Source organism: Carcharodon carcharias, chromosome 6, assembly GCF_017639515.1.
Source record: "Carcharodon carcharias isolate sCarCar2 chromosome 6, sCarCar2.pri, whole genome shotgun sequence".
In the NCBI taxonomy this organism is placed as follows: Eukaryota; Metazoa; Chordata; class Chondrichthyes; order Lamniformes; family Lamnidae; genus Carcharodon; species Carcharodon carcharias.
In genome coordinates this window covers 20,551,094-20,839,451 of record NC_054472.1, presented here as the reverse complement: position 1 = coordinate 20,839,451, position 288,358 = coordinate 20,551,094, and the positions used below count along the sequence as shown (strand labels likewise).

Sequence of the window (288,358 nt, the reverse complement as noted above, 5' to 3'; positions counted from 1 at the left end):
ACAACTTTTATTGTCTGCAACCCAGGGCTGCTCCACGGAAGACATAGCTCCCAAAGGGAAGAAGCTTGCTGCTCTGAAATTCAGTGACACCTCACTGGAATGCCTCCTGGATGCAGTTGAGGCCCATCGCAATGTCCTCTACCCCGGTGATGGCCGGAGGAGGTTCACCAGCCTCACCGCTCCGGCTTGGCAGGTGGTGGCAGCAGCGGTCAGTGCCAATGGAGCACAGAAAAGGTCAGTCACCCAATGCAGAAAGAGGATGAATGATTTCATTGATGCCACCAGGTTAAGGCAACCATCTCATCACTCCCAACTCACCAGCCCATCACACATTCACTCACCAGTCAATCTCTCACACACACCCTCACGTCTCCATCTGGCCTCATCTGCTCTGCGTCCTCATCCCATCCATAGCTGCACTTGCCACCCACACATGGCAGGCATCTTTATCATCTGCCCTGGCATGCGTCCTGCTCACCCTCTCTCCATCTGTCTTTACTCAGGGCAAGCTCGCACACATTCAGAGTGAGAGGTCTCAGACTGGGGGCTGGACTGGCCGAAATCCCTAGGGGAATTGAGCCAGTGAGCTGGCTGGAGTGGACGTGGACCGTGCCTGTACCAATGGTGAGGTAGGTGGCACACACCAAAAGTGAGGATCCTGCACCAGCTCATCCCTCAGGCAACCATCCTGTGAGTGCTTTGTCCTGTATTAGAGTCACCTGCCATGCATTAATTATCTCTCCGTTCTTTCATAGGCACCTCTGGAAAGCGCCCAAGGGCATCCACAAGCCAGGCGCTCAGCTTCAGGCCCAACGACACCATGCATGAGAAACCAGAGGAGAGCACCATAGAAGACCAGTCACAGCGCTCACCCACACCCTCCTGTATCGCAGAGACACACACCCTCAGTAGACCTAGTTCTAGAGCAGTCTTAGAGTCACAATCTGATGAGCACAGCCCACAGTCTGGTCCACTGCAGCCGGTGGCACAGACATGAGAGGTCACTCGGAGGACTGCTGGAGGCCACGATTCTGCTGAGTTCGAGTCAGATGACGAGCCTCTGGACTCGGTTCTAAATTAGTTGGTGAAGCTGCAGCGACAATCACAGGAACACAGGAAAGGATGTCAGCTGCACTCCTCAGGTTGCAATGGACAATGGAGGAGTCTGCTCACGTTCAGTCTGAGGCGATAGTGTCGGCCTGCTAAGGCACTGAAGCCAACACTGGTAGGATGGTGGTTGCCATGGAGACCTTTGTCCAGGACATTGGTCCTGCGCTGCTGCAGGAGCAGCACACCATCACTGTAGCCATTGGTGGCATCCATCAGTGGCTACACGAGAGGAGGGCGGAGCATCTAAATCTCACTCCAGCTTCCCCTTCTCAGCAAGGAGTGAGCCAGGGGCCCTCAGGAGCCCTAGGGAGGAGGAGCAGCAGCTGGACACCCCAGGGCCATCCACCCACTTGACTCCAGGACTGTCTGGCAGATCCAAATCCCTTCTTCCTGTGACCCCATCACAGGCCGAGGAGGGTGCAGCTGGCCTACGGCAGGACAGCCAAAGCAAGCCGGGCCCCTCCAGGTCTCAGCCCTCCAAAGGACACTCACCAAAGTCATCACAGACAACAGGGTGTAGCAGCCAGCAAGCTGTCTCCATCTTCACTGTGGACATCGGGGGAGACATGGCAGTAGGGTTAGGAAAGTTAAAAAGATTTAGGAGCACAACGGTGGCACTGGCATTCACAACATGTATATAATATTCACAAACGTAAATAGAATCTCATCCATTTCACATCTCCTGTTGTGTATGCTTCTTTATGATGAGCTGTGTTGCTATCAATCAGATGTGATACCATAGTGCTTCCCCCCACTTATCACAGATGTCGCTATCATGGGCCTCTCATCTGTGTTGTGTGCTTCCATATCACCACAGTGTGTGTCCCTTTTCCAGATCATTCTCAACATCAGTGATGCCTCGACCTTAATGTTAACAGTGCTTGTGGAACGGACCTCATTCACATGCTTTGCAGGGTCATGCCATGTTTATTCTTGGTTGTGTAAGATTGAGGCAGAGGTGTTCTATCTCATCTACATTCTTGAAAGGTGAAGGTATAGTGTGCAAGGAGAGATGTGTTAACGATTGGAGAAGGGTTATATATAGTGCAACTCCATGTGCTCTCTGTTGTCCGGCAGGGTTTTCGTGCTATGAGCCCATACTCAGAGTTTGTATGCATTGACGTCTGCCAACCACGCTTCCAACTTTCCGAGTCTACATCTGCTAAACTCACCAATAAGTGGGAGCACCTTCCCAACTCAAGGTGCCGAAGCTCTCCCCCTCTCGGCCACATTATTGTCCTGGTGCTTGAACCAGAACCTTGAGCGTTTCTCGATGTGTAATTGTCTGGATTACGGCCACAAGGCTCTGGTCACCATGTTGGGAATGCAGCGCCATGCGTCCCATCACCTAAACACTCACCGAGATGGGGGGTGCTAATTGCAAACAGTGATTTTGGTGGTCAGCAGAGCCTTTGAGCATTCTGTGGAAGCGCACATTGTAGCTTTAGACAATGTTGAGGGGGGCAATGGGATAGGAGCGAGGATGTACTGAAGCTGAGGTCTGTTCTTCATTAGCAGCGACTCATCACCTTGAGGGCTTCGTGGTGTGAGAGAATTTTGGAATTTGCAAGGGCCAGGTCTTAGAGAGGAGGCATTTTAATGTCTGGCACACAAGTGAACGTCGTCAACTTCAGGTGATCCACATGCTGAGTAAGGTGAGGATCTCTAACTGAGAGTGCCAGATGTTAATGTGGTCGAGGAGAAGGTGATACAGAGGATTGAGTCATCTCTGATTAGATACATACCTGCGGAATGTCCTCAGCTGTCTTGGCCCATCGACCTTACACAGAATGTGTTGCCCTGTTGCTAGAGATGGATCTCCTTGAGGAGCTTTTTCAGATTGAAGGCAGACAGCTACGAGCCACTGAGGATAGTGGAGCAGCTCCTGGCTCTTGTAGGCTGCTGCTGCGACTGGGGTGCTGGAGAGACTTTTGAAGAGGCAGCACCTTCTGATGTCTGACGCTGTGACTCCCTCCTTCAATAGCACCTCATCTCAGCAAAGACACATGCTCCCGAGGCTTCATCACCCTTCAAAGGATCAGAGCAATGCGAGCTTGATGTGTAACTATTCACTCTCATATTGTTTGAAATGTGAGGAATAGCAACACTGGTGTTCATGTTGGTCCACGATGGAGGGCACTTGTCCAAGAGGGCACTCACTGCAACTCGTCATCCACCTCGTGGAATCTGGTGGCTATGTGAGAGCCTCACGCACCGCCTGCCTTGTCTGGCCCACGCACTGGCCTCTTCCCCTGCAGCCTCAGCTTCCTCGAACTTGATGCACTCATCCTCTTTGATGTCCTCCTCATTGGAGGAGACGTGCAGCTCCTCCATGTCGACATCTAGCAGATCCTCCCCCCTTTGCAGCACCAGGCTGTGCAGCACGCAGCAGACCACGATGATCCATAAGTCCCCCTGGGGAGAGTACTGGAGTGCTTCACCCGATCTGTCCAGGCACCAGAATTGCACCTTTAAGATGCCTACGGTCTGCATAGGTGATCGGCTAGTGTCACAAGCCTCATTGTACCTTCTCTCTGAAGGATCCTGTGATGGCTGCATGGGCGTCATCAGTCACATCCTTTGCGGACACCCCTTGTCATTGAGGAGCCAGCCTGGATCCATTGTGCTCCCTCGACGTTGATGGGATCTGCGATCTACTCAAGATGTATGATTCATGGATGCTTCTTGTCTATTTGGCTCAAACCTGCATGATAAATTTCTTATGGTTGCAGACCAGCTGTACATTGAGCGAGTGGAAGCCTTTCCTGTTGAAGTACTGGAATGCCTGTTGCCAGGGAGTTTTTATAGCCACACGAGTCGATGGCAGCCTGCACCAGTGGGAATCCAGAAATCACTGCAAAGCCCTGGCATCCTGGCTTGCTTGATTTCTGTCGAAGTTGACGTAATTGTGGGCCTTGGCAAACAGGGTGTCTGTCACCTCATGTGCGTGAGCGGTTGAGAGATCCCACAGAGCTCTCTAGTGGAGCTCTGGATGGAGCCACTAGCGTAGAAGATGAGTGTGGCCATTGCTTTCAGAGCCACTGGCAATGGATGCCCTCCCAGTCCCTATGACGCCAGTGCCTGGAGAATGTGGCAAATGTGTGTCACCAGATCCCTGGACATGCGGAGAAATTGGCAACACTGGTTCTCACTCATCTGCAGATAAGCCATGTGTTTTTTTGTACACCCCTGGTTGCGTGAGCCACCTACACATGAATTTTCTGTGAGCCTCATCCTCTGCATCCAGAGGGGGCCCTGCTGGCCCTTGGTCTTGAGGGTTTTACTCCTCCATTTGGTAAGCCAGGTACCTCTGTCGTAATCTTCTCCTTCTTCTCTCCTGCCTGTATGTGATTGTGCAGGCAGCAATGAATCTAGCCTCCATCTTTCTGATGGTAATCTCTCTGCAGTACCAATGAGAAACAGTCAAGAGTCAGCATTGGCCTCCAGAGATCGTCTTTCTGTCAGTGACTCATCAGTGAATGTGGGTTTAAGGGCTTTGTTCCCGTGATGGCAACTAATTTCCCCTGCAATAATAGCCACTATGGGGTGTGTATCAAGATGCTTCATCCCCCCCACCCTGCGACCCCTCCCCCCCAAACCCCCCAAACCTGCGACCCCCCCCCCCCCCCCCCACCCACCCCCTCCACACCCTTTACATGGTTGACTGCTATGACATTGTTTTGGCCAGGCATTTAGATGTGCTGCTTTCAGCCCAGGTTCTGGGATCCTCATTCACTGCGTTCTAATATTACACTCTTTGGAATAAACAGGAGGGTAAATGTTTAGTCAGGAAATGAGATTATTTGAGGGGGATCTGAGGCTTCTCCTCTGTGAACTATCCAACTCCATGATTCTAACATGCTTCTGAAGCTCGTCTAGTCGCTCAATTGTTCTGGAGCTCATTATCACTCTGGGGAATTCCCTCGTTGCAAACAAGGGGTTAAAACAAGGAGATCGATTAGTGCCATTTTGCAGGGTTAGTCACACATGAATTCGCATCATGCCTTCACTTTCCTGATTCCCTGCATTGTCACTGAAAGGCTCCTAACATGTCCCAGCTGTGCCTGCCTCCTCATTTGGGAATGCACAGTTCAGTTCAGTGCTCCTTTAATTGCCCCCTCCCCAGTGCATGTACCTGCCCTCCAATCCGTCTGCAGAGCCCTCACCAGCGGAGTTTCTCCACATTTTAATTTTGTGCTGTGCCATCGCTGCAGGTTGGAAGATGATGATGCTGAGCTCTCACTGCCAGCCCAGCTTGGATCTTGCCTGTATGAATATGGAAACCCCTCCCATCATCCTGGAGGTGCTTAATGTTCAGGTTTCCATCACTCCAAGACCTCTAAATCCTCCCCCTGTATTCCTTGATCCCATTTGATGGATATCCATTTGTTAACCCCTGAATATTTTGAGGTGGATGTGCCTCTGCCCCGTGTAGACCTCACCCCTCCCCATCTTGAGGCTACTTGCACAGATAAACATATACACCCCCACACACCCTTGGATACCCCCACAATGCCTTTTCCCCATCTGCAGGCTGCAGATGCCTCCTCTCACTGTGTCACTTGCGGCCCAGTATGATACCAGAAACCCCACAGACCGAGGCGCACTATGTTACGACCACACCCTGCACACAACATGCTGGGCATGACTGAGACTGGACTGACATGTCCTCCCCCTTCCTGGACTGGGACATGGACAGTCTTTGCAAACTTAGCAATGTAAACTGAGGTGTTTCTTCACTCAGTACTCCTCCTATTCTGGTCCCAAGTGGCTTATGTCATTCTGTAACATACTGTCTCCCTGCACCCTCCCGCCCCCCCCAGTCATGTGTCTGAGTGCAATGCTCTCCCTCTTAACCCCCAGTACAGCCCTTGCCCTGCAGCCCCTTCCCATGTCTGAGGCCAGTTTTTCCCCTTCCCCAGTGCAGCCCTAACCCTGCAGCCCAGTAAAAGCCACCCCCGCCTTACTTAGAGACTTGCCTCTGACAACTCCCTGAAAGAGATGTGGTGCTGATTACCGCAAGCATTGCCTGATCCTAGGTAGACAAACGAACCTTGAAGGCACAAGCAAAGTGCAGGTCACCAGGCGCACGTCGCTAATATACCATTATGAAACACTTTGTCTTAATTGAACGCCGACGTACCCTAATGATCCAGCATGGGAGGCTTGATTCTGGTGAGGAGTCCTTTTAATGAGATGCAAATATATTGAAATTATGCTCCCAATGTGCCATGGTGGGAAATGCGGCCTGCCATTGAAGGCTGCAGCGCAAAATGGCGAACTGGTTTCATGATGCTGTAAAACCCATTTTTGGTCTTCTCGCGATATTTTCCACTCCCACCCACCACGACACCCGTTGCAAAAGGGAGCAGAGAAGCCCAGGCTTAATCTTAACAATACAAATGGCTTCTGAACTTACCAAACTTTAAACCTGATCAAATACCGTCAGTAAACCCTGAAGATTATTTGAATCAACAGCCCACAGCACCAGTGACTCAGAATTTACAGCTCCTAATTTAGTGCAAATCCCCAGAGGTTACAGTAAAATCGGATCAAGGCAGTGTAGACAATTTGTCTCACGTATCCCAGAGGAGTCTTGCAGACCCCTGCACGAACCACAGTTTGGGAATGCCTGGAAGAGGGTGTTATGCTGATAACAATAGTTGGAGAGGGGTGTGAGGACGCTTATGTGGAACATAAAGATCAGATTGGACCAATTAAATTGAATGGCTGGTTTCTGTACTGTAAATTCTATGCTATATAGTGCCATCACTGGTGGGATGGTATAACTGCAGTGTGCCAAGTTTACATAGGCTGTTCATTACAAGTGCGAATGTGGGAATATATCACAAAATACTGATACAACAGTATAACAAAACATAACAACATGGAGCAAAGTGCACACAGCTGCAAGATTTTTAATATAACAGAAGCATACACTTTTCATCAATTAAGAACACTTCAGGCCTTCTATCTTTGGCTGTCCTTGCAGTCAGTGAAACCAGTGAACTTCTTGTCCTTGAAGAATAAATTTTTACACAATCAAGAGTTAACAAATGTGCTGTTATTGCTGAAATATTGAGAGCATTACTTTATCCAGTTTACATTTTTCCCAGTTTTCTCCTCATCTCCTTTTTTCCTTAAATGGACTGGCTCTTGGTGGAGTGTAGTGTAGTACACATCGACCAACCTTATTCAACTAATCATTCTTCACATGCAATGCAGGCTACTGTTGTCTGGGTCTTTGAACCATGCTGGAAAGACTGAATGACATCACAGTCTAGCTCGTTCCTGTACCTTCGCCAACATCCACCATGCATACTTTCCAGCAAAGTTTGTTAGATATTAATTAGGAGCAGAATCCCTTGCTGATTGTCCACCCTCTCCTTCCTAGACTAGGGACATTGTCTGACTGATGTTAACAAACTGGTTCAATACCCTACCATACGGAAGAAACTCAGTAGTAGTGCTGTTCACACTGCTGTGCAGTTCCAACTGCATCAAAACATGAACAGCGGACAGTGCAGTGACACAGCACACTGAAGCACAAAGTGCAAAAGTGTGAGAATGCGCTCTTGGTGAGGAGCCTCGGGTAACAGGAGCTCAAGTCAGAGGATCGGACACAGATGTTCGTCTGCCCAGTTTTATAATGCTCAAAATTGTCCGAGCTTTGGCCAAAAAGCAGGAGCATTCTTGCTCTGCTCTGTTAACTTCAGGTCCAGGGTCTCAAATCTGTTTTAGCAATGAAGCAGCCTGAATTATTCTGCCAGCCACATGCCACCCTCTACCAAGGGATAACAGTGCTTGAGGTTTGTAGCCTATGCATTCCCATCACATTTTTTACATTAGGTGAGTGATGAAAGTTCTCTGCTGACTTCAAGAGCATTGAAAGCTCAGACTTAAAAACTCCCAGCCTGGTGGTCTTACAGGGTCTTCAAGATTACAGTCTGAAGCCACACTGCTGATCTAAAAAGTTGGGCTCCCAATTTCGTGTCATGGCACGTCCCAAACTATTTCGTATTGATGCAAAAACAGTTAGTGCCCATCTAAGTAGCTCATCACAGCATGTTGTACTGGGAACTTATGAACCAGAAATGTGTTTACTGTTGCTACTAAGAAATGGAAGTGGCAGCACTTAGTTTGTAGAATACCTTTGATTTGATTTGAACTGACCTGGAGTGATGACGCCCTAATCAGTGCACTGCGTGCAATATACAGAACCATTATTCTCACCATCATCAGGGATTATTTTCACTGAAATTCAACCAGCACACTAAACGTCAGTATGCCACCCATATTTCACTGGCTACTTCGTTGGTGGCAGGGAGTCATCTGAAACATCCCTGGGCTGCCCTGGGAGCTGGATCTTTAACTGAGGATAATGTCAATGTTCAAAACAATTAAGCAACATAAATAGGCTCACTGAATCTGATTGAAAAGGTTGCTGCTGGTGTTGGCAGCTTTTAGTATAATTACTGCTAATCATTTGACCTGCGACACTGCTAATTGGTTCGTATGATTACCTCTGTTCATACCTCCAGAAGTGATTGTTGTCATGTATTTTGCACAATAAACGGAGCTCTTGTAATTGAAAACAGTCGATGAGATTGGAAGGTTTTTAAATCCCTTGAGATCTGTGAGAGTACTTCCCCTTTAGTCTGGCTTTTTTGACCACCTTTTTTGTAGTTTATTCAGATAATTATATCAATGAAGGAATGCCATTTGGCTTTGTTGTATGTTTCATTAGCTCTCAATTGCACATATATGGGCAGCAGTAACCCTGACGAAGGGCTAGAAATCTATTCTATGGCAATCTAGCAGCTAAAGAGCTGCTCTCAGAGTTCCCATCCCTTTAAGGGGTGAGAGCCCGCCACCAAGAGCTGGCAGCCAATCAGAAAGCCGGCAGCTCTTCAGTCCCAGCAGCGCCACTGGGAGCAGTGGCCATTGCTGGGACTGCACTCAGCTGGGAGAGTCAGCATGGATGCTGCCCTCGGAGCAAGGTCTGGCTGTCAGGGCCAGTTAGGCAGGCCCCACTGGTATGGGAGGGGAGGCGCAGTTGATGAGGGAAGGGGTGTTCCTGTGGGTTGTGGCCTTTGCTGCCATGGAGCTCCTTTGTGGGCCACTGAGTGCCTGATTAGGAGCCCTCACCCACCACCCCTCTGCCACTACTAAAATGCCAGCAGTGGCGGGAAAAGGCCCTTAATTAGTCACTTAAATAGAACAATTGGCGTCGGGGCCTCCACATTCCCTGCCACCGGCAGAATACCATGGTGACGGCAAGGCAACCGGCACGCCATCTTCTGCCCTCCCCCCCAATTTTTTGGCCCTCCCTGTCTCCCACCCCACTCCTGTAAGCCCCCCCCCAAAAAAAAATTCAGTCCAAAGGATCAGACCTGTGAGCAGGTTTGCTGGAGATTCAATTAGTTAATTTCTTTTTCAAAAATGCTATGAAAGCTTTTGAAAAATTGTGTAACAAGCAAACTTTAAAGCACTTTGGGATGTTCTGAGGTCAAAAAAAGTACTATGCAAATGCAAGTCTCTTTATTGTTTCAGCTGCTTTGCTAACCAACTGGTTTAGGTGGCTGTATTAATTTGATTCTGACTAAAGGAGCAATAGTGATGCAGTGGGTAGTGTCCCTGCTTCTGAGCCAGAACCGCGGGTTCAAGTCCCACCTCAGGACTTGATGGCTGAAGAAGGTGCGTTTATAACGTGGCGAAAAGTATCAACCTGCAGATACTTCCAACATATCCCACCAAGGTGGCTGGCAGAATTTAAATTCAATTATAAATCTGGATTTGAAAGCCAGTCTCAGTAATGGTGACCGTGAAACTATCATCGATCGGTGTAAAAACCCACCTGGTTCATTAATGCCTTTTAGGAAAGGAATTCTGCCAATCTTATTAGGTCGGGCCTACATGTGGCTCCAGATCCACAGCAGTATGGCTGACTCTTAAGTGCTCTCTGTAATGACCTTGCACGGGCAATTAAGGATGGGCAACAAATGCTGGCCTGGCCAGCGACACCCACGTCCCATGAAAGAATGAAGGAAAAAAACCATCTGGTTCACTAATATCCTTTAAGGAAGGAAATCTGTCACCCTTACCTGGTCTGGCCGACATGTGATTCCAGATCTATAGCAATGTGGTTGAGTCTTAACTGCCCTCTGAAAATGCCAAGCAAGTCAGTCAGTCCAAGGGTAATTCAGGATGGGTAACAAATGCTGGCCTTGTCAATGATGCCCATGTCTTGTGAAAGAATTAAGAAAAAAATATACCAATGGAAGATGGTTAGAATGGGAAAGATTCCTGTTCAGCCATGTGATGGAGAAAAATTGGAGACTCTACCATCATTATTAATACCTCCAGGCTACAACATGCATGTAAAAGTGTATGTTGCCACAGCAACTTGGACCCCTTGGGGGATCGGTTGGCTAGTGTGGATCAGATTTGTGCCAACAGCATGGAATTTGAGTTCCCTACTCTGACTGGGGCGGATTCAGGACTGCCCCCTTGCCCCATCCTTGGCGGAGATTGTGGCGCTGTGGGTTGGATCCATCTTTGGGCAGAGAATTGAGGAGCCACACCCATTTATTTCTGGCTTCCACATGCATTTGCTTTTAGTAAATAGGGCCTGCATCAGTTGGAAAGGGCCTTCATTTAAGGTCTCACTTGACAAGGTCTGCCAAAGTTATTCAAGTGAGCGTGAATCCGTCCTCACACTTCTGGTTCAAAGGTAAGATTGCTCACTGAGCCAAGCTAACATTTGACTGAAGTGCCAGTAGTAAAAAAATCTGAAAGACTTTCATTTAGATAGCACCATTCACGACTTCAGGATGGCCCAAAGCATCTTATAGCCAATGAAGTACTTTTGATGTGGAGTCACAATTGTGATGTAGGATAGGTGGGCAGCCTGTGCAGCAAGCTCCTGCAAAGAGCAGTGTGATGAGGGCCAGGTAATCTGTTTAGTGATGTCGGGCGAAGGAAAAATATTAGCCAGGATTCCCCCTCCTCTACTTAGATTAGTAAGGCAATTTGAACAAATAAAAAAAGCACAATTTAACATAAATACCCATTTGTTCCTTTTGTTAGTGAATTATTTTGGGTGTTTATATAAAGCAATGTGACTTCCTGGATGCAAGGAGTTGTGCCAGGGTTTGGGAATGCACCTTCAATTAAATATAGAGAAACTCCCTTAAAAACATTAGCTCTTTATTCATGGAATAATGGAATAATTGCATCCGGTGACACAGAAAATGCAGTAAAATATTTAAGTCTGAAAGGATTGGGTGATGGAAGCTTCCTGATGGAAATGTAAAGCAAGTCAACTCTTCATGTGAGATTTACAATGGGAAGTGGCTGCTCACTGGCTTGGATATGAATGTGATGACAGGTGACTTCAGTGGCAGGGCTCATGCTCACAAAGCAATTAGGCATGCTTTTGGCTTAAAACTGCATCTTATGGGCAGGACACCAAATTTAAGGTCAGTTCAAATCTAATGTTGTTTGCTTTGGATTAAACTGTAAACAAAAGGTGATGTGTGCATTACAGTTCACTCAGGAAGTCCAAGTTGCTGTGGCAACATAGCCATGCATGTTGTAGTCTGGAGCTATTGATAGCTCCAGATGATGGTAGGAGCTCCAACACTCTTTCTATCGCATGGTTGACCAGGAATCCCTCCCCTTTTTACCATCTGGCATTGGCGTGGGCTGGAAGGAGTTGCCTGTTGATGCTCTACCTGTTTGGCCGCGTTATGAACACACGTTCCTTGACCATCAGGTCCTAAAGTGGGACTCAAACCCAGAGGTTCCAGCTCAGGGGCAGGAACATTACCCACTGCGCCACAAGACATCCTAAACAAAAAGGTATAAAGCTGTAGAGTGATATATAAAAAAATACACTAGCGAGGGCAACTGCACCATGTAACTCAAGGTTCTGAGGTTTAAGGTGACACATTGTAAATTGTAGCCTGCAGTAGCAATGTGGACTTTTGACACCGGCACAATGACATAGAGCTACATTAGAAGACATCCAAAAACCTTTCAACTGGAGTAGAGATGTGGGTCAGGTTGAAGGTACAGCGGAGAACATCAATTTTAAGGAGCGTTCTGAGGGTAGGGAGAAATTTTTTTTAAAAGCTGAAGGATTATAGAGGGAATTCCAAAACGTGGAATGAGATAGCAAAAGATTGCGGCACAAATGAAGCTGGGATAGGGAATACACAAGAAATCAAGATAGAAAAATGGACAGTACATGCAGGTATCCAGGGCTGGAGGAGATTGCAGAGTAGAGAAGAGCGAGGCCACAGTGGGTTAACGGCAGCAAAGAATTTGTAATTCATAGTCTATGCAAGTGGGAGCGCATGGTGGTCACAAAGAGAGAAGTGATAACTGTGGGTGCCATTTTAGCGCGATAGAATGTGGGTGCCCACGCTCTGGATGAGTTGGAATGGAACTAGGAGGAGTAGCAAGGAAGTTGTTGGAAAAGCCAAGTCTGAGATTACAAAGGTGTGGATGATTGTTTCAGTGGCCGTGAGTAAAGGAAGCAGATGGGTTTATCTCAGAGGTGAAAGTAGGGAAATTGCTTTGTTGTCACTCCAATCAATGTTGCATTTAATAACTGTGTTGAAACCTGCTACATCTCCTCTAACGTTAATCAATGGTCAAAGACTAGAAGTCCAGAAATAAAGGGGCCCAAGGCGGTAGCAAGAATGTGATAACCTAGAGCTGAGCCCTATAAGAGAGCAGGAGGCTAAGGGGGTGCAGGCATAGAAAGATTAAAGCTGAAGCAGCAAGACTGGGAAGAAGGTCAAGAAGCAGAAGTGTAGTGACCACAATTTTTTATCTGCCAAGCTTCCTATCTCGTCTGGGCGATCATGGCGATGAGCTAGAGTAAATTCTCATTTTTACGACTTGCATCCATCACCTGAATGAAGCTCAGCAAGGATAACCTGGAGGGAGGATCGCACTCAGAACTTGCTGGCTGTTCCTTCCATTAATTTCAACAGAAGGATAGCCCAGCAGGTTCCTTTAATTTTTTATTCATTCATGGGATGGGGATGTCACTGGCTAGGCCAGTATTTATTGCTCATCCCTAACTGCCCTTGTTCAGAGGGCATTTAAGAGTCAACCACATTGCTGTGGGTCAGAGGTCACAAGTAGTGACCCATACGTAGTCACAAGCCAGGCAAGTCATGATGGCAGATTTCCTTTACTGGTGAAGCAGATGGGTTTTTACAGCAATCGACAATGATTTCGTGGGCATCATCAGGCTGTTAATTCCAGATTTCTATTGAATTCAAATTTCACCATCTGCTATGGTGGGTTTGGGAACACGGGCTTGGGTCTCTGGGATACTAGTCCAGTGACAATACCACTACGCCACTGCCTGCCCCTTACCGGTGTGTGTTCCTTCCTGCCAGGCTTCCCCTTCTGATCTCCTTACCAACAGTGCTTAAGGTTCATGCCGGTAGTGGTTACTGCCCCGGCAGTGGTTAATACCCAGACATTGAGGGGGCTTAATTGACCAGGCTGCGTCAGGTTGAACCACTTCCATCAAGGAAAAGGAGGAAAGATCAGACACAGGCAGCTCAGTGTCGCTGGATAACTCAGAATAACTGTTGCTGGGTCAAAATCCTGGAACTCCCTTCCCAACAGCACTGTGGGTGTACCTACACCACCTGGACTACAGCGGTTCAAGGCAGCACCTCACCATCACCTTCTCAAGGGCAGTTAGGGATGGGCAATAAATGCTCACCTATAGCCAGCGATGCCCACATCCTGTGAAGGAACATAAGAAAAAAGTCCCACGTGTGCCCCTTTAGCAAGAAAAAACATAGCAGGGCATTTGAATGAGTTGCGGGGAAGACACAAGCACCTTAAAAGTACAGAAAACCACTGGAGCTTCTGGGCTTATTTTTACATTAGTTTTGAATGAAGCACAAAATGGCACTCTCATCTTCTAAAGCCTAAAACGCATCTTATTTCACATTTGTAGTGATAGAAACTGATTTTTTTAAGAAGCCTCATGATCATTATTTATTTCCTAATCTTAGAGTCATGGAGGTCAACAGCACAGAAAAAGGCCCTTCGGCCCATCGAGTCTGTGCTGGTCAAACAGGTACCGAACTATTCTAATCCCACTTTCCAGCACTAGGCCCATAGTCTTGTATGCCATGGCATCGCAAGTGCGCATCCAAATACTTCTTAAATGTTATGAGGATCTTGTTATCGATGTCCAAAATCTCGTAGACTTACCTGAATGTTTTAACTTCAGCTTTTCTAATCTGTTTCTTACAAAGACATTAAATCGAACAATTTCACTGCAACCATAACTCCTTTAAATTTCAGCACCTCAGACCTTGAGGACACTGTAGTGGGTGAAGGAAAGGTTAAACTTTAGGGCTGTCCAGTAATCTCACGGAAATCCACCTTTGGAGCGTGGAAGCTCAGAGATCGCTCAGAGCAGGTTGCGAGTGAGGCCAGCTGCAGTAACAGAATTCTGTCAGGTTTGTTTAATCTGCATTCCTGAGTGAGTGATAGAGGGAGAGGCAAATGGAGAAGGGTCTTTCATTCCAAAATAATGTAGTGCGGAATGCCGATGTGTTAGTCACAGGTTACCATTGAGTTCAGTGGGCAGTCAGCCAATGCTTGGTACTCCACTTCAACATTTCCGCACTGCAACCAAATTTATCTATTATGTAGCACACACTGAGCTCACTTGTCACCTGTGAGCACACAAAGATACGCAGTAAAAATTGTCGAATGTTTCTAAATTTTAAGGTATCATTCATCAACAATATGATACTTCAGGTGTCTTTGTGATCACTGAAGTAATTTACAGGAGTTTTTCCTCAGCAGTGGACATAATTTTGCCCAGGGACTGACAAACGCTTCACTGCCCCATCCATTTATGGTGGTGCTGCTTCACCCTTGAGACATGTCAGCAATTGCCCCCGCTCCCTTTTTTAAGTCCTGCCTTGTGAAAGGTGTTGGATCCTTGCTAAGAAACCCGGTGCCTTTTGCTACCTTGCCCGGTCATCCATTCTTGATCATAAGAACATGGCAGCATGATGTGCAAAGCTGGAGGACGAGTGTGGCCTGGCTGTTTTACCATATGTGGAGCAAGGGAGAAGCAGAGATACAGCCAAGCTCAGCCCGACACCCAAACACATACAAATGCCAGTCACTAGTCACCAAGGTTAGTGTTCAGGAGCAGAACTTTAGTGGGATTTCCTCCTCCCATGGTACCAGAAGCACTAGGGCTAATTCTGTACACCCGCTATTTGGGATCAGCCACATTTCCACAAACCAGGGATTGAACGAGAGAATTCTATGATCTAGGCAGTATGGCAACACAGAGAACCATTGCGAAGCTGTAATATTTAAGTTGGGGGTGCTTATCTGGCTATCTTTTTGTTTTCAACACCATTTGCGAGAGGCTGCATATTCTTCCTGTGATTTTGTGTTTTGCCTCATCTCTCTTTGTGCTGAGAGTCTGGTCTCTGCTCAGCATCTTCTCCTGGCAGCATGGAAGAGGTCAAGAGCCATGTCTGGTGAATCATGAGCTCAGTGTCCATGCTATTTTGTATCCTTGAAGTTAAAAGATGCATGCCTGCTTGTTTGGGCCCATACCCCAATATAAGTCAGTGTCTTCAGGAGAAAATTGGGAATCAAAGAATAAAGTTAGAATGCTAGCTCTCCTTCTCCCTCCTTTCTTCCCCCTCCCATGCATTCTACCCGCTGCACGAGCCCAAAACAGGCAAAACTTTTTGTCAGGCTCAGCAACACCTCCAAGGCAAACTCTAATAATGGTGCAAGATTTTATGGTAGTAATGATGGTGAAATAGTCGGTGTTCACCTCTGAAACTGACAGCAACTTTCAGACTCTCCACATTTTCAGTTAAACATGGTAATCCAGGAGTTGCTGTCAATAATTCTACTCCTCTATTGCGTGCGCTATTGAAATCCAGCCCAAATGCAATCAATTAGAAATCACGGAACTGATGAAAACTCACCCTTTACACCATTTGTTTCACCATAGAAATCCTTGAAAAACTTAGGTCTTGTCAAATGAGGTGTACCTGGGTTTTTACCAGTGTACTAAGTTCATAGTTGCTGATGAAATCTCATTTTTTTCTAAAAAAAACTAATGTTATATTTGTGGAATGTCAAATTTCTCCATTATAAAAAAAATCATGTTTTAAAGGAATATTTTTTAAAGTTTGTTTCTGATATCTCAGATTCTATTTTAATCCCATGTGTATGTCTGTGTCATTTATTTCATTCCCTTAGAATTTTAATTAAAAGTGAAAAATTCAGTGTATTTTACTTCCTGGTTTGCTGTCCATGAGAATACTTCAATGTGATAGGCTGCTTACTCTGCTTGATGACATCACTGTTGGTGGATACCTGGAGATTCCCTTGACTTGGTACCAGATTCAAGCTGAGGTCAGGAAATGGAAATCCAGCTGACAGGTTGCTGAATCTTTGCAGGCAGCTTTCTTCAAGCTCAGTTTCTTCACCCCTGACTGTGAAATACGAGCCACTGGCATCCAAACACAGTGTAAAGAAAAATGATTTTTCTTTTAAAGATAAAGGTCAAAAATTGGTGTTTTTTGTGTATTGTTTTGATGGCAGATATAACATCATCCAAGCATTTGGAAGTGGAGCTGTTAACATTACAGGAGAATGTGATGGTGCAAGACCAGGGAGGCGATGATAGCACCACGCTGTTTAATGAATTCACTGACTCATCCCCATGTAAACATAGACCAAATGTTTCTGTCCATTATAATTGCAGCAAAAAAATGTGTTCCTCATGCAACATGATACAACCTGTGGAATCTTAATTATGTTCTTTAGAAATAGTCATTTGGTAGCACAGAACTTGAGTATTGCTGAAAAAAGAGAATGTTGAAGCATTTTATCTTGCACTCATCAGGACACTTTGCAAGAATATCAATAGAAGGGGAAAACAACAATTTATACTGTATGAGAAGAGAGTGCTGTTTGGTTGGCAAGTGCTCTCTGATTGATAGAGACATTGCCATACAGAATGCACCAATTGATGTGGCTGACAGTTAACTGCCAAGTATTGTTTGAAATTTAAACCAAACAGCTTGACCCTGATTGGTCATGGCATTTGCCTAAGGAATGAGTCAGTGAATGGCTGTCACTTAATTTGTTTAGCTGCAACAGGTGCAATGTGTGTACATGTTATTTCTGCCTGCAAAGAACTGGGCCCTGTGTATTAATATATGTAGCATCCTGTACACGCAAATGTGCCACACTGCAAGCCTGACTGACAATCTTAAATTGCTTGTCAGCGTAATTCTTCACACAGTGGATTATTTAGCAAATATTGTCCAACCACAGAAGCACATCTAAATTTGGACACTGTGGCCCCATTGCGGGTGGGACTTGCGCGGACGCCCCAGCCAGAAGTCCATTGACTCGCAGCGGGACTGGAAAATCGCAGTGGTGGGCTGGTGCGGAAAACCCCGCCATGCGTTTTGAGCTCTGCAAGTACGGGCTGGTTGGGTACGGTCTGTACCTTGCCCATTGAGAAGAGTGGCTGGGACATACTGTTTGATATAATCCGCCAGTCTTTGGGATGTACAGCCTACATACCTAGCATCACACTGGCACTGGAATTAATATACTACGTTACCCATTTGTGTGATAGGCAGAACGTCTTCTTGCCAACCAATCAGCACTGTCTTCTCACACAGTGCAAATTGTTTTCCTCTTATATTGGTATCCTTATGAAATGCCCTGATTAGTGCAAGACAAAAGGCTTCCATATGTCTTTTTTTTCTTTTTTAAAAAAGTTAAACCAACGCTCAAAAGTAGGATTGATGAGGCTAGTGTTGACATTGGATGACAGTGTAAATGGACATTTTCAGCTGTCTGTTAAACATCTCTCCTGATTTCCATTGCCATTGAAGTCCACAGGCAACTGAATTCATATCACCCATTTTATACTGTCACTGAAAGCCAACCCTACCTCTGTTGTGTGTTCAGTCTCATGGGCTGCAAGGGAATCACTTCAACCAAGGTTTTAATTGCATACAAATTGTTTATCTCTAAACGCAATAGCGTAAAGGTCTTTGGAAGCATTTGTGAAGAAAAGCAAATCCACGATGATGGCAGGCATATAGCCCTTCATAGATGTTACTTCCCAACTTCCAGTCAGGGCACAGGTAAATGGAAATGACAATAGTACCATAGATATTTAGAACATAAGTGGAGTATAAACCTCTCCGCTGCCGTCATATAAAATTCCTTGGGCAGAATTTTACGCCTCATGGGTGGGCATGCGTCTGAGCTGATTGGGTGTGAAATCACGTGAGATGATGTCGGGCAAGCGTCCCGATGTCATCGCACACTCGTGCGATATTTCGCTCAGTGGACGCGCATAAAAGTTGGAAGCGCGCCCACCAACAATTAAGAGGGCAATTAAGCCCATTAACAGCACAATTGTCTGCCATTTTTCATGGTCCATCCAACCTTACAGCTGGTGGATGGGCAAATCAGCCAGGTGGCCTTTGCATTTTTCATCAGCCCTCAACCAAGGGCAGGATGAAATCTCCGTTTGGAAATAAAGTTAAAATAAATATCTGGGGACAGCATTTTTATGAGGTATGCTTTCAGGTGCTTGATTGTGATGCATGGATATTTATTTGCACCTTTTACACCTTAATTTCATTATTTGCAGGTCTGCAGATCCTTGAGGCAGCTGTCTGCCAACAGGGAGATCTCTCACAACACTCACCCATGCCTGTGGTCATGTCACTGCCTGCCTTCTCCCTGCCCCCACCCCGTCAGAGCTGAGCTTTTCAGTGTGTGTTTCACGCTGGCTGGCCGTTAATTCGCCAGCCAGCAAGAACTCGCAATCGTGGTTGGCGCTCCATTTCCCAGCTGTTCCCTGGCTCGCCAATTGCGTGTGCCCGCCAAGGGTAAAATTCAGGCCCTTGTTTATGTCCCCTCCTTGGGTTGGCACATTCAAGCCAATTCATTCCATATCCAACCGAAGGAAATTGTGAAGACCATCATTGATCACAGGTGTGGGAAAATCTGTGGCTAGATCTCCATTTGTGTGATACTGTAAAATGGGTAATAGTGAGTTGACAGTTTGTCCTACTCTTCTCCCTATTTTCCAATATTGAAGTCAAATTGTCACTCAGGGTCAGGGTCTACCCCCTGGTCTGAGAGCACCATCCAACTGCAAATTGGGAATGTGCAGGGCGTTGGAAATATTCTGCTCTCCAGCTAACGCAGTGCATTAAAGCTATCTCAGTTTTGTTTGCATCTCTGGGTATTATAGTATACACACATTTTATATACAGATCTAAAACACATTGAAGGAGCAGGGTGCATTTTGATGATGGAAGAGTAATTGTATTTTTGCAAGGTGGTCTAATGTCTAATTCTGTTCAATTAGCTGTCCAATTTAGCTCGATTTGTGACTGTACAGTTACATAAGCACATCTGTCCTGTCCTGCATTTGTGATTCACCATCATCTGATCACTAAGCATGCACAAAAAAATCTTTCAAATGAATGATTGATCCCAGCACAATCATACAAACTTTCACGTTAGCATGTTCACCTCCAATTCTTTTCTTCTTTTAGCCCGTCAGCATTAACCTGAGTAAATGAAAATTCAAGGTAGGATAGGAAACAAATCGGGGAATGAAACAAGGTGGTGTCTCTTTCAGAAATTCAGCACACGTACAGTGGGCTGAATATTCCCTGCTGTGAATTCCTGGGCTTCTATAAAATCTGCCTTCAGAACATTTTGATCCAATGCTTCCTTATTGACTAAATCAGTATTGATTGTTGACAGTAAGGCAGCTGATTCAGTTCTGAAACATCCGTCCCACCGGCGGGATTTAATGCAGGCGGGATTTTACGGTCTCGCCAAAGTCAATGGACTTTTGAATGGCTCACTGCGTTTTATGACCCCGCCCCTGCAGTGAGGGGGCCATACAATTCTGCCCCATGTATCTATTTTACATTGCTTCAATACCCCTCATACATATATAACGCTCTTTCGGATCATACTGTCTTTTATAGGATCTAACTGCACTCCATTTCTGAAAGTAGTCATCACTGGCTTTTGGGATGGCAGAATCCCAGCAAATTCCAGTGGGCTGTAGTCCTGTACTGTAAACTCATACAATCCTGGCTGGAAACTTTCTGAAGAAATCAGTCTTTAGCAACATTGAAGACAGGAAGAACTTTGATATACTTGTACACTTAGCATACAAGCAACCTTCTGTATGATGTAAATGGCATGACATATGCAAGGGCATTATGATGCTGTACAACAACTTTTAAAATAAAACCTCTTTTTCTGTCAGAAGATATCTGTATTGAAGAAATAACTTTTTGTTACACTTCCCACAGTCACTTGCGCTACTTTTTTGACAGAGCACTTTACTTTGAACTCACATTGAAATATTGAATACTGTCGCCCTGACTGGCACCACATTCCCAAAATATTAGGGAGTCTGCTTCAGTTAATCTGGCACATTAACAGAGAGTCTAAGTCTTTAAGAGCAGCTCATTGGAGCCAAGCACTTCGCAGTGTTTGCACATAAATGACTAGTGTCAGTGGCCAGTCAATAAGCACAGGATTTTGACCATTTCATGCCCCCACTTACATACCTCTCTACTCTGAGTGGGGGGGAGAGCAGTGCACCTAAACAGCAAGAGATTTGCCTTTTCTCAATGAATCAATCAAAAGCCAGAAAATTTCCAGAAATTCCACTGGATTTGGACTGTGACTGATTTACAAAAGTAAACAGGGCACAGACTATTAAGTAATTTAGGTTAAGGAGATCGATGCTTTGGAATACTGTACCTGAGATGGAAAATATTCATGTGATTAAAATCTTTCTCAGGGCCAGTGCAAAAGTATTTGGTGCCCTGGCAAACCTTCAGCCTTGCACCTCTCAACAATTAACCTTCGAAAATAAATGTTGTGCATTAGTATGAATAAAAATTCTGCATTTATAATTACAGATTAACTTTACACGAGAAAGGAGATTATTATGATACTGATCGTACATTCTTATTGCTCTATACTTTTCACAGAATATGTACTAGACGAAAATGGCTCACATGATATAATATTGTGCTCCTGCAACAGTTCCTACAAGATTTTATGTACAATTTACACAATCAATAATCATAACGATAGAGTGGACTAGAGTAAATTGTGTTCTTTCATGTTATTTACTAGTTTGCAGTTTTGGAATACATGTAGATGTACAAATTTGTAAAACTGTCGCATAAACAGAATGAGGAATCTAGTATGAAATTTTGGGAAAGACTGCAATGTAAATATATGGAAATCTATCTGTATGTCAGTATATGTGGATGTATACCTAGACCTTTCATTCCCACTGCTGAAACCTGTTTGTTTACTTCTGTAGCTTCATGAATAGTTCATTCAGTTTTTTTGCCACCCCCTCCCAACAAATTTTGCCGCTCTAGGGTGGCTGCCTAGTTTGCCTAGTGGTTGCACTGGCCTTGTCTGTGCTTACCTTAGAATTATTGCATGTATTGACAAAAACCTCGCAAACCACTGGGTTTATCTTGCTCTGTTCAGGTAATGCAGAATCTCACTCAGAGGTCAATCTTTGTGTGATAGTGCAAAGCAATTGATAGTGAGCTATCAGTGAGCTTTATATCCCTCTCGATTTTTGGAAATAAAAATAGGGAGAGATGGAGAAAAATGAAATGGGCTGCTAGCTTGCTATTCATCCATTTTACACAATCATGCAAAATCACCCCTGTAACATTTCCTCGAACATGTAATGCTGAAAACAGCATTTTAATATCAAGTGAAGCTTGGGCAATGAGTACGGATAGGCTATTCGACCAAGAGTAGGGTCACAGCTTAGCCGAGACCTCCCTTAGTCCACTTTTGATAAACATGCACTTACCAACAGGGGTCACTAGACAGCCATCATGTTGGCTGAACTCTCACCTTCTGAGGCCTACAGATATTCACCAGGAATGGGAAAGTCAACTCAAACCAAAACCTGTATCTGTACCAAAGCACCTGTACCCCACACAATAACACAGACTACTGGTCAGACCGCAATGCTTGTGCTGCTCTGCAGCTTAGTACCATACCAGGTCCTACGTAAGTCAACTCAGCCTCAGGTGAGTCATCCATGAAGGATTCCTCTGTTAAATTGCTTGTTGGACTATTTCAAAGTGAGTTCATCCTCTACTTCATCATTTTATTTTTGGAGGATGTCAACCAATCATCCAGCCACTATTCTTGTTTTATGCTTTTCTCTGCAATTTAACCCACCACATCTACTGTTTTTTATTCGTTCATGGGATGTGGTCGTCATTGGCTAGGCCAACATTTATTGCCCGTCCCCAATTACCCTTGTTTAGCATGTATTAAAGAGTCGACCACATTGCTGTGGATCTGGAGTCAAATATAGGCAAAAGAAAATATGATAACTGAGGTATCAGGCGTTTCAGTTGTTTCCATGTAGGGAAGACCCATTGATCCTTTATTTTAATGCCTATGTTCTGCCAGGTCATTGTATATAAAGCCACACTGCAAATGGACTTTTTAAAATCACAGGTTGAACAATTTGCTACATTTAAACCATGAAATCATAAATGAAGTAATATCAGTGTTGCCATTCAGTGAAAGGATATTTCAGTTTGCACTTCTTTTCCTGTCATTATTGCATGTGAACATTTTTTTTACTTCAGTGAATTATTATTGCCTTTCAGCATATTAATTTACAAACTAAACCTTTGTTGGAAGTCAGCAGTGTTGTAATTTGGATAATGCATCTCTTATTTGGTGCAGCAAGACATGAAGCATTTATATTTTACTCTATTTGCTGCATTATCCACTTAAAAGTTCGGCAACAAATCAAAATTGCCTCCTGCATTTGTCATTGGAAAGCAGCAACATGTGAGTTTTTTTTCCACACTTCACAGGCAAATTGCTTACGCCCTCCCCAGGGGGATGATATCTCTTTAAGACGACTCAACTGTTTTTGAAAGTAGTCATCAGATGATCATGCTGATGGCAATGTGCCTGGAAATTCCATTGGACTGCAGTTATAGGCTATAAAAATCATACACTCCTCCTTTTGAGCCACATGATTTTCTTCAAAATAGGTCATCTTTCATATGCAACCAAATGCCCGAAATACAAGCTAGACTGAAATTATAGGCAGTCTAGTTAAATTTAAATAAAGCAGCCTTTTATTGGTAGTAAAACGACCCCAGACACGGGTACACAATGTACATATAGATCTAATGAGTGCTAACAGTACTGGGCACTGAGCCCATATATCCACCATGTATCAATTACTGGGTAAGAAGAGGGGAAAAGTCAATGGGATATAGTCTGTCCTGAGGTGCACTGGGATTTCTGAATGGCAGCCAACACAAGGAGAGGATTCGCGAACTAGATGATTCACACACGTGTTTGGCGACTTGCAGAACACACTATGCGAGCCCAGCTAAGAATTCAGCTGATAACTTTCCTGTGGGAATATATGCACTTACGTTCAGGAACCGAAAAAAAAGCTGGAAAAACAGCCAATGTTTCTGACAGACGCCAGTGCTGTTTAACGACTGAGCTATGGATTTTCCACATTATTGAACTTTATTGCAGCTTCTTAAAGCTCAACTGTTGATAATGCCAGACAAAATTAATCTGTTATTTCCTCGAACTAGACTTTGGTGAAAGCTTATGAGAGAGACAAACTCATAGAGCACAGATGGCATTGCCTTGCACCTTGTGTACACTGTGGAATAGCCAAGGAGTCTGGATGCCTTTAGTAAACCAGAAGAATGAGGCACCCTCACAAAAGTTCCCTATACAGGAGGCACTGACAGAGAAGGCTTGTAAAATGTTTTGTAAAATGGCCCAATGTGATAATGGAATGTACACCTATGAAAAGTCATGGTAAATCATGAACCTTTAATTGAAGATTAAAATCGCTGCATTAAGCACATTTTTCAACATTACTAATTTGTAAAAAATATGAACCTCCACTTAGATGGTTTATTTTTTTTCTCAGATTTCTCACAATATTCTTCACTTAAAGTCTCTTGTGCTTCCCACTTTCAGTTGGGAAAGAGATTGTGCTCCCAGTTCCTCGAGCACAATAACAGACAAACATAGTCAGGTAAATCTGAATTCCAGTTCCAATTTGGAAGCTGCGTTCCCACTTTCCATCGTAGTCCATCATGCTACAGTTACTTCTACAGTGTCGCTTCATGTTATTTGGGCACAGCTGGAGGGGCTGGTGTGTATCGGGCAGTTTCTGAAACAAGCCACATGGGGCAAGTTTAGTGTCTGATTGAATCCTGGATCAGAAGTCATGTTAGAGTTCACCAGCACTGCTTCATAATTGCCCAGGATGAGACCCATCCAATGGTTAATGATAACTCAAGTTTCTCAGCTCAAGGAGGCACTGCTCTAAGTTTCTATGCTATCAAAAAAAAACTGTGTTTAACTAACGCTTGTGTTTTGATTCCATTCAGTTGAAAATCTTGCAATTGGATGTTGCAGATTTCTGTTCTGGACTTGCGCTCATTCTATTGAATCGGTTTGACACCAATTTGGAAGTCAAATACAGAATTTCTCCAGAGGGTAACACCTGAAGCCATTGACACCCCATCCACCAGCTTAAATATTCACTCCTTCTACACCAATGCACAGTGGCAGCAGTGTACTATGTACAAGATGCACTGCAGCAACTCACCATGGCTCCTTCAGCAGCACCTTCCAAACTCATGATCTCTCCCACCTAGAAGGACAAGGGCAGCAGATGCATGGACACACTACAACCTGCAAGTTTGCCTCCAAGTCACTCACCATCCTGACTTGGAAGTATATCTCTGTTCCCTCACTGTCGCTGGATCAAAATCCTGGAACTCCCTTCCTAACATCACCATGGATGTACCTACACCACATGGACTGTAGCGGTTAAAGAAGGCAGCTCACCACCAGCTTCTCAGGGGCAGTTAGGGATCAGTGACAAATATTGGCCTAGCCAGTAACACCTACATCCTGTCAAAGAATTTAAAAAAGAATCTACACAGGGCAGTTTTCTCCTTGTCAGTCCTCAAGTGCCCTTTATCAGGCTTGCTCATCATCAATTGTTTAATCTAGGGCCTCATTTGAGAGGCATGACCAAACCTTGTGATTCCCGTGAGGCAGACTTATCTTGACGGTTATTCAGTGACAGATCAGCATAACCCAGAGTCCACCCCTACTTGCAACTACTTCTCCTTTATGCCACCAAAAATCACTTCAGGGATTGGTCATATATCTTGTACATGGGCTCAAGGAATGCTCTGCCCATTACATACCTAAGACTTCTGACCTGCAAAAGAGAACTTTTTGGATACTTGTCCAAACAAGGGACAAGTATCCAAAGGGAGCCAAGAAAGCCTTAAAGAAACCGACAGCAAAGGGCAGCAAGAAGCAGCGAAGCTCGAGGAAGGAGGGTTACTCCATCTGCATTTACAAAGTGATGAAGCAGGTTCACCCCGACACTGGCATCTCCTCCAAGGCCATGAGCAACCCATGAACTCGTTCGTGAGCAATACTTTCGAGCGCACCGTGGGTGAGGCTTCCCATCTGGCCCATTACAACAAGCGCAGCGCCATCAGCTCCCAGGAGATCCAGACCGCCGTGCGCCTGCTGCTGCCCGGGGAACTGGCCAAGCACGCCGTATCGGAAGGGACAAAGGGCGCAGGCCCCGACTTAGCCCCCTTCCCCCTCCTGCACAGGGAGCGCTCAGGGCTTCCAGGCGCGTGCTTCACACTGAGTGGGCCTTAATTGCCCCCCCCCCCACGTAAAATGGCTGCAGGCAGCCGATCGCGGGCAGCGATCAGCTGAGTGCCCACCTGTGCCCGCTCCTGCTCAGCCCCCCACCACCGACGGGGAGAAAATTCTCCCCCATCAGTTTTCAGTGGTGGGTCAAACCCTAACTCCGTGAAATGCTCTGCCCAGCACTTATCCGTCAACCAATATCACTCAATCAGAAAATCTGGTCATTGTCACCTTGTTGTTTAACCTTGCTATGCACAAACTGTCTGGCGCGTCTCCTACATGACAAAAGTGATCAAACTTCAAAACATATGAACATATGAATTAGGATCAGGAGTAGGCCACTCAGCCCCTCGAGCCTGCTCCACCATTCAATAAGGTTATGGCTGATCTGATTGTAACCTCAATTCCACATTCTTGCCAGCCCCCAATAACCTTTCACCCCCTTTTTAACCAAGAATCTATCTAACTCTGCATTAAATATATTCAAAGATTCTGCTTCCATCGCCTTTTAAGGAAGAGAGTTCCAAGGACTCATGACCCCCGATAGAAAAAAATCCTCCACATCTCTGTCTTAACTGAGTGACCCCTTTTAAACAGTGACCCGTGTAAAGTGCTTGGGTACATCCTGAGGTTGTAAAAGGTGCTATAAAGATGCAAATCATTCCTTTATTTTCTTTATCATGAAAAGCCAATTACAGCCACAAATTACTTAGGGCCATATTGAACTTTTTAAGGAAGATGTGCGTGTTTTTAAAGAAATACAAACAAGGCCCTGAACAAAAGATGACTGATAATGTAAAGTGGCCACTTTCTGGAAATATTCCAATGTGGATTATACTGACAGACCTGTCCTGAGATAACATGGAATGTCACACCTGAAAAGGTGTCATGGCCTACTTCAAGCAGAGACACTTAAAAGGAAGATAGGAAAGATCCATAAGACTGAACATTCTCCTGTGGTTGCAGAGGGGAAAGACTGATTACCATATCTCAGCAGTCATCTCAAATCCATCTCCTGTTGATTCATATCTCAGGATGTTTAAAATAGTCGAAGATCAAAGAAAACAGACCCTGGGTACAAGACATGGAGCGGAATCATCCCAGATTTGCACTAAGTGCAGTAGTGGGTGGGAAAAATAATGTTTTACCCATCGGCCGCAGTAGCGGCTTCTCACACCGTATCATCCCAACCCCACCGCATTAATTCTGTATTCCCGGGGAACCCATCATTTCAATGGCGGGCAGGCTCTCATTTGCCCGCCACGCCATCACCTTGCCACTTCATCAAGCCAGGCGCAATATTTAAAGTACAGCTGCGCGCACCTCTCAGTGCTTCCGGCCCAGGACTGCTGCATGGAAAGCATGGCCCTGAAAGGCAAGGAGACTGCAGCCCCCAGGTTTAATGATGTGTCCCTCAAGCGCCTTTTGGATGCTGTGGAGACCCACCATAATGTCCTCTACACCCGCTCTGGCTGCAGGATGGGCAGCAACACCACCAATTGGGCTTGAGAGATGGTTGCAGCAGTGGTCAGCGCCAATGCCCTATTAAATATGACAGCCACCCAGTGCCAAAAAGGAATGAATGATTTCCATTCCACCAGGGTAAGTCACTCTTCTCATCACTCTCAACTCACACACTCACAAACCCACCACACATCCAAAGGACCCTCACTCACTGCCAGTTCAAGGGACATCACCACTTACTCTCTCATACTCACAGTCATTGTCCTCATCCCGTCCATGGGACCACTCACCAACCACACATTCCAGGCATACTTATCACCTGGCCTGGCAGGATTCCTGCTTACAATCTCACCTCTATTCATGCAGGACAAGCTGGCACACAACAAGAGGGAGAGGTCACAGACTGGTGGAGGAGTGCCTGAAATCAAGGTCCTCACAGACTTTGAAAACAGAGCCATCCAGCTGGCTGGTGAGGATCTGGACCGTTCCTGTGCTGACGGTGAGGTTGGTGCTGCTCTACCAAGTGAGGATCCAGAAGTTCAACATCCATCAGACACCAGTGCCATGAGCGATGTGTCCTGTTCAGCAGCCCCCTGCCATGGACTAATTACCTCCCTTTGCTTCTGCAGGCACATCTGGGAAACAGGCAATGGACTCCACAACCCAGGTCCTCCAATCAAACCCCAAAGAAACCTTTGAAGAGGAATCTGAAGGCACCTTCACTGAAGAACCATCACAGCGCTCACCCACACCCTCCACCAGCGCAGAGACACACACCTCGGTGGGACCTAACTTTACAGTAGCCTCGGGATCACAATCTGATGAGTGCATCAAATCCTGTCAGATCCGCAACAGACAGTGGCAGGGATGTCCGAGGTGTCCAGCACTCACAGGGCTGCTGGAGACCAGAAATTTGCTGAGCCTGAGTCAAATGAGGAGCTTCTGGACTCAGCCATGTCACCGTTGCTGGAGCTGCAAATGCAAGCTTGGGAACATCAAGAAGGGATGTCTGCTGTACTTCTCAGATTGCAAGGCACAAGGGAGGAGTCAGTCCACCTTCAGTCTGAAGCGATAGTGCCAGCATTGCAATGTACCGAGGTCAACACTGGTAGGACGCTGGCCGCCATGGAGACCTTGGTCCAGGACATCGGCCCTTCACTATTGCGCGGGCTGAACTCCATTGCTGATGCCATAGTTGGTGTCCAACAATGTCAATGCAAGAGGAATGTGGGGCAGCTCGATCTCACTCCAGCTACCCCTTCTCCTCAAGGAGCCAGCCAGGGGCCCTCGGGCACCCATAGGGAGGAGGATCAGCAGGTGCACACCCCAGGGCCATCCACCCAGGTGACTCCAGGAGTGTCCGGCTCATCCAAATCCCCTCTTCCTGTGGCCCCAGCAGCTGTAGCTCCAAAGGACAAGGAGGGTGTCACTGCCACACAGCAGGTCCCTGAAAGCAGGCCGGGGCCCTCCAGGTCTCGGCCCTCCAGAGGACGGCTGCCAAGGTCATCACAGACAGGGCATCACAGTCAGCAGGCTGTCTCCACCTCCACTGTGGATGTCCGGGGATCACCAAGACATAGCAGCAGGGTTAGGAAGGTTAAGAAGATGTATTTGCACAGCCTGGGCATGGGTGTTAATCACTTGTACATAATGTTCACTATTGTCAATAAACTCCCAAGAATGTCTCGCTGCCTATGGCTCCTTGTTCTGATGAGCAACGTTCATGTCACTGAGATGTGAAACCTTGACTCCTGCACAAGGTAAAGGCAAGTGTCTCAGTCCAGGGCCTTTTCCCTGTGCTTTGTGCAGCCTTCAGACCAAAGTGATGGTCCGGCCTCACGCTCCCTAGACACATTACTGATGCCTGCACCTTGATGGTGCTTGTCATTGCTGCCAGAATGTGGTGGACAGGCATCACAGAGTTCCGTCATTCTCTCTGTGTGCTCTCAGCACCTTTAAGATGGGGTTGGCCCCCATCTCTTCAGCATCTGTGACCAGTGATGCTGTGCTCCTGAAGGGCTCAGGTGCTGAAGGCTGACAAAGGATCAGATGCGTTTCAAGTTTCACGGCTGCGCCTCCGTGATATGACCCTAATCACAGAGCGCAAGCAATCTGCCCTCGGTCAGACAGGAGTCAGACATTTTCAGAGGCTAAGTGAAGATCTATGCAGTGTCCTTACTGCATGTTGTCATTATCCTCCTGGAATCAAGTGACTATTATGGTCTCTGGTGTGTCACCTTGACAGGAGCTTTATCACAGAGGGTATGTGCGCTGCCATAAGACAGACTGGAGTGAAACGTTCACAGATACAATGTGAGGATCTATGGTGTCTCCTCACCGCATGTCGTCATCACCCTCCACAAATCTAGCAGCCATGGGGACCTCCCGAGTGCACCTGCCTTGTCTGGTCAGTGCGATGACCTCATTGCCGTCGTCTTCGAAGATCTCCTCACCCCAACCCCATCAACGTCCTCTTCATCTGAGGAGATCTCCAGCTCCTCTACCTCCTCCTCAGCCAGCTCCTCTCCCCATTGCAGCTCCAGGTTGTAAAGGGTGCAGCAGACGACGACGATGCGAGACATGCTCTGTGGACTATATTGCAGGGCTCCAGCAAACCAGTCCAGGCTCCGGAACCTTATTTTAATCCATTGTAGAGAAATCGTGGACTTATAGAAATTACACTGGAGAAGGGACCTATTTAAAACAAAAACAGAATTACCTGGAAAAACTCAGCAGGTCTGGCAGCATCGGCGGTGAAGAAAAGAGTTGACGTTTCGAGTCCTCATGACCCTTCGACAGAACTTGAGTTCGAGTCCAAGAAAGAGTTGAAATATAAGCTGGTTTAAGGTGTGTGGGGGGGGCGGAGAGAGAGAGAGAGAAGTGGTGGGGGTTGGTGTGGTTGTAGGGACAAACAAGCAGTGATAGAAGCAGATCATCAAAAGATGTCACCAACAACAGAACAAAAGAACACATAGGTGTTAAAGTTGGTGATATTATCTAAACGAATGTGCTAATTAAGAATGGATGGTAGGGCACTCAAGGTATGGCTCTAGTGGGGGTGGGGAGAGCATAAAAGATTTAAAAATATTTAAAAATAATGGAAATAGGTGGGAAAAGAAAAATCTATATAATTTATTGGAAAAAACAAAAGGAAGGGGGAAGAAACAGAAAGGGGGTGGGGATGGAGGAGGGAGCTCAAGACCTAAAGTTGTTGAATTCAATATTCAGTCCAGAAGGCTGTAAAGTGCCTAGTCAGAAGATGAAGTGTTGTTCCTCCAGTTTGCGTTGGGCTTCACTGGAACAATGCAGCAAGCCAAGGACAGACATGTGGGCAAGAAAGCAGGGTGGAGTGTTAAAATGGCAAGCGACAGGGAGGTTTGGGTCATTCTTGCGGACAGACCACAGGTGTTCTGCAAAGCGGTCACCCAGTTTACGTTTGGTCTCTCCAATGTAGAGGAGACCACATTGGGAGCAAAGAATGCAGTAGACTAATTTGTGGGAAATGCAAGTGAAATGCTGCTTCACTTGAAAGGAGTGTTTGGGCCCTTGGACGGTGAGGAGAGAGGAAGTGAAGGGGCAGGTGTTGCATCTTTTGCGTGGGCATGGGGTGGTGCCATAGGAGGGGGTTGAGGAGTAGGGGGTGATGGAGGAGTGGACCCGGGTGTCCCAGAGGGAGCGATCCCTATGGAATGCCGATAGGGGGGGGTGAAGGGAAGATGTGTTTGGTGGTGGCATCATGCTGGAGTTGGCGGAAATGGCGGAGGATGATCCTTTGAATGCAGAGGCTGGTGGGGTGATAAGTGAGGACAAGGGGGACCCTATCATGTTTCTGGGAGGGAGGAGAAGGCGTGAGGGCGGATGCGCGGGAGATGGGCCGGACACAGTTGAGGGCCCTGTCAACGAACGAGGAAAACCTCGGTTAAGGAAGAAGGAGGACATGTCAGAGGAACTGTTTTTGAAGGTAGCATCATCGGAACAGATGCGATGGAAGCGAAGGAACTGAGAGAATGGGATGGAGTCCTTACAGGAAGCGGGGTGTGAGGAGCTGTAGTTGAGGTAGCTGTGGGAGTCGGTGGGTTTGTAATGGATATTGGTGGACAGTCTATCACCAGAGATTGAGACAGAGAGGTCAAGGAAGGGAAGGGAAGTGTCAGAGATGGACCACATGAAAATGATGGAGGGGTGGAGATTGGAAGCAAAATTAATAAATTCTTCCAAGTCCCGACGAGAGCATGAAGCAGCACTGAAGTAATCATCGATGTACCGGAGAAAGAGTTGTGGAAGGGGGCCGGAGTAGGACTGGAACAAGGAATGTTCCACATACCCCATAAAGAGACAGGCATAGCTGGGGCCCATGCGGGTACCCATAGCCACACCTTTTATTTGGAGGAAGTGAGAGGAGTTGAAGGAGAAATTGTTCAGTGTGAGAACAAGTTCAGCCAGATGGAGGAGAGTAGTGATGGCTGGGGATTGTTCGGGCCTCTGTTCAAGGAAGAAGCTAAGGGCCCTCAGACCATCCTGGTGGGGGATGGAGGTATAGAGGGATTGGACGTCCATGGTGAAGAGGAAGCGGTTGGGGCCAGGGAACTGGAAATTGTTGATGTGACATAAGGTGTCAGAGGAATCACGGATGTAGTGGGAAGGGACTGGACAAGGGGAGAGAGAAGGAAGTCAAGATAACGAGAAATGAGTTCTGTGGGGCAGGAGCAAGCTGAGACGATCGGTCTACAGGGGCAGTTCTGTTTGTGGTAGGAGATAGAAGCGGGCCGTCCGAGGTTGGGCGACTATCAGGTTGGAAGCTGTGGGAGGAAGATCCCCAGAGGAGATGAGGTCAGTGACAGTCCTGGAAACAATGGCTTGATGTTCAGTGGTGGGGTCATGGTCCATGGAGAGGTAGGAGGAAGTGTCTGCGAGTTGACGCTCAGCCTCCGTGAGGTAGAGGTCAGTGCGCCAGACAACAACAGCACCACCCTTGTCAGCGGGTTTGATGACAATGTCAGGGTTGGACCTGAGAGAATGGAGTGCAGTAAGTTCAGAGAGAGACAGGTTAGAATGGGTGAGAGGAGCAGAGAAATTGAGACGACTAATGTCGCGCCGACAGTTCTCAATGAAAAGATCAAGAGAAGGTAAGAATCCAGAGGGATGGGTCCAGGTGGAGGGAGAATATTGGAGGTGGGTGAAAGGATCCGTTGAATGGGGAGAGGACTCCTGCCCAAAGAAGTGAGCCCGGAGACGAAGACGGCGGAAGAAGAGTTCAGCATCGTGCCGAGCCCGAAATTCATTGAGGTGAGGGCGTAAGGGTATGAAACTAAGTCCTTTGCTGAGCACTGAACGTTCAGCATCGGAGAGGGGAAGGTCAGGGGGTATAGTGAATACACGGCTGGGGTTGGGATTGGAAGATGGGGTGGGGACGGAGGAACAGGCAGGGGTGGAGGGTCCTAGATGGGTGTTGGTGTCGATGAGTTGTTGGAGCTTGCGTTCATTAGCACTTGAGAGAAACAGAAAAAGTTTCTTGTTGAGGCGTCAGATGAGCCGAAGAATAAAATGAAACTGGGGGCACGCGCAGCTTTGAAAAAGGGTATGGCGGTGCTGCTGGAGGGAGAGGTCGAGTGTGTTCATATGGCGGCGCATGGCACTGAGTGTGGATTTCAGAATGTGACGCGAACATCAGTCCGAGAAATGTTTTATGTCCCGGAGATACCTGTAATCCTGGGTGGGTTCGAAACATGAGGGGTGGAATTTCAGTTGAAATCCACGTGGGGTAAGTCGGAGACGGAGACAGTCACTGAGAAAGGAGATATGGCTGTGAAAGCGGGTTTTAGTAAACACCTTGTCAAACACTAGGAGAGAAATGGAAAGCAATGAAGGTGAACAAGGCAACAGAGAGATCCGGAAATCTTGTCGCAGAGAGGAACAGAACTTCTTCAAGGAGGTAGGCATTTCTTGAAGAGCAGTGGCGGTCAATTAAACACAGAGATAAAAACAAAAAAACTGCGGATGCCTGGTCTTTACTACATTGCTGTTTATGGGAGCTTGCTGTGCATAAATTGCTGCCGTGTATCTCACACTGTAACAGTTACCACACTTTAAAAGTATTTCATTAGTTGTAAAGTGCTTCAGGACATTCTGAGGATGTGAAAGGAACCAGCTGAATGCAGCTCTTTATTTTCTCATTAGTACCATGAATCTTTGTAGTTTGTGCTGTGAATTTATACCTGACATGGAACAGGGCTGCTTTGACCTTGGACAATCCAAAAGGAATTTCACTGAGGAATTTCGAATCGCTGTAACGTTTGCTCTGACATTGTTTGGAGCTGGATTCCAAACCTAAACAAGAAGGTTCTTCCACACTGTGACATATCAACATAGTTTAAGCCCACAATTTAACCTTTCTGGCTTCCTACTGCTCCACCTTTCTCTTTCCCTGCTTTAATAGAAGTAGAAGTTTAATGTTTCCCCTTACGATCTCAACATTCCCAGTGCTACAACTCCTTTGTAAAGTGTGCACTGGCTTTTCCCGTTGCCATTAGTGAGTACATCAAAACTGATTACAGAAATTACCAAAATAACGTGGAGGTGCAGACAAAAACATACTGAAGAAGAAGTGCCTAAGGCTGCCAAGTAAACATATATTGGCCAGAGGAGTCCGATCTAGGGCCTATAAATCAGATGGGGCCTGCGTGCCACACAAATCGCAAAGCTCGGTTTCATGTGTACTGACAACTCTTCCTCACTCATTTGACTTGTTCTGATGTTATGAACTTGTTGATTTGGAAAGGGCCATTTTTTTTTTTAGCACTGTTGCCTCATTCTCATTGGTGGATAAATCCTAAACCGAAATATGGTAGCATCAGCTATTTGAAATACATACAAATAAATTAATGGGGACAGAGATTTAATCTGTATAGCTGGTGTTATGGACAGGGGAGCTGGATTCATTTAAACAGCCCCGATTACTCCACTTGCTACCCGTCCGTAAACAGAAAGGTTTTTTATTTATTTCCAATGTCCCTTGTTATAAGTGGTGGCGCGTTTTCCCCAACCCTTCAGTTCTGGAGTTATTCAATACTCTATTAATAACCCCACGGCAAACTCCAGATAAGGTAAAATAAGAGGGGTAGTTTATTTTACACACACATGCACACACGCAGATGCACGCACGCATGCATGTACACACGCACACAAAATGCAGGCAGGAGTTTCGCAATGTCCACCCCTTTTTGCACTCGTACAATAAAAAAGGGATAATGGAAAGAAAGGGGTTCAGGGCAAAGACAACGACAAAAATAAAAATTATGGTTTCATGTGAGTCCAGAGAACAGAATCAATGTCCAAGGAAGGTTCTTTCAGGTGGCTTTGTCTGGCAGAATTCCCAGTCTTCGTCCTAGAAACTTGGTTGCAGGTTGAGTCCGGTGAAGATGCAGTAAAGTATTCTTGTATCCTGGATATTAGTTCACTCTGTAAGTGAAATGCAGGGTTCTTTGTGGACAGCAGACTCAGAGAGATGGCGGTCAAAGGCAGGCCGCTAGCCTGGAGTCTGATTCTCTTAAACCACAACTGAAGATAAAATTCAAAAACTCTATAATTAAAGGAATTCAAACAGCTCAAGTCTCAGTCATTTGACAGGGTGGTTTCAGGCCAAGCTATTCAGCTGACGCAGCTCCCTTATTAAAGCCCATTGGCCTGAATTTTCCCGTCGGCGATTTGGGGGCGGGGCCCGCTCGCCGAGGGGAAAATGACGCGGGATGACGTCGGGAGGAACCCCCGATGTCATCCCGGTCTCTTTAAATCTTTAGGAAGGTGGGCGGACAGCGAAATCAGCTGTCTGCCAGCTGACCTGTCAATGGCCAATTGAGGCTATTGACAGGGTTGTTAAGATAATTAAAGACCTGCCCGTCCAACCTTAAGGCTGGCGGGCAGGCCAGGAGCCCCAGCGGGCTCCTGATAATACATGAAACCTCATCCACTGGCGGGATGAGGTTTCATGTCTGTTTTTAAAAACTTTAATACATTTTATGTGATATTTATTAACATGTCCCATCTCGTGTGACATTGTCACATGAGAGGGACATGGTAATAAGTTTTGAATTTTTCTATTTTTAAAGTTTTTTGGACTGTCACAGCACTTAGTCTCAGGGAGCAGTACGCACTTTGACAGATGGGGATTCCCTCCACCCCACACAGGAAGTGCATAGCACTTCCTGTCGGGCAGGCCACTGGGCAGGCCTTAATTGGCCTGCCCACTCAAAATGGCGGCAGGCGCAGTTTTGGTGGTGGGGGTTGGCTGTCCGCCCGCCGCCAAGCTGGTGGGGCCCACACGCCCACCAAGGGCTAAATTCTGCCCATTGTGTTTTGAACAGGTAACTGAAGAACCGTTAGTACAATATTGGAGATGACGAGTCCCAAACAACTCTGCCTTTGCCCAGAGCTGGCTGGTGCAGATGTATCGCCTCCAACTCCTTTATATTGGCTTGACTGGAATGTTTATACAATACAAGTCATAATCCCAGGAGGATGATGAGGTGGCCTTTGTTCACTTTCAAACTGCTCAGAAACTTCCAGAAACCAACATGTGACCAGCTGCTGCCATTTTATCAGGCCAACAATTGTCCATTTTGAAAAATAGAAAAAATAATTTTATGAAGTAGCCAGGCTGATGTAGATATGGATATATTGTTCTTCCTGCCTCCTAGATGGGTTATGCCTCCCCCATTGAAGAAAAATGAAATGAATTCCATTTCACTTTCTAAATATATATTTGGCCTTAAGAAGGAAGTATACATGCATTCTCTCATTCACACTGAAAAAAACACACACACACACAGCTAGCAGGGGGGGAAATGTCAGTTCTCTGCTTATTCTCAAGGTTTACACTTGGGACTGGGTGTCAGCCAATGTAAGTAATTTCTTAAAAGGCTGCGAGATCCAACTCCAGAGTATTAGGGGAAACTCCAGCTATATTGGGATCCAGCAATTGCTGGACTTCCTGCCTGACCTGGGCTAGCTGGTTGGCGCTCATCTGATAGTGCTTTCAATGTATTGGTGGGGGTTCTTCCACACCCACGCTAAGACGTCATGGGCTGCTGGTGGGGTGCTCGCCAGGGGATCCCTGTGAATTCCTTTACATTTCCCCAGCAGGGTGGCCACACTCTTCCACTACACTTGGGTCAGGGTTGTTGATTGGGCATTTGAGACTCCGGGATCTGCCAGCTTGGCAGCCAAAGGTTCAACTGGGAAAGCTTCCTTCTCACTTGGTCCCTCCTGACTACCTTCAGTTGTGCCCACCCTCTGGTCGACACTCACCAGTTGACTGGGCTCTTGGTTCAATAGGATTCTAATTGAACTAATTGAGGCATTGGAGTTTCAGAGTTATTGTCTTTCCCTGATCTTTTGCCTTGGGGAGAGGTTGGTTCCCAACCTGTCTCATTTTGTTTGGGACATTACTGCCCTAAGAGGGCTGTCCAGCTCCTGCGCTACCTCCTGGTGGTTTATCAACTGGGTGAGGCATCGCCCTCACTCTCTCCTGGCCAATTTGGAAACTTTTCATATGGTTTATGGGAATATGGTGCCCATAAAATCCACCCTATGAGACTGTGGAGGTCATTATTTCACCATTCTCACCAAAAAAGCTGTGATTCCCTCCTCTCAGGGAGGGAGCTTGAAGATAACACTATGGAGGAGTGAAATGCTTTAGTTAACATTTTTACATTGTCAAAATGAACCCTTTTAAAATTTCAGCACGTGCACTGCAGCTGGAGAAAATCTTAGTCCCTTCCCTGCCCTGAGCCCAAAACCACACCTTACCCAAGTTTCACAATCCATGCCTCCTATTTTCCTTAATGGCATTAAGAAAGCTGACATGATGAAAAATGTTGATTCCCAAAAGGAATAGAATTAGGAAGAAGCACTGATCAAAGGGTTAACTTGAAATTTATTTTTTTCCTTCAATAAATCAATGTAATTGTATTCTTGTGGTTTTTTAATTGGGACAACTAGTTTGGAAATGTTTCTTTGATAAAGGAGAAATAGCTGCACGGCTATGTAGGAAGAGCAGAGCTTCCACAGGCACAATGGACCAAATGACCTCCTTCTGTGTTCAATGATTCTGGTGGGAGGACTTGCAGTTGGTGGGGTAGCACTGTTACTAAATGGCTCCGAGATGGAAATAGCAACTCATGCTGCATGACTATGGGCAGAGGTATGCATTGTGGTTTGAATCTTCACTTGGACTTCCTTCAGACTGATAAACAAGTACAATCCCCTCAAATAGCCCTCCATGATGTATTCTTACAGGGCCGTCATAAATCTCATGCCCACTTGTGACGCAGAAACAACATTCAAATGCTTGCCGTCCACTCATGTGTCAACGTGCACCCACCTCCACTGTGATACCACAATAAGTTAACGTTCAGGCATTATACACCCACTCTTAGGTCAAACGCCCCCATTCAGTCAAAGCTATTCAGATCAATTGTTTACTGGAGTAAAAGTGTTACCTCTGACAGGTTTCCATCCAACTTGTTGTTGTTCTTTCTTGAAATTTCTTTTTTTCCATTTTCTCCCCTCCTCTTCTGAATACACTGTGACCAGTTTTAAATTCCCCATCACACCAGACTTTGAAAACAGGTGTCAATCTGTTCTCCTGGGTTGCTTCCAAATTTCGACACTGCAACAATTTTTAACAGTGCTCCTTGAGGTGGCTCTTGAAATGAAGTGAATTTGCTGGCTGAGCCAGGCCAATACCCCGGGCCCCACACCCACCCCTTCCACACCCCCCCCCATCTCCCGGCCCCCATGGCACCTCCCCCCCTCCCCCCCACCCCTCCCGACCCCCAGCCGGAGCCAGTGCAAGCTGCTACACCTGATCTTCATCTTCGCTGATTTCAGGAGACCGAGGCAGGAGCTGAGAAACACCCATTCCCATCTCATTGCTATTTTAACACAGCCATGGATCAGTTGGTAGCTCTCTGACCTCTCCATCACAAGCTTTTGGGTTCAAATCCCACTCCACAGCTTGAGCACAAAAATCAGGGCTGACACTCCAGAACAGGAATGAGAGAGTGCTCCACTGTTGGAGGTACAGTCTTTCTGATGAGACATTAAACCGAGGACCTGTCTACCTACATGGGTGCTTGTAATAGATCCCATGGCACTATTTTGAAGAGGAACAGGGGTGTTATCAGCAGTCTCCTGTCCAATATTTATCCCTCAATCAATGTCACTAAAATAGCTCACCTCTGATCATTATCACATTGCTGTCTGTGGGAGTTTCCTCTGTATAATTCGGCTGCTGCATTTCTTACATCATATAACAAACTCTGATACTTATCTTAATTGGCAGTCGGGCATCTGGAGTTCAGAGGCCTGGGACTACAGTTCATGACGGGGCCTCGGGACCTCTGCACAGACACCTGCTGGGAAATGGCCTCACATGCACAGTTCATTGACCTCACAGTCCTTAGGCCGGGAACCAGCACACATGCGCAGAAGAAAAGAAGTGAAGTGGCGTGAAAATGGAGGTCAGATGTTCTGATCAGGAGTGCCATTTGAGAGAAGGTTTCCGAGGGAGCAGGATGCAGGGAGGGGGATAGGGAGAAGGTCGCAAACCAAGAAGAAGGTCCCAAACCAGGGAGCGGGACAGAAAAAGGTCCCAGGCAGGGACTGAGACAGGTATCGGAGATAGATCCCATAGAGTCAAGATAAATGACAGGAGCACATAAAAGGCTCCAAATTAATGAAAGAGCTGCGGGGAGCAGACTTGAAGCAAAGTGGGCTTGAGAGAAGCTCAGAAGATCCGAGAGGGCAGCTGAAGGTTGGTGGTTCTGTGGCGCAGGCTATAAGTACAAAGTTACCCTTTTAGAGCAGTGATGTGTTGCTTGGCATGGCTGAAGTTCTGCAAGAAGATCCTTGGAAAGTGAAGCTTGAGGGAACATGGAGATCCAGTGGAAAGAAACCTCAGAAGGCAAGATTGAAACCGTGGAGGTGGATCCTTGTTGAAGTCATCTGAGTAGGAGCAACATTTGGAGAGAGTTCCAAGGTGAGATCTTCAAATGTAGAAATTGGAAACCCTCATGAAAAAGGCAGAGTTTCATTGAGACCGGTGGCTCAAGGTGTGACAAGCACTTGGGTGCGTTGTTGAGAAATCCATGGAATCTGCTTTAGTTGTATCTGTCATTTAATTTGGAGTCTGGTGTGTCTGACCACATCTCACCAGTACCAAATACTTACCCTGACTATTAAAGTATAAGATAGATTTGGTAAATTGTTTTATCTTTCCGAATTTGTATATGTACGCGGGGGTGAATGCATAGTGAATATTTGAATCATTTTCTTGTATTTGTATGGATATTTTTCCAACATTTTTACCTGGTGTGATATAGTTCATTTTCCTTCTTTAATAAATATTTTATTCTTTGTGTTCAAAGTTCATCAGCAGACTCCTGTGAATGCATTCAGTATCTTTCCTCCTTGGTTTCTAAAAAAAAACCTTACTATCTATTAAACCAGTTTTCACTCTGGGATCTGACTTGTCCACTATTAACATCAGCTGGGATCATAACAGAACTGTGGCCACGCTTCAAAAGCATTTCATTGGCTGTAAAGCACTTTGACACATTTGCGGGTCATGAAAAATGCCATGTAAATTGAAGTCTTTCTTTCATTTTGTTTTTCAGTCTGGAAATTTTGACTGCCAACGCCAGGGATATCTCAGGGCAGCACATCTGGGGCAAAGACCTGATGTAATGGGCTGTCCATGCTTTTGACACCTTTGCAATGCCTGTGAACAAAGCATTTCCAAGATGTTGCAAAGAGGAAAGTCTTTCCTCGGGTCTTATGTGGCAGCAAGGCAAAGTAACATTCCCCTTGCTGGATCGAAGTGAGATGGGGCTTCTTATAAAGTTTGGCTGGACACCTGGGTGATGTATGCACCTGTAGGGTACAATTTTACAGCCCTGTCATGGCGAAGGAGGGGCTGCAAAATTCAGCTAGCCGTTCAAAAGCCCATTGACTTCGGCGGGACCGGAAATTCCTGCTGGCTGTAAAATTCCACTCGTAGAATCAGGCCTTTGTGGGCTGAACTACTGAAGGTGAGTCACGCGGCCAGTCAAGATTTGTCCTGAATCATGACTAGATGAAATCAAATCAACAAATGTTCAGGATGTCGTGTGGGCTCGGCATATGGAAACATTGAACAGTCAATTTTCAGAAAGGGCCAGGACTTAAAGCCATAAGTCTGGGTAGAGCTCACGCATGTCAATGGAAAGGAGATTTGGGTGGAGCACAAAATGGGTTGCCAATTTGCTATAGACTGTATGCAGAAGAATATATATCCCAAAGAGAATTTATATTCCAAAGTTTGGTCTAAAAGTGCCCCTTTATACTCACTGCTATCAACTGCAAACCTTAACCATCAATGGTAGTGCTCTAACTCATAGTGGCCTATCCATATCATGTCCCTTAGACACAGCCTCAGATGAGCATCCATTAATGATTGTGAATCACTAACCATGACTGAACATGCCGATTTGACTGCATAGTTGACGCTTTCTTCCTGCAGACCCAGCTACAGATCAGGCTGTAACCGACTAAGTTGGACATAGAGAAAACTCTCTTTAAAATGGTACTGGTGGAATATAGCAACATAGGAACAAGTCTAGTCCATTTAGTCCCTCCAGCCTTTACTGCATATCCCTTCATTAACAACAATCTATGAATCTCAGATTTAAAATTAACAGTTGACTTAGCGTTAGCCACTGTTTGTAGAAGACAGTGCCAACCTTCTGCCCTTTGTATGTAGAAATAGTTCTTCAGTTCTCTACTGAAAGGACTGTGATTAATTTTTAGACTATTTCCCCTAGTCCAAGTCAGCTGTTTCTCTCTATCCACTCTATCAGTGTCCCTTAATGAGCTCAAACCCCATTAGAGCTTTAAATTCAATTATTTCAATTAATCTGGGATAAAAAGCCAGTATCAGTAATGGTGGCCATTAAACAACAAGATTGTTGCAAAAATTTCTCTGGTTCACAGGTGTTCTTTAGGGAAGAAAATCTGCATTCCTTACCCAGTCTGGCCTATATGTGGCTCCAGACCAACAGCAATGTGCCAGCCCTCTGAAAGCCAGTCAAGTTATATTCAAGAAGTTGGCTCTCCACCATCTTGTCAAGAGCAATTAGGGATGTGTTATAAATGCTAGTCTTGCCAGTGACACCCACATTCCATGAATGAATGAAAGAAAAGACACCACAAATATGCTGATATAGATTTACTCAAAATATTGATTTTTTTGCAATTTTTATTCTGCAGAAGGAAACGTAGCCAACATCTGATCAGTTTTGCAAACATCTTAATGCATGCTAAATAATTTTTGACTTGAATTTTGACCTTTCAAGGTCTTCCCTTTGGATATTTACTGTCTCACATTGCCCACCATATGAAAACAGTATTTTATTAAATATTAATATTAAATTTCAATAGGCATTTCTTACATTAAGCATCCTAAAGGATTTTATTGTAGACAGAAGCACAAAGTTACAAATGGATACAGGCTGTGAGCGACCAAAACTACAGCAGATGGAATTCAGTGTGAGATCATCCACTTTGGCTCTGAGAAAGACATCAGGATATTTTCTAAATAGTGCAAGACAAGGAGCTGCAAAGGAGCAAAGGGATAGGGGTTTTCACATGCACAGATCATTAAAAGCAATCTTGTAGATAAAATAAGCAATCAAAAAGGTTAATTCAATGCTGACTGTAGTATTCAATTGTTCTGCGTTTAACTATGTAAATCTGTTTACTATTGATGCTTGATTGGTTAAGCCTGGGTGTGGACTCAGAGTAAAGTAATCAAAGCTGCAGAAAGAGATGGAAGCTGAGCTGAAGTTAGAGTAGCCATATTAAAGCACAGTGAATAAAGCTTGCTACACACAGAAACTCTTGTCATCTCTGCACAGATCCAAGATATAAAATATACAACGCTGGCGTTTAACTCAAGGAGATGGAATACATAAGTGATGAAGTATTGTGTTCAGTTTTGGGCATCGAGCCTCAAAAAAGGAATATTGGCTTGGAGGGGATACAGCACAGAATCAGTGGAATTATGCCAGGGTTTAAAGTATTTAAGTATGAGGACAGATTGCATACATTTGGCTTCAATTCTCTTGGGCATTAAAGGTTGACTGGTGGTTAATTGAGGTATTTAAAATGCTAAAAGTATTTGCTAGGGTAGATGCAGAGAGGCTAGTTCTGCTGGAGGAATACAGAACAAGGGTGCATAACCTTAAAATGAAAGATGGGTCATTTAGACCTGAGATCATCACTTCTTCACACAAAGGGTACTGTAAATCTGGAACTCTCACCCCCAAAAGAATGCAGATGTGGGTCAATTGAAACTTTCAAGACAGCTCAATAGATTTTGTTAGGTAAGGTTATCCAGGATATGGAGAAAAGATGGATAAATGGAGTTGAGGTATAGATCAGCCATGATCTAATTGAATGGTGTTACAAGCTCGATAGACAGAATGGTCCATGCTTGTCATGCCAAGAAGGCATGAAGAGAAAAAAAATCATAGGAATTTGTTTCTCTTTCGTATTCTCTTGTTTAAATTCTGTTTTTAAAATGGACAAAGGCTAACTCATCAGCCTCCTGGAATATGACACCACTTGCATTGTATGAACATTACAGCAAAACCAACACAAAGGATTAGGAGACGAGACATCTGCACCTGGACAAAGGCAGAGCTATTGTGACTCCTGATCTCCAATATATTGTGCAAAGAAATGCAATGGGTTTTAACTAGGGTCCTTCAAGTGCACCATTAGCCAAATGGTTTGACCCTGTCACATGACTGAAACTTGAGCTGTATGAATTGCTTTAATTTTACAGCTTTTTGGATTCTGTCTTCATTTGTGATTTAACCTCAAAAGAGAAAACCGGACTCCAGGCTAGTGGCCTGCCTCTGACCTCCATCGCTCTCAAAGTCGGATTTCTAGTATTTCGCTGATAGATTGAACTAATTCCCAGAATACAAGGATACTTTGCTGCATCTTCAATCGCCTCAACTGGGTTCCTTAGGACAAAGACCAGGAATTCTGCCAGACAAAGCCACCTGAAAGAACCTTCACTGGACATGGACTTATTGGACTCTACTCACATGAATTAATGCCCATACCTTTTTGATTTTTTTTAAGTAACTTGCAATTCCCTTTCTTTCTCTGCCCTTTCTACCCTGTATGCTTGTGTGGATGCGTGTCACAATCCATCCCTCGGGTTTTGAATGCATCAATAAATCCTAGTTTTGTTTCACCTTAAAGAATTTGCTGTGGGGTTATTTTTAACATTGGACCTCATAAATCAGATTTTCGGAAATACACCGCAGTCCTTTTCAACGCGGGAAAGGATACTAAGGGAAACAAATTAATTCAGAAATTTAAATTACCGCTGTCACGGGCAGAAGAGTGGGAACAGTAATAATAATTTAATTCACTTCACCCTTGCATCCGTAACAAGTTGCTATAGTTCTCATGGTTATGAAAACAAAGTAGCAGCAGAGGCAGTGGCGGGGTTGATTCTAATGGTCTCAGTGGACTCACACTGGTCTCACTGGGCTCGCAAGTAGAAATCAGACGAAGTATGCAGTCCCAGACATTATCCAACAACATTATCGAGGGAGACGATGGCATTGTGATAATGTCACTGGGCTAGTAATCCAAAGGCCCAGGCTGATGCTCTGGGGGACATGGGCCAGAATTTTATGCAGGCACACGCCTGACCTGCAATATTTTGGCCGCGAGTGCGCATGGGACTCGGAAGTGCGCCCGCCAGCAATTAATCAGCCACTTAAGGCAATTGAAAATCCAATTGAAGTAAATTTTACTTTGCCTGCGCAATTTTGCTCTCGGGGCCCTCTCGCCAACGTGTAAAATGACACGCGGTGATGTCGGGCGGAACTCTCAATGTCACTGCGCCCCATTAAAATTTTCAGGTAGACGGGGGCGCAACCAAATCAGCTGTGTGCCCGCCGACCTGTCAATTGATGCCATTGACAGAGCCATTAAAGTAATTAATGGACCTGCCCGTCCAACCTGTCTGGGGGCAGGCTGGGAGCCCTGGCGGGCATTAGAAAAAGCATGAAACCCTCATCCACGGGTGGGATGAGGTCTCATATAGGGTTTAAAAAATTTAAAAGTTATGGACATGTCCCAACTCATGTGACAGTGTCACAGGAGGAGACATGTCAGGGAATTTTTTTCTTTCTATTTTTAATATTTTTTGATGTACAGCCGATCTCCCTGAGGCAGCACTTAGCCTCAGGGAGATGAATGCGCTTTTCCGTGTGCATGCGCAAAAGAGTGCACACTCTCAGCTCAGAGAATCCGCCATCATCTCCCCCCACGCCCCCCCCCACTCCCCGCCCTCACAGGGAGTGCATAGCACTTCTGTGTGGATGTCATTCTGGGTGGACCTTAATTGGCCCCCCCATGTAAAATGGCAGCGCACCTCCTATTGGGGACGTTGATCGGAAGCACGCCTTTGTGTACCCGCCTTTCAACTGCCCCCCCAAGGGGGGCATAATTCTGCCCAGAGTGTACAGGCAGCGATCCAGCTACCTCAATGTGTCTGAGGTCATGTGCCAAAGGAGGCTGCACCTCTCTGGGGACACTGCGATATCAGTATGCAAGACGATTGGCCCGGAGATCGCCTCCAACTGTTTGGGTAGACACCCAATGCCAGTGGCTCTGAAGGTCACAGTGGCCCTCAATTGATTTTGCTTCTGGATCTTTCCAGAGGTCAGCCAAGGGTCTGTGTGGAGTGTCTCAATCAGGCTTGTCACTGACGCTCTGTTTAGATGGGTCCTCACATTCATTTATTACCAGACAGACCAAGCCAGCCAGGCAAAGCGAGCCAGAGGCTTCCCAGCTATTGCTGGATTCCCACACATCCAGGGTGCCATAGATTGCACTCATGTGCCCATCAAGGCACCAGCCAAAAGTCAGCTGGGTGCCTTTGTGAATAGGAAGGGTTACCAATCCATGAACGTGCAGATACTGTGCAACCACAAGACCCAGATTCTGCACACCTTTGCAAGGTACCCTGACAGCTCCCATGATGCATACATCCTGTGACCCTTCCAGATGCCAAGCCTGCTCTTGGCTTCAGCTTGGCCGGATGGTTGGCTGCTGGTTGCAAAGGATATCCCTTGAAAAGGTGGCTCATGATGCCATTCCCAAAGACAGAGACGGAAGAGGAGTACAATAGGCGTCATGCACCCACGTGGGCAGTGGTTGGGCTGCTGAAGATGAGGTTCTGCTGCCTGGACTGATCAGGGTGTACTCTACAATGTTCTCCGGAGGGTGGGTTGCTTATTGTCGCTGTCTGCTGCACTCTGCACAATGTGGCTCTGGCAAGGGAGAGGACTCACTGGAGGATGGGGATAGTGATATACCTCCAGAGGAAGACTCTGCTGATGGATCCAATGAGGAGCCTGGCCAGGCACAAGGTTAGGATGTGGAGGGAGACTTAAGGAACCTTCAGGAAGGCAGGGAGACCAGGGAGGCCTTGATTCTACGTACCTTCAGCTAGGCTGCCAAGGTATGGCTTCAATCTCATGGCAAGGGTGCTTCCTCCTTCACACGCATTTCTGGGGAGGCAATCCCATGACCCCAATGTCACCTCACAACCTCTGTAATGATGTTTGCTGCCCCTTCCATCTCTCATAAGGCACTGATGAGGCCTGCGTCTATGGAAAACACGAAGGACACTCAGGACATTGAAACAAAATCTAGATTTATGTCTTTTCTGGAGTTGCAAAAAAGCCACTTAACATAATTTTCTTGCTAATGTCATACATAAAAACAATACATAACACTGATGAAATGAAAAATGTCACCCATAAAAACCCCATCCTGTGCTCATGGCACCTTAAACTTACGCTTGCAAGTGCTGTGCCTTTGTGCCCCTCACCCACCCTGCGTTGGAGGCAGATTGTGTCAGCTCTGATGAAATTGGCAGTTGTCCTCTGGCCAGAGGAGCTGAGTAGGCTCTGTCTGTAAGGGTGAGACCAGCGACATGGCTGGGCACTCATCAGTCTTTGCAGCCTTAAAAGATGCCATGGTCACTGCCGCCCTCATCTGGAACGCCATGAGAGGAGCCCACACAGATGACAGGCAGTTCATCCGTCAGCATGTGGCATGTCTGGACCTCTCTGTTCACCATTGATGGATGGGCACCTAGCAGAGAGACCAGGAGCCTCACCCATCTCTCACAGTGGCAGTGATCTCCTGAGGACACAGCCTGTGTGAGGCCTTGCAGGTTCAACCCCAGGAACCCCTGATTCTGTGCCTGGAACTGCCCCTCCATGAGAGTCACCACTCCCTCAATGGAGGAGGCTGTGCGGTCGGTGCTCAGGGTCAACGTAGTACTCAAGCTCCTAATGGACTCCTCCAAGACAGAGACCATGCCAAGAAAAACCTCAGGGATCTCCGTCAGATCTTCCCATGCATCCCGCTGGACATTTGGCATCTGCCGCCTGATGGACCACTCCAGAGGCTCATCATCTGCCTCGGGCTCAGCATCATCCTGGTCTCCAGCAGTCTTCCGATAGCTGTTGCCCTGGGCACTCTCTGCCTCCACCAGCTCTTCATGTGAGTGTGCCGGGACCTCCCCATGGTGCACAACCATCTGAACTGACTAAATACAGCCCACCGACATGCTTGTATCTGAGCTGGTGCCTGGCAGTGAGAGAGGGTGTGACGCAGGTGGATCTGTATGTGTCTCCTCCTCTGGTGTCAATTGAGGGCCCGCGGGGTCCCGGGTGCCTTTGGAAGATGGAGCATTTGAGGGATGTGTCAGTGGTAGCAATCATCACATATTGAATGTACATGTTAGTAGCCTAGTGAGACTATGTACAGCAGCATCATGGTGCCATCACCATTGCTGGGGCACTGGGGACTCTCGATTAGAAGTTACTTTTTGAGGTGAGCGGATTCTACATTGTTTGCAGTCTCCTCCTGTCCCACATCTGTCCACTGGATTCTTTTCTTCCTCTGAGATGCCTGCATCTCCGCAACCTGATGACCTTGCACACTTGCACTCAAACTCTAGGGCATCCATCTCACATTTGCTCAAGATCACCAGTTCGCCACCTCACCACCCGTTCTTGTGTGCTCAGTGGCATTATGGCTTCTCTTCTCTTGTAAGAACAAAGGTCCATTCATTTGTCCATCCTCTACCTGCAACACCAAACCAGGCTTGCACCCCCCACCCACCCCCTGGGAAGCAGGTTGAAGAGCCCATCATTTTTGCCTTATATACACCCAGGGCTACTGGTCTGGCCTCTCAGTCTTAGCAGTCACAGGACGCCTTTCAAGATTTCGCCACACAGTAGCATGTGAAGATGGTGCTTACCCTTCCCAAGTGCAGAAGATCATTAAACCTTTCTCTGCACTGAATCCAGGTGTGGCGCACCACATTGTGCCTGCTGACCTGGGCTGCCGCCTCTGCTCAGGCCTTCTTCGTTTGGTAGGATGGTCTCCTCTTGCCATCCCGAGGCATCAGGGTGTCCCGCCTTGCACTCACTGTCTCTACGAGAGTGTGCAGGCACTCATCTGAGAAGCGGGGGTGGGGGGCGGGGGGGGGGGTGCAGAGTGCGCACCTGCGTTGCCCTCTCACCTGGTGCGTTGCCCTCTCACCTGGTGTATCGAGTGGGTGCTGATGCCATACCTTTAACATAGATTTGGACAGCTCTCTGTGCCTCCCCTGGATCTCCTGGCATCCTTCAGGATGCTGCCTCAGCCATTTAAAACACCCCCCCACCCCCCACCTGCCCCGGGTCCCCATTGGATCCGGCGCCTGCCTCACTCCTGCCCTTGCCTTCAGCCCTTCCCCAGGGTTGGGGTGCGTTTCACACTGACCGATCCTTAAATGGCCAACCAGAATTCCCGTTCTTCTGATGATTGCAAGCGGAAGCAGCATTCGCGGCCGCTTCCGGGCCTGCTGAGCACGTGCGCTCATCATGCGCGAAATTAAGATCATGGGTTCAAATTCCATCATGGCAGCTAGTGGAATTTAACTCCAATTAATAAACCTGGAATTGGAAGCTGGACTCAGTAATGGTGACTTTGAAACTATCATCAATTGTCCTAAAAACCCAACTGGTTCACTAATGTCCCTTGAGGGCAGGAAATCTGCTGTCCTTACCCGCTCTGGCCTACATGTGACTCCAGACCCACAGCAATGTGGCTGGCTCTTAACTGCCCTCTGCGATGTCCGAGCAAGGCACTCAGCTCAAGGGCAATTAGGGATAGGCAACAAATGCTGGCCTTGCCAGCGACACCCACATCCCTTGAACGGATAAAGAATAAAAGAACCCAGGCTGGAGGTATATGTACGTTAAAGACAACATGGAGCTCGAAAATAATATCTGGCCACCAATGATTGTCTTTGACTTAGGTACAAGCAGTTGAACGAAATATTTTAGGGTAACTAGCTTTTGAACATCTATACCCCAGCATGTACTGAGAGGGAGGTATGGAAAAATTTGGAAGACAACAAAAAAAAATCGGAAGAACAATTATTCAAAAGCTGAGCTAAGTGATTTGTTCAAGGGCTGCTGCAAATCTTTTCTCCGAACTGCTTGCTATTTTGTAGGTAGCATTTAATTCTTTGGACACAGAAACAAAAAATGCTGGACAAAGTTCTGAAGAAAAGTCATACGGACTTGAAACGTTAACTCTGTCTTTCTCTCCACAAATGCTGACAGACCTGCTGAGTTTTTCCAGCGTTTTTTTGCTTTTGCTTCAAATTTCCAGCATCTGCAGTATTTTGCCATTAATTCTTTTGAGGCTGGCCTGCATTTATACTTGCAGTTGAACAGAATTGTGAGAAGGAGAGATATCCAGATCACAGGAGCAGAGAGAAACATGCAGCAATGATGCAGGCAAGTGCTGGAGATAGAACGATATAACCTGCAAGACACTCTTGACTATCTTGGCCTTTACTCCTAATGACTCTGTTGTTACTGGTGCAATGAATTTAGATAGCCAACTGAAGCTAACATTAATACTCTTCTACCGACCTGATGCTTTTCCACATCCACATTTACAGTTCCAATCCCCTGAATTCATCCTCTTCCAATACATTTCATACTCCTACACCAAGTGCTGTGAACCTGTCCCAGCAAACAAAGGACATGACTGATTGTCCATATAGATTGTAGGCCTAGCTATATTTTCCACCAAATGCAAGGTTACAATATAGTTAAATCTACTACAATGTCATCCTGATCAAGTGTCTTCAGAATAATGCATTTTTCTCTCCTCTTCTATTCAGCCAACTTTCTCTCCTTCAAAGTATGATTCCAGGAGGAACAGGCACCGAGCCAAGTGTGCTTGCTACATCTGTCAGGCTGTGAGCCGAGACAGCGACTATCAGCAGGATATTCATCTCCTTTTGGATCAGTTGCAATTTTGTCTGAATATGCGTCTGTGAATCACCTTGGGACTTGGACTGTGTTACAGGTGATATACTCACTCAAGTTGTCATTGTTCTAGAAGGGACGACACAGCCAAGTCCAATGTGCTCTGTCCTCACCTGATGCTTCTGTGCAAAATACTTCAAGCAAGGGCCGCTGAATAGCAATTAGGAGTTGGAATTCTTTCACAATTTCCCCCTTCTGAGGAGCAATGAGGCCTAAGTAGTGACTCTACCAAACCAGCTGAGATGATCTAATTCAGCACAAACTGGGGATTAAAACTGGAAACTTTCTTGGCTGCATGGCTCAGCTGCCAATTACCTTGACTTGCCACAGCCAGAGCAACTACTGCAATGCCCTCTCTTCCCACTTCTGTACCGTCACCTCTGATGTCCCCCCAGGATCTACCCTTGGTTCACTCCTGTCTCTCATCTACACGCTGCCCCTCGTCAACATTGCCCGAAAACACGGAACCAGGTTCCACACATAGGCTGGCAACACCCAGCTCTACTTCACCATTACCTCTCTTTACCCTTCCACTGTCTCTGAATTGCCAGACTGCCTATCCGACACCCCGTACTGGATGAACAAAGATTTTTGACAATCAAATATTGAGAAGGCTGAAGCCATTGTCTTTGGTCTCCGCCACATACTCCGTTCCCTAGCCATGGACTCCATCCCTCTCCCAGCATCTGTCGGAGGCTGAAGCAGGATCGTTGAAACCATGAAGTCGTACTTGACCCTGAGATGAGCTTCACCATCATTAAGACCGCCGGCACTTCTATCTCCTTAATATCGCTCGACCCCATCTTGCCTCAGCTCATCTGTTGCTGAAATCCTCATCTGTGATTTTTGTTACCTCTAGATTTGACTATTCCAATGCACCTGCTCACATGATTTGACCCTCTTCCACCCCCTGTAAGCCAGAGGCCATCTAAGATTCTGCTAGCACGCCCTAATTAATACCAAAGCTGGGATTTTCCGGTCCTGTCGTGGGTGGGAGCTGCCGTGAGCGAGGCTGTGCCCCAGCCAGAGGCCCATTGACTTACGGCAGGACCAGAAGATCGCGGTGACGGGCGGGTGTGGAAAACCCCACCGAAAGTCTCGTGCACCTATCACTCCTGTGCTCGGCGACTTATATTGGCTCCCAGCTAAGCAACGCTTCAATTTTGAAATTCTCATCCTTGTTTTCAAATTACCCCATGGCCTGACTGCTCCTTATCTCTGTAATCTCCTCCAGCTCTACAACCTTCCGAGGTATCTGTGCTTCTTCAAATCTGGCCTCTTGCTTAACCCCAATTTTAATTGCTCCATCATTGGTGCCATGCCTTCAGCTGCCAACGCGTTGAGCTCTCGAATTCCCTCCCTAAATCTCTATGTCTCTCTTTCCTCCTTTAAGGCAGTATAAAACCTACCTCTTCAAGCAAGCTTTGAGCCACCTGCTCTAACATCTCCTTTGTGGCTCGGTGTCAAACTTTGTTTGATAATGATCCTGTGAAGCACCTTGGAACATTTTGATGCATTAAAGGCGCTATATAAATACAAGTTTTTGGTACTAACTGGGATATTGGGAAATCCCTCGCTTATGCCTAGATTTACATTGGTATCAGAGGTGGTAAGCAGCTGAGCTACATGTAAGTCCACTTATAGTAACTTGATCTGTCCATCTTGATCTCTGGTGTGCAACAAAATTTGTCTTCAGCTTGTTTCAATTCCCTTTTATTTTTGTCTGCTTCTTAGAAATTTCTTTGCCAAGAAAGAGTATATGGGCCATGCAATGCCAGATGCTATTGGCAACGCAATGCTATGTTCACAGAAACAATTGCATCACTGCACCCTCTCTCCAAAGAAACAAACAAGAGATAGATTGTCAAACTTAGCCCCTTCCCTAAAATCTCCCAGCAGAGGGGAAAAACAAAATAGCTGCATGTGAGCAAGTTGTTCTCAAAGCAGATGTTAAGCAGGTCTCCCACTAATTATACTTTCAACCTCCCTCCTTTAGGTCACATTTCAATAAGGCACTGTAGCTATACCTAAGCAGTAATCATCAGAGCTACTGCCAATGGAAAGTCTACATTCAATGGAGTGCACATCTTTCAGGCTGCAAGCTGAGGAATAAGGCGAGCTGAGGTGAACTGAACCAGTTCACCTAAAGCAAGACCAGCAACAGCTTTTGTTCCCTGAAGGAGTTCCCAGAAAATATTTCCATTCATCATTCCTGCGGACTTTTACAAATGGCACTAAATCATAGGCAGCTATTTACAAGGAACCCAGCCCAAGGCTTGGAAGCAGTTGGACTTTGTTTGAATTGGCCAGCTTCCTGAATAGAGAGCAATGAGCACATTCTCATCCATGTGTTAATATTAAACATCAGCAGTTGTAGTGTCCCAATTGTAATCTTGTATGATTTTACTACTGAGATAACCTTTGTGCATTCATGACTTTATTGTATTACAAAATGGATAATGCTATCTCCTCTGTTTACCTTCAAGGGCTATAAGGTTTGATAACTTCTGAAGCTATTTACTGGCGTGCAGAGATTGCTTTTCTTCCTTTTTCTCCAATAATTTTCCCCAATCCTCTGTTGCTCTCTTGAAGATGTTTATTCCCCATCGAGGAATCAGTTCTAAATGCAGCAGGAACCATCCGAAGAAGAAATACATTTATATAAATAAATAATATAAATTATATTTTTAAAAATTAATTTGCTGATTTTGCACCGTTCACAACCTTGTGATTTTCCAAAATGTTTTACTGCCAATTTCTTTATTCTTTCAAGGGGCATGGGTTTCACTGGCAAGGCCAACATTTGTTGCCCATCCCTAATTGCCCTTTAACTGAGTGGCTTGTTAGGCCATTTCAGAGTCAACCACATTGCTATGGATCTGGAGTCACATGTAGGCCAGACCAGGTAGGGATGGGCATTAGTGAACCTGATGGGTTTTTACATCAATTGATGATAGTTTCCTGGTCATCATTACTGAGAGCAGCTTTCCATTCCAGGTATATTGAATTCAAATTCCACCATCTGGCCATGGTAGGATTTGAACCTATGTTCCCAGAGTGTATGTCTGGGCCTCTGGATTACTAGTCAGGTGACATTACCTTGATACCACAGTCTCCCCCTAATGAAGTATCTCTGAAGTTGTGCATGTAGAAAATGCGATTCAATGTCCCACAATGCAATAACCACGAGATAATCTGCTTTTAGTGCTCTTGGTAGTTGAGCAACAAATGTTGGTCAAGTCTGCAAGGGGGGACCTCCACTATACGTCTTCAAAATACTGCCATGAGATCAGAAATGTGAATTCTGGCCAACATTCCGCTTCCTAAACTAGGGGTAGCAAATTTAATTGTGGTGCCACTCAACTAGGGTCAGCTAGCTCAGGAATACTGGGATTGAGTAAGTCCACCGCTGCAGCATTGATAATGCTTTTGACACTTGCATGAGTCCCATGATTGGCAAAAGGTTTATTAATGGCCACAATTCAAGTATTTGAACTTACCTCGTTAATTGCAACTTCTGTGGAACTCGCACGTGAGTTACAAATATGAGTGAGCACAGATGCCATTGATACAATTGGAGTATACAAGGCTAAGGAGTGATCTAATCAAGGAATTTAAACTGTTAAAAGAATTGTTAAGGTGGATACGTGGAAACTACTTCCTCTGGTGGAAGAATGGTCATAAGACCTTAGAGAGAGTACAGAAGAGACTGAACGGAATGGCACCATGAGGTTTTTATTTAAAGAGGAGGTAGATAGATTTTTGAAATATCTGGGAAATGAGGGCAATGAGGAGCTGGCACGAAAGAGGAGTTGAGGCCTGGGGCAGATCAGCCAGGGGCAGGCTTGAGGGGCTGAAAGGCCTACTCCTGCTCCTATTTCCTAAGTTCCCTATGTTCTTATGAGTGGCTACAATTATGTGGAGAGATTGGAGGAGTCAGGCTAATTCTCCTTCTAGCAGAGAGATTAAGAGGAGATTTACTAGAGTTATTCAGAACCTTGAAGGTTTTGATGAAGTAAATAAAGCGAATCTGTTTTCAGTGGCAGGAGGATTGATGATCAGAGGGCACAGATTTAAGGTGATTGGCAAAAGAACCAAAGGCGACTTGAGGAACCTTTTTTTTAGTGACAACAGCGCAATCTGGAATGCACTTGTTGAAAGGATGCCGGAAGCAGATTCACTAGTGTATGCTTGAAGGAGAAACAATACTGGGCCTTAGGAAAAAAGCAAGTGCATGAAACTATTCGGATAGCTCTACCAAAGAGCCAGCACAGGCATGATAGGCTGAAGGACCCCTTCTGTCCTGTACCATTCTATGATCTTAAAATTGCCCTTTGGGTGCACAGTCAGAAAGCACTTTTTCACACAAAGGGCATAAGAAACTCAGACTCCCTTTCCTAAAAGGCCGTTTGCACTGAGGGTCAGTAAGTTAGAGCCAGCAAGACTGAGATTAATATATCTTTGTTGGGTAAGGTTGTCAAGGGATATGGAGAAATGGTGCAAAAATGCAATTGAGGTGGAGAGCAGCCACAATCCAATTGAATGGTGGAGTAGGCCTGAGGGGCTGAATGGCCTCCTCCTGTTCCGAATGCCCCTGTACATACCCGAGGAACATTTGTGTTTTTGTAGCTGCTGGAGTTAAGTCAATCGGCCACTTATTTATTAAGCAGGTTTGAGCCAGGAGGGAACCAGAATATAGAATGGGAGAGGCTCTGCCAGACTTCCAGCTTTCTTTTAATACCATTCCAATTGAAGGAAAATGCTCCTTACTTCCATATTTCTCTGTCATCCTTTCACTGCCAGGGATATCATTCCGGTAGAAGTCAGGCCTTCAAAATCCATTTCCCAACATGAATCATGCAGATTAAGTAATCATCTTTAAGAAGGTGGCAAATATAAATTTGCTTGGTTTTAAAAGAATGTTCACAGCAGCCTACCCTCTTAGTGAAGCAGCAAAGTGGTGATCTGAAATTTCTTCCCTCCGCCTCACAAAACAGGGACCAAAGGAGCATAGTAAATGGTATGAGCCAAATGTGGAACCGGGGGTCAAGGTTGAAATCTCACCCCATCATTTCAGGCCATCGGGTTCTCCTGAAGCTGCCTCTAGAAATAGAGGTCAAGCAATCTTCTTCAGTTCTCTGCCCCAAGGCAGGCCTGAACCATTGCTGTGATCTCCACCAGGGGTGGGGCAAGGAGGCAGGTACCCAATCCACCCCAGCCAGAATAGGGATCAAACCCCATACTGCTGGCACCACAGAAGCCACAGAAGCCACCCCACCACCGGTCCAAGGTGCTCCAGCAACATGCATTTTTATATGCTACAAACAATTTCCCAGAGCTCCCAATAATGACTGTAGAGGCTCTGATTTTCTTTCTATCAGATAGGCTGACCAGGAATCTCTCCTTCTCTTACCATCTGCTGTTAAGTGTATGTTAGAAGGATTTACAGGCTGACAATTAACCTGCTTGGCTACATTACGAGCACACCTTCCTTGGTCATTATCAAGTCCTGGAGTGGGACTTGAACCAAGATCTTCTAGCTCAGAGGAAAAGATGCCACCCACTGTGCCACAGAATATCCTTATCAAGTAGTAAGGAGATTCTGAATATATTGTAAACAGGTGGCACCATTGCATTATACATGAAACTCTGGGATTAAAATAACTATTTGTGTTGCATGAGGGAGTTCCTGCCAGAGGTTTAATTATTGTTCTATTGATTTGAAAATGGTGGAACCTCTTTATCACAGCTAGAGGGGTGTAGTCACAGAATTTTGCCCCAAGTATCTATGGATAAGCTGCTCTGAATAAGCTAATACCCAGCAAGGCACTGATCATTTCCCTGGTGCACTGATATTGCTTGGCATCGAATTGGTAGCAATTAAGAGTCAAACCCCATTATTTCCTATTGACTGGGTTCCTAATCTTGATCATGCCAGCTTGTGAAGGAGAGAGCTGATTGAATAAAATAGCATGTTCTTTTTGGTTGTTCATAATAGACAGAGTACAGACCTGTGCTCACCAAACCCAAAACAAAATGTCTACTGTTAGATGCGATTCTGTGATTGGGCAGCACTTGCTGAACAGTCCTGAGCATGCTACTAGCTACACTAACAATCGATTTTGGATAATCAGTCGAGCTTGTAACTTGGCTCATTTACACTTGCTAGAATTGACATACATTCATACACAGGGGCCCAATCTCTGCACACAAAAGAAATATGTTCAAGCCTTGCACCTTCTTTGAATTACCAGGGAGCTTGGGGAGCCTATAGTTCCCTGTTGCTTTCTCCATGGCAATGCCTCAGCCAATCAGAGTCAACTTACCAATCAACCAGCAGCTTTTTCTCCTGTAGTACACATGGTTGTGATGGTTTGAAATTTGGCATTCTTGTATTTGTCCTGATGAGTGCAAGATGAAAAGCTTCAGCAACACGTCTCTCTTTTCAGCAAGATTCAAGTTCCGTGCTACCAAATGACATGTTATTAGTTTTTGGAGAGTGAAGCGAAAGAGCCAGCTCGGTTTCTCTTACTGATCTGTCCTACAAGGTCTGTCGCTGAAGGCTGCAGGTCAACCTGTCACTAAAGGCTACACAGAGACTTTCAGATAGTTTGCACTGCCTACACTGGTTGGACACAGTTTTTACACTGATGATTGTACCAATGAGGACACAAATGAGCAGGCCCAGGGAGCCATGTGTAACTCCCTCTGAGGCAAGTGGCAAGTGCAATTTTATTTTTATTTGCAAGTGACAACAAGGGGATAACTCATTTTGAGGAAATTGTAGGGCCTTAAGTGTTATTTCCATCTTAAAACAGTTTGTGTCTTCCCTCTCACCAATACAAACTCACTATTTGTACCCGGGGCACAAATATTGTTTCCTTTAATGGAGAAAACTGTGCAAAGTGCGTCTCTTTCATTTGAATGTAAATGCGATTTAAAGGGAGCTTTGTAGAATAATTCTTTAAAGGGCTTCCAAATGGAAATTGTTACCAGCCAAATAATGTTGGCGGTGGCTGAAGCATCATTGACTGTGGCATCCACCTCACAGCTATTAATTCTGTGTCTGTCACAATTCATGGTCATCATTTCCTCACTGTTTAGTGGCTTCAGAGAATGCTTTCATCTGATTGTGTTCTCTGCCTTGAGCTTTTTCCCATTGTCAGACCCAAACAAGAACGTATGCACTGTTAGTGCAGTGCTGCTGCTGACCTCAGTGCCCTTCACAAGAGGAGTCCCCAAGACCCTATTATAATCTGTTACCTCTCCCACTGTCTCAAATCAGTCCCTTGCTGAGACAGAAACAGAACAGACTTTTGGGAGCTTTATTCGCCTCGGCCACATTAGCAAGACAAAGCCTGAATGGAATGTAAGCACTCTCCCTGATATTGAAGGGACATGTTCTTTGGGAGCTGGCAACTCAAACTGTGTGAGGAATTCCGCAGATGAGAAAAAAAGGGAATAATCAACCGGGTACCAAAGGTCACTTTACTGACAACAAGGCCGAGGGTTTGGAGTGCCGCTACATCGTATCCAGATCCATTTTATGGCTTTCAATTCAATATGACACAACTTGTTAACACAATTTCTGGCTTAGCGCATTGTCTCTTTCCATCCCCATAATTGGCCTCACAGAAGGAAAAGCATCAGTGGGTATTTAAACCAAAAAAACCTAGAAACTGGACCCTGAGAAAATCAGGTGATACTTCACCCCCACGGCAACCAAGTTTACTTTTCCAAACCTCAACATAAAATTTCTCGCATGAATTCTGGAAGTTATGTATGTTTTGAACATCCCTCGGTGGCCCAGTAAATTAAACACTGAGCCATACAAACCAGATGATCACAGCTTTGAACCAAGGCTGCAGCTGGGATTATACAACTGGCTTCAGCACTCATGCAACAGGGAAGGGGGGAAAGCAGCCAAGGTTCCTGCTACTGACCACTGTCCACTCACCTCTGCAGATGGTCATTGAAGATAGGATCAGGCTCAACTGGGTTGTCCTTCATGATGGAACATCTTCCTATTATCTGTGACTCTTGCCTTTGAGCCAAATGGCTGTGAGGTCAAAATCCTGACAGTTCAGCGCAATACTGAGGGAGTGCTACATTGTTGAGGGTACTGTTTTTTTTTTGGTTAAGACGTTAAACCAAGGTCTCACCTGGTAAGCGGTAAAGATCCCATCGCAATATTCAAAGAAAAAAACAGGGAAGCTTTTCCCAGTGTCGTGGGCAACATTTCCCCCCGAAAACAACACCCAATCATTGCTGTTTGTGGGAGCTTGCTGTGTGCCAAAAGTGCTTCATTGGTTGTAAGATGTTTTGGGACATCCTAAGGTTGCGAAAGGCACTATATAAATACAAGTCTTGCTCCTTTCCCTCACACTCACTTTCTATGGTCATGTATGAAAACAGTTATACGAGGCACCAACACTAGTGAAGCAATACTGCAGCAGGGGCCAAAGCCTGCGTGAGAATAGTAGAGAAATTTCAGAGGAAATGCTTCAAAGAAAAGATTTTGCTTGCAGAGAAGGCGCACACTGGTGATTACTGCTGGAAGAACATTTTTTACTCACGGGACACTTGCCCAGATTTTTACTGCCTTTGGCCAGAAAAATAAACACATAAACAAAACCGCAGATTCCAGGATAACCATGACACCATTGTGTGATCAAACAGCAAGCAATTTATAGCAAGCCAGCTCCAGTCAGATTTTAAAGACCCCCCCACCCCCGCCACCAGCTCCTGCCCTTTATATTGACCACCACAGGCAGCGCATCCATCACTTTGGAACGAGCGTAAACCCCACCACCGCTGTTTGAGAATGGGAAGCCCAGGCGAGTGACTTGTTTCCCTGAAACTTCACCTGAGGCTTTTCCACTGGAAGACAAGAGATCCACCGGCAGGGCACCTTTGTGGAAAACACTTCATGAATCAGGATCCCCTGGGAATTCGCAGACAAGACAACTAATTTTGACACCAACTACGGTCAGCCGCAAGATTGATTGAAAGCCCAAAACCAGATCAAGAAAGATCTTATTAACTTAAGGGATCATTAGGACAGCACTGCCCCGCCACGCTTTAGTGTTCAATCTCCTGACACGTTGATAGGCCGGCCCATGTCAGAGGCTAATTTAGGAGACTGGTGGAAGCAGAAGTGGTAAATTTAATTCTTAGTAGTGATCTGCCTATAGGGCAGGTCCTTGGCTCATTTCTCTATGCCTTGTGGTCTAGCGCTTCCCTCTCCAGTCGCTCATAGCAGCCTCCCATTTTCAATTTCAGTCAGCAATATAATTAGGGAAAAGGATACACAAGGTGGTTTGCCGTTGACTTCCTCATGTAAGCTTAAAGGAAACACAAGCCCTCTTCCTGACGGATCCTCTGCCTTAAGCAGCTGTTGTCGCTTGAGGTTCCAGTTCTTGCGTCATCACCACTGGAAATTCACTGTTTCTGCCACTGGCCATGGCTTTGAACCCTGCAGCCAAGATCCTTATTTGGGCCTGGGGCAACCACCACCTGAGGTCTCAAATGATCCTGCCAGCCTCAAATTTAGTTTATAAAATTATAATTGAAGGCAAAAGGAAATAAAGAGTTAATATCCATGTAGCAAGTTTTAAAAAATTTGTCCATGGGATGTGGGCGTCGCTGGACAGCCAGCATTTATTAAGACCTTAAAGCGTAGGAGCAGAACTAGGCCATTCGGCCCATCGAGTCTGCTACGCCATTCCATGAGATCATGGCTGATCTGATAATCCTCAACTCCACTTTCCTGCACTTTCCCCACAACCCTTGATTCCCTTAATGACTAAAAGTCTGTCTATCTCAGAATATACTTAATGAACCAGCCTCTACAGCCCTCTGCAGTAAAGAATTCCACAGATTCACTACCCTCTGAGAGAAGAAATTCCTCCTCATCTCTGTTTTAAATGGTCCTAGACTCTCCCACAAGGGGAAACAGCCTCTCAGCATCTACGCTGTCAAGCCCCCCCAAGAAGCTTATATGTTTCAATAAGGCTGCCTCTTATTCTTCTAAACTCCAATGAGTACAGGTCCATCCTACTCAACCTCTCATCATAAGAAAATCCCTCCATCCCCAGGATCAACCTAGCGAACCTCTCTGGACTGCCCCCAATGCCAGTATATCTTTCCTTAGATAAGGGGACCAAAACTGTTCACAGTATTCTCGGTGTTGTCAAACTAGTGCCTTGCCTAGTTTTAGCAAGTCTTCCCTATTTTTATACTCCATCCCCTTTGAACTAAAGGCCAACATTCTATTTGCCTTCCCTATCACCTGCTGAACTTGTATGCTAGCTTTTTGGGATTCATGCATGAGGACCCCCTAATCCCTCTGTGCTGCAGCTTTCTGCAGTCTTTCTCCATTTAAGTAATATTCAGCTCCTCTATTCTTCCTGCCAAAGTGCATAACCTCACATTTTCCCACATTACATTCCATCTGCCACGTTTTTGCCCACTCACTTAACCTGTCTATATCCCTCTGTAGACTCTTTGTGGCATCTGCAATTTGCATGTCCCTAATTGCTCTTATTCAGAGGGCATTTAAGAGTCGAGCACATTGCTGTGGGTCTGGAGTCACATGTAGGCCAGTCCAGGTAAGGATGGTGGATTTCCTTCTCTAATGGATGTTAGTGAGCCAGATGGGTTTTTATGACAATTGACAATGGTTTCACATTCATCATTAGACTTTTAATTCCAGATTTTTATTGGATTCAAATTGTACCACCTGCCATGGTGGTGGGATTTGAATCCTGAGTTTATCAGACTACTAGTCTAATGACAATACCACTAAGCCACTGCCTCCCCGAGGAGGCTGCCAAACTTCCAATAGTCAAGCAAAGAGAAACTTGGGCAGGCTGAAAGAAATTGGAGGCAGGGCTGAGAAAAATTGAGAAAACCTATTTTGAATCAAAACGCTTCAAAAGTGCATTAGGTAATTTTTGTGACGTGATACACCTGGATCAGAGGTTTATGTATCAGGGACGTGAATTGGGAATTCAGCCTGTGGAGTCTAACGCACCCAATCTGGAGTCCTGTTCACTAAAATTAACAGACAGAAAGTCACAAAGCACAAGTTAACAACTCCCCCTGAATTCCTGATATGCACACCTAACTCATAGACTCTCTGCCAGGGCTTAATGATAGAAAAATCCCTCAATGTTAGGTAATGTTACGTCGATATATATTCATATACTCATATTTGTGCCATTACCAAGACTGGCTATTTCGGCCTCCGTAACATCTGACCAACTTTGCCCCTTTCTCAGCTCGTCCACCACTGAAAGTCTCATGCCTTTCACTACCTCTCAACTATTCCAAAGCATTTCTACCTTGTCTCCCACATTCTCCCCTCCCGTAAACTTGCCTTCATCCAAAACTCCACTGCCCATGTGTTTTAACTTGTAGCAACTCCTGTCCCCCGATCACCCCTGTGCACACATTGACCTACATTGGCTCCTGGTCAAGTGGCCTCATATTTTTAAAATTTTCATCCTTGTTTTCATATCCCTCTTTGGCCTCACCCCTCCCTACCTTAGTATCCTTTGGCTCCACAGCCGTCCGAGATATCTACATTCCTCAAATTCTGGCCTCTAGCATACATCCTTTGTGATTTTTATCTCTCCACTGTTAGTGCCTTGCCTTCAGTTGCCTAGGTCCCAAACTCTGGAATTCCACCCCCCCCCCCCCCACCCCGCACCTCGTCACCTCTCTGCCTTACTCTCCTCCTTTAAGACACTCCTTAAAAGTTACCTCTTTGGCCAATTTTTTGTTTACCTGACCTGATACCTCCTTATGTGGCTCAGTGTCATGTGCTGCTTTATAATACTCCTGCGACACAACTTGGGACATTTTATCATCTAAAAGGTGCCTTATGAATATAAATTTAAGTTGTTGTTATTGTTATAACAGAAATAATATGACATTATTTTGAGATTATTCTGACTATTCTGTGCAAGTTACAAATGAAACACAAGAACAGAATAACCTGGCAGTCGTAGGGATGATACTATACGCCATTCCATTTTGGGCTTTACCATTTGCTTGAGCAAATAAGAAACTCTCTGCCTTATTAGCCCCCACCCAGCTCCTTGTCTTATTGTTTCCCATGACTCATCATTCATCAGCTGAATGGCAACTAATTGAACAAGACAGGGTTATGTTTACATGTGGGTTTTCAAGTACCCAAAGATTTGAGAACATATTCTTCTCTGCTTTTAAGATAAAGTTTTGTTGTGTACTCTCTAAACTCTCACAGCTCCTAGGCGTTAAGGATCCCATTGAATAACCTTGGTTATAGGTGAACTCTTCAGCTTTAACAAGCTGGAAAGCAAAACAACATGGCAGCCAGTTTATTTATTGCTCCCCCCCCCCCCCACCACCCCATCGCCACACACCCCTCCCCTTCCCCCCGCCCCTTCCACACCACCCCACCCCCACCCTTCCCTGGCTTTCTGACTACACATGTTCACCCTCACTGCTGGCCTCAGCTAACTTGATTGAACCTATCGCACCTTTCATGGCTCAGAACCATAATTGAGGGGAGATAAGGATATTTTCTGTTTAAGCAGTAATCGGGAATGCGCTGCCTGAAAGGGCAACGGAAGAAGTTTCAACAGTAACTTTCAAAAGGCAGTTGGAAATATACTTGGGAAGCAGACATTTACAGGGCTATGAGGAAAGAACTGGGGCCAGGGGGTCGGGAAAGAGCTAATTGGATCACTCTTTCAAGGAGATGGCACAAGCACGAAGGCCAGGAGGCCGACCTTCTGGAACATTTTATGATGCATTTTTCCACCTCGCCTTTGGGGTAGGCTTGCAGCATATCTAAATATGAGCGGCAAAGATTTTAATAGGGGCTTTGTCGACCTACTGCTGTAATTTAGTAAAGTGCCAGAGGCTGGAGGAACAAGAGATTGGGGAACCCCCTGCAGAAATCCCACCACCCTCACCCCTCTGACTTCTACTCAATCTCACGTGTTTTGTCAAGTAAAATAGAACCAGGTGGTGGGGAGGGTGGGGTGGGGTGGGGTGGGGCGGCTGGGGTTGTGGGGGCTGGGTGGTGGGGGTTACAGGGGTGGGTCGTTGTGGTGGTGGTGGTGACTGTAACCTTGCCCTTGGATGATAAAGGGAATGATATTGAATCAATCACCTGCTATACATCCCTCCCAATTTCTATTTGCATTCACGGGAGGAGAGGTTTTTAATCCACACAAGAGCAGTTCATCACAAGTAATTTAAAACTGGCCACTCTTAAAAAATAATTAATCTGCTTTCCCAGAAGGGAAAAACAGTGCGGACCAGTACTCTAATTTCCCAGTTTTACTGGTGTTCCTTTTTAAGGTATACAAGACCAGTTCGGACCAGTATTCTTATTTCCCAGTCTTTACTATTTTATCCTTCTGGGTTAGCCTATCCCGCTCTACGTCTATATGTTAGTGCATTCCTGTCTCAGCTCATTTTCGGCTAAAACCCTCATTCATGCCTTTGTTACCTCTAGGCTCACCCATTCCAACACATCCCCTGGCATGGCCGTAGCTGGCATTCTACCGTCTGTAAACTTGAGGTCATCCTCTGCTGCCTGTGCCTTAATGCGCACCAAGTCTAGTTCCCCTCTCACCCCTTGCTCGCTGACCGACATTGGCTCCCGGTCAAGAAAGAAGTCTTGATCTTAAAACTCAAATCCCTCCATGACCTCGACCCTTTCTAACTCTGTAATCTCTTCCAGCCCCACAACCCGCCATGATCCCTGCACTTTTCTAATTCTGCAATCCGATTTTAATCGCTCCATCATTGGTGGCCATGCCTTCAGCTGCTGAGGTTTTGTAATACCCTCCCTACACCTCTCCACCTCACTTTGCTCCTTCAAACCTACCTCCTTGTCCAAGCTTTGGGCCATTTTCCTTTCTTTATTGTTTCATGGGATGTGGGCATCACTGGCAAGGCCAGCGTTTGTTGCCCATATTCAATTGCTCTTGCTCGGTCATTTCAGAGAGCAGTTAAGTGTCAACCACATTGCAATAGGTCAGGAGTCACATGTAGGCCAGACCAGGAAAAGATGGCAGATTTCCTTCCCCAAAGAGCATTAACAAACTATATGGGCTTTTATGACAATTGACATGGTCACCATTACTGAGACCAACTTTATGTTCCAGATTTTGTAACTGAATTTAAATTCCACCAGCTCCCATAGCAGGATTTGAACGCAGGTCCCCAAAGCATTAGTCTAGCATCCTGGATTACATTAGCACTACACCACCACTTTCTGTGGCTCAGTGTCATACTTTGTTTTATAATGCTCCCGTGAAGCACATTGGGATTTTTTAATTGTGTTAAAGGCACTATATAAATATAAGTTGCTGATGTCATTTTAAGTGAGTATGATTCTGTGTTACAATTTTCATGCAACAATCGCAAAAACTTCTGAAACTCTGTCAATACACTGAAAGCCACAAACAATATGGTACCATTTCCCACTGAGTTTGGCTCCTAAATGCAATTTTCAAGTGAAAAAAAACAAACAATTCCAAATTTGGCTTTTTTTACACATTGTTTTTTTTAACGTGGTCAGCCACAGTCTAAGATAAGGCATGGATACATGTTAAAAGCAGTCCCACTCAAGGTCTGAAGAAGTTTCCATCTGATAATCATTCGCTCCTTATGGCAGCAGAACAGGACCTCTGCAATCCACTTCAGACCTCACAGGAAGCGCAGTTCACAACAGAGAATTGGGGGAGGAATGGTTGGGAAAGTTCGGAAACAATTAGCATCCAGCTGTCAGCACTGAAAACAGCCTGCAGCAACATTCCTTAAGGAGATTGAGGAAGAAGCCTTCAATTGCCATCCTGGCTTCTCCAGGCATTAATTCAGGAAAAATAGCTATATCAAAATCAAAATAATTATAGATATGTATGTGTGTATGTATATGTGTGTGTGTATATATATATATATATATATATAAATGTGTATTTGAGCATTTAGCCATTCAAATTTGGAGCCACAGCAGAGAAATTCTAATAGTTGATTATATTTGATTTTTAATTTTTGTTTTTGGGGTATATCAGGCTGGACAACACAATTTTTTTCCTCTCAAATGCAGTGAGTTGTAACATGTGTTTTATATTACAAACTAGAGCTCGAGGCCTGGAGCCTGGAGGTCGATGTGCCACACTTGTTTCGCTTAAAATCATTGCCCAATAAAACATGAAGCCTATAAATGAGATGGCACTTAATTGGGCACACTGAGCTTCACACCCAATTGTCCAATTACTGCTGCGCCCTGTGTTCCCCTGGCATCGTGCTCCTTAGTTCTCTTGCCTACTGCCCCCATGTTCTCCTGGCACACTGTCCCCTGTGTTCCTCCGGCACACTGCCTCTGTGTTCCCCTGGCAGACTGTCCCCTGTGTTCCCCCAGCACACTGTCCCCTGTGTTCCCCCGGCACACTGCCCCCTGTGTTCCCCTGGCACACTGTCCCCTGTGTTCCCCCAGCACACTGTCCCCTGTGTTCCCCCAGCACACTGTCCCCTGTGTTCCCCCAGCACACTGTCCCCTGTGTTCCCCCGGCACACTGCCCCCTGTGTTCCTCCGGCACACTGCCTCTGTGTTCCCCCGGCACACTGCCCCCTGTGTTCCCCCGGCACACTGTCCCCTGTGTTCCCCCAGCACACTGCCCCCTGTGTTCCCCTGGCACACTGTCTCCTGTGTTCCCCCAGCACACTGTCCCCTGTGTTCCCCCGGCACACTGCCCCCTGTGTTCCCCCGGCACACTGCCCCCTGTGTTCCCCCGGCACACTGCCCCTGTGTTCCCCCGGCACACTGCCCCCTGTGTTCCCCCGGCACACTGCCCCCTGTGTTCCCCCGGCACACTGCCCCCTGTGTTCCCCCGGCACACTGCCCCCTGTGTTCCCTGGCACACTGACCCCGTGTTCCCCTAAAATACTGACCCTTGTGTTCTCCTAAAATATTGCCCCCTGTGCTCCCCGGCACACTGCCCCCTGTGTTCCCTGGCACACTGACCCCGTGTTCCCCTAAAATACTGCCCCCTGTGTTCCCCTGCAAACTGACCCTGTGTTCTCCTAAAATACTGCCCCCTGTGTTCCCTTGCACACTGCCCCTTGTGTTCCCTGGCACACTGACCCTGTCTTCCCCTAAAATACTGCCCCTGTGTTCCCCTGCACACTGCCCCTTGTGTTCCCTGGCACACTGACCCTGTGTTCCCCTAAAATACTGCCCCCTGTGTTCCCTGGCACACTGACCCTGCGTTCCCCTAAAATACTGCCCCCTGTGCTCCCCTGCACACTGACCCTGTGTTCCCCTAAAATACTGCCCCCTGTATTCCCCGGCACACTGCCCCCTGTGTTCCCCTGCAAACTGACCCTGTGTTCCCTGGCATACTGCCCCCTGTGTTCCCCTAAAATAATGCCCCCTGTGTTCCCCTGCACACTGCCCCCTGTGTTCCCTAGCACACTGACCCCGTGTTCCCCTAAAATACTGCCCCCTGTGTTCCCTGGCACACTGCCCCCTGTGTTCCCTGGCACACTGACCCTGTGTTCCCCTAAAATACTGACCCCTGTGTTCCCCTGCACACTGCCTCCGTGTTCTCCTAAAATATTGCCCCCTGTGTTCCCCGGAACACTGCCCCCTGTGTTCCCTGGCACACTGAACCTATGTTCCCCTAAAATACTGCCCCCAGTGTTCCCCTGCACACTGCTTCTGTTTTCTCTTAAAATATTGCTCCTTGTGTTCCCCGGCACACTGCCCCCTGTGTTCCCTGGCACACTGACCCTGTGTTCCCCTAAAATACTGCCCCCTGTGTTCCCCTGCACACTGTCCCCGTGTTCTCCTAAAATACTACTCCTTGTGTTCCCCTGCACACTGTCCCCGTGTTCTCCTAAAATACTGCCCCCTGTGTTCTCCTGTCATGCTGCCCCCTGTGTTCCCCTGTCCCACTGCCCCCTGTGTTCTCCTGTCATACTGCTCCCTGTTCCCCTGTCATACTGCCCCCTGTGTTCTCCTGTCATACTGCCCACTCTGTTCCCCTAACATGCTGCCCCCTATGTTTTTTTTGTTCATTTATAGGATATGGACTTGGCTTGCTAGGCCAGCATTTATTGCCCATTCCTAATTGCCCCTTGAGAAGGTGGTGGTGAGCTGCCTCCTTGAACTGCTGCAGTCTATGTGTTTTGGTACCCACACAGTGCTGTTAAAGAGAGTGTTCCAGGATTTTGGCCCAGCGACAGTGAAGGAACGACGATATATTTCCAAGTCAGGATGGTGAATGGCTTGGAGGGCAACTTCCAGATGGTGGTGTTCCCATGTGTCTATTACCCTTGTCCTTCTAGATGTTAGCATCATGGGTTCGGAAGGTGCTGTTGAAAGAACCTTGGTGAGTCCCTGCAGTGCATCTTGTAGATGGTACACACTGCTGCCACTGTGTGCCGGTATTGGGGGAGTGAATGTTTGTGGATGGGGTGCCAATCCTGAACAGTGTCAAGCTTCCTGAATTTGTTGGAGTTGCACTCACCCAGGCAAGTGGAGAGCATCCCATCACACTCCTGACTTGTGATTTGAACAGGCTCTGGGGAGTCAGGAGGTGAGATACTTGCCACAGGATACCCAGCCTCTGACCTGTGTCCACAGTATTTATACGGCTAGTCCAATTCAGTTTCTGGTCAATGGTAACCCCCAGGATGTCAACAGTGGGGGATAGTGGGATGGCAATGCCATTGAATGTCAAGGGACAATGGTTAGATTCTATCTTGTAGGAGATGGTCATTCCCTGGCATTTGTGTGGCGTGAATGTTACTTGCTGCTTGTCAGCCCAAGCCTGCTGGATATTGTCCAGGTCTTGCTGTACGTGGACTGCTTCAGTATCTGTGGAGTTGTGAATGGTGCTGATCATTGCGCAATCATGAGCGAACATCCCCACTTCTGACCTTACGATGGAAGGAAGGCCTGTCATACTTTACCCTGTGTTCCCCTGCGTCCGTCCACTTCCCCTTGAATTCTCTCCACTTTGCATTCCCCCCATGCATTTTTTGCCCTTTGTAGTTTTTTCCCTCCCCACCCCTCACATCCTCTCCTCACTTGTATCAATCTAGCCCACTGGACAGACCCATGCTTTTCACACAGTTTCAGTGATCCGAGATGGTTATTTCCATGATTTTAAGTTGCAGTCTCCAGAATATAGAGGCTGCAATCAGGGCTGGTGGAGATCTATGTAGAGCGGTGGGGCCTAATTGCTGTATTAACCACCAGGTATTATAGGAGCAGGATGGGGACCAGGGGACTCAGTCGTGCTTCTGGATACCCAGAATGCTGATGACTGGCTTGTGTACGTGACATTTGAGTGACGCAATGTAGAAAGTGGAATTGTATAAAAAGCTCCACATGACACCATGGAGGCAATTATCTCTCAAGGTTAATACCAATAGACAGATTGCGGCTGCCCATTAGCAATGGAAGTTAACAACTTAAACATTCACTCCCTCCACCACCGATGCACAGCAGCAGCAGTGTGTACCATCTACAAGATGCACTGCAGGAATTCACCAAAACTTCTTTAACACCACCTTCCAAACCCATGACCCCTACCACCTAGAAGGACAAGGGCAGCAGGCATATGGGAACACCACTACCTCAAGTTCCGCTAAGCAGCACATCATCCTGACTTGGATAAGTCAACTTATACCAAGCTTGGTCCTACAAATAGCTATGAGATAAATGAAGAATCTGTCTTTGTGGGGGGTGGGTTGGTGGGAAACACAAACAAATTCTGATCAATTAGATCCCTGGACGAGTGAACTCTAAATGTAATGATAATGGCAGCCTGAATGTTGCACTGAATTGAACAGGATTTCACGAACCTCTCTAAGAGAGTGAAAGGTTAATCACAGTTATAAAGCAAAAGCCGCAAGATGCTTCACCCAGAAATTCGAAAGGCCAAAAGAGTGAAACACACACAGACCTGTAGCAGCCAGCCAACTATCATCAGCTTCTATAGAGAGCCAGCCTGTCTGCCATTTCTGTAAGTGTTGAACACTGGGCCCTGGCTCTGTAAGTACATGGTTGCTAGCCCAATAGTTACATTGGCAGTTTTGACTTGCATTTATTCAGCACCCTTAACATAGAAAATGCATTGCGCAGAGGTGGAATGTGAAAATATAATCAGCGTTTGGAGCCCTGCAACATTGGCCCTTCAGAAAATGGCAGGGTATGTGGGAGGGCACCTCATTCACAGCAGCCGGGCAGTGTCCTGCGCTCCTTTTTATTTTATTATTTCATGGGATATGCAGGTTACTGGCAAGGCCAGCGTTTGTTGTCCATCCCTAATTGCCCTTGAGAAGGTGGCGGTGAGCTGCTTCTTGAACCGGTATACCCACAGTGCTGTTAGGAAGAGCGTTCCAGGATTTTGACCCAGCAACAGTAAAGGAATGGCAATATAGTTCCAAGTCAGGATGACGAGTGGCTTGGAGGGGAACTTGCAGGTGGTGGTGTTCCCATATGTCTGCTGTCCTTGTTCTTCCAGGTGGTAGAGCTCACAGGTTTAGAAGGTGCTGTTGGAGGAGCCTTGGTGAGTTGCAGCAGTGCATCTTGTAGATGGTATACACTGCCACCACTGCACGTCAGTGGTGGAGACAGTGAATGTTTATGAATGGGATTTCCAATCAAGCAGGTTGCTTTGTCCTGGACAGTATCCAGCTTCTTGAGCGTTGTTGGAGCCACACACATCCGAGCAAGTGGAGACTATTCCATCACACTCCTGACTTGTGCCTTGTTGATGGTGGACAGACTTTGGGGAGTTAGAAGGTGAGCTACTCGCCGCAGAATTCCTGCCTCTGGTGTGCTCCTATAGCCACAGTATTTAAATGGCTAGTCCAGTTCAGTTTCTGGTCAATGGTAATCCCTAGGATGTTGATAATGGGGGATTCAGTGATGGTAATGCCATTGAATGTCAAGGGCCGATGGTTAGTTTCTCTTGTAGGAGATGGTCAATGTCTGGCACCTTTGTGGAATGAATATTACTTGCCACTTGTCAACCCAAGCCTGAATGTTGTCTGGGTTTAGCTGCAGATTGTTTCAGGATCTGGGCTTCAGTATCTCAGGAGTTTTGAATGATGCTAAACATTGTGCAATCATCAGCGAATATCCCCAGCTCTGACCTTATGATGGAGGGAAGGTCATTGGTAAAGATAGGTAGACCTAGGACACCACCCTGATGAACTCCCACAGCATTATAATGGGACTGACAGGATTGGCCTCCAACAAACACAACCATCCTCCTTTGTGCTAGGTATGACACCAACCAGTGGAGAGTGTTCCCCCTGGTTTCCATTGACTCCACTTTTGCGAGAGCTCCTTGATGCCACACTCGGTCAAATGCAGCCTCGATGTCAGGGTAGTCACTCTCATCTCACCTGTTGAGTTCAGCTCTTTTGTCCATATTTGAACCAAGGCTGTAATGAGGTCAGGAGCTGCGTGGCCCTGGTCGAACCCAAGTGCCACTTGATAGCGCTGCCAACGGCACCTTCCAACACTTTGCTGATGATTAAGAGTAGGCTGATGAGTCGGTAATTGGCCGGGTTGGATTTGTCCTGCTTTTTATGTGTAGGACATACCTGTGCAATTTTCCACCTGGCTGGGTAGATGCCAGTGTTGTAGCTGTACTGGAACAGCTTGGCTAGGGGCGCAGCAAGTTCTGGGACACAAGTCTTCAGTACTATTGCTGAGATGTAGTCAGGGCCCTTAGCCTTTGCAGTATCCAGTGCATTCAGCCGTTTCTTGATATAACATGGAGACTTGTCTGAAGGCTGATATCTGTGGCATTAGGGTCCTCTGGAGGAGGCCGAGATGGATTGTTCACTTGGCACTTCTGGCTGAAGAGAGTTGTTTTAGCCTTTGTTTTTACACTGATGTGCTGAGCTCCCCCATCATTGAGGTTGGGGATATTTGTGGAGTTTCCTCCTCCATTTAGTTGTTTAATTGTCAACCACTATTTATGACTGAATGTGGCAGGACTGCAGAGTTTTGGTCTGATCTGTTGGTTATGGGACTGCTTAGCTTTGTCCATCGCATGGTGCTTCTGCTGTGTGGCATGCATGTAGCCCTGTGTTGTAGCTTCACCAGGTTGACACCTCATTTTTAGGTATTCCTTGTGCTGCTCCTGGAATGCCTTCCTGCACTGTTCATGGAACCAGGATTAATCCCTTAACATGACAGTAATGGTAGAGTGAGGGATATACTGGGCCATGAGTTTACACATTATGGTTAATTACTATTCTGCTGCTGCTGATAGCCCATGGGGCCTCATGGATGCCCTGTTTAAGCTGCTCGATCTGTTGTGAATCTATCCCATTTAGCATGGTGGTCGTGTCAGACAACATGATGGAGGATATCCTCAGTGTGATGACAGGACTTTGTCTTCACAAGGACTGAGTGGTGGTGACTCTTACCAATACAGGCATATCCCTGGCACCATGCAACCAGAAACTCGAGTGCCCAGCTGTTACCTGGGGTGGGTGGGGGTGGGTGAGGTGACAAACCCCACCCTGACACCCTGTTTGAAGCTCACTTTGGCTTCTATGTAAGAGGGCCTGTCAGTCTCCTCCCCATTGTGCCCTTCCGGAGACCAGTAGGCTTCATGTCACCTGCAGGTGGCCTTTCTTATCATAGCTCACATATAGGCTGGGGAACAGTTGGCGTACTTGTCCCGGTCAAGGGCCTATGGTTAGATTCTCAGTTGCAGGAGATGGTCAATGTCTGGCACCTGTGTGACGTGAATGTTACTTGCCACTTGTCAGCCCAAGCCTGAATGTTGTCTGGGTTTAGCTGCAGATTGTTTCAGTATTTGGGCTTCAGTATCTGAGGAGTTTTGAATGGTGCTAAACATTGCACAATCATCAGTAAATATCCCCTGCTCTGACCTTATGATGGAGGGAAGGTCATTGGTAAAGATAGTTAGACCCAGGACACAACCCTGACGACCTCCTGCAGCATTGTACTGGGACTGAGATCAGGGGATCAGGGGAACAAATAGAGTACTTGCCCCTGGCCTCAACCCTTCTGATATGGTTGGGCTTATGAGGGCAAGTGGTGGCCTCACCCCTTACAAAGCCAATCAGAATTTCCCAACTGAGTTTGTGACTCAAAGTATCTGACTCCTGACCTTTCTCTGAGCTAAGGCTGTGTTGGAGTGGCTGATGAAATTCAGCCCCTGTAACTACAATCTGCGGAGCTGGCAGCTCACGGTGGTGCAACATTTGAAATAGGATCTTAAAGGGGCTTCCAGAATAGAAACTTATTGAGGTTATATTGTTAACAAGCAAATGTGAAGCATCTTAAAGGATTCTCCCACTGGCTTTGTGGATAAATGGACTGTTCAGTGTTGATACAGAGACATGGACCTCAAACTGCCTCCACCAGGAATCAGGGACGGAGGCACATTCCCACACCAGCCCCAGGTTTCCTCCCCACATCCCATCATGGTGCCAGGCAGGAGGCACCAAGCCAACCAACTTCTCTGCTTTCCACCTGAACTAATGCCACCCATGACACACCACCCCTCCACCTGCACCACCAGAACCCCTCCACCCCCACCCCTTTTGTAAGGAGAGGATCCAATAGTGAGCATTCCTCTTTCTCTTCAGGCCTCTGGCTTCAGGCCTCAGCTGAGCAGTTCCCCTAGGTACATGAGGGAGAAAAGAATAGGATACACAGACAGGGTCAGATGAAAGAGGATGGGAAGAGGCTTGTGTGGAGCATAGATTCCAGCAGAGACGAGTTAGAACAAATGCCTTCTTTTTGTGCTGTAAATTCTATTTAATTCTATGCATCCAAGAGGGATTAAGAAATGAAAGGTGTTGTGACTGGTAAACAGTAAGGGGTGAAGCAGGACAGTAAGGTCCAAGTGGGGTAACAGGAGACGGATATATTTTCTTGGGTCTATTGTGGCAGCAAACTTGCACACATGAATGGATTTCAGGTTACATAGCTATGGGAGACAATTTAAAGACATGCCTTGGTCATAAACAGAGAATCTTGCTTCTTAGTCCAGGTGCCTTGTACCACAAAATGTTACACTCAGTACACTCAGTACATTAATGCTACAATAAAACAAAGCAAATAAACTGCTAGTCCACAGGTGCCAGAGATCACTGGATGAATAAACCTCGCCAAACACCAATTCACTCCATAGGACAAGGCAGGTTCCCTGGTCCCTGTCCCCTGGTCCTACAGAGAGTCTCTCCCTCTGACTCCAATTGTTCAATGAGTCATTCCAATTCTTCCTGGCTCCACAAGGAAAGACGCAACTTCCAGCCCACCTTCACAATTTGACTTGCACCTGGTGGATAGCCCTGGCGCACTGCACTCCCTGTTCAGACTGAATCTATGATCACTCTCAGCCTTCCAAAAGTCAAAATCTAGCCTAGTCAGTTAAAAATGTCAACAGCCATTTATTTTTCGGAATGAGTTACCATTAATATAGGCTACATTTATAAATCAACATGAGAAATCCAGGTCTCCATTATACACAATATAAGAACTAAAACAATATTTCCTCTTCATCAATAACCTACATTAATTATTATGCCTCACTTTTACTTGCATGGAACATGACACAAACAATACTGCTGCATGTTTTACAGAATTCTCCCCAAGATATATTGAATAGGAAAGATGCCCAATTATCTGTAAAGACTGAACAGTAAGAACTATTTGAGCCAACCATCTCCATTGGTTCACACCTGATGTGGTACTTAGTTGCTCAGATCTGGCAGATCTCTGCGCTCAGTTACATTACCTCAAATGGATTGTCCATGACCTTGCTTTAATGGGCACCTGACACCCTAAGCTTCAGAAGGGAAAAACCAGCCTTTGTCCCTGTCCTTGATTGTTTTCCAGGTGTATGTGTATATATATCAGATGAAGATACCCTTGGGTTAATTGGTGATAGTATAATACACTTAGCCTGATTTTAAGTCAGCGCTATTAGGTGGGTTTTGAATGGATTAAAATCAGGCTCATGTTTTCTAGGGTCATGGCCATTCAAGTTAGCATGAAATTGTATTGCAACAAGAGTCAATCTTTTACCAACAACTACCACAGTGGTTCACAAATGTAGTATGAGCATTTGGATGAGTATTTGCAGGTTACTGGGATCAAGGAATCTTACTCGTGCTTTTGGTAGAAACGGAGAAGAAATATTGAGCTTGTTAGACTCTGCTAAGGCACAATGCATGTTTCAATCATTATTTCTGATGCTTGCTTTACATTGTCCAACTGACAATCCTTTGTTTGCCCAAGGCATGAACTACATCGCCAAACACACCTCTTAGCAAATCATGTTTTATACCCTTTTACAGGCAATGATAAATGGGTTGTTTTCAGATGGATTTACCTCTTGTTTACACAGGGCAAGCAGGTTTAAAGAGCTGAATCATTGCTCAATATTTAGCATTATGCCATGGTTTTCAGCTCAATCTGTTTGTTACTCTCCAACATTTCCTTGGTCAAGACTTTGAATGCTTATTTGATGTTCTCAAAGTTGGGAACTCAACAAAGACAACTGGACCAGTGCTAGCCAGTAAAACAATGACTAGTGGAAAGAATCAATAGAGGCTAGGTAAACATCCAATGGCTCTTTACTGTGGAAAATCTTTGATCTCAGCCGCATCCTAACAATACAAATTCAGTGCAACATAATTTGCAATTCACAACTGAATATAAGAAGGATTGCTGCCATAGTTTGGTAATGATTCACTTGCTAATTGCACAATTACCAACCCCTGCCCCTGCCAAATCAGGAAATTTGGATCTTTTCCCAAATCAGCATACTGGGTCTGTGGCTGCAACAGGCACTAGAGTGGAAATAAGCTGGGGGGGGCGGGCACTGTGTGTGGGCCTGTCATCGGGAATCTGAGGCATCTCAGGTGTGCTGCACCCATCTGGTGCCCAACATTGGAGGTGGAAAAATAAAAGCAAAATACTGCGGATGCTGGAAATCTGAAAAGAAAAGACAGAAAATCCTGGAAAAACTCAGCAGGTCTGACAGCATCTGTGGAGAGAAAGACAGAGTCGACGTTTATCCACCGGAGGTGGAAAGCCGAGGGAAGATTTTTGCCAAAAAATTTGCCCCTCCCAGCCACCGCCTTGTGGTTTAGCTTCCCTTTAGTTTACTTTGGCAATAACCTGCTGCAGCACCCAGTTGCACTCCTGCGCCTCACCCAAGAGAACATTTTTCGTGCCTGAGCCCGCTCAATAAACATCAGCGTGCCGCTATTTGACCAAAGTGCACCACAGCTGAACTCAAATCTAGCTGACTGCCACGCAAGCCCTTTCCAGTAGGGATCAGGGGTGACTGATGGCTCTGTTGGATAGCCCAGGATGGGCCTAGCTAATTGCTGTGCCTTCAGCGACTCACTGGCTGAGATTAGCCAGCTCAGGCCCAGAGATCAAATGTGCAACCTTTCTCATTTGGAAGGCTGAGTACACCATACCACATGGTGTACTAACACGCTGAGAAAACTCATTTCAGAGCGACTTTAATTATTAGCCGAGGGGTGACCAGCTTTTAGCTCAGCAATTGGCACCAAAATGTTGCCACGCGAAAGCGGCATGGGCTCATCCTCCTCTCCTTGGTCTGGTCGCACACTAGCCTCATTTTAGCTAACAGCTTATCTCAGCTTTGACAGTGTGCTGTGCTCACATTTAATAAGGAGGATTATGAATCTCTGCAGGTCTCTTTGTCTGATTCTTAAGCCGCCATCATACTTAGTAGAGATGCTAACCAGCTGCCACACATCTGACTCAGATTTTTAGCAATCTATAGTTGCCCTCTGCTACAGGGACAGGAGTGGAGGAGGCGGGCTTGCTAGTTAAGGAGATAACTCTGTTTCTTTGCATAAAATTTCAAATGCTGCGTATGTTTAAGAGACAAGTGTACTGTTTCTCCCAGGAGGGGATCGCAGCTCTCTAGGTGTGATTGTTAAGCCCTCTGATTTGAGATGCAAAATGTTGCATGAATACTAACGGCACTAAGTGGTCAGGGGCAAGCCTGTCATGTTCAGGAATTCATTTGAAGTATCCACTAAGATTTCAATCAGTTATTGGGGCCAATGAGCACTAAGGATCTGAATGCACCTGGGCTATACTGAGTTGACATCACAACACAATGGAAAGCTGCGAGTGAAATTATTGTCACAATTCCATATTGTTAAATCCACATGGGGAACATAGAAATACCAGAAGGATATTCACCCGCTTGAGTCCGTTCCACCATTCAATGAGATCTGCACCCTAACCCCAATCACCCAGCTTGGCTCCCTCTCCCTTGACCAGCAAAAATCTTTCAATCTCAGATTTAAAATTATTAATTGAGCTGGCATCCATTGCTTTATGTGGGAAAGAATTCGACACTTTACCACGCTGACTGAAGAAGTGTTTCCTCACTTCTCTCCTCAATGACCTGGTTTGGATTTTATTGTCGTGGACTCCCCCTGCAACACAAAGCAAGGGTGAAGCAAATCATCAATGTCAAACTGCTCCTGTCCATTGTGCTGTTGCAGGAAGTCATGGGAAGGTAAGTTGGCCTTTTTTTGGAACTGAGGGGCACCCTGCAGACCTCTGGAAGTTTGCCCGCTGCTCCCATCTTGCTTCATTTAACGATTCTGCCTAACAATGTTTCTGAACAGCATTTTGCTTTCTGCATCACAGAGGGAGATTGGACAATATTCTGGTAATGGGTCAGGTGTTTTCCAATTGAACAGCATAGTCTTACTGCTGCCATAACGTTTCCCTGTGCCCTATTAAGTGTGGCAAGCACCAACGAACATCAAGCACATTGCTAACACAGAGTGGCTATTCATCCAGGCTCTTAGAAACTTTAATGTTCCTTATTCCAACATTGGTCCCTTTTCTAATTGCTTTTAGATAAAGGCTCCGCATAAGTAACGAGGCATGTAGGCTCAAGGGACTGACCCAGTCTAACTCTTGACTCATTATGTGCAGAAGACTCTGGAAATTAGAGAGAGAATAGAGGCAGGGAGGAAGGCTTGACCAGAGACCTCACCTAAGTTCATGGCTAGTATCATTCTTCACTTTTCTTTCTTTATCTTCATTCTTACTCATTCACTCCTTCGCTCCCTTAAACACAGGCATACACTGCAGTATTACGTAGTATAGTAATCCGCCATGTAAAGATCTGTTTCAAGGAGTGTATTACTGCCACCATTCCAAAATATTTTCCTTTTCTGCTCCTTGAGTTGCCCAAGTAGAAGAGGCATCTGAGCCCAATATCCGGCTTCATCCAAGTACTTCGGCCACATCAACCCCTCTAACAGTGGCGACTGCTAGTGCAGGTACATCCATGCTAAGGCATTAAGACTATGCTGTTCAATTAGAAAGCACGTGACCCATTACCAGAATATTGTACAATCTCCCTCTGTGATGCAGAAAGCAAAATGCTGTTCAGAAACATTGTTAGGTAGAATTGTTAAATGAAGCAAGATGGGAGCAGCAGGCAAACTTCCAGAGGTCTGCAGGGTGCCCCTCAGTTCCAAAAAACGGCAACCTACCTTCCCATGACTTCCTGCAATAGCACAATGGACAGGAGCAGTTTGACATTGATGACTTGCTTCAACCTTTCCTTGTGTTGCTGGGGTAGTGTATGACAAAGAGAAATTAACCTTAAAATCTGAACCAGGTCATTGAGGAGAGAAGTGAGGAAACATTTCTTCAGTCAGCATGGTAAAGTGTCGAACTCTTTCCCACATAAAGCAATAACTTGTAAGCCGCAGAAAGGAGTACTGGATGAAGTATGGCACGTGAGTGAGGATGGACAGGTTCCGACTGATTTGCTCCTTCTCACCTGCGCGCTCTGTGTTTTACCAAATACTCAGAGGCTGGAGAATTGGATTTGACCTACAAATATAGCTTGCTGACCCTTGTCTTATTATTGGCCGCCTGAATGGGCTAATAGTTTTGGCCCCCAAATGACCATTCAGTCAATCTTGAAATAATGGTGGCACAATGAGTATACTTAAAATAAACCAGTCATGGTAACTGCCAGGGTGTCAAGCATTAACTTTCAGCACTGTGTTCCTGTGGGTGCACAGCATGTGCACATTTATATGCTGAACCCCTTTCTGTGGCACTGAAGGATAGGGACCTGTGTTCCCACATGGGAAACATCAGTAATGCCCCGTGCTTTGGGTGAAATTAGGCAGGAAAAGCACAGGGCTGTCTCACACTAGTACAGGTTTTCCATGGGCAAAATGGATGAATTGACTAACCCCTGCAGAGAATAAGACTTACTTAGGAGTAGCAAGCTGAGAGATTTGGCAGTCATCACTTGCTCTTATGTAAGAGGCTCCGTCACCCACAAGTTCAAGGGAGAAGTATTGTGATAACCAATGAGAAAGCTGCCCCTGCCCTGCAAGTAGTTTCCAGGTCTTTGCGCTGCATTGCATAACGTCCCTGGGAAATCACAGCCTCCACACACATGTTCCTGAGGACATATACAGAACTGGCCCATAAACATAGGCAGTAGCTTTAGGGCAGGTCCAAAACAATTGCCCAAGGCAACCAAAGCGTCTGTGCAGTGTGCATCTTTTGATGTTTCCTCCACATCCTGCCCAGAGGGATACCCATGGCTCCTGGATAGATAGCCCTAGGGACACAGACACAAATAGAAATGGGGTTGAGTTTTAAAATGCTCTCAATAAGTTTATTTCTGGAAAGACTGAAAAGCAACAAAAGTGGTTAATAGCCAAACAGCATTGGGGGAAACAAATACTCAAAACAAGTTGGAAAAAAATGTGTTCCCATGGAGAGAAAGACCCTAACTTATAGGAAGGACTTCCAATGTTGTGCCTGATTCATATGGGTACTTAACATCGAGAGTGCTGTAATGGAGCGATCCCAATCCTCCCCAGCGACTTCGGCTGCAGCTTCTCGAATTCGTTACAGCGGCAACAGAAGCTCTGGTGGAATTCCTGACCATAACGAGCCTATCTTTAGTTCTTTAATGTATCTGTGTGTCTATGTATAAAATGAAAGTGGGCAGGCTTTCAGCGGCGTGGATGTTTCAGGACCACGTGATGATTCTACCCTACATAATAGGCACACTGAGCAAGACACAAACCTGTGAAACCAATGATGCGACATGTAGCTGTACTGTGAGTGTCAAATATTGCATTGCTGCTACCTATTCTGTATGCTGCCTAAATTTATTTTTTTTTCACTCATGGGATGTGGTTGTCACTGGCTAGGCCAGCATTTATTGTCTATCCCTAATTGCCCTTGTTCAGAGGGCATTTAAGAGTCAACCACATTGCTGTGGGTCTAGAGTCACATGTAGGCCAGACCCATTAAGTACAGCAGAGTCAGGGCCTAATCGGTCAGTACATTGAGCCTTCTTAGGTATTAATGCCATGTTTCCACTGTACAAGTTTAACATTAGTAAATACACCCTACTCTGGTTCTTTCACGTTTAGGGGAAGGTGGTGGCATAGTGGCATTGTCACTGGTCTAGTATTCCATATACCCAGGATAATGCTCTGGGGATAAAAGCAAAATACTACGGATGCTGAAAATCTGAAATGAAAACAGAAAATGCTGGAAAAGCTCATCTGGTCCGGCAGCATCCTTAGAGAGAGAAACAGAGTTAATGTTTTAAGGGGAAGAAAAGAGTTGACGTTTCGAGTCCTCATGACCCTTCGACAGAACTTGAGTTCGATTCCAGGAAAGAGCTGAAATATAAGCTGGTTTAAGGTGTGTGTGTGGGGGGCGGAGAGATAGAGAGACAGAGAGGTGGAGGGGGTTGGTGTGGTTGTAGCGACAAACAAGCAGTGATAGAAGCAGATCATCAAAAGATGTCAACAACAATAGTACAATAGAACACATAGGTGTTAAAGTTAAAGTTGGTGATATTATCTAAACGAATGTGCTAATTAAGAATGGATGGTAGGGCACTCAAGGTATAGCTCTAGTGGGTTTTTTTTTTTATATAATGGAAATAGGTGGGAAAAGGAAAATCTTTATAATTTATTGGGAAAAAAAGGGGGAAACAGAAAGGGGGTGGGGATGGGGGAGGGGACTCACGACCTAAAGTTGTTGAATTCAATATTCAGTCCGGAAGGCTGTAAAGTCCCTAGTCGGAAGATGAGGTGTTGTTCCTCCAGTTTGCGTTGGGCTTCACTGGAACAATGCAGCAAGCCAAGGACAGACATGTGGGCAAGAGAGCAGGGTGGAGTGTTAAAATGGCAAGCGACAGGGAGGTTTGGGTCATTCTTGCGGACAGACCGCAGGTGTTCTGCAAAGCGGTCGCCCAGTTTACGTTTGGTCTCTCCAATGTAGAGGAGACCACATTGGGAGCAACGAATGCAGTAGACTAAGTTGGGGGAAATGCAAGTGAAATGCTGCTTCACTTGAAAGGAGTGTTTGGGTCCTTGGACGGTGAGGAGAGAGGAAGTGAAGGGGCAGGTGTTGCATCTTTTGCGTGGGCAAGGGGTTGTGCCATAGGAGGGGGTTGAGGAGTAGGGGGTGATGGAGGAGTGGACCAGGGTGTCCCGGAGGGAGCGATCCCTACGGAATGCCGATAAGGGGGGTGAAGGGAAGATGTGTTTGGTAGTGGCATCATGCTGGAGTTGGCGGAAATGGCGGAGGATGATCCTTTGAATGCGGAGGCTGGTGGGGTGATAAGTGAGGACAAGGGGGACCCTATCATGTTTCTGGGAGGGAGGAGAAGGAGTGAGGGCGGATGCGCGGGAGATGGGCCGGACACGGTTGAGGGCCCTGTCAACGACCGTGGGTGGAAAACCTCGGTTAAGGAAGAAGGAGGACATGTCAGAGGAACTGTTTTTGAATGTAGCATCATCGGAACAGATGCCCACGCAAAAGATGCAACACCTGCCCCTTCACTTCCTCTCTCCTCACCGTCCAAGGACCCAAACACTCCTTTCAAGTGAAGCAGCATTTCACCTGCATTTCCCCCAACTTAGTCTACTGCATTCGTTGCTCCCAATGTGGTCTCCTCTACATTGGAGAGACCAAACGTAAACTGGGCGACCGCTTTGCAGAACACCTGCGGTCTGTCCGCAAGAATGACCCAAACCTCCCTGTCGCTTGCCATTTTAACACTCCACCCTGCTCTCTTGCCCACATGTCTGTCCTTGGCTTGCTGCATTGTTCCAGTGAAGCCCAACGCAAACTGGAGGAACAACACCTCATCTTCCGACTAGGGACTTTACAGCCTTCTGGACTGAATATTGAATTCAACAACTTTAGGTCGTGAGTCCCCTCCCCCATCCCCACCCCCTTTCTGTTTCCCCCTTTTTTTCCCAATAAATTATAAAGATTTTCCTTTTCCCACCTATTTCCATTATATAAAAAAAAAACCCACTAGAGCTATACCTTGAGTGCCCTACCATCCATTCTTAATTAGCACATTCGTTTAGATAATATCACCAACTTTAACTTTAACACCTATGTGTTCTATTGTACTATTGTTGTTGACATCTTTTGATGATCTGCTTCTATCACTGCTTGTTTGTCGCTACAACCACACCAACCCCCTCCACCTCTCTGTCTCTCTATCTCTCCGCCCCCCACACACACACCTTAAACCAGCTTATATTTCAGCTCTTTCCTGGAATCGAACTCAAGTTCTGTCGAAGGGTCATGAGGACTCGAAACGTCAACTCTTTTCTTCTCCGCCGATGCTGCCAGACCTGCTGAGTTTTTCCAGGTAATTCTGTTTTTGTTTTGGATTTCCAGCATCCGCAGTTTTTTTGTTTTTATTAATGTTTTAAGTCCGTATGACTGTCCTTCAGAGCTAAAATGAAGTAGGAATGTGGATTTTATACTGGTTAAGGGGGGTGGAGCAGGTGGAACAAGTTAGAAGGTCAGGGATAGATGACAGCTAAGGAGAGATTGATAAAGATGTCATGGGCACAAGACAAAGGGAGTGTTAATGATAGTGTTAAAGAGTAAAGAAAGTGCTGATAGTGGCATAAAGGTAAGATAGCGGAATGTGTTAAAAGCAGAACAAGGGTCACTGCTCTGTGAAAGTGCAACATAGGAACAAGTGACAGTTGGTCCTGTGGGCTGGGAGGGGGGGTTTGAGGAGAAAGGATAAAAAAAAATTAACAAATAAATAAAAGAATAAAATAAAATTTAAAAATAAAGGAAATAAATAAATAAACATTGGATTAAAAGGGGTCAAGATGGGGAAGAGAGTTCATAGTCTGAAGTTGTTGAACTCAGTGTTAAGACCAGGAGGCTGTAAGGTGGCCAATCAGAAGATGAGGTGCTGTTCCTCCAGTGAAGCCCAATGCCTTATTGGTTCTGGAGTGGCGAAGAGAAGGTTCAACCAGTCTTCCTGTTAGAGTCATAGGGCAGAATTTTCCACTTTTGAGACAAAGTGTGGAGGTGGGCAGGTTTTGCAGCACGTATCCCACTGCTCGGAATGTGGGAACTTGCACCCAATTCCATGCTTGGAAACTCATTAATTATGCACAGGCGAGTAGCTCTCCGAATCAACTGGCGGGTCAGGAGTTGATTCCTCTACCCACTGTTAGCTGGCAGGCTTGAAGGTCCATATTTAAACGCCACCTGAACATACACATCTCACTCTCTCCAGCCCACCTGTCTCCAGGAAAGGTGCAGAGATGCCTTCGAGCTGAAAGAAGAAAGCTGCAAGACTCAAGAGAAAGGCAGCACCCTGCTTCAACCATGAGGCCTTCCAGGCTTTGATTGGAGGAGCGCCGGTGCATAGGAATGCCTTTATCCCAGGAATGGTTCCCTAATGCATACCAGCCTCATCTCGCCAGCCTGGGAAGCCATTGCAAGGGATGTCAGTGCAGCTGGTAACTGCGCCCATAATGCCATCCTGGGCAGGAAAAGGATAAATGATCTTGTCCGCTGCGCCAGGGTAAATCATCCTTCAACTCACTCCAACATCAAACTCTCATCATAGCACCATGTACTCAAAGGGCTACTTTCTTCCAAGATCTCACACAGCCATTAGCTGGGGACACATACCACCGCTGATTGTCTCATGGAAACTTTCACATCACCACCATCCCATCTGTCATGCTGCGCACGCTCCATCCTCAGACCCTCCTGGGGAGGGTTCATCACACACAGCGGGCACACACCTTCCCCAATCTCTGCTCCCCCCCCTCCTCATCCATTCTTTTGTCTTCATCAGGGCAAGTTTGCTCACAACAGGCGAAATGAGCACAGACAGGGGGAGGCATGGCTGACTTCATTGCCCTCAGCTGATTTGAGGAGGCTGCAGCCAAAATCGCTGAGGAGGACAGGGATCGCTCCTGTGGAGAAGGGGAGATCGAATTCTCCCAGCAACCTAGTGCGGATCACACCTCATCAGTTCATCACATCCTGACAATCACAGTGAGTGACACGCAGTCTCATGTTCCTCACAGACCCCAGACCATGTTTGAAGAGGAAGCTGAGGAAGCACCGTCACAGCGCACACCCGCACCCTCCACCAGCGCAGACACACACACCTCGGTGGGACATAGCTTTAGATTAGGCTCGAGCTCACCTACTGGAGAGCACCTCACAGAGACGTCCCCACAGCAGTCAGAGGCAGGGACAGCCCAAGTCTCCGACACTCAGAGGGGTGGAGACCAGCCGCTGGCTCATTCCAAGTCAGGTGATGAGCCTCTGCGAGTGGCTGCCAACTCAAAGCTGGAGATGCAACAACAGGGGCAGAACATGTAGGCAGTCACTCAGTAGACAAGAGTGAAGGATGAAGAAGTCCATCCGCATTCTGTCTGATGTTGTGGCCCCGACATGCAAGCGCCTCGAGGTCACCATGGGAAGATTGGCAACCACGATGGGCACCTTGGTCCAGCAGGTTTTGCCAGATTTGCACTTGACCCTGTACTCCAGCAAGGCCACACACCCTGGTGGGCATCATCAAGATGTAGGCAACAGGGGGACAAGGCACCTTCTCCTTAAAGAGTCAGGGCAGGTCTCTCAGGAACCCACAGGGAGGATGACCATCAGCCGGACATCGCTGGGACCTCCTCTCAGAACACTCCAAGGGCGTCCAGCCGCTCAGAGTCCCCTCTGCCCACGACACTGCCCACTGCAGCTGCTCAAGCCATGGATGGTGCATCTGCCCTGAGCAGGAGCCCATTATCAGACTGGGGCCCTCCAGGCCTCGGACCACCAGAGGACGTCCGCCAAGGTGATCACAGATATCAGGACGTAGCAGTCAGCAGGCTGCCTCCACCTCAGCTGAAGATGTTGGGGCAGCACCCAGGCGTTGTGGTAGGGTTAGGAAAACTAAGACATTTTTAATTCACTTTTGGTTCAGGGGTATGCTACCACTGTAAAAATATTGCCCTTTTGTAAATACATTAGATGTATCTGTGAATGTATTGGTCAGCTGAAGGCAGTGTGATTATGCACATTTGAATCCTCTTAGCTTGAAGTTTACCCATCCTCCCACTCAGTGATAGTCTCCCTCTGTGAGATTAACACTCATGTGATATCAACCTCACTGAAGATAGTCTCCACACCCTTGTGTGATGTCAGGGAGATGTGTTCAAATCTTTATTGGAAGTGTGTGATATATGTGCTTCGAACCCTTCTTCCTCATGGAAGGCCATTGTGTGGGGCCAGTTTATCAGCCTGGAGTGACTAGCAGCACTTGTGTCTTCAGTGGTAGTGACAAAAGACAAGACATGGATGGGAAGAGGAGGTCCCTAACCATTTCCTCATCTCATTGTAGTTTCATGATTATCTGGTGGCGATTTCTTCAAATCAGTTCTCGCATCACTCTCATTGTTCAGTGGCCTCTTACTTCCCAGAGTGAGTGCACACACATGGCAACACAGATCTTTGCAGAGATCATGGACTGGTGAATCATGAGTCCAGAAGGTGCAAGTGTCAATGCTGGACTTGTTTACAATGCGAATGGTTGGATATCCGCTAAGATGAAAGGGAATGGCATTGAGGCCTAGAGGAACTATGGCCATCTCCCCTTGCCTTCACTTTACCCCACCTGGAACCTGTCAGCGATTAAAGTTTCATAGTGACCCTCATCAACTCCTTGAGGTTCCTGGGCCTATGGATCTTCATCCTCCAATGAGCTCCAACCCTCCTCCAATTCACCCTCTAGCAGGGGTTCACCTCTTGCAGTGCCAGATTGTGAAGAAAACCACACACAGTGATGATGTGTGAAACCCTATCAGGAGTGTACTGTAGTGAGCTATCTAAGTGGCCCAAGCATCTGAAATGCATCTTCAGTACCCCTATGGCCCACTCTATAAGGAAGTGTATGGAGCTGTGAATAACGTACACCTCTCCTCAGAACGACTCTGAAGGCAATGTACCAGTGTCATCAGCCAGCATTTCAGTGGGTAGCCCTTATCCCCAGGCAGCCATCCCTGCAGAAATAATGGCCCCTCAAAAATGTCAGGCACCTGGGAGTGACTCATGACGTAGGAGTCATGGCAACTCCTGGGGTACTGTGCACAAATGAGCAATGGGCTGACTGGGCAAGTTGTAGAATCCCCTTGCAAAAGGCGGCCATGGCGCAGTCACTGGTGGAGGTGCTCACAGCCCCTTGCAATGTCATTATTCAGGTTTGGAGCAGTATCGCTCATGGTTCAAGCTAACAGCGCAGCCTTACAGTGTGGGTTAGGAGAATGCCTGAGCCTGAGCTGAGAGCACAGCATGCAGTCCAATGGCTGAAGCTGCTGCCAGTCAGTCAAGTGGAGTGGGGCAGAGGTGGGTGGGGTTTTGGAAAGTCAATGACAGTCCATGGTAGCCAGCATTCTCCTGCATTCACGAAGGGGCTTCAGACTTAATGCTAACCCATGTTTCTCTCTCTTTGATTCTGCAGGAGGAGAACATCAGGATCATGGAGCCTGGTGATTTAGTGGTGTGCCTCATGACTTACAGAGACCGGAGGAGAAGAAGACAATGGTGGAGGCACCTGGCTCGGTAAAGGGAGGAGCATCACTTTCAAAATGAAGGGGCGGCAGGGCCTGCTGCACATGCAGCTGAAGATCCACAGTGAGCCATCACTCATAGGCACCTCACTAGACCCAGGGTCTATGGACTGCGTCTATAATTCCTGCAGATGAGTGAGAACCAGTGTCGCCGAAGACTGAGCATGTTGAGGGAACTGATCAGTCACATATGCCACCTGCTACAGGATTTGGTGCCACGGGCATGGAGGGCACCCACTGCCAGTGGCCATGAAATTGACCACAGCTCTCATTTTTAATGCTAGTGCATTCTTTCAGGGCTCCACAGATGACTTGTGCGGGATCTCACAAGCCTCTATGCAGAAGTGTACCCAGGAGGTCATGGATACTATCTTTGTGAAAGCACAGGACTGACATATCGCACTGGCCAGATGAAGCAGGCACGTCTGGGAGGTCCTCATAGCTGCAAGATTCATGGAGGATGGTGACGAGATGCATTGAGGACAGTCCTGAAATCTTCAATTTGCATCTGTGAATGTTTGACTCCTGTGTAGCCCATGGCAGCGTACATACCCTCAGTGCTCAGGCTTATGTTATGGAGACGCAGCGGAGGCCCTAATGGTCACCAGATTCCAGAAGGATAATAACAACATGCAGTGAGGACACTCCACAATCGTCACATTGCCCCTGTGAATGTTTGAGTCATGCCTGGCTGAGGGCAACTCGATTGCTCTGTGAAATGTTAAAAGCACCTGATCTTTTGTCAGCCTTCAGCACCTGACCCCTTCAGGGCCACACCATCACTGGACACAGAGATTGGGGGGGGGGCCAGCCCCATCTCAAAGGTGCTGAGAGCACACAGAAAGAATGACAGAACTCTGCGACACCTGCCCACTGCATTCTGGCAGCAACGACAAGCACCATCGAGATGCAGGCATCAGTAACGTGTCCAGTGAGCATGAAGCTCAGGCCATCACTTTGGTCTGAAGGTTACAGATTGCACAGAGAGGAGGCCCTGGACTGAGACAGCTGCCTTTATCTTGTGCAGGAACCAAGGTTTCACATCTGAGTGACAAGGACACTGCTCATTATAACAAGGAGCCATAGGCAGGGAGACATTCTTGGGAGTTTATTTAAAATAGAGAACATTAAGTGCAAGTGATTAACACCCATGCCCTGGCTCTTAACCTTCTTAACCCTGCCGCTGCGCCTTGGTGCTGCACCCACATCCACAGCAGAGGTGGAGGAAGACTGCTGACTGCTATGCCCTATTTGTGATGACTGACAGGCGTCGTCTGAAGGGCTGAGACCTGCTTTCGGGGTCCTGCCCCCCTCAGTCCGTGGAGCTGGAGCTGCTGGGATCACAGGAAGTGGGGCTTCTGATGGGCCGGACACTCCTGGAGTCACATGAGTGGATGGCTGCAACGTTTAAAAATCTATGCATCAAGGACAATTTTAGAGTACTTAACAGTGTATTCTTTTAACTTCCTTTTACTGGACTCTTAACTTCTCTTATCTCTGATATGTATGTTTGTGTGTGTATGTGTGTGAGCGCATGTGTGTGTGATACCAGCGCTATCATCTCAGTCTGAAGGTGGACGGACTTCTCCATTGTACCTTACAATCTGAGGAGTGCAGCAACACGCCTTCCCGATGTTGCCGAGCTTGCCTTTGCAGCTCCAGCAACTGAGGTATGACCGAGTCCAGAGGCTCATCATCTGACTCGGACTCAGCAGATTTCTGGCCTCCAGCAGTCCGAGTGTCGGAAAACGGGGAAGTCCCTGCTGCCGCCTGCTGTGGGTCAGACAGTGCGATTTGCTCACCAGGTTGTGACCCCGATACTACTCTAGAACTAGGTCCCACTGAGGTGTGTGTCTCTGCGCTGGTGGAGAGTGTGGGTGAGCGCTGTGAAGGATCTTCAATTAGGGTGTCATCAGATTCTTCTTCCGAGGTGTCTTCGGGGCCTGAGACGAGGACCTGGCTCATGGGTTCCCTCGGCTGCTTCACAGATGTGCCTGCAAAAGCAAGGAGAGGTAATTAGAACATTGCAAGGGGTTGCAGAACAGGGGAACTGACTAGAACATATGAACATATAAACATATGAAATAGGAGCAGAAGTAAGCCATTTTGCCCCTCGAGCCTGCTCCGCCATTCAATAAGATCATGCTGATCACAGCATGGTTGTCTGATGGATGTTGCATTGCTGAATCCTCACTTGGTTGAGCACCGCCAACGTCAATGTCAGTACAGGAATGGTCCAGATCATCACCAGCCAACTAGTGGACTCTATTTTCAAAGTCTGTGAGGACTTTGATGTTGGGCATTCCTCTACCAGTCTGCGACCTCTATTGTGTGCCAGCTGGTCCTGCATGAGTACAGATGGAGAGAGTGTAAAGCAGGACGCCTGTCAGGCCAGATGTTAAGGATGCCAGGCATGTGTGGTTGGTGTGTCCTGCCATGGATGAGATGAGGACACAATCCACAGGACAGGTGAAGGTTTGTGTGAGAGAGTGAACGATGATGTCCCTGGAGCTAGCAGTGAGTGAGATCCCTGTAGATGCATGATGGGTTTCTGAGGGTGTGAGTTGAGAGTGATGAGAAGAGTGACTTACCCTGGCAGAACAGAGGAGATCACTCATCCTGTTGCGACGCTGGATAGCTGCCCTCTTTTATGGGGTGTTGGTGCTGACCACTGCTGCTACTGCCTCCAATGCTGGATTGCTGACCTTGCTTGCTGATCTTCACCCGGAGCGGGGATAGAGGATCTCATAGCGGGCCTCCACCACGTGCAATATGCGCCTGAGGATGGTGTCGCTAAATTTGGGGGCAACATGTTTCTTCCAGCAGCAGCTTCCAGTGCCTTAGAGGGTGCTAGCTCTGTGCAGGGGCACCCTTTAAATATGGCGCCTGGATTACTGATGGACTCAGGCGAAGTTGGGATGGGTGAATCAGAGGCTGCCCTGCCTGCGATCCAGTATGTTTCCCGGGAATGCATTATTAATGAGGAATGGGACGGGACAACGCACAAACCTGCCATTGCGGCCAGAAAACTGCCCTTTTCCCTGCCCACTACTGCACTTAGTGCAAATCTGGGAGGATTCCACCCATAATCTTGTACCTCTTTATCAAATCTCCCCTCAATCCTCTTTGCTCCAAGATCAAACCCAGCTTCTCCAGCATAATCTTGTAACTAAAATCACCCATCCCTGGAAAGCCATTCTGGTAAATATACTCTGCACCCTCTTCAAGACTCTCACATGCTTTGTAAAGTGTGGTGAACAGAGTGCATGCAATGCTCTAGTTGTGGCTAAACAGAGCTTGATGAAGGTTCAGCCTAACCTTCCTGCTTTTGCCCTCAATGCCTCTTATTCACGAAGCCCAAGATCCCATATGCTCTACTAACTACTCTCTCAGTATGTCCTGTCACCATCAACGATCTATACATATGTATCCCCTGACCCCTCATTTCCTGCATACTATTAGAGCTATGTCATTGAGTCTATATTGCCTCTCTCTATCCTTTCTGCCAAAATGAATCACTTCACACTTGCTGTAGAGTTGATCAGCAGACACTTCTTAGGTGGAAACTTTTAATTTATTTATAAAGGTACTCAGCAGCAACTAAACATGTGCTTTCACTTCAAACTCTATCTCTACACGACTGACTACTAACTGCTAACTACAGAGGTAACCCATGCTGCTCTCCTAATTGGGTACTAAAGATCATGTGATCTTCTTCAACAGCATTCTTCTTAAAGGTATACTACATACTAAATAAATCCATAATTACCACAGAATGGGTGGCCTATTCTCTGAAGATATGAAGGTGAAAATGACCTCCCATGACTTCAGAAAGAGGGAAGGAGAGGGGGAAGATATCCGAGCAGAGGAGAAGAACATTGCATTGCATTTGAAAAGCTCCCACATTCCCAATTGTACAAAATATTCTTCTGAATATCTTTGGATATGGTAGTGTGGTGCCCTCTGAGGTGGTCTAGCAAGCCATTCAGTTGCGTGAAACTTGCAAGACAGCTAGAAACGAGCCAGAAAGCTGGCCTTGCCAGCGATGCCAACACCCTCAGAATGAATTAAGAAAAAACAATAGCACTAACCAATCTTTGCATTCATATAAACAATGATAAGAGAATACACTAGAAATGGAATTTAAGGAGTTTTGAGGAGGGTAACAGGAAACTTCCTGCTCTGGAAGTTTGAAGGAAAATATTACAATTAGCGTAAGTGTTTTACATGGGTGGAGGAGCCAGGTCCACTCTTAATAATTTAGAGAGTTGTAAGTCATTTGGTTTCCATTGAATTTATTGGATTGTGGCTTTTGATAGCAGAACAAATTTGTCAGCTGCTAATGTTGTGGTTTATGTGTTGAAATTTGACATTGGTGTGGAAAGTACTAACCTCTTTGAAGTGTAAAGTTCATACGTCTTATAAATAAAGATAGGTGGAGTATGATTTCTTATAAACCAGCTAAATAAATTCCCCTTTGCTTGGCCATCACCTTTCATTTTTGAAAATGGGATGAATGTATTGGGCCAGAATTTACTGTAAAGATAATGGAGAGGATAAGGGTGCTCACCATTAGCTGTATGCAAATCGGACAGCAACCTCAGGCAAATGAAGGTGTGTAGTTAAACATGAAGATCCAGAAATTGCTGCCTGAGTTGGGTCACTCCACCAATCACAAAAACAACATTTCGCCACCTGGCCCCCCCACTCAAACCCAAAGAACAATGAGAAATTTCTATTCTGACATCATAGATACTGAATAAAATCATCACAAGAACTTAGACTTGTCTTTTTCAATCTGAGTACCCATTTAATGGTGTGATAATACTTAATTACGGTCAAACAACTTTCTTGGCCCTGTGCATGAAATTTTACAAGTGAAGAGTCCCATTTCATCAGCTTTTAATTATTGGAAACTTCATTAAAAAAAAGTATTTGTTTTTTTTTAAAACATTTTCTATCTGTTTTTATTAATCTCTCTTAAGCCAATCACACTTTTTTATTTCCATACTGATTTGACACTGAATTCACTGTTCTAGTTCACGCATCGTGGTTCAGACTCTGCGCTGCTCATGAACACACCTTCAATCTAATTGCTTATTCACTATGCCATGACGACCTGATCCTTTTTTTAATTCCAATGGGATAGACATAAAGTTCTAACCTTGCATTCTAATGGAACTCTGACCTAAGCAAGTAGCCGTTGCGGCTTTCCTTCCAGGTCAACACTAGTCAGAAACAGACTGGATGCAAAAGATGCCATTCAGGGGATATTTTTCACTACCATTTGTGCGGCCATGGGAAGTAGGAAAGCTTAGGTTTAAGATTTACGGTCAGATTTACATTATCTGGCCTTGTTATCGGTCACTATTTTTTCCAGCCAACTTGCCTTTTAATAAATTCACTTTGGCTCAAACAAGAGGTTAAACAATCAAGGCAAAAACAGAACTTTGGATAATAAATTAAAAAGAAGTTTATTAAAGGAAAAATGTACACTTAAAAAAACTTTAAGACATGGCTCTTTACAACTTCATCCAGTTGATCAGACTGAAGTAGCATAACCGTCTTGGACCCCTTCTTTGTTAGGAATTCTCCAAGAACTGGACCTTGGGAGCTTTCAGTACATGGCTGGCAAAGATGCCTCTTGGGACCTCAGTTTTTAACCCTTCACTGACCATTACCTCATCTCGAATTAAGCTTGCTGTAATTTAATAATTGGTCAATAATATTACTCTATTATTTCACTTGGATTTCAGTCACCTACTATATTCTTCCATGTCAAAATATAATGGAACCTTCCACAGTATCTTGTTATCTTGATTTTTGTACAATTTTGTGCAATTCTTTATTCATTTTATCCCTGTCTGAGGCTTAACTAAAGTCAGGAAGGATACCATACTCGCACATCCTACCTGATTTAACATTCCTTCTCACACAGAGAAGCCACAATGGCTGATTAGCAATATTAGAAACAGGCTTATAGACTTTTGAGAAATAACCCAGGCTTTTAAAATAGCTGCTGATTAACTATTGATTCTTTAATTATAACTCAATCAAGGTTCATTACTTAGTCAGTCATCCATTTCTGACTGGTTTCTAATTAATATAGTAAAATTTAATTAGTACATTTAGCAATTGCAAGTTATAAAATATAAAACGGCTTCTTTGGCAAAATGTTAGCCTCAAAGTGGCTTCCCTGACCTTGTTGGCTCACTACAGTGAATACAAAATGAAAATAGCCTAAAAACAGTCAAGGTCTACTAAAACCCACTACCCTGACTCACTTGCATACGTCTCGTTCTTCCAGATTCCCCACTTCCCCCACCTTTTCCTTACCATCAAATCCCCTGACACCCCTAGTCTCACATTCCTTCTTCTTCTACTTAGGCAGCCCCTTGGGGTCGAGGATGACTTGCTTCCACACCAGTTTTATGGATGCTAAGATGGCTGTTAAGTCCAATGCATGATCTGCAGGCCCTGCCACAGGTGGGGCAAATGGTACTTGAAGGGTCGGATAGACGGGTTGTTTGGAGGTTTGCATGCCCTCCTGAATGAACCTTCTTCATTTTGGACAGTCACAGCCAGGGTCTCCTATAGTCAACAGGTATGTTTGACCACTTCAGGGATGCATTCAAGACATTCCTAAAGCATTCCCCTTATCCTCCTGGGAGTCTCCTGCCACGACCAAGTTCTGAGTAGAGTGGTTGCTTCAGGAATCTGGTGTCAGGGACAAACGACATGTCCCACACAGTGGAGCTGGCTTTAAGTAATGAGTACTTTGATGCTGGGTATGTTGGCTTGTGAGCAGACACTGCTGTTGGACTGCCCTTCTTGTCACTGGATTTGGAGAATCTTGCAAAGGCACCACTGGTGGCATTTCTCCAGTGCTTTGAGTTATCTGCTGTATGTTGTCAAAGTCTCTGAAGCATATAGGAGCTTGGGGATCACTGCTGCTCAGTAAGCCATGACATCAGTCTTGGGTTTGAGATTCTGGTCCTCAAGTACTCTTTTCCTCAGTTGGCCAAAGGCTGAGCTGGCACAATGGAGGCCATGATGAATTTTGTCATTTATGTTTGTCTTTATCGAAAGGAGTCTCCCAAGGTATGGAAAATGGTCCACATTTTCCAGGATCTCACTGTTGATCTTAATCGACAAGGGGAGGTGTTTTGCTGTGGGAGGTGCTCAGAAGTTTTCTGGGCATTTAGTGAAAAGCCCATTTCCTCATATGCTTTGGAGAAGGCATCAACAATGACCTGGAGCTCAATTTCTGAGTGAGTACAAACACAGCATCATCAGTAAACTTAAGCTGTAAGACTGAGGTTGGAGTGGTTTTGGTTTTGTATTGCTGGTACCGTAGGTTTACCTGAATGCTGACATGTATTCTTGAGCCAACGAGGGAACTGGTTATTTTAGACCTGTTAATGTGTAATGAGACAGTATTAATTAATGACCTCATGGTAAAGGACCCTCTAGGCAAGAGTGATCATAGCATGATATAATTTCACATTCAGTTTGAGGATGAGAAATTTGGATCTCAAACCTGTGTCTTAAAATTAAATAAAGACATTTTCAAAGCTATTTCATAACTGTCAGCAAAGATATATTCCATTCAGAAAGAAAGACTCTATGAGAAGGATGCACCATCCTTGGCTATCTAAGGAAATTAAGAATGGTATCAAATTGAAAGAAAAGGTGTACAATGCTGCAAAGATTAGTGATAGGCCACAAGATTGGGAAAATATTAGAAACCAGCACAGGGTAACTAATAAAATAATGAAACCGTGACAAAAATCAAATGTTTGCTGTTGTTCTGAAACACGTGGCAGCCAACTAATCAACTGAACTAACCGGCCTCCTCCCAGTGGATTGGAAAACTGCAAGTGTAACACCTCTATTCAGGAAACGAGGGAGACTGAAAGCCGCAAACTATTGGCCAACTAGCCTACCATGTGTCATTGGGAAAATACTGGAATCCAATATTAAGGAAGTAGAAGCAGGACAGTTAGAAAATCATGATATAATTAAGCAGAGTCAACATGGCTTTCTGTAAGGGAAACCATGTTAGACAAGTTTATTAGAGTTCTTTGAGGGTGTAACAAGCAGGGCAGATAGAGGGGAACCAGTAGATGCAGTGCATTTGGATTTCCATAAAGGCATTTGATAAGGTGCCATCTAAAAGGTTGCTACACAGCATAAGAGCTCATGGTGTTAGGGGTGGGCAGTGGATAGGGGATTGGCTAACTAACAGGAAACAGAGAGTTGGAATAAATAGGTAATTTTCAGCTTGGCAAACTGTAACTGGTGGAGTGCCACAGGGATCAGTACTGGGAGCCTGAACTATTTACCCTCTATATTAATGACGTGGATGAAGGGACCGATTGTATTGCAGCCAGATTTGCTTACAGTACAAAGATAGGTAGGAAAGCGAGTTATAAGGAGGACAGAAAGAGTCTGCAAAGGGATATAGTAAGGTTAAGTGAATGGGGAAAAATTGGCAAATTGAGTTTAATGTGGGAAAGTGCGATGTTATCCACTTTAAATAGAAGAATAGAAAAGCAAAATATTATTTAAATTGAGAGACACTACAGAATTCTACAGTACAGAGGGATCTGGATGTCCTTGTACATGAAAGTCAGCGTGCAGGTACAGCAAGTAATTAGGAAGGCAAATAGAATGTTTATTCCATTTATTGCAAGGAGTATGGAGTATAAATGTAGGGAAGTTTAGGGAGTTGGTGAGGTCACATCTAGAGTACTGTGTAGAGTTCTGGTCTCCTTATTTGAGGTGGGATATACCTTCAATGGAAACAGTTCAGGGAAGGTTCACTTGGTTAATGAAGGGGTTGTCTTAATGGGAAATGTTGAGCAGGCTGGGCCTACACTCTTTGGAGTTTAGAAGACCCAAGAGGTGATCTTACTAAAACATATAAGATTCTGAGGCTACTTAACAGGTTAGATGCTGAGAGGATGTTTTCCCTTGTGGGGGATTCAAGAACTAAGAAGCACCGTTAAAAATAAGGGGTCTCCCATTTAATCAAGAGATGGAGGAATTTTTTCTCTTTGTGGGACATTAACCTTTGGAAATCTAGAATACCCAGAGAGCAGTGGAGGGTGGATCATTGAATGTATTCAAGTCAGAGAGATGGATTTTTGATGTACAAGGAAGTCAGGGGTTATTGAAGGCAGGCAGAAAAGTGGAGATAAGTCCACAATCGGATCAGCTATGATCCTATTGAATGGGAGAGCAGGCTGGAGGGACCTGATGGCCTACTCCACCTCCTATTTCTTAAGTTCTTATGGTTGATGTTGGCATTCATATTCAACACAAGCCTCCTCCCACTCTAATTACCACCTTGAAAAACCCAATGCCATTTCCTTATTATCTATTATAACTTTGCCTGCACCTATTTTCTTTTAAATGGGGCCTACATTCTCCTTTGTCATCCTTTTTTTCTTAACATATTTATAAAAACTTTTGCTGTCAACTTTGCAAGTTCACTTTTGCATTTTTTCTTTTGTACATCATCATTCCTTGCATTTCATTCTTTAATTGCCCTCTCAGCTCTCTGGATTTCCACTTTTCATTGTAGTTATGTAAGCCTTTTCTTTTAGCTTGATGTTGTCTTTTACCTCATTTGTTGACGTAGTTGCTTAACTGCACAAGTGGAACCTCAGCATTTTAGGGATATGTATCATTTTTGTATCACATCAAATGCATCTTTGAATATTTCCCCTCCATCTTGTCTGTAAACTTATCTATTATCAGTGCTGCTCTCTTTACTGCAATTAATTTACTCCTCAGCCATTTGAAGTTTGTGTTTATTAAAATGTTGGTTTTGCGACCCTCCCTTCTTCCTCTCAAATCTAAGATCAAACTCAAATCATTTTATAGTCACTATTTCCAAATGCTTCGTTGCCCTGCAGACATGACCATTTTGCCACCAGCAGGAGAGAAGGATTAATTTCTTGGAGCACCCAGAAGGTAACAAGCCAATCTTCCTGATTTTAAGTAAATCAGACACACATACACATAATTGCATGCGGGAGTGCACTCTGATAAGCTTTGAGATCGTGAGATAAAGATGAGGGAAGAAATTTGTTACATCTCATCTAATCTTATCTCATCTCATAGAATGAAAACACCCTATACCACATCACAGCATTCATCTGCTTTCTGAATAATTCTAAGCTTTTTGCCCATCACAACCTAGTCCATTTTATTTTAAGTGTTGATGAAGATAGGCCAAGAGGTGGGGAGAGAGGGATGATCTTGGAGGTGCAGAGGATACAGGGTTGGAAGCTCAGTTTAGGGTCAAAGTTGCAAACAACCTGGTTCGACCTGAGATAGTGGCCAGGAAGGAGGACGGCATTGGTGAGTAGGTAATAGAGTTTGTGGCGTGTATGAAAGACAATGGTTTTAGACTTTCCAACGTTTAATTGCTGGATGTTTCCGCTCATCCAAAATGAGAAGTTGCCGAGCAGTGTGACAAATCATAGGACTGGCAGGGTAATGAAAGGAAGTGATGAGATAGAGCTGGGTATCAACGGTATGAACATGGAAGTTGAAGTTTTATTTTTGGATGATGTCGGTGAGGGGCAACACCTATCCGAGAAACAGGAGGGGACCACGAATTGATCCTGAGGAGACTCGATAGGTGACAGTTCAGGAGTGGGAAGAGAAACCATTGCAGGGGATAAGAATGGAACCAGGCAAGAGCAGTCCCACTCAGCTAGACAATGAAGGAGAGATGTCGGAGAAGAATATTGTGGTCGACCTTGTCAAATAATGCAGATGATTTCAAAAGGATGAGGAAGGGTAGTGCATCATGTCAGAGTTGCACTGGATGTCATTTCTGGCTTTAAGACCATTTCAGTGCTGTGGTGGAACCCTGATTGATGAGGTTTAAACTTGGAGTTGTGGGGAAAATGGGCACCAATTTAGGAGGTGACAACACGTTTATGGAGGAAAGGGGGATTGAAGACGGGGTGGTAGTTTGCAAGGACAGGGAGTTTAAAGGTTTTTTATGATAAATTTGAAAGGGAGGAGGACAGTACTAGAGAAAAGGAAACTGTTTACAATATCAGCTAACAGGGGAGCCTAGGAAGATCAATTGATTGTTCAGCAGTTCATTGTGAATGGGGCTGAGAGAGCAGAAGGTGTCCATGAGCTTGGAGAGGACTTATGGAGAGATAGGAGACAAACTGGAGAAAGATGGGAGTTCAGAGTTAGGGAACGGGGTACCTCGGGGGAAGTTCGGTGAAGCGGGCTCAGGAAAAGGAACAAAAGAGCAGAGACAGAGAATTGGATGGCCTCAATCTTAGTGACAAAGAAATTCGTGAGTCTCTTGCACTTGTCGTTGGAGATGAGGGTGGAGGGAATATGGGAAAGAGGTTTTAAGGTGATGTTTGGCAGTGCAGGAAAGCAGCTGGGGGTTTTCTTTGCATTTTCAGATGATCCTGGAATAGTGAGAGGCTTTGGCAGAGAAGAGCAGGGCCCGATAATGCTTAATGTGGTCCAGCCAGATCTGGCGGTGAATGGTTAAACTAGTTGTCTTCCATATCTGTTCAAGTCTGCATCCCTTTGATCTAAGGGGGCAAGGGTGAGAGTCATACTGGGGAAAGGCTAGGGTGACTGAGAATAAAGGTTTTCCTGGAACATGGTCATCAACATTGAAGGTTGGTGGGGGGAGCTCACCTGCTATCTGGTAGTGACATGATACAACTATAGCGGAGTTGCTCTCTAACATGGCAATTAATCTCTATCAAATACTCTACAACAGACCCAGACACGAGATGAGGAAGCCTTCAGTGATTTCCCATTCCTGATGACACCCGGCCCTCCACTATTTTGGAGCAGACCAGGACACAGGTGAGCTGCAACCCCAATGTAATTGTATTGCTTGATCAGGCAGAGTGCATGGTCCACATGCTCCATCCCGGGAGAATTGAACATCAAACAGTGAGCCCATGCTCAATGGGCCATATGGTCTACTCAGACACCTAAATCTTTTGTTCTTTTAGGGGCTATTTGCAGCTCAGCCCCTTCAAAAGAAGCAGTTTTTGACTGACACATTGGCTATGCAAATTGCGAGGATTCACTATTGACTAGAGTAAAGCCACAGGCTGTCTATTCAAAGGGCCACAAGGAGCTGGGATGCCAACCTGCCTAGACTGTCCTGGAGTCTCCAGGATTAAAAACTTAATCTGAACACAACTGCAAGCAACATGGGAGAAAAAGTAATAGAGATATTAAAGATAAGGCCTTTTTTAATCGTTTACTTCAAACATTTTCATTTATTGCTTGTAAAAACATTGGAGGCAGCTGACTGACAGTCAAAAATCATCTGTTCGCTTTCCAGTTAACGTGGAAAGGCAATGTGCCCCAAGGGCGAATGTGTCAGGCTACCAATGATAGGACTGTGGGGCTCTTGGGGACATGAGGTCATGTGGTGAAACTTCCTGGATTACAGTCTTATCAGAGTTGGCAACTCTACACTGGGCACAGAACACTGGTGTAAAACTTTCACACAGGGTCATATTTGAACATGTTTCCGGAGACCCACTCTTTCAAAATTTCCTTCTGCAGTTACCACTGACCTCACGCCCCAACTAAAGAAGGCTGCTCATGTCAAAACTTTATAAAGTTAACACTGATTTTTCATTTCATGTACTTGAAGCTCCTGTTAAATCTAGGGTATAAAGATTACAGCTTCCACGTGACAGTGTTATTTGTTACAGCTTAACCAGGCTGACTGGTTTTCATATGTAGAAAGGAATCTTTTTCCAATAATGACTGCATTATTACACTTTATAAATTCCATCTGGAGGAGTTTTAGCATTCAGAACTGCCTTCTCTAGGATTATAACTCGATTCTTTTTACCGTGATGCCATGATGCCATTCTGAGAATAGGTGAACTGTTGTAAGTAAGGAAAACACCTCTTGATTATAGTGCTTTGTGTGAATGTACAAAGCAGCTCTCTATTCTTTAAATTTAGGTAGGAACATCATCAGGAAACTGCTTAGAACAAAGCAGGAAGGTACTTGGTTTCACACTCTAAGGTTGCAAGTTCATATCCGTAGACTTTAGGCTCAATGTTTCTTTTATGGTTGGGGAGTGTTTGATTATTATTGAATATTTGTGGTCTTAAAAATGTCAAGGCTCGAAGAATGGACCAATCTTGCGAATGTGATTTTTTTTTTGCCTCGGCACATACCCAAATGATTGAACAAATTTTTAAAAAAGTTTAGGATATTATTCACTATCATACTTCTGTCTCTACTATTTGTTCTGAGTTCAGACCAGGCAGATTGAATGAAAGTCTCATCATTTTGGCAGCTACTGGTTTACATTAGGCTACCAGTTACGCACAAGTCCACAGTGTAATGCCTTGAATAATTCAACATTAATTGGCTGTTTTCGCTCAGAGATGTCAGGAGCGAGGGCTGCTGAAAATGTTATGCTGTTGCACTGGGAGTTGCAATGGGGTCACTCACTCTTGTGAGGTCAGGTCAGTACAGAAGAAATTTTAACATATGACTAATCTGCATTAAGCTCCAAGAGTGTTTAAATGCTGGCACAGTGTGGAAAGTAGAGAGATAAACTGTGCATTCCTCCATATGGTACTGATAGCCTACATTTTGAAAAGTCTTTTTCTTTCAAATCAATCACTGATGTTCCTCCCACTCTCCTGTGATTGTGCTTTTTGCCCGCCCCCCTTGTTCTATAATCTCTTCATCTGAAAAGAACACTTCCATGATTTTTTATTTAAATTTCTGCTTAATTTCAGAAATACCTGGGGATGTGGTTAAAGGGAAAACCAAAAAAAGGTCTAATTTAAGCGTGAGGTATACAATATTGAAAATAAGAAAAAGGATTTCTTTCCCTGTTACTGTTAATTCTCAGTAATTTCCTGATGATACCATATCTGACGTTTTTTAAGTTGTCCTCACCTGCAGAAAATAATCTTCACAGAGCTATGTGGAACATTGCAGTACACAAGAAGAAGCTCCGTTGAGGCTGTTTAATGTAAACATTTATTGCCTTAACTTTCACTGTTCTTTGCGGTTGACTTCTGCATTCTCTCTATCTCAAAGCTGCTCTCAGGAGAGCCCTTGAATGGATAGCCTCTGGAGAAGGATAGAGTGGAGTATCTCACAAGACAGGAAGAGAGATTTCCCAGAGCTGAGTCAGGAGGCCAAGGGAGTCACAAACCACAACTAACATCTCCTGAACACACACCATATAGTAACTAATATCTAATTAACAAGGCCACCAGTTTGCAACTTTTGCAGAAAAATTCACGGAATTGCAGCATTACGTTTGCAAAGCAATTGTGAAAATCCCATAAGCTCCTGTGATTAAAAATTGAATTTGTCTTACCTGATCACCATAAACCAGTGGCCCTGATAATTAACAATCGCAAGTCAAGTAAAAAGTATTTTTTTTTAAATGATAACTCTGTAACAATCTTTCTGATCAAAAGCAGGCTGGCCTGTTCTGTATGTATCTGCTCATCATCCCTTTACTTTATGTAGAGGTTCCAGGGTTTATGTCAATGAGAACAACAAAGGAAGTATAAAGCTCAAAGGGCTTGTATTTAGATATTGTAGTAACTGTCAAAGTCATAGAAGTGAGGATGTAGGCCTTAGTGCTGTGTCGCTCACTTGCACCTTTACGCGAGGTGTGTGAAGTTTCACGTGACATTTTGGTTGACAGGCTGTAATCCTATCAGCTTTTATCTCCACTGCTTCTTTCACTACAATGTTCTGCCTGGTTCCTCCAGTGCACTTGTTACCAGAGAATTCTGGCCAGAGGCATGCTGGTTTATATTTATACTGCAGCTGAATCAACCGACTGCCATGGTGAATGATGGCAGAGCTTCCAGTACAATGGGAGCTTGAAACCACTGCTTTAATTATAAAATAAAAGATCATCCAATGCGTTGCAGGCCATCCAATTTAGATGGTGACCCCTCCATCACCCGACCACATAGGGTCATAGAAAGTTTACTGTGCAGCAGGAGGCCACTTGGCCCATCGTGTCTGTGCCGACTGAGAAACGAGCCGCCCAGCCTAATCCCACTTTCCAGCATTCAGACTGAAGCCCTGCAGGTTACGGCATTTCAGGTGCATATCCAGGTACCTTTTAAATGAGCTGAGGGTTTCTGCCTCTACTACCCTTTCAGGCAGTGAGTTCCAGAGCCCCACAACCCTCTGGGCGAAAAGGTTTTTCCTCATCTCCCCTCTAATCTTTCTACCAATCTCTTTAAATCTCTGCCCCCTAGTCACTGACCTCTCTGCTAAAGTAAATAGGCCCTTCCCACCCACTCTATCCAGGTCCCTCACAATTTTGTATATCTTAATCAAATCTCCCCTCAGCCTCTGCTATTCCAAGGAGAACAACCACAGCCTATTCCAATCTTTCCTTATAGCTGCAATTTTCCAATCCAGGCAACATCCTTCTAAATCTACTCCATACCCTTTCTAATGCACTTGTATCCTTTCTGTAATGAGCTAACCAGAAATGCACACACTACTCAAGTTGTTGCCTAATTAATTTTTTATATAGGTTCCAGCATAACCTCCCTGCTCTTATATTCTATGTCTCAGCTAATAAATGAAAGGATTCCATATGCCTCCTCAACCACCTAATCATCCTGTCCTGCTACCTTCTGGGATCTGAAGACATTCACACCAAGATCCCTCACCACCTCTACACCTCTCAGTATCCTCTCATTTATTGTGTATTCCCTTGCCTTGGTTGGCATCCCCAAATGCATCACCTCACACTTCTCTGGGTTGAATTCCATTTGCCACTTTGCTGCCCACCTGACCAGTCCATTGATATCTCCCTACAGTCTACAGCAACCTTCCTTGCTATCAACCAACAGGGCCAATTTTTCTGTTGTCTGCAAACCTCTTGATCATTCCCCTACATTTATATCCAAATCATTAATATATACCACAAAAAGCAGGGGACCTAGCACTGAGCCCTGTGGAACCCCACTGGAATCAGCCTTCCAGTCACAAAAACATCCATCAACAATTATCCTTTGTTTCTTGCCACTGATCTAATTTTGTAACCAGCTTCCTGCATTCTTTTGGATTTCATGGGCTTTTATTTTTATTAACCAGTCTGCCATGTGGGACCTTGTCAACAGCCTTGCTAAAGTCACATGCCCACCTGTTTCCCCAATAAGAAAAGGAAGATTTGCATTTATATAGCACCTTTCAAGAATACAAAATTTCCCAAAGCACTTTAGAGGCAATAAAGTGCTTTTGAAGTGTAGTCACTATTGCAACGTAAGAAACACAGCACAGTCAGCTCCCAAAAATAGCAATATGATAATGACAAGACAATGACCAGAATTTTACATTCGTTGTGCCGGCGCGCGCCCAACATGCATGATCATAATATGATGCACGATGATGTCGGGCGTGCGTCCTGATGTCATTGTGCACTTGCGCGATATTTCGCTCGACGGGGACATGTGCCGGAGTCGGCTGCGCGCCCACCAACAATTGAAAGGCCTATTAAGGCCATTAACGAGCTCATTAACTTGAAATTTACGCTGCCTGTCCCTACCTAACGGTTGGCGGGCAGGCGAAAAGGCCAAGCGGCCGTTACATTTTTTAGGAAACCTCTTCCACGAGCGGGATGAGTTTTCCCAAAGCTAACGCAAATTAAAAATACTGCCCATCTCAAGAGACACAGTCATGTGCGAGGGGACGTTTCATTAAATTTTTATAATCTTTATTAATTTTTTGAAAAAGCACCTCAATCTCCCTGAGGCACGGAGCTGCTTCAGGGAGATTGAAGCGCCCTTTTGCCCACACGCATGAACAGCACACCAGGCCGGCTCTCCCTCCTCCACAGGTAGCACTTGGCGCTGCCGCTCACATTCCACGCAGGGTGGGCTTTTATTGGCCTGCCTGTGTGAAATCGCAGTGCGAAGCTGTTCTCAAGCAGAGGTCAGCTTCCTGACCACCCCTGCCCAGCCCGGGCAAATTTCTGGCCAATGTGTTTTGTGATGGATAAACATTGGGCAGGACTCCTCTCCTCTTCTCCAAAGTAACACTCTGGGATTTTCTATGTTCACGTGGGTGCGCAGATGGGCTCTCACTTTAATGTATTATCCAAATGTTGGCACCTCTGACAGTGCAGTGCTCCCTCAGAACTGCACTGGAGCATGAACTTTGAGTTTCACACTCAAGTGGGATTTGAACCCACAACTTTCTGGCTCAAAGGTAGAAGTGTAACCAACTGACCCACAGTTGTCTTGCTTGACACCAAGCAAGAAAAATACAATCATTAGTTTTTGAGCAGCTTTTTTTTCCTGGTCTGCCTACTCCCATTTCTTGTCACAAGCCATTAGATTGCATTCCGGGCAGACTCCTCCAAGTTTCTGCGACTGATTTCAAGAGGCACAAAGGTATCAGTTTGCTTCAAAGCCTACCTATCTCCAAAAGCTAAATCCTTATCCTCTGGGCTTCGTATCTTACAGTGCAAAGTGTTCATTCTCTTGCTGAAAATAATGACTTTTATTAGCTGGAAAGGTTGCATGGAGTGGTTGTGCAACAGCTGCAGGAAGAACAAGGCCCTGCTTAGAGTAACCGAGAACCTTGGAGGGGAGAAAGAGTTGGTGGGGCTGGTAACCATCATTCTCCCGCACACAGAGTTTATACCTGTGTTTTCATTGCTTTCTTCCAAGAGAAAGGGAGGGAGTCTTATAGAAATATGTTTTTATCTTTCCAAATGTGAGGGCAATATTTTGAACAATCAGGAGAGGATTGCACTTTTAAATATTAGCTTAAGGGGTCAATACTAGAGAGAAGCTCAGTTATCACTTCAAGTACAAAGGTATCATTATATCATATGGGGGAGAATTTTCCCCATGTCGAGCGGGTCGGTCAGGAGCGGGCACGAGTGGGTGCGGACCCAATCGCCATCTGCAATCGGGTCCGTGCCGATGTTTCATGCGGTAGGCCAACTAATGCCCGCCCAGCACATTGTGTGACACCTGAGGACAGCAGGAGTGGGCAGGCGGAGGTGGGAGTACAATGACCGCCGGGTCCAATGGCGACCTGGCGGCCTGTTTAAATGAAGCGCTGGCAGCCTTGGAAAGGCTGCTCACAATGGCAAGTAGAAGGCTGCTGGAGAGCAGGCCAGGCCGGAGGGTAGGACAGCGGAGCAGGTCAGGCCAGACGGTAGGACAGCGGAGCAGGTCAGGCCAGACGGTAGGACAATGGAGCAGGTCAGGCCAGGCGGTAGGACAGCGGAGCAGGCCAGGCCAGAGGGGAGGGCAGCAGGACAGTGTGCCCCTCGGTTTTCGGATGAGTGCCTAGCTGCCCTCCTGGAGGAGGTGGCAGCACAGCGTGAGGTCCTGCTTCCGAGGGACGGGAGATAGAGGCACCCCCCCACCTGACCAAACGTGTGTGGGAGGAGGTGGCAGAGACAATGAGCTCCCATGATGTGGTGTGACGCACGTGGGTCCAGTGCCGCAAGAGTTCAATGACCTCCTGTGCTCGGGAAGAGTGAGTACTATTTTGGCTAAGGTCACTTGATGCAGCCGTTAGCCTTTCCCCCCAAGGCCCACCTTCTCCCCTGCCAAATATCTCTGAGTGCAGTTACAGCATTGAATCCTTCACGGCATGTTCCCCTCACTAGGTGGGCCACCAGATATTGCCCAATCCTATTTCACCCTCAGATGGTAGTGCTGAGATGGGTTCTGTGGCCACAGCTTGTGTGACCCAGAGTATAGTTTCGGGGGCAAACTCAAGGATCTGCACCTAGGCAGAGTGCTGGAACTGGGAAGCATGTCAAAGTCAGGGTGCTAAGCTGCTGGGAGAGGAGCTTCCAGGTGGTGGGGCACCAATCCATCTGCTGGACTTTGTGTTCCATGTGCTTGTGCCTCTTTTCTTTGCAAGGTTAGACCGTGTGGTGCCACATGTGATGGAGGCAGCATTTTGATAAGGGGGGGTCAGCACTGGCTTCTTTGTGAGTGTGCGTTAGCTATAGGGTGACGAAGCACTGGAGCCCTGCAATGTCCCACTCTGGCTGGGGTGGCAGGGATGCGATGGGAATCCATCTTCTCTCCTTATCAGGAGAAGACTGCACACAATGCCACAAACAGATGGGGACTTGCGGAGGCCAGGCCCAGTTGGCCATCGTGACTAGATTTGAGCAGGAGTCCATGGATCTGGAGAGGCACCATGCACCCAGGTACACCGGTGGCGGTGAGGCTGGGGTGCCATGGGGAGGTATGCTTGCTGAGCACTGAGGTCATCATGTGTGTCCCAGCAGCCATGGCACTGCTGAATGCTCAGTGATTGCAGTTTGCAACATGGGTTGACCATTGATTATAGAAGGATGAGCGCATAATGATCCAGGGGGCAGGCATTGACATTGTCTCCACTTTAACTAATCAAATGTCCTTGGTCTTCCTTTCAGCATCACTGGAGCAGGGCTGAGAGGAGGAGGCGGAGGGGCCACCTCTCACACCTGAGGGCCCTGAACATTTTGAATCACCAGCATCACACCATCTCTGCCAGGCAGGCACCAGAGCAGATACTAGCACCTCAGTGGGAATTAGATCATTGGCTAGTGTCACTTCACAGTCGCTGGAGGTATGGGCAAAGACAGAGAGTGCCCATGACGCCAGCAGTCGGAGGACTGCAGGGGACCAGGCACATGCTCGGTCAGTGCCTGATGATGTGCCTCTGGAGTCGTCCGTGAGGCAGCAAACGCTGGAAGTGCAGCAGGGATGATCTGGCGGAGATACATGAGGCAATGCGTGGCATGGTGCTCGTGCTGGAGAAATCCACACGCAGCATCGCTGATGCAATGAGCCTCACGGCTGAGTGCTATGCTTGCTCCATGGAGAGTGGCGACTCTCGTGGAGAGGCACCTCCAGGAAAACAATCAGGGCCTCCTGGGGTTGTACTCAAACCTGCAAACCCTCACAGTGGCATTGACCTCAGTTGGTCAGCGCCAGTGTGGGAGATGGTTTGGGCACCAAGTATCCCAGTTCAGTGTCCATCCCTTTATGGTGAGCAGGGAGGTCCGAAGCAACTTCATATCGGTGCAGCAGCTGCCTGTTGTCTCTGCGGGCACCTCTCAGCATACTCTGGATGAGGGCAGCAGCTCCTCCGCCCCTCTGCCAGTGACCATGGCATCTGATGAGGCTGCAGCAACTGGGGAGATGCCAGCAGTGGAATTGGTCGTGCCTCCCAGGTGGAGCCATCAAAGTCTCCATGGACCAAAGGACATCCGCCAAGGCCATCGAGGCAAACAGGACAGCACAGTGAGCAGGCTGTCTCAGATGCCAGTGCCAGCGAGGGGACAACACCTAGACGTGGCACCCAGAAATGTAAACTGAAGGCACATTAGGCACACCACAGGCTTCTCACTGTTGCTTTTGTGTTACCCCGCTATTAGTTCATGGCCACTTGGTGTGATGTGTAACACCTTTGTAATTATTTTTTTCTGAATTTCATTATGTTAAATCATTAAATTTTGAAATGTAAGTGTGGCTCAGGGTGATTCCTTACTTCTGCAGGCCGACGGTTACCCTTGATATCATGAGTGAGTTGTGTGACATTAGCATTATTAACAAGGCCCTTAGTTACTGTTCCTATCCAAGCAGAATTTGCACTCGGGTATCGAGCATGGAGCCTGCAGCCCTGGCTTGTGTTGAAGGACCATCTGTGGTGGGCTAGCTGAAGGTTTGGTGGATTAAAGCCTCCCAGGTGTTCCTGCCTCCCTGGAGTATGCCCGGGTCAGCGTCTACCCCCTCAGTGTTCTCCTGTGTGTGCTCATCCTCGGACTCACTGGTGGACTCATCGTGTGCAGCCGGAGCAACTGTGTCTACATCTTCTTCGTCCACTGCATCCCCCCTTTCCAGAGCAAAATTGTGGAAAGCGCAGCATGAAACCACTATCAGCAACACACGATCTGGGGGATACAGGACTGCGCCCCCTGAACGGTCCAGGCATCGGAAGCACATCTTGAGAAGACCGATGGTTCTCTCCGCCACAGCCCTTGTGGTGCCGTGGCTCCTATTGTACCGCTGCTCAGCTTCTGTTCTTGGATGGTGGAGAGGCGTCATGAGCCACCTTCTGAGGGGATAGCCCTTGTCACCCAGCAGCCATCCACCCAGCCGGGCTGGACACTGAAGAGCCTCGGCACCTGGGAGTGTCTGAGGATGTAGGCGTCGTGGGAGCTGCCTGGGTACCTTGCACAGACTTGTAGAATCTGCATCCTGTGATCACACACTATCTGCACATTCATGGAGTGGAAGCCCTTCCTGTTGACAAAGGCACCTGCTGGCGCCTTGATGGCCACATGTGTACAGTCTATAGCACCCTGGACACGGGGGAAGTCAGCAATGGCCGCGAAGCCTCTGACTCGCTGTGTCTGGCTGGCCTCGTCCCAGCAGTAGTGGATGAAGGTCAATGCCCGTCTGAACAGAGTGTCTGTAACCTGCTTGACACAAGTGTGGACAACTGATTGGGAGACACCTCAAAGATCAGCCACAGACCCCTGGAACGAGCCAGAGGCATAGAAGTTGAGGGCAGCTGTGACCTTCATCACCACTGGCAATGGGGTGTCCACCCACACAGTTGGCGCAGATCTCAGGCCCAGTCATCTGACAGATGGAGGTGACTGTCTCCCTTGAGAGACGGAGCTTCCTTCGACACTGGACCTCAGACATATTGAGGTAGCTGCTTCACTGCCTGTATACCCTGGTAGCAGGATAGTGGCATCTTCTGCGGACCCTTCTGCCTAGGACTTCCTGTTGGCCTTGCACCCCTTGTGCCTGTGCCTCTCCTCTCCTGGAGGCTGAATGTGCACCCCTGGCCTCTTCCCCCTCTGGCCCTCCCTTCCTCCTCAGAGGAGGTGCCTCCAGTGGAGAGCACAACTCCCATTCCCAGGCTAAGGGAAGGCTTCCTGAAACCTGCAGGCCCCAGAAATGATCTTTACTGTAGAGTCCTGACCTGAAGCCTTTTACTCCTGTCCAAGCAGCTGTGAAGAGTTTTGAAGTATTCCTGCTCTCACAGGCAAGTATAAGTAACTTTCACAATTAAATGCCTGACAAATAACACTTGCGGCCCCGCTCAGCCCTCTTATCCCGCCCATGGATGAGGTTTATACAAATGTCTCCTACCTGCCTGCCCGTTGTGCCCATGTGATGTCTTGAAGATTGCACGGGCCTCAAGGACCTTAATGGGTGATTAACTAATGGCAGGCACGTATCAGAGAACATTGCGCGCCCACCCACCTAAACATCGCGATGGCGCGCTCGCCCGATGTCATTGCGCATCATTTTACACATCTGAGTGTGGGGCCCTTCCTCGCATGTCAATGAGAAGCTTCTGGCTGTGGAGTATTTCATATACCTTTTGAATACCACAAGCTTATTTACTTTTGGGTAAACTGCTGTTTCAGGTAACATGAATTCATATTCCTGTTTGCAAAGTTTTTCTCCAATTTCTGTTTTAAACAATAATATTTCATACCCATGAGACATTCTGGAGATTGAACCAGTTTAGAATTTGACTGACATCTAGAGAATATGAAAATCAGTGCTCAACTTCATGAGAAGCCAAAGCTAGAAACTTCACAATTGGCCAGTTAAATGGAACTTTACCTCATCCTTTGTTTTTTATTTTCAAGCCAAAGGTAAGCCTCCTTCTCCAAGTAGATCACACGCTGGCAAAGATCCCAGAATATTAATGGCACCAGAGTCTACCTTATTGTATCTGACTGGTAAATGTCCAATCGGGTTTTGGAAATAAGTCCACATCATTTGGCTACCTCTAACTTGAGAAGAGGCAACATCCTGCCAAGATCGTGACAAATGATAATCATCACTTTTTTTCTCTAAAATATACATTATTCATAAATTTTTTATAAGTATATTATATGGCAATCCCAGTTGACTTTGCGCAAAGGGTAAAGGGGATCAGTCTTTTTTCAACATAGACACTCTGAGGTGCCTCACTACACTTACAATTGCAGCTTATATTTGCAATATTCATTTCATGTCAAACATACAGCCTGAGGGGTTTTCCACAGCTTCCAGCCACTTGGTATACAGAATCACAGAATTGTTACAGTGCAGAAGGAAGCCATCTGGCCCATCATGTCTACACCAGCTCTCCAAATAATCAACTAGCTTAGTTCTATTTCCCGCCTTCTCGCCGTAATCCTGCACATTCCACCTTTTCAGACAACAGTCTCATACCTTTTTGAATGCTTCATTTGAACCTGCCTCCACCACAGTGTCAGGCAATGCATTCCAGACCCTAAACATTCGCTGCGTGATAAAGTTCCTCCTCTTATCACTTCTTCTTTTACTAATTACTTTAAACCTGTGCCCTTTCATTCTCAATTCTTTCACGAATGGGAACAGTTTCTCCCTATCTACTCTGTCCAGACCCCTCATGATTTTGAATACCTCTATCAGATCTCCTCTCAGTCTTTGTTTTCATAGGAGAATAGTCCTAACTTCTCCAACCTATCCTCATAGCTGAAGTTCCTCATCCCTGGAACTATTTTCTCGTGAATTAATGTGGTGGGAGGGCTTTAGACAGTGGCCTTTCCCCATTGCACCTCCACGATGGCTGCCCCAAGCTTTAGTGCATCCCTCACCATGTAGCCCTGCACCTTGGAATGTGCCACCCTGTAACACTCGGTCATCAACAGCTCTTTGCACTGGAAGACCAGCAAGTTTCAGGCAGACTAAAGGGTGCCTTTCATCCAGTTGATTATCTTCCAGCAGCAGTTAGTGTATATCTTGGTATTGGTCCCTTGGAACAGCCTGTAGAACACAGAGTCCTGTGTTATGGAGCTGCTCGGGATGAACTTTGACAAAAACGGTTGCATCTCTTTCCAGAGCTGCTTTGCAGAGACACATTCCGGAAAGAGGTAGGCGATGGTCCCTTCCCCACCGCAGCCACCTTGAGGCAACAGTTATTATTAAGTCTCACTTTTCTCCAATTAACCCACCAAGAAAGTTTGAAATCCAGCCTCTAGCACTAAAACCTCCCTGTTGTACACTTCCACCTTGGTTTATACCCTCGAACCTACTTACTACAGACCAGTTCACATCTGAACTGGATAGATTTCATCACGTTCGACTGGTGGGCTGCAGAAATTGCTTGTTGGGCATTCACTGTCAAATGAGGCACAATGCTAAATATGGCTTTTGTCCCTGGTTGACACGCAAATCAAGTATTTCTGCCGACTTGACGGCCATTTTGGGGCTCAGATCGGAGAGTTTCTGCATCATTCCCATCTCCAGATGAACAATGGAAGGAGGGAAGTTGAAGGACAAAGCTGATTATCTTCAATTTGAAAAAGTGACAAAAGATAGATTGTTGCAAATACAAAAGACCAAAATTAAAGGTGAATTCAAAACAGAAAAGGAAAAATAGGAGGAAAAGAGATTTGAGAAGGTGTACGGATGAAGTGTTTACATGTTTTTCATAAAATTGTCTTTTAAGTGTGTAGACATTTGATTAATCTTTCAGTCATACAGTTATTCCTGGGCCAGGATCTTACGCCTTGTGCCCGACCTGATCGGGCATAAAATAACGTGAGACGTTTTCGGGTGAGCGTCTTGATGTCATCCCGCACATGCGCAATCTTCAGATCGGTGGGAGCACGCAGGTGTCGGAGCCGGGCCCACCATCAATTAAAAGACCACTTAAGGCCATTAAAAACCCAACTGAAGCCAATTTTACATTGTTCTTGCGATTTCACACTCATCGCACGGGCAAAACGGGCAGGCGGGCAGCCCACATTTTGCAAAACATCATCCAGGGGCAGGATTAAAAGGCATTGCCAGTGTGAGTAGTGAGAAGTTTAGGAGATAGTTTGCTGTTGGTTGCTTATTTGAACTTGATGGCTTCATCTCTGTTCTGAACTTCATAGCATTTCCAGGCTTCATTTCAGTATTCATTGGTGTCCCCAAGGCCTCTGGAGGATTTTGACCATATGAACCCTTCCAGGTATCAGACAGCCTTCTGTTACCCTGGTAATAGGGACTGTGTTTTCTCCACTGGAGGCACCTCCTCTGAAGAGGAAGAGGGGGGGCAGAAGGGAGAGGAGGCCAGGTGTCCCAGTGCAGTTTCCAGGGGAGTGACCTGTAGGATGAGAGGCGCAGGCACAAAGGGCACAGGGCCAGCAGGATGTCCAAGGCGAAAGGGGCCACAGAAGACACCACTATCCTGCTGCCAGGGTTTACAGGCAGCGATGCAGCTACCTCAATATGTCTGAGGTGCAATACCAAAGGAGGCTTTGCCTCTCAAAGGATACTGTGCCCTCCATTTGTCAGATGATTGGGCCTGAGATCAGCTCCGACTGTGTGGGTGGACACCCCATGCCAGTCACCCTGGAAGTCACAGTGAGCCTCAACTTCAATGCTTCTGGCTCTTTCCAGTGGTCAGTGGGGGATCTGTGTAATCAGCTGTCCACAGTTGTGTCAAGCTGGTGACAGAAGCTCTGTTCAGGCAGGTACTGACCTTTATTCTTTACCGTAAGGACAAGGCCAGCCAGGCAGAGTGAGTCAGAGGCTTTGCAGTGATTGCTGGCTTCCCCCACGTCCAGGTTGCTATAGACTGTACACATGTGGCCATCAAGGCGCCAGCGAGTGAGCCCGGTGCCTTCGTCAACAGGAGGGGTTTCCACTCCATGAACATGCAGATAGTGTGTCACCACAGGATGCAGATTCTACAAGTCTGTGCAAGGTACCCAGGCAGCTCCCCCAGACACTTCTGTCTTCAGCCACTCCAAGGTGCCGAGGCTCTTCAGTGCTCCAGCTGACTGGATGGATGGCTGCTGGGTGACAAGGACTATCCATTGAAAAGGTGGCTCATGACGCCTCTCTGCCACACAAGAACAGAGGCAGAGCAGTGTTATGATAGGAGTCATGACTCCTCATGGGCAATGGTAGAGAGGACCATTGGTCTTCTGGAGATGCGCTTCCAAGTTAGCCCCCAGAGCGGGTGTGGCTGCATACTGTGCTCTCCACAATCTGGCACTGGCAAAGGGGGACCCACTGGAGGAAGAGGATCTTGAGGCAGCTCCACAGGCCACAAAGGATGAATCCAGTAGTGAGTCAGAAGAGGAATACAGTGAGGAGAGCGCTGAGTGCATGGAGGCAGAGCTCTGTATTCTTTAGGGATGAAGAGACACCAGGGATACCTTGATGACCTTGGCGATTGTCCTCTTGGCCAGTGGAGCCTGTGCTGGCCCTGCCTGGGAGGGTTCAGCCAATGCTGCGGCTGGCATCTCCCCAGTCATCCCAGCCTCATCGGATACCACGGTCACTGGCAAAGGGGGGGACAAGCTGCTGCCGTCATCCAGAGCACCCAGAGAGGAGCCCACAGTGATGACAAGCTGCTTATGCACCAATGTGAGGCCTCTCTGGACCTCTCCGCTTGCCATTGATGGACGGGCACCTAGCTAGGATACTGGGTGAGTCACCTGAGGTCAGTGCCTGTGTGAGGGCTTGCAGGCCCAAGCACAAACCCAGGAACCCCTCATTCTGTTCCTGGAGCTGCATCTCCATGAGAGTCACCACTCTCTCATTGGAGGAGGCAGTCCGCTCAGCCATGAGGGTTAATGCATTGTTCACACTCCACATGGACTCCTCCACAACAGAGACAATAGCACACAAACCTCATGGATCTCCACCAGATCCTCCCGCACACCCTGCTGGGCATCCAGCATCTGCTGCCTAATGGATGATTCCAGAGGCTCATCACCAGCCTTCAACTGAGTATCGTCCTGCTCTTCAGCAGTCCTTCGATTTCCAGCACCCTGGGCACTCTCTGCCTACGCCTGCAACTCAAGCGAGTGTGAAGTGCCCTCACCGCCGTTCTCCGACAGTCTAGCCAAGAATCTAAAGCCCACTGAGGTGCTGGCATCTGTGCTGGTGCCTGGTTCAGAGAGCCTGCAGGTCCTCTGGCATCAGGGGTGGCCCTTCAGGGTCTGCAGATGGGATGCCTGCTGGTGAACCTAAAAGGGAGAACAAGGACATGTCAATAGTTTAAGTCATCACACTATCACTGCACATGCCAGGCACCCTGGTGAGAGAATGGAGATCTGCATCATGGCGCTATCGTTTTTCAATGATTAATGGGGAATCTAGTTTTGAGGCTCCCATCAATGATGAGACTACACAAGAATGTTTGCACCATCGGAAACTCTCATCTCTGGTTACTGCACTTTTACCTTCACCTGACACCCCAGCCTCTCCACGGCTGGTTGATCGAGGTCCTTGGCGCCCGAATCTGGATAGGATTAGGAGGTTTGTGGGGCCTCCGCCTGTCCGCAGCCTTTCAGTGTTGTCATGGGTCATCTTCTCCTGAAAGGACTGAAGAGCATTGATTAGTCCACTCTCTACCTGCAGCACCATTGCAGCCTGGCCAACCCCACCTGAGGAACACCTCACAGGGCACATCCGAGTCGTGACCCTCGAGCCGCAAGGCACTCAGCCCAAGCAGCCAGGGCTCACCCCCTGGGCCAGCTCCGGCATCACTGACAGTTGGCACTTAGACTCTAACGCTCCTGAGCTCCACAGGGAGACGGCCAGCCCTTAACGCTTCAACACACTGATCCATGCCAACACGGCACTCACCCTTCCCAAGCACAGGAGGTCATTAAGCCTTTTGCGGCAATGCACCCATGTGTGCTGCACAACGTCATGGCTGCTGACCAGCACTGTCTCCTCCTCCCAAGCTCTTTTTGTCAAGTGTGGTACCCTCTTGCTTCCATCTCCGGGGGGGGGGGGGGGGGGGCGGCGCGGGAGGGGGGTGGGGGTGGTGTGTCCCTCCTGGCAGCCACCTCCTCCAGGAGGACTGCGAGGCACTCGGCCGAAAACCAGGGGGCCGAGTGCCCTCCCAACCTACCCTCCCGCCTGGCGTCTCCGGCCACACTTGATGCCATAACTTCAGTGTTCACAATGCAGAAGATACGTTTTTCCCAGGCAGCCTTCAGGGAGCTGCCTGTGCCCATTTTTAAACGGGCCGCTGGGTCACCATTGGACCCAGCGGCCGACTGGGCCCCGCCCCTTCCCGACCATTGGGAAGGACCCGTTCCCCACGCTGGGCGGGCCTTAATTGGCCAGACAGCGTGAAACCAGGGTCGGGGGGGGGACGGTGGGGGACAATCGCCCCTGCCAGCCAAGGGTAAAACTCAGGCTGTGGTGTTTGGTCATCTGTGATGCCAGCCAGGATTTTTCCCTTGTCAGGTGGGCGTGGAGGGCAGGCCTGGGAGTGGCTACAAAGCCAACTGCTGCCTCTGATCGGGCCCCCAATTTCACACAACGTGGCTCATCACTGGCCGGGAAGGGCCGAGTGGGGTGGGAGGGGTGGGGGGGCGCGGGGACCTGTTTGCAGCTGGGTCCAGTGGCGACCTGGCGGCCAGTATAAAGAAGGCCCAGGCAGCCACCAGGAAGGCTGACAGGGAAGGATGTCCGGCTGCCATTCCGAAGATGCACTCGAGTGCGGCAGCAAACACCATGCGGGAGGACAGGTCAGGTGGGCCCTTGGCTCCCACCCCCCCCCCCCACTTTTCGGATGGCCGCCTCATGGTCCTGCCGGAGGAGGTGGCTGCCAGGAGGGACACCCTCGTCTCCAGAGATGGGAGGAGGTGGTCACTGCACCTCACAAAGAGGGCATGGGAGGAGGTGGCAGCACGGGTGAGCCTCCATGACGTGGTGCGGCGCACATGGGTGCAGTGCTGGAAGGGTGAGTACCATGATAGCATGGGTCAGGGTGCAGCAGTGTTAAGGTCTGGCCATACCCCCGTGGACCTCAAGAGTGTTAGAGCCTGAGTGCCAACTGTCAGTGATGCCGGAGCTGGGCAAGGGGCTGAGCCCTGGTTGCTCGGACTGGGTGCCTTGCGGCTCGAGGGTCACGACTCGGATGTGCCCTGTGAGGTGTTCCTCAGATGGGGTTGGCCAGACTGCAATGGCGCTGCAGTTAAAGAGTAGATTAATTGATGCTCCTCTGTCCTTTCAGGAGAAGGCAAGCTATAACCAAGCCGAGAGGGCACGAACAGGCGGCGGCCCCCCCAACCTGCTGATGCTCTCCCCATTCGGGCAAGATGCCCTGGAGCTGGAGAGCCAGCACACTGCCCGTGCAAACGGGCATGCAGAAGCAGGGTGCCAGATGAAGGTAAGAGTGCATTGTACAGAGGCGAGACTTTTGCCTTGTGCAACCATTCTAGTATAGTCTCCTCATTGATGTGAACCTTGGACCTGGTGTCCCCATTGATCATTGGGAGACAGTGACACCATGATGCAGATCTCCATTGTCTCACCAGGGTGCCTGGCATGTACAGTGACAGTGTGATGACTTTAACTAATGGCATGTCCTTGTTCCCCCTTTTAGGTTGGCCAGCAGACATCCCATCAGCAGACCCCGAAGGGCCACCGCTGATGCCAGATGACCACTGGGTGTCCCTGTCACTTGCTTCACACCGAGTTTCTGAAGTAGGCACCAGCATAGATACGGTGGGCATTAGATCAATGGCTAGTAGTTCGGTGCACATTGGTGAGGGCACGTCAAACTCACTTGAGGTGCAGGCAGAGGCAGAGAGTGCTCAGGGTGCCAGCAGCCGGAGGACTGCTGGGGACCAGGACAATGCTCGGCTGAAGGCTGATCCTGAGCTCTGGAGACATCCATTAGGCAGCATATGCTGGATGTCCAGAGTGTGAGAGGATCTGGTGGATATCCATGAGGGTCTGCATGTTATAGTCTCTGTGATGGAGGAGGCCACGCGGAGCATGAGTACTGCGTTGACTGTCATGGCCGGGCACACTGCCTCCTCCATTGAGAGTGTGGTGACTCTCATCGAGAGGCAGCTGCAGGAACAGGATCAGGGGTTCCTGGCATTGCGCTCAGACCTGCAAGTCTTCACACAGGCACTGACCTCAGGTGGTCACTGTCCGTGTGGGAGATGGATGAGGCACGCAGTATCCCAGCTAGCTGCCTGGCCATCAATGGTGTGCAGGTAGGTCTACAGCGACCTCATGTTGGCACACAAGCTGCCCGTCATCTCTACGGGCTCCTCTCAGGACGCTCTGGATGACAGCAGCCACTCCTCTGCCCCTCTGCCAGTGACTATGGCATCCGATGAAGCAGCAACTGGGCAGATGCCAGCCGTGGCACTGGCTTCTCCCTTCCAGGCGGGACCAGCACAGGCTCCACTAGCCAGAGGATGACCGCTAAGGTCATCAAGGCCAACAGGACAGCATCGTCAATAGTCTGTCTCCAGCAACAGTGCCAGTAAGACGTAGCACTCATAAGGGTAAGTTAAAGGCACCATGAGCACAAGAGGGACAGGTCACGGGTGATTTTATGTTCATTTATGTTTAATTAATGTATACGGATCTGGGAATGAAGACCAGAGAAGTTTATATAAATAGTTTGGATGAGATCAGTTCTGTTTTTGTCATCATGGCCTGAATCTGCTTCACCTTTTTATTTAATTGATGCGGGGGAATGCCAGTATGTAATGCTGGATGTAGGTGGCTCAGCTTTATAGCACAGGCACTGAACATTCTTTGTGTTCAAATGAAAGGGTCCTCTCAGACAGCCAGGATGAAGGTGGCAGCCCTGGCATGCGTTTGAAGCTGATCTTTCATAGCCTAGCTGAAGGAGTGTTGGATCAAGTCTTCCTTGGTGTCCCTGCCCCCCTGCAGGTTACAGAGTTCTGGCTCCATGCCCTCATTCTCCTCCCTGTGCTCCTCTGACTCACTACTGGACTCATCATCTGAGGCCTGTGGAACTGCGTCAAGATCCTCTTCCTCCAGTGGATCCCACTTTGCCAGTGCCAGATTGTGGAGAGTGCAGCATGCAACCACGATCAGTGACACCAGCTCCAGGGGGTATTGTGGTGCTCTCCCTAAATGGTCCAGGCATCGGGAGCGCATCTTGAGAAGACCTTTGGTCCTCTCTATTACCACCCTTGTGGAGGCATGACTCATAACGCTTCTCTGCCTCTGTTCTTGGATGGTGGAGAGGCATCATGAGCCACCTTTTCAACGGATAGCCCTTGTCACCCAGCAGCCATTCAGTGGAGCACTGAAGAGCCTCAGCACCTGGGGGTGTCTGAGCATGTAAGTCATGGGAGCTGCCAGGGTACCTTGCACAGACTCAGGCCAGAATCTTCTGCTGTAAAATGAAGCACGGTGACGTTGGGCGTGCATCTCGACCTCACCGTGCGTCATTCCGATCTTCCATTCGGCAGATGTGCACCGGAGTCAGCTGTGCACCCACTGAGCTGTCAAAGGCCTGTTAAGGACATTAATAAACTAATTAATGTCATTGTCAGGGCTGCTTGTCCAACCTTAAGGTTGGCAGGCAGGCGAAGATGCCAGGCGGCCTTCATATTTTTCATGAAACCTCATGGTCACACACTAGCTGGACGTTCATGGAGAGGAAACCCTTCCTGTTGACGAAGGCACCCGGCTGACCTGCTGGCGCCCACATGTGTGCAGTCAATTGTACTCTGGACATGGGGGAAGACAGCAATCGCTGCAAAGCCTCTGACTTGCTCAGCCTGGCTGGCCTGGTCTGTACAGTAAAGAATAAAGGTCATTACCCACCTGAACAGAGCTTCTATCACCAGCTTGACCCAACTGTGGACAGCTGATTGGGAGACTCCACACAGATCTCCCACTGAGCCCTGGAAAGAGCCAGAAGCATAGAAGTTGAGGGTTGCAGTGACCCTCAGAGCCACCGGCATGGGGTGTCCACCCACACAGTTGGAGCTGATCTCAGGCCCAACCATCTGCCGAATGGAGGTCACAGTCTCCCTTGAGAGGCGGAGCCTCCTTCAGCAATGCACCTCGGACATATTGAGGTAGCTGCATCGCTGCTTGTAAACCCTGGCAGCAGGATAGTGGCGTCTTCTGCAGCCCCATGTGCCTTGGACTACCTGCTGGCCCTGCAACCCTTGTGCCTGTGCCTGTCCTCCCACAGGTCTCTCCCCTGGAAGCTGCAGTGGGACACCTGGCCTTCTCTCCCTCCTGCCCCTCTCTTCCTCCTCAGAGGAGGTGCCACCAGCGGAGACCACAATCCCCATTACCAGGGTTACAGAAGGCTGTCTGATACCTGGAAGGGTCCACACGGTCTGAATCCTCTGGGGGCCTGGCAGACAGCAATGGGTCCTGAAATGAAGCCTGGAAACACTAAGAATGAAAATCCGAGCAGAGACGAAGCTGCCGACTACCAAAAAGCAACCAGATGCAAATTCTCCAAAACTCCTCATTACTCACACTGGCAATTCTGCTGACCCTTTTCATCCTGCTTATGGATGAGGTTTGTGAAAACGCCGGCTGGCTGCCTGCCTGTTTTGCCTGTGCAATGAGCGGAAAGTCACACGGGCAAGGAAAAGTCAGAGACAATTGGATTGTTAATGGCCTTATGTGGCCTGTTAATTAATGGCAGGCGGCCCTCCGACTCCTGGTCGTGCCCATCGAGCGAAATATCGTCCGAGTGCGCAGTGAGGTTGGGACGCTCGCCCAACGTCATTGCGCGCTATTTTACTCCCGTTCAGGCCAGACGCCCGCAGGATGAAATGTTCTGCCCACTGTGTTGTTAACATTAGTATTACTTTAGGTAATAGTGCACGGAGCCAATGCTCTAAGTGTAAAGAACAACAGAGCCATATATACAATGTGCATGAATGACTGCTTGATAAATATTAACTGACAAAACACACTTGCGTTAAAACACTGTGGGATTTGGTTCACTATCCATTCGTAATCACTGGGTGGAAAATGACACTTTCTGCTTACTCCTCAATGGACGCCTGGACACATCTGCTTATGTGGAAGGGAAAAGGAGGAAGGAAGCATGGAACTTTCATTCATAGTGCATTGTATCACTTCCTCAGGATGTCCCAAAGTGCTGCACAGCCATGGATTACTTTTAAAGTGCAGTCACCATTTCATTTTTTGCAGGCAAACAGTTTGTGCTCAGCATTCCATGAACTTCTGGCCGTGCTGAATGTTGGAAGCCCCTTGGCCAGAATACTGAGAAGACTCTGGTCTAAAACTGGAGCTCAGCATTGGCTTGGTGTTCATTCGAAGCGGAGCTGCTCTGTTTATACCAATACTCAGCTCCGACACAAAAATAAAAATACCAGGAAAAACTCAGCAGGTCTCGATACGTTTACTGTGTTCCTCTCCGCAGATGCTGCCAGACCTGCTGAGTTTTTCCAGGCATTTTTATTTTTCTTTTGGATTTCCGGCATCCGCAGTTTTTTGCTTTTATCTCAGCTCCAGAACCCGGATTCACGTTTGTGAGACTGTAAACTGCTCAGTTACATGGACACGGACAATCAGTGCAGCTCCATGTTATAAAAATGTGTACGGGTGGATTATATAATTCCAGAACCAGCACCTAGATCACGCAAGCAAGAGAAATCAATGGCAATAATGGAGAGGTGAAATGGTAACTGGTGGAGGGGAGCAACATGGAGCCAAGGGAGAATTTATCACAGATTTAGTTTTCAGTTTATACCAACAGGTATCTCTCTACTTGGCGTGATGCCAGTCCCAGAACTAGGCCCTGTTATTTTGCCTGACAACTCAGAATGAGGGGGGTAAAATTGGTCCCGATGATAAAACGAAATGAGAGATGGCAAATCGTCAATCTGTTTTAAAATCCCCCTCCCCTCACCCATTTTATTTCCCATTGAAAATGGCAGGAGAAAAAAGCAGGTGCTGTGTGAAAGAGGCAGCCCACTTGCTATTACCCAATCCGGAGGCTAGGGCCAAAATCAGATTCACCTCCCCAAGTCTTTCTTTTTAACAAATTTCTTTTCTGCTGAACATAGGATGTAGGAACATAAGACTTAAGAGCAGGAGTAGGCCATTCAGCCCTTCGAACCTGCTCCACCGTTCAATAAGATCATGGTTGACCTGATTGTTGTCTCAACTCCATTTTCCTGCCTGCTCCCCATAATCCTTGACTCCCTTGTCTATCAAAAATCTATCTAATTCAGTCTTGAATAAGTTCAATGACCCAGGATCCACTACTCTCTGGGGAAGAGAATTCCTCTGAGAGAAAAAATTCTCATCTCCATCATAAAAAGGGAGACTTCTTACTCTTAAATTGTGTTCCCTAGTTCTAGTCTCCCCCACAAGAGGAAACAGCCTCCTGACATCCACCCTATTAAGGTCCCTCAGGATCTCATATGTTTCAATAAGGTCACCTCTCATTCTTCTAAAGTCCATTGGGCATAGGCCTAATGTGTTCTATCTTTCTTTATATGATAAGCCCTCATCCCAGGAATGAGTCAAGTGAACCTTCTCTGAACTGCTTCTTTTCAAAAAAGGAGACCAAAAGTGTACACAGTACTCCAGATGTGGTCTCACCAAAGCTCTGTACAGCTTCAGTAAAACTTCCTTTTTTTTAAATTCCATTCCCCTTGCAATAAACAACAACATTCTATTTGCCTTCCTAATCACTTGCTGTACCTGCATACTAACCTTTTGTGATTCATGCACCAGGACACCCAGATCCCTCTGTACTTCAGAGTTCTGCAGTCTTTCTCCATTTAAATAGTGTACTGCTTTTCTATACCCTTCCTGCCAAAGTGGACAAGTTCACATTTTCCCACATTATACTCCATCTGCCATTTTTTTCCCGCTCGTTTAACCTATCTGTATCCCTTTGTAGACTCTCTACCTCCTTTTGACAACTTGCTGAGGGTGTGGAAACCTTGCTGTTGTACAGTTCCACGATCGCCAAGAGCTTGTCAATGTAGTTTGAAGGAGAGGATAAAATGTTACTTGGAGCTGTCTGACCTACTTATCCTCCTTGCTATCGGGGAAGATCAGTGTTAACTGCGAAATTGTGTTAGAACTGAGCCCACACCTCTCACTCTCTTGTGTTACACCATAACTACATTTGAGACTGTTGCTTCAACTTAGTCAAAAATAAAGTCACACTGGGATTATATAGTACAGAACTGTCTGAAGTAGAAGGTTTATTGGTCTTGACTGTCCATGCCCTGGAACATCTCTTACACTGAAACACAGATATTAAGGGGGAAATACACTTCTTACTGATGCTTCACACTACTGGAGACACTCAGACCCCACTACCTGGATTACAATGACTTTTGTTCAATGTGGATGGCACTGGCAATCCCACAATCACTGTACACCTAGGTACTGGGAAAGTAGAGTGTTGAGCCTTCTCCTTCACCTGCAGAATATTCCCGCTGATGGTGCTTCACAATGGTATTAAGTAGGGAACTCAAGGACATTATTCCATGACAATGAGGCAATGGTGATACACGCCCAAGTTAGGATGGCATGTAACTTGAGGAGCACTTAGAGATGGTACAGATTACAGGACAGGGGAGAATGGTGAAATAAGCTTGGCTAGTGGATCCTGTGCACTACAGCCATAGTGCACTGATGATGGACGGGGAGAAATTCAGTGCCTTGGGTCTCCAATCAAGCAAACTGCTCGGTGCTGGGTGGTGTTGAGCTTCTTGAGAGTTATCGTGACTACATCCAGCCTGGCGAGGTGGAATATACCATCTCACTCCTGTCATGAGCCTTGCCAGAATGTTGCGAAGTTTCTTGCTGGGGATGATGGCAATCTCCTCGCAGACCCTTTTGTTGGTGTGGAAGTTATTGCCAAGGCGGGTGTAGTATTTCTCAGTGATCACCCGGGCGGCTTTCTTGACCGTCTTAGTCCTGTCACGACCCATCTTGGATTCCAGCCGAGAGAAGAGAGCGGTGGCTGCTTGGTAGAGAGGCCTTGATAGGTCAGAAGGTAGCCAGATGTTGCAAAATTACCAGCCTCTGTTGCCAGTGCTGAGGGCTACTGCTGGAGGCAGCACAGCAATATAAATCCAGGGCAAACAAATTTATTGAAACATGGGTTATATTTATTGAATTGAGCAGTGCTTTGTATCAGCAATTCAGGATCTTTGCTAATACCCAATCCATATGGGGGAGACAGTGGTGTGGTGTGGTGGTAATGCCACTGGACTAGTAATCCAGTAGCTGTGGGCTAATAGTCTCAGGACATGGGTTCAAATCCCACCATGGTGGAATTTAAATTTAATGAATAAAATCTGGAATTAAAAACTAGTCTCAGTAATTGTGACCATGAAACTATCATCACTTGTTATAAAACCCCTCCTGGTTCACTAACGTCCTTTAGAGAAGGAAATTTGTTGTTCTTACCTGGTCTGGCCCACTCCATGTGACTCAGATCCGCAGTAATGTAGTTGACTCTTAACTGCCCACTGAAATAGCTTTGTAAGCCAATCAACTCAAGGGTGAATAGAGATGGGCAATTAATGCTGGCCTAGCCAGCGATGCCCAGATCCCATGAAAAAATAAATTTTAAAAATGTTTGTTATATATTGATGGCACCATTGTGCTGCCTGGTAAAGGTAGCAGCATATGTCTCATTGTTACCTTCTTTCCCCCTGCAGTTTGGCTTATGTCCAATTCAGCTGCAGTTTACGTCACCACCAGCCAGTGACATTTGTGGTTTATTCTCGATCACTACAAGATTTACCTTATGCTTGGGTGGGAGGTGGGAAAATAAAAGCTGACAGATGATCACCATGACAACACACATGAAGGGCAGTGTAGTTACCTGTAGGCTGGGGGAGACGACTCAAAGCTGCCTCACAGATGGCCAAACACTCATTGGTTGCTGGGGCAATCTCTACTTATTGCGCCCTACGTAGGTAACATCAAAAATATTCCACAGTGACAGTGGAAAATAACATCAGGGAGAGGTTTTTTTTTCTCGGTCACATGAAGCTTCTTACATAATCAGCAACATTTAAATGACTTCCGAAAGGCGAGGCACAGCATCTTCCAAGAAACGAGAGCAGAGACCAGCAAAAACAATCATCTGAATCTTACATCTGGTGTTGATAGAAAAGATAAAGACACAAAAAAAGGCTTGTTGTTGGAAAGTGCTAACTAGCGTGCAAAGCCTCTGGTGTGTGTAAAGTCTATATATAGATCTGCTTTCGAATAAGTAGTTAGAAAATATACTATCATCCTTTTCTGTAAGCTCAAAACATTTTCATCCTGAACCACTACCACTATTTACATTCCGCTTGAAACAAATCTGTTACTGAAATGCAATGCTTAAGGTGGCATTTCAGCTCCTGACAAGTCATGACACTGGCTCGAGAAAGTTGTGAGGACCCCATGTTCTGATAGCAAGAGCTCAGCGAATGAAACTCTGAGGTGATAGTCAGATGGCTTCATTAGCTTGAGATCCTCCAGCTCAGAAGTGAAACCTCAGGCTGTCATACTGTGGTCACGAGTAAACAGCTTGACTCCTATAGGACTGTTTGATATTTAAGCTATGCATTTAGATTGTGGGATCCTGTTTGGGGATTAGCGTCCACTCAACACCAATTATATCATTTTATACTATTATGTTATAAATACAGCTTTGCTTGCTTTGAAAGCCTTCATTAACTTTTATTCTTGTGGTCAAGTGCGCTGGCGTTCGTTCCATTTAAGATAGATAGATGACTCTTAATTTTTTTTTAATTCAATTAAAATATGACACAGCTTTTAGAAGATAAAGGAGAGCCAATAGGGGTTATTACAATCAGATTTGCAATACATATTGTTATGACGTGGCAAATGATGTGTGTCAGCTGGTCCAAATCCATGAGGGAAACTTGTTCGCGCTATCACAACGGCTTTGCAATTTGTATTTATTACGAGAAGCTGTGTGCATTGAATTCAGAAGTAATAAGTCCACCAAGACCTTTAGAGATTTAAAAAAATTAAATAAAAATATTTATTAACAAAATAAAAGATTTCAAGCACATATGTAAGACTATAATTACTTGCTACTATAATAACTCCTAAAATTCCTTATTAACCTAACCCCCAGTTATACCCCCTTTAAGGCGTTGGTCCAAAATAGATTTTAGATTTTAAACAGAACCAGCAAGTTAACACAATACCCACTTGGCAGTGCAATTCCAAAAGGCTTTTGTCCAACTTCAGTTTCGTTACATAGCAGGCTCATGCACACATGGCTGGAGGCTTCATTAAGTCTATTTCACACACTCCTATTAGATCTTACATGGCCTTCTTTCCACATAGCCTTTTATCCTCCTTTATATATGTTTCTCTCTTTTTAATATATAAATTCTATAGTTTCATATGTCTTTGAAACTGTATCTTCCTCATAATATAAAAACTTTCATGTCAATATTGTCAGTATTCTTTGGGAAATTAAACACACTCCTTAGCCTTGCTTATCTGGCTAGTTGTAAACAGACTAAGATCCCTTTGAAATCCAAATCTCTTTGTTTATGTAAAAATGCAAATTCCCTTCACGCCTTACATGCTCAGCCAGCATCCATGTTTACTCATTAGCATGTCAAGTGCCTAGCTTTTTATGATGATTTTAAAGCTTGTGCTTCATATGTAACTAAATCATACAGACGGACCCAACTTTACTTACCCTCATAAACCTACTTCGCAGTAAACCAGAAAAATATTATGAAAATTAATATACTTTCATCACAATATAAAGCAGAATTTAGAGCACAGAAACAGGCCACTCAATCCAACTGGTATAGGCTTGTGACTGCTCCAGCCATGCTTCCTCCCATTCCACTTCTAGTCCTATCAGCATATCCTTCTATTCCTTTCTTTCATTTGCTTATTTTTTATGTCATTAAAGGTACCTGTGCTTTTTGTCTCAACTATTTAATGTGGTAGCAAGCTCCAGATTTTAACTAGCCTCCAGGTAGAGAGGTTTCTTATGAATCCCTGAATAGATTGAAAATTGACTAATGTTTAAGATTGCATTTTAAAGCAGAGTGGGGTGAAATTCATGTGCATTGCACCCATTTTTTGCGGGGGGTGGGGGTAAAACGATTGCAATTTATATCAAATTCTGGGCAGAAGATTCTGCCCAATCGGCACCACTGGCATGGTCATCACCATATTGGCACATACTGTTTTTAGGCAACCCTGGCAAAAGAAGAACGGCTTGCATTTATATAGTGCTTTTAATAACCACCGAAAGTGGCTCAAAGTGCTTTAGAGCCAATGAAGTATTTTTTTGAAGTGTGGTTACTGTTGTAGTCTAGGAAACACATTGCCTACCCAATTCAAAGATGCAAAGAAGGCCCTGCGACTGATTCAGGGGTCTACTGTAATATTTGCCAACAGTGTGGCCTGTGCCGCACATGCTCTGGCATTTTTGTGAGTTGGACAGCAGCCTAACTAACACTCATTGGAGGGACCACTTGAGGTCGTGGAAAAAATTAGCAAGTACTCTTTTTTTAAACTCACCCTTGTGTGGAGCTGGAGGATGGAGGGGTTGTCCTCCCAATTCCAGTACCACAGGCCACGATTGCGAACCTCCCTTTTAAGTCCCGTCTCCTACTTTCCTGGGTATAAAATTAGGCAGTGATATCAGTGTTTGGGTTGGATTTGGGATCTCGATGGTGTTTCTTTAAGGTTTGCCTGTTACCCTAAGAATGCTACCATAGACCATAATCTGTAAAAAACATTCATGTTTATTTACCCATATACATCTCGGTATGCTACACGAGGTTGTACATCTGCTTCCCATCAGATCTGTTTCCTTGCCATGTGACATTGCATCACAGTTACATCAGTAGTTACATCAGTATCAGGTGCTCCTTATGTTAACCCTTTATCCCAGCTATATACATACACCAACAATCAGTCTCACTATAGCCTCAACCCAACACAAATTCTTCCTTTAAACAAAAGAGAAAAGGCAGCGGAAAAGTTTAAAGTCCGGTTTACCAAAGAAAAAGATCCATTGACTTTTGACATAGTGAACTTTGCTCATATATAAAAAAAACATTCAGGTTAAGTGTGAACACTCTATATGGGCAAGACTGAAGTAACTTCATCTGTTCAACGCACCCACAATCGACCTAGCGGGTTTCTGTGCAACCTTTCAAATTTGGATAATAGAAAACCAGAAAATGCTGCAAGAAATCAGCGGGTCTGATATCATCTTTGGAGAAGGAAATAGTGTCAACGCTTCGAGTCTGTAAGACCCTTCTTCAGACCCTTCTTTCCAACTTGGAGATAGGTTTTTGGTGGGGGGGCGGTGGTGGTTTACAAATGACTTTTTCTTTCCATTCCTGCCCGCCCTCAATTCAATGTCATCATCTCAAAACGTAAATAAGGCAGAAATCGTCTTTTAAAATCCTCTCTTTTCTTGTTAATTTTCTCCACCCCCACCACCACCCGCCCCCCCCACCCACCCCCGCGCCCAACGTTTCACTCCTGAGATTATTGGAGTCAATTTTTTACAATGTAAGAAAGAGATGTATCAGGAAAGAAGTGGCTGATTCACTCTTGTCATTTTTACTCTATTCCAGAGTCAAAAACTATCCCGCTCGTTTAACGTTACAGTATATGTACTGTGGCGTAATGGAAGTTTTAATAGAAATTGCACAAAGCCTTGTATTCTGTTAAAGTAAATGAATTCAGCTCACTGATAATTCACCAGTAGAATTCAATAGCCCTTTGAGACTTCATCTGCCCAGGCCCTAAGCTCTGGAATTTCCTTCCAGAACCTCTCTGCCTCTCTACTTCTCCTGCCTCCTTTAAGGCACTCTCTCAAACCTACCTCTATGACTGTGTGCCTTTGGTCACTTGTTCCAATATCTCCTTGCATGGCTTGGTGTCAAATATACGTTGATAACCCTCCTGTAAAGTGCCACGGAATATTTTGAGATGTTAGAGGTGCTATATAAATGCAAGTCATGACTGTGATTGTGATGATTTGAATCTCACTATGTTTGATGTATCTCAGGGTAGCAACCACAGGAACAGTGTCCCTAAGGAAAATCCCAAGGCCTTTTATATGTATGTAAAAAGCAAGAGGGTAGCCAGGGAAAGGGTAGGCCCACTCAGGGGCAGAGGTGGGAATCTGTGTGTGGAGCCAGAAGAAATGGGAGAGATTCTAAATGAGTACTTCTCATCAGTATTCACCAAAGAGAAGGACTTAGCGGTTGATTTGTCTGGAGAAGTGTGTAGGTAGCCTGGATCATGTTGAGATCAAAAATGAGGAGGTGTTAGGTGTCTTGAAGAATATTAAGGTGGATAGGTCCCTAGGGACAGATGGGATCTACCCCAGAGTACTGAGGGAGGCAAGGGAGGAGATTGCTGGGGTCTTGACAGAAATCTTTGTATCCTCACTGGCTACGGGTGAGGTCCCAGAGGACTGGAGAATGGCCAATGTTGTTCCACTGTTTAAGAAGGGTAACAGGGATAATCCAGGAAATTACAGGCCGGTGAGCCTTACGTCAGTAGAAGGGAAATTATTGGAGAAGATTCTTCGTGACATGATTTACTACCATTTGGAAGCAAATGGGCATATTAGTGAGAGGCAGTATGGTTTTGTGAAGGGGAGGTCGTGTCTCGCTAACTTGATCGAGTTTTTCGAGGAAGTAACAAAGATGATTGACGATGGAAGGGCAGTGGATGTTATCTACATGGATTTCAGTAAGGTCTTTGACAAGGTCCCTCATGGCAGACTGGTACTGAAGGTAAAGTTGCACGGGATCAGAGGTGAGCTGGCAAGATGGATACAGAATTGGCTTGGTCATAGAAGATAGAGGGTAGCAGTGGAAGGGTGCTTTTCTGAATGGAGAGTTGTGACTAATGGTGTTCCACAGGGATCAGTGCTGGGACCTTTGCTGTTAATAGTATGCGTAAATTTGGAGGAAAATGTAACTGGGCTAATTAGTAAGTTTGCTGACGACACTAAAGTTGGAGGAGTTGCAGATACTGAGGAGGATTGTCAAAGGATACAATGGGATATCGATTGATTGGAGACTTGAGCAGAGAAATGGCAGAGGAATTTAATCCGGACAATTGTGAGGTAATGCATTTTGGAAGGTCTAATACAGGTAGGAATTATACAGTAAATGGCAGAACCCTTAAGTGCAGTGACAGGCAGAGAGATCTAGGTGTACAGGTCCACAGGTCACTGAAAGTGGCAACACAGGTGGATAAGGTAGTCAGGAAGGCATATGGCATGCTTGCCTTCATCAGCAGGAGTATTGAGTATAAAAGCTGGGAAGTCATGCTGCAGCTGTATAGAATCTTGGTTAGGCCACACTTGGAATATTGCGTGCAATTCTGATTGCCACATTACCAGAAGGATATGGAGGCATTGGAGAGGGTGCAGAGGAGGTTTGCCAGGGTGCTGCCTGGTCTGGAGGTTATTAGCTATGAGGAGAGGTTGGAGAAACTCGGATTGTTCTCACTAGAGCGATGGAGATTGACGGGCGACTTGATAGAAGTTTACAAAATTATGAGTGGCATGGACAGAGTAGATAGTCAGAAGCTTTTTCCCAGGATGGAAGAGTCAATTATTAGGGGAAATAGATTTAAGGTGAGAGGAGAAAACGTTTGAGGATATGTGTGGGGCAAGTTTTTTACGCAGAGGCTAGTGAGTGTCTGGAATTCGCTGTCAGAGGAGGTGGTGGAAGCATGTACGATAGTGGTGTTTAAGAGGCAGCTTGACAAATACATGAATAGGATGGGAATAGAGGGATACGGACCCCGGAAGTGCAAAATGTTTTAGTTTGACAGGCAATATGACCAGCGCAGGCTTGGAGGGCCAAAGAGCCTGTTCCTGTGCTGTTCTTTTCCTTGTTCTTTATTCTTTGTAAAAGGTGTGATGTCTGCCATCATCTTTGCTGGCAGAAAGGTTGCTGATGCCCCGAAACAGAATGTTTTTTAACCAAAGCAGTTTGAAAACCTTCCTTGAATGGACCTTGGGTATCGTGGCAAATATTGCTTTTGGCTGCTGGAAGACACCAAAGAGTCCACAAGTAGTCTCTGCCGTGGCTCAGGTTGTAGCACTCTTGCTTCTGAGTCACAGCGTTCTGGAATCAAGTCACGCTCCGGGGCTCAAGAGCAAAAATCAAGGCTGACGCTCCAATGCAGCACTGAGGGAGCACTGCACAGTCGGAGGTGCTGTCTTTTGGGTGGGATGTTAAATGAGGCCCCATGCAGCTGCTTAGATACAAGTAAAAGATCCCATGGTGCGACTTCAAGGAACAGCAGGTGAGTTATTACCTTGCTGTTTTTGAGGGCTTGTGGTGTGCAAATTGGCTGCTACATTTCTTATATTACAACAGTGGCTACACACTCCAAAAAGTACTTCATTGGCTGTACTGCACTTTGAGACGTCTGGTAGATGTGAAAGATGCCAGATAAATGCAAGTCTTTTTTGGTTTTCATGTGCAAAGGATATCACTTTCTTCAATCTTGCATTTTAAAGTGTCGGTTCTAATTGGGTTTTATTTTCAATTTACTTCCCGTATATATGCTCAGGAACCCTGGTCCTGAAATATAAATAGAAGTGGAAAGTGGAACATCCAAGCTACAGAGAACTAAACTGACAGTGTCAAGTTATTTCCAAGTCCGTTTAGACTTATTTCACATATTGGGTATATTTTTAATCTAACAATGTTCGTGAGTGCTTCTCACGCAGGAAGTGACAGTGTAGTAGAAGCATTATGGTTTCAAACCACACCTCATACGATCAAAAGCCTTATTCCAAGAATCACAACATGGCCTTTTCCTATTTGGGTTTTTTCACTCCATTTTACCCTCTATTCAAAACCTATTACTGCATTTCATCTGCTACTGAGCTCCAACCAAAATAACCAGTTACTTTGGTAAATAGACATCTCTGCAGCAACCACCAAAGCCATTCCACACTAGCATTCAGGAAGCCCATCTCCATAAAGTAGGACGGCCAACTGTCTCTTTCGCCCCAACCTCCCTCAAAGATGGAGTGCTGTGCTGCAACAGAGTGATCCTTTTATAGCAGCCTTGCTGAGATCGAGCAGCAGTTGGAATGTGGAGTGAGGTGGGGAGTGGGGAGGGGAGTGTAGTGGGGGGTTGGGCAAGATTGATTGGGGAAGGTTGGATTCAGTGAAGGTTGATGTGAAATTTAAAGTTTAGGCCATTGGAATGGGAGCCCAGTCAAACAAGCCCATGCAGAATATCAATTAATTCTATCAAAGAAATAAGAGTGAACATTATAACAATATATAGGGATAGGATTTCCAAATCCTTGCATGCACACATTGCAAAATCACAGGAAACACCACACATGAAGTATCTTGACCAAGGTGAAGTGCTTTGTCTCATGGCACCTCCCGCTATGTCAGGTACATCACCCCAGGTCAGATACCTCTCCCCGTGGCAGGTACCTCTCCCCACATCAGATACCTCTCCCCGTGTCAGGTACCTCTCCCCGTGTCAGGTACCTCTCCCTATGTCAAGCACCTCTCCCCATGTCAGGTACCACTCCCCATGTCAGGTACCTCTCCCCACGTCAGGCACCTCTCCCCGTGTCAGGTACCTCTACCCATGTCAGGTACCTCTTCCCACATCAGGTACCTCTCCCCATGTCAGGTACCTCTCCCATGTCAGGTACCTCTGACCGTGTCAGGCACCTCTCCCCGTGTTAGGTATATCTCCCCATGTCAGGTACCTCTCCCCATTTCAGGTACCTATCCCCATGTCAGGTACCTCTCCCCGTGGTCAGGTACCTCTCCCCACATCAGATGCCTCTCTCCGTGTCAGATACCTCTCCCCGTGTCAAGTACCTCTCCACATGTCAAGTACCTCTCCCCGTGTCAGGTACCTCTCCCTGTGTCAAGTACCTCTCCCCACTTCAGGTACCTCTCCCCATGTCAGGTACCTCTCCCCACCTCAGGTACCTCTCCCCACATCAGGTACCTCTCCCCGAATTAGGTACCTTTCCCCATGTCAGGTACCTCTCCCCACGTCAAGTACCTCTCCTCGTGTCAGGTACCTCCCCCCACATCAGGTACCTCTTCCCGTTTCAGGTACCTTTCTCCATCTCAGGTACCCCTCCCCATGTCAGGTGCCTCTCCCTATGTGAGGTTTCAGTGAGTCGATCCTTAATATTCTGCATATGAAATGCTTTTGTAGCTGCAACACAATTTTAAAGCAATTCTGAACTAAAAATAAACTAAACTAGCATTCAATGTCAGCAAGACAGAATTAACAACTTACAGGAACATTCTTGATGCAGCAGGAAACATGAAAAGGAGTATTATTAGCGTGACAGCTTAGAACAGCATACATTCTTTACTAGAGTAACAGGCAAGTCCTTTTGATGGATATTCCACTCGAGCAATTTCTCCAGCTTATTACTAACACTCTCCCCTTTTCTCCCTTCCTTACTTGAAGGTGGTAACCCAGTGAGAAGCAATGGTATCCTGGCGGGGACAGGCTTCCTTTACCTCCTCCAAATGCCCATTCTTTTCTCCGGACCTACACAACAGTGCTGGACCATTCAATTTTGGGTTGTGGGTAGGGAGCTGGTGAGCCTCAGAGGGGTGTTGAAGAGTGGGCTGATGGCGGGTGGTGGAACAGCTCTATTAAACACGCCCGAAGCTGTCCTCAAGATCTGACTGACACAGCAAGGAAAGGGAGGGGTTAGAGCCGAGGCCCTTTGAGGCGCTGCTACTACCCATTTCTCCTCGACAAAATGGGTGCATTCTTGTTGGAATGCCTGAGCCAGAATTGAACGTCCCGCCGGCAGGCACGTGCCTGACCAGGAGGGATGTGGAATAGTGCGAAATGGTGTCGGGCGAGCGTCCCGACATCATCGAACGCTCGGGCGATATTTAGCTCGTCGGGCGCACGCAGCACTCGGAAGCGGGCAATGAAGCCCATTAACGACCCAGTTAACAGCGATTCCACGCGGCCTGTTCACGTTTCCGGTCAGCGGATGGGCCTTTCCCCCAGGCGGCGTTCGCATTTCTGCTGAAACCTCGATCCAGGGCGGGAAGAAATCTCTGTGGGGAAATGAAATAACGAGAGGTATCGGGGGACTGGTTTTGTTAGGAGGTACGCTTTCAGGTGCTTGATTTGTGCTGCATGGGCATATCGTGCGGCACTGTCATCGTTTCCTTTATCCTGTGGAGGCCTGCAGCTCCCTGGAGCAGCTGCCTGCCTTCAGCTCACGAGAGGCGCTCACCCGCACCCTCAGTTAGGTCGGCCCCCCCCCACCGTCCTCTTCCAGCCACACCCCCCCCCACCACCCCGGCATTGCTGAGTACTTCTCAGCACACGTGTAATACAGGCTGGCCGTTCATTGGCCAGGCGGCGTGAAATCGCCGTTGGCCGGAGACTCATTTGCCTTCCACGTCCAGGCCCGCCGATCGCATGCACCCGGTGACCGAAACATTCAGGGCCCTAGTGTTTCAGGGTTGAGTCAATGGATGATGGATGGCAGATCCATAATGGAATCCATTCCAGCAGCAGGAACATGGGTTGAGAACGCTTGGGCTGAAAGGAATGAACTGCATTGACACAACGCCTTACGCAACGTTCCAACGCACTTTACAGCCAATAAAATCCTGTTAATTTTGAATTGAAGCCGGGACTGTAAGGTGGGAAACCTGGCAAACCAGTTTACATGCAGCTGCAATGAGGTAAGTGACCAGGTAACCTGCTTTAGCGGCGTTGGTCGAGGGATAAGTATTGGACAAGGCAAAAAGGGGGGCTCCCCTCCGAAAAGCACAATGGGCCCAGATCTGAATGGTAGCTCACTCCTTCAGCGCTGCACCGCAGGTTTTTGTGGGTCCTGGCTTGAAGACACAGTATTCTGACTCAGAGGTGAGAGTTTTTACCCACTGAGCCACAGCTGACACCACTGGAAGCAGTTGGGGCAGAATGCAGACTCTTCAAACTTTCCACCAATGTGTGACAGCTCTCAGAAATGTAGGTCACTCAAAGGTGCCCTGACACCAGTGCTGTTGCCAAATAGTATCTGTGCGAACCTAAAAATATCTTTCCAGGCCAAGCAAATGCAAATTGTCCCGTCTGCAGAAATGTAAATCCTCGGTGATTAGATCCCGTTAGGGGTTCACATCTCTGCCGAGGGGAGCAGGGGCCTGGACAATAGCGACCACCAGTTTTGTTAAATCAAAGCTGAAAGTATCGATCAATCTGCCAAGCTTGGTTACTGTGCCAAGTCGGACGAATGTGTCTAAAGTAGCCAGCTGGGTATTAGTTTCTCAGCCTCACCTACTTGTTGTATTTCTCACTGGTGTGAGGGAGAGTGTTCCTGCTTGAAAAAGAGAAAGAACAATATCACTGTTAGGTTGAAAGTGGGGACATCACGCTCCCTGAAGCATTATGTCCTCTGTTAAGAAGCTTCAGTCACATTACGAGTGCAACAATTCATAAAGCAGTGGTTGATTTTGTTTGAGCATGTCGTGGTGGCCTGGAAAGTGCTGTTGATGCAGAAATTCAATACAGTGGTTACCCTGACTTTCACTGATATTACACCACTTGGGTTCAATGGCTCCAGCCTCAGCCTTATCAGATATCACTGCTCAATGAGCAATCGGTTACTATGCCTTGGGTAGAAACATCTTGGTTTTATAAACTTCCTTCGACCTGGTTGTCCCCATTCATTGGCTCAGTTTAGGACCTGATATACTTACAGTCAGCAGAAGGGTGTCAAGCCAAATACAGATAAACTACCAAAATATTGGGCAGAATTTAATCTAGGGAGCGCCATTCCCAATGGCGGAACCAGAAGTGGGCATCACTTCTCCTTCTGTGTTTGAGGCCAATGCCCACGCGATTAATGCCTGCTGGTGGCCGGCATGTGAAACACGATATTGTGGCAGGGGTAGGTTTCCATTGGAGGATCCTGCTGTCAGATGACAGTTCAGTGGGTCTGAGCAGGCTGTAAAAAAGCCACCTGGACAAGCAGGGAGTCTCTGCATCTAAGCCCTAACTTCCTTGATCACCTCCTTTTTGTCAGATCCATTTGTTCTGTGCAACCCTTCATCCCTCTTAAATGTCTCCCCCATCACTCCCCCCCACTCCTTATTAATCTTTATTGTCCTCAAACTCCAACCCCACCCCCCACCCCCACGACCCACCAAATCCCATCATGTCCCGTCACTTTGGAGATGTCAGAGCCAAGGCAAAGACCAACACATTGATTTAGTGGCGCCTCATAAGAACTTAAGAAATAGGAGCAGGAGTAGGCCATTCAGCCCTTTAAGCCATTAAGATATGGCTGATCTGCTACTTCAACACCACTTTCCTGCACTATCCCAGTATCCCTCGATGTTTCTAAGATGTAAAAATCTATCGATTTCAGTCTTGAACATGCTCAACGACTGAGCCTCCACAGCTCTCTGGCTCAGAGAATTCCAAAGATTCACCACCCTCTGAGTGAAGAAATCCCTCCTCATCTCAGTCCTAAATGGCCTGTCCCTTATTCTGAGGCTGTGCCCCTTGGTTCTAGACACCCCAGCCAAGGGAAACATCCTTCCTGCATCTACCCTGTTGAACCCTGTAAGAATTTTGTATGTTTGAATGAGATCACCTCTCATTCTCCTAAACTCCAGGGGCAACATTATCCTCCCCATCGGGGGGGGATGTGTGGGAACGGGCACGGGTGGGCAGGTTCCCGATTGGTGCCCCCAGTTGGGGGGGGGGGGCGCGCCGCCATTTTATGTGGGCAGGCCAATTAAGGCCTGCCCAGCGTGATGCCCGCCAGGAAGCGCTCCCTGTGCAGGGGGGGGGTGGATTCCCTGAGCCGGGAGTGTGCTGTTTTGTGCATGTGCGTTAAAGAGCGCACAGATCTCCCTGAGGCTAAGTGCTGCCTCAGGGAGAGCGGCTCCGATTTGAAACTTCAAATGAACATGAGAAAAAAATTTCCCTGCCATGTCCCCTCATGTGACACAGTCACATGAGTTGGGACATGTCCACAACTTTTATTTTGAAATATTCCGAGATTTTTTAAATCACTCATGAAACCTCATCCCGCCTGTGGATGAGGGTTCGATGCTTTTTCAGAAGCCCCCGCCAGGGTTCCCGGCCTGCCCCGCCAGGGTGGTCGGGCGGGTCCATTAATGACGCCAATTAGCTTTTTAATGGACTTAATAGGCTGTTGACAGGTCGGCGGGCGCGCAGCCGACTCAGCTGCGTGCCCGCTGACCTGAAAATCTAAATGAGGTGGGGTGACGACGCCGGGATGCATGCCCGACATCACCCGCGTCTTTTTACGTGCCAGCCAGCCGGCTCTGCCCCCGCTCGCCGAATGGAAGATTCTGCCCAGGAGAATAAAGGCCCGGTCTCTTTAATCTTTCCTCAAAGGGCAGTCCCTCCGTTCCAGGAATTAGCTTAGTGAACCTTTGTTGCCTCCCTGCAGATTTTCCCCCAGGCCAAAAGAGAATGGCAGGCGGTGCTCTTATGTGGCAACAGGAGACCCTCCTGCCTGACCATGGCAGCCTGGACAGAGAGGGCAGTGGAAGTTAGCAACGGTGGGTTTCACTACAGATTCCGGGTCCAGTGCATGAAAAGTCTCGATAACCTCTTTCGATCCACATGGGTAAGTGCCGTGGTGGTATGAGGTTGTCTCTCATGTCGGTATCAGGCTATGTATTTGCGCACGTGTGCAGCTAGGTTAAGTGGGTGAAAGCATGATGAGCCTTAGGACCGCATGACACTTAAGGCCAAAGTATGTGACAGTTTGGCTCATGTGAGCGATTGGATGCAGCCTAGCACAGTGACAGGTTAGCTTGTGGGATGGGGATGTGTCCAGACAAAGGGGGTCCGTTGACATTTATCAAGCTGCTAAATCTCCACTTTCTTCTGCATGAGAAGCAGACCCTGAAGGAAAGGGCGAAGACGGTGGAGGGGTGCCCGGTCTTAGCTGTACCTGATGATGAAGCTGGAGTGGCAAGGCATCAGGATGAGAATGCATCAAACCTGGTGCTGCCACATGGGTGCTCAGGACCATGTGAGGAATTGTGCTGCACTCATAGACTATAGGGAATCTTAATGTGTTTCATTTTGTTCTCCTTTACAAGCTCCTGCAATCCAGACCCCAGGCTGCAGACACACCAAGAGACCAAAGACTTCACCTTTGGGAGAAAGGACAGCAGTGACCCACCGGCACCTGTCTCCACCATACCCTCCACTAGTGCAGGTACACCTACCCGGGTCGGGGAGGGGTTAGAATCGGGGCTGCATTCCGCTGGGCACAGCATAACCTTGCCCCAACCAGGAAAAGCAGTATGGTCACCTCCCTCAAAAGACAGTAAGTGGCTTCGGGGATCACAGGGGTCAGTCAGGCAAACCCTGTCAAGGAACGGGCAGTTGCTGTGGGGGGAGGCCGTTGCTGCCTAATCAGGAAGGCCCCTCCCAGCCCACTGCTGAGATCACATGGAGGCCACCAGCGTTTAACTGGCAGGTTCCCCACCCAGTGGACTGCTGGTAAAATGGCACCGGTAGTGGGAAAAGATCCTTAAATGGCCATTAATTGGTCACTCAAGGCCCTCAACTGGCGCTCGGGCAGGAAGGCTGTCCTCCCCCTTCCCCTGCCACTGATAGAATTTCATTTGGTACAGAAAGGCGATGGACATCCCACTGCCCCTGCCTTCCCACGCCATTTTACGGCCTCCACCACCTCCCAATCTGTCCCTGAAGGCCTCATCAAATTCAGTCCAAAGAGTGCATTTCCATCTGTAACTAGTGGCGAACAGGGATTTATTTTTTTTTTTTTAATCTTGCTTTCTGGGTTTGGTACTTATGTATCACCACCTTACAAACGGGCAGAAAACAACTTTAGGGATTAGATTTAGGACAATTTATTCAAATTGTAGTGTAAGTATTTAGGTCTTGAATGCCCTTCTGGTCAGTCATACTGGAGATGGGCTCTTGAGGGCAGAGGCAAAAAAGCAGGGAAGGGATCCATCCTTGAAAGTCAGGCCATTGGGGTTTTCTCCTAGTGCATATGTTTGCAGATGTTCTATGTGGTCCATCCCCCTCCTGCCCACCCCGTTCAGCTCCATTTTTAAGAGGTGGTGGCATCGCACCAATAACCAGACTTGCTGCTGCTCTTGTCACCTGAGCCCTAAATGAACTGGACATTGGTAAGAGCCAGTGGGCCTATGGGAGTGCTCTGGGCTGGGATTGTGGCCTGGGACACGCAGGAAGGTTGGAGATACCACCTTGAAAATGACCCTCCGGTAAAAGACAGCTGATTTGAACCCATCTGCGCTTTTAAACTAATTACACGGGGCTTTCAGCTTCTGCAAGTTGCTCCACAGGAACCCAGAATGCCCAATCCTGGTGCAGGTAACCGCTGGATTCATGTGATTTGTGTGACCCAGACATGCTGGTGGAGTGGGGCTCCCCTCTCACCAGAGGAGTGGGATTACCAATCTCCACCACTGCAGGGGTTCGCAATGTGAGGAAACTATAAACCTGGAAGTTGCTGGGACAGATATTATGCTTAAATCTTTGCCAACTCCTTTCTTTGATGATAATAAAAACAGCAAATGCTGAAAAGAACTCAGCAGGTCTGGCAGCATCTGTGGAGAGGGAAACAAAGTTAACGTTTTGAGTCCATATGACTCTTCTCCTGAGCTTTGATGATAGATGAACAAAATCCAGCTTCTTTAATTCTCGAAGGATAGAGACATTTACCTGGTCATTTTAAATGGCTCCATTAAACTAGCAGAGGATGTAATCATAAAGCGTTAAGAGTTTTGTATGATAACATTGCTCACATTAATTTATTGTCTTCAGTCAATAAGAGGTTTAATGATGATCAAGGGAGAGTGCCAATATGAGTTAAACTCATTGTAACATCAAAATCTTTGGTATGTATTCGACACAACTAAAATGTCTCTCTGGCCAGGATCTTACAGACCCACCGTGGCACGTCACCCCCGTCGGATGTGGTGAGCCTTTTAAATCTCCATTCAGTTCGGCAGGACCGTAATATCCCGACCGGCGGGAGGGGCTGTTAAATCCTGTTTTCTGTTTAGCATCCCAAGTGGTTGCAAAACAAGCCACAACTCAAAATAACCCAGTGAATTCAGACTGGAGACAACAAATCAGTTCCAGAAAAATTGATTTTTTTTTTTCCCCTCTGTAGTTCATTCCATTTGATTTTCTTTTTGGTATCAGTCAAGCTGTTGGCATTTTAATGATCAATGTTCAATGTGCTTCTTTATCAGACAAGAATCTAAGTCACTTGCTTTTGTTCTCATTTAATCTTAAATAGCGTCTGACATAATTAGAAAGTCTCTTATATCCTTCCAAGCAAATTTACTTGGATCTTCCTTCACCTTTGATCTGCAGAGAGGCAGAATGTGAGTCTCTTTAATCTGGTTCGGAGTGAATGACTAGTGAGTGATTAAATCACACCTCCTCAGTATGAATTGACAACTTGAATTGCCCTGACTGTGAATTATCACAGTGCAGGAGGAGGCCATTTGGCCCATCGTGTCTGCACCAGCTCTCCGAATGAACAATTCACCAAGTGCCATTCTCCCACATTCTCCCCGTACCCTGCACGTTCTTCCTTTTCAGATAACAGTCCAATTCCCTTTAAAATGCTTCAAATGAACCTGCTTCCAACATACCCTCAGGCAGTGCTTTCTAGACTTTAACCACTTGCAGTGTAGAAAAGTTTTTTCCCTTGTCACTTTTGCTTCTTTTGCCAATTATTTTACTCATTATAGAGCACAGCTTACTGAAAACATTTGAACTGATTGGTCATACCAGCAGATTTCTATGCTGGGCTCTCTATGAACCTGCAATAAAGACTAGACGGCATTTTGAGACCTCTTGAACCTTGGTGCACTATACTGTAGTTACAACCTCTTTATCCATTTCGATACCATATTTTGCATTATTTCAGTAGCCTCTAGAAATTAGCCTCAGCTAATACAGGTTGTTAAATTTGTTTGTAGACAATTTGGTGCTGTTGTATTGCACGCTACTCGATTGTACAAAGGGTGGCTCATTCATTATTACTCATTTTCCGGTTTTGTTGAAGACCTATTTTACCTCCATTGGCATCAAATTGGTAAATGGGTCACTTGATAAAAATCACACAAATGTAGAAGTTTACAGCACAGAAAGTGGAAATTATGATGTACATATTGTCTGTGCCAGCTCTTTGCCAAAGCAATCCACACCTAATCTCATCGATCTGTTCTCTCCCTGTAGCCCCATAATCTTTCTCCACTTTAAATATTTAGCTCATTTTCTCTTAAAAAGTGCGGTGATTTTCACCTTAACCACTTCCTGTTCTAACAGCCTATTCCATAACAAAATTTCTTCTAACCTCACACACTCTCTGAATGGCATTAACAATTCAACGATCTCTAATCACTGACTCCCCAGCCAGAAGAAACAATCTATCCCTATTCATTCTATCAAAACTTATTCACAATTATAAAAAGATTCTATTAAATCTCTTGTTTTGCTTCTCTGGTCCCATGGAAATATTCCCCGTATCTCTAGTCTTTCCTATTGGCCACGGTTTCCCATTGCTGACATTATCTGGTGAATCTGTACTGTACACACTCTCTTTAATATCCTGTCCATATTGCAACACCCAAAATTCACATAGAACTCTAATTGAGGCCTAACCAATATATTATACAAATTTTCTTTATCTTGTACTCTATTCTATTAGATTCAAAAGCCAAAATGCTATCTTTTTAATGACTTGCGCTACCTGCTCTTGCACTTTTGCAGATTCATGTACTTGAACCCTAGGTGTCTCTATTCATCCAGTTCTTTCAGTGCCTTTCTATAGACTCTATACTCCCTTTCCTTGTTCTCTCTTCCAAAATGCATTATTTCAAACTTCTCTACCCACATGTCTGTCCACACCACTAGCAATGTCCTCCTCAAATTCTTTATAGCCCTCCCCACTGCCAAACTTACTTATGTATTATCAGTAAATTTTGAGCTTGTGGTCTCTATGCCTATATCCAAACTATCGATATATATAGAGAACAATAGTGCACCCAGCATTTCTAACCCTTCTCCAATCCAATTTCTGTTTCCAACCATCTTCCTATCTATGCTTTTACATACATTTTTATATCATTAAGTTGATTTTTTCATATTTCACAATCATCTTGTGGAGATATCTTAATGCAACATCATGCTACTAACTTATCAATGTTTGGAGATTACGTTGTTTACCCCTTTATGGTCTTAACCCTGACCAATCTCCACCGAGGTGAAGCAGGATCCCTTCCTATCTTTCAGAAAATATTACCCAAAGTTTTGGAGGGGGGCAGAGTTAGGGAAGATTTGCATCTTAAATGCTGCACTAGTCTGGGTTATTTTGCACCTTTTCCCTATGAATTGCATTTAGCCCTGTGATCTTGTTCGACCATTATCATTTATTTCAGCAGGGAATGTTGTCCAGTCTGCTATTTTAGCGGCTTTCTTTGCCTAACTAAGAATTGAAAGCTGAGGGTTTTAAAATGTTTTAAATGCAAGCTCTTGAAGACTCTTTGAAAATACCCATTAGCTTGAACTAAGGGAATCCTTATTCCTAGGGGAGCACTGGTCCACAATGCAGATGTAGAGCTCCCATTCCATCTGTGTTGATCTGTCAGTTAGAATCTCTGGCAAAGGAAACATTAGTGGGAGTCAGGGGAATTTTAAAATTTGGACATCATCGTGATAGATGTGTGTCGTTGTTTACACATAGTTTGAAATGCTCTGAAGTTTAGGCTTCAGATTTTAACCTTGGTGTCCTGATTGAATAGAATTGTGAATTAATGGCTATTAATATACCTGAAAATGACTTGAAACACTAAATGTAAATATTCAGCTTCAAACATTTAACCAGCACGTTGATGTAAGACATTTAAACGTTTTGACTATCACTGGTGGTCTGAAAGCCCAGTGCTCCCAAACTCAAGTTAATGGATGGTTCTGTGCACAACGTCTGTCCTCCAGTGCTTCAGACGAACGATTGTTCCTCATGTGAGGCCGGACAGTATGTTACTGGTATACAATTCAACAGTCAGATGGTGGTGGGGGGAGCGATGGCTCATAATTGACCCCATCCTTACCTGACACCCACACTCAGCAACAACTTGCACTGATATAAAAGATAAGGAAAGAGAAATTAGAATATGAAAGTAAACAACCGAGGAACATAAAAACAGACTGTAAAAGCTTAAGTATGTAAAAAGGAAAAAGTCAGTAAAGGCAAGTGCGGGCCCATTACAAGCAGAGAATTGAGAATTTGAGAATAAGGAAATCGCAGAGGAACTAAACAAATAGCTTGTATCCTTCTTCAAAGAGGAAGATACACAAAACCTTGGGGAGTTAAAGAACTACTGAGTTTGAGGACTTGAAAGAACATAAGAACATAAGAAATAGGAGCAGGAGTAGACCATTCAGCCCCTCAAGCCTGCCGCACCATTCAATAAGATCATTGCTGATCCACCCCAGGCCTCATCTCCTCTTTCGTGCCAGCTCCTTATAGCCCTCAACTCCCCAATGTTACAAAAATCTATCTACCTCCTCTTTAAATACTTTCAGTGACCTAGCCTCCACCAGTCTCTGAGGTAAAGAATTCCAAATACTCGCTACCCTCTGAGAGAAGAAATTCCTTCACATCTCAGTTTTAAATGAATGCCCCCTTAACGTAGTTCGAGATTACCCCACTAGTGGAAACATCTTCAGTAAGTGGAATCATCATAGTAAAAAAAAGTAATGATTGAGAAATTAATGGGATTGAAATTTGATAAATCCCCTGGACCTGATGACCTGCATCCCAGAGTGTTGAAAGAGGTGGCGATAGAGATAGTGGAGGCATTGGTGATCATTTTCCAAAATTCTATGGATTCTAGAACAGTCTCTGCAGATTGGAAGGTAAAAAATGTAACTCACTGTTTAAGAAAGGAGGGAGAGAGAAAACAGGGAACTACAGAACTGTTGGCTTGACATCAGTAGTAGGGAAAATATTAGACTCTGTAATAAAGGATATGATTACTGGGCACTTTGGAAATAATGATAAGATTGGGCAGAGTCAACTTGGATTTATAAAAAGGAAACCATGTTTGACAAACCTGTTGGAGGTTTTTGAGGATATTACTAGCAGGATAGATAAGGGAGAACAATGGATGTGGTGTATTTGGATACATGGGCTAGCATGGGAAGATGGTGTTGAGGTAGAAGATTAGCCATGGTCTAATTAAATGACAGAGGAACTGAATGGCCGACTGCTCCTATGTTCCTTAACAGCACCTTTAGGTTAGTATGACATCCCAAGGCAATTTACAGGAAACGAATCACATTTTAAAAATTGACACAGAGGAAAGCAAGGAGATATTAGTTCAGGTGATCAATATCTTAGTCAAAAAGGAAGGTTTTAAGGTATGTCTTCAAGGAGGGGAGAGAGGTGGAGAGGTTTACAGAAGGAATCCCAGAACCAAGGGTAGCTCTCAGAAGGTGGGAGCTCTCCGTTGATGCTTCGGGCCTGCTTCAGAACATCAGTCTTGGCCATGGGCTGCTACAGATGATCGGCAAAGGCAGGGAGAGGAAGGTCCAACTGCGAGTTAGGAAAGTGTATTGGGCAGGGTTGGTGGGGGGATACGGGAGAGGAAGGTCTAGGCATGAGTGATGAGTGGGAGAGGAAGATGCATCTGAGGGGTTTAAGTTTAGAAGGGGGAGACAAACATGTCAGGGAGATGTGAGTTTGGGAGGGGGGATGAAGGTATCATGGGGGTGAGGTTGGGAGGGGGGGGAACGAATGTGTCAGAGGGGTGAGGTCGGGGGGGGGCATGATGGTGTCGGGGGTGAGGTTGGGAAGGGGTCTGAGGGGAGGAGACAATATGGAGGGAGGAAGGGGGCTGAGAGAGGAGGGTGTAATGGGGGAGAATTCTGCAAGTGCAGAGGTAAATGTAAGGGGGCAGAAAGGTGTAAGGGAGGGAGTTTGGAGGGGGAAAGGTGTTTGTGGGTGGAGAGGGAGTTCGGAGGGGGGAAGGTGTTTGGGGGAAGGAGGGAGTTCAGAGGGGGTAAGATGTCCGGGGGGGACAAACTTTGGAGGGGAGATGGTGTGTGGGGCAGAGATGGGAGTTTGGAGGGGGTAAGGTATCTGATTGGAGGAGAGAGAAAGAGTGGAGGAAAGAATAATGGGGGTGATGTCCAGGTGAGCATGCAAGGGAGAGGTCTGTGGAATCAATGACTGTCTCCTGGGGAGTGAACTGAGGGTGGGTGCGGTACAAGGGAATGGTGAAAGCGAGAGGGGGCAGAGGGAGCCAATAGGGTGGGAGAGTGAGAGTGCATTGGTAACAGTAGCAGGGATGGTGAGGGTGGTTGGTGGGGACCCAAAGGCAGACACAGACCCTGAGGGTGGGAAGGAGGAGGTCAGAGAGGTCAATGAAGATAGGGGTGGGATTTTCAGGAACGTAGGGAATGTGCACATTCAACTAAATATCCTGGAATGACAAGGGTTTGGGTTGGGTACGTGACAATGGGGGATTGGACGGTGATGCCAGGGTGGCCGGAGTGATGGTGGAAAGGACATGGGTGACTGGGGAGGGGAAAGAATGGGGGAACTTACGAGGAACCTGACAACTACCATTTCACAGAAATTGAAAGTGAGAGGAGCCTCGTGTTGGACAGGCCCAGGTGCTGCATGGGAGTGCGATCAGAGGGTGGGCAGAGGTGCAGGTCAGCTCAGGTGGACAACTGAAAGAGAACCCCAACCAGCAGCATTGGAAATGTTCAGGACAGTGAGATGAGTGTGATAGGAAAGGCCCTACCAAACAAATACTTCTCCCTCCAGAATCACTTGTAGTCCAGCTGTGTGCAGCTGAACTACTATTGGGGGAGGGGGTGGTGGGGGGGTGGGATGCAGGGGAGGACCCGTGAAGCCAGGCAATGAAGCTGAAAGATAATATTACCCATTATTCAGTGAAAGTGATTATATTTTCAGATTGTAAAGTGAGAAAACATGTTCACCCATCCAACCACTTGTGATCAGAATTTCTTAACTTTTCTAGGCCTGCCACTTCTTCCTGGTGCTGCCGTGACATCTGCAGCAGGGATGGAGACAGTCTGTGCAATGGTTGGCCCTGTTGCCTCTGATGACATCAGCGTCACTGAGGCCTTGAGGGCCCCTGCTTGCTTTGGCTGTCCTCCTGTGGGCCAGCTGCTCCCTCTGTGGTGACAGAGGATGAGATTGAAGGGGTCAATGACAAAGGGGGCTCAGAGAGAGAGGAAAGTCTCTGAGATTCCTGAGTGGATGACCCAGGGGTGTCCAATTGCATCTTCTCCTCCCTATAGGTGCCCGAGGGCCCCAGCTTAATTCCATCAGGGCAAGGAGCACCTGGAAGGACATCAAGGTGCCCCATTTCCCATTCGCGTTGCCACTTCAGAAACTCACCCTTGGCCAGCGTGATGGAGAGCAGGCCTGCGCACATCTCCATGTTCTGCTGGACGAGGGTCTCCCTGGCATCCCATATGTGCGTATGTGGGTAGCACTTCATCAGAGAGCAGGCAGACACATTCCTCTGACTCGAAGGCCACTCTGTTGAGGGCTTCCAACAGCGTCTTCTGCTGATTCTCCAGGATGAGTTAGAAAGCTGAATCCAGAGGCTTGTCATCTGACTCGGACCTCACAGGTGCCTCTTCCCCAGCAGTCCTCCCAGTGCCGGGCAGTTCAGCTGAACTTGCCTCCTCCTGCTGCGGACACATGTCATTGCAGTGACCTCCAGATTGTGAACCTGAGCCTACTCTAGATCTAGGTTCCACCGAGGTGTGTGTCTCTGCGCTGGTGGAGGGTGTGGGTAAGTGCTTTAACGGGTCTTCCAGGCTGCTTATTTCCAGCCCTTTAGTGGAGGAGGTATCCTCTTGGCTGGAGGTGAGGTTGTGGATGGAGCTGAGGGACTGGCTGGCTGAGGGTATCGATTGCTTGGCAGAGCTCCCTGTGAACCAAATTAGAGGTAATTAGTGCATGGCAGCAGAGTCAAAAGCAGGAGAGAGAGAGCACTCCCAGTTGCATTGCTAGAGAGATGATGTGGTACAGGATCATTACATGGGTGTTCGCCGCCAACCTCACCATTACCGCAGTATCTATGAGTGTGTGAGTTGAGAGTGATGAGGTGGTTGACTTACCCTGACGGAATGAATGACACCTTCCTTCCTCTTCCTGCACTGGATGGTTGACCTCCTCTGTGCTCCTGTGGCACTGACCACCTCTGCCACCACCTCCCAGGCTGGATTGGTGACTCTGGTAGACCACCTGTGGCCAGAACAGAGTTAGATGACATTGTGGCGGCATTCAGCAAGTGCCCCAGAGAGGTGTCGGTAAATTTGGGGGCTGCCGTTACCTTTGGCTTCGGGGCCATCTGTCGCCTGGAGCGGTCCTAGTCTGTAGACGTGGGCCTGAATCTTCCGTTCAGCATGGGGGCTGGGGCCTGCACGCCGATGGGTAAAATGACGTTCGGTGATGTCGGGCAGGCACATCATTCTGATCTGCAGTTCGGTAGGCCCGCACCGGAGTCGGCTGCTCACCTGCCAAACTGTCCAAAGGCCTGATAAAGCCATTAATTACCTAATTAAAGTGATTGACAGGGCTGCCCATCCAACCTTAAGGTTGGCGGGCAGGCGAAGAGCCCAGGCAGCCTTCGCATTTATCATGAAACCTCATTCACGGGCAGGATGAGGTTTCATGAAGGGTTTATAAATTAAATTAAAATTTTTATTAAAACTCATAAACATGTCCCAGCTCATGTGACACTGTCACATGAGGGGACATGTCTGAGTGAGTTTTTTTTTTCTTTTTTTGCAATGTTTCATGATTAAATTAATCTCCCTGAGGCAGCTCTGTGCCTCAGGGAGATTTCTGTGCTCTTTCACGCGCATGCGACTGTCCCTCCTCCCCCAACCCCCCACCTGCACAGGTAACGCTGAGCACTTCTGGTGGCGCCTTAATTGGCCCGCCCACACAAAATGGCGGCAATCAGCTCCGCGTCTGCCCATGCCCGCTCGACGGGGAGAAAATTTCCCCCCCATGAAGTAGCCCGCGCTGTAGTGCGCTTTAAATTTGGTGCCCGGAGCTAGGAAGCACTGAGGTTATGGTGTGGCAGGAAAATCCTAGCATGCCCACCAGCGATCCGGCAGTTTCCCGTGAAGGCATTATTAATGAGGTGGCACATGACGGCAAGGAGACAATACCCACCATGAAAACCCACGCTACCGCTCTTAGTGCAAATCTGGGACAATTCCGCCCTACGTAACTTTCTTTTTTTTTTATATTAGTGAATGTAGACCAGTTGCGGTGTACCTTGTGTGTGGAGTCTGTCTCGCGGAGTCACATGGAACATTGAGGTGGAAGAAGAACCCAGACCCAAGTTGAACTGTACAGTGGGTTCAAAACGCAAAGCATGATGGTCAATTTAGTCAAATCAAAGCCTTGCCAGAATTAGCAAGGTCTGCAAAATGAATTAAATTGCACAGGAGAACAGACTTCAAACTGTGAGAAAAATAGATCCCTTTTGTGCTCTTTGGACGTAATAAAGATGTCTGTGTGTACCAGCCTGGGGATTGATAACATTGTAAGAGATAACAAAGAGGAGTCGGGCTGGTTCTATTCCTTCAAGCATGGCCTTGTGAGAGGCCCAGGACAGACGAACAAGGGAAAAGACACTGATGTAATTGAAAACCAATTAAATGAACTAAAAGCAGGATTTACTTTATATAGCACAGGGCCACAGCAAAGCAGAATTTAAAGAAAGAGTCCACAGAACCATCTCTATTACCTCGATTTGGTCGATCGCTCAGAAGAGGCCCACGGAGGGGTCATCATCAATTGCCCACAGAGATGGACTCCGGCTTGCAGGGAAGCTAAGCAACCAGTATTATCATGCATGTGTACTATTGCATAGTGTTTTAATGAAGGTGTATCACCTTTGCTGAAACTTCATCCAAGTTTCTGTGTGCCATTGATATCCAGGGTAGAGACAGAGGAACCTTTAGACAAGGAGTAGGGTCTTACATAAAGAAGGATTGAATTTACAGAAGATACTCAGTAGTCAGCTAGTCTGAATATCTCTATCTGCCTTCTACTTCACAACAATGCTTAGACCACCTGTTACAATAGAAACTTGAACGCTGCATTCCCACCAGTGAGAGAGAAAAAATGTCCACCCGTCACTAGAACATGAGAAATTAGGCCTGATGAGATGTGAAAATAACAGCTCTGAAATTCCTTAGGAGTTTTCTCAATCTCCTGTTGTATCTCCAATCGGGAATTAGCAGAAACTCCATTCCCCCAGAGAAGTGGCATAATCGGTGCTATATTTTGCTAAATTAATTTTATACTACTCCTGTGAAGTTTCTCTGGACATTTCATTACATTGGAGGTGCTACATAAATGTAAGTTGTTGTTATTGTTGTTGTTTATATTGTTTCTCCAGGGTATCTGTTGACTTCTTATTAAAAATTGGCAGAAGACCAAAGGAGCCCAGCAGAATTTTTAGACTTACATATTTTATGATTCAAAGCTGCACTTTCTAATCACATCAAGACTGAACGTCCATTGCCTTGAGATATTAAAGGGGTGGAATCTGGTGGATGATAGCAGAAGGTAATATGTGGGAGATGGTGGCCTAGTGGTAATGTCACTGGATTAATCTAGAAGCCATGGGCTCAACTCCCACCATGGCACCTAGTGGAATTTGAATTCACTTATTAATAATAATAATAATACCTGGAATTGAAAGCTAGTCAGTGATGGTGACCATGAAACCATCATCCATTGTCAGTAAAAACCACTAATGCCCTCGAGGGAAGGAAATCTGCCATCCTTACCTGGTCTGGCCTACATGTGACTCCAGGCCCACATCAGCGTGGTTGACTCTTAACTGCCCTCTGAAGTGCCCTCAGTTCAAGGGCAATCGGGCATGGGCAACAAATGCTGGCCTCACCAGCAATGCCCACATCCAGGGCAGAATTTTACAGTCCTGTTTCAGCGGGAATGGGGCCATAAATTGCGGCGAGACATTCTAAACCCCGTTGGCGACAACGGGAACCTAAAATCCCCCAGCCGTAAAATTCTGTCCCCAATGAAAATAATGAATTAAAAAAATGTTGGGGAAGGCACAGTTACACTGGGGCTCCACCCCTTTAGTTATCTATCCCAATTTCCAGGTGCTTTCATAGAGAAACGCTATGTCAGTCCCAGCTTCTGCATTTCATATCAACCCAAACCCCATGCATCACAGGTTCAAAGCTTTGCATTTTTTTTCTTCTTCAGTTGATTTCCCCCCTTATTTCTAAGCCAAATTTTAGTTTCAAATTGGTCTAAAACTGACAAGGAGCTGGTCCATCCAGGCAGCAGAGGTAATCCTAAATCCTGGAATGGCTTAACAAAGCAGAAATCAGAAGTGTAATTCTCCTCTGTCCCCTCTTCAATAACAATAATCAAGGGCAATACTTATCTGAGCACTGCGTGTAACTGCTATCCTTTATTACAAGAGGAATTGAACATATAAGTAAAGATGTTATGCTTCAGTTATAAAAGGCATTGGTGAGACCGCACCTTGAACACTGTGTTCAGTTTTGGTCTCCTTATTTAAGGAAGGATGTAAATGCGTTGGAGCAGGTTCAGAGGAGGTTTACTAGGTTGACACCTGGAAGGAGTGGGTTGTCTTAAGAGGAAAGGTTGGACCGACTAAGTTTGTTCCCACTTTAGTTTAGAAGAATGAGGGGTGATTTGATTATACAAGATCCTGAACGGCCTTGACCAGATGGACATGGAAAGGATGTTTCCACTCGTTGGTGAGTCCAGAACTAGGGGCCACTGTTTTAAAATTAGGTGTTGTCCTTTCAGGACAGAGATGAGGAGAATTTTGTTCTCTCAGAGGGTTGTGCGACTTTGGAACTCTTTGCCTCAGAAGGTGGTGGGGGCGGGGTCATTGAATATTTTTAAGGCAGTGGTAGATAGGTTCTTGTTAGGCAAGGGAATCAAAGGTTATCGGGGTTAGATGGGAATGTGGAATTAGAAACACAGGCGAATCAGCCATGATCTTATTGAATGGCGGAGCAGGCTCGAGGGGCCAGATGGTCTACTCCTGTTCCTATTTCTTATGATTTCATGTAACACGATTGGAAAAAAATACCTTCTTGATGAATGGATTTTGAATTTTGTTGTACATAACAGCCTATTCCAAATATGGCTGGGTGCCACAAAGCCATTGTTGGGAAGCAGTTGCAGTTACAACCCTGGCATCTTCCATGGTGATCTATAGTTATCTACCATGACCACAGAAGCTGCAAGTCTAAAGGAACCTGGTGTGTAACTGTAATCCATAAAGCAACACCTTCTAACCTTTAATCAGATAAGTGAAAAGAGACTGCTTAAACCTTCACCTCCCAATGTGATTCTCAAAAGCTTCATCGCTTACGATTAGCAAGTGGAAAATACATCATCTTGCATTCTTGTTCCTACAGAATGAAAAAAAATAGCTTTTACCTTCTCACCGGCGGTTAACCAAAAAAATGTCTTTTTGTTGCTCTCTGTGTGTGTATGTATACACAAGTCATCAAAACCCACAGCTATGCTCTCACGTTTTCTGTTCAAAGACGTACATGGAATCTTTCCTCCACCACAATGCTGTAATCAGTCCTTCAATTCCAAAGCTAACCAGACATTTTAATTGCAGAGTTTTTGCAACCATTACATAGTGACTTGTTCAAGAACAAAAATAAAACAGACTGTAACAAATTAAAGTGACACATGTTCACATAGTAGCAACTTAATGCTTTCCCCTTTAAAACAGTAGGAGTTGGTGAGTACCGAATTTCATGTCGCTTTATAAAATGCATAACTTCCTATTTTTTGTTTTTTGCGAACCAGCATTCCCTTCCCTCATCCATCTCGAAAAAGAGTCCTTTTGCTCCTGGTCAAAAAGTTGTGACTTTTACCCTTCCCTTTTTCCATTTCCACTCCGGGTTTACTGGCTAACTCTTCACAGAATGGCATTTCCAGGAGGAATGGTTTGCCTTTTATATCGCACCTTTCATGAACCCTAAGCACTTGACAGCTAAAGTCGTACTTTTGAAGTGCATTTACAGTTGTCTTGTAGGAAACCCAGCGGCCACTTCCTGCACAGCGATGTGAAAATGACCAGATCATTTATTTTCGTAATAACATTGGCCAGAAGACCGGGGATAACTCCATTGCTCTTCTTCACGAGAGTGCCATGGGGTTTTTTACAACCACCTGAGCAAGTAGATAAGACCTCAGCTTAACGTCTCCTCTGAAAGGCAGAATTTCAAGCCGTGGAGCGCTCTCTCAATACTGCACTGGGGTGTCAGCCTACATTTTTGTGCTCAATTCTCTGGAGTCAGACATGAATGCACAGCTTTTGATTCAGAAATGAGAGTGCTACCAACAGAGCCATGGCATAACGCACAGTGTTACATCTTTTCAAGGCATTTTTGGCTCTTTATGTGTTGAATAAAACTCTGCTGAAATCCTGGAGCCTCTCCATCATCACATCTTTCATGGTCCTTAACTTTTCTGCGCTTTGAGGTAGGGAGAAATAGTTGTGAAAAATCTTCGCCCCTGATCACACTAAATAACATCCCATTGGAAGTGGTTAGTAAATTCTGGATACGTGGTGACAATTTGTTCCTTGATGCAAAACTTGATACTGTAATATAGAGGGTTAAAAGCTTTAATGCTAATAGCTGGTATACGCCATCAGTGATGTCAGATCACATATCCAAGGAACTCAGAGAGAGATGCCTCTGGAAGGAGCCTTGTGTTCACCTATCACTGCATGTAGTTGTATGTTCACCTATCACTGCATGTAGTTGTAAATTATTTAATAAACATTTGGAAGTTCCTGGAAGCCTTATTTAAACACGCCTGTTTCTGATGACACTTCAGATACAAGCAAAGGGAAAGCAGCTACCACCTCTGGCCAACTTCAAAATGTGCCTAGGATAACATCAAGATAACTCTTGGGACCCAGTTGATATAAGGCCTGTGTTCTCAGCACCTAACTGTATGACTGAAACATGGGCGACACACAGCTATCAAGAAAAGAAGCTCGACAATTTCTGTCTTCGCTGTCTGTGGTGCATTATGGGTAGATCCTGACAGGACAAAATCGCGAGTGTGGCAGTCCTCCCAAAGGCAGGGCTCCCAGGTTTGCTAGCACTCATCAAACAAAGGTGGCTTCATTGGTGCAGGCACGTCTACACGATGGAAGACAGTTGCACATCTAAGGACTTCCTATACGGTGAGGTAGCCGGAGCCAGACAACCAGTAGTATTCTGTAAGCTCCGCTTCAAGCAAGCTTGCATGCATGACATGAAGGCCCTAAACATCGGCTATTGCACCTAGGAGCTACTAGCTGACAACAAAAGAAAATAGCAACATTTCTGCTGCTCTGACATACACTACACAATGACCAGTGGCTACAGCGGCTTGGCAACAGATGCCAATGCTGAAAACAACAACCCACAATGGCAGTTGGTAGCTTCATGTGGAGTGCCTGTGGCAGAACCTGCCTCTCAAGGATTGGCATCTTCAGCCATCAGCAAAGGTGTCCGTATGAAGACACTCCACCTGAAACATATTTGTTTGCTTTGAATCCGTCATCTTTCATAGATGGAAGGAAGCTGGAAAAGAGTGTGATATATTTGCAGGGGAAAGAAAACTGGCTCATGTACATGGAGTTCAAGTACCCAACTGAAACTAATTTAATCCGGTTTTGGTTTATATACAATGCATACATAAATAGCCATAAGAGGGCACTAATACACACCTCCCTCCTTAATGAAAAGGTTAAACAATGTTCAAGTTCCATTCATTTCATGTTTTTCCTTTATTTACAAATCAAACTTAATCATTGGTTCCTTTTCCTAAGAGGCCATCTCCTTTCTTGACCCAAACTTCCAGAACTTGGTGAAGGACCTTGACACATCTGGGACTGAGTCTGATGAAAGGTTTTCTCCAACATGGACTGATTTTGATCTTGACCTTCAATTGAATTTTCACTTCATCAGACATGTCAGTCTGACTCTGACTCAGATCTGAACTGGTTTCAGACAAAACTTGTAATAGAGTACCTACTTTACTTATATCCCAATTATCCAATTCATCAGGCTCATTTGATTCTTCCCAACCCCCTTATTTTTCATGAACCTCTGAAGGTAAAATCTTATCTATATGCACAACCCTAATCTTGCCACTACCAAACATCTTGACCAACTATGTGCGAGGAACACATATTTTCACAATTTTTCCTGGTAGACATTTCACCCATTTATGATGATGATCTTTCACATTAGCCTTCTAGTTCAACTTCAGACTTCTTTCCCTCACTCTACCCTTATCATGACTTTCTTTCTGCCTGGGCTTTTTCTCTTCTACTGACTGTGCTGGATGTGCTTTCAGCAATGAAAACCTCGTGCTAGGTTGCCCTCTAAGAACAATTCAGCTGGCATATTGTTGGCCATAGTGTGAGGTGTATTACAGTAAAGGAGCAACAAATTTGCCAGTTTATGATTCAATAGCAATTGACATTTTTGACAATTTGTATCAAGCATTTGCTTAAGAAGAGTACACATAACTTGTACCATGTGCTCTGATGCTGCATTCAAAGCAGGACAATATGGTGAAACCCTAGTGTGTTTTACCCCATTCATTGTCATGAAATTTTAAAACTCTTCTGCACCAAAACTGAGGTCCATTGTCAGACACAAATTCTTCTGGGAATCCATAAGCAGCAAATAAACAACACGGAATATCTATAATTTTAGTAATTGTTGTCCAATTCATCGGAAACCCCTGAACCCACTTTGAATGACCATCTATCACAATAAATAGCTTTTGCCCTTCAAATTCTGCATGACCAATGTACAGCTTCTGCCACACTCAAGCTGGCCATTTCCATACAGGTACCAATGGTTGCTTCCATTCCACTGTATGACATACTCTACACTGTTTTACTTGCCCTTCTGTGTCCTTATTTAACCCTGGCCACCAAAGATAAACTTCTTGTCAAGTTCATCCCCTAAGCATGATGAAAGTATAATCATTTTCATAATATTTTCCTGGTTTATTGTGAAGTAGACTTATGGGGATAAGTATAATTGGGTCTGTCTAAGTTACTTAATTACATTTGGAGTCAAGTAGACTGCAAGCTTGAAATCATCAAAAGAAGCTCTGAAGAAGGGTCATATGGACTTGAAACGCTAACTCTGTTTTCTCTCCACAGATGCTGCTCGGCCTGCCTAGTTTTTCCAGCATTTTCTGGTTTTGTTTCAGATTTCCAGCATCTGCAGTATTTTGCTTTTATAAAAGAAGCTAGGTGCTTGACATGCTAATGAGCAAACATGGATGCTGACTTAGCATGTAAAGTGTGAAGGGAATTTGCATTTTTAGTTAAATGAAGGATTTCAAAGGGATCTTAGTCTGTTTACAACTAGCCAGATAAGCAAGGCTAAGGAGTGTGTTTATTTTTCCCAAAGACTACTGACAATATTGGCAACATGAACGTTTTTATATTATGAGGAAGATACAGTTTCAAAGACATGTGGAACAATAGAATTTACATATTACAAAGTGAGAGATATATGTAAAGGAGAATGAAAGGCTATGTGGAAGAATACAATATAAGGTCCAACAGGAGTGTGTGAAATAGCCTCAATGAAGCCTCCAAGGTTTGTGCATAAGTCTGCTACGTAACAAAACTGAAATTGGGGAAAAGCCATTTGGAATCCTACTGTCAAGTAGGTGTTGTGTTAAATAGCTGGTACTGTTTTAAATCCAAAACCTATTTTTGACTGTTGCCTTAAAGAGAGTGTAACTGAGGGTCAGATTAATTAGGAGTTTTAGGAGTTATTATAGTAGTAACTAATTGTAGTCTTATGTATGTGCTTGAAATCTTTTATTTTGTTAATAAATATTTTAATCTCTTTTAATATTTTAATATTTTTAAAATCTCTAAAGGTCTTAGTGGACTTATTATTTCTGAATTCAGTGCACACATGTTCTCACAATAAATATAAATTGCAAAACCTTTGTGATAGCAAGATCAAGTTTCCCTTATGGATTTGGTCCACCTGGCACACATCATCTGCCACGTCATAACATAAGTGTTAATCATGAAGATCACATAGCAACTGTGTACTTTTCAGGAATTACAACTCTGGCTCCCTGCATAACACAGCCTTTAACAACTCATTCTTACACGTAAAAATGGCCTGATATCCAGATCCAATATCTATGTTGGCCACCCATTTGTGATATAGTTACATTGCTAATACAGGGTTCCAACAAATTGTTCTGCCAATGTCATCTGCTGTGACTGGCAACTCACCTACAAATGACAGCAAAAAGACAGCTTCCCTGCTGAGCTCTACTTCTGATGGGGATAGCAATCTAGTCATCATATTGGCATTACAATGATCTTCTGATTGTCTGTATTTAGTGTTATACTTATAAACAGACAATATCAAATACCATCTCTGCATTCAGGCTGCAGCTGAAGTGGGTACTGGAGACTTTGGGTTCAAAATAGTCATCAGTAGCTTATGATCAGTTTCAGTTGTGAAACTACCACCATTCAAGTATTTATGTAATCTTCTTACTCCAAAAATCAAAGACAATGATACACATTCTCTCTGAGCATAATTTCACTCACTGGCACTGAGGGTGCATGAGGTAAATGCAACTGATCTCTCCTCATCATTATCTGACATATGAGAGATCACAGCACCTACTCCATATGAAGACAACATATGCAAGAGTGATCTTTTTGGGGACATTGTAATGTACAAGCATTGTGCTATCTCATTCATTCATCTAGCCATAGTCCCAAACACACACACACACACACACACACTACAGACACACACACAAACACACACACCCCATTTTACCATCCACTAATTTACTTTTACACAACTGGAATGCTTTGCCACTGTTGTGACCTGGTGATGTGTGCCAAGTGGACCAAATCCACAAGGGAAACTTAGCTGCTCTATCACAATGGTTTTGCAATTTGTATCTATTATGAGAGGATTTGTGCACTGAATTCAGAAGTAATGAGTCCACTAACACCTTTAGAGAGTTTAAAAGCTATCTTGAAGCATTTATTAACAAAAGGAAAGATTTCAGTACATACATAAGATTACAGTTACTTAATACTATAACAAATCCCAAAATTCTTAACTTATCTGACTCCCAACTACACATCCTCTTTAAGACAACAGTCCAAAATAGATTTTAAATTTAAATAGCAAGCCAGCAAGTTTACCACAGCACTGACTCAACAGTGGAATTCCAAAGGCTTTCCTCCCCCATTAGTTACTGGACACAACAGACTTCTGCTAAAGTGGCTGGAGGTTTCCCCAAGGCTGTTTTACATGGTCCTCTGAGATCTTACATGGCCCCACAACACAGCCTTCCATTCTCTTTACATGTTGCTCTCTCTTTAATCTGTTAAATCCATTGTTCTGTATGTCTTTGGAAATTTACTTTTCCCATAATATAAAAATCTTTCATGTTGCCAATATGGTCAATACCTTTGGGAAAAATAGACATACTATTTGTATGGCCTTGCTTATCTTGTTAGCTGTAAGCAACCTATCATCCCATTGAAACCCAGCAACCCCTTTGCGTGTCTAAAAATTCAAATTTCCTTCACACCTTAATATGGTAAGACCTCATCCATGTTTACTCATTTGCATTTCAAATGCCTTTTACCCCTAACTACTTTTGATAATTTCAAGCTTGCAGTCTATCTGACTGATATTCAATTAAATCAGCTACACAGACAACTATTCACACTCACACCCATAAACCTACTTTCCAATAAACCACAATAATATAATGAAAAAATATGTTGGTTTTGTGACACCGCACTCTCTTGTCCAATTCCACAGAACACCCCTCCTCAAGAGTTCATTTCAATGAAAGCAATAAAGTTACCAAATTTGGGTATGAATTTACTTTAAAAATTCACTAAGCCCAAAAAGGGTCTGAGCTCAGAGATATTTTGTGGATGTGGAGCATTTCTTATTGCATGTACCTTACTCTTGGTAGAATGTAACCCATCTTTGTCTACCCTATGACCCAAATATATTCTACCCCGAACCCCACCCGCCACTCCATAAACTTCAGCCCATGGTCTGCACTGAACTATCTTGGTCAGATGAGCAGTTGAGGTACTACAGCAGGACTCGGCACTTCTCACTTAGGAAGAAGAAACCTGACCTGCATTCTCATTCATGATTGCCATCCAAGAATGAATGTGTAAGTGGAGAAGATAAAGGGCAAGTGAAAAGAATGAAACGGAAAGGGAGAAGTATAAAGGAACACTGGAAGGGACAGGGAGATGAAAACATGAAGGTTCAAGAAGAGAGAGAAAATAAGGAAAATCAGGGAACCAGGAGGAGAGGACAGGAAGGAAATGAAGGTGAAAGAGGCAAAAATAGGAAGTGAAGAATTTTTCTCAAGGTTTATTGGTAGCAGGACCATTAGGAAGAGGGTAAGACAAGTTGTGAGATCCTTTTGTTGAGGTGTGAATGAAAGCAGATTGAATGGGTCCTGCTCTGTAGAAAGTGAGAACCCCTGGTGTTTCCATTTCCCTATTTTGGTTATTGACATCAGGCTTGGGCTGTCAGGAGACCGAGAATCGAGAGTGATTTGAAGAAACTTTGCAGTCAAATAACAGGACAGGTGAGCACAGGGAATGGTGTTCTTTTAAATCCCCTTGCATGTGAATAGCCAGACCAGTGATTTTCTTTGTCCCCTGTATTCTTTCATGGGATGTGGGTGACACTGGGAAAGCTAGCATTTGTTGCCTAATTACCCAGAGCTGAGTGGCTTGCTAGGCTACATTGCAGAGGGCATTTAACAGGCAATCACATTGCTATAAGCCTATAGGACTGACCAGGTAAGGATTTGAACCCATGCCCTTGGAGCATTAGCCTGGGCCTCTGGCTTACTAGCCCATTACACCACTGCTCCCCAACAGAGGGAGAGAGGGTCTGAGAAGAGAGAGAGAGCAGCAAAGCTTTAGAGATGAAGAAGTGTGCAACAGAGAAACTGGGACTAAATACACAGGATGGCCATGATTATTGAATGACAGAGAAGCCAGGGAGAAATAGAGGGAAAAAATAGACATTGAATGGTGAGTGATAGAATTAAGCAACAAGAGAGAAATGACCAAATAAACTGCAAAGAGGGAGTAAAACACATATGGCCCTCCGGAAAAAGATGGGGAACATTTTCTAAAAGCTGAGAGAGACAGATCAAGGGATAGTGAAACATATTAAAGTAGAAGCAGCAAGAAAGAAAATATTATAGGAATAAGCGGAGTGGGAGAAAAAGCAATAATCTGATGGATAAAGGTATGCTGTTGATGGTTCTGTTTAAATCTGAAGTCAATGATTAAAGATTGTGACAGTGAAAGGGAGCTGAAGACAAACACACCCAAATAAATAAACGAATAGATGAGGCAGCAGGGATGTGAAACTATTGAGAAAGCAGGGTAGATTCAGGCGGGAGAAAAACAGATCACAGACATCAATGAGAGAAAGGAGGAGAGATTTAACAGGTTCCAAATACTCAGCTTGCAGAAGACAGTGCAGTGAATTTTCACTTATTGTCGGGGGGGGATCTTGTACAGTGGCGAATCTGCTGATTGATTTATAAGCAACCAGCCACTTCCACCCTACCCTGATTTTCATCATCATTGATTTCGGTGGAATCAGAAGTTGGCCTGTGTGTAGATTGGCCCTCTGGCTCACTAACATCCAGGGCAGAATTTTACGCCCCATGGGCTGGTGCGTGCCCGACTCGATCGGGCGTAAAATCGCACGAGAAGACGTCGGGCGAGCGTCCCGATGTCATCATGTGCTTGCATGATATTTCACCCGGTGGGTCTGCGCAAAAGTCAGAAGTGCGCCCGCCAGCTTTTAAGAGGGCAATTAAGCTCATTAACAGCACAATTGCCTCCGATTTTTCGTGACCCCCGTCCAACCTTACGGTTGGCGGACGGGCAGATCGGCCAGGCGGCCTTTGCAATTTTCATCAACCCTCGTCCAAAGGAGGGATGAAATTTCCTTTATGAAATAAAATTAAAAATAAATATCTGCGGACAGCATTTTTATCAGGTATATTTTCAGGTGATTGATTGTGATGCACGGAGGGTTTTTTTTTGCCTCTTTTAAAACCTTCATTTTATCATTTTCAGGCCTGCAGCTCCCTGAGGCAGCCGTCTGCCTTCAGGGAGCTTCCTCCCAGAGCTCACCCGTGCCCTCGGACACATCATCGCCCGTCCTCTTCCTGCCCCCCACCCCGGCAGTGCTGAGCTATTCAGCATGCGTTTCATGCTGTCTGGCTGTTAATTGGCCAGCCAGCGTGAAATTGCAGTCGGTGTTCAGTTCCCCCACTCCTCACAGGCCTGCCGATTGTGCGCGCCCACCAAGGGTAAAATTCAGGCCCCAGTTTCTGTCCATGCTCTGTTTTATAATGCTCCCATGAAGCTCTTTGGAGCGTTTTATTATGTTAAAGGCGTTATACAAATATAAGCTGCTGTTGCCGCTGTTGCGTGCTTAATGCCACCCAAATCCTCCGCATGTGTGACTTACAGGGGCTTCCTATTGTTTATTCCTGTTTTTGTTTTTGGTAAATTTGTCGCTAAAATCCTTGAGAGGCTTCAGTGTCACTAAACATTTATTTGTTTGGATGCTTTCATCTATATTTTCTTAAAATAGGAAAAGATCAGTGTCTGTTTAGACTGAACTACGCTACAACTGCTCGAAAAAGACAATTCAAATCCTTCCTGCTGTATACTTATAATAAACATGTGGGTTCTATAAAGGATCTCTTTTAAAAAGTTGCATTTCCCTATAACTCCCCAAATATGTAAAACAAGGTGTTGATTTCTTATAAAATAATGAACCTCACGAAACTAATGCAGTTCCTTCTTTATCACCCTCAGCTTTTCTCCTTATCTTATGCCGTATACAGCCATAAAGACAGCAACTCAGTGTCTTAATCAGTTGGCTGTTCTCCAGCTCTGATCACACTGTGAACATGTCAGCAATCTTTTCAGTTATAGGGCGGCAAAATAAGTGAGGTTGCTCCTCCTTTGCCCTGACATGCATGTGGACTTTTCCTGCAAGAGTTAATGGTTCAATAGCTGGGGATCATCATAACAAAGCAATGTTAGCCCAATTGGTCCTATGGCTGGTATCAGTTCACTCACCATACAACACAGACTTGACCTGGGTACTTCCTAGTCTCTTTGGCTCAGTTCCACACCACACAGTGTACAGACGCGCTGAGACAATGCTCTCTTGGTATTGTGAACCTGTGTCACTTTTATCACTACTGCCCATTAAGCACAATATCACATCAATGAAAGCTGCTTTCCCTTGGAATGTTGCCCAGGAATATTAATCTGTCCAGGGTTTTTTTTTATAATCTTTTATTTATTGAGATGACTCAATATTGCTGGCACTTAGCCTCTTCCTAATTTTTCCAGTGAATTGTGTGTACAACAATCATTTCCAAATTTGGAATGTGTGTAATTGATATGTTATAAACTCTATAATGTCCATCCCCTGACCCCATTCTTTTACCTTGCAATGCAGACTTTAAAAGCATTAAAATGGGTCAAGGATGAGAAACAGCCACTTGGTTCTTTCACCTCCTCTCCATACAAATAGACCATATAGGACAACTGATTGACCAAGGTTAAATGAGTCAAGTTACAATTATATGTTGTAATATTTACCAGTGTTTTGGGGATTACACTCTACTGTTCATGTATCATGAGGACCAATGGTTTACTGATAGCTGAATTAATCAGCCATTTATTTTGTATTAAATTAGATTATTGAGGTTGACCGGTCATTTAGGCTCATGTTCTATGGCCTCCTCAATTTTTCAATGAAGAAAACCAAACCAAATTATTCATTATTTTCTTGTCTGCAACTATGGAGTGCACACTGGAAACCTCCATCCAGTCTTACTGAGATTACAGCAATGGATGTTTGAGCCAACATTTTGCCTTTCATATCCTTTTGGCTCCATATTCATAACAAGTGGCCACACTTCGAAAGTACCGCATTAGATGCAAATGCATTCTGCCATCCTAAGGTCATGAAAGGCACTATATAAATACAAGTCTTTTTTTCATATAGAAGTGACTCTTATTTTTAATACAGAGTTAAAATAGATTCTCTGGACAACACCTTCAAAAATTCTGTCATGACTGATCCACAACGGTCACTGATGCTTCTTTTCTCACACTGACAACAATCAAGTGTCTTGAAGTGTATGCACCACAGAGAAAGGCATCAGCCCCAATAAAACCTGTGATAAAAGAAGAGAATCATCTGGAGGAACTTTACTGCCCCGTCACAATGGGGGCTGGGCTGGAAAATGCAGCAAGCAGTTCAAAATCCACTGACTTCGGCAGAACTGGAAAATCCCACTGGCGGGAGGGGCCGTACAATTCTGCCCATAGTATCAGGAAAAACTTAAAGCATGTCATTATTTGTGATAATAAGTGTTCGTATGCTATCCCCTTCTTCACTCTTTTAATTGAGCTGTTAAACATTTAAATGTAAAATAAAGCCAGAAGTATATCATTTGAGGTGTTAAGTATTCATCCACTATTAGCACCAACAGAAAAAAATGTGTCCAAATTACACCTTTCACTCTCCCTGAGGTGTGTTGGGTGTGCTGGCTGTTTTTGCAACATCAGGAGTTAACACAATTGATGATGGCATTAGGATGACTTGAGGACTTCAGGTCGAAATTCGTGGTCTCCAAGATCCCTTTTCTTCTCTGCCCTCATGCCACCGTACTCATTTACAAGGGAAGCATCTTCATCAAAAACCTAGGGGTAGTCTTCACCCATCCCACCCAGCAACAAGCTGACAGAATTAGATTGGCCACCCATTTACTCCACTAAATTTCATTCCCATTGAAGTCAATGCTGGATAGTGTGAAGATGCTGTTATGGTGCAGTGGATGGTAAATGTTGAGCTACTCAAATTCCATGGGGAAACTTGAAACAGCTGCCACAACTGTTTTTGCAATTTGTATTTTTAGTTCAAGATGCATGCCTTGAATTCAGTAGTAATAAGAGTCTTAGAGGTATTTTACAAAACTAAATTAAACATTTATTAATAGATTTAAGCACATACATAGATCTACAAATTGCTACTATAAAAAATTCCTAAATCCTCTCATTAATCTAGCTCCCAGTTACACCTCCATTAAGGTAACAGTAAACCAAAATAGCTTTCAACAGAAGTAGGCAAACCACACAATACCCTGGACAGTGATATTTAAAATGAGTTCTCTTAGCTTCCATTCCTATAGGCAGAAGGCTTTGCACCCATGTTAGATCTTAGAATGCCTTCTTTCCTTACACATACCCTCATCTCCTTTATACATGTTTCTCCCTTTTTAATGTAAATCCCATTGTTCCAATATGTCTTTGCAACTTTACTTTTTCCATAATATAAATCTTTCATAGTACTCATATTATCAGTAATCTTTGGGGAAAATAAACACACTATTTGGCTTAGCCTCTGTTGCCTAGGTGGAACACCTTACCATCTCTTTGAAATTCACGACTCTGGTTTATCTAAAAATACAAATGTTCAGATGGTCAAATGGGCAAATAAGTGGCAGATGGAATTTAACCCTGAAAAGTGTGAGGTGATACACTTTGGAAGGAGTAATTTGACAAGGAATTATTCGATGAATGGCGTGGCACTAAGAAGTTCTGAAGAACAAAAGGACCTTGGCTTCTGTGTCCATAGATCTCTGAAGACGGAGGGGCATGTTAGTGGGGTGCTGAAAAAGGCATATGGGACACTTACCTTTATCAATCCAGGCATAGATTACAAAAGTAGGGAGGTCATGTTGGAGTTGTATTGAACCTTTGTAAGACCACAGCTAGAGTATTGTGTGCAGTTCTGGTCACCATATTATAGGAAGGATGTGATTGCACTGGAGGAGGTGCAGAGGAGATTCACCAGGATGTTGCCTGGGATTAAACATTTAAGTTATGAAGAGACGTTGGATAGACTTGGGCTGTTTTCGTTGGAGCAGAGAAGACTGAGGGGCAACCTGAGTGAGATGTACCAGATTATGAGGGGCATGGACAGGGTGGATAGGAAACAGCTGTTCTCCTTAGTTGAAGGGTCAGTCATGAGGGGACTTAAGTTAAAAGGGGAGGGACAGGAGGTTTAGGGGGGATGTGAGGAAAAACTTTTTTACCCAGAGGGTTGTGACGGTCTGGAATGCACTGCCTGGGAGGGTGGTGGAGGAGGGTTGCCTCACATTCTTTAAAAAGTACCTGGATGAGCACTTGGCACATCATAACATTCAAGGCTATGGGCCAAGTGCTGGTAAATGGGATCAGGTAGGTAGGTCAGTTGTTTCTCACGTGTCGGTGCAGACTCGATGGGCTGAAGGGCCTCTTCTGCACTGTGTGATTCTGTGACTCTGTGATTCTTCACAGCTCACATTCTAAAACTTCAGCCATGTTTACGTTTTTAGCATTTCGAGCCCAGTTTCCCTTCCGATACATCAAAGCACGCAGACCAGTTGTCTAAATTCAATTAAAGCCCACATACACACCTACACACAGAGAAACTAATCCAAACATCACTATTAATCTACATTTACAATAAATTACAATAATATTATGAAAATTATTATATTTTCATGACATCCCTCTCCTTAATGGAACATGAACCATCATAACTTAAAAAAGGCTTAATTTCTTAACCTATCTTACATTATCTCATACACTTATCCATATACCCACACTATTACATTACCAGATGAATGATTAACATAACAATATATAAACAAATCCTTGGTATCTACAGAAATCATTCCAGTCCAGTGTCCAGGGTTTTAAATGTCCAATTCTCCCTTTCAGCTTCAAACTCTTGACAATGCAACTACAATCAGATTTTCTCATCCAGCCTTGTGTATAATCTGTAGGTTAAAAGCTAGTAGTAATAAACTCCAACTGAATAGCCTTGCACTTTTGTCTCGAAATTTTCCCAGAAACTTTAAATGATTGTGGTTTGTATAAACAATTGTTTCTGACTAATTTTTTGCCACGTAAATCTCAAAATGCTGCAATGCTAACACTAGACCCAAAGTCACCTTTTCGATCATTGGATATCTTCCCTGTTACACATTTGATTGGTGTGAAAAATACCCTACTGGTTTCTCAATTCCAGTGTCATCTTCTTGTCACAATATGGCCCCAATGCCTATATCACTTGCATCAACAGCCAATTAAAATTGCTTGGCATAATTGGGTACTGCCAAAACTGGTATTGTAGTCAATACAATTTTCAAACTGTTAAATGTCTTCTGACACCCCTGTGTCCATTAAAACTTCTTGTTCTTTTTTAATAGTTCTGTCAATGGAGAAACCACGCGGCTAAAATTTGTTATAAATTTCTGATAAAACCACTCATGCCCAGAAATCTCAAAACTTCTCATTTTGACTTTCAAATCTTCGGAGCTACCTTACCATGTTCAATGGTACGGCCTAGATATGTAAATTGTGCTTTTGCAAATTCACTTTTAGCTGGGCTCTTGACCAAATTAGCTTCTTGTAATCGATTAAATAATTCTTCCAGGTGCTGTAAATGCCCCTACCATGTTTGACAAAACTATTTAGTCATCAGTATAAACAGCACAATTGCTCAGTCATGCAATTACTTTATTTGTCAGTCTTTGAAATGTTGCAGGTGCTTTTTCATACCAAGTGGTATGACTTTAAACTGATATAATTCATCTGGTGTCACAAAAGCTGATATCTCCTTTGCTCTCATGATTATGGTACTTGCCAATATGCCCTTAGCAAGTCAATCTTTGTGATAACTTTTGATTGCCCCGCTTTCTCAATACAATCTCCCAACTGTGGTATAGGATATAACTCCACTTTTATCACCGCATTCTCCTTTTGATAGTCCACACACACAGACTTTGTGTTCCACCCGGTTTCAGGACTAGTACAACAGGAGAACTCCAGTTACTGCATCAAGACTCAAAGGTGTTATTTTGAAGCATAAATTCAACCTTTTTCTGTACTTGTGATAATTTTGCTGGATTTAATCTATAAGGCTGTTACCTTATTGAAGATGAAACTTGAACACATATATCATGAATAGCTAAATTTGTCTTCCCCAACTTATTCCCACAAATAGCAATAGCTACTCCAAATCACTTTGACACTTGTCTGGAAGGTAACTCAATATTGCATTTAAATTTTCAAGTACCCCCTCATTATCCAAGTTGATTAGAGGAAAATCAATTTCTGAATCCTGCAGAATTCCCTTTCTCTTTATCTACCACCATTAACATCTCCTCTTCCCTGTCAAAGTACTTTTAAGCATATTTACATAACACATCCTATGGTTCTTTATTCTATCTGGAGTATTTATTAAATAATTTACTTCACTCAATTTCTTTTCAACCCTGTAAAGCCCACTAAACCTTGCCTTTAACAAGTGACCCAAAACTAGTAACAGAAATAGCACTTTTCCCCAGCAACAAAACTACGAGCTATAGTTTCCCTGTCTGCCTCCACCTTCATCACTTGCTGTGATTCCCTAGCTTGCTTACATGCTCTGGCCAATTTTTCTCTGAAGTTTGATGTGTAATCCAGGAGAGTAATTTCTGAATTTTGACCCACCAATTTCTCATGACTCAATTTCAGTGGCCCTCTTACCTCATGACCATAAACTAGTTCAAAAGGATTAAAACCAGTTGATCCCTAATAGCAAATCACAGGAATGGAATTACCCAACCTACCCCTGTGGATAATCCTGACCATGCACCCTCATCATAGCTTTTAAAGTTTGATGCTATCTTTCCAAATCCATTTGTGATTCAGGATGGTAAGTTGTTAACTTAAACTGTTTTATCCCCAAACTGTTCATTAATTCCTCAAACAGCTGTGACATGAAATTTGAAACTTGATCTGAATGTATTTCTTTTGGTAAGTCATACCTTGTAAAATATTTAGTCAACTCTTCCACAATTTTCTTTGTTGTAACATTTCTCACAGGTATCACTTCAGGAAACCTTATAGACACGTCCATTATTGTCAGTAAGTACTGATTTCCACTTTTAGTCTTAGGAAGGGGTCCTACACAATCAATCATGACTCTAGTAAAAGGTTCTTCAAATGCTGGAATTGGAATTAAAAATAACGGCTTGATCACTGTTTGTGGTTTCCCTATCACCTGACATGTGTGACATGGTCTATAGAATTTGATTACATCTCTATGTAATCTAGGCCAATAAAAATGTTTTTTTTATATTTTCACCTGTGTCTTTCTAATTCTTAAATATACACCCATTAGAATTTCATGAGCTATCCTCAGAATTTCATTTCTATACCTAAATCATACAACGATCTGATACACATCCCTCCAGCTTTCATTTGCTGAAATACGATATGGCCACCATTTCCTCATTAAAACATTGTCCTTAAGGCAATAACATTCTGGACTACATTCTGCCTCTGTTTCTGAGTAAGTAGTCTGATATAACTGCCTTATTTGTGCATCTTTTTTCTGTAACTCTACCAACAGCTTTGCGCTAAATACCTCAGCTGTATTTTCCATTATTTTTTCCTGAACAATCTTATCAAACACAGTTCAGTGAATTGGAGTTCCATACATTCTCCCTACCTTTAACTTCTTGATCTCCTTGTTTCAACCTGCGAGCCTGAAATCATTTTATCACACAATCTGGAAACAATCCCAGATGTTATCTCTGCAACACTTCTGTTGAAAACACCTTATAGGCTACTCAACTACCATAGGCATCACCCACATCTGTGACCCAGCTATAGCATTACTTAAAATAAATTGAGCCCCTGCAATGGGCAATTTTTCCACTACTCTAACAATCACATTACCTTTTTCCACTTACTCTTTAAATTGACCTTCCACAATGGAATAGGTTTAGCATCTCTATGAACTCCACTTATTATTGCCTGTTCCTGCAATACCCCCTCTGAACAACAAATGTCATTATCCTACAACATTAAGGATTGACTAGCCCCTGTGTCTCTTAAAATGTTATCATCCTTACTTACTCCACCCTGTATGCATGGAAAGACATTCCCTTCACATACACAATCTTTAAATATTTCAGCAACCTGCTCCTCAGAACTCCCTTGTGTAAAGTGTGAACACATTCCCACATCGTTACCTATCATTGATTCTTCCTGTTTTACCTGTACACAAACCACGGGTTTTTCTTGTGCCTGAACCTCAGAACCAGAGCTTTTCTGCATCCCAATAATCCCAACAGACTTCCCCTGTAATTTTCAACACATTAGCTTTATTACCACTTTATTACAATGAAAACACCTCAATTTTTGAGTGCCACTTCTACCCTCAGTATCTTCCTTTTTATTCTGAGAAAAAACTTCCTGGGAATTTCCACCTACCCTTTCTCTTCTCTGACTGCCCACCTTCCTTTCACTTTCCTACATTCTTTCCTTCTCTGATTTAAAAGGGTGATGAAAAAAAGTTTAGCTCTATGAGATAACTCATAATCTTCAGCTATCTCTGGTGCTTGTCTTAACGTTTAACCCTCTGTTCCTCCACATGAGGCCTACCTGCTGAAGAATTGAATCTTTAAATTCCTCCAAAAGAATTACTTCTCTAGAGCTGCAAATGTTTACTGACCATATCCACCAGTCAAAATTACTTTATTTTACTCTCTCAAACTCAATATAAGTTTACCCAGGCTGTTTTCTCATATTCCTAAATTTCTGCCTGTATGCCTTAGGAACCAACTCGTATGCACTCAAAATAGCCATTTTTTTAACCACATCATAGTTCACTGACATTTCTTCTGATGGTGAAGCATAAACCTCCTGTGCTATACCCACTAACCTGGACTGTAACAACAATGTCCAGTTTTCCTGTGGCCATTTCATCCATGTAGCTATCTTGTCAAATGAAGTAAAGAATGTTTCAACACCTCCTTCCTCAAACTTTGGAAGAGCTTGTATCAACTTAAATATCTCCCCACTGGATTTTAGGTTAAAGGTTTTCTCTTCATCAGAACTTTCCTCAGCATCTGAAGCTTCCTTTTTCAATATCCAGCTTTTTAAGCCCGTACTCTCTTTCTCTTTCCTTCATTCTCACTTCCATTGTTAATTTATCCCTCTGGAGATCAAGTTTTCACATTTCCATTTCTTTTTGAAATAATCTCTCTTTTTCCTGTTCTTTTTCTGCTACCTCTAGTTCCAGTTTTTTTATTTACAATTCTTTATCCTTTTCGTTTGCCCCCAATTCAACTTCTCTCAGCTCCTTTCCATGTTCAAATTCAAGCCTCTTCATTTCTAACTGAAGTCTCACTACCTCCAGCTGTGACTCACTAGTGTCAGGTATTGCTTCCAACTTTAAATGCTGTGCTATCACTTCAACTACGTTTGATCTCTTTGCCCCGACAGGTAACCTCAACTGCAACTTATCTGCCAACTCTGTTAACGTACTCTTAGATACCTTTTGTAATCAGAGTTATACCTTCCACTTCCAAAGAAGATTTAGCCATGGATACAGCCATTTTTGGAGTCTCACCATTTAAAAAATCCCCCACACCAACTCCTAAATTCAAAGTGCTTCTCGTACTAGTAACCTTAAGATTCACCAGCTCCAAACCAATCAAATATATGCTGGACGTTCCCCCAGTTCTGTTATGGCACAGCAGAGGGTAAATGCTGAACTCCACAAATCTCAGGGTGAAGCTTGAAACAGCTGCCATGACGTTTTTTGCAATTTGTATCTTTATTTCAAGATGTGTGCCTTGAATTCAGTAGTAACAAGACCACTGAGTCTTAGAGGTATTTTACAAAACTAAATTGAACATTTATTAATAGAAGAAAAGATTTTAAGCATATACATTGGTCTACAAATTGCCACAATAATAACTGCTAAATCACCTCATTAATCTAGCTCCCAGGTATACCTTGTAAAACAATATAGATTTCAATAAACCCAGGCAAATGTACTGGACAGTGATACTTAAAATGAATTATCTTAGCTTCAGTTCCTATAGACAGCAGCTTGGTACCTAGGGGAGAAATTTCCCCACGTAGGGCAGGCCGAGCGGGAGTGGGTAGGGGCGGGCACGGAACCAATTGCTGCCTGAGATTGGATCTGCACTGCCATTTTACACAGGCGGGCCAATTAAGGCCCGCCCAGCGTGTTTCACGACTCCTGAGGATAGCAGGAGTGGACGGGTGACAGCAGGAGTGCACTGACCATTGGGTCCAATGGTGACCCAGCGGCCTGTTTAAATAAACTGCTGGCAGCCTTGGAAAGGCAGGTAGAAGGGCTCACCAGAGGGCTTCTGATGAGCAGGCAAGTCCAGAGGGTAGGCCAGCGGAGCAGGCAAGTCCAGAGGGTAGGCCAGCGGAGCAGGCAAGTCCAGAGGGTAGGACAGCAGGGCAGTGTGCCCCTCAGTTTTCAGATGAGTGCCTAGCTGCCCTCCTGGAGGAGGCGGGAGGTCCTGCTTCTGAGGGACAGGAGGCAGAGGCCCCCCAACCTGACCAAACGTGCCTGGGAGGAGGTGGCTGAGACAATGAGCTCTCATGATGTGGTGCATCCGGTGCCTCAAGAGATTCAACGACCTCCTACTCTCGGGAAGGGTGAGTACCATGTTGTCTGAGGCCACTTAATGCAGCCGTCAGCCTTTCCCCCCCCAGGGCTCTCCCCACCCCACACCCTCAACAACTCTGAGTACAGTTACAGCATTGAATCCTTCACAGCATGTTTCCCTCGCTTGGTGGGCTACCAGATATTGCCCATGCCTAGTCCAACCTGAGAGGGTTGTGCTGAGATGGGTTCTGCACCCGCAGCATGTGTGACACCCAGAGTATAGCTTCGAGGGCAAACTCAAGGATCTGCACCTAGGCAGAGTGCTGGAGTAGAGAAGCATGTCAAAGTCAGGGTGCTAACATGCAGGGAGGGGAGCTTCCAGATGGTGGGACACCAGTCCATCTGCTGGCCTTTCTGTTCCACGTGCTTGTGCCTCCTTGCTTTGCAAGGTTAGACCGTGTGGTGCCACATGTGATGGAGGCAGCATTTGGATAAGGGGGGGTCAGCACTGGCTTCTTTGTGTGTGTGTACAGCAGCTGCAGGGTGAAGAAGCACTGGAGCCCCGCAATAACACTCTGGTTGGGGTGGCAGGGATGTGATGGGAATCCAGGTACAGGCTGGACTAATCAATGCTCCTCTCTCCTTATCAGGAGAAGGCTGTGCACAATTCTGCTGAGCAGATGGGGACTGGCAGAGGCCAGGCCCAGTTGGCCATCATGACTAGATACGAGCAGGAGGCCGTGGATCTGGAGAGGCACCATGCACCCAGGTCCACCGGTGGCGGTGAGGCTGGGGTGCCATGGGGAGGTATGCTTGCTGAGCACTGAGGTCATCATGTGTGTCCCAGCAGCCATGGCACTGCTGAAGGCTCAGTGATTGAAATTTGCAACATGGGTTGACCATTGATTATGGAAGGATGAGCACTGAGGTACAGGCAAGCACATTGACATTGTCTCCACTTTAACTAATCAAATGTCCTTGTTCTTCCTTTCAGCATCACCAGAACAGGGCCGGGAGGAAGAGGCAAAGGGGTCACCTCTCACACCTGAGGGTCCTGAACATACCGACTCACCAGCGTCATCACACTATCTCTGCCAGCCAGGCACTAGCACAGATACTAGCCCCTCAGTGGGAAGTAGATCATTGGCTAATGTCCCGGGGCACAGCAGTAAGGGCACTTCACACTTGCTTTAGGTGCAGGCGGAGACAGAGTGTGCTCATGGCGCAGGCAGTCAGAGGATTTCAGGGGACCAGGCACATGCTTGGTTGGTTGCTGATGATGTGCCTCTGGTGTCATCTGTGAGGCAGCAAACACTGGAAGTGCAGCAGGGTATGCGGGAGAATCTGGCGGAGATACTTGAGGCTATGCGTGGCATGGTACCCGTGCTGGAGAAATCCACGTGGAGCATCACCGATTCAATGAGCCTCATGGCCGAGTGCTATGCTTGCTCCATGGAGAGTGGCGACTCTCGTGGAGAGTCTCCTCCAGGAGAACAACCAGGGCCTCCTGGGGATGCGATCGGACCAGCAAGCCCTCACAGTAGCATTGACCTCAGCTGGTCAGTGCCAGCGTGGGAGATGGTTTGGACACTAAGTATCCCAGCTTGGTGCCGATCCATCTACGGTGAGCAGGGAGGTCCGAAGCAACCTCACGTCGGCGGAGCAGCTGCCTGTCGTCTCTGCAGGATCCTCTCAGGGCGCTCTAGGTGAGGGTGGCAGCTCCTCCGCTCCTCTGCCCGTGACCATGGCAGCCGATGAGGCTGCAGCAACTGGGAAGATGCCAGCTGTGGTACTGGCCACTACCTCCCAGGCGGGGCCATCAAAGGCTCCACGGGCCAGAGGACGGCAGCCAAGGTCATCGAGGGACACAGGACAGCACAGTGAGCAGGCTGGCTCAGATGCCAGTGCCAGCAAGGGGGGAGAACCAGGCTTGTGTGAGAGCAGTGCAGCAGGAAAGCTCCTAGCCTGAAAAGAGAAAAGGCCTAAAACCTCTTTCTCCTGTATGTGGAAGATACCAGTAATTCTACAATAATAGCTAGCTGGTTTTTTTCCTCCTCATATCTTTATAACTTGCTTTCTCTCTGAAAAACCCTTATCAAAAGGAGGAGGAGGCAATCACCGTTAGAGACATTGAAAAGCAAGTGCTCAACCAGTGAACTAAAGACTGAAAGTGCTGGAAGACCACCTCGTGTCATCAACAAAGAACTGAAAGGAATTTGGAAGGCATTGATCAAAATCAAGCATCGAATTCTGTACTCTGGAACTGGTGCTATTGAACTGTGTTATTGCAGCCTTAAAATCCATGTTTTTGTGTTTTTTACGTGTCTTGTATGTTTGTGGATAGGGGTTTAAAAAGGGATAGAGTTTAGGTTATAGAGTTAGAAATTAGCAGTTCATATTTCTTTCTTTTGCCACTGGTTAAAGACAATTTGTTCAATAAACAGTTACTTACCTATTAAGCCTACAAACCTAAATTAAACAACTAGGTGATTTGATCAAACTTTTCACATTTGCCATGGCTCGGGGAGCAGTGGGGCTTGATATTGCAGCACACTATCCCCAGTGAGTCATGACAGCACCTTGCGAATACTGCAATCATCCTCTGCTCTCAGTACATCACATGGTAACATTGCTGTCGTTTGTTTTCAGTTGGTTAAGCCAAGCAAATTATAAATTGATTTTGACCTTGGAAAAATGTGGGCATTTATGAATGAAATGAATTTGTCCAGTTTGAGTCACCATTCAGGTTTGAGTCATTTTCATATCTCAAAGCTTAAAATAACATGTCACTTTTTACATAACACGTAAACTGCATGGACACTTCAGTGCAATAGTGCGGGAGTATTGCACACTGGTCTCTTCAATAAGGTGTTGAACTGATGACATCTTCCCTCTTGGTCAGAAATAAAGAATGTCATGGCACTACTTGAAGCAGAGCAGGGGAGTTCTCTGGGCCCATGCTTGTCCAGCAACCAACACTACTGAAAGAGATTATCTGGTCATTATCTCATTAATGATTGTGGGAGCTTGCTGTGTGCAATTTGGCTGATATTACAATAGTGAATATGCATTGAAAATGCTTCATTGGCTATGAAGAACTTTGGGACTCGCTGCTATTGTGAAAGCCTCTTTATAAATGGCAAGTCCTTCCAAAACAGACCCTCCATTCTAAAGTGATTGATAACTTTTTCCAACAGGCAGTTTAGAATGATGAGGCCACTTTTATTTAAAATCCTCTCTGTCTATTTTAAAGAAAGCAAAGCTCTAATAAACACATTCCTGGTTATATTGACACCTCCTGCTTTTTCTGAATAGCTCTTATCAAACTTTGGCAGACTTATCTTGGATAAGTCATCAGTAAGCTGATGATTTTCAGCTAGGCAGTATAGGTAAAAAGGTCTGCGTCAATGTAAGTGGTCACTTTACGGACAGTGTCCATTTTGTTCCTCATTCAGATGGCAATGCAGAGTAGGAATATAAGACATAGTCCACCATAGACATCTACTGCACATTTTCACCAAACTTTCACCCTTCTATCCACGTCAAAAGAAAGACTTGCATTTATATAGCACCAATTTCAATTTCAGGATATCCCAGTTACTTTACAGCCAATAATGTCCTTATTGAAGTGCAGTCCCTGTTGTAATGTAGGAAATGCAGCAATAAATTTGAGCACAGCAAGCTACTGCTAACAGCAATGAGATAATAACCAGGTCATCTCTTTTAGTGATGTTGTGGAATAAATACTGGTCAGGACACTGAAAAAAAATACTCCCCTTCTCCTCTTCTAAATAGTCCCATGGAATCTTTTATGTCCACCAAGAGGGCAGATGAGGCCTCCCTTTAACTTCTCATCCAAAAAACGGCACCTCCAACACTGCAGCAACCCTTCAGTAGTGCACTCGAATATCAGCTTCGATTTTTGTGCTCCAATTCTTGGGATGGGACTTGAGCTCACAAACGTGAAGGAGAGGTTGCTAATATGGCTGACACTGAACTCCTCTTTAAGAAGTGGCTACTCCTGCCAGGTAACCATTCCTCACGTGTGCCCATTGGACAGCGAGTGTTAGCAATGCTTTTGAGTTTGAGAGGCCATGGGCCATTAGAGCTGAAGATTAACCTGTCGATATTCACACCTCAGCAAGGGACATTGAATGGCAATGAGGAACAGGAACCCTGGGTGATTTTCGTTTCCCCTCCTATCAATTTCAAGGATACTAAGGTTAATTGTTGCATTCAGTACCATTGCCTTGGCTGACAATGGCTAATGGAGCAGGGATCAAACTGAGCTGTTTGGCTCACTGGGTGCATTCAAGAGGGGGTGGGGGGAGAGGTGAAAGTGGGTAACTTTCAAACATAGCAGAGCGGATTGCCCACCCATTGTGGAAACCACCCATTGATCTTCAACCTTGAACGTCTTGGGGCCAAGGGGAGAAACAAATAGCTTGCTGATTCCTCACATCTTAGCTCTAGCTGCAGAATCTCTGCTATAGACGCAGGCTGAAGTGAAGCTTATCCCTCATGCTGCCACATGATGTCCTTCCCCACAAACTGCACGGAGCAGATGACAGTGCAAAAGTGTTGAACACCTGACATCAGAGCCGCGACTGTCTGATGTGTAGTTCACCGGCTGCTTCGATAAATATTCTGCTGGAAAGCAATAAAGAGTGTACAGAGCAATAAAAACACAACACTAGGCTGCTTGTGTCGTTTTATAGGTGATACAACTTCCACTTGGCTCCCTGCCAGAGATCTGTGAAAGACTCATTTGCCGGTCAATGAGTAACATGAACTTCTATTAAAGCCTAGAGGCAGCCGGGACAGCTGGGACTGCTAAGGCCAATTCAAAGGGGCAGCTCAGGGTGAAATCAAAGTAAACCACACACAATGAGAGGGGGAAACGCTCTGAAAATGTGCATTTAACTACTACAGCCCTGGATCCAAATATCAAGAGCCTGAAGCAGGGCCCACACAGATTTCCCTCGGCTTACCTTAGCCTCCCTCCTTCGTGTTATTGATGATAAATTAATGACAGGCAACAAGGACTCACTGATGATCAAGGGAGAGTGCTTCTCAGCATTTGTGTGTGTAACTGGCCATCATTACTGCCAGCACTTAGAGCTCTCAATTTCATTGAAGGTATGGACTGTGGAGGTGAGGGGTGGTACGCTTGGCCGAGGTTTTCCGGTCCCGCCCTTGACGGGAATTGTCACAGGTGGGATGGAAAATTTGATGGGCAGGCCAAAGGCCCGTTAACTTCGGGTGAGAATTGCTGGTCCCCCGGTGGGAGGGACTGGAAAATCTTGGCCCCTGTAATTTCCCTCTCCCAACGGCAGGCAGTAAGAGGAGGAGAGATTCCTGGTCAGCCGTGTAATGGAAAGACAATTGGAGCCTCTAACATCATGTGCATGGAAAAGTGTATGTTGTCACAGCAACTCAGGTTACTCGGGGAGCTGGCTGGCTGGGCGGCTGGTGCCAATCAAATTGGTGTCAACAGCTTGATACTCGCCCGGCTGGGGTGGACTTGGGACCTGCTTCCTAGCCCTAACCATGGTGGAGTTCATGGTGCTGTGGGCCAGATCGGACTTTGAGCCGAGAGCTGAAGGAGATTTGCTTTGTTCCCTTTATGCCCTCCCCACACTTTAACTCCAGGGGCTTCCCTTGATATCCCTTGCCCAAATCCTTTGTATGTAGTTGTGTCTCAGGTTAATTGCATCACGTACGATCCAAGGAGATGATTGGTGTACCAAAGTATCACATCTCAAGCTCCTGTATTTTATTGATGATCGCGATATGAAAAACCACAACCTTCTTTGGCAATGGTTCCCCCCCATCCCTTTCTTTTGCCATCCCTTTTACAAGTGATGCTTCCAAACGTCACACATGTGAACATGCTTTCTGTGTTTTGGCAGGTTATTTCATGGTGTGGACATTGCATGCCAAGCTTAATCCTACCCTCAACATCCACCCATGTGCACTTCCTAACAAAGGGCACCAGTAGACAACTGGGAACAGGAATTCCAAGCTGATGTTTGTTCACCTTAGTCCTTTCTTTTATTCACGGGATGTGGATGTCGCTGGCTAGGCCAACATTTATTGCCCATCCCTAATTTCTCTTAAGAAGGTGGTGGTGAACTCCCTTCTTGATCTGTTGCAGTCCCTGTGGTGTAGGTACACCCACAGTGCTGTTAGGGAGGGAGCTCCAGGATTTTGACCCAGCGATAGAAGGAACAGCGATACAGTTCCAAATCAGGGTGGTGAGTGGCTTCGAGGGGAGCTTCCAGGTGGTGGTGTTCCCATGTGTCTGCTGCCCTTGTCCCTCTAGATGGTAGTGATCATCTAGTGGTGCTGTCTAAGAAGCCTTGGTGAGGCATCATCAGTACCAGCCCGAAATCAGGTAACTCAGTCAGGGAAGGAAACCAGCAACTGCACCTTGCATTTCTATAGCACCTTTTAATGCCTTCCAGATGAGACATTAAACCAAACCCCTGTCTGATCTCTCAAGTGGATGTAAAAAATCCCAGGGCACTATTTCTAAGTAAAGCAGGGGAGTTATCCTGAGTGTTCTGGTCAATATTTATCCCTCAATCATCACAAGAAAAGCTTGATTATCTGTCATATTGGTGCTTGTAGGAGTTTGCTGCATACAAATCGACTGCCACATTTCCACAGCAACTGCACTTCAAAAGTGCTTCATTATCTGTAAAATGCTTCAAGGCATCCATTGGTTGTGAAAGGCGCTTCATAAATGTATATATTCTTTTACATAAATGTCCTAAGGCACTGCAAGAGCACGATCGGACGAAACTTGACACCACACCATATAAGGTTAGGGTTGATCAGATGATCGAAAGCTTGGTTAAGCAGGTAGGTTTTTGAGGAGTCGGTTAAAGGAGGTGAGAGAGAGTTAAGGGGCACAGGGGTTGAGGGAGGAAATTCCTGGGAACTGCAACAAAGAGGCTGGAAATGTTTTAACGCCCAGGCCTCATTTTAAAATAGTATTTAGTATGGCTGAAGGTGCAAAATCAAATCAGCCCAGAGGTCACTCAAGGTGGGAATGCCAGGACGACAGCAGACTAGACAATTTTTTTTCACGTCAGGAGAAACCCTTCTGCTCCCTCTAGCCCCACCAAAATAATTTAAAACTTACTTTCTCGGGGCCTTTTCGGCTGCGCGCGTCAAGAGCACCGACCAACTCAGTCCTAAAATGGCTGCCGGGGTCCTTCGAATGCCAGAGGACCCCGTTTGCACGTTGAAAGGGTTCACCACATGAAAGCGGCAACATTTTGGCCACGCCGTGGTGGGCCCTTGCAAAAAGGGGACAGAGTGCCGGTACTCCCGGGGGTGCAGTCTACCCAATCTCAATTTCAGGCTGTCGCCATTCTGTTAACGCCGATTTCTGTGTCAGTAAATCAAAAGGCTGTTAAAAAGTTTGCAGCGGGGAAAAAGGAACTGAAAGGGCAGTGAGAAAGACCACTCTTTAGTCTAAATAACTCTGTCTGCATCGAAGTGTGACCTCCCACTCAACCCCCGCCCGGTGTATTTCCACCTCCCCTCACCCAACCCGGTCTCGCAACCTATTTCTTAGCTAGACTAGCTTTTAAACGAGTAAACAAATCACAAGAAAGTGACAAGAGCCGCTCCCTAAAACACATTTGCTCTCTTCCGCTGTGTCTTCCTGCTCATAGGGGAAAAGGAACCCACATGAAAATTGAGAACATGTAGTTCTAAGCCAGGGTGTGGGAGCAGTGCTACAACTGGGCCTCATTATCGCTGGGTGAGGGAAAAGCAGAATTCATCTTTGGCTGAAACCTTCTGTTCTGGAGTCTAAGTTCAGTGTCAGGTGCAGAAGTGGGGTCTCTCCCGCTAGGCGGGTTGGGGGGATGTGGGGGGCGGGTGGGCGAGACTTGGCAGGACAGCTGTCGACATGCAATCCCCATGCTGTTCAGATCATTAAATATATATCCACGAGCATCTTGCCAATTCCAGTGGCAGGGGGCAGGCAGGAAGTCACTGCCCTTGCCATTACCTCATGGGGTCAGAGGTCTGGGTGCCATATTTAAAGGGCACCAGGACAGCCACCACCATCCCTTCCTCCTTTGCTTGGCCGCTGCACTACCCTTCCCCGCTAACCCTTCCTCCCTTTCTTGGTTGTCCTCCAAGCAACTTGCACTGCCAGCACCTGGTGTCAAGCGTAGACTGGCATTTACAGGCACTCCCCGAAGGGGGCGATGCAGCGGCAACTGCCCATTAACCATGGAAGAAGTCAACCTTGGCAGGTGCACGACATTTATGTGCAGTCCTAAAAGTGAACATTCTAATTTCTTGCTGGTGGGGAACTTAATTTGGAGAAGGAGCTTAATTCCCGAGGGATGGCCTTTTAGTGAGCAAGCATGAGATGCTAATGCATGAAAAAGGGCTTCCCAACATTGTTCATCGGGAAGCTTGATCCACCTTTAAAATCCCGAGGACTTAATTCCTAAAGTTCATCCGGCTGTCGAGAAACTGACTTTTGGCCTCATACCAAACTAAGATTCCCCGCCCACCAAGTTTCCAGCTGCTGGCTGGACTGGAAGGTTCCACTCTTTGTTCTTGCTTGTTAAAGCCACCACTCCCTAAAACATAAATGTGCATTGGGGGCAGCAATTGAGGATATGGTTGGTCCTGACTACTCTACCCAGCACGGTTCAATTGCCTACGAGCCCTGACTGACTAGTTCAATTGGGCACAGCTTAGAGGGCAGCAGTTGGGCCCCAACCACCGCAGCCCCCTCACCCCAAACCCCAAAGAAAAGTCAGCCACTGCAACAAGTGAAGGAGAAGTAGCATTTTCCTGTTCAAACTATAAGACTAAGATCTCAGTTCACCCAAGAATTTTGAATAGAAGGGTAAAGCATAAAGAACAAAAAAGTAGTTCCAATTGGCAATATAAATGGATGAAGTGCCCCTTTAAGAACATTAATTACAGTGCGCAAAACCGTTCTCTCTGTTTATCTCTCAGCTTGGAGACATGAGGAGACCCCAGGAAGGTGGATTAAAGTACGCTAGGGATGCTAATCTTGTCAAAGCAATATGATCTGGAAGTATTCATGCCATCAGCTATCTGGACAAGCAATATTAGGCAGTCCACAGGCTAAAATGCTTGTTAGCCCCTTAAAGAGTTAATATTGTCGGAGCCTTGGTGCAGATCCTTAAACTTGGCACAACACAAACAACAGCTGGTTGTGGTAGTTAATTGGTGGCCTACAATTGGCTCAAAGTTCAAACTTGTTTCACTGCCAACAGGGCAGGCTTGAAGGGATGGCTTACTCTTTCTATTAAAACGCATAATACACACACACACACAAAAAAAACCCGCGCCATCAGATTACCTTGGCATCTCTCCAGTTTAAGATGTCATCTGCTGCTTTGCTGTCTCCATAGTAATAGCAACACTTGGCCATGCCAAAGAACGAGGCAGAGCAGCTGGTGCATGGGGCACAGCTCTTTCAGGAGTGGGTGATTACCCAGCAGATTTATTGGCAAAGAGAGAGAGAGAGAGAGAGAGAAAAAGAGGGCCTGCAGGTTTCAACCGACAAATGAAACCTACTTGTGACAATGATTCAAAACAAGGGTTTCCAGTCACCCATCTGCTCGGACATGGGCTGGTCAGGTTACTCTTCCAAATTCTAACTAAATGGCCTGGCTGTCTTCAAGGTGTGTAAAGGGCAACTGTCCATTTTATTGGAAGTGCCATTCTCTCTCTCTCCCTATCTGAGAATAATTGAACAGATTTTACATTTGGTTACATTGCACACCATGTAGCCAGTACCCCTGTTCTGTCAGCCCTATTCACAGCTTCTGTGAGTATCTTATGCAAATCTTATTCTTGTTCTTCATTTCTCCACCCCTCACTATCTCAGCAACCTTCTCCAGCACCGCAACCCTCGAAGATCCATGGGCTCCTTCAATTCTGGCCTCTTACACATCCCTCTTTTCATCACTTCGCTACTATGCCTTCAGCTGCCTGTGGCCCAGGCTGTAGAATTGCTTCCTGAAATCTCACCTCTCCTAGCCTCTCTTTCCTCTTTTAAGATGCTTCTTCAATCTTACCTCTTTGCCAAGCTTTCTGATATCTGTTCTGCTATCTCCTTATGTGGCTCCGTGGCAAATTTTGTTCGTTAATGCCCCCATGAGGGGCCTTATTTATGTTTGGCAATGTTAAAGGTGCTACATAAATGCAAGTTGTTGTTGTAAAAATGTGTTCCACTTTGCTGTCCAGGAGCACCATTTGCAAATTCAATTACATCGAGCAAAATCAATCGAAACCCGAGATGACATATCTTAACTTCCATGTCCCAGTAACACGCAGAATGCACAGGGATAACCGTTGGTCAGAAAATGCTCAGCTGTTCAGACCACTTTCTCGCCCACCGCCAAACTGTCCCCCATAGCACGGTGGGTGGGCAAGGCATTGAGGACCATAACTGGACCGGTTAAGGGATTGTTACCTCCCCCGCCACCATAATATGTGTGGCTGGGGATAGTGGAACGAAGGAGGCCAGCACACTTATTTACCACTTGGGGCTAAAACACGGGAAAGAATGTAGGGGTGGGTGGCAGACTACCTCCTTCGGGGTGCCATGTGCCCGTCGAGGCCACTCACCACCCTCGCCCCTCAAGATGTTAGCCTCCCCTCTTTGTGCCTCCCCCAGCCTCCAGAACCCAACACCCCACCCCTTTCTCCGCCCTCCCTAGCGACCCCAATCCCTCCCTGGCCGAATACCAGAACTTACCTTTCAGTCAGGCATCCGTGTTCCTTCTCCTTGGGACTACTTGTTCTGGTGCTGCAGGGGCTACTCATCAGCCAGCTAGTCTGATTGGGCAGCAGCTCTTGAGGGCAGGACTTCCCATCCCTGAGGGGTGGAAGTCCCCACTTAGCTTGTTAAGGCCGCGCCCAGCATATTATCGCTGTGGGACAACCTTTTATAAAGTTGGTCGCCTCAAGGTCCACTTTTCCACCAGGAGGCAGGTGAGCAATATGCTCTCTTTGAAATTCAGCCCATACACACTAGGGGCAGAATTTTACTGTTCCCCTCCATGGGCGGGTTTACGTGTGGGGGTCCTGTAAAATTTTTCAGGTTTCTTGCCCACCTCCGACCTTGCCAATCTTTTATGGGGATTAGGCAAGGCCTAGTGTGGCTTGCTTGCCCTTGCCCCAATTGAGGCCCTTAAGTGGCCAATTAACGGCCACTAAAAGGTCCCTTCCCACCCAGCCTCAAATTTCAGGCCGGTGGGAGGGGGTCACGAACATGAGGGGAAGCCCGGCAAGTTAGCCTGTTCAGTCTCCTCCCACCGCACCCCTCCCCCACCCTCCCCCACCCCCACCCACTCCCACCCCAGGGTGTCTTCTCACCTCCTGGCCTTTAGAACCCAGCCCACACCCCACTCACCAACCCTAACCCCTGACCCCCCTTCCCCATACCTCTTGCCCTGGCCCCACCAAGATGCCCCTAGTACTCGTCTTCCAACCAGCTCCTGGCTCTTCTTCGCTGCTGGACACAGCAGTAGCGGAGGATCCGTCTCCAGCATGAATTAACGCTCCACAGGACGGAGCGGGGTGCTTTCCCCGCAGATTTATTTTGGTGGCGGGGCGGGAAACCCAACATCCAAAAAATCCTGCCCCGGAATCTCCATGGCCTGTACTGGAGTAGCACAGCTGTGACTTCTGTGTGATTGTGGACCTTGTGTTACAATCTGGGAGGTTTCATAACCAGCAGTTGAACCCAGAGTGACCAGAACAGTTGTTTACTTGCCAACAGTTGGATGTCTTGGCCTTAAAGGAACAGAATTCCGCCTTTGCCACTGCATAACATTATGCATTACATGGTATAACTCTCCTGGTCTTATAAAGCTGGCATGGGAATCCAGAGGTCCAGGCATATACTGTGAGGACATGGGTTCAAATCCCACCATGGCAGCTGGTGGAATTTGAGTTCTATGAAGCTAGCCTCAGTAATAATGACTATGATACCTATCATTGATAGGTTCACTAAAGCCCCTTTAGGGAAGGAAATCTACCAGTCTGGCCTCCATGTGACTCCTGGCCCACAATGTGGTTGACTCTTAACTACCCTCTGAAATAACTTAGCAAGCCACTCAGTTCAAGGGCAATTAGGGATGGGCAACAAATGCTGGCCTTGCTAGTGGCACCCATGACAGAATTTTTTTAAAAATTCCACTTTACTTTTGAGAAATGCCACAGAAGACCTACACACTACAACCACTATGGCCAATAATGCTATATAAGGCACACCCCTATATTATCTGGTGTAAAGGCCTGCAATGTCAATGTCCACAATGTTCCTAGCATGGCCTTATATGTCTGCCCATAAATTGTGTACATATTATGGCACTGAATTAGACAACTCTCACCATAAAGTGACTTGAGCACACTGTAGCGGAGGCCCCAAATGTTAAGAAAAGTCCCCTGGTCCTTTCCCCACATACTTCCTTCCAAGTAATACCTCCTGCACTACCGTGCCACCCCTATGTTCCCTCGAATCCAGTGTCATCCCTGTCCAGGCTATTCCTGTGCCACTCCAGGATGTGCTGTTAGCACTTGATGGGCAGCCCTTGACTCGTTGCTGATGTCTGAAATTCCAACCTTCAGCCCTTGTTGCTCCCAACTGTCATGTACTTTGTACTGATAGACCCATAAAATGATATTATTGAGCTGACCTCAAATTATGGGGCAAGGTCAGCTCACTCAGGATCACATAATTGGCCTGGTTAGGTTATTAACCTGGGGCCTAAAATTCACAAGCAGTTGTAACTGCCCTCTGTTTGACTTAACATTTTATTAGTTACTATACTTAAATTGGTTTACCTATTTAGAGTAAGGTCCTTAAAGGGACAGGCTAAGCTAACATTAGAACAGTGCTCCAGACCTTGAACTACCTGTAAGCAACTTTATAGGAGATGGGAATGCATATCAAAGAAAAGAACTGAGTTGGCAGGGGTTGGGGAGGCTGATGTTATTTTAATGTTGATAGAATCAAGGCAGAAGTGAAGACCATTCTTCTTTTTTGAAATTTCTTATAAGCCTTGGAATGAAAACATCAATCAATCCCTGAGCTAATTTACACCAATGTCTATGGAAATACATTTATATTAATTCACAGTCTCATCACAGATAGGCATTGACACAAAGATTTCGTTGATTGATGTTTTTTCATCAAAATAGTGACATCTAGATTGCAATACTGAGACATAGATTTTATATTTGATCAGGCAATGTATCATAGGAAACTAAAGGGATGACTTTAATCCAATCTGCTCAACGGAAACCGGATAGACAGGCGGTTAAAACGGCCTGTGGGACTTGTCCATACTGAGCCTGCCGTCTTCTTGCTCTTCTGCCAGTGAGTTCCACCTATAAAAATGCAGGCCAAGGTTCGGATGATACCATCCCCATTTTAACCACTGTGCCTTCTCCCCCCGGCCAACCCAGCAGGAAGAGACCCTGTAGGCAGAGGGCCTACAAAGGTCAGAGGACTATCTTTTTTTTTAAATCTATCGTTATGGATGCTAAGAGGAGCAGAAGTGCTCCCCTGCTTGGCCCACAGGGAATTATTCCCCCCTCTCTTGACCTCAATACTTTCTTGAGCCCCCACTTACTCAGGTGTCCGCCAATATCCCACTCCCCCTGCCGGTCGACTGCTGTTTCCCGCCTGGCTAAGCAGGAAGACATGGGAGTTGAAACCTCCCATCCTTCACCCATTGACATCTTGACGTTTTGCCAACCCTTTTGACCCTTCGCCCACACAACTCCACCCCTGAGTTAAAGCCAGAGTTTGAGAGTCATTGTTTTCTTCCTATGTCAAATAGATAAGTGTGGGAAATAAGAACTGGAATTAATTATCATTTGGAAAAGTGTGGGTGAATAAATGAAAGACAACAGGGATTTATTAAAGGCATAACATGTTTGATTTGAGTACTTGACCAGGTACTTTGATGAAATAACAGAGAGGATTGATGAATGTAATGCAGTTGACATGTGTATGGGCTTTCAAAAGGCATTTGACAAAGTACTGCATTATAGACTTGTTAGCAAAAATAAAGTCCATGGGATTAAAGGGTCAGTAGCAGCATGGCTACAAAACTGACCAAGGGACAGAAAGCCAAGAGTGAGGGTGAACAATTGTTCTTCAGGCTGGAGGGATGTATACAATAGGGTTCCTCAGCGGTCAGTATTAGGACCACAGCTCTTTTTGATATATATAACTGACCTGGGTCTGAGTGCATAGTGCATCATTTCAATGTTTGCAGATGACACAAAACTCAGAAATGTATAAAAAAATGGATGGATAATAACATGAAAAGGACACAGACTGATAAAAATGGACACACAAATGGCAACTGGAATTTACTGCACTGTAGTGTGAAGTGAAAGGAAGAATGATGAGAGGCAATTTTAACTCAGTGGCCCCATCTTAAAGGGGAACAAGAACGTAGAGACCAAGTACTGTATGTATGCAAACGTTTGAAGGTGGCAGAACAAGTTGAGAAGGTTGTTAAAAAATCAGGTAGGATTCTTGTAGAGGAGTTGAGTACAAAATCAAGGAAGTTTTGCAAACCTTTATAAAACATAGGTGAGGGCTTAGCTGGAGTATTTTGCTCAATTCTGGGAACCGCACTTTAGGAAGAATGGCACAGTCTTGGTAAAGGTGCAGGAATGATTTGCAAGAATACTACCAAGAATGAGAGACTTCAGTTGTGTGGAGAGACTGGAGAAGCTGAGATTGTTCTCCTTAGAGCAGAGAATATTAACAGGAGATTTAATAGAGGTGTTCAAAATCATGAACCGTTTTGACTGAGTAAATAAGGAGAAGCTGTTGCCAATGGTAAAAGTGCAGGTGACCAGGAGATTTAAGGTGATTGATAAAGAGGTTCTATGATTCTGTGTCAGTAACCAGATTTAAGGTTATTGACAAAAAGTTAGAGATGTTATGAGGAAACAAATCCTTTTTTATAGAACGAGTTGTGACCTATAGTGGAAGCAGATTGAATAGTGACATTCTATAGGGGTTTGTACATATACTTGAAAGGCAAACTTTACAGTGCTATGCAGTGGAATTATTTGGATAGCTCTTTCAATGAGCCAGCACAGGTGTGATGGCCACCTTCTGCACTGTATCATTCTGTGAATCTATGAAGTGTTCATGCAATCTGAATCTGGTAGTGGAAACATAAATAAACAGTCAATCACACAGTGTCTGCTGTACATATTTTACAATTGGGAGACAGGTAAATTACTAAAAAGGAGAAAATAAAGCAAAGCCAGTTGTGGCTCAGTTGGCAGCACTCTTGCCTCTGACATTCTGGGTTCAAGTCCCAGTCCAGCGTCAAGACTGATACTCCCATGTAGTACTGAGGAGGTACTGCCTTTCAGATGAGGTGTTAAACTGAGACCCCATCTGCCTGCTTGGGTAGAAGTAAAATAACCCATTACACTATTTTGGAGAGAAGGGGAGTTATTCCCAGCATCCTGGTCAATATTTATCTCCCAACATCACAAAAATGAACAGATCATCAGGTAATGACCACACTGATGTTTGTGGCAACTTGCTGTGTGTAAATTGGTTGCCACATTTCCTACATTACAAGAGCGACTATGCTTCAAAAGTACTTAATTGGCTGTAGAGCACTTTGAGGCATCTGCTGGTTGTGAGAAATGCTCTATAAATGCAAGTCTTTATTCCTTTCTAATAAATATACCAATCTAGTGGTCCATCCTTCCAGTCGCTGAGTTTGTAAAGCTAATTTGTGAAGCAGAACAAAAATGAGGAAATGCCCATTTACACATAAGGTAGTCCCAAACTTTTAATCATCTCAATAAAGCTCGTCCACCTGTATCAATGCTCTTGTCAGTCTGCACTTCTCTCATTCAATCGATACACTGGAGTTGATACCTTGGCTGTCGGTGTTCTTGGATTTTTACGTTGAATTTATTGTTAGCAAGTGTTACAGTAAAAATGTATGTTTATACTGGCTTTATTTACAAGACTCTGTCTCCGAAGCTGTAAAATGTCATCCTGAATCATATGACAATGATTTATAGATTAAAACTACACTTAAGTGTTTATACACTATAACTGTTAAAATATAACACTTTGATCATGAAATAGCGTCCTTGATCCAATAAACTGAATTCCACATTTAAATTATAGTTGTGTGTTGGGTACACTTTGCTTTGTAAAAATAAAATCAGGAATAGTTCATGTTAACTTAATTACCTGCAGCCAGAAAATCAAAATACCAAAAATCATTTCATGAGTTACGGTTTTCCAATTACTAATGATGTACTATCATTCAAACTTTCAGCATATTACTTCACTTCACTATGAACTACCAAGCTTGCATTTATGCAGTACCTTTCATTACCTCGGAGCACCGTAAACAGCCAACAAAGTACTATTTGCAATGTAGTCACTGTTGCAATATAGGAAACACAACTGGCGCACAGCAAGCTCTCACAGAGAAGCAGTACTATCCAAAAACTCTAGCCCTGGGGCAACGGTGCCCACTCCATTATGTTATGGTTTCTCACTGCAATTGCAGACTATACCGAAAGTTGGTTCAGTCGGGTTTCTTTGTTAGCACGGCCGCATATATCGACATTGCTGAATTTCTGTAATGGTCTCCAAATCACTGGCCTGCACACCCTTTGCTCCCAGCCATTTCTCAATGACAGCTAAACAGAAAGTAAAGTTACAAGCTGCAGTATTCAAACAACTGCGCACGTGAGCTGAGGTTACTTTGCAAATTGACCTGAAAGGGTTATATTCTGCTCATAACTGCTTTACAACTCATTCACCATTCATCCATTGTTTAAAGCAATTTTAGTCAGGGCTGCAAGGTGAGGTCCTCCAAACCCATGATAAACAAGAGCTCTTTGAGTTGCTGCAATGACTTTGACACAAGGAGTGTCCCAAGACATTTCATAGAGGGACAGAAAACTGTTGCCAATTGAAGACAGTGGTGAGGATGGCTAACCAAAACTTTGGTGATCAAAATGGGGTTTGAAAAGGCTATTTTAAAGGAGCATCAAGATGCAGGAAGGGGGAGAGGTTTAGCAAGAGAACGACAGAGGGTAGTCTCTAGGGGGCTGAAAGGTCAACTATTCTGGGTCAAAGAATGTAAAGGCTGAGTTAAGGAGTAATGTACACAGCCCAGAGAGTGGGGCTGGGTGTTTGCAGGGGAGTGGTGAGATGGAAGGAAACACTAAACTGCAGGATTACAGAGATAAAATGGAGCAAAGTCTTGCAGGGATTTAAAGACAAGAGCAAGGGTTTGAAACCCTTATGTCATGGGGTCACTGAGATAATGCAGATCGGCGAAAGGAGGGATAATAGCAAGTGAGTTGGAGGCCCAAATTTTCGCCGGGTTGGAAGGGTTCCACGCCTTAGTCAAAATGGAGCTGGAGTCATGATTCTGGAAGCCCTGCCCCCGAACCCAGCGCCCGCCATTTTCACCAGGGAGGGGGGAAGGGGATGAAGAGTGGGAGGGACTTTACACATGTGCAATTGATGGAGGTAGTAGCACATTTAAAAGTGCAGCTGCCTTGACTCAGAATCAATTTTGGTCACCCAGGTTTCTGAAACACGGCCCCTGAGATTTAGACAGTTAAGGAAACAGGCTAAATCTACCAGAGTTTTTTTGGAGAGGTCAGGTACCCTTTTAAAGAGGGCCAGGTACTTTTTTGGGGTGGTTAACAGTGTACGTCAATGTGCATAAAAGGTGGATAAGCTCTGTGGAACTGTTAAGCTGTCAAACCTTTAAATCCCCTGCCCTTGAAATTTTGAAGAAAACCAGCCTGCTGTGACTCTCAGTTGAAAAAAAATCAATGCTTGTAATTTCAAGAGATGCTTGTTGACATGAGCCTGAGGGTTAACCTTATAAGATTAGTGCAGTTTGACTGCTTCCACAACCTACCATTCACAGTTTGATTGACAGCTCCAAGTGGTTATAAAAGGGTTTGTTGCCTTTGATGTGGGGTTATGGAAAGAACAGTTTATTTTTATAAGGGAGTTCATTTTTTAAGGGATTAAACATTTGAAGGGATTTAAATATTTTGAATGGGCTTTTATCAAAGAAAGAGTCTTTTTTGATATAATGAAGTCTGTTATAGATATTTAGAACTTTATTTTATTTAAGCTCAGCATAGCTCCTGAGGTCTGCCCATGGTGGATACCGGGTAAGTTGGAATGGAGAATGTAATGGCAAAGAATGGTGTGTGGTGGGGGGGTGGAGGGGTCATGTGTTAGAATGAGTTGGCATAGTGAGTATAAAGCACTATGGGGATGAGTAGACTTCATGGGTTGGCATGAGTTGATGCTAAGCTGGCATGGAGGGTATGAGAGGCCATAGGAGTGGGTAAAGGGGTATAGGTTGGCATGAGGATATGGGGGCCATGGGGATGGGTGCAAAACATGAGGCGGCATGAGTTCACACGGATGGGACATCGGAGTGTGTGTGAGAGTGAAGGGGTGTGAGTGGTGAGGGCTGGAGGGCCTTACTGTTTTTATTATTCCTGGGACAAAGTACCTGAGCACTGATACAGGCCTTTTAACCAACCCGCCTTGGCATTTACAACCCCATTGGCTGCTTCCGCACTGTTTCCGGGGGCGACGGGGCTGACTCCAGTTTAGCACCCATCCCACTGTCCGGAATGAAATCAGACCATTTTGGGGAAATTTCTCTTGAGTAGGGTTTGGGGAGTCGGGTATTTTCCCATCTCCGCAAATCTGACTAGGGAATAAAAATTCAGTCCGTAGTGTGAGACAAGTTATGTGCAGCAGAGTTTTGTGCTACTTGGGGTTTATGGAGGATGATGGGTTGGAGACCATGAAAGACAGTGTTAAAATAGTTGGTTCTGGAGAACATTAAGTAGAGCCTGAAGTCAGAATGAAATGAATAATATTGTGGAGGTGGAAATAAGCAATATTTGTGTTGGAAAAGATGTGAAGCTTGGAACTAGGTTTAAGCCAGAATGGGAAACCAATGCTGGTAAGACCTGTTGGAGGCTCAGCAGCGGGAAAGGGAGGTGGAATCAATGGTAAAGGAGAGGTACTTGTAGTGGAGACACAATCTAATGGCATCGATCTTCCCATATTTGAATTAGAGACAGTTGTAGCTTATTCAAAGTGGCTGGTGGACTCTAAGGCAAGGGAGGTGGTGAAGGGGTAGCTGGGTGCTACTGAAATTCATATGGAAGTTGTGGAATATCTATAAATGATGTTACTGCGCATGTAGATGAGCAAGGCATGAAATCTAAAGGGTGGACCCTTTGGGGTAGGGCAGGGAAGAGAAGCCAATGCTGGAAATGTGCTGACTCTGCTTAGCTGGTAAGAATAGAACCACATGAAGACTGATGCTGGACCATGGAGGCGAGGTGTTGAAGGAAGATGGTGAGATGGTGTGCTCAACCTTATTGAATGTTGTAAAGGGATCAAAGAGGATAAATCAACATAGGCGCAGGGAATGTGAATCATGACTTTGGTCAGAGACTTTTCAATGTCTTAGCATTCCCCATTGTGTACCTTCAATTCATTTCAGTTCTTTGTTTAGTGTGCGGCCTGGTAATTGGATTCGAATTCTAACCGTCCAATAATCCCGAGGCAGCCCACAGGCAGACCATAGAGGAGCACACGTCCTCTCAGCTGTGCCTCTGCCAACGAGGGAAGGCAGTGAGCCAGGGGAACAATTCACCGCCTTGTTTGTGCATTCTGCCCAGCATATGGGACGTTAATCGCTAGGCCCTGCACCTGCCTGGGTGGCAGCACAGGGAGAAACCTGACAACACAGACTGTTAACTCATTCAGATCATAGCAATCACAAAGCTGTTCCTTTCCTATAAACTATTACCTTTCCCTCCGTAAACATTAAGGTCTTTCACTTTTAAAGCCTATCTTCTTTCCCTGAGAGTTCCTTTGTCATCTCATTCGGGTTAAGTATCAACCTAAGGCCAAAGTGTCGCGTGAACTGAGCCTGAGCAATTCAGTAGATCAAAAGTCGATGAAACTTAAGTTTTAGAATCTTAACTCTACTTGAATCAGCATTTACTTCTCTCACTTTCCAATTTTATGACTCCCCCCCAACCCAGAGCAACACAGACAAGTGCAAACACTCGCATACATACACACAGGGAGGCATGGATGACCACACAGCATTTTCTGTTCTTATCTCAAGTGTTGACTGTTTTCTCATTATTTCCTCTTCAGTAATAAGCAAAGGTAGCCCTGGCGTTTATGTGAGGTCGAGGTATGAGAGCAGGAGTTCCCAACTCCTCACCACCTATTTGGTTGGAAATTATGGAATCCCCAAAGAAATGGGTAAATGACTGTTTCCAATCATTGGCGTTAATTCTCTTGAGGTTCCGCCAACTTTCCAAAGAGCATGCGGAGCAATATCAGAAGAACCTTCATGGACATTCAGCGCTCATCTATCCTGGCAAGGAAATGCAAGAGCAAGCATCAATATTTAGTATCCCGAGGCAGAGTATATAAACTATGAATCGAAGTGTGTTCCCCACATGGTGGCTGAAATTTTCGCAAATCCAAAGTTGTCCATCGCTGAGACCCAGAGGGCAGCAGGATCCCAAGCGGGATCTTACTGACGGCAGCTAAGCAAGAAGCTGCAACTGGGGCCGTTTTCCAAGTAAGGATGGTGGCCTGCCTCTCAAAGCTGCTGGCCCAGTCGGAGGTGGCCGCTGCTGAGGCTGCAGGTGGAAGGAGAAGCAGTCTCCAAATTGAGGCATCATCAAAGGATGGGAAAGGTTTGTTACTTATTGTGCCAGGCCCAGGCAGGTAGGCTCTGGTGATCGGAAGTGTGAGCCCTCCAGCAGTGGGATTGGAGCCGTGGGGGCAGCCATTGCAGAAAGGGGACCCCTACCACCTCCATGGACCAAGGAGCAGTCATTCTAGCCCACCACCCCTCCCACACCTCTGGATCCCACTGGGAGGCTATCATGGTTTACCTGGCAGTATCATCACATAGCAGGGGCCAGCCCTGAGGCTGGTAAAATCCACGCGGGGGGAAGGAAGTGGCTGCTGAATCGGCCACTCAATTGATTTATTTCATCGCTTGCCTCCTTTGGCAAGTGGCTACACTGCTACTTCCTTCCAATAGAAATACTTTTTGCTGGTGGGAAGATATTGGGCTCCCCTCTTGATGCCTTCCACCACCATTTTACAAAGCAATCCCTCCATGGCCTCAACCCTCCCTAACTCTGTAATCTCCTCCATTGCATAACCCTCTGAGATATCTGCGCTCCTCTAATTCTGACCTCTTGCGCATTTCCAATTATAATCACTCCACCATTGGTGGTCATGCCTTTAGTTGCTCGGGGCCCAAGCTCTGCAATACCTTCCCCACTCTCTTCCTCTCCACCTCCTGGTCCTCTTTTAAGACGCTTCTCAAAACCTACTTCTTTGATCGAGCTTTTCATCTGACCTATTAACTCCTTATGTGGCACGGTGTCATACTTTGCTTCATAATACTCCTGTGAAGCGCCTTGGAATTTTAATTACACTGAAGGTGCTATATGAATGGAAGTTTTTGTTGTCGTTGACATTCCTCCTCCCAGCTAATCTCCAGAGGGCTGGTAAAATCCAACGCAAAGTCGCAGCCACTAAAACTGATGAATAGGGAATGACAAAGTGTGTCAAGACTCAGGGTGGATTTTCCGTGCCCGCTGGTGTCGGGCATTCTGGGCAGCAAGCGGGCAATATGGCGAGAAGGCCAGAAACAGTTTCATGACCAGTGAAACCAGATTGTCGGCTCTGCCCATCGATGGCAGGCCACATTTTCCACATGAGAGGTCAGGAACCTCATTGTAATACATATCATTATAAGGCCAGCCTGGTGGAATCATCCCCCTCCCCTGCACCACCCTCCTGCTGGATCGTCCGCCCACGTCGGCGTAATTGCACACCAATATGTTTCACAACAGCGTATATAAGGCATGCACTTGGCGAGCTGCACTTTGAGGGTAACTCGGAGGTGAGTGCACAGTAACGTTGCGCAGCGCTCGTGAGGGTCGCCTGTTGGACTTCAAGGTTGAGATGACTTGCCGGAGGGGAGAAGGGCTGTCCTGCGGCTGCCCTGTGTTTGAGGCGTGTTGCAGGGGTGGGGCAAGGGCTGCTGCACTGTGGTTGAAGGTAGTGCACAAGCACACGTGGGGGGGATGGGTGGGGGGGGTGGGGATGGAAGCGGCCACACATTAGGGAAACCTTGTATAAAGTGACCTTTCCTCTATAGTTGAGACAGTTCAGGCGCAGCCATGTTGACATGCGTTGAATCGGGCCTCAAGCTTATCTGCCCACTCAAGTAACGCAGAAGCATGAAAGTGCCACCTAGTGCGCCACAGCTTTTTACCCCTCGGGCACAGACTACAAACTAATAAGCGTTTTAATGGACTGCAGAACAGTTGGATGACTGGGCATGTTGCACAATCTCCTTGCTAAAACTGGCCATAGAGCAGTCACTGGTGGAGACTCACAGACCCATGCAATGTTATTCTGGTTTGGACCAGTCTCCCTCATGGTTCAAGCTAAGAGTGTAGCCTTGCAGCACAGGTTAGGGAATGCCTGCGCCTGACCTTAGAGCACAGCATGCAGTCCAATGGGCAATGAGCAAAGCTGCTGCCAACCGGTGATGGAGTGGGGCGGATGTCGTTGGGTTTCGGGCAGCCATGCAACGCATTAAACCCTGGCCATCCAAGTGGTGGCCAGCATTCTCCAAGATGTGTTAAGGGGCCTTCAGACTTAATCAAGAGGGGTGCTTAGTACAGCCAAGCTAACCCATGTGTCTCTCTCTTTCATCCTGCAGGAGGACTACATCAGGAGCATGGAGCCTGGTGATCTAGATGTATGCCTCGTGGCTTACCGAGACTGAAGACAATGGAGAAGAGAGGGAGGGAGGCACCTGGCTGCACAGGGGGAGGAGCAGCACCTCAGGGGGAAGGGACCGTTGGGGCTCTTGCCCACACCGCTGAAGAGCCACAGCAAGCAGTCGTTGGTTCGTGCCTACCTAGACAGGAAAGATGCTGCCTTTCATTCCCGCAGATGACCAAGAACCAGTGTTGCCGAAGACTGCGCATCCCTAGGGAACTGGTCGGTCACACCTGCCAGGTAATGCAGGGGTTAGTGCCATGGGGGCATGGAGGGCATTCGCTGCCAGTGGCCGTGAAAGTGACAGAAACACACAATTTTTACACCAGTGGCTCCTTTCAGGACTCCACAGGTGACCTCTGTGGGATCTCACAAGCCTCCACCCACAAATGAATCCATGAGGTCATGGATGCCATCTTCACGAGGGCACACAACTTTGTGCATTTCGCCCGGGACCAGGGCAGCCAAGATGCAAGAGCAATTGGATTTGCCCAGATCCCGAGTTTCCCACAGGTGCAGGGTACGATCGACTGCACTCACGTGACGCTCAGATCTCCATCGCAACTAGGGGTCAACTGTGTCAACCACAAGGGATTCCATTCACTGAATATGCAGCTGGTGTTCAATCACCACAAACGCATCCTGCAGGTCTGCGCACGATTCCCGGGGAGTGTCCACGACTCCTACATTCCCAGTCAGCCACAGATCCCTGATGTCTTCCAGGGTTTACAGAAGCTGCATGGGTGGCTCCTCGGGGACAAGAGCTACCCACAGACGTGGCTGATGAGACCCATGTGGTGGCCTCAGACTGCAGCAGAGCGACAGTATAATGAGGCTCATGCTGCAACTCACAACTTGGTGGAGCAGACCATCGGGATGCTGTAGATGAGGCTCCCGTGCCTGGACCCTGCAATACAGCCCACAGAGGGTATCACGCATCACCATCTCCTGCTGCGCCCTTTACAACCTGGTGCTGCAATGGGGAGAGGTGCTGGCTGAGGAGGAGATGGAGGAGCTGGAAGTCTCCCCCGATGAGGAGGACATCAACGGTGATATGGGTGAGGAGGTCCTCGAAGGCGACAATGATGGGGCTGAGGCCCTCGCACTGGCCAGGTGAGGCAGGTGTGCTCGGGAGGCCCTCATAGCTGCTAGATTTGTGGAGGATGATGACAATGTGCAGTGAGGTGACACCATAGATCCTCACATTGCATCTGTGAACGTTTGACTCCAGTCTGGCTTATGGCAGCGCACATACCCTCTGTGATAATGCTCCTGTCATGGAGACACAGTGGAGGCCATAATGGTCGCTCGATTGCAGGAGGATGATGATAACATGCAGTGAGGACATTCCATAGATATTCACATAACATCGGTGAATGTCTGACTCCTCTCTGGTCTAGGGCAGCTCTCCTGTGCTCTGTGATCATGGAGACGCAGCCATGAAACTTTAAATACACCTGATCCTTTGTCCGCCTTCAGGAGCACAGCGTCACCGGTCACAGATGCTGATGAGATGGGGGCCAGCCCTATCTTAAAGGTGCTGAGAGCACACAGAGAGAATGATGGAACTCTCTGATGCATGTCCACAAGCTTCTGGCAGCAATGACCAGCACCATCAGGGTGCAGGCATCAGTAATGTGCCCAGGGAGTGTGAGGCTGCACCATTGCTTTGGTCTGAAGGCTGCACAGAGCACAGGGAAGAGGCCCTGGACTGAGACACCTGCCTTTATCTTGTACAGAAAGGTTTCACATCTGAGTGACATGAACACTGCTCATCAGAACAAGGAGCCATGGGCAGAGAGATATTCTTGGCAGTTTATTTACAGAAGTGAACAGTATGTACCCAGGCTCTGCTACTACATCTTCTTAACTTTCCTAACCCTGCCGTTACATCTTGGTGCTCTCCAGACATCCACAGTGGAGGTGGAGGCAGCCTGCTGTCTGCTACACCCCGTTGTCTGTGATGACCTTGGCAGGGGTGCTGTGAAGGTCCGAGACCTGGAGATCCCCGGCCTGCTTTCGGGGTCCTGCTGTGTGGCAGTGGCACCCTCCTCGGTCTGTGGAGCTGGAGCTGTTGAGGTCACAGGAGGAGGGGATTTGGATGGGCCGGACACTCACTGAGCCACCTGGGTGGATGGCCCCGGGGGAGGGCCCCTGCTGATCCACCTCCCTATGGGTGCCCGATGGCTCCAGGCTGACTCCTTGAGGAGAAGGGGTAGCTGGAGTGAGATCGAACTGCCCGGCACCCTTCTTACGCACACACTGTTGGAGGCCAACAATGGCATCAGCGATGGAGTTCAGCCTGCGCAGCAGTGCAGGAGCGACAACCTGGACCAAGGTCTCCATGGCAGCAGCCATCCTACCAGTGTCGACCTCGATCCATTGGCATACCAGCGCTATCACCTCAGCCTGAAGACAGACGGACTTCTCCATTTTGCCTTGCAATCTGAGGAGTGCAGCGGACATCTCTTCCCGATGTTCCCGAGCTTGCCTTTGCAGCTCCAGCAACTGTGACATGACCGAATCCAGAGGCTCCTCATCTGACTCGGACTCAGCAACATTCTGGCCTCCAGCAATCCTCCAAGTGCCGGACACCTGGGAAGTACCTGCCTCCACCTTTGTGAATCAGAAAGTGTGATGTGCTCACCAGATTGTTATCATGAGGCTACTCTAAAGCTAGCTCTCACCGAGGTGTGTGTCTCTGAGCTGGTGGAGGGTGTGGGTGAGCGCTGTGATGGGACTTCAGGGATTTGTTCAGGCTTTAATTGGAGGCCCTGCGTCGTGGACACCGTTGACTGTTTCCCAGATGAGACAGCGGAAGCAAGGGGATATAATTAGCGCATGGCAGTGGCCTGTGAAACAGGACACATCACTCACAGCTTGGTTGTCTGATGGATCATCACTTGGCTGAGAACCACCAAACTCACTGTCAGCACAGGAACGGTCCAGATCGACGCCGGCCAGCTGGATGGCTCTGTTTTCAAAGTCTGTGAGTACCTGGATTTCAGGCATTCCTCCAGCGGTCTGTGACCTCTCCCTCTTGTTGTGTGCCAGCTTGTCCTGCATGAATAGAGGTGGAGAGAGTGTCAGCAGGATGCCTGACAGATCAGATGATAAGTATGCCTGGCATTTGTGGTGGTGAGTGGTCTGATGGATGGGATGAGGACAATAACAGTGAGTGTGAGAGAGTGAATGGTGATGTCCCTTGAACTGGCAGTGTGTGAGGGCCCCTGTGGATGTGTGATGAGTTTGTGAGTGTGTGAGTTGAGAGTGATGAGAAGAGTGACTTACCCTGGTGAAACAAAGGAGATCATTCATCCTCTTGTGGCACTGGGTAGCTGAGCTCTTTTGCAGGGTGTTGGCACTGACCACCACTGCCACCATCTCCCAACTAGATTGGTGATGTTGCTGCCCATCCTGTGGTCAGAGCGGGGTAGAGGACATCATCGTGGGCCGCCACAGTGTCCAAAAGGCACTCGAGAAACACATCATTGAACCTGGGGGCTGCAGTCTTATTTCCCAGCAGGGCCATGTCTTCCATGCAGCAGTCCTGGGCTGGAAGTGCTGAGTGGTAGCTGTACTTTAAACATGGTGCCCAGTGTGATAAAGCGGTGAGGTTATGGCCTGGTGGGCAAATGAGATCCTTCCCACCATTGAAACAGCGTGTTTCCTGGGAAAGCATAATCAATACAACGGGTTTGGAATGATATGGTGTGAGAAGCTGCCATTGCGGCCGGTGGGTAAATTATGGTTTTACCCCGCCCCCACTACCACACTTAGTGCAAATCTGCGATGTTCCGCCCTCAGTTACTGAATATGCTGAAATTCTTAAAATGCTATTTGCGGATCCCCCGTGGCATTGCTTGTCAGTATTCTGAGGTCAAAGAATGTGATGGACATATTCTGAACACAATGCTTACACACACACACACACACACACACACACACACACACACACACACACACACACACACACACACACAGACGCAATGAAGTGGAAAAGCAAGAATTTTAGTAAACAATTTTAAACAGAATTTTATTTCCCTGTTAGAAAACCTGTTGAGTATTAGCTAACTGCTATTTATTACAGTTTACTAAAATGATTTGTTAAAGGCAAATTGTATTTAACTAACCTGGTTGAGCTTGTTGGTGTGTTGTCCGTGGACTTTCAAAAGGTGTTTGATAAAGTGCTGCATAATAGACTTGTGAGCAAAGTTAAAGTCAATGGAATAAAAGAGACATGGATATGAGTTGGTTGAGTGACAGAAAATAGAGAAGTGGTGAAAGTTTATTTTTTAGATTGGACAAAGATATACAGTAGGATTCCCCTGTGAGGGAATGCAGCTTTAAATATGGAGTTATAAGAGAAACCAGCTATAAATATAGTTATTATATTAAAATAGTGATTCCTCAATGAAGTAGGTATTGAAAATTAAAAGCAGAGTTCACCTGATAGGCAAGGAGACAAAGGTTTAGAAGTTCATAAACGTGCCTGGGCATAGCCGTGTGCCCAAGGACACCAACATCTTGTAGCATAGAATATGGTATATCCTCTAACACATGGCAGTCCTGAAAAAACAAGAACTGTCTTCTACATGACCTCAGCAAGGCATCGATAAATTGGAAGATACCATCATCTAACAATGGAATCCCTTAAGAATGCCCGGAATAACTTGTCAACTGAATTCTGGAAACTGAGTATAATGGCCTCTGCACCTCTCGGTATCACGTTTGCTTGAAGGATTTGATTAAAATAGAAGAATGTTGACTGAAACAAATGATGTTGTCTAGCACGAGTGCTCAACATGCTTCCTGCTAGTTCAGCTCTTTAATGCTATAACTATTGGAACCACACAGCAGGATTTTTAGATTCGTTGTATTTACTCCAGCGTCTCTCAAGGTAAAGGTATGACTGCTGTAGAGTGACGATGATAGCTCTGCCCTTAATTGGGATGGAGGTATCTCGCTAGGCTCAATAGCTTCCTACTTGGGGATTTAAGGTAAATACTACTTTACATATCTTTTAATGTTATTAAGACCTAAATCTCCAATCGGAAAAAGATCATGCTTACTTTTCCTAGAACTATCAATGTTGCGATTACTATTAAAAGTGAATTGCATGTTCAGTTCTTTAATAAACTTTTATATAATTTGGAAAACATATTGTCTCATACAGTCTTCTGTATCCTAACTTGAGAACCCATTTCTGTGCACGCTTCAGCGGAGAGGTACATTATTGAAGAGAGATGCCTGGACCTTCATAATATCCAGGTTGTTATAAACTAGCTAAAGCTTATTAAAAATTCTTTCTGGAGGGCATTTTCTCAAATTGAAGGTGGTTTCCTCATAGTTCCTTTCCTTCAGGAGAGTTAGATCAGTTCTTCAGACATATTTAAGCATCTGTGAGGTCTGTTTTTCTCAACATTAAGTGAGATTGATCATCCAAGGAGTATGCCTGATCCAGAGTAGCCCAAAAAAGGGGCTAGGATTATAATACATTTCACCCCAAGGGTTGGTACAAGGACCACTGCTTTTCTTGATTGATATTAATGATCTAGAATTGGGTGTACATGGCACAATTTCAAAATTTGCAGATGACACAAAACTTGGAAGAATTGCAAATCATGAAGAGAATAGTGATGGATTTCAAGAGGACATAGACTGGCTGGTGGAATGTGAGTACGCGTGGCAAATGAAATTAAGCATGAAGTGATTCATTTTGGTAGGAAAAATAAGAAGGGGCAATATAAAATAAAGGATACAATTCTAATGGGGGTGTAGGCAAGAGAGAGACCTAGGGGTATATGTACACAAATCTTTAAAGGTGGCAGGGCCAATTGAGAAATTGGTTAAAAAGGCATATGGGATCCTGCACTTTATAAATTGAGTCATAGAATATGAAAATAAAAATGTTATGATGAACATTTGTAAAATACTGATTCGAAAACAATTGGAGCATTGTATTCAATTCTGGGCACCATACTTTTGGAAGGATGTGAAGGCATTAGAAACGATGCAGAAAAGATTTTAAAGAATGATTCCAGGGATGAGGAGCTTCAGTTAAGAGGATAGATCGTAGAAGCTGGGCTGTTCTCTTTACAGAAAAGAAGATTAAGAGGAGGTTTGATAAAGGTGTTCAAAATCATGAGGAGTCTGGACAGAGAGAAATCGCTCCTATTGGCAGAAGGGTCGAGAACCAGAGGACATTGATTTAAGATGAATGGCAAAAAAACAATTGTGGTATGAGGAAAACTTTTTTTACGAGTGAGTGGTTAGGATCTGGAATGCATTGCCTCAGAATGTGGTGGAGACAGATTCAATCCTGGCTTTCAAAGGCCTCTTGAATAATTATCTGAAGCGAAAAGAATTTGGAGGGCCACAGGGAAAAGGCAGAGAAGTGGGATGAGCTGAGTTGCCCTTACAGAGGTTCAGCACAAAAATAATGGGCCAAATGGCCTCTTTCTGTGCTATAACCATTCTATCATTCTATTCTGTGAAAAGAACAGCATTCCTTTTAACAGTTAATCCAACACAGGCGCTGTATACAAACATTCAAGTCCCACTGGTTAGCCCCCTGTGGTCATGTCTTTAAAAGCTGCTGACTTATGTAAACTGGAAATAAACTCTGAAACACCATCCAACAAAGTGGCAGTGCAGCCGGAGAGATAAAGCCAGAGTTTAATGTTGACAGGCTCAGCAGATCTGAGAGATGTTGCTGATTCCATTTAATGCAAGTGAGTATTAACCCTTACCTTCCCCATTCAACGCAAACTTAATCAGCCTAGCCTAACATTATTGTACCACCTAGAAACGACTAGTGGAGATGTTAGCAGGTAAATGTCTAATGTATTTGTATGGCATTTCTCTTCCCTCCATTCTGCCAGAGGTTTAAGTAGCTCAATGCATCCACTTTGGATCGTAGTATACACCTGGAATATAAGACAACACAATTTTTTTGGCGTTAAATGCATGTTTAGGCCTATACTTGGCAAATAATTGACCCCCTATTTTTCATCTAATAAATGCTTGTTTAGGGCTACACACTTATTAGGGGTTGGCCTCAATTTTTCAGTGCAAAGATACATGTTTAGGGTTTTGCTCACCTTATAAGTTGGCGCATGGGATCAAGCAGACAATATGGGCCAGGTTGCCGAGATGTGTGGGAGTTTAAGATGCCCACACAGAGTAGGTTGCACATGGCGACTGACAAACAGAAATGGGCAGTCTCGCACCATCGCTGGCAGTTCACACTTTATACTCAGTGTATGAGTCGGCCCCCGTTTTTGGAAGTATTTTTCAAAGCTTCAAAGGTCGTCTTATACACTGTGATATATGGTAGTAAAAATTCAATAACAGAATGTCATGGGAACGCATTGACCATTTGTGTACTAAGAGCAGAAACAATGGTTTCTGGCATCTAATTTAATGGTGTGTGGAAACATTCTTTATTACCTAAATCCAATGGGCGAGACAGGCCAAACTTCTGATCTTAGCTTACTAATCCAGTTGGTCCCTTACAATCCCCCACATTGTGACAAACTAATTGTTAAGTCATTCTAAATGCGATCATTTCAACCTCTATCAGGCAGCATGCAAAACGATCAATCTGATCCCACCAAGAAATGTGTGTGAACACCTGGAAGATCCCCTCTAAGCCACACACCATTGTGACTTGGAACTATATCGCCGCTCCTTCACTGTTGCTGGGTCAAAATCCTGGAACCCCCCTGCCAAACACCACTGTACTTGCACCGCATGGGCTGCGGTGGCTCAAGAAGGTGGCTCACTCCTTCTCAAGGACAATTAGGGATGGGAAACAAATGCTGGCCTGGCCAGTGATGCCCTCATCCAGTGAAAGAATAAATAAATAATTTTCACACCGGCTGATCTGATCCCCTAGTGGGAATGTTAACACCAAAAAAATGGGCAAATTTGGTTCAGATGAGAGATTAAAATGTTAAAAATAAGAATCATCACCCAATCCCACTGTTAATGGAGGTGGGATGAGGGACAGGGGAATGTAACCAGCCCCAAACCTCAGGAAACCCAACAGCTAAACACATGTGAGGCTGTCAGATACTTGAGCTAAGTGATTTTCTATCTGTCTGCTGGATCTAACATGCCTGCCTGTAAAACTCCAGATGACTGGTCACTCCTTCCCACCTGGACCTTCTTATCTCCTTCCCCACAGGCCTCGAATCCTCCACAACTCCTGGCCTCTAGTTTGCATCCCCAGCTCTCCGATTCCACCGCAGCAGACTTGTAACTTTCTCCATTAGGCCTCCAATCCTCCAGGCCAAGGATCATACCTCCAATGAGGCCTCTGGCCTCTCCCAAGGCCTTCAACCTTGCAGACTCACCACCCCCCCAAACCCCCACGCACACCAACACCCCCCCGCCCCGCCCTGCCCAACCCCCCCACCCCACCCCCAACCCCGCGCCCCGCACCCCCTGAACCAGCCAACCCCCAACAAGTCTCCAACATCCCCTCCCTGGGAGCAGAACTCCTTCTCCCATTGGACCAACATCCCAGAACCCTGGAATCACACCCATACTCGGGATTGCCGTTGAGGCCATTTGTATGGCACAGAGTTTAAACATTTGGATTCCCCGTGATTTACCAAATCCCTGGCTCAGGAATGTTAAAATCCAGCCCTATCATTGTCACAGTGTGCATTCTGCTCCTGTTAGTTCCCAATGGGCTGGTTCAATTAAAATTACCCCTCAGAGTTTTTCCCTCCCCTATTTGACGGAAAAATGCATTCCATGAGCTGATTCCTCTCACACATGTGCAAAGAGTTGAACAGACAATGTGCACCCTTTGAAAAATGGAAAATGTCTTCCTTCAATCAAAGGATTGAATATTGTCCATGCAGCAATGTTACATATCATTATAAAGAGAATGGTGATTTATTTCTGCCTCCGTGCACATTAATTCACATGGCACGTAATACTAAATGAAGCATCTGGTTCTGGAGCCAATTGAAGAAAGTTCAGAGCCCCCAATGTTCAATGCAAATAAAGACTTTCACTTGTATAGTGTCTTTCACAATCTCAGGACATCCTAAACACAACAGCCAATTACAATGGCAGGCTCCCACCAACAGCAATATGATAATAACTAGATGACCTGTTTTTGTGAAGCTGGTTGGCAGGTAAATATTGGTTGGAACATCGGGGCTAACTCCTCTGTTCTTCAAAATAGTGTCATAGGATCTTTTAAGTCCACCTGGGGAGCAGACAGGGTCTCGGTTTAACATCTTATCCAATGGATGGTACCTCCGACAATGCAGCAGTCCCTCAGTGCTGCATTGGAATGCCAGCCTAGGTTTTGTGCTTAAGTGCTTGGAATGAGACTTTGAACCAACAACCTTCAGACCCAGAGGGGAAGGTGCTGAGTTACAAAGAGGAACTTTTCAAAACAGCGATCAGGGTGCTGGGCTGGAGGTATTACTGGCATATGAGAGAACTGAGTCAATTTTGCCACACTGGGGATGGGTGGGTGGTGTGGGGAGGCGAAGCTTTTTTTTCTTTATTCTTTCATGGGATATGGGCGTTGCTGGAAAGGCCAGCATTTGTTGCCCATCTCTCATTGCCCTTCAACTGAGTGACTGGCTAGGCCATTTCAGAGGGCATTTAAAAGTCAACCTCATTGCTGTGGGTCTAGAGTCACATGTAGGCCAGACCAGGTAAGGGCAGCAGATTTCCTTCCCTAAAGGGCATTAGGGAACAAGGTGGGTTTTTATGACAATCAACAATGGTTTCATGGTCACTGTTACTGAGGCTAGCTTTTTATTAATTTTGGATTTATTAATTGAATTTCATTCCTACCAGCTGCCCTGGTTGGGTTTGAATCAATGTCCCTAGACCATTAACCTAGGCTTCTGGATTACTAGGCCAATGATGTTATCATTACACTACCTAACCCATTTGGTTAGAAACTGACAGTGTTGTGCGTGACGTGCTGTTTTGACATCCTGTTTGATTTTACTCTTCATTGAAATTCCAACAAATCCTGTGGGTAAAATTAGGAAGTATACTTTATTCCTCACCTGAAATAACATAGACACAGTCAAAATGATTCAGTGGCTGAAGCCTGACCTCAGTTATTGATTATATTTTCATGCACAGTCGGTCCATTCTGCCCTTCACACTAATGAGTTCAGTGACTCCTTCAAGCCAAGTGTCTTGATGATATTGTCACGTATTTGCTCTTTAAGCAAAAACATTTTTTTTATATTTGCAAAGGAGGTGAAAGAAAAAACAAAAATGTTTAAATTAATCTTAATTCTTGGCCATTGTTTGATTTTAATTTTGAGACGCAGTCTCTAAGGTTGAATGTTGGATTTGGGTGAGTGGAACAAAAACCAGAATCTCTATTTATAGGCAAGTATGAGCGGGTTAAAAGCTGAGTTACAGTTTTGGCCTATGGAAGCAAAATGGAATGTTTGCAACATCTGCCTGTCTGTGGAGGCGAGTGAGCAGGGATACCTCTCTTTGGCTCCAAAAAAAGAGAAAGTTTTCAAAGTGCTTTTGTTTGAGCCAACAATGACGACTTATTGTGAGGGAAGTTGTTTGGACCAGAACTGATCCTCTTAGTTTTGTTTTAGGCTCATTATGTCAGCTCTGATAAATTGTTGCTAGACAGATGCTAGGCTCTCCCATTGTGTGTACTGTACACAGCAGCTTGACTTACACATTGCCTGCAAGGGAAACAAGAGCTGGAATTTCAGACACAAAGCCAAAGCTTTCATAAAAGAAGTTCACCTTGGCTGTGCCCCATATACTTCTCGTATTATTTTTAATGTCGAACCTATACTGTACCTGCTGTTGCTGATTGTGATTATCCCTAAATGCAAGTTCTGCCATTTCATTATTTATGAAGAGATTTATTTCTATTGATTCAGCACCCCCTCAAATTGTCTTTTTTAAGCTCCATTGTGCTAATCAGCATTCTATAATGGGGACTGAATTGTAATAGATGACTCTTAAAGTCCATGGCTTTAGCTTTTTAATTGTAATTTTAAGCCAAGTGAGCAAACAGCTTCCCAAAATAGTGGACAAATGCAGCAACGTCTGGTGCGGTACTGAGACATAAAAGATCCCAGGCCATGTTGAGTTAGTTAATCCCTGGCAGGACAATAGTGGAGGCTTGTTACAATTGATCGCAGGAGGCTAGGGAATGGGGGGAAATGAATTCAGTCACAATTTTCATCCCTGATTACGATCCAGTGACCCCCGCAGAACAATGCACATGTGACAGCACGTGAGGACAGGGTCAGGCTCAAGTGTGGCGCTTCTGTGGTTGAGCAGCCAACTCACTGTCTCGGCTTACGTGTAAATATTGGGCATTTTAATAAGGTGCTGTCAGCACCTGTAGAACAAACTAGAATCAGCACTTTCAGAAGACGAGGGGATAAAATGACAGGAAGAAAAGACGGGCACCACTGTACTCATCAAAACAGTAGAATCAGAAAGCAGCCATTCGGCCCATTGTGCTCGTGCTAGTTCTTTTAAAGAACTGTTCAATTAGTCACACATCCTGCTCTTTCCAAGTATATATCCCATTCCACTTTGAAAGTTATTATTGAATCTGCTTCCAACACCTTTTCATACACTGCATTATAACACAAATCATAATAACTCTCTGCATTAAAAAAATTCTCCTCTTCTCCCCCCCACCAATTATCTTAAATCTGTGTCCTTTGGTTACTGATCCTCCTGCCAGTGGAATGTTTCTCCTTACTTACCCTCTCAAATCCCTTCATAATTTTAGTAAATCCAACTTTTGGGTCCAAGTTTCACAAAACTAGATTTGTCTCTCCAGCATACAATGATCATCAGAACCGCTTTGCCACTTCTGACCCATCTGATGTTTCATCCAGTTTATCTTTTGTTTGTGTACTCTTTTTTTAGAGAGAGGGGACTGTTGGCTTTGAAACATATTTTAATTAAGATTGCGTGCATAGAATGCAAATTGGTTAAAATTGATATTGTAAGTAAACTTTTGTAATGAAAAGTTGATTGGGTCACTGTTATCAGTGTGGCTTCAAAGCCAGAAAGGTGAACTCCTTTGTAACCTCCAAATGCGCAAAGAGTCCGTTTTCTGCTCAATGTCGAAGGCTACATATAACAACACAAACTGATCACAGGACAGCCAGTCTGTGAAGGCACATCTGCTCCCAAGAGCAGGTCCTTCAAATAATTGCTATGGAGATCATTGAGGAAGTGAGCAAGGGAGAATTTGTGGCTTCATTCCAGTCCAACAAGGTAAGGGTCCCTTTCGAGTTCCTATTCTTCGTAGTGCCAACCATTCAATCAGTAACAATCAGGCAGCCGCACCTGCCCCTCTGCGGCAAGTGGCGGATTTGCTACTGTGAGCGCAGACTGCTAACAAATGTTCTCTTTCTCCAGATATGAGGGGCAGCTGGCACCATGGAGGAGTAGGACAAAGCCCCACCACTTCAGCACACATCTGAGTCCCCAAGAACCAACACAAATCCATCTATTTAGAAGGGTAGGGGTGGTGGGTGGGAGAAGGTTAGGCAGAATAGTCCGCAGGAAATAAAAGGGTGAAACACTGTGGACAAGTAATGGGGGGGGGGGGGGGGGGGGGTGGTGGTAATGAAGAACCAGCAATGGGTGAAATGGAAACGGAGTACAGATGGTCAGCTGCTGAGTCTGGCTTGGCCCCATACTGTCCAGTCCCCTTGCCGACGTTGCAATTCTTTATTGCTGAGCCTGGACATTAAGCACTGACAGGATTTTCCACCATTTCACAACCAAGCCCATCGTGTCTTCACCAAGTATCCACAGGCATACATTTTCCAATTGGAGGGACAGGATAGTGTTCAGCAGGAAAAGCCTCTGGTGATTTCCTTCTCCTGGTCAAAAGTTCAGTTGGTGGAATTGTGGTACTCCTGCTACCTGCATAGTTCAAAATTGGCTGATCCAGCAGATAAAAGGGACCAAGCTCAGGGCTCTTAACACAAAGTAAACTTGGAAAGATATCTGGAAAAATGTCTTTACTGAAAGAGAAAGGAAGACAAGAGCAACAAAAGCATTGTGATCAGTTAGAATTCAATCCCTCACCATGATAGTAGCATTATTGTATCAGAGGGCATGGTATTTATTTCACCTTAGTTTTCCTTTTAAAGTCAGGGTCATTACAAGACAGGAGCAGGCCATTCAGCCCATTGAGCCTATCCTAGTGTAATCTTCTTAAATGGTCTCAGACTCAGTAGCTGCTTGTGGTAAAAAAATTCCATGACCCAATAACCCTGCGTGATAAAGAAGTGCTCACATTATTCCTCTCATTACATCTTAATGTTCCTGTGTCCCTGCTCTATATGGCTCAGTTCCATACCCTGTAATGTATTTACTATATGAGTCACTGAGGACCTTCCAACTTATTCTGTGCTATTCTTTAGTTCCAACTGGCAACTAATGTTCTGCTGTTGAGTTTAGTACCGGTTAGTGAGGGAGATCCTTACATGTGTGGTGAAGAGAGAGCAAGGACAAGTCTCTATGTCGAAGGCTAATGCAGGTGGTTTTTTTTAAGTGCATGAACCAATGGATTAGCAGAGCCAAATGTAAACACATCTCCCTCTGTCCAATGTTCTGGCTACAACTGTAGGTAAATGGGAGAGAAAATAAATCACAGCAGCTGAGAAATTATGACTGCAAAGAACTGGTGCATGAACATTCAATGGTTTTGTACAATGTTATTTTACCTGCCATTTTAACACACTCATTAGATCCAACATTTCAAATGGGTCAAAACTGCTGCTGAAAAAGTCAACTGCAGAACAATACCTTAAGTGTTCAACTGCTAATGTCACCATTGGTCATTTCTAGGCTACAGAAATGAACATTGCGGACCACAATATCCTCACATGGACCCGTGCCCTCAATTCCCTGACAAGAACCAGAAAAAACACATGGATGGGAAGTGAGATCCACAAGGCATGACTCAAGCTCGACTGCAAATCTTTGTGGGCCTTAAGCAGACAAGCTTTTATATATTTTCTTAACTCTTCTGAAATGAGGCACTGGTGTCAAACACACAAAGCAAACCACTATCAAAGAGTTGGGAGCTCTTTGAACCGGAAGTTCATACCCTAAGGTCACAGGGGCTTGGCACTGTAGTCTACACTGATGGATGTGGGATGAATACAGAAAAATTGATTCTTGTAAGACTAGACCATCAAAAGTCCCTCAAGCCACAACAGTAAAAAAATGATGAATGTGTGTTATTTTCATTAATATATTGTATATTTATTTAAAGAATCTTTTCAGATAAGTTGCTTATTTTTCTTAACAAGGCAGCTGAGCTGTGAATTAATGAAGCAGTAGACTATAATAGGGTAAGGACTTTTTTAAACAAAGGCAATATTGCCACAGTGAAATTCTAAAAGTCATATAAACAGGTCCATGATGAAGCTAATGGTTCGTGAATGTTAGCAGTTACTCAGAGATACGTGAGGTACAGAGAAAATCAGGACCCTACTATGAAGAACCTACTCTGTTTTTACAGTGACACACAAGGGGGCTATTTTTAACTTAACTGCAAACTGAAGAAAAAAGCACTGCATTGGCTGTCTGACATGAAGTTAAGTTAGGGGAGACAGCAATCACCTTCTACCCAACCCAACACCCTCAAAACAAACTCTTCAGCTCTCTGGAACCCACCCCCAACCCCACAACTCCCCCTAACCTATCCATATAACCCAAGTTCCCAACTTCAACTCTGCTAACCCAATTCCCAACAGCCCAATCCCAAACTCCCCAAACCAAATCCTCAACCCAACCCTCAATCCAACCCCCAAATCCCCCCAATCAACACCAATGCCCAGCTTCCCCAACCCAACCCTCCAAACCCCAACCTGAATTCCACATTTTAATCCCACAAACACCCCAACTACCACAAACCGACTCCCATTTCAATTCTCCTAACTCAACCGATTACACAAAGATAGGTGCATAGGAAGCAATGTAGATGGAAGCATACAATTACAAAAAGATACTGATGGATTAAGTGAATGGGCAAAACTGTGGCAAATGGATTTCAAGATCAGAAGATTCGAGATCATCCACTTAGGTCCCAAAAAAGGATGGAACAGTCTACTTTCGGAATGTGGAAAGCTAGAAACAGTGGAGATCCAAAGAGATTTAAGGGTCCAGGTATGCAGATCATCAAAATGTCATGTACAGCTACAGAAAATAGTCAAAAAGACTAACAGACACTGGAAAAAGGCAGGGGCTAGAATACAAGGATATGGAAGTCATACTTCAGCTTTACAAAGGCCTGGGTTAGATCACGCCGGGGAGTACTATGAGCAGTTCAGGGCACCAGAGCTTTTTCAGGCAGTTGAAATTTGACCCATATAGCAGGGTGCATGCTTACAGAGAGCAGGCACACAGCGTTAGTGCGTAGACTTTGTTGGCTCAACTCAAAAATGCCGACAACTCAGTTTTACTCCCGAATCCCAGGGCGTTCTTCAATGGTGACCCTTTTTGGAGTGCTTGTTTATTCAGAAAGGTGGCATGCGGAGCAGTGGGTCATGTGCTGCTAGTTCCCAAGTGACATAGCTTCGAACTTGGCTGTGCCTTGCTGGTGGTGAATATAGAGGAGCCCACCCAGGAGGTTTGTGGCCAAAACCTTTGAGATGATGTTCTAATCAGGTAATGAGGCATTTCAAATAAAAAAATTATGCCACCAGCAAGGGTATATAAAGGGAAAAGGCCAATTAATGTTTGACATAAACAAAGCATAAGTCCAAATGTAAAGTGGATGAATCAATAAAAACAAAGGAAATCGAGAAAAAAAATCACTGTAATAAAATGAAATAAACTTGAATTTATGTTGCACCTTATCACAACCTCAGGGCCATCCTAAAGCTCTTCACAAGCACTGAGGCGCTTTCAGAAGTGTAACCCTGTTGTTAAGCACACATGTTGGCTATGTTGGTTTAACGAAAGTTTTATTATTAGCCAAAATATGTTTCTGCATTGAGAGGTCACTGAGGGCAACACCAGGGACCCTGAACAGTTAAGAAGGTAACCACATGGATAGGAAACCTTGAAGGCTAATGGCAGCAAGGGAAACTGCAAAAACAGATCAATCAGCAAGGACCTTGCCAAAGGATCTAACCATGAGGGAAGCAGATGGCAATGTGACAGGTGAGAAGCAGTCAGCGTCTTTAGTGACATCTGCAAACAGGTGGTTCATGGCAGTACAGCTTGTGAATGTTTCCAGGTACGGTGAAAGGATACTTGGCAGATGCATGCATGTCTTCTACTATTTAAGGAATCTGCCTCTGGCATTGTGTGTTTTAACACATTGAGCCTTAGTAAAACAAACTGATTTTTTTTTGTTTACTCTTAGCCAGCTGCTGGTGGCATGATACTGGGTACTGGGATATGATCTGGCCTGCACTGTTCACTGAGCACAATATAGAAATTGTTCTAAAGAAGCAACAACTGTAATATACTGTAATAGCCGGGAATCTTGTCATACCCCCCTCTCTGCTGTCCTCTCTGTTGGGGAGCTTTTAAATAAAGGTTAGTTCAATAATGCCTGATTGCTGTGAATCAACACGACGAATTTCCTCCTGAGTGCAATACACAACAGGTAGACGACAACAAGAATAGGATGGAATTCTTTTTTACATTTTGTTTGAGAAATTATGGTCTGAGGAACTTTGTGACACATGTTTGGGACTCCCAAAGTTGATTTTGAGGAAGTTTGAGCAATTTGAAAGATTACCCTGTGTGCACATTGAATTCAGGTACACAGTGAATCATTCATTGTATGTGATTCAAAAATGGGTACAATGGGAGGTTTCAACCCTAACAAAGAGGACTGGTGTAATTACGAACGAAGGTTACACATTTGGCTGACAGATAATAAAATAGGAAATGAGGAAAAAGTAAATGTTTTCCTCACCATGATGGGGCCAGATGCTTTTAAGGTGGCGTCTAACCAATGTTGCCTGGGAGACACCAGTATGGTGGACTATTCTGAAATCATTGAAGTCCTGGACTCATTTTATGAAATGATTAAAAATGGGATTGTACTGGGAGTTGCACTCTGTGAAAGGAAGCAGTTGCTGGGGGAGCCTGTTACAGATTACATTCTCAAATTAAAGAAACTCTCTCATCACTGTGGGTGTGGTGTGAACTTAGAAATTGGCCTTAGGGACATATTCGTAGAAGGCCTAGGCCAGGCTTTTGAACAAAGCTGGTGTGGAAGGAGGCCTATGATGACATCACAGCCATGGAAATGGCAGAAAGAGAAAATAGCAAATACAAGGGAGCTCTTTCCCTGAGACGGCAGGAGAGGTCCACCGGATTTCACTGGGATCCAGACCATGGCAGTCAAGTTCACGGTCTCAGAATCAGAAATTTAGATGCTACCATTGCCAATGCAGCCACCAACCATTTAAACGCCCCCATTTCCAGTCAAAGTGTTATGCCTGTGGGAAAGTCAGTCACATCCAGACGACATGTAGAAGTAGAAGAAACAGTAATGCTACAGGTCATGGTGAAGTTCCAGGTGGCAGCCACGTACCAGGTCAAGGTTGTGGTAGATCTAAAGGTTGTGGTAGATCTAAAGGTTGTGGTAGATCTAGTTCGGGAGCCTGGAAGTCCTCGAATGCCGATATGATAGATATGGGAACTTAATTTGATGTTATATCAAGATTTTTTCTCAGTAAGAGAGCAAGAAAAACAGCATATGGAGTGGGGCTGATGGTAGAATTCCAGTGCCCACAGTAAAAATGAAAGTCAGAGATTCACAATTTACTTTCATCGTTGATACAGCCCTTGCCATGTTTGTTATTTCAGAAGGAGAGTACAAGAAATCCCCAAGCCACATTCCCTTACATAGAACTGCTTGAAACTGACTAGTTATTCCAATAAGAGGTTAATTTAGTATCAGAGTCGAATATGATGATGCATCCTGTTACTTTTTAGTGGTCGTAGTAGGAGGGAGCAATGTCTCCCTGAGGGGAAGGAATTGACTTGAGAAGATATGATTGAACTTGGCCAAGTTATTTACAGTAGGGATCAGTAAGAGTATGTCTGACATTGAGAAAGTGTTAAGGGAGCACAAAGTGATCTTTGAACAAGGAGGACTAAATGATAGAATTAGGCATCACTAGGCTCAAGTCAAGATAAAGGACAATGTACAGCTGACATTTTACAAAGCTAGGAAATTGCCTTGTGCACACTTAGGGTCAGTAAGTAAAGAGCTGAATAGACTTGAAAGAACTGGGGCAATTAAGAAGTTGAAGGGCAGTCAAAGGGCTGCACCCATTGTGGTAGTTCAAAATCAGACAGGTCCGTTCGGAACTATGAAGATTATAATCAAATAGCAATTAAGGTGATCGAGAATGATACTTACCCATTGCCTACCAGAGAAGATTGTTTTCTAATTTAACCAGTGGAAAGCTGTTCACTAAGATAGATACGTCAAATGCATATTTGCAACTAGAATTCACTGACAAGAGCAAGGAACTGTTTACCATTCATACACACAAAGGGTTGTACCAGGAAAAAAGGTTACTATTTGGGTTGTCTACTGCTCCCACAGTGTTCCAGAACATCATGGATGAGGGACTAAGTTGGACAAAAGGATTGTGCTGCTTCTTAGATGACGTTCTAATTAGCAGTAAGACAGAGAAAGAGCACATTGTAATGTTGAATGAAGTCAAACATTCAAGAGTATGGCATCAAAGATAGAAAGCACAAGTATTGCTTCACAGGGTCAAGTATACCATACCTGGATCACTAAATAGGCGGTGAAGGTATACACCCAATGCAGGAGAAAGTTGAGGGGATTTTGAAAGCAAAGAGACCAGAGAACAAAGGAGAACTTAGAACATTCATAGGAGTTGTTGTGTATTATTCGAAGTTCATCTCCCACTTAGCCAACACATTCACTCCACTGTATCAACTGCTCAAAGATGGAGTAGATTGGGAATGGCCTGTGGAGTCTCAGAAAGCATTTGAAGAAGTGAAGAAAGTACTGACTAGTGATGCGATTTTGACCTACTATGATCCCAAGAAACAATTGATTTTAGCATGCGATACCTCACCACAGGGGTTAGGTGTGGTATTAACTGACATAATAGAAGATGGTGTTGAGACACCTGTAGCTTCACATACTTTAACTAAGTCAGAGCAAAATTACTCAAGTTGAGAAAGAGGCATTAGTGATCATGTATGGTGTTACTAAGTTCCACAAACATTTGTTCAGTAAGAAGTTCACCTTGTTAACTGACCATCAAGACCAATATGATCATATTCAGTTCAAAGAAGTGAATACCATCTGTAGTGACAGCATAGTTTTAGAGATGGGCATTGATTTAGATGGATTATCAGTATGAGATTAAATATTGTAAGTCAGCAGTTCATGCACATGTGGCCATTCTTTTGAGATTTCCAGCAATGACTGATTCATTTTTGGCCACTTAGCTATTTGTGAAGTACTTTACATAAACAAATAACATGCCAGCGTCTGCCAGAGAAATTAGTAAAGAAACTTGCAAGGATGTGGTGCTCAGTAAAGTGCTCAATAATGTCATGAATGACTGGCCTAGGGTGTGTGATGATGAGAAATTGCAGGTTTATTTCACACATAGAAATGAACTGACCGCAGATCAAGGTTGTCTGCTATGGGGTTTAAGAGTCATTATTCCGCCAAGGCTCAGAGAGACATTGTTAGAGGAACTTCATCAAGAACACATAGGGATAGTGCATATGAAAGCTATAGCAAGGAGTGATTTTTGGAATCTAAACATATCTTGAGATATTGGAGAGTTGGTGAAAAGTTTTGAAGTATGTCTCAGAGTGAGAAATGATCCAACCAAGTTAGTTCCATGGTCAAACACAAGTAAACGGTGGGAATGAGTACATGTCAATTCCTTTGAAGTGGAAGGGAAAGAATACTGGTTGATAGCTATAGCAATTGGATAATTATTAAGTTTAAGCTGAATACCAGAAGTGTCAAAACTATTGAGGTTTCGAGAAGTTGGTTTGCAATTTATGGATTGCCAGAGGTGTTGGTATCAGATAATGGTCCACAGCTTATGTCAGAAGAGTTTGCAATATTTCTGAGTAAGACTGGAGTCAATACATTCTTGTACCACCATAAACCCAGCATCAAATGCTGCTGCAGAAAGACATGCACAGATAGTGAAGAGGTCTTTGCAGAAGTATTTGCTAAGTGACAAACTAGGAAGTAATTTCCATGTTTCTCTTTGACACAGGCTAAACAATTTTCTGCTCTCTTACTGAATAGCCCCACAGTTTACAAGAGGGTTCTAACCTTGTGAGTTAGTGTTTCAACATGCTCCTAGGACAACGTTTAGCTTGTGTAAGCCTAACATAAATAGCAAAGTAGTAGAAAAGCAAGACAAAGTGAAGATGAGTCATGATACATGAGGCATGAAACTTAAAAAGTTCAGTGCTGGTCAGAAAGTCATGGTAGAAAACCACTGAGATGATGGGGAGAAGTATATGATTGGAGTTGTTGTAAAGAGTCTAAGTGCATTCACATATCTAGTGAAGATTTGAAAGAGAGTGTCAGAGTCATGTAGATCATTTGCTTTGAAGGAGGAAACCTAACAAAGAGAGAGCATGATAAACCTCCTATTGTCCAAATTACACCTACAGCCCAAATTGAAAGACAGAAAGAAAGTGAAAGTCACAAAGAAACTGAAGGTTTGCCAATATCACAGAATCCATTGGGAGAGCAAAATGAGCCAGGGTCTTTGATTAAGACAAATCAATCAATGTCACAGTCCTAAACCATTAAGTGGAGCTGGTAGTCAAAGTTCAGGTTTGATACAGTCAGATGAGCAGAGTCAAGCTAATGGAAATGGAAAGGGATATCCAGACAGAAGGAGCAAGAAGCAAGATAGGGTAATCGAAAGTATGTGGGAAATTTATCTCAATGGAATACACAACGCCGATAGCTTGTGTTAACATGGCACTTTTAATGTAGTGCTACTTCCCAAGGCAATTCACGGCAGGGTAATCAGACAAAATTTAATCAAGTCACATAAAGAGATGTTGAGAAAAATTACCAAAATCTCGGTCTGAGAGATAGGTTTTTAGGAGGCTCTTAAAGAAGGAGAGGGAGGTGGTGAGGAGAAAAGCTTTAGGAATTAAATCCCAGTGCTTGAGGCCAAGACAGCTGAAGGAACAGGTGCCATTGGTGGACCTGAGGAAAACAGGCATGCACAAGAGAATTGGAACAAAGCGGAATTCTCAGCAGTACAGTATATGAGAGGCTTTTGGGTTAAATGCCTATTGGAACTGGTAATGACTGACAACGCAGACAAAGGCCTTGATATTCAATGATATTCACAAAAACAGATTAATGCTTTGTGTAAGTAAAAGATACCACAATTTAGCTTGTCCTTAAAGTGGTCATTCATGCTGAAGTACCATTTCTACAGTGCTAGCAACTGCCTTGTACTTCACCATTCTCTACATGTAAGCTTAGCCTGTAAGCACCATCCAGCTGTTTGACCATGGAAAGCATCACAGCCTCGTTGCCACCATTCACAGCTGTTCCAGGTGTGGGATGCTGCCAGAGCTGGGAATTTATGATGCTCCATTGCCTCTTGCTATCCAGTGAAGGAAAAGAAAGAAATGCTATTCCAGTATCATGGAGAGAGTGAAAAGACACTTCTGAAAGTGCAAAACCTGTGGTTTAATCAACAGATTAAACTAGAGGTTATAAAAAGAATAAATGGATAAAACTAAAAGCTCTGTATCTGAATGCACGTAGCATTCAAAACAAAATAGAAGAACTGAGAGCGCACATAGAAATGAATAATTATGATTTGATGGCCATTATGGAGACATGGCTGCAGGAGGGCATCAACTAGGACCTGAATATTAAAGGGTACAGGGTGTTTAGGAAAGACAGGAAGTGAGGGAAAGGAGGAAGGGTTAATGATGGTATTAGCACAATAGAGAGAGATGACCTAAATTCAGGAAACCAGGCTTTGGAAACAGTTTGGGTAGAGACGAGAAATGGTAAAGGCAAGAAGTCACTTGTGGGAGTTATGTACAGGTCCCCTAACATGTAACCACATGGCAGAGTTGAGCAAAAAGGAAGAAGTAATTGGAGCTTGTCAGAAAGGCATGTCGATAATCATGGGAGATTTTAATTTATGTAAAGGCTGGAAAAGGCAGATGGGCAAATATAGCCTCGATGATATTGAATGCTTTTGGGATAGTTTCTTAGGACAACATGTTCTGGAGCCAACCAGACAGCAGGCTATACTAGACCTGGTATTCTCAATGAGATCAGTGTAATTAATGATCTCATAGTGAAGACGCCCCTAGGTAGCAGCAACCATAATATAATTGAACTTTACATTCAGTTTGAGGGATAGAGGAGTGGGTCTGGGCCTAAGTTTTTAAACATAAGTAAGGGCAATTGTGAGAGCATGAAAGCTGAGCTGGCTAAAGTGAATTGGCAAATTAGGTTAAGGGCTAGGTCAATAGAGATATAGTGACTAATACTTAAGGGGATATTTCAGAATGCACAGTATGTACATTCAATGAGTAAGAAAAAGTCCAAGGGACGGACACACCATCTGTGGTTAACTGGAAAGATAGAAGATAGTATCAAACTTAAGAAAAAGCATTTAATTGTGCAAAAATAGGTGGAAGGCCAGAAGATTGGACAGAATATGAAGAACAGCAAAGAATGACTAAAAAGCTAATAAGGACGGAAAAATCAGAGTATGAGAGAAAGCTATTGAAAAATATTTTTAAAAAGATGGTAAGAGATTTTATAAATATTTAAAAAAGAAAAGATAAAAGCAAAATACTGTGGATGCTGGAAAACTGAAACAAAAACAAAAATAGCTGGTAAAACTCAGCAGGTCTGACAGCATCTGCGGAGAGGGAGACAGTTAACATTTCGAGTCCGTATGACTCTTCATCAGAACTAAAGAAAAATAGAAATGAGGTGAAATGTAAGCTGTTTGAGGAGGGGTAGAGCTGGATAGAGGGCCAGTGATAGTTGGAGGCAAAGAAGAAATTGCCAAAGATGTCATAGACAAAAGTTGATGGTGGTGATATTAGCTAAAGGATGTGCTAATGGTGACATTAAGGGCTAGGACATTGGTCCTATAGAAAGTGAGTCTGGAGAATTGATAATAGAAAACAAGGAGATGGCAGATGAATTGAGCAGTTATTTTGCATCAGTTTTCACTATAGAGGATACAAGTAACATCCCAAAAGCAGCTATAAACCAGGAAATGGAAGTTGGGAAGGAAGCCAGGAAAATTACAGTCACAAAAGGAGTGGTACTGAGTAAATTGTTGGAGCTGCGGGCTGATAAAAGCCCAGGTCCTGATGGTCTTCATCCTAGGGTCTTAAAAGAAGTGTCTAGTGAGCTAGTTTTATGCATTGGTTTTAATTTTCAAAAACTCCCTAGGTTCGGGGAAGGGCCCATTAGATTGGGAGATAGCAAATATAACAACATTACTCAAAAAGGGAGGGAAACAGAAAGCGGAAAACTATAGGCCAGTTAGTTTAACATCTGTCGTAGGAAAAATGTTAGAAGCTATCATTAAAGAAGTTATAGCAGGGAACTTGGATAAACTCAAGCTCATCAGGCAGAGTCAACATGGTTTTATGAAAGGGAAATCATGTTTAACCGACTTATTGGAGTTCTTTGAGGAAGTAAAATCTGCTGTGGATAAAGGGGAACTGGTGCATGTACTGTACTTAGATTTCCAGAAGGCCACATCAAAGCTTTTTGCGGAAAATAAAAGCTCAAGTTATAGGGGGTAACATATCGGCATGGACAGAAGATTGACTGGCTAACAGGAAGCAGAGACAGGCATAAATGGGTCCTTTTCAGGTTGGTAAGATGTAACAAGTGGCATGCCGCAGGGATCAGCGCTGGGACCTCAACTGTTTACAATTTATATAAATGACTTGGATGAAAGGATTGAAGGGATGGTGGCCAGATTTGCTCATGACATAAAGATAGGTAGGAAAGTAAGCTGTGAAGAGGACATAAGGAGGCTACAAACAGATATAGGTAGGTTAAGTGAGTGGGCAAAGTTTTAGCAGATGGAGTATAATGTGGGAAAATGTGAAATTGTCCATTTGGGCAGGAAGGATGAAAGAGAAGCATATTATCTAAATGGTGAGAGATTGCAGAGTTCTGATGTGCAGAGGGATCTGGGTGTCCTAGTGCATGAATCACAAAGGGCTAGTATGCAAGTACAGCAAGTAATTAGGAAAACTAATAGAAAGTTATAATTTGTTGCGAGGGGAATTGAATAAAAAAGTAGGGAGATTATGCATCAGTTCTACAGGGCACTAGTGAGACCACATCTGGAAAACTCTGTACAGTATTGGTCACCTTATTTAAGGAAGGATGTAAATGTATTGGAAGCAGTTCAGAGAAGGTTTACCAGACTAATACCTGGAATGGGTGGGTTGTCTTATGAGGAAAGGTTGGACAGACTAGGCTTTTACCCACTGGAGTTTAGAAGAGTAAGAAGCAACTTGGTTGAAACATATAAGGGGTCTTGACAGGGTGGATGTGGAGAGGATGTTTCCTCTTGTGGGAGAATCTAGAACTAGGGGTCGCCCATTTAAAACAGAGATGAGGCGAATTTTTTTCACTCAGAGGGTCGTGAATCTTTGGATCTCTCTTCCTGCAAAGGTGGTGGAAGCAGAGACTTTGAATATTCTTAAGTCAGAGGTAGTAAGATTATAGGTAAGCAATGGGGTGATAGGTTATCCGCGATAGGCGGGTTGCAGATTTCAGGTTAGCATCAGATCAGCCATGATCTTACTAAATGGCAGAGCAAGCACGAGGGGCTGAATGGCCTACTCCTAATTCTTGTTTGTATGCTAACACAACTAAACCCCTGCCGTGATCATCTTTAAATATGCAAACTATTTTGTATTGTATAGTCATATGAAATACCTTGGTTGGCATTTCTGACTACATTTAAAATTAAATCCAATGTAAGGAAGTATAGAATTGATGCCATTTTGTCAAATCGTAAATAAAAATCTACTTTACAGCTAGCTAGGATGTTACCAAAGCCCAATCTGCATAGTGAAAGGGGACCTTGCCAACATGGGACAGGTGTCCTTGATGCTTGCAATTAAACGTCGGACTCGGTCAAATTGGGACATGAAGGAAGTGGGTAAATCCCCATGGTTACCACCATGTGTGAGTTTAAAAGGCAAGGCCTTAATGCATGCCGCATGCATTTATGATGAATGCATAAACATGCCAACTAGACCTTTAGGGAATGGGGAGATTCACATATGATGTCAGTGATTGCACATGGAGGGGCTCCTCCCATCAACATGTGGACAGGAGTTACTGGCTGAGCCTGGATTACTGAGCCGAATTTCAATATTTAAAGAATACGCAAATGAGTTTACTGGTCGCCAGCCAAGAGCAGTTATGCAAAATTACCGGAGACTTATAAACTGAAATGTTCAATTTTCCCAGTTACATTCGAACACGACTTTGTAAAAACACCCCTTAGGTCCCTGAGTTAGAACTATAGCCCTGCAGGAACTGACTCCACGCTACAAAAGTGCAAAAAAAAGGAGGCAGCACCTCACATGGACCAGACCCTTGAAACAACATCAGAGAATCTGTGGAATGTAAAAGGGCCTTATAGGCAATCCAAAGTGTATCAATTCACACTGAATCCACCACATCCATTGCACATTGTTAACAAACCCGCTATGTCTTTAGATCATCATCACAGGTAGAAGATTGGTCTTCAGGCTTACTCATGGAGAAGCCTGATATTTAGCCATTTTATTATAGAATCATAAAGCAAAAGAGGCCATTTGGCCCATCATGTTTGTGCCAGCACTTTGAAAGAGTTTTCCAATTAAATTGGAAAGCAATGTGCATTAAAAGGAAGACAATCCTGGTTTGAAAGGACTGCTTCGTGTTTAAAGTGTTACAGCAGCAGAAATGACATTGCAATAGGAAATTATTATTTTATGCTTCTATTTATTTGCAGGGCAGGGCTGTGTTGGCAGGAGACAGATTGGGTGCTGCGGTAGGTCCATGCTTTCATTTCAGCTCTGGCTCTTGACATTCACACCAATCCCTTCTCTAGCCTGCTGTGTAATAAAATGGGGCAATCTCCATCCAGCTTCCTAAAACTACAAGCTGGGCTGAATTGTTAATGTTAAAGCTGATAGTGACCCCCACTGAATCATTAATGACAAAGAAAATTCTTTCAGTTTTCACATATTTTTTCCATTATTTAACACTGATAAACTGATTTTCCTCATTGGATCGCTGATTATTTTAAAATAGGATTAAAGATGTACAGATCCAAAAAAAAACACTTCTTTTAGTGAAGGTGGTTGGTGATCTAGTGTGTTGATGTGTTAAGAGTCTGTCAGACTGATTAGGCTGAGGTTGTGAATTTAGAGAGAGATTCATGAGGGTCGATTTCAACTGGTTCCGCCTGGTGCTAATGGGTTGGGAATAATCTCAGGATAGGGTCAGTGGCCTTACTGTCCACCAACAGTGACAATGCAACTGTTGTCATTTTGAAAGCAGCCTACTGTCAGGTGCTCAAAGCAACCGTGTGCTTCACGTGGTAGATCCTTTTCAACATGCAAGTCACAGTCCAGGGATCACTATTGCCATTTTAGCTTGGAACTGCTCAGAGCGGGTGATGGAGCCAAACGTAGGATCAGCCAAGGTAAGTTTGAAATAATATGTGCTGCTACCACCCTGCGATGCCTCCACTCTGCAATCACATCCGCCCACCCCCACTTTTACCTTACTGGTGACTGGAGTTGGGGGGAGGGGGTGGGGGGGGGGGGGGGGGGGGGGGGGGGGGGGGGGGGTAGCCTGGCATTGGCCAGCTGTTTAGTGCCTCACAGCTTGCCGATCCATTGTAAATGAGGTTGGTACCCCTTCACTGTGGAGATGGGTTGGTAATCATCCAAAGGTCAGATTCAACTTCATGCTGTGGAGCCAACCTCCTGACTTCATCCAACTTCCATTCTCAACTTCCCCACCACAAGTTCATTAAACAAAATAGTATTTCTGCAAAAAGAGAAATGCTGTCAAGCTCTCCACTTTGCACACATCAGGACAGATGCAAAAATACAACATTTCAAAGGGAGCAACAATTTATACTGCATGAGAAAATAACATGCTTTACAATGAGCACATTCTCTCTTCTCCAGTGCTACATTATGTGCATCATTCTCTAAGCAGGAATTTGGGCTTAGGGCTAATCCCAGATGAACTGATTTGTGAAGACCACTGCTTTAACCACACTTAACCTGGAGCAAGGCCTTTGTTTTCGCTCAAAGCCTGGCTGAGATTGAGAACTCACCAAGGTACATTCTTCCCTGTTATGGTCAGTAATCCAGCAAAACGGATTGATTGCCTGAGCGTCATAAAATGCAATTGATTTCTATTCCACTCATTTCAATAGCTGTGATGTACAATGGAAGGCTGATCTGCTCTGTCAGATTACCACTTACATGGTGAAAGTAAAAATTTACCTCACAACATGAAGAATCATGGAAGGCAGATACATCTGTCCTTTTCTCATTCTCTAAGAACTCCTGCTCCGATTTAGGCCAAATGCTATTTCAGGGAAAAATGTACTCTGTTTAGCACTGCCACTTGAAGTCAACAAAAACAGACTCAGCTTCAAGGGGGTCAGGAGTACCAATCTCTCTTATATCAGTCCTGATTTCAGGTGGCTTTACACAGTGAGGCATACCCCTTGAACCTGATGATGCTCCTGAGGTCCGAACTGGGCTTCATTCCTTCTTCACAGGACCTTCCAAAACCTTTTGTTGGTCACAATTAGTGTTTTTATTGCAGCATGTTAACATGTGGCATGTGGTATCCTGCTGGTCCTTGTCGAACCTACCATCTGGCTTGGGAGACAAGCTTTCTGATCTGATCAGAACCACATACCTGTGCCTATCTTGGTGGGAGGCAGCGCTGATATCCTATCACTTCAGTGGAGGAAGTCACTTAAATTGTTGTATTGAGAAGCACAGTCCTGGAGCCATGGATGTATCCAGGAGTAGACTGGTTGCTGTGATCTCAGGAAAGGACTTGCAGTTCCAGTCCCACTCGTCCTTGCCAATATTCTGGATCTTGATATAGTTCTGCTGAGGTAAGGTGAGAAGATGTGCGCTGTTGTACGATATTCACAAGTTCCATTACAATATAAAATATTTTGTTTTCCATTTACAAAGCATTTCCTTTTCTAGCACTGAACCTTTAGTTTGTATGTTCAGCCATAGGGAGCAGCCCTTGCAAAAAACCAACTCATTGTGAGAGTTACTAAGAATCATTGATAGATCATTGATTTATGCTGCCCCAGTCATAGATCTGTCTAGCAGGGAGTAGCAAAGGACTTTCCCACAAAGGTCATTCAAAACCTAAATGCCATTAGTATTAAAAAAAAAGTGCAAAGATAGTCTGAAATCATTTACCAAGACATTAATGTGCCATTTTAACTATACTCGCCCAAAATTGGGAGTCTTCTTCTTTAAGTGTGCAGACCAATCTTGTGGGGGCTTGAATGTGAAAGTTTCTGTGAGTTCCCGATCAGGCTCAAGGACTTGAAAGATAAATCATTTCACTTATATTTTGTGGGGTCAAAGGAGCAAGACTGCTCCTCCAGGCCTCACAGGATAGTTTTGACCTCCCTACGCTATATTGCAAGAGCTGAGCACTTTGATACACTGCCCACTCTGCTGCCCTCTCAGTTGGGGAGGTGAAAAGTTAGCTCAATAATGGCTGCGTGCACATGAGTCCACATAGTCTTACCCAGTGCAAATCAGAACACACCTCTGACCCTGAACACACCCATCTCCCTTTCCCTCCTCCAAGACCCTGCCAGAAATCCCTCCCCCACACCATATTAATGGGAAGCTCAATTTGCCACAATGCTGGCACCCACTTCCTGCCCATTCCAGGCAGGATATTGGCTGGAGGGATGTTGATAAGGCCAAGGATGTCAGTTGAACCCGGCCTGAGTTCCAACTCACCCCACCAACTACCCATCCAGAGTTAAAACAATGAAAGGCTTTCTTTGTCAAAAGGGTTCATTTTCCCATCAAATCACCAGAGAAGTTCCAAATGCTCAAGGAACAATTCACTTTTGCATTCCTTTTCCAAGCATACTCTGGTGTAAATGGAGAACTTCAGCTGCACACTACACAGAGCCAAGGACATTCAATTTACCCACCTGCAATCATTTTCAAAGGGCTGCTCAGACACATTTTTCCCATTTCTTTACAAGATCATAGATAGTAGTTGGCTCTCTTGGCACAAGAACAGAGGCTAGTTTGATCTTCCTATTCACCATAGGGGAGGTGGTGGCATTGTGGTTTTGTCACTGGACCAATATTCCAGAGGCCCAGGGTAATGCTCTGGGGACCAGGGTTTGAATCCCACCGCAGCAGATGGAACCTGGAGTTAAAAGTCTGATGATGACCGTGAAACCATTGCCGATTGTTGTAAAAGCTAATATAGTCCGTCCTTGCATTTTATTGACTAAAATCTAGAATGAATAGTCCAGGAAACAGCACAACCTGTAAATGGGAAAGTGAGGAGCTGAGATTTGGATCACCCCTGAGACACATCAGGTTATAATAGCGGAGGTGCATTTGCACTAACTTTTAGTTGTTGACCCATAATTATAGCTTTAGACAAATTACTCAGACGAGTGCTGATCCAGTTCCAACAGGCTCTTTTATTGCTGTTCTGTTTGGTAATTGTCTGAAAGGATTCACCTGGTACATCTGATCTTTCATGGCCACCACCCCTCCCTCCCTCCCTCCAGAATCCCCATTACAGAGTTTCCAGGAGTCCCAATCCTGACTTAGGGCTGAATTGCAGTTTGGGAACCCGGAAGTGGCTCTGGTGGGCCCCTGGAAGAGATTTTAAAGAGGTGACCAATTAAGAGGCCACATCCTGTAGCCCCAATCCATTAAGGATGGCGGGTTGACTCCACAGCCTGGGGAGCCAATGGGAGCATCTGAGGCTTTGTGCCCGATAGCCCCACCTAGAGAAGTAGAGGCATCCTCCAAAGAATCGTAAACTGCAAAATATACTATTCTCAGAGTATCTGGGTGTTTTGACGTGTCAGATGACGTGTGCCGTCGAAATCCACAAGGGAAATTTGATTGCGCTTTCACAACAGTTTTGCAATTTGTATTTATTACAAGAAGCTGTGCGCACTGAATTTAGAAGTAATAAGTCCACCAAGAACTTTAGAGATTTTAAAAATTAAATTAAAATAGTTATTAACAAAATAAAAGATTTCAAACATAGGCATAAGACTATAATAACTTCTAAAACTCCTAATTAACCTGACCCCCCAATTACACCGCCTTTAAGGCAACAGCCAAAATAGATTTTAGATTAAAACAGAACCAGCAAATTAACACAATACCCACTTGACAGGAATTCCAAATGGCTTTTCCTCAACTTCAGTTTAGTTATATAGCAGACTTATGCACAAATAGCTGGTGGCTCCATTAAGGCTATCTCACACACACCTGTTAGATCTTACATGGCCTTCTCCCATATAGCCTTTCATTTTCCTTTATATATGTTTCTCTCTTTTTAATATGCAAAGTCTATAAAGTTCCATATGTCTTTGAAACCGTATCTTCCTCATAATATAAAAAACTTTCATGTTGCCAATATTGCTAGTAACCTTTGGGAAAAATAAAGACATTCCTTAGCCTTGCTTATCTGGCTAGTTTTAACAGACTAAGATCCCGTTGAAATCCAAACTATCCCTTCATTTATCTAAAAATGCAATTTCCCTTTAGTATGATGATGATCCCAAGCTTGCAGACTACTTAACTCCAAATGTCATTAAATCACAGACAAACCCAACTATAATTACACCCATAAGCCTTCTTCACAATAAACCAGAAAAATATTATGAAATTTGTTATACTTTCTTCACACAGGCCATCATTGCTGAGGGTAAAGCCTCAGGATGCACCTCTGCCCACACTCACTGCCCCAACGCAAACATAGGCCCCTTAGAGAATGAGGCTGGAGAAATAATAATGGGGAACCAGGAAATGGCAGAGGAGTGAATAAATGCTCTGCACCAGTCTTCACAGGAGAAGACACTAATAGCATTCCAAAAATACTAAATAATCATGGGGCAAAAGTGGGGGGAGAAATAAGTACCATAGCTATCACTAGAGAAAATGTACCAGGGAAACTAATGGGGCTAAAGGCCAATAAGTCCCCTGCATCTGATGGGTTGCATCCTAGGATATTAAAGGAAATAGCTGCAGAGATAATGGATGCACTGTTAATAATCTTCCAAGAATCCTTAGATTCTGGGAAAGTCCCAGTGGACTGGAAAACAGCCAATGTAACAACCTTATTCAAAAAGGAAGGGAGACAAAAAACAGGTAACTAAAGGCCAGTTAGCTTAACATCTGTCATTGGGAAAGTGTTAGAGTCTATTGTAAAGGATGTAATAGCAGAGCATTTAGAAATGCAATATATAATTAATTAGAGTCAGCATAGCTTCATGAAGGGGAAATCATGCCTGACAAATTTATTAGAATTCTTTGAGAAGGTAACAAGCAGGATAGATAAAGAGGAGCCAGTAGATGTATTATATTTGCATTTCCAAAAGGCGTTCAATAAGTTACCACACACAAGGCCACCTAATAAGATAAGAGCCCAAGGTGTTGGGGCTAGTATATTAGCATGGGTAAAGGACTGGCTAGCTAATAGAAGACAGAGAGTTGGGATGTGGGGGGGCATTTTCAGGATGGCAACCTATAACTAGTGGAGTGCTGGGATCAGTGCTGGGGCCACAATTATTTACAATAAATATTAATGACTTGGATGAGGGAAATGAATGTGCTATCGCCAAGTTTGCGGATGACACAAAAATAGGTGGGAAGGCAAGTGGTGAAGATGACATAAGGAGTCTACAGAGGGATGCAGACAGGTTAAGTGATTGGGCAAAAACATGGCAGATGGAATATAATGTGGGAAAATGTGAGGTTATGCACTTTGGCAGGAAGAATAGAGGAACTTAATATTATTTAAATGGAGAAAGACTGAAGAAAGCTGCAGCACAGAGGGATTTGGGGGTCCTCGTGCATGAATCCCAAAAAGCTAGCATACAAATTCAGCAGGTAATAGGGAAGGCACATGGAATGTTGGCCTTTATTTCAAAAGGAATGGAGTATAAAAATAGGGAAGTCTTGCTAAAACTACACAAGGCACTAGTTAGACCACACCTAGAATACTGTGAACAGTTTTGGTCCCCTTATCTAAGGAAAGATATACTGACATTGGAGGCAGTCCAGAGAAGGTTCATTAGGTTGATGCCAGGTGTGGAGGGATTTTCTTATGAGGAGAGGTTGAGTAGGTTGGGCCTGTACTCATTGGTGTTTAGAACAATGAGAGATGACCTTATTGACACATATAAGATTCTTAAGGGGCTTGACAGGGTAGATGCTAAGAGGTTGTTTCCCCTCAGGGGTGAGTCTAGGACCAGAGGGCATAATCTCAGTGTGAGGGGTCACCCATTTAAGACAGAGGTGAGGAGGAATTTCTTCTCTCAAGGGATTGTTAATTTGTGGATTTCTTTACCGTAGAGGGCTGCAGCGGCTGGGTCATTAAATACATTCAAAGCTGAGATAGACAGATTTTTAATCAGTAAGGGAATCAAGGATTATGGGGAAAAGGCAGGAGTTGAGGATTATCAGATCAGCCATGATCTCATTGAATGGCGGAGCAGACTCAATGGTCTGAGTGGACTACTTCTGCTCTTACGTCTTATAGTCTTTCCAGTTCCAATGCTCACTGGACATCCAGAACCTTAACCTGGCTGGGGAGGTGGTGGCGTAGTGGTATTGGTGAGCTAGGGTAATGCTCTGGGGGCCAGAGTTCAAATCCCACCACAGTAGAGGATAGAATTTGAATTCAATAAATATTAGGAGTTATAAGTCTAATAACAACCCTTGTTGATTGTTGTAAAAGCCCACCTAGTTCACTAATGCCCTTTAGGGAAGGGAATCTGCCATCCTTACCTGGTCTGGCCTACATGTGACTCCAGACTCACAGAAGTGTGGTTGGTTCTTAAACATGCCCTTTGAACCCAGGCAATAAATGGTGTCCACATACCACAGGTGAATTTTTAAAAAAGCTAATACCAGCTAAATCAACAGAGCCCTGTTCTTTGTGTCATGGTGTTCTACCAACTAAAGCCATTTGCAGCAGAGACTACAGCTTAAAAAGATGTCAAAATTCTGATACTCAGAAGTGACAACCTGGCCTCTGAGAGTTACTTGTAAATGTTGTGGTCTTGAGATTAGAAATGATCACAATGATTAATGTCTTCCAGTACTTAAAGCCAGCGTTCAGCATCTTTTGGAGTTCACTGTTCATTTTCTTTCTCAGGCTATACCTCTCAAAGAGGTACTGGTGTCAAAGGGGGCAGCCCCTTGCTTTACTTTTCGTGTACCATGTAGCCGGACTAGGAAAGTACCCATTTCCCAGTAATTCAATTCACGTGAAACATTTCACATCTGCACACATACTGCTGCCTGAGATACATAGAAAAAAAAGTCAGAGTCATATCGTGTTTGGCAATCTGAAAGGTAGTGCAATGTTCTCACCCAAATGTCTGCAAATTTATGGCCTTCTGCAGAAGCTGCGTTGAAAGATTTCGCTCCTCTGTGGTGTTCCACTGGGAGGGTTGTTTGAATATCAAGTGAGTCATGTATAATACATCACTGAGTATGTCCTTTAACCACAGTGATCTCCCCATGATCCATGTTTATAAAAACCATATTATTTTTAAAACTTTGTGTGTGACTTCACACTTTGAAGACCGCAACAGTCCCCTACCTTGTGGCTCAGGTTGGCTGAGATAATCAGTCAGTAAAGAAACATACGTTATCAACAGACATTTCAGTTAGACTTCAGAGCTGTGTCATTTTTTAAGCAAAGGAAAAGTTTTTTTTGGTCATTATGCTGAGGGATATTAATGATTAGGGGACATGCTGGTGGTGCAGAATTGCCCAGTTAGGACAATCAATATAATTCTCAAGCACCTCCTGTTCAAAGATTCCGTACTTTACAGCACAGAAAAGGTCATTTGACCCCAATGGTCTGTGCCAGTATTTATGCTCCTCATCTCACCCTTTCCTCAAGAATACAACAAATAGGGCCCAGAGTCAATCATATGTCCCACTGAGCCTGCTCCGCAATTCAATAAGACCGTGGTTGATCTTGGGCTTCTCATCCAATCTTATCAACATATATTTCTATTTCTTAAACCCTCATGTGTTTATCTAGCTTCCCTTTAAATGTATCTATTCTATTCACCTCAACTTGTGGTAGTGCGCTACACATTCTAACTGCAAGGTGCCCAGCAACATCTCCTTTACTCTGCCACAACAACTGCAGGAGGGATTTTCAATTGGGAAGATGAATGGGTACTGTACAGACACGCACCCACCATATCTCCCCAATGGGGCAGTCAGGAGGCCTAAACCATTTCTGGGTCATTAACATTTTGTCAGCAGTCAGCAAGCTTCAAGGAGGAACCCCCACTTGCAGCTCCCCAGTTTCCTGTGTGGGAACTTTGGCTAGACATTGCCTTTAAGGATCTGTTAGTTCTGTCAATCCCTGGAGAAATGGGGCTGGCATGCACTGCGCACTCTCTATCCATTTCTCTTTGAAACTTGCAATCAGGGTGCCTGAACCAGGCACAGCATCCTAGACTGTGTAACAATACAGCTGCCTACCTGTTTTGTTGGGGGTGTTGGTCTATGTACAAGTTAATTAGGGCAAACTTACAACTACTGGTTGTCTCAGACAAGGAATGGGGGCCCAGCTCTTGAAAGTCTCCCCAAGTGTGCCTTAACTCCCAGTCACCAAAAAGCACCCCAAGTATATTGGTGCAATGTTTCCCAATTTCCACACTAGCAACCCACTCATCCTTTCCTGAGTGTGATTGTCAATTTGGCATTAATTGAAATGAAAGCCACCATAGCCCAGAGGACCATAGGCTGCTCTGCCATTAGAGGGAGATGACTAGCAATGATTCTATTCTGAAGGTCACCACATCTCAGGCAAGATTGAGAAAGCAGGGCCTTCATGGATGACCTCAGCTTGCATAGAAATTGAACCCATGCTGTTGGCAACAGACTCTATCACAGGCCAGCTGCCCAGCCAACTGAGCTAAGTGCTAACTATCCCTGAAGTATAGGCAGTTTTCTGGATTCATTAGTCAGGTCTGAATTCAAGGCCAAGCCCTGGATGCAGAAGAACACCACATCACTCAACTGACAGTTATCACTATGCTCTGTTAATGGCTATTTTGCGACCACAATTTCCTTGATACTAGATGCGGCACATAACACTCGACAGCATCAACGTAGGAAACCCATGATGGAAAATAAATCATGAAGGCAATTAGATTCCCTGCCTTCTCCAGAATTTCCAGCTCACTTGATCTCTATACTTTTTCCCATTTTCACAACCTCCCCATACATCCAAAATTTCTGCATTCCTTCAATTCTTGCCTCTTGCATATCCCTGAGTTTAATCACTCCGCCATTGTTGGCTGTGTTTCCAGCTGCCTAGGCCCCAAGCTATGGAATTTTCACCCCCACTCCCAAACCATCCCAGCCTCCCGCCCCACCCAGGTAAATCTCTCTACATCTCTCCTCCTTTAAGACACTCCTTAAAACTTACCTCTTCAGCCCGTCATCTCTCTTAATATCACATTTTGTGGCTTAGCGTCAAATTTTGTTTCAGAACACTCCAGCAAAATGCCTTGGGACATCTCACTACATTATAGGCACTACATAAATGCAAGTTGTTGTTGACTCAGTTTTTAGCAAAAGCAAAAACGTACAAATGGACATAAATTATTTGTATTTTTAAAAATCTGAATGTTTAAGGCCAATTATTTAAGGCATTCAAAGGAATGGCCACCCCCAACGACAGTGAAAACCTTTCCAACCATTCACAGATCTACTCTTTGTAGTTGTTCCCCAATGCTACCGTACAGGAAATAAATCCTAATATGAAGCATCAGTTCATTCAGCACTTAGCCTCCTCAGGATCGGTACATATGAGGTTAAAGCCAAACATTAATTATGACCAATCAAGGTCACAAAATAAGCATCTAATTTACCTTCAAGTTACAAGCTCATCCTTAATTTAATAAAATCTTGAAAGGGATTTAAACACAAGAGGCCAAAGAATCCAATGGATTTCTAAAACGGTCGGCATGTATGGACTTATTCCCTTGCTTCAAGCTGAAAATTTGATTCTTGACTCAAAAAGGGTTGTACCTGGCACACGGCATATTTGTGGGGTGTTGTTATATTTGAGAGCAGGGTGTTTCCAAATTGCTGGATGCTGATGTTGACTGGTATCTGGTATCAATGGAATAGACAAACAGGACAGAGTAGATGGTGGGAGATGTATCACTCACATACATAAACCCACACTGCTGAGAAAGTGATCAGATTATAAAGTAACTTTTTAGCTTTCTATATTTGTTCCACTTTTTGATAATAAATAGTGTGGTTGGATGGCCTAGGAGTAGCATTAACTGACAAGACAGCATTTATTTCCCATCCTTCGTTGTCCTGAGTGCACGAAAAGTCAACCATTTCATGTGGGGATTGGAATGATATGTAAGCCAGACGAGGTACGACTGTCAGGCTTTCTTCCAGGAAGGGCATAAGTGAACTAGTTGGATTTTTATGACCTCCACTGTTGCTGCTTCCAAATCCTGGAACTTCCTCCCTAACAGCACTGTGGATGTATCTGCATCACATGGACTGCAGCGGTTCAAGAAGGCAGCTCACCACCACCTTCTCAAGGGCAACTAGTGATGAGCAATAAATGCCGGCCTAGCCAGCGACGCCCACAGTGCATGAATGAATATAAAAAAATGCATTGCGGCAGTTTTTCTTGTCGGTTTCTACTGGTACAGGCCACATTACCAGGTGTACTGAATTTCAAAACTTACCTCTGAGTTACTAGGCCACTTCCTTAACCACTAAGCTATCTTACTCTTAGCTAATCTTCCACTGCGCATGCTGGAGCTGGATTGGTGTCAGTTCATGGTGAGCATGCCTCCTTCACATGTGGATCTGGAGTAAACAGCTGGTGATGAGCAAATCTGTTACGTAATACTGGATTTAATATATCTAGGACAGCCAAGTGGCTGTCAAGATGCAGCCTGCCCTGTGTAGGGACATGCTGTCAGAAACAGGGATAACAACTAGGAGACGAGCCTCTGTTCCTATAGCCCCTCCTTTTCAAATCCATGTCAGTAACTTCACCCACTCCTGTCCCTGTCTCGTCCCACCTTCTCAGGCTACTCTCACTTTGTCACCTCCAGGCTCCAGTCTTCCAGGGCTCTCCTCTGTGCTTTGTAAACTGCAACTCATCTGAAACCTTGCTGCCTGACCTATCCTGTAACAAGTCTCACTCAGCTGTCACTCACGTCCTTTGTTAGGAATTAGCGATTCTGTGGAATGATATCTCTCAGGTGATAACAGCTGTACCTAGACCAGCAAAGGTCCATGAGCAGTTAAGGCCTTGGCCATTGTGGGAGAGCAACTGGTAGATACTTAAAACAAATAACATGATGCATAACTAAGTTGGGTTTTTCATTCAACCTTGCTTAATTAAGACTCTGCTGGAATGCAAGTGTGTGGAAGTAGAAATGAAGTTGCTTTCATGAACAATAGCTTGATAAGGAGTAAGGAAAGACAGACTGGATTTTCATTATATGCAGCAACAGGTCCAATGAACAGTTTTGGTTATTAATAAATGCTGAAAGGAATGACAGAAATGAATGAAACTTCTGCAAGTTAGCTTTGAAGGCTAGAGGTAAAAGGGTTCTTGGGAAGATGAAACCTGTCAGGAAGAACAGCTTCAGATTCAATGGGAAAGGATGAGGTAAGATTCATGTGCAAAGGCTGAAGAAACTCAAGAAAATAGTGATAACATTAAATGTGGGATTTTCAACCAAGGTTTAGGCAGAGAACTCAATATTTAGGGAGCATTTTCAAATGAAGTAAATATTTATAGGGCAGAATAAAGGCCTTGTTAACAATCCATCAGGTCCACCGCAAAAAAATAGTATTAAGTAAGAGACTTTGGGAGGGCTCTGTGCAGTAGTTTGAATAAGGGACTTTGGGAGGGCTCTGTGCAGTAGTTTGAGTAAGAGATTTTGGGAGGGCTCTGTGCAGTAGTTTGAATAAGGGACTTTGGGAGGGCTCTGTGCAGTAGTTTGAATAAGGGACTTTGTGAGGGCTCTGTGCAGTAGTTTGAGTAAGAGACTTTGGGAGGGCTCTGTGCAGTAGTTTGAATAAGGGACTTTGGGAGGGCTCTGTGCAGTAGTTTGAGTAAGGGACTTTGGGAGGGCTCTGTGCTGTAGTTTGAGTAAGGGACTTTGGGAGGGCTCTGTGCAGTAGTTTGAATAAGGGACTTTGGGAGGGCTCTGTGCTGTAGTTTGAGTAAGGGACTTTGGGAGGGCTCTGTGCTGTAGTTTGAGTAAGGGACTTTGGGAGGGCTCTGTGCAGTAGTTTGAGTAAGGGATTTTGGGAGGGCTCTGTGCAGTAGGCGGTGCAGAGTGCTCTGGGGGCAGACTCCAGTCAGATGTTTCTGCGTAGTTTGAGAAGTCATGAAGATGTGAGGCAACAAGAAGAGAGATGAGAAAAGAAGAACATGGACTGCAGCGGTTCAAGAAGGCAGCTCAGCACCATCTTCTCAAGGGCAATTAGGGATGGGCAACAAATGCTGGCCTAGCCAGTGACACCCACATCCCATGAATGAATAAACCAACAGAAGAGAAAGAGTTGTTTGCACAGGCATCCATCTGCCTGACCTGGCCCAGTACTTGCCAATTTTCACAATCGGTATAATTAGAGTGTTATATTCTATTTTAAACTCAACAACTCACTATATTGGTTGTAGTCAAAATTTTGCCTCCCTGTCCAAGAATTTCCATTCCTCTCACTCTGGCCTCATTTTTAGTCTTCACCTCTGCTTAATTTTTCCCATCGTTGGTCAATGTGGAATGTATCTTTATCCATGTAGGCCCAATATTCTATCATTCACACCCTAAGCTCCTCAGCCTGTCTTTCCCTTCCTACCCCCTTTTTAAGTTCGCCTTTTAAACCTACCACCTTAACTGAATCTTTCGTCACTCCTCCTAAGATCTCTTTCTTTGTCTGATCAGCATCCATTTTTATCATCCATGAAGCATTTTTTGGACAATTCAATAAATGTAAGTTGTTTTTCAGACAAACTTGAGACAGACCTCAGTTTGGAGGTTCTTATACACAGTGATAGGTTCCTAAGCATGTCAGATCTGTGTCTGACTGGAAAATGTAATGCTTTTCTTTGGAACTCAGTTAAGAAAAGTATATGAAGAATATGCAACATGACATCAGTTGATATGCCCTTTGCAATCTGCAGCAACAAAGTTACAACTTTAGAGACACTCATGTGGGCCCCACTCCTTCCATACTGTTGAAGAATGAGGAGTCAAACCAACCCATTCCCATTTGCAGATTTGCTTCTGTGATTTGAGGGATGAGAGAAGGGGAGGAGGGGAGGTGGTGGGTGGGGGGGGGGGGCGCAAATAATCTGTAAATTGACCTTTCAAAGCATCCAGTGATTGGCTATCTTATTGACGGTAATGGAAGTGTCAGAAATTTGACAATGAAACGTGGAATGCAAAGTGTCAAAACGAAATCTATTTTGTTATACTTAACAGTATAATATCGAGATGCATGAGAGGGAGCAGAGTGCGGGTTGTACTGGAACTGCATCTCTTTTTGCGATTTCTCAGCATATAGAAGTATGCCATGTTAAACCACTCTTATTTCCAGGTCATACTGTAGAACTAAAAGAGGCAGTATATATGAGAAAGAATGATATACATTTATACAGCGTCTTTCACAACTTTCAGGACATCCCTAAGTACTTAGAAGCTAATGAAGTGCTTTTGAAGTGACTGATGTGTGTAGGAAATGCAACAGCAAAATTTGCACATAGCAAGATCCCAGAAACAGCAATATGATCATGACCAGATAATCCACTGAGTTTGAAATGGGGCTGAAATGTCGATTCTTGAATGGTGGCAGGCCTATAATCACAAATATACAAGGGCACATGTTCACGTGGCCTTTTTGAAATGTTAAGCGGGGTTACACCAACAATTCGACAAGGTTCTCAGTAAGTAGTTGCATCGTGCAGACTGAAAAGGTCTGGGCCTGCTCCAACCCCCCCTTAAACAGTATAAATTTCATCACATTTCCACTTCTTAGTAGCTCTGCAGAAGGGTCATAGGGACTTGAAACATCAACTCTGTTTCTCTCTCCACAGATGTTGTCAGACCTGCTGAGATTTTCCAGCATTTTCTGCTTTTGTTGTGTTGAAAAGGTCTCAGTTTCATTCCCCAGTGGGTGTTAAAATCTCACCCGGGTAAATAGTCAAGATGTGATGCAGATTCACCAGGATGATACCAGGCTGACAGCAGTAAATTATGAGGGACGGCTGCATCAAATTGGCTTGTGTTCTCTTGAGTATAGTAGATTGAGGGGGTGATCTAATTGAGATGTTTAAAATGATAAAAGGATTTGATCGGGTTGGTAAGAGAAACTATTGAGGTGGGAGAATCCAGAACGAGGAATCAATAACCTTAAAATTAGAGCCAAACCATTCAGGAGTGAAACCAGGAAACACTTCTTCACCTAAAGGTTAGCAGGAATCTGGAAGTCACCCAAAGATTTTCCTCCTCTGACCACTTTTCAGTGACTCATATTTTGTTACCTCCAGGCTCAACTTGCTGGCCCCTGTTTTCACTCTCTGCAAACTTGACTTCATCCAAAGCTCTGCAGCTCATTTACCAGCTTCCATTCACCCACCATCCTTTTGTTCGCTGACCTACATTGGCCCCAGCTTAATGCCTCAATTTTAAAATTCTCCTCCTCGTCTTCAAATCCCCCCATGGCCTTTTCCCTCCATATCCCTGTGACTTCCTCTAGCTCTACACCCAACAAGATATCTACACTCATCTAATTCTGGCCTCTTGCACATTCCTAATTTTAATCCCTCCTATGACTAGGGGTCGTGCCTGCAGCTATCAAGGCCCTGAGCTCTGGAATTCCTTCCTGTTGCAGGGTGGCCGAGTAGTACTATTCGTAATAGAGTTGATATGCAGACAACTTTCTAAGTGGAAACATTATGTTTATTTACAACATACTCGGCAGCAACTACACATGTGCTTTCAAATCCAACTCTACCTCCACGTTGTCTGCTGAGATAGCCTACGCTACTCTCCTATTGGTTACTACAGATCATGTGAACTTTCCTAACAAGTATTATTCTTAAAGGTCCATTACAGTCGAAATAAAACCATAATTACTGCACCTTCCTAAATCTTTCTGCCTTTTTACCTCTTTTTCTTCCTTTAAGGACTCCTTAAAACTTACCTCTTTGACCAAGATGTGGGGCATCTGCCCAAATATCGCCTTGCAAGTCTTGGTGTCAAATTTTGTTTGATAATGCTGCTTTGGGGCGTTTTATTATGGCAAAGGAGCTATATAAAGCAAATTGTTGTTATTTGGAAAATTTGGAAGCCAAGCAAAGACAGAAGCAGGATTACATGTCCATTGCCCAAGGAAACATGCAGTAACATGAGGGGATTGGGGTAAAGGTGAAGACAGTGGATTAAGGTGTCACATAGGCCACATAAATTTTTAAGACTTTGAGACCTGGTTACATTCAAGGTTTTACTGCTCTCAGCTATGAGGTTTTTTTATTCATGCACAGGATGTGGGCTTTGCTGGCTGGGACAGCAGTTATTGCTCCCTAGTTGCCCTTGAGAAGGTGGTGGTGAGCTGCCTTCTTGAACCGCTGCAGTCTATGTGGTGTAGTTACACCCACAGTGCTGTTAGGGAGGGAGTTCCAGGATTTTGACCCAACGACAGAGAAGGAATGACAATATATTACCAAGTCAGGATGTTGAGTGACGTGAAGGGGAACTTCCAGGTGGAGGTGCTCCCATCTATCTGCTGCCCTTGCCCTTCTAGATGGTAGTGGTCACGGGTTTGGAAGGTGCTGTTGAAGGAGCCTTGGTGAATTCTTGCAGTGATATGGCTGTACTCGTGATATTTCATCATCTGTGACCTATTAAATTAAAGCAGCAGAAAAAGGCACAACAAAAGTGCACATTTTCAGTTCAATAACTCAATATTGGTAATGATTCAAGAATCAGAAAATCAATTTATTTTGGACTCAGCACCCAGATTGCTCTATGAACAATATTAAAGTGGCGTGTTTTATCAAACTGACATATTTTATTGCACACAAAGGATTTTAAAGTGTCAGAGCTTTTCCTTTCAGCTGATTAGGTGATCACTCAGCTGAAAACAGGTCTCTGTGGCTTTTACAAGCTTGCACACGCGATACCATGCATCTAAAAAGGGTCACCTGCACATTACCTGCGGTACATCAAAAGAGCCCAATTCTGTCATTTTATATCCATGCTCTCCAGCAGGTGCCTGGAATGTTGGTGAAGGGGGAAGTGGAATCGAGAGCTGATCTGTCCCTCACCTAGTCTAGGGGCAGCAATGGCCAACTGTTACTCACGCCCTCCCTCCCTTCTATTACCAATATGGGCTGAAGTGAGCTACCTCTGCACATGCCACATGAAAGAGAAATTTGGGATTATCCTGCCTTCAGTGCCACAGCAAGCAGCCTGCAAACCCCACCGAGCCATTGGATTAGCTCTCACAGAGGTAAATTTAAATGGAAAATGCCCCCTGACATGTACATACCCTCACATCTCGGGACTGAGCATTGAGAGCTTGAACGAGCGCTGACGATTTTCCACCTTGAAGTCCAAAAATATGCCCCACTTACTTCAGTGGCTTAAAAAGATGATGTATTTCCTCTATCGTGCGTTTCCTGCACAGTCTCCTCTGAGAGATAACTTGTGAAGGTCAAGCGTATTTGCCTGCTGTGCTCTTTGAAAATTTTCTGAACTTTTAAAAATTTGCTTTCACAGCGCAATAGAACCTGAATTCTTTATCAGCTTCACGTCACAGTGATTATGGTACTAAGTAATGTCGACAGACTATTAACTTACTTAAAGTTGGCTTCAGTAGAAAGTGCTGAGCAATCCAGTCTGTGCACTTGCACCATCCCTGCCAATGTCACTGCCTCCCATCGTCTACGTGGTAGAGTGAGAAACCCCGTTCCCCCTATCCCCCCCACCAACGTGCAAAAAAGCTCCTCCAGCCAAGGACTGAAAATGGGCTACATTCCAGATTCAAGCAGGCCTGGGACTTGCATCTGCAAACTGCAATTTGTACTAAAGTTTAGGACTCCAAGAGTTAGTGTGAAAGTGAAAGGATCACTGGAAACAGGCTGAATGCCACCATACCATCACCATTAGAAAACCAATGAGGCCCACAAGACTACTTGCCTCTTCTGGAAACAAATGCTATTTTTGAGTCACTGGCTGCACAATGACTGAAGGTCCATCATGTGGAAGTTTGGCTCACTTTCTGGAGAAAATAACTTACAACAGGTACATCATTTGATGATGCTTATCCCTCAAATTAGACAACAGTGGTATTGAGGCTATTTGAAGAACTAAGCTTATAGGGTTTCAGCAAGAATAGCCTAGCTCCTTTAAATAGATACCAGTTTTGTAAAGAGGTCAGCACTACACTGTCGAGGAACAAAGTATTATGGTATTACTGAACAAGCATGCAGAGGTCTGAACTACCCTCAGGCAAAGCAAGTATAATTTATGCCAGGATTTGGAATCAGTCCAAAATGGCTGCCTTTTTCTATCACTGCAGGAAGCTGAGGTATTTATGCTAACGCAGACCTCATAAAATTACAACCCAGCTGTGTATCACAGCAGGAGCAGTGTTATTATGTCAATGCATCAGATGTGACTCAGTGCTAGCACTGTCACCTCTGAATCAGAAGGTTGTGGGTTTGAGTCACACTCCTGTTCAAACTTATGCGCTGTCAAAGATGCTGCCTTTTAGGTGAGATGCTAAACCAAGGCACTGTCTGCACCCTCAAGTCAGTGTAAAAATCCCATGGTATTAATTTGAAGAAGAGTGGGAGAGCCCCACACACTCTCCTCGATAAAATCACTCATAGTTTATCTCATTGCTGTTTGTGGGAGCTTGCTGTATGCAAATTGGCTGTTGTATTTCTGACATTCCAATAGCTACATTTCAAGAGGGCTTCATTAGCCTGTAAAGTGCCGGAGGATATCCTTAGGTGAGGAAAGGCATTATTTGAAAGAAGTCATTCTTCCTTTCTCACCAGCATCCTACTGCCATAGTCCAATGTCAGTCCGAGCCACGATCATCAAAGTCTCAGTAAGATTCCCATGACAGGGAGATTAATTTCTGTACCCCTACACATGAATTCACACACAGAATCACAGAATCTCAGGCTTGTTGCAGTGCAGAAGGAGGCCATTTGGCCCATCGTGTCTGCACTGGCTCTCCGAGTGAGCCACTCACTTAGCGTCATTTCCCCGCCTTCTCCCTGTCACCCTGCACATTCTTCCTTTTCAGATATCAGTCTAATTCCCTTTCGAATGCTTCAACTGAATCTGCCTCCACCACACTCTCAGGCAAGAATTAATTTAGCATCAATGAACCATGTATTGCAAAGGGGGTTAAACACAACTGTTTTTAACTTCTTTGGTACATGTGTCAAACTTGCACAAGAATCTTGACAGTCCGGTTGTACAAGATGGGTTGAGACCTGAAAGCAATGAACAGAATTTTCCATGCTCACTGGTGTCAGGTGTATTTGGCGGCATGAGTGGACAATGTGGCGAGAAGGCCAAAAATTGGTTTCATGACATCGTGAAACCAGCTCGTGGATCATCTGCTCAGCCCGTCGATGGTGGGTCATGTTCCCCGCCATTGGACGTCGGGAGCTTCATTGTGATACATTGGCATATCATTATAAGACTAGCCCGCCGAAATCACTCCCCTTCGCTGGATTGCTCGCCCCCACCGACATGTTTCACAACAGCTTAAATAAGGCTTGTACTTGGCAGACTACACTTTGAGGGGAAATTGGACACGAGTACACAGTAAAGTTGTGCAGCACTCACGAGGGTGACCTGTTGGACTTTAAGGTTGAGGCGCATTAAGGGTGTAGGGGCAAGCGCTGCCCTGCAGCTGAGGCGACTTGTGAGTGGGGGCAAAGGCTGCCCTGCGGTTGATGGTAGTGCACAAGCACGTGCGGGGTCGGGGGGTGGGAAGTGGCCACGCATTAGGGAAATCTCATATAAAGTGACCATTCGTCTGCAGCTGAGACAGTTCAGACACAGCCACATTGACATGCATGGAGTTGGGTCTCTAGCGGCAATGCAGAGGCATGAAAGTGCCACCAAGTGCTCCAGAGCTTTTCATCCCTCGGGCACAGACTGAAAACTAATGAGCATTTTAGTCCGACTCCAGAACAGTTGGAAGACTGGGCACGTTGTACAATCTCCTTGCTAAAGTTGGCCATGGAGCAGTCACTGGTGGAGGCTCACAGACTCTTGCAATGTCAGCATCCAGGCTTAGACCAATCTCCCCCATGGTTCACGCTAACAGTGCAGCCTTGCAGTGCAGGATCAGATTGCAATTAGACACAATATCCCCTACTCTTCCCCACCATCGTTATTACAGCAGCGGGGGATTAGGGACACTTAGGGCCAGTGTAATTATTGAATAGCCCATGGCACCCTTAACTTCAGGTTACAGTTTTCTGATGCAGTCAATTTAAGGATAAATATAAGCAAGAATTTCAAAACAGTTCACTTTGCTGGAAACATTTGATCTTACACTAACAGATAACAGGGTCAATAAATACACATTGGATACAATGAATGTAATCAGGCTATTTAATTTGGACTGTGAGTGCAATCCTGGAGGTTATGAGGACCACCTTGGCAAATCCTGGCTCCTCTCTTCAAACAGCTTGCAAACAGCATTGAACCTTTGAGGCGGGCTCTACAGTCAGCAGTTAGCCTCCAATGCCTCACTAAAAGGCCATTATTTATGAGTTGACCTTGACAGCAAGTGTTGGCAATATTTGACCATCATACCTGAGGGGAGTCCTGTCCCCACTCAAAGCCCACACGTGGCCACTTCCAACAAAGTTCATTGGACAACAATCAGGATCAGGAACTGGAGCTTATTTTCTCCTACAAAACCAGGGAATACAGATGCTCCTCAAGCACCCCACTCTCGCTTCACTTCAAATCAGCTAACTCAGCATTTATACAGAGTCAGGTTCCTGCTCCATCAGATTCCACTACACACTGCAAAACCTTGTTCCTCCATTGGATTCATTTCATTAGGCATAATAACCTTGTGCCTTATTTTCATACATTCTTAATTTTCAAATGTCATCCTATGGGAATGTGATCATGCTAAACCATTTCCTCTTGTCCTTCTTGACCTGTCTACAGCCTTGGATACAGTTGACCACACCATCTTCTTCCAACAGTTATCCATTGTCAGCCAGCTGGATAGGACTGTTCTCACCTGGTTCCATTCCCATCTATCTAATCAGAGCCAGAGTATCACTTGCAATGCTTCTTCTTCCCACAACCACCCTATTATCTCTAGTGACCCCCAAAAATCTATCCTTTACCCATCGTGGATCTCACTTATATGCTGCCCCTCAGTGACATCACCCGAAAGCACGGTGTTAGTTTTCGCATGTACACTGATGACACCCAGCTCTACCTCACCACCTCCTCTCCCGATTCCTCCACTATTGCTGAATTATTAGACTGCTTATCCATCATTCAGTACTAGGCGAGCAGAAATGATCTTGAATTAAATACTGGGAAGGCTGAAGCCACTGTTTCTGCTCTATGCTCTAAATGCTTAGTCCATTCCGCAGCTACCGACTCCATCCCTCTCCAAGGCAACAACCTGAGATTAAAGCACTCTATTCACAATCTGGTGTCATATTTGACCTTGAAATGAGCTTCCAACCATATATTTACGCCATCACTACCGCTTTTTCCATCTCCGTAACATCACTTAACTTGGCCCCTATTTCAGCCAGGGAGAGGGGAAAGTGGTAAATATGGGGGCCTATGGTCTAGGAGGGACCAGGCTCATTGATTGAGTAGCCTGTCAATCTGGATGGTCAGTGCCCAAAGCAGCCAATCTGGCACAGACACCCTCCTGATTGACAGGCTACTCGGCCAGTGATTGTTGTTGTTCTGATGTGCCAGGTTCCCCATTCCCTCCTTTCTTGCTTACCTCATGGACCATTCTGTTTCTGTTGGGCATTGTCAGGTGCTTTTTTCACTTCAGACCTGGCTGGAGGCTGCTAGAGCGACTGGCGCTTAGTGCCATCTCTATGTTTAGATTACTCTGCCATGATCACGAATCATAGCCCTGAATTACTTACAGACATATTGGACTTTTAAGTAAGACATGTCTTTTTTTAAATGGACATACAAGCAAAAGCTGGCTGGGATTGGAAAGTAACCACTTGCTGGAAAATTCCTATGTGGATTACACTTGACCAACCAGTTCAGAGAATGGAATGTTGCACCTGAAAAGGTGTCGAGGCCTACTTCAGACAAGGAAAAGATGCAATCAGAAACTGAACTGTAATCTCCTGTGGTTGCAAAGATAATGAAGGCTGATTATCATCTCAGCAGAAGCCATCTCCTGTGAGTTATATCTCAAACTGTGGACATGATGTGAGTTGAAAAGAAAGCAGATCTGGTTGAAAGACATGTTTGTTTTTCCCTTCCAGGAATACACAAGAAAAGAGGTTAAAAGCCAGCTGCAACCCTGGTCTCTGTGTGCTATTGTTGGTATTCCACGCCTGGTGTGTGAGGGTGTGCTGTGAAGGTCACAGCTGAAGAACATCAACTAGGCATCCCTGTGCTTGCAGGTAACAAAGTCCTCTCTCCCTGATTGCTGGAGGCAAGTCACAAGTCAGCAAAATCACAGTCGAGAAGGAAGCAGGACAACTTCTTTCAGCTAACCTGCAGAACTAAGATTCCCCAAACCAACTGCTCAACTGCCTGAAGTCAGCGCTACCGGAATCATCCAACTTAACGGCTGCAACGTTTCACCATCTACTCCTCACGGGTCAGCCAAAGAGTGATTCATATATCTTATTAACTTTTATTTCTGGACTCACTTCTCATTTCTAACCTGTGTGTAATGTGTTGCATTTATATTATTTTTCTTCTTGCATTTTAGTAACTAATAAACTCACTCTTTTCTTTAACTCAAGAAAGCCAGTTTAAGTTGGCTCCTATTAAAACATAAATACACTTGGACTGGGAAAAGTATCCACGAGGGAAGGGATCCTTCTTAAATTAACCTTGTTGTGACCAACTGAGGGGTTTGAATAAAGAAAGGGAGCAGTTTATCCCTCTGCACCTAGGAGCACAACAACTGGGGTACGGGTCAGGGATCATAACAAGCTGGGGGAACCTCGCCCGGGGACCGGTTGTAGCAACTCCCAGGAGGCCCTTCTCGACCTCCACCCTTGATGGTGCAGCCCTGACCAGGCCCTCACATCCTCCCTCATGATGTTGTAGCATGGCACCTTCCCAAGCTTCCCGCCCAACCTCTTCCCTCTCAATGGTGTGCATGACCCCTACTCGCCCAACCTCCTCCTTTGGTAAATTATGCACTTTTTCTCCTCTTCATTTTTTCACAGGATGTGAGCCTCACTGGCACGGCCAGCATTTGTTGCCTTGAACTGAGTGGCTTCCTCAGCCATTTCAAAGGGCAGTTAAGAGTCAACTGCACTGCTGTGAGTCTGGAATCACATGTAGGCCAGGCCAGTTAAGGACAGCAGATTTCCTTCCCTAAAGGACATTAGTGAACCAGATGGGTCTCTATGACAATTGACGATAGTTGTCATGGTGACCATTACTAAAACTAACATTATATTCCAGATTTATTAATTGAATTTAAACTCCACCAACTGCCACAGATTTTGAACCCATATCCCCAGAGCATTAGTCTGGACAGCTAGATTACTAATCCAGTGACATTACCACTACACTACCATCTCCTTCATGAAGCACAGGGTGTAAAATTAGAAGCCTGATGAATGTGATTCTTGAATGCTGTGTCATGCTACAATTATCAGCCCTTTGCTGCCTTCAGAACTACCATTTAATGAAAGGCACATAATCTTCCATTATTAACTGTGCTGGGGGATCAATGAACATGGACAGCAGGTGAAAGGGCCAGGCACAAGAAGCAAATGCATTAATGGGTACTGTACTAGCAGTAAACCTATAATCATTTAGTGATCTTTACCTTAAGGATTAAGCTGTTGCTCCTTCAGAGACAAGGCCAAATTATGATTGCGGTAAATGGCCTGATGGCACAGTGAGGAATTTCTATTAATCACACAATCTGTTTACATACGGAACATGGGGAATCTCAATGCAAAGTCTAAGTGCCATTTGCACTATTCTTTGTGAGGCCAAAGGAAGACGCAATTGTCCATAACCTCATTTCTCAAGATGTTGTCCTCTCGGATCTTTCCATGTGTCTGCTTAGCAAGGGAGCAGTGTTTCTTTAACACTGGTTGTGCACCAATAATTGCTCATTTAAATCCAGTTTATTTCTGTCCATGTATATTTAAAATTATATACATCTTATCTCAATTAAATTTAATTCCCCAAGAACACCCTTCAGCCTGTGTATGAAGAACAGGACAGTGAAAAGCAAATTTGTCTTCTATTGATCTCATTCTTTGACAAAGAGATTTTCAAATTAACTATCTTATTGGTTTCCTCTTGATGGTGTGTGTCCCCTTCCTTGACTTCCCAACCCAGTGTCCTCCCTCTCAATGGTGTGTGGCCCCTTCCCCAGCTTTCCCGGCCCGACCTTCTCCCTCGATTATGTGGCCCTGTGTTCCATTTTGATTGCCTTTGTCTTCCACAGCTCGAGTGCATCTTGTGCAATGTATGATAAAGAGCCTAGTGCCTCCACAGCTCATTAAGGCTTGGCCTAAATAGCCAAGTGGTTATGGTACTGGGCTTGTAACCCCAGCATCAAGAGTTCAAATCTCACAATGGCAAGCTATGAAACAATGTAACTTCATCTGAATAGGAACAGATGGAAACATGTTTGTACTCAAAAGCGTTACAGCTCATTAAGTTTACCCCACCCCCCAACAACTTAAACCAATGGCTTTACCTCATATTTTTCCAAACTTCTATGGCCCTTTGGGTGAAGTAGTCCACATAACATCCCCCCTTACCTACAAGTTCCCAATTTTTAAATTCTGTTCATTGGTATTGGCACGTTTCATCATTGTGAATGTTGGTGTAGTTTTGCCAGCCCATTTTCTAATCTTTAATACTTAATTTAGTTTCAATTAATTCACTTCAATTGAAGCTTAATTTCTCCTTGCTGAAGAAATCATGCTCTTGGTGTCTCCTGGAGTTCTGGTATTTGTTCTCTAGGGTTAACTGAGGGTGATAAGGGGAGCCTGGAAGCAGGGGAAGTTCATGATTTCTCTCCCTGGTTCTGGTCTCAGTTCATCTGTTGCCCCATTATTATCTCATGACTTGACTATTCCACAGCATTCCTGACTGGTTTCCCATGTTCTGCCTTCTGAAAACCTGAGGTCTTCCTAAACGCTGATGCTCATGTCTTAACTCGCACCAAGTCCTGTTCACCTGCCACTTCTCTGCTCACTCTGGCTTAAATTTGCTCACCTTAATTTTAAAATTTTCATCATTTTTTTGAAATCCCTCCATGACCTGTTCATCCCTCCCATTCTCTGCATCGCTGTATCCTCCTCCAACCCTAGAACCTCCTGCGTTCCTCCAATTTTGGTCTCTTTGGCACCCTTGATTTTGGTCACTTTGCCATTGGCTGCTGTGTCTTCAGCTGCCTGGGCCCTAAGCTCTGAGATTACCTCCATAAACCCCACATCTCTACCTCTCTGTCCTCCTTTAAGACGCTCTATGACAAAACTTCCGATCACCTGTCCTAGTATGCGTGACTTGGTGTCAATTATTCTTTGATGATACTTCCATGAAGCGCTTTGGGGCATTATACTACGTTAAAGGTAAATTGTTTCTGTTAATATGCTGTGATATTTGGATGCCCAATGTTTAAGCAGATAGGTCAAAATATCCTTCAAGTACAGTGGTCGCTGGCTCAAAGTCAAGATTTGCTACTGACGAAAGTGACTGAGAATGATGTGGAAGTAAAATTGAATTAAGCATAGAGAAGTCTGAATTCTAATGTCAGGACGATTGCTTTACTCTCTTCATGGAAAAGTGCCTAGTAAATCTTTTTACTTGGGGATGGGGAAACAGCAAGAATGGTTGTGAGCTGCTTTCATAATTGCAGTATCATGCTACAGAAGTACAGCGTGTCAGTACAGTTTCCATTATTGGGTGGTATTTAATAGATGCATCGATGGCCTTGCCCTGAGAGTCCCGCGTCATGTCTTTTAGGGAAGGCCCGCCATATTAAGTGCCACTCAGCTGCTGGCAATGCACCCACCAGAGGCCCAGGATCAATGAGGTACCCCAGGCCAAAGGTGAGTGAGGGCAGGATGGGGGTCATAGGAGAGGGTGTGGGAGAGGGAGAGGGGCTGGGGGCAAGATAATAGGAGTGGCTTTCAGCAGCTCTCTCCCCACCACTCCCAGGCACCCTGAAAGCTGGCCCCAATCCCAATGCCAAGTCCCTCAATCAGGCTTTGGGTGCCTTTGAACGAGAGAGTTCCTCCCCTCCTCTCCTCCCCCCCCCCCCCAAAGGCCTGCGAGAAACTCTTACAGGGTTTGCTTTTTGGGCTTCCTGCATGGTGTCTCCCGCGCTTGCCCCTGACTGAATACCAGCAGCAGCAGGATGAGGCCCTTAAGTGGGGTTATTGCCCATTCCTGCCTAGAGGCAGAAAAGTGGCCCTGCCTTTTCAATGCCCCCTCCAACTGCAAACTCACCGCCCAGGCCATTAAATTCCACCCAACATTTCAGGCTGATGACCTTTCATCAGAATAAATAGATTATTTGTGCAGGAGTAGCAAAATACAGAGTGCAGTATTTACATACGTAAACTTACATAATATGCAATTCTTTCGCCCATTGCATTAATATTTCCATTAAAACAGCAGAGGATTTTGGTACAAGCGTGTAATAATCTTTGTATGATAATAACACACAGCAGAACATTCAGGCTAGACCTCGTCTTAATTTGCCATTGATTGCACTGTTAACGTGGAGACCGAGATGCCTTGTGTTGGAGGTTGTGAATCGTTATAACACTATCGTGAGGAGCTACTGTATAATTGATGCACATTACAAATGGTCACCTCTGCCAATTAGAACAATTACAGGCAAGATTCTCTGACTGAATCACCAGCCCCCAAAGAGAAAGCGTGGGTTCTGAAGGGCAGCATTCCCTTTTGAGATTATTATGGATATGATTTAAAGGCACAAAGAACACATGTGCAGTAGAAAAGTGTCCAAAGTCCAAGGCCGATTATTTGGAACCATATCTACTTGCTTTCTACTTAACTCTCGCTTCTGGCTTTGATGCTTTGCCGCACCTCTATCAGCAAAGTCGTTGGTTAACAAATTCTGACATCAGCTGTGTGTTCCTGACGTGCAGGTGCTCATTTTCTTTCGACTGATATCCATCGTTTCAAGGACTCAGGTGGGTTACACTCTGTGACCCCAATAATATATGCCTGGTGTCAGCCAAAAACAACTCGAATTGCTATTGGGGGCAAAGGTTCCTTCAAGGTCGGGCACCTGTTTCTCCTATATCGGACGTTCCCAACCTGTGGGATGTAATGCATCGCAATTCGGGTTTCTTCCTGCCATGTTTTAATGAAATACTTGGCTTTGACTTAAAGTTTTTAAAATCTGAAATTTTAAAGGCAACATGTTAATTGTGTCATTTCATTCTGTGTATTTTAAACCACAAATTTTCAAATAGGGTAATTCCAGAAATCAGCCTCCATGTTATTCAGTGCTGGACATGAGAGCCAAATGTAATGTTATGAATGAATGTTTTTAATCAGATTGGATGGATTGACTAATGAGCAGGTGAATTTTAAGACATGATTATTCCACCCTCCAACAAATGCTGTAGAATCCCTTGATGCAATTTCTGGCTATATTATTAAAGGTGGTAATACTAGTCGATAAGTTCAGAAAAGAAGGTCATGGATTTGTACCTAAGGGTGAATACAAAAGTGTGGTAAAGTGGAGTGCTATGTACTTTTAAGAGAATGTAGTTAACTGACCACATGACTGTATCAACAGTAGTGCAGCTACTAGGGTAACTGTATGTCTGGAGCTGGAGGTGATTGAAGAAGCACACATTGTGTTACTGTTCTGTTCCTAGTTCCCACAAACTACCAGTGTTTGTTCAGTTAATCGGTCTCTCTGCCTGTATTGTTTCAAGCATCAACTAATGTGCTAATATCAAGGGTGCAGCTCATATTCAAAGTGAACCTGATAAGCCAAAACATAAAAAAAGCAAGGAGGCAATGTTGAACTTGTCCAAGATCTTGACTGTCATTGGGCGGTTTTTGACTAACAAATCATGGGCAGAATGTGAAATCAATGGAGAAGATGAAGTATGGATTCACTCAGATGTCACCAGGGGTGGGGAGTGACAATTACCAAGCTAGAATGAGGGGTGACCTGACAGAGGTCTTTAGAATTATGAAGGCCATGATAAGCTAAATACTAATAGGCTGTTCCCACTATTTAATGAACCAGTAAATAGAAGGGAAGTTAGAATCGTTTCCTCAGAAAGTGACTGGAATGTGGAATTCTTTGCCACCAGCTGTTGTTGAAGCAGAGTCCATAAATTCCTTCAAAGTGAAATTACAGAGGCATTTGAAAGACCAGCTGCGGTGGGGAGAAGAGAAGGGTTAAAACTTGGACAGGGGAAAAGACCCTGCTCTCCCAAAATCAGCACTTAGGAAATTCTGAAACAAACCTTTTAAAAAATAGCGGACTATCAATTGATTAGTCCCTTTAATGGGTGCAGACTCTTTGATGTGTGGCTAACCCCCACCCATTCTGTGGAATGCAGGCAAGCTATCTGCTGATTATGATTGCTGTGTGCAGCCACACTGTTTATTGATTACATGTATCATGGGCGGGCCCAATATTGATAGTAACTTGCACATTTTCAAACTACCCTGCATCTCTTAAAGGGGAGATATGTTTCAGCTGCAGGCGCCGGGAGTCGTTCCCAACTTGAATCTGATCTGGACAAAGAGATTGATGGCTAAGAGAGAGCGCATGAGCCAAGGCTTTTGGATGGCGCACTGCAGGTTTTGGTAGATACAGTGGGAAATAGAAGACGCGTCTTGTATCCTCAAAGGGACAGGAGGCCCTCTGGGCACATAATGAACAGGCAGTGGGAAGAGAAAGTCAACAGAGGTCAATGGGCGGAATTTTCCGTGCACACTGGTGTCAGGCGTGTTTGGCGGCATGAGCGGACAATATGGCGAGAAGGCCAAAATCGGTTTCACAACGTCGTGAAAGCAGTTTGCAATCATCTGCTTTCCCATCAATGGTGGGCCGCATTTCCCACCGTCGGACGCCGGGACCCTCACTGTAACACATCTGCATATCATTATCAGCCCAGCTCGCCGGAATCACCACTCCCACGCTGGATCGTCTGAACATGTCGGCGGGAAAACATGCCAACGCAGAACAGATCTTGACAAGTGTGACGTGCAGAAGTCAGGACTTACCATCAGGGCCTTGCTCACATCGCCGACATCTGAAGAGCAGAGGATGCTGGAGCCCAAGAGCAATCAGACCCTGCAGGAAGGTCCACCCCAGGCCAGGTGGATTCTCATGGACATGGCTGTGCCGCGGAGGTGGAATCCCTTGAGGGTCTGCTCACGCTGGATGATCGCAAAGGGAGTGGAGAAGAAGGTCCAGCTGTGTTTGGGAGAGGAAGATGTGCCGGGGGTGGGGAAGGAAGGTCTAGAATTGACTGGGAGAGGAAGAGGTGTCGGGGGGTTGTGGTTGAGGGGGGGAATAAAGGTATCGGAGGGGGGTGAGGTTGGAAGGGGAAGAGTGCAGCTGTCGGGGGGGGTGCTGTGAGGTTGGGAGGGGGAGAGTGAAGGTGTCAGGGGGGATGAGATTTGGAGGGGGAGAACAAAGATGTCAAGAGGGTGAGCTTGGATGGGGGAGAGTGAAGGTGTCGGGGGGAAGTGAGGTACAGGGAGAGGAGGGGGTAACCACAGGGTGTAGTGGTATTGTCACTGAACTGGTAATCCAGAGACCCAGGGTAATACCCTGGGGACCCGAGGTCAAATCTCACCACGGCAGATGGTGGAATTTGAATTAAATAAAAATCTGGAATTAAAAGTCTGATGATGACCATGAAATCATTGTCGATTGTCATGAAAAACTATCTGGTTCACTAATGTCTTTTAGGGTAGGGAACCTGCCATCCTTACCTGGTCTGGCCTACATGTGACACCAGACCCACAGCAATGTCGTTGACTCTTAAATGCCCAAGAACAAGTGCAATTAGGGATGGGCAGTAAATGCTGGCCAAGCCAGCGATGCCCACGTACCCCATGAACAAATAAAAAAATGGAGGTGACGGCGACTGGGGTGGTAGCTGTAAGGAGGGAGGAGTCAGGAAAGGGGAAGAAGTAAGGCTGGAGAAAGAACTAAAGGTGGAAGAAGGAGTAAGAGTGGAGTAAGGAATGGGGAAGGAATAAGGCTGCAGGAAAAAGTAAGGGTGGAGGAAGGAGTCAGGAAAGGGGAAGAACTAAGTTGGGGGGGTGTTGGGAGTTTGTGGAGGTGAAGTCTGGGGCTGGGGAAGGAGCTCCAAGGGTGCAACAGAGCCCTGGGGAGGTGGTTGCGGGTGGTGGAAGGAGTTCCACGGGGGGGAATGAGTCTGGAGTGTGGGGGGAGGGGCTTGTCCAGGTGAACATACAAAGCAGGGCTCTGTTGAGTCCATGACTGCTTCCTGGGGAGTGAACTGAGGGTGGGTGTGGTAGGAGGGAATAGTGAAAATGGCCAAGGGCAGAGTGAGGTGGGAGGGTAAGGGTGCAACAGTATCATTAGAAGAGATGGCAAGGATGGTTGGTTGGGACTCTGAGGCAGACATGGGCCGCAGGGGCGGGAAGAAGGAGGCCAGGGAGGTTATTGTGGATGGGGGTGGGATTTGTGGGAAGGAAGGGAATATGCATGTTCACCTGGGCATCCCTGAAAGAAAAGGGTTGTGGCTGGTAGGTGACAGTGAGGTGGTGGAAGGGGATGCTAGGAGGGCCGACAGCGATGGGGGAAAGAAAATGGGTGACTGGGGGAAGGGAAAAGATGAGGGAGCACAAGAAAAACTAGCACTACCACGCTGGCTAAATCAAAAGTGAAGTGAGAGTTGTGGTGGGCGAGATCAGATGCTGTAATTGGAGTGTGATGAGTGGGTGGGTGGAGATGCAGGTCAGCTCAGATGGACAATTGAAAGCGAACCCCAGCAGGCAGCATTGAAAATGCTCAGGACATTGAGATGAGTGTGATGCAGGAAGGATCCGTGTATGTGGTAGAGTGCTGGCATGAGGATCCGATAGGTGCAGCCACACACACACACACACACACACACACACACATAATTCTTGCTCCAGAATCACTCTTGTTCTGGATGCGTGCAGCTGAACTGCAAGTGGGGGAGGGGTGTGAGGGGTGGGGAAGCAGTGGAAGCCTGTAAATGAAAGGCACCATTACACATTATACCGAAAGTGAATTTAGTTCCTGATTGTAAAGTGACAAAATGTGTTCACCCATGCAACCAACTGTGATCAGAATTTCTTAACTCGAGCACCTTAGGCTTCTAGGTGTTGCTCTGACATCTGCAGCAGGGGTGGAGACAGCCTTTGCAATGGTTGGCCCTGTTGCCTCTGATGATTTCAACATCCTCTGGAGAGCTGAGGCATTGGGGCGCCAGCATGCTTTGGCTATCATCCTATGGGCCAGCTGCTCTCTTTGCAGTGACAGAGGAGAAGCTTGAGAGGGTCACGGGCAAAGGGGACTCAGAGGGAGATGATAGCCTCTGAGATTTCGGTGTGGATGACCCAGGGGTGCACAGATGCCACTCCTCCTCCTTTTGGGTGCCCGAGGGCCCCGACCTGACTCCTTGAGGGAAAGGAGCACCTGGGGGGATGTCGAGGTGCCCCAATTACCACTCACATTGCCACAGCAGGAGCTCACTCATGCCTACTGCGATGAAGTGCAGGTTGAAGTGCATCTCTGGACCAGGGTTTCCATGGCGTCTCCCCATGGAGACTTCAATGCGTGCACAGGTGGGCACCACTTCATCAGAGAGCAGGCGGACGCGCTCCTCCGACTCGTGTGCCACTCTGAGAGCTCCCAGCAGCTTGGTGTGACGTTCCCCCGCCTTCTGCTGACTCTCCAGGATGAGTTAGAAGACTGAATCCAGAGGCTCATCGTCTGACTCAGACCTCACAGATGCCTCTTCCCCAGCAGTCCCCTGAATGCCAGGGAGCTCGGCCGAACCTGCCTCCACCTGCTGCGGCACATGTTTCCCGGGAATGCGTTATTACTGAGGCAGGATTGGGAAGATACGGCATGAAGAGTCACCCATTGTGGCCGGAGGGTAAAACGTCCTTTCTCCCGCCCACTACCACATTTAGTGCAAATCTGGGATGACTCCGCTCAATGTCTGTATAGCCCCAAGGATCTGGATAAGTGTTGGAAGAAGTTTAATGACCTTACAAGAGTGGTCAAGCTTAGTGAGTGCTTTGTCAAATTCTATATCTGACCAACTGCACCACTCATCTCTGCCATTGCTCAATCCACCCTACCCCCCGCCCCCCCCAAACACTCAGAATAGCTTTTAGAACTCATACTTGGCATTCAAATGCATCACCTCCCCTTTACACAATTTGCACTGTTGCAAGCCTCAAACCAACATCTCTTAGGGAGCACATACTGGCAGCTATTCAACCATGACAGGCACATCACCAAAATAGTGCAACACACTGGGCAGAAAATTACGCTTGGCGTGCGGGCGCGCGCCAGACACGCTGGAGAGTGAAATCAAGCGCGTTGACTTCAGCCGAGTGTACTGACGTCAAAGCACACTCTCGCGATGGTTAGATCGGCGGGTGCACAGCACAGCCGGAAGCCTACCTACAATTAAAAGGCCGATTAAGGCCATTAAGTTAACAATTGTCCTGAATTTTTCACTGCCCATTCAACCTAAAGGCGAAAAGGCCAAGCGGCTTTTATATTTTTTTTAGGAAACCTCATCCACGGGCAGGAAGAGGTTTCCTAAAGCAAATGCAAATTTAACACTTGAATTAAAAACATGTTCCTGCTCATGTAACAGAGTCACACAAGGGGACATGTTTAATGACATTTTTATTTCCTTTATTTCTTTTTTTTAATTAGCGCTTCATCTCTCTGGGGTAGCTCCGTGCCTCTGGGAGATTGGAGCGCTGTTTCTCTCACACGCATGAATTGCGTGCTAGGCAGGCTCACCCTCCTCCCGTCAGATGAGACTTGGCTACAGAAGAAGGCTTATAGATGTTTACGCCCAAACACATGGCGCTTTGGAAAGCCTACATTCAATGTCAAGGAGCATGGAAGGATCCAAATTCTTGTTGCATGAGATGAGAGGCCACTTCCATCAACATACCTGTAGAGCCAACCATGATACAGAATCTGATGGCCAATCTCAGTTTCAGCTGCTGCACTAGAAGAAGCCACCCAATGTCTATGTGCTGGAGTGTAAGTTCAGCTTGTTGCTAAGGGAGCTCAGACTGCTGCCATCATAGCTCTGGACACCAGTGTGCAAAGAGTGCCATGCAACCTACTCCCCAAGAGATCTGCTCCTTAAAGACCATCTGCAGGTAGGGTTTCCTGATGAAAGCCCTTATCCCCTTCCTCCTCCCTCTTCCAGCAGTTTGTCTTGTTCTGCATGACCTCCGTTCATTCTCCCAGTCATGCTCAATGCCGAGTGAAAGCCTTACTCGGCGACCCATGCCTGGAAGCAGCACACAAACCTTTAAGTCACCAAAAAAGTGCTTCAGCCCCAGCCAACCCGCTCCTTACAGGTTCCTGAAACTTTAGCCAAGTATAGAAAAGCATAGAATTGTAGCAACAGCCAAAAGAAATATTCCAGCAAATAGCCTGTTAATAGTTAATGATTCCTTTAAGTAGTGCTGGGGGTGGTGGTGGGGCTAGGGTGGTGGACATGGAAGAGATTGGCTCTTCATGCCATTGAATGCTTTGGAAGATTAAGAGAGCGCTTAGGCTGAAGGGAGATCCAAAATGGCAGCACTGGTGTCAAAATAACGCTGTAGGCTGATTGATGTCTTGCTCCATCTGCTCTGCATACACCTGGTGCACATTAGGTGCACACACACACAAACCATTTCACCAATGTACCATCTGGCGCACTTCAGATCAGAAGTGCTTCCAGCAGGTGACAATATGGAACCTTAAAGGGCCTTATAGCTTTCAAAAGTTGGGAGGAATTTTATGGAGAAATGTGGCTGGCAGTGTAACATAATTAGACGTGGGTCAAAATTTTGATTTCCTGATCGCAGGTTCAAGCTTAGCGATTAAGTCAGCTGCATTTTTCTGGCATGTCGGGCCTAACGCTGTCCTGTGGTGAATTCCTGCTTGTGATATATTTGCATGCCATGAATACTCCTTATAGTAAAATTTTTTTGCAAATAAATCCTATCTTCAAGATTAAGCCAGCCACACCCAAGAATTTTGTGTTCGTTTGAAGGTGCCATGCACCAGTCGGCTCTCTGCCAGTTGTGTCTGAGGTCAGCGGCTTTCCTGGTTGAACTCTGTGGCACATGGGAGGGGAGCAGGAGAATGGCAACTTTTCGAAGACTCGGGACCAGCAGGGGCGAGTCAGGGGTATGGGGCGGGGAGTGGTGTGGAGTGTGGTCGGGGACATCGAAGAGTGAGGAGGGATCCAAGGGAGGGCAGAGGGTGGGGTCAGGGGGCATTGCCCGTTTCCTGAGAGTGCAAGGGGTCATTGATTGCATTCATTTGGCCATTAGAGCTCCCTAGGACTAGCCAGTTGCATTTGTGAATCACAAAGGCTTTCACTCTTTGAATGTTCGACACAGGCAAAAAATCGGGCAGGTTTGGGTTCATTTCCCAGGGAGCTGTCACGTTGAATGCACCTTGCCCAACTCTCAGCTCCCAGAACTTTTTGAAGCCCTAACCCAGGGTGATAGCTGGACCCTGGAAGACAAGGGCTATCCAATGCAGCCATGGCTGATGACACCACTGAGGCATCCCATTGTGTAGCAGGTGAATGCTGCGATCAAACCTCCTCATCAAACACAGCTTGGCTTGCTGAAAATAAACTTCCGCTGCCTTGACCAGTTCTGAGAGTCTCTGCAATACGCACCCTAGAGGGTGTCATGAATAGTCCCGATCTGCTGTGCACTGCAGAGCCTGGCACTGCAACATGGACATCAGTTACAACAAGGCGAGCAGGAGGAGCATCACTTCTCCTCAGGTGAGGATGAATTGTTTGAGCCTGAGGTGGAAGCCATGAATGTGAATGACGCTTTACTGGGTCAGGATCATGAAGAGGCATGCGTGGGATGCCAGGGTCAACCTTATATACACTCAGTTCACCCAAGAGTGAGACACTATATGATGATTGTCACATCGCTAGAACTCCACTGCCTTCCTGGGATGTAGACCTACCCCTGCCGTCCTTCCTTAAAGTGTAACCCATAAACCTGTATCCTCTGCCACCTCGTCCAGGCTTGGTAAGCCAAGAAGACCTTCTGATGCCATCTGTAGGAAAGAGCCTGCAGGGAGGCATCACTGAATCATGGGGCTGCTCTCTGTCAAAGCTTCGACATCTCCACAGTGCAGGCGAAGGGACTTGGATTTGAGTTGGGGGTACCAGGACAAGAAAGAGTTTAAGGTAAAAACAAAAAAACTGCGGATGCTGGAAATCCAAAACAAAAACAGAATTACCTGAGTTTTTCCAGGTAAAGAGTTTAAGGTGGTGGGGGAGGAATGATGGGAGAAGTTTGGCAGAGGCTGACAATGATGACAAGGTGCAACAAGAAATGGGACAGAGTGCTGATGAAATGGAGATGGACAGGAAAGTTGTGGCCATGATGAAGAGCCTCCCTGATTGTCTAGGCGGCCTGTTTATAGCCCGCCCGTACCTACTGCATTGTTGCCCGACGACTGGTTTTACAAAGGTAAAGTTCTCCGCACTGCAGAATTGTAGATGTCTCCCACGTATGCCGCTGGCACTTTAAATTTTCATTAGAATCGTGTGGAAAACGGCAAAATTCAACAGTGGAAGTGCCGCCCACTTCCGGTTCTGCTGCCAGGAACGGCACTCTTTGTGTATTCATCTTCACCATATGGCTTGAAGTAATGCTCCAGATGCTCCAGATATATCTGGAACAGGTCATTTCTGAGTTGGCTTTTTCCAAGGTTGAAAACCAAAATTTTCTCATTATCTTTTCCCCAACATTCAGAATTAGCCTTGTGGTTCTTGTCTGCACCATCTCCAGGGTTTTAATGTTTTCCTTTTGCCTTGGCGACTAGAACTGCATATAGTAGTAAAGGTGTGGTCTGATAACATTATGATAGCAATTTCTTAATGATTTCCGCTGATTTGTACTTTACTCTTTCAGTTAGATTGGACACATTGAGTGCCAACAGGAATGGTATAACGACTAGGCAAACAAGGCTGTCACCTAGACTGGCAAAATTTGGGGGCTGGCAAAAAACTAAATGAACTATTCATGAAATTACAGAAGTAAACAAACTGGCTTCAACAGTCAGAATGAATGGTCCAGATATACATCCACATATACTGACATACAGATAGATTTCCATGTATTTACATTGCAGTCTTTCCCAAAATTTCATACAATATTCCTCATTCTGGATATGTGACCATTTTACAATCTGCATATACATCTACATGTGTTTCAAAACTGCAAACCAGTAAATGATATCAAAGAACATAATTTACTCCAGTCCTTTCCATCGTAATGATTATTGATTGTGTAAATTGTGCATAAAATCTTCTAGGAACTGTTGCAGGAACACAATATTACATCATGTGAGCCACTTCTGAGCCATTTTGTCTCCTTATTTTTTGTTGGTTCATTTTTTTCTGGTTTCTTTCTTTATTCCTTTACTTTTCAGTCAGATGGCTCCTTTTCAACCATTCGCACCTCATCTAGATACATCTTTTGTTTTTTTACTTTACTCATTATCACTCCTTTTGGCTTTTGCACCAAGTAACCTTTTTGTCATTTAACCTCTCCATCCTATCACAGATTTTCCGTTTTGTTCTACCTCCCCCAACCACCACCACCACCACCACCCCCCCACCACGCCCCCCCCCCCACCACCCACCACCGCTCACAACCCACCACCACAGCCTTTCACTTGCTCAACACCTAACTTTTCTCAGTTCTGATGAAGGGTCATCGGCCAGAAACGCTAACTCTGTTTCTCTCCACAGATACTGCCTGACCTGCTGAGTATTTCCAGCATTTTCTGTTTTTACTTCAGGTTTCCAGCACTTGCAGCATTCTGCTTTTGTTCTGTTCACCTCATCGCTGTGAATTGAGGATCTTGCTGTACAGAAGGTGGCTGCCATCTTTGTTTCTAAAAATGTGAGTGAGTGCAACTTTGTTTAAATGTGCCATCCCTGGTTGCACACCTTGCTCACAGGCCTCCACCAATATCGTTCTAACCTGGCTATTAAGGGCAGGGAATCGATAAACTAAATGAAGGCAGCACTTAAACAATAAATGTGTGGAATCCCATTGAAAAGGACAAGCTTCAAATCTACGGGTTGATCTGCTAGTCGAGAGAACCCTTGAGGCTACAGAAAAAGGACACAACCTTTCACTCTTGGAGGATACTCAGCAATCAATTTTGCTGAGGGCGTGTCAGAGATGAGCACAAGTTATCAATCAAAAGAGCCAATTCCGAGGAGCAAAAACCTCATTGCAATCATTCCTCCAACCAGAGGCCTCAACATAGAATTAGTCACTTTACTAAACACATTCATAATGTAGACTAAACACGCCATTTAATTTCCAGCCATTTGAGTTTGTTTTTCTATTATGCAGTAATATTATTTATCGTCTGGCAATAATTTCACTGGTGTGTGTATGGTTTGACTTTTAAAGCAGCTGCTGCCTATTGTTGAAGCAATTGTAACCCCAACAACATCCAGTCATAAATTACACTCTTCATTATCAGCACAAACCGAAGCCTGTGGACAGAGTGAAGCAGCTGGAGTTCAATCCATCAAGGTTCGGCACTCACAGCCTAGAGTATCAAGTGTCATGCATCACTTCAGGCTTATCAAACACTGACTAAATTCAGCATCAGCCACTGGTGTTAAATCACTGACAAAGCTGAGCTCAGAGGCCAGGAATAGTCATACCAAGAAGCTAACTTTAATAGATGATATCCGTTGAAATTGAACCAGTGAACAAGGGTGGACCTAATTGACACTCATGTCAGAGTCGAAATCCAACTGAGAGAAGCACTGACATATCAAGGCTCTACAAAGGCCAGAGATCCATGTCTCAAACTGAACCAAATGCCCAATGAGTTACGTCAAGTGGGTGTGCACTAACTTTCAATTGGAACAAGTTTCCATTCCTAAAGGATAGAGCTGCTAGACTGGGTCTGCAGCAGGTGGTGAGGGAACCAACAAGAGGGAAAAATATACTTGACCTCATCCTCGCCAACCTACCTGTCGCAGATGCATCTGTCCATGACAGTATCAGTAGGAGTGACCACTGCACAGCCCTTGTGGAGATGAAGTCCCGTCTTCACATTGAGGTATCCTCCATCATGTGTAGCACTATCACCATGCTAAATGGGATAGATTTCAAAAAGATCTCACAACTCAAAACTGGGCAACAATGAGGTGTTGTGGGCCATCATAAGCAGAAGATAATTATACGCAGCCACAATCTGTAATCTCATGGCCGGCATATCCCCCACTCTACCATTACCATCAAGCCAAGGATCAACCCTGGCTCAATGAAGAGTGCAGGAAGGCATGCCAGGAGCAGTACCAGGCATACCTAAAAATGAGGTGTCAACCTGGTGAAGCTATAAAATAGGACTGCTTGCATACCAAACAGCATAAGCAGCAAGTGATAGACAGGGCTAAACAATCCTACAATCAGTGGATCAGATCTAAGCTCTGCAATCCTGCCACATCCATTTGTTAATGGCAGTGGACAATTAAACAACTCACTGGAGGAGGAGGCTCCACAAATATTCCCAACTTCAATGATGGGGGAGCCCAGCATATCAGTGCAAAAGATAAGGCTGAAGCATTTTAAACAATCTTCAGCCAGAGGCGTCGAATGGATAATCTATCTCGGCCTCCTCTGGAGGTCCCCAGCATGACAGATGTCAGTCTTCAGCTAATTTGATTCACTCCACGTGATATCAAGAAATGGCTGAAGGCACTGGATAGTGCAAAGGCTGTGGGCCCTGACAATATCCCGACAATAGTACTGAAGACTTGTGCTCCAGAACATGTCATGCCCCTAGCCAAGCTGTTCCAGTACGGCTACAACACTGGCAGCTACCCGGCAATGTGGAAAATTGTCCAGCTATGTCCTGTACACAAAAAGCAGGGCAAGTCCAAGCCGACCAATTACCGTCTCATCAATCTATTCTCAATCATTAGTAAAGTGATGGAAGGGGTCATCAATAGTGCTATCAAGTGGCACTTGCTTAGCCGTAACCTGCTCACTGACGCTCTGTTTGGGTTTCGCTAGGGCTACTCAGCTACTGACCATATTACAGTCTTGTTTCAAACATGGACAAAGAGCTGAACTCCAGAGGTGAGGTGAGAGTGACTGCCCTTGACATCAAAGCAGCATTTGACCGAGTGTGGCATCAAGGAGCCCCAGCAAAACTGGAGTTGATGGGAATCAGGGGGCAATCTCTCCACTGGTTGGAATCATACTGAGCACAAAGGAAGATGGTTGTGGTTGTTAGAGGTCAGTCATCTCAGCTCCAAGACATCACTGCAGGAGTTCCTCAGTGTAATGTCCTTCACCCAACCATCTTCAGCTGCTTCATCAATGGCCTTCCTTTCATCATAAGGGCAGGGTGGGGATGTTCACTGATGATTGCACAATGTTCAGCATCATTCACCACTCCTCAGCTACTGAAGCTGTCCATGTTCAAATGTAGCAAGACCTGGACAATATCCAGGTTTGGGCTGACAAATAGTAAGTAACATTCACACCACAGAAGTGCCTGGAAATGGCCATCCCCAACAAGAGAGAATCTAACCATCATCCCTTGACATTCAATGGCATTACCATCGCTGAATCCTCCACTATTAACATCTTGAGCATTACCATTGACCAGAAACTGAACTGGGCTAGCCACATAAATACTGTGGCTACAAGAGCACATCAGAGGCCGAGAATCCTGCAGTGAGTAACTCACCCCCTGATTCCCCTAATCCTGTCCACCATCTACAAGGCACAAGTCAGGAGTGTGGTGGAATGCTCTTCACTTGCCTGGATGAGCACAGCTCCAACAACACTCAAGAATCTTGACACCATCCAGGATAAAGCAGCCTTGTGGGCACACCATCCACAAACATTCACTCCCTCCACCACTGACACACAGTAGCAGCAGTGTGTGCCATCTACAAGATGCGCTACAGGAATTCACCAAGCCTCCTTATATAGCACCTTCCAAACTCACGACCAATACCATTTGAAAGACAAGAGCAACAGTTAGGTGGGAACATCGCCACCTGAAAGTTCCCCTCCAAGCCACTCACCATCCTGACTTGGAAATATATCACCACTCTTTCATATTGGCTGCTTAAAAATCCTGGAACTTCCTCCCTAACAGTGGGTGAACCTACACCACATGGACTGCAGCAGTTCAAGAAGGCAGCTCACCACCACCTTCTCAAGGGCAATGAGTGATAGGCAATAAATACTGGCAAGCCCTCATCCCATGAATGAAAAACAAAAACCGTACATAGATAGAGAGGGATTTTGGACTGTAGGACCATAAAATACTTAATATTGGAAGCCCCTGTGCCTTGTTCTGCCAGCCACTTAGAAATTTATCGCAAAGTCGAGCATGATTGTCGCAAGGGCAGTATCAGCCAGTTTTGGAAGGATAGGCACATAGGAGATAGAAGGATCTTGAGTAAAAACATGCTGATTTCTGAAACAAAATTAGTTATGGATAGGATTTTTCCAAATAGGACTTCTGACCACGGTTAAGACGAGCTTGACGCAATCTTTCACTTTGAGGCTCTAGATGGTCAATGAGGTGATTAGCAGGTGAAGTTGCTAGCACTTTCATTGGAAGGCTCTAATCTTCACTCAAGGGTGCGTCTTACAGCTGTGAAATGACAGCAGAGGGTTATTTCTTTGTTTGTTCTAGTACAAAGGTATGTATCCTATCAATGAAAGCCAAGCCGCGAGGCTATAATGTCATTATCTGCAAGCGTAAAAGCTTGATCAGGGTTTGGGTTTCAGTAAAAACAAAATTTAATAGCAGCTGCTGGAACTTATTGGGATATAATCATGTGAAGAGCATATTATCAAATTTATATTTTTAATAGCTTAGGTGGCTTATTGGTTATATGCATTCAGAAGCAGCCATAACAAAGAGAGTCTTTTGTGGGCTTGCATCAGTTGATAAAATATTTTGTTCAATAGTAGTCATACTAAACCTTAATATTAGCAAAATTAAATGAGATATTCTGTCTCCTGGTGTTCTCTTATGGCCAGCAAATTTGAATCAGGGTGGTTTAAAATATTCCATCAGACGAGCTTATACAGCTTTCTTCCCTTTTCTCCCCTTCTCATCCGGTAGGTAGAGAATGAACCCATGGCTCTGAATCCTCTTGGTAGTGTTATTCATACATCACTCTAGACTCTGACCACTGTGAGTCCATTCAACCATCGTCAGCATGACAACTGAGCTTGATCCTAACATGAGAAAACTTGGAATCTGGAAAGGAGAATACGCTTAGACGTCAATCATAGACTCTTTCCTCCAAGATCACATAACACCCAAGATCACGTAACACCCATGTGAATCAAAGAGATACACTGAAAACATTACATTCTCACCCTGCCTTCACCCCATATCACACAGGTACAATTTCCAGTGGCACTCACTGGACTGTGAGAACTCTGGTTGAAGACTGGGGATACTGAAACCAGTGGTAATCAGCCAATGCGGCACCAACCAAAACTCAAGCCTTTGATCCAGGGGCTTTCTTGAGCACATGGCTTCCTTACCCACTGGGCCATCAACACAACTTCCGCCTTCATGTTCAGCATTTCTTCTTTCCCTTAATTTTTTTTCCAATTTTCTCTTCAGTTTTTTCTTGCAAAAGGCACAGGGCGGGATTTTCCAGGATCCCTTCCACTGGTGGGATCTTCCAGTCGCACTGAAGTCAACGTGGATTTGAATGGCCTACTGCATCCATGGCAGGGAAACCCACCACCACGGGGCTGGAAAATCCTGGCCACATATTCATTTAGAGGGATGGAGCTCCACAAACAGCAGTTGCTCTCCATGACGGAGACAGTGGGGGAGAGGAGGATGTAGTGGTAATGCCAATGGGCTAGTAATCCAGAGGCCCTGGCTAATATTCTGGGGACATGGTCTCAGATCCCACCACGGCAACTGGTGGAATTTAAATTCAATCGATAACACCTGGACTTGAAAGTTAGTCTTGGTAATTGTGACCATTAAACTTTTGTTGATTGACATAAAGCCATGTATGCCCTTCAGGGAAGAAAATCTGCCATCTTTACCTGATCTGGCTGGCATGTGACAGCAGACCCTCTGCAATGGCCAAACAAGCCACTCAGTTCAATGGCAATTAGCGATGGGCAACAAATGGCAGGTTTGCCAGTGATGCTCACATTTCATGAAAGAATAAATAAAAAGTACCTTATACCAAGGATAAGTCTTGGCACATAGTGCCTGTCAGACTGTGGTGGTGAGACCTAACCTTGCATGTTGTCACCTCCAAAGGTGATCACTGGGAAAGAGGGGAACCAGGAACCTTCACAGTTTCTCTGTTTCCTAGAAAAAATGGAGAATTGTGGCCAAGTGCACCAGGCCATAGGCGAGGTCAGCAAATTCAGCATAGCTGAGGGAATTGGGGCAGTCCCGATCTATACAGCTTAGAGATAGTAGGAGTGACAATCTGTGATACAATGGTGAGATTAGGGTGCAATGAGACGCTTCTCCACTATAATGTTTTGATTATGGGTTCTGCGGAATCATTACTAAGGCCTGCATTCAGCACATCACCAATGCCAATTTTCACGAGACGTGGGGAATTTATTTGTTATTGGATAACTTCGAGACAGCTGCATGTCAAAGCAAATCAATTCTTTCATGTAGCCGGTCTCCTCAAAGTGTCAGACTCCAATGGAGTTTCAGCATGCTACATGATGTTTGTAATGAAGGGAAAGATTCTCTGTATGTTGCTGCATGTAAGGTAAGTGTCCTCTGCCTTATCCCTTCTACTGTGTGACCTTCCTTCCAAATCTGTACATAGGTATGATGTCCATCAGACATCTTTCCTTACCTAGCATGATACCATGCTATCAGAGCCCATAAGCTCCCCAGCCAAGGCAAAGTCTCTCCACAGCCTCCTAGAATCCTGCAGCACAGAAGGAGGCCATTCAGTCTGTCGTGTCTGTGCCAGCTTTTTGAAAGAACTACCCTGTTAGCCCATCCTCCTACTCTTTCCCCATAGCCCTATAAACCTTTTTCCTTTTCAAGTATATAGAATTTGCTGGGTAACGTGATGAGCCTCTCCCATTCCCCATTCCTTAGGTTTCATCCTATACTGTCAGTCACTTTCTCATTTTCATTATCAAGATTCTCTCTGTACAAGTAACCGAGATGAAGCAGATACTGAGAGATGCTGGTTTTCAATGAACACATGTGGCGGGAGGGAACGATTCTGCCCACACACACACACACACACACACACACACACACACACACCTTCGTTCAGCTTACTTAAAGTCAACAGTAAAGGAAAGTGGACAGGATATAAAACGGGTTGGCAATTCAATATCATAAATATTGCTTCTCCGCTGCAAGACCAATTTCACCCCCATTGGTAGCGACTCATTCATTAAGATGCAAACATTTAATTCAATTCTGTTGATCAATGAAGTTCTCAAAAGAAGAATGGCAGATTTAATGATTTTATGGGCCGGATGGCTCTCACTGAAGCGGCCAATTTTTTGATTTTGCCTTATGAATGTCACTGTGCCAATGTTAATGTAGATTACATGTCATCAAAGACTTATCTTACAAAGAGCGGCAAGATTAAGAACAATAAATAAAGGAAGTATTGTTGTAACCTAATCTTTATGATCTAAGTAAGTACAAGTCTATCAGTCAAAAATTAAAATCACATCCGGTGGGGTGTGGTTTTAATATTTCACTCAACAATGCATGGGAAATTGTGTAACTCCAACAATTAGATCATCCCAGAGAGCTAGCATAGAATTATCAAACATAAATGATCAGCTATCCTTTTTTACTAACAGGCAGCTTGATGTTCATTCTTGATCATGCACAATTTAGAATTATCAGAAAGCATTTCATGATTTTCTTTAAAAAATTTTATTTCATTGTATTTCATGTACAATCAATACATTTTGCTCTGAGCTACTTTGTAATGATACTATGCTTCAAATTTCTTGCCATTTAACTTTGATTTCCAATTCTTGGTGGACAATTAAACAACAAGCAGGAGGAGGAGATTCCACAAATATCACCATCCTCAATGATGGGGGAACCCAGCAAAGCAGCGCAAAAGACAAGGCTGAAGCATATGCACATTTTCCTTAGCACCTTCCAAACCCGCGACCAATACCATCTAGAAGGACAAGGGCAGCAGACAGTTGGGAACACCATCACTTGGAAATTCCCCTCCAAGTCATTCACCATCCTGACTTGGCAATATCTCGCCATTCCTTCACTGTCGCTGGGTCAAAATCCTGGAACTCCCCATTAACGGCACTGTGAGACACCACATGGACTGTGGCAGTTCAAGAAGGCAGCTCACCACCACCTTTTCAAATTCTGCTTCAAAGCCTGTGGACAACCATGAAACCATTGCCAATTGTTGTAAAAACCTATCTGGTTCACTAACGTCCTTTAGGAAAGGAAATCTGCTGTCCTTACTTGGTCTGGCCTATATGTGACTCCAGACCCACAGCCTCTGAACAAGGGCAGTTAGGGATAGGCAATGAATGCTGGCCCAGCCAGCGATACCCACATCCCATGAACAAATATAAACACAAACCAGAAGTGCCCAGAAGATGATCCATCTCAGCCTCCTCCAGAGGTCACCAGCATCACAGGTGCCAGTCTTCAGCCAATTCGATTTACTCCATGTGATATCAAGAAACAGCTGAAGGCATTGGATACTGCAAAGGCTTTGGGGCCTGACAACATTCCGGCAATTGTACTGAAGACTTGTGCTCCAGAACTAGCTGTGCCCTTAGTCAAGCTGTTCCAGCACAGCTACAACACTGGCATCTACCCGGCTATGTGGAAAATTGCCCAGGTATGTTCTGTCCACAAAAAGTAGGACAAATCCAACCCAGCCAATTTTTGCTCCAATAGTCTACTCTCGATCATCAGTAAAGTGATAGTAATAGTCGTGGATGGTGCTATCAAGCGGCACTTACTCTGCAATAACCTGTTCTCTGGTGCTCAGTTTAGGTTCTGCCAGGGCCTCTCAGCTCCTGACCTCATTGCTGCTTTAGTCCAGACATGGACAAAAGAGCTAAACTCCAGAGGTGAGATGAGATTGACTGCCCTTGACATCAAGGCAGCATTTGACTAAGTGTGGCATCAAGGAGCCCTAGCAAAACTGGAATCAATGGAAATCAGGGGGAAAACTCTCCACTGATGGGAGCCATACCTAGCACAAAGGAAGATGGTTGTGGTAAAAGCAAAAAACTGCAGATGCTGGAAATCCAAAACAAAAACAAAAATACCTGGAAAAACTCAGCAGGTCTGGCAGCATCTGCGGAGAGGAAGACAGTTAACATTTCGCGTCCGAATGACCTTTCAACAGAACTAAGTAAAAATAGAAGAGAGATGAAATATAAGCTGGTTTAAGGGGGGAGGGGGTGGGACAAATAGAGCTGGATAGAGGGCCAGTGATAGGTGGAGATAACCAAAAGATGTCACAGACAAAAGGACAAAGAGGTGTTGAAGGTGGTGATATTATCTAAGGAATGTGCTAATTAAGGATAGAAAGCAGGACAAGCAAGGTACAGATAGCCCTAGTGGGGGTGGAGTGGGGTGAAGGAATCGAAAAAGGCTAAAAGGTAGATGGTTGTGGTAGTTGGTTGTCAATCATCTCAGCTCCAGGGCATCACTGCAGTAGTTCCTCAACATAGTGTCCTAGGCCCAACCATCTTCAGCTGCTTCATCGATGACTTTCCCTCATCATAAGGTCACAAACAGGGATATTCGCTGATGACTGCACAATGTTCAGCACCAATTGCAACTCCTCAGATAGTCTGAGTCGATATGCAGCAAGACCTGGACAACATTCAGGCTTCAGCGGATAAGTGGCAAGTAATATTCGTACTACACAAGTGCCAGGCAATGACCACCTCCAACAACAGAGAATCCAACCATCTCCTCTCAACATTCAATGACATTACCATCACCAAATCCCCGAATATCAACATCCTGGGGTTACCAATGACCAGAAACAGAACTGGACCAGCCATATAAACACTGTGGCTACAAGAGCAGGTCAAAGGCTAGGAATCTTGCAGCAAATGACTCATCCCATGACTCCCCAAAATTTTCAGAGCATTAGAGGGATGTTTGGATTTTTCTGATAGAAGTGATGACAGAGATGCCAAATAAATGCAAACTTTTTTCTCATTCCGACAGCAGCATCAGGAGGCTGATCAAACTTGGGTTGATCCCATTCTCACCCAGTGTCTCTGCATGTTCTTCCAGCAAGGGTTGCTGGTTTGTAATCATTAGTGAGGATGTTTGTTGATTTTTCCTCTCCCTATTCTAGGGGTGGCAAGGACAAAATTGTATTGTCCGATACTACCACAACCCCTCTGCACCCCCCCCAGCCCACCTCCGAACCCCAACCCCGGACCCCCCACCATCCCGATTGAGATCAGCTAACTCAAGGCACACACCAGGGTCAAACCTGGAGCTTTCGTGTTTCCCTCGCTAATCGAGTGATGAGTACAACAGCAGTAAAAACAACGTGCATTTATACGGCACCTTTATTATGGCAACACATCTCAAAGCACTTCACAGGGCAGGATTTTTGGGTCATCGGGCGGGAGCAGTGGGAGGGCCCTGGAGCAGCCGGGAAATGGCCCACCCTGTGCATCAACCCCCGACTGTAGTTTCACACTGGCTGGCCGATTAACAGCCAGCCAGTGTGAAAGGCTCGCTGAGACGCTCAGCACAGCCAGGGTGGGGCGGGCGGGAGGAGTGCGGGCACTAAGGCCTGCGCATGCATGGGAGAGTGCACGCTGAGGGCTCCCTGAAGACAGGGAGCTGCCTCAAGGAGCTTAAGAATCTTAAAACCAAAACGAAAGATTTTGAAAATCGGAAAAAAAATGTCCCCCCCCACCCCATAGGATTCACTCGCATGAACAGAAACATAATAAAAATGACCTGAAAACATTTAAAAAAATTAATGTCAGAAAACTCATCCCGCCCGTGGATGAGGTTACCTCAAAAATCCAAAGGCCGCCAGGCCAATTCGCCCGCCCGCTAACAGTAAGGCTGGACGAGCAGCGAAAAATAGCACTTAATTAATTGATCAATGGCCTTAAGAGGCCTCTCAATTGTTGGCGGTCACGCTGCTGACTCTCGCGCGGGCCGAAATGTCGCGTGAGTGCGCGATGACTTCGGGACGCTCGCCTGACATCATAACACACTATTTGACGCTCAGTCATGCCCGCGCGCCGAGTGGAAAATCCTGCCCATAAAACCAGACAAAACTTGACACCGGGCCAAAGAAAGGGATATTGGGACGTCTAGGTGACCAAAAGTATGATCAAAGAGGTTCAATCTTAAGGAGTATCTTACATAAGAAGACAGAAGCGGACAGGCGGAGAGGTTTAAGGAGGAAATTCCAGAGCTTGCGGCTTGGATAGCTAAAAGTATGGGCACCAATGGTGAGGGGGAAGGAAGTGGGGTTTGAGCAAGAGGTAGTCCAGGATAGCCTCACGGTGCCTTTTTAAAAGGACAGGAAATCAAATGGCAATTTTATTGCCTTTGGCAAATCGTAATACAGGGATAAAGGCAAAATACTGCGGTTGCTGGAAATCTGAAACAAAAACAGAAAATGCTAGAAAAACTCAGCAAGTCTAACAGCATCTGTGGAGAGAAAAACAGAGTTAATGTTTTGAGTCCGTATCGTATCAGACTCAAAAAGTTAACTCTATTTTTTTTCTCCACAGATGCTGTTGGACGTGCTGAGTTTTTCCAGCATTTTCTGTTTTTGTAATACAGGGTTGTTCAAATAAAGATTAATTTCTGCACTAAGGTAGCTTTTCTTAATTCTCTTAACTGTCAAGGCTCATTCATTAAAAGTCCAAGAACAAGGTAAATGAACATTATAACTTTAAATGTTCAAACCTTTCTCACCCACTTAAGAAGCTGATGTTTGGTGCTTAAATAACACTCGTAAAATATAACTCCTCCAAGTTTTTTCTGTGATATTAACGTAACTGATGGTGAAGAGTTGTAGAGTTTCCATTATAGTGCTCAACTTTAGCTCAAAATGCATTCTTTGAGAGGTCATGAATTTGTGTTTTAAACAATTCAGTTAAACAGCCAGGTTACATTTAATTCTTGAAAATATTAAATCAAGTAGGTAAGGCCAAAAAGGCTAGATGCAAACCCTATCAACTAAAATTACAGCAAAACACTGCAGGTGCTGGAGATCTAAAATAAAAACAGAGGGACGAATTTTCTCCCCATCGGGTGGACAGTGGGGAGCGGGCGCAGACAGGCGCAGAGCTGATCGCCGCCTGCGATCGGGTCCACGCCGCCATTTTATGTGGGCGGGCCAATTAAGGTCAGCGCTATCTGTGCAGGCGGTGGGGGGGGCAGGAGGGAGAGTTGGGGCCTGCGCTCTTTCACGCACGCGCACGGAAGAGCGCAGCAATCTCCCCGAGGCACGGAGCTGCCTCAGGGGGATAAAGTTTGGAATGAAAAATTGAAGAAAAGAATTTTAAAAATTATTCAGGCATGTCCCCTCATGTGACATTGTCACGTGAGCCGGGACATGTTTATGAATTTTCATGAAACATTTTATTGAATTAATAAACCCTTCATGGAACCTCATCCCGCCCGTGGATGAGGTTCCATGAAAAATGCAAAGGCCGCCTGGGCTCTTCACCTCATTTTCCGCGGGGCCTGCAGCCGCACGCCAAACAGAAGATTCTGCCCAGAAAGTGCCGGAAGAACTGGCAGCATCTGTGGAGAGAGTGAAGCCGAGTTAACAGCCGGAACTTTCCAACCCCCTCGTGGTGGGTTCCCCAGCGACGGGGCCGCCAAGCCATTGACCTCTCCATTCACATCGGCAGGACCGGAAAGTCTCACTAGTATGAGGGGCTGGAAAGCTCCGGCCAACGTTTCTGGTCCATGTATGACTCTCCTTCAGAACTAGTAAAAGGCTCATATATGAAGCAAGTCCATGGGTTTGGAAACACCGCTCAGTCCTTTAAATGCCGAAATATTTTTCAGCATTCTAAAGTGCATAGGCGTTTTTACGGCCATTAGCTCCCTATAAAATCTACAATATGGGCTGTCTCACAATGGCTAAATTGGTTAGGGAATGAATAGTTGAGTCAAACAGATCTGAACTGTCCCAAGTTCAAAATCCCTGATTCGTGCTCACTTACTGTGCCTCAGGCCGTTAAAGAGAAAGAGCTTGCACTGTGAATAACCTCAGTCCCCTGGGCTAAGGTGGAGGAAAAAATTAGGCTGATTTCTCCACTCCTGACTGCCATCAATCAGGTCCTGCTTTACAATAGGCATGTGAATGTTGGATGAGGACTGGACTTGGCTATAATGAAATCCTCCCCACCCGCTCCTGCCCCCACCCCTGCTACCTTCTGTTAAATTCCTGGTGAGTTTCTGGAAGGTGTCAGCACCAGCAGTAACATATCCCAATATCAGTCAGCATTTTATAGTGAGGAGACCATAAGGAAAAGCCTGGACTCGTTCTTGAAAACCACCTAACTGGGAAGTGTCTTGACACTGAGCTCACTTTCCTTCCATTGAATATGAGTCAGAGAGTCATTATGGCACAAAAGGAGGCCATTTGGCCCATTGAGTCCATGTCAGCCTTCTTAGGTCAACCCAATCTGTTCCATTTCCCTATAGCCCTGCAAGTTTATTCCCCTCAAGTGCTCACCCAATTTCCTTTTGAAATCATTCATCTCCTCTATTTCCACCACCCTCATTGGGCAGTGAGTATCAGGTCATTATCATTCACTGCATATAAAAGTGGATGCTGAATCAATATGCCTTATCTGTGAAGCCCCTGTCCAAACCAGCTGGTCTCAGCTATTCTAAATAAGAGGTGCTCAGTTTTAGGATGAAGCAAAAGAGACAGGAGACTTGTGCTTTGTGTATATTAGTCCTAAATGGTTACGAATTGGTGCCAATTTTTCCAGGATGGTAATGGGCTAATAGCACTCAATTTTCACAAGGGCAGCTCATTTGCATAGTTACTCACAGTTCCAGGGGTAGATTTGAACAGGTGCAGAGAGTACACTAGTGGGAGGAGTGAAAAAAGTTAGCTGTAGGTGAAATTTGAAGGAAAATGGACAATTAAACGGAATGAGAGTATAGAATGAGCATCTGAATCCATCTGTAAATAGTTTCACGTTTTATTCAAGCAGCTTTACCATTCGCCTGACAATGGCAGCTACACGTCATGCCTGTCAATTTACAAACATTGTGACAGTCACTCCTGTTATGTCTCTGTCATGCCCTGGTGTACAAATTGTGAAGTGCCGTGTCAAATTATTGGCATTGAGAGTTCTATTTTAAACTATTTAGCGATGTGGAAAACGGCTGTGACATTCTGCAGCGCTGTTCCCTATCACCAGGGTTTGTAGTACTTAACAGCATCTCCTCTCATCGAACATTCCGTCAATGATACCCTTGACGGCTCCACGTTGCACGTGGCTGTGCCTGGGTATCACATGTTAATATTGTTATCAATTCATGGCCAATTCCATTGGTGTGGTTTCCACTTCTCCAAAAGGCCCCATCTCTGATATCCCTTCTGCAGCCCTTGGAGATAACTATACTTCTCTAATGTTGGCCTCTTGTGCATTTTCATTGCTTGCTCATTGTTGGTCATTGCCTTCAGCTGCTGAGGCCCTACGCTCTGGAATTTCTTCCTCAGCCCTCCGTACCTCTCTTTCCTCCACTCAGGCACTCCTTAAAAACCTACCTCTTGACCAAGTTTTTGGTCATCTGACCTAATATCAGCTCATGCGAGTCAGTGTCAAATTTTGTTCGATAATGCTCATATGAATGGCATTGAATGTTTTGCTATGTCAAAGACGTTAGCTGATGCAAATTGCTGCTGCTGTTGTAAAGTATCAAGAGAAATAAAAACATGCATGATCTGGCTGGTAGAAACTGATACCCATGATAAAAAAAGCAACATAGTAATAGCTTACTCCAAAAAAAGCTAAAACAATTCAATCTGTTTAAGAATTGATGAGCAGTTTAAAAGCCAGACACTGCCACAGTCTCTACACATAAAAGGTTCTACACATATTGAAAGGAAGTGGTTCTAGTTTACTCTGCAACAGAGTAGAGTCTACATTCAGAACGTGCGATATCTCACCAGCACCTCTGCATCAAAATACAGGATGCGGTTCAGGGCCAACTATAGGCAAAATACCTACAACCAGGCTCCATTGCAAGAATTTGGAGCTAATTTTTCTCACCTGATCGGTTTCCTGAAAGGGAGGACTATGTAATGTAGCTCGCATAAAGCAGTGTCTCCAAGCTGCCAACATAAGAGTCAGTTACAGGAAAGTTTTCATTAAAAATTAAACCATGTTGTCTTTTTGTTTGGTCATGGATGTGAGCATCACTGACAAGTCTAGCATTCTTTGCCCATCCCTAATTGCCCCTGACAAGATGGTCGTGAGCTGCCTTCTTGAACAACTGCAGTGCATCTGGTGTAGGTACACCCAATGTGTTGTTAGGGAGGGAGTTCCAGGATTTTGACCAAGCGACAGTGAAGGGACAGCGATATATTTCCAAGTCAGGATGGTGAGTGGCTTGGAAGGGAACTTCCAGGTGGTGGTGCTCCCATCTATCTGTTGCCCTTGTCCTTCTAGGTGGTAAAATATGTGGTTTTGAAGGTGCTGTTGAATGAGCCTTGGTGAGCTGCTGCAGTGCATCTTGTAGATGGTGCACAGTGCTGCTACTGTGTGTGGGTGGTGGAGGGAGTGAATGTTTAAGGTGGTGAATGGAGTGCCAATCAAGTGGGCTGCTTTGTCCTGAATGGTGTCAAGCTTCTTGAGTGTTGTGGGAGCTGCACTCATCCAGGCAGGTGGAGAGTATTCCATCACACTCCTGACTCGTGCCCTGTAATTGGTGGACAGGCTTTGTGGACTCAGGAGGTGAGTTACTTACCGTAGAATTCCCAGCCTCTGGTGTGCCCTTGTAATTGCGCTGTTTATTGAATGTTCGTGTTAGTGTCTAGTGCACAAAAAAACCCACAACATTAGGCTGGAATTTCATCCTAGAGGCAGATGTTGGGAAATTCCCTGGCTCGGCACAAACGCCTCAGGTGAAAGTGCCAGCAAACGCAGGATTTTCATTCCAGGGCGTGAGTGTATGCTGGAGTCGGGTCTGCCACCCCAGAGTTTGGGTTCGTGCTACAGGGGCTTCTGGGTGTCGAAGCAAGCTCGTATTGGACTCGAAATGTTAACTCTGTTTCTGTCTCCACAGATGCTGTCAGACCGGCTGAGTTTTTCCAGCACTTTCTGTTTTTATTTGAGACTGGCAGGTGAGCCACACCTGGGCATTTGCTATTCCTATTAGAAGCGCAGCAACAAGGAGGCACATCAGAATGACTGAGCGTGTTTTGCATCAGATACTCCCTCCCTGGGAGCTGCCACCTTGCCCTCAAACAACAGCACAGCTAAGCTGCTGACTCACTCTGTGAAAATAAGCCTGAGTCACATCTCGTCGCTCAACCTGGCAAAAGTACAATTGAAGATTAGTCAATGAATGTCAAACACTTACAATTTCTGTCAAAAAGTGCTTTAAAATGATGTGAACTACCAGACAACTGTCTTGGTGTAGCAGGAAGCAATAAGAGGGAATGCTGGTGTGGTGGTCATCCCAGAACGAAAAAACAGCAAAAAACTGGGAAATAAGGATACTGGTCCAAACTGGTCTTGTATACCTTAAAATGGAGTACCAGTAAAAACTGGGAAATAAGAGCACTGGTCCGAGCTATTTTTTCCCTTCTGGGATGTCACTGGACTAGTAATCCTAGAGACCTAGGCTCTGGGGACGATGGTTCAAATCTCACCATGGCAGCTTTAAATTCAATTATAAAATCTACTATTGAAAGCTAATCTTAGTAATGGTGACCATGAAACTGTCGGCAGCTGTCATAAAAACCCATCTGCTTCACTAATGTCCTTCAGGGAAGGAAATCTGCAGTCTTTACCTGGTCTGGCCTATGTGTGAATCCAGATCCAAAGCAATGTGGTCGACTCCTAACTGCCCTCTGCCTAGCAAGTCAATCAGTTCAAGGGCAATTAGGGATGGGCAACAAATGCTGGTATTGCCAATGACATCCCACATCTCATCAAAGGGTTAAAAAAAAGGCAGGAGTTGGGTGTGTAGTGAGGCTTGTGGGACACAGCCTTGACAATTACATGAACCCAAGAGACATAAGCATGAATAGCCCAAGGAAGAAACCCACAAGAAAGGAAACTGCAGCAAGAGGGCAGAGTAAAGATTTAGGAATAAGGGCAACATTAGTTGGACAGATATCCAAAATGTGAAGGGCTACCTTAGAGGGGGGAACCGAAAGATTATGATGAGTATTAATTCATGAAGTATGCTTCTTACTTTCACATCGTGTGTTTGTTCAGGAAATAGCAAATCCAACAGTCACAGCAGTTTGGTCCGTTAGTTTTGTGGCACTTGGTGATTCATGACTTCTAGCTTTGAAAACAAGAGTTGAAAGGTTTAATTGTTTGGCTTTGTGTTTATTACCTGTTCCACATGAATGACTCCTGATTCATTCCCATATCATCAGTCTGATGTTTATTTAGTAACTTAATAGACATATGATTGAACCAAACATGACTGTTCACTGTTCCGACATGTGGCACTTGCATGAACACACTTCCCCATGGTGACATTGTTGAAAAATGTGATCCTGGGGTTGCGGCCCATACAATTTTGGTTCACACTATCCGCTGTCGCACTAAAGCCACAGTTAGACAACCTCACCCAAGGCAGCAGCTGGGATGCAACAGTAGGAAACTCACTCTGGGCAAAGGTTAAAACACAACTTTGGATCTTCCTTCCGATTGCAAGTCAGTGACCACTGCTGGAAAGTACACACGTGGGACTATCCGGTTGGAACAGCATTCAGCTCGACTCTGATATTGACTACTGATGTATAGCCTGCCACCATTCATAGTCCAGGGCTACCCACTTAGAAATGTTACCTGCACCCAAGCTTTGCCTGTGTTTGTGAAAATACGGGCCTTCAGAGGAATAGGAAGGAAATTGGAGAAGAAAAAAGGAAATGAGAGCCACAAAACAGGTAACCCATTTGTGATGACTGCACTCGAAAATTGGATGCTGCAGATCACTAGAACTCAGCTATACATAGGTAGGCAAGAAGCAATAAAATTTTAAGCCCAATGCCATACAGCTTAACTACCTATGGGCAATTGAAATGAACAAAGCAATCTGCATTTGTGCTCCCTGGTCAAGTACTATAAATACTAATGTGTGAAATGTGTGGTAGCAGTTAATCAGGCCAGCCCTAGAACTGTATGTCTGTGCTGTGCTGCACCCCCAATCCCTGACCTCACCCCCATCACCTTGTGTACCATTCATTTAACAGAGAATCCCATCATCACACCCTCTGTGCCATGCTGATTAATGTTGCGATACCGTGACATTCTTCACTTGCTGAAGGGCACCTCCTCTGGCTGAGCCCCAATGTCAATAATATAAAGTAATTTACTTATGAAGTAGCTTACATTCGGTTGTGTGCATGATATACTGGACTGGAATCTTTATTACCATGACATCAGTCAGTACTTTTCTACAGGCTGTCCGGCTACTGTTAAACTGAAATTCAGCTTTAACTAATGTGCATAATTCAGCTGCTTGCTATGATATGCATCAGTCAAACAACTTCACTGAGATGATCCGTCTTTTCCCTTATTTCCAAGCCTGCCTTCTGGTGCAAAAGGAGAAGATTCTGCTGTAATCTGGGATACTCTAGAGCACGGTAAAAAATCTCTGAGTGACGGTGGATCACAATTCAGAGATAGCAGGAGACGACTGAAGTTCCTGGAAGTGAAGCAGCAATTGGCCTTTGTCTTATATTCAAGAAGACGCTTTAAATTTTTTTACTGAAAACAATTTAAGTCTCAAATCATGGTCCTGAAATGCAAGCTACATATTAAAGTGTTAACGAACTTAATCAGTAAGAATATTTAATGTTTTACTCAAAATGCTTTACTCCATATTTACCCTTCAATAGTTCTGCAATAGAGCAATCATACTGCACAGTTCTTTCCTTTCAATGTCCTGTAGCTCTGCTCAGTTTCCCGCTTCTATCCTACAATGTTGAATATTGCAAAGTTACCGACTATCAGCCATTAACATCCAGAAGGTTGTGAGCTGAAGTCTCAGGGTTGTCTGTCATATGATCTGACTGCTATGGTTGGTTCAAGAGCAGTCAGGTGTCAGAGAGATCTCTACTCGGAGCTCCAAGCAGAACGTAGGAACTCCCTCAGTAGAGATGACTTTAAAAACTCAGGTAACAGCCTTTGGTTTCTCCCCACCCCACTCCCCAGACAGCAGCTTGTTACTTAGCCATGGAGACGGGGCCCAAAATGCTCCTCAGTCCCAACGAGAATATTGTGATGGGTTTACAGAGTGGGTTAGAGAGAGCAACAGGCATTCAAATCATATTATTTTATATATTAAGACTGGTAAAAGTCATTTTTAAAACTGTAGAGAAAGGTCAGTGGCCAAACAGTTAATAATTGCATGCCAATTAACAAATGCACTGCCTAAATTGTGGCATACTCCTTATAGCGTTATAACACATTTTTGCGTAGAAACTAATACTACGTGCACAATATCTTATCCAAAACACAATTTAGATCAACATTTACCCATGCCTGAACCTGCTGAAACAGAGCCCATTTTTTAAACCAAACTTACAGCATGCTGCACTCTAGCCTGTTATACATCTGCTTTGTAGCACACGGCAATGTTTAATCTGGGGACACAGTTAGAAAGATTAAATAAAACTGCTCCATTACAAGATGTTGTCCTTTAAAGAAACAATACGTTCATTAAAAGAATTCCAAATTTTTATTCAGAGACTACCAACCATCTTTTATTTTGCAACATCGCATATCAGATTCTTCCTGTTAGATTGTGGATGAAATAATATTCTTACAGCACTTTTTCAATTCATCATCAGATAAATATGCTGCCGATACAGACACACAAGCATCAGCAGGTAGATAGCAAGCAAATCCGATTTTACATTTCCAGGTTAGATACTTCAAACAGCAAAGGTCACAAAACTCCTCCCTCACCAGAGCCTCCTGCCTCTTTAGCACCGTAAATGGTGCTCTACCAAGAGCAGCACCATCAGAACTGACTCACCATGATTTATTTACAGGCCAGCCACACCACTTTTCACAACTTAGTACTCATGGTATCTCGGTCTACATTGCACTTCCTTTCCAAAGAAATAGCTTCTATATTTTACTCACCATCATTTGCATTCAAGTGTTTATTTTTAAACTGAAGACCTGCAATTAAAATTTCACCCTGGATTGCTTGTGCAGTGCATCTGTAACCTTCTCTGCCTACATTCACGCTGGCCCATGGATCAAAATCTGTGCATCTGCACAATCCGCATTCGATTTTTTTTTTGGCCTTGCAGATGACTTCATTGATTTTTCCATCAGCAGTCGATTTCTGTCTCCTTGTGTGTCCCGGGAACAGACCCAAAAAAAAACACATAGATGACACGTTCACATCAGCGGAGAGCAGCTGACGGCAGATGCTTGGTTCCTCTGCCGTTGGCTGCATTCCTAAATATAAACGGACAGAGCCGCAGACAACTGGCAGCAAAAAAGGCCTGAGGATGTGTGGAGTTGGAATCTGCTGTCAGTTTAAGGCCCCCATGTTGCAGCAAGGCAAATGCAGAGATCAGGTCCCAGATATTTGCGCACTTGAGCAACCTGGTATCCATCAGCCCCCAGAATGCCGATATGGAGATTGGCACCAGGTGCCAAGTTTAAGAGTGACAGCAGCACAAAGAGGTCATTCTACTTAAACAGTAACAAAGGATGCAAAAGCTAAATGCCTGAGCTTTTATGTTGTGGAGCTCCGAGGAATGTATTTTGACAGAAACCAATTTATTTTCCTCCAGCCCACCCTTGCAAACTCAAGAGTCCTGAAGGACTAACTCTTTCCGCTGTGGTGTAGACATCTTGAAAATCGCATCCTGCCTGGGAGACTTTTTCTGGCTGTGTTTAATTGAAAGATGTGATTGGTGGGGTCCTCCTCAGCACCAGCTTGGCATGTGGATTACAGAGCTCACCAGTGGCTGCTCCATGGCCAGCTTTCGCAAGGAGATTGTACAATGTGCCCAGTCATCCAACTGCTCTGCAGTCCGATAAAATGCTCATTATCTTGCAGTATGTGTCCAAGGAGTGAAAAGCTCAGCAGCATTTGCTGGCACTTGCATGCCTCTGCACTGCTTGAGTGGAAGGAAAAGCAAGAGCCCCGACTCCTACAATTTCAACATAGCTGCATCTGAACTGCCTCAACTGCGGAGGAATGGTCACTTTATATAAGGTTTCCCAAATGTGTGGCCACTTCCTTCCCTCCCACCCAGCACATGCTTTTGGACTACCTTCAACCACTGAGTAGCACTACACCCCCCAACCCCCCAAAACACGCCTCAACCTTGAGGTGCAACAGACGGCCCTTGCGAGCGATGCGCCATGTCACTGTGCACTCACATCCGGGTTCCCCTCAAAGTGCAGCCTGCCACCCGCCAAATGCATGCCTTTTGTACGTTGCTGTGAAATACGTTGGCGCACAATCACGCTGATGTGCTCAGACGATGGTGGGGCGAACGATTCTGGCGAGCTGGGCTTATAATCGCAATGAGGTTCCTGACGTCCGATGGCCAGAAATGTGGCCCGCCATTGACGGGCTGAGCGGATGATGACAACCTGGTTTCACGACAACGTTAAACCGATTTTTGGCCTTCTCACCATATTGTCAACTGATGCCGCCAAGGATGCCCAACGCCAGTGGGCACGGAAAATTCTGCCAATTGTCTCCAGCAAAATGCAGTTACCTGAACTTTAATTCAAGTAAAGGACTTAAACGTGTATTCTTTCAGCTTTTATTTGGATTCTAACTTTTCTTATTTCTGATATGTGTGTGTTTGTGCCATCACATTTTTTATTTCTTCCCTTGGGTTTAGTAACTAATAAACTTATTCTCTCTTTGACTCAAGAAAACCTGGTTTGATTTGCTCCTTATTAATAAGTGAACATTTTTACGGGGAAAAGAAAACTTTTGTTGCGACCAACTGAGGGGACCAAATAAAGGGAATCCAGTTAGCTCCTCCTCATCCAGTTGTAACAAGTTTTAAAATGACGCCAGCTTTCCTAACTGGGCAAACGTTCTTCTGTTAATCCTGAGAATGTGGATGAGGCCACTGGTTACAAGTGATTGAATGGAAATAGAAGTAATCTCAAGGACCTTGACATCTGAGGAGGATTTGCTCTAGAGGATATCCTCTAGTCTGCGAATGCACCCAGGCAACGCCCAGAGCTGCAGTTAAACCACATAGCGCCTACTAATAACCTCATCAACACAATAGGGCAGCCAAGTTTCCAGTTTCACCTGGGGCCAAAATCACTCCTAGGCTCAGGTCTCTAAAACCTGCATCTACAGAAGAAACATTTGTGTCATCAGTGTGATTTTTTTTTTGTCCCCCACACAACTGGAAAAGAAATGTAAAGCACGTTTAAGACCCAGCACACAAAAACAGACAAACGGTTAATCCAGGCTAGCTGTAAAAGGTGCACTGAGGCTTGAAAGAAGCCATGTGTTTAGCCTGGCCATCCTATACTGCATGGCAGACCTTGGATGTTGGTGGTCTGACTGTGAAGCAGTTAAGTCAGGTTATTCCTGACCATGTTTTCCCAATAAACTGCATGCTTCAATGTTGAATATTTTCATTAAATCAAAGATTCCTAATTACTGATCACGTGGATATATAAAAGTCCCAGAAAATTATATTCAGTCATCTGTTGACTTCCTTTTTATTTATTCTTTGGGATGTGGGCATCACTGGCAGGGCCAGCAGTTTTTGTCCATTCCTAATTGGCCTTGAGAAGGTGGTGGTGAGCTGCCTTCTTGAACTGCTGCAGTCCATGTGGTGTAGGTACACCCACAGTGCTGTTAGGAAAGGGGTTCCAGGATTTTGACCCAGCAACAGTGAAGGAACGGCGATATATTTCCAAGACTGGATGGTGAGTGACTTGGAGGTGAGCTTGCCGGTGGTGGTGTTCACATGTGTCTGCTCCCTTGTCTTTCCAGGTGGTAGAGGTCGCAGGTTTGGGAGATGCTGTCAAAGAAGCCTTGGCAATCAAGCTGCTGCAGTGCATCTTGTAAATGGTGCACACTGCTGCCACTGTGATTTAGGGAGTTTAGGGAGTGAACGTTTAGGGTGGTGGATGGGGTGCCAATCAAGCAGGCTGTTTTCCCCTGGATAGTGCTGAGCTTCTTGAGTGTTGTTGGAGCTGCACTCATCCTGGCAAGTAGAGTATTCCATCACACTCCTGACTTGCGTCTTGTAGATGATGGACAGGCTTTGGGGATCACTTTTCCAGCCTTAAATCAAATCAAACAAATACTGATCAGTCACAATTACAATTTCCCATGAGCAAGCTTTAGGAACACATGACAGAGGAACAGAAATAGGTCATACAGCTCCTCAAGGCTATTCTGCCATTTAGTTAGAGCAGTGGTTTTCAACCATTTTTTGGTTAAGGAACCCTGTAAAATACTATGAAATCTGAGGAACCCCAACCCTCTGTCCTTCCTCCCCTCCCACAGTATCCTCCTACTTCAGATACCAGGCCCTCAGAAGTTGCTGGTGACCGTGGACTTCCATTAGATTGGTTGGTGATTAAGCTTGGCAAAGTGCAGCAGTGGTTTGCCATTGCCTCCTGCAATATGGCCGACTAAGAAGTTGTTCCACTCTTACTGACTGCCATCAGGTGTATTGGCAAGATCAACCTGTCTGACCATGTATAAAAGCACCTTCTGCAACCATCAGGTCCTGAAGGAGGACTTGAACATGGAACTTCTGGCTCTGAGACAGGGACACTACCAATGCACCACAAGATGTCCACCTCCCACTGTGTGTGTGTGTGTGTGTGTGTGTGTGTGTGTGTGTGTGTGTGTGTGCGTGCATGTGTGCATGCGTGTGTGTGTGCGTGTGTGTGTATATATGAGATACAAAAACAAAAATGAAAAACAGTACAACTCTATTAAATGTATGAAAGACTGTTTCTCATTAAATGTAAGAACAGTGTATCTTGAAAAATTGAAACATTTGGTCTAGTTTACAAATAACCTAAAAATTGAACGGAACTCTTAGGGATGTTTGGGGAACATCTAGGTTACAGGGAGCTCTAGTTGAAAAACATTGAATTAGAGCATGATTGATCTGTATCTTAATTCTATCTATGCGATTTGGTTCCTCAACCCTTAATCTAGTTGTCTAAAAAAAAAATGATCAACTTGAATTTCCAGCATAATTCGTTTAATATTTTTTTAAAACCAAACACGTTCCAGTAGATAAAACTGTGCAAGAGTTTCATATATTTGCTCCAAATTCTATGAAGTCCTCTGAAGTAATTTCAGGAGATGATTGAACTATATTTCTTCATGGTGACCTTTTCCAAACTGAGTACGTGTCGTTCTCTATCAAAGAACACGGCACATGGAGGATCATTGAGTCAAATTATCTGCAGCCAAAATTTTCACTCGACAGTTGTACACTTTACTTTCAGAAATTCACTGCGAAAATATGTGTGAAAACACTCAATCCATCTCCCTCAGCCAAAACAGAGCCCGACCTCAAAACCCTGAACCGACCTCAAACACTGAACCCGACCTCAAAACACTGAACCCGAACTCAAACACTGAGCCCGAACTCAAAACCCTGAGCCCGAACTCAAAACACTGAACCTGACCTCAAAACCCAGTGCCCGACCTCAAAATACTGAGCCCGACCTCAAACACTGAGCCCGACCTCAAAACACTGAGCCCATACCTCAAAACCCTGAACCCGAACTCAAACACTGAGCACGACCTCAAAACCCTGAACCCGAACTCAAACCCTGTGCCCGACCTCAAAACACTGAGCCCATACCTCAAAACCCTGAACCCGAACTCAAACACGGAGCACGACCTCAAAACCCTGAACCCGAACTCAAACACTGAGCGCGACCTCAAAACCCTGAACCCGAACTCAAACACTGAGCCCGACCTAAAAACCCTGAACCCGAACACAAACACTGAGCCCGACTTCAAAACCCTGAGCTCGGCCTCAAAACCCTGAACCTGACCTCAAAACCCTGAACCCGACATCAAAACACTGAGCCTGACCTCAAAACCCAGAGCCTGATCTCAAAACCCTGAACCCGACCTCAAAACCCTTAACCTGACCTCAAAACACTGAATTTGACCTCAAAACACTGAACCCGACCTCAAAACCCTGAGCCCGACTTCAAAACCCTGAACCCCAACTCAAAACCTGAGCCCGACATCAAAACCCAGTGCCCAACCTCAAAACCCTGAACCTGACCTCAAAACACTGAACTGACCTCAAAACCCTGAGCCCAGCCTCAAAACCTAGAGCCCGACCTCAAAACCCTGAATCCTGAACTCAAAACACTAAGCCCAACCTCAAAACCGTAAACCTGACCTCAAAACACTGAGCCCGACCTCAAAACTCTGAAACTGACCTCAAAACACTGAGCCCGGCCTCAAAACACTGCGCCCGACCTCAAAACACTGAGCCCCGTCTCAAAACACTGAACCCGACCTCAAAACACTGAACCTGACCTCAAAACATTGAACCCGAACTCAAACCCTGAACCCGACCTCAAAACACTGAGCCCGACCTCAAAAACCTGAATCTGACCTCAAAACCCAGTGCCCGACCTCAAAACACTGAGCCCGACCTCAAACATTGAGCCCAATCTCAAAACACTGAGCCCATAAGTCAAAACACTGAACCCGAACTCAAACACTGAGCACGACCTCAAAACCCTGAACCCGAACTCAAACACTGAGCCCGACCTCAAAACACTGAGCCCGGCCTCAAAACCCTGAACCTGACCTCAAAACCCTGAACACGACATCAAAACACTGAGCCTGACCTCAAAACCCAGAGCCTGATCTCAAAACCCTGAACCCGACCTCAAAACCCTTAACCTGACCTCAAAACACTGAACCTGACCTCAAAACACTGAACCCGACCTCAAAACCCTGAGCCCGACTTCAAAACCCTGAACCCGAACTCAAAACCTGAGCCCGACCTCAAAACCCAGTGCCCAACCTCAAAACACTGAGCCCAACCTCAAAACCGTGAACCTGACCGCAAAACACTGAACACGACCTCAAAACACTGAATCTGACCTCAAAACCCTGAGCCCGACCTCAAAACCCTGAACCTGTCCTCAAAACACTGAACCGACCTCAAAACCCTGAGCCCAACCTCAAAACCTAGAGCCCGACCTCAAAACCCTGAATCCTGACCTCAAAACACTGACCTTGACCACAAAACACTGAACCCGCCCTCAAAACACTGAAGCCAACCTCAAAACCCTGAACCCGACTTCAAAACCCTGAGCCCCGCCTCAAAACACTGAACCCGAACTCAAACCCTGTGCCCGACCACAAAACATAGAGCCCGACCTCAAAACACTGAGCCCAACCTCAAAACCCTGAGCCCGGTCTCAAAACCCTGAACCCGACCTCAAAACCCTGAGCCCAACCTCAAAACCCTGAACCCGACCTCAAAACAGTGAACCCGACCTCAAAACCGGAGCCTGAACTCAAAACACTGAACCCGCCCTCAAAACTCTGAACCTGACCTCAAAACCCTGAACCCGACCTCAAAACACTGAAGCCGACCTCAAAACCCTGAACTCGACCTCAAAACACTGAACCCGACCTCAAAACCCTGAGCCCGACCTCAAAACCCTGAACCTGACCTCAAAACTCTGAACCACAACCTCAAAACCATAAACCCAACCGTAAAAACCTGAACTCCGAACTCAAAACACTGAGTCCGACCTCAAAACCCTGAAGCCGACCTCAAAACACTGAGCCCGACCTCAAAACCCTGGACCCGAACTCAAAACCCTGAGCCTGACATCAAAACACTGAACCCGACCTCAATACACTGAATCTGACCTCAAAACCCTGAGCCCGACCTCAAAACACTGAACCTGACCTCAAAACACTGAACCAATCTCAAAACCCTGAGCCCAAACTCAAAACCTAGAGCCCGACCTCAAAACCCTGAATCCTGACCTCAAAACACTGAGCCCAACCTCAAAACACTGAGCCCGACATCAAAACACTGAGCCCGACCTCAAAACCCTGAACCTGACCTCAAAACACTGAGCTCGGCCTCAAAACCCTGAGCCCAGCCTCAAAACCCTAAGCCCAAACTCAAAACCCTGAACCCAACCTCAAAACACTGAACCTGACCGCAAAACACTGAGCCCGACTTCAAAACCTAGAGCCCGACCTCAAAACACTGATCCCGGTCTCAAAACACTGAACCTGAACTCCAAACCCTGAGCCCGACCTCAAAACTCTGAAACTGACCTCAAAACACTGAGCCCGGCCTCAAAACACTGCGCCCGACCTCAAAACACTGAGCCCCGTCTCAAAACACTGAACCCGACCTCAAAACACTGAACCTGACCTCAAAACATTGAACCCGAACTCAAAAACCTGAATCTGACCTCAAAACCCAGTGCCCGACCTCAAAACACTGAGCCCGACCTCAAACATTGAGCCCAACCTCAAAACACTGAGCCCATAAGTCAAAACACTGAACCCGAACTCAAACACTGAGCACGACCTCAAAACCCTGAACCCGAACTCAAACACTGAGCCCGACCTCAAAACACTGAGCCCGGCCTCAAAACACTGAACCTGACCTCAAAACCCTGAACACGACATCAAAACACTGAGCCTGACCTCAAAACCCAGAGCCTGATCTCAAAACCCTGAACCCGACCTCAAAACCCTTAACCTGACCTCAAAACACTGAACCTGACCTCAAAACACTGAACCCGACCTCAAAACCCTGAGCCCGACTTCAAAACCCTGAACCCGAACTCAAAACCTGAGCCCGACCTCAAAACCCAGTGCCCAACCTCAAAACACTGAGCCCAACCTCAAAACCGTGAACCTGACCGCAAAACACTGAACACGACCTCAAAACACTGAATCTGACCTCAAAACCCTGAGCCCGACCTCAAAACCCTGAACCTGTCCTCAAAACACTGAACCGACCTCAAAACCCTGAGCCCAACCTCAAAACCTAGAGCCCGACCTCAAAACCCTGAATCCTGACCTCAAAACACTGACCTTGACCACAAAACACTGAACCCGCCCTCAAAACACTGAAGCCAACCTCAAAACCCTGAACCCGACTTCAAAACCCTGAGCCCGACCTCAAAACCATGAACCTGACTTCAAAACCCTGCGCCCGACCTCAAGACGCCGAATCTGATCTCAAAACACTGACCCCGAACTCAAACCCTGAACCCGACCTCAAAACACTGAGCACGACCTCAAAACCCTGAATCTGACCTCAAAACACTGAGCCCAACCTCAAAACCCTGAGCCCGGCCTCAAAACCCTGAGCCCGACCTCAAAACCCTGAGGCCGACCTCAAAACCCTGAGCCCAACCTCAAAACACTAAGCCCGACCTCAAAACCCTGAGGCCGACCTCAAAACCCTGAGCCCAACCTCAAAACACTGAGCCCGACCTCAAACACCTGAGCCCAGCCTCAAAACACAGAGCCCAAACTCAAAACCCTGAGCCCAATCTCAAAACACTGAACCTGACCTCAAAACCCTGAACCCAACCTCAAAACCCTGAGCCCAACCTCAAAACCCTGAGCACAACCTCAAAACCCTGAACCCAACCTCAAAACACTGAATCTGACCTCAAAACCCTGAGCCCGACCTCAAAACACAGAACCCGACAGCAAAACCCTGAGCCCGAAGTCAAAACACTGAGCCCAACCTCAAAACCCTGAACCCAACCTCCAAACCCTGAACCTGACCTCAAAACACTGATCCCAACCTCAAAATACTGAGCCCGACCTCAAAACACTGAACCCGACCTCAAAACACTGAGCCCGACCTCAAAACCCTGAGCCTGACCTCAAAACCCTGAACCCGACCTCAAAACACTGAAGCCGACCTCAAAACAATGAACCTGACCTCATAACACTAAGCCCGACCTCAAAACACTGAACCCAACTTCAAAACCTTGAGCCCGACCTCAAAACACGGAGCCCGAAAACAAAACCATGAACCCGACTTCAAAACCTTGCGCCCGACCTCAAAACCCTGAACCTGATCTCAAAACATTGAACCTGAACTCAAACCCTGAACCCGACCTCAATACACTGAGCCCGACCTCAAAACCCTGAATCTGACCTCAAAACACTGAGCCCAACCTCAAAACCCTGAAACCGACATCAAAACCCTGAACCTGACCTCACAACACTGAACCCGACCTCAAAACACTGAACCCGACCTCAAAACACAGAACCCGACATCAAAACCCTGAACCTGACCTCAAAACACTGAAAACACCCTTAAAACCCTGAACCTGACCTCAAAACACTGAACCCGACCTCAAAACACTGAAGCCGACCTCAAAACACTGAAGCCGACCTCAAAAACCTGAACACGACCTCAAAACACTGAACCCCAACCTCAAAAACCTGAGCCCGGTCTCAAAACCCTGAAACCGACCTCAAAACCCTGAGCCCAACCTCAAAACCCTGAACCCAACCTCAAAACACTGAACCGGACCTCAAAACACTGAGCCCGGTTTCAAAACCGTGAGCCTGACCTCAAAACCTAGAGCCCGACCTCAAAACCCTGAAACTGACCTCAAAACACTGAGTCCGGCCTCAAAACCCTGAGCCTGACCTCAAAACATTGAACTCGAACTCAAACCCTGTGCCCGACCTCAAAACCTAGAGCCCGACCTCAAAACACTGAGCCTGACCTCAAAACACTGATCCCAACCTCAAAATACTGAGCCCGACCTCAAAACACTGAACCCGACCTCAAAACACTGAGCCCGACCTCAAAACCCTGAGCCTGACCTCAAAACCCTGAACCCGACCTCAAAACACTGAAGCCGACCTCAAAACAATGAACCTGACCTCATAACACTAAGCCCGACCTCAAAACACTGAACCCAACCTCAAAACCTTGAGCCCGACCTCAAAACACGGAGCCCGAAAACAAAACCATGAACCCGACTTCAAAACCTTGCGCCCGACCTCAAAACCCTGAACCTGATCTCAAAACATTGAAACCGAACTCAAACCCTGAACCCGACCTCAATACACTGAGCCCGACCTCAAAACCCTGAATCTGACCTCAAAACACTGAGCCCAACCTCAAAACCCTGAAACCGACATCAAAACCCTGAACCTGACCTCACAACACTGAACCCGACCTCAAAACACTGAACCCGACCTCAAAAAACTGAACCCGACATCAAAACCCTGAACCTGACCTCAAAACACTGAAAACGCCCTTAAAACCCTGAACCTGACCTCAAAACACTGAACCCGACCTCAAAACACTGAAGCCGACCTCAAAACACTGAAGCCGACCTCAAAAACCTGAACACGACCTCAAAACACTGAACCCCAACCTCAAAACCCTGAGCCCGGTCTCAAAACCCTGAAACCGACCTCAAAACCCTGAGCCCAACCTCAAAACCCTGAACCCAAACTCAAAACACTGAACCCGGTTTCAAAACCGTGAGCCTGACCTCAAAGCCTAGAGCCCGACCTCAAAACCCTGAAACTGACCTCAAAACCCTGAGCCCAACCTAAAAACCCTGAACCCGTCCTCAAAACCCTGAGCCCAACCTCAAAACCCTGAAACCGATCTCAAAACACTGAACCCAACCTCAAAACCCTGAGATTGACGTCAAAACACTGAGCCCGACCTCAATACACTGAACCTGACCTCAAGACCCTGAGGCCCACCTCAAAACCCTGAACCTGACCTCAAAACACTGAGCCCGACCTCAAAACCCTGAGCCTGACCTCAAAACACTGAAACCGACCTCAAAACACTGAAGCCGACCTCAAAACCCTGAACACGACCTCAAAACACTGAGCCCGGACCTCAAAACCCAGAGCCCGGTCTCAAAACCCTGAACCCGACCTCAAAACACTGAGCCCAACCTCAAAACACTGAACCCGATCTCAAAACACTGAACCCGACCTCAAAACCCTGAGATTGACATCAAAACACTGAGCCCGACCTCAATACACTGAACCTGACCTCAAAACCCTGAGGCCGACCTCAAAACCCTGAACATGACCTCAAAACCCTGAACCTGACCTCAAAGCTCTGAGTCCGACCTCAAAACCCGATCCCGACTACAAAACCCTGAACCTGACCTCAAAACACTGAACCCGAACTCAAACCCTGAGTCCGACCTCAAAACCTAGAGCCCGACCTCAAAACACTGAGCCCCACATCAAAACCCTGAGCCCCACCTCAAAAGCCTGAGCCCGACTTCAAAACATTGAACCTGACCTCAAAACCCTGAACCTGACCTCAAAACCCTGAGCCCGACCTCAAAACCCGATCCCGACTACAAAACCCTGAACCTGACCTCAAAACACTGAACCCGAACTCAAACACTGAGTCCGACCTCAAAACCCTGAGCCCGACCTCAAAACACTGAGCCCGACCTCAAAACACTGAGCACGACCTCAAAACCCTGAGCCCGACTTCAAAACCCTGAAACTGACCTCAAAACATTGACTCCGGCTTCAAAAGACTGAGCCCGACCTCAAAACACTGAGCCCAGTCTCAAAACCCTGAACCCGACTTCAAAACCCTGAACCTGACCTCAAAACACTGAGCCCGACCTCAAAACCATGAGCCCGACTACAAAACCCTGCGCCCGACCTCAAAACCCTGAACCTCATCTCAAAACACTGAACCCGAACTCAAAACCTGAACCCGACCTCAAAACACTGAGCCCGACCTCAAAACCCTGAGATTGACATCAAAACACTGAGCCCGACCTCAATACACTGAACCTGACCTCAAAACCCTGAGCCCCACCTCAAAACCCTGAACCTGACCTCAAAACCCTGAGCCTGACCTCAAAGCTCTGAGCCCGACCTCAAAACCCGATCCCGACTACAAAACCCTGAACCTGACCTCAAAACACTGAACCCGAACTCAAACCCTGAGTCCGACCTCAAAACCCTGAGCCCGACCTCAAAACACTGAGCCCGACCTCAAAACACTGAGCACGACCTCAAAACCCTGAGCCCGACTTCAAAACCCTGAGCACGACCTCAAAACACTGAACCCGAACTCAAACCCTGTGCCCGAACCCAAAACCAAGAGCCCGACCTCAAAACACTGAGCCAGACCTCAAAACACTGAGACCGGTCTCAAAACCTAGAGCCCGACATCAAAACACTGAGCCCGACGTCAAAACCCTGAGCCCGGCCTCAAAAGCCTGAGCCCGACTTCAAAACATTGAACATGACCTCAAAACCCTGAACCTGACCTCAAAACCCTGAGCCCGACCTCAAAACCAGATCCCGACTTCAAAACATTGAACATGACCTCAAAACCCTGAACCTGACCTCAAAAGCCTGAGCCCGACCTCAAAACCCGATCCCGACTACAAAACCCTGAACCTGACCTCAAAACACTGAACCCGAACTCAAACCCTGAGTCCAACCTCAAAACCCTGAGCCCGACCTCAAAACACTGAGCCCGACCTCAAAACACTGAGCACGACCTCAAAACCCTGAGCCCGACTTCAAAACCCTGAGCACGACCTCAAAACACTGAACCCGATCTCAAAACACTGAACCTGACCTCAAAACCCTGAGATTGACATCAAAACACTGAGCCCGACCTCAATACACTGAACCTGACCTCAAAACCCTGAGGCCCACCTCAAAACCCTGAACATGACCTCAAAACACTGAACCTGACCTCAAAGCTCTGAGCCCGACCTCAAAACCCGATCCCGACTACAAAACCCTGAACCTGACCTCAAAACACTGAACCCGAACTCAAACCCTGAGTCCGACCTCAAAACCTAGAGCCCGACCTCAAAACACTGAGCCCCACCTCAAAACCCTGAGCCCCACCTCAAAAGCCTGAGCCCGACTTCAAAACATTGAACCTGACCTCAAAACCCTGAACCTGACCTCAAAACCCTGAGCCCGACCTCAAAACCCGATCCCGACTACAAAACCCTGAACCTGACCTCAAAACACTGAACCCGAACTCAAAACACTGAGCCCGACCTCAAAACACTGAGCACGACCTCAAAACCCTGAGCCCGACTTCAAAACCCTGAGCACGACCTCAAAACACTGAACCCGAACTCAAACCCTGTGACCGAACCCAAAACCAAGAACCCGACCTCAAAACACTGAGCCCGACCTCAAAACACTGAGACCGGTCTCAAAACCTAGAGCCCGACCTCAAAACACTGAGCCCGACGTCAAAACCCTGAGCCCGACCTCAAAACCCGATCCCGACTTCAAAACATTGAACATGACCTCAAAACCCTGAACCTGACCTTAAAAGCCTGAGCCCGACCTCAAAACCCGATCCCGACTACAAAACCCTGAACACGACCTCAAAACACTGAACCCCAACCTCAAAACCCTGAGCCCGGTCTCAAAACCCTGAAACCGACCTCAAAACCCTGAGCCCAACCTCAAAACCCTGAACCCAAACTCAAAACACTGAACCCGGTTTCAAAACCGTGAGCCTGACCTCAAAGCCTAGAGCCCGACCTCAAAACCCTGAAACTGACCTCAAAACCCTGAGCCCAACCTAAAAACCCTGAACCCGTCCTCAAAACCCTGAGCCCAACCTCAAAACCCTGAAACCGATCTCAAAACACTGAACCCAACCTCAAAACCCTGAGATTGACGTCAAAACACTGAGCCCGACCTCAATACACTGAACCTGACCTCAAGACCCTGAGGCCCACCTCAAAACCCTGAACCTGACCTCAAAACACTGAGCCCGACCTCAAAACCCTGAGCCTGACCTCAAAACACTGAAACCGACCTCAAAACACTGAAGCCGACCTCAAAACCCTGAACACGACCTCAAAACACTGAGCCCGGACCTCAAAACCCAGAGCCCGGTCTCAAAACCCTGAACCCGACCTCAAAACACTGAGCCCAACCTCAAAACACTGAACCCGATCTCAAAACACTGAACCCGACCTCAAAACCCTGAGATTGACATCAAAACACTGAGCCCGACCTCAATACACTGAACCTGACCTCAAAAACCCCTGAGGCCCACCTCAAAACCCTGAACATGACCTCAAAACCCTGAACCTGACCTCAAAGCTCTGAGTCCGACCTCAAAACCCGATCCCGACTACAAAACCCTGAACCTGACCTCAAAACACTGAACCCGAACTCAAACCCTGAGTCCGACCTCAAAACCTAGAGCCCGACCTCAAAACACTGAGCCCCACATCAAAACCCTGAGCCCCACCTCAAAAGCCTGAGCCCGACTTCAAAACATTGAACCTGACCTCAAAACCCTGAACCTGACCTCAAAACCCTGAGCCCGACCTCAAAACCCGATCCCGACTACAAAACCCTGAACCTGACCTCAAAACACTGAACCCGAACTCAAACACTGAGTCCGACCTCAAACCCTGAGCCCGACCTCAAAACACTGAGCCCGACCTCAAAACACTGAGCACGACCTCAAAACCCTGAGCCCGACTTCAAAACCCTGAAACTGACCTCAAAACATTGACTCCGGCTTCAAAAGACTGAGCCCGACCTCAAAACACTGAGCCCAGTCTCAAAACCCTGAACCCGACTTCAAAACCCTGAACCTGACCTCAAAACACTGAGCCCGACCTCAAAACCATGAGCCCGACTACAAAACCCTGCGCCCGACCTCAAAACCCTGAACCTCATCTCAAAACACTGAACCCGAACTCAAAACCTGAACCCGACCTCAAAACACTGAGCCCGACCTCAAAACCCTGAGAGTGACATCAAAACACTGAGCCCGACCTCAATACACTGAACCTGACCTCAAAACCCTGAGCCCCACCTCAAAACCCTGAACCTGACCTCAAAACCCTGAACCTGACCTCAAAAGCCTGAGCCCGACCTCAAA

General features: G+C 45.5%; 1 long non-coding RNA gene across 3 annotated transcripts; it reads right to left on the bottom strand.

Annotated features, from left to right (window-relative positions):
• Window positions 1–93,176: 93,176 nt before the first annotated feature.
• LOC121278675 lies at window positions 93,177–273,693 on the bottom strand. 3 transcript variants are annotated; one of them, XR_005943260.1, is made up of 4 exons: window positions 273,585–273,693; window positions 270,673–270,768; window positions 219,362–219,561; window positions 93,177–93,304 (listed from the first exon to the last, which is right to left on the bottom strand). It is a non-coding gene; the product is annotated as an uncharacterized LOC121278675 (long non-coding RNA). The 3 variants fall into 3 exon arrangements; XR_005943259.1 differs by lacking the exon at window positions 273,585–273,693 and adding an exon at window positions 273,194–273,255; XR_005943258.1 differs by lacking the exon at window positions 273,585–273,693 and adding an exon at window positions 272,323–272,460.
• Between the last annotated feature and the right edge of the window lie 14,665 nt (window positions 273,694–288,358).